The sequence below is a fragment of the Poromitra crassiceps genome (genome assembly GCF_964638095.1).
Source record: "Poromitra crassiceps genome assembly, chromosome: 1".
NCBI lineage: Eukaryota > Metazoa > Chordata > Actinopteri > Beryciformes > Melamphaidae > Poromitra > Poromitra crassiceps.
In genome coordinates this window covers 120,215,916-120,490,146 of record NC_139623.1, presented here as the reverse complement: position 1 = coordinate 120,490,146, position 274,231 = coordinate 120,215,916, and the positions used below count along the sequence as shown (strand labels likewise).

The 274,231-nt window shown below is 43.7% G+C and overlaps 1 protein-coding gene across 1 annotated transcript; it reads left to right on the top strand.

The window, feature by feature from the left end:
- Nucleotides 1–50,693: 50,693 nt before the first annotated feature.
- On the top strand, nt 50,694–212,477 carry pdlim4 (PDZ and LIM domain 4). Its single transcript, XM_083634927.1, has 7 exons — nt 50,694–50,822; nt 84,246–84,397; nt 131,932–132,013; nt 174,821–175,092; nt 179,444–179,613; nt 205,368–205,506; nt 212,218–212,477. Exons 1-7 carry the CDS (start codon nt 50,730–50,732, stop codon nt 212,420–212,422), a joined length of 1,113 nt encoding a protein of 370 aa, XP_083491053.1. The 5' UTR covers nt 50,694–50,729; the 3' UTR covers nt 212,423–212,477.
- The last annotated feature ends 61,754 nt before the right edge of the window (nt 212,478–274,231 follow it).

The following is a 274,231-nucleotide window of genomic DNA, read 5'->3' as shown; positions in this document are numbered from 1 at the left end:
ATTCATAAATCTGCTTCAGTGGCTGCGTGCGCACCTCAATGACATCACATGGACACACAGCTTAACCACACCTCATTTCTCAATGAAAACCAGTCACAAGTGTTTAGGAAAGGAAACAAGGAAGAAAGGAGAAGAGGGACAATAATCCTCCCTATCATTCCTAACAGTATGAAATAAGATTATAGCTGGGAAGCACAAACAGTTTTTTAATGCATTTTGTTGGTGGTATAAACACAAGACAGCCAAATCCAACAATTTCAAAAATCCCATCTCTTGCCACCAGGGGGTGCTGCAGCACCCTCAGCACCCACCTTCCAGCTCCCTCGAATTCCTGTTACAAAGTCGGGCATTTTAACATGGGGGGAATGCCGACTGCCCTGGTATCTGTTGTACCATTTAGCTGAAAAACACCTACGTTTTCCAAAGAGTGTTCTAGTCGGGAAAGAACGCAAGTTTGGTTGGCATGCAGGTTCGTCTACTGCAGAGAGATCTGTAACTGTAACGTTAGTGTCCTCTGGCTCTGCTGCTGCACACACCACCGGTGTGTTTTTGGCTGCGTCCCCCGCTGTTAACGTCATTGTTTCAGCTAAATCATCTTCATCATCGTCTGTCTTGTCTCCACTGTCCACCACCAATACAGGTGCGGGAACGGGTGCACTACAAGCCGCACTTGTTGAGGGGGAGGGCAACGAGTCATCTTCTTCCTCGTCAATGCGATGTTTCTTGCCTTTGCCGAAAAAGCTTAAAAGCAAGCTTTGTTTCATCGGGGTTCCTCTGCCTTTCCGACATGCTGCCACTCCGAACGTTAACTTCCATTATTCGGACTGGCGGTCGTTCACCTTAGAAGCCGCAATGCCGACCTTAGGTTTAGGCGTGGGGGTGGGAGAGGTTAGGTTTTGGGTTAGGGTCTGGGGGAGGTTAGGTTTAGGCATGGGGGGAGGTTAGGTTTGGCGTGGGGGCTGGGAGAGGTTAGTGAAAAACGGGGAATATAGACCCCCTTTCTGAGTGCCGATATTTCGGAGTGGCAGAACGTCGGAGTGGCAGCACGTCGGAGTGGCAGCATGTAACCGTTTCATCATGTCTTCTTGATTTGGTGCTGCTGCCGCTGCGGCTGCACATGTTTACTTTACGTGGATGACAGCTTAGCTAGTTTCCCATGATGCTCTGGGTCACAGACAGAGTCATAGGTCAGCGGACAGTCGGACACTTACGCATGGACTCCTTGCGGAAGGCAGACAGAGGGGTAGAAGGTTCTGAGGTGGAGTAAAGGTGTTGCTGCTTCTTCTTTTGCAATGGGTATGTTGGTTAAGGTGTTTTATTTATTACGTTGGTGAGTGACGGGATGTACGTGTCACTGTGTGCCTTATTGTTATTGTTAATATTTTTGTAGTGTACTGTACTGTGTATGTATGCTGCTGGTCTGTGTCCAAGACAAATTTCTCCCTTGGGAGACAAAATAAAGTAACCTTAACCTTAACCTTTTTGACAGGATGTGCATGACAGCTGTTTTTATTTTGCAGACAAACAAAAAACGTTTTGGGTGTGCCTCCTGTGTGGGTGGCATTGGCACACCCAGGCGCACCCGTAGCTACGCCATAGGCGTCATCAGGGGGGTCGGCCACTGGTCAGCATCCATATTGTGGGTGGATTTCTCTTTCCTTCACTACATTAGGTGTAGTATGTCACTTCCTCTCATAATATTTCATCATCATACATAACGGAACCGACGTCATACCTGACCACATATACCCAAACCCGACCAGCATAGTTTGGGCACCGAGTGACGTACTTCCTCTTTCTTTGCGGGCTACTCAAGAGGTTAATTGTCAGCTGCCGCAAGTCGCTTTTATTTGCAGATATCTGACAGTCTATGTGTAAAGTTTCATATATGTGCATGATAAAAGGTCCAAATACCTTATGAAAGTGCCTTTGATAAGATAAAGTAGCAATGAGCCGCTTGGGTGACGGTACCACAGAAGAAGAATATACCAAAGAAGAAGAAAAGCCCTGCAAAACTAACCCAGGCTACTGCAAAACTACGCTAGCAGCATAGACATTCAGAGAGGGCTGGTCAGATTTGGCGTCTTCAGCTCGCAGCATTTTCACCAGCAATAACGTCATTTCCCAGACTCTGGTAAGGAAACGGCTTCCTAGTGAATGATTAAAACAAGATGTCTCCAGAAAGATAAGAAGTTTGACTTGTGGTTTCAGCCATTAAACTGGGTGGAAACAGCACGTGATCATTTGTAGCAGGAGTTGAAACAGAATTTTGATAGAATATTGGCAAAAAACACTGGTCGGGTTTGGTGATGCTACAGTACATCCTTAAAAACGTACAGTAAATAGCTTGTCTTGCATGTTCCTTTGTCATGATAATTAATTTTTTGGTAGTCTGTTACTGTCCAAGCTGCCTGTCAATTGTGCTTCTTGTTTTGGATTTGTGCAGAAAACTTTATTTCCGTTAATGTGGTAGCTGATGTATGCGGATTGAAGACGCATCGCATACTTTGGTAATGTGGTCAAATTACATTTTTACACCCGTATAATAATAATAAATAATAATAATAATAATACATTTATTTTATAAGGCGCCTTTCACGGCAATCAAGGTCGCCGTACAACAAGAAAAAACAGTTACAAAATACAGTCAAAACAGTTAAATTACATTACAAAAGCACAGAGCTTGCAGCAGAGCAACCAGTGGGAAATGTGTTTCAGACATATGCTTGCCTAAACAGGTGTGTTTTGAGGTTAGTTTTAAATGAGTTGATGTTGATGGCGTCGATGTTCCTGATGTCGGGGGGGAGGGAGTTCCAGAGGCGAGGGGCAGAGCGGCTGAATGCTCTTGCCCCCATGGTGGACAGACGGGCAGGGGGGACAGTGAGGTTGATGGAGGAGGCAGACCTGAGGGACCGGGTGGGAATAAGGTGGAGGAGGTCGGACAGGTATGGGGGGGCGAGGTTGTGGATGGCCTTGAAAGTATGGAGGAGGATTTTATAGACTATGCGTAGTTTGATGGGGAGCCAGTGGAGTTTGTGCAGAATGGGGGTGATGTGACTGGTGACAGGGGTTCTTGTGATTATACGGGCAGCAGCATTCTGGACTAGTTGAAGCTTATGGAGGAGTTTGTGGGGGAGACCAAAAAGAAGGGAGTTGCAGTAATCCAAGCGGGAGGTGACGAGGGAGTGGACCAGGATTGCGGCGCTGTTGGGAGCAGTGTTAGGGGTAACGCGTTACATTGTAACGCGTTAGAGTACTCAGATTACTTTTCGGAGGTAACGAGTAACGTAACGCGTTACTTTCTAAATACATGTAATCAGTAACGCGTTAGCTTTTCAAATGAGCAGTGCGTTACTTTTTAAATTGCGTTCTTTCTTTTGCTTCTCTCGTTGTCACAGAGAGAAAAAAATCTCCGCTGCCTCTGTCTGTGATTCTTATCACGTGACGGCAGTGTTTATGTCAGTGTGCGCATGCCCGGGCAAGCTCGTCACTACTACGCAAAATGGCCGCTGCAGAGAAAACAGCGTTTTCCTCCTGGAAGTTTTCCCAATACTTCAAAGTTGTCAACGATAAGGAAAAGAACATAATCGTGAAATGCAACTTGTGCCGAGGAGTTGATAAGACTCTGTCAACTGCGAGGAATTCCACTTCAAATTTGAAGAAACACCTGCAAGCTAAACACAGCGCAATACCTCTGGAGGAAAAAAGACCCGAGGAGGACACCGGGACACCTCCTCCGAAACAGCAAAAGCTAACTTTCAGTATGGTGTCTGTGAAGGAAGTCAACAAGCTTGTAGCTCGGTACGTAGTGGAGGACATGCTACCGCTGTCTACCGTAGAGTCTACATGTGGAGAGACTGTTTAGCCTGGGAAATCTTGTTTTTACCCCCAAGAGGAATAGACTATCCGACAAGCGTTTTGAAAAGCTTCTTATCATGCGTTACAATCACCACTTTGGAGTAGCAGAGTAAGCTTTCGATTGGGTGAGTCAGACGTCTGGTCAGAGACAGACGTACAGACAGATGGACATCCAGACAGACAGACGGACTGACAGACATCCAGACAGACACAAGCACCTCTCAACCTGCCACGACCCATGGTTGCATTTCAAATGTCATCTGAATAGAATAATGGGGTTAGTGGATGAATGAGTGAGAAGAATGAATGAATGATGATGATTGACTGATTATGCTCTGACAGGGATACCGAGTACTACTGACTGACACATTTGAAATTAGTTGCTTTAGTTTGCATTTTGAGTTTCTTATAGGCAGGCATATTCATGTGTGCTCTTTTTGCTGTTGGATCGTTTAATAGCAGAGGGAATATTGAGTGAATCTGTGATTTCAAAAGCCAAATGCACTTTTAGTTTATTTCCTGTTTGACCCTGCACTTTAAAAATGTTTTTACATGTACTGTATGCATGTTTTCGTGGAATATTTCACTCAGTCATTTAATTTGTAAGTAACTGCATTTATTTGTTGCAAGGTATTTATTTTATGTTTAGGCTAGGCCTAAACATGTACTTTATTTTGTATGGATGCTACGTTTAGCACATTTTAATTTTAAACGTTATGTCGGCAACTACCTCATGTTTTATTTTCTTATCTGCTCAGTTCGCTGTGGGAATAGCAGAAGGAATATTGGTCGAGTGAATCTGATTCATTTGAAAAGCCAAATGCACTATTTTAGTTTATTTGTGAGCCTGCACTTTTATACTTTTGTAATACATGGTAGTAGGGCAAAGCATGTTTTTGATTTTGTCACTGAATCATTAGTGAAAAGAAAAACTTGAAGTTGAATTGCAAAAAAAAAAGTTGTAGCCATGCTTTGGTTTGTTCTTTAATGAAACGAATGAATCGTTAATAAAAAGCTGTAAAATGGCTATAGCATCTGTCATTCCTGTTATTACTTATTAAAGCTTGCAGAGTTACAGTTTAAATTTATGGATTGGCTAAGAAATTAAATAAGGTAGAGAATTAATAAATTGCAAGGGACAATATCCAACATGTGCATGGAATCACAAAGGGGTGTTCATGTTTTGTTACGCAAAAGTACTCTAAACTGAAGTACTCTAACGCAGCAGTACTCTTAAAGTACTCTAACGGAGAAGTACTCTGAACTAAAGTACTCTTAAAGTACTCTAACGCGTTACTTTTGTCAGTGGGTAACTAAGTAACGTAACGGGATTACTTTTTCAAGGCAGTAACTAAATAAGTAACGAGTTACTTTTCAAAGTAACTTTCCCCAACACTGGTTGGGAGTGAGTGAAGGGCGGAGGCGGTTGATGTTGCGAAGGTGGAAGTAGGCAGACCGGATGGTGTTGTTGATGTGGGAATGGAAAGATAGGGTGCTGTCGAGGACGACACCCAGACTCTTGACCTGAGGGGAGGGGGAAACCAGGGAGTTATCTATGGTGAGGGTGAAACTGGGTTGCTTGGAGAGTGTGGACTTGGAACCTCTGTTTTGTCACTGTTGAGTTTGAGAAAATTGGAGGTGAACCAGGATTTGACTTACTGTAAACAAGCAGAGAGGGAGGAGGGAGGGAGGGTGGAAGTGGGTTTGGAGGAAACATAGAGCTGGGTGTCGTCCGCGTAACAGTGGAAATGAATGTTGTATTTACGGAAAATCAGACCAAGTGGAGGTAGATGATGAAGAGGATAGGGCCAAGGACAGAGCCCTGGGGAACACCGGAGGAGAGGCGGGAAGGATGAGATGTGAATGATTTTAACTGTATGAACTGAGTACGGCCAGAGAGATATGAATGGAACCAGTCTAGGGGTGTGTGAGATATACCAATGGAGGCTAGGCGGTTAAGGAGGGTGGAGTGAGATATGGTGTCAAATGCGGCGCTCAGATCGAGGAGGATGAGGATGGATAATAGTCCGGAGTCAGCTGCCATCAGGAGGTCATTTGTGATTTTGAGGAGGCCTGTTTCTGTGATGTGACGGGGGCGGAAACCGGATTGGAACTGTTCATAGAGGTTATTTTCGGAGAGATGTGCATGAATCTGAGAGGCTACTGTTTTTTCCAGGATTTTTGAAAGAAATGGCAGGTTGGAGATGGGACGGAGGTTATTGAAGATGTTGGGGTCTGAACCAGGTTTCTTCAGAATCGGTGTTACAGCAGCGGATTTGAGAGATGATGGGACATAACCAGAGGTGAGGGAGGAATGGATGATTGCAGTTATCAGGGGCAGGAGAGAGGGGAGGGAGGCTATAACCAGGGAGGAGGGCAGGGGGTCGAGTTGGCAGGTGGATGGCTTAGATTTCCGGATGAGTTTTGATAAATCGGCAGAAGAGGGGAGATGGAAGCAGGAGAGAGGTGCAGAGATGGTGGGGGGGGAGCTAGGGGAGATGGACAACCAGACATGAGAGGGGTCAGTTGCTGGTGGATATTGGCTATTTTTGAATTGAAAAATGACACCAGGGAGTTACAGTGGTCAGTGGAGTAGAAGTGTGGGGGAAGGGAATCGGGGGGGCGGAGTGAGTTGTTGACCACTGAGAACAGGGCCCTGGTGTTCCCAGCACCAGCAGTGATTTTATCGGCAAAATATTGGGATTTGGCTGAGGAGAGGGCGTCCTTGTATTGGAGGATATGGGCATGGTGCATCTGTTTGTGAATAGTGAGTCCCGTTTTTCTGGAAAACCGCTCGAGCTGACGTCCTTTGGCTTTCAGCAGATGTAGGTGAGGGGAGAACCAGGGGGCAGAGTGGGGGAATGAGACAGTCCGGGTTTTGAGGGGGGCAAGTGAGTCCAGCAGAGTTTGGAGACCATCGTTGTAATGAGAGACAAGCTGATCCGGGGTGCATGGGGGGATGATGATGGGGAAACTGTCAATGCCTGTTGTGAGATCTGCTAAATTAATATTTTTGATGTTGCGGGAAGGACATGATACGTGACTGTTTGATTTTGGATAGTGTCAAACTGAAGTGAACTGAAACAAGCATGTGGTCAGAGATGGGGAGATCGACAGCAGAACAGTTGAGAGGAGTGACACCTGAGCAACAGACCAAGTCCAAAATATGACCTTTAGAATGGGTAGGGAAATCAATATATTGATGGAGACCAAAACTGTCCAGGCAAGAGATGAAGTCCTTAGTGAGAGCATGATTAGTGTTCTCCATGTGAATATTTAAATCACCTAACAGAATTATGTTGGATGAGAGTGAACAGATGTGGGTTAGAAATGTATTGAATTCATCAATGAAGTCCTTGTTTGGTTTGGGTGGGCGGTAGATGTTTACTAAAACAGTTGGAGTAGGTCCATTCAGTTGTAGAGCCACAGACTCAAATGAATTGTGATTCATTTACTGGCATTGTGATAGATGAGACCTTTCAAGTCTCGCAGTGAATTATCGCGAGACCTCCTCCCCTGCCGGTGAGACGAGGTTGACAGTTGTAAACAAACCCAGGTGGAGTAGACTCGTTCAGCTGAGAGAAGTCATTGGGATGTTGCCAAGTCTCTGTTAAACAGAGAAAGTCATACTTGCGGTCGAGGAGGAGGTCCTGCAGCAGTTGACCCTTGCCAGTGAGGGAGCGGATGTTAAATAATCCAAGTTTGACGTCGGAGTGCTGGTTGGAGGAGCTAACGTTAGCCGACCTGGCTAGGCTAGCTAACGCGCTGTGGTCCACCTTCCTGCGGGTGTTTATCGGAGGGTGGCGGCGGGTAGAGGACCATATGGAGTTTATTGCAGTGGAGTCATCGATGTGGTAGCTTCGTCCGGCTCCACGATGGATGTACCTCCGACGGGGAACGTAAGCGATGTCCGGGAAATGATGCAGTACAGGCGGGGGAACAGACCGGTGGAAACGAAGTTGGTGGAGCTCCGCACTCATGTATTGGATCAGGGTTGACGCTGGATATATTAAGAAGGACAGGACAGTCCACAAGAGCACAGAGCTCACAGCGAGATTGTAGATCCACATGATGAACGGGCAAATGTAACGTTTACCAAAGCAGCAGCAGCAGAGGCCGGGTGAGTAGGGCACCAACGCTACATGTAACGTTTGAGCAGGTTAAAACACAATACTGACAATCAGATCAAATTGACAGTAAGCCCAGAGTAGAGACCAACGGTACCACATGCGCCAAGACTAGATGATCTGCTGCAAACTGTGCAGAGAATCATAGAAACATGAAAACAACCGGAGAGCAGCGGCAGCCAGACGTGCCAGCGTTCACTCAACCGGAAGAAGTTGAAGAATAATCACAATCTGATTACACAGGATGCATGTTAATGCCAGGTGTAAAGGGAGCCATCAGACATGCGACCAAGTCACAAGTAAATCAAGTCATTTGGTCCATGTCACAAGCAAGTCCCAAGTCATTTTGTTTTGGTCAAGTCAAGTCAAGTCAAGTCACGGTTATGTCAAGTCAAGCTAAGTTGAGCCAACTCAAGTCACTTTTTTCCCACCCAAGATACTGCAGTCCTACCTTACTTTATAAGAAAACATACCTCTCTAATTAGTGATAGTGATACTGATGATAATACTGTGTATTAATGTTAATGACCAGAAATACGAAAACATATAACTCTAGAGTGAGAACATGTAACGGTTAAGGTAATTACTCGAGTAACGACTAAGTATAATGCAAGTGCTTTCTCCTTGAAAAAACAAAACCATTCAGTGAGAGGAACTGACTGATAGCCAGTCATCCAATCATGACAATGCCTTGGCTTGCACTCGCATACCAGATAACTTTAGAGACACTTGACAACGTTGATGTTATGATGAACACAACCAAGTTATCCAAGTCAACACATCTCAAGTCAATTCAAGTCCCGAGTCTTTGATTCCAAGTCCAAGTCAAGTCTCTAGCCAATAGTCATTTATTTTTTGTCAAGTCAAGTCGCAAGTCATCAAAACAGAGACTTGAGTCGACTGAAGTCCAATTTACCAAGTCTCAAGTCCCCATCTCTGGGAGCCATTGGTTCCTTACGGCATTTATTCCATAAAGCAGTGATACTCAACCTGAGGCTCTAGCCACATGCAGCTCTGTACTACTTTAACACTTTGAGTGCCACGGCCCTTGGGCAAAAGGTGCTGTACTGTGCCACATAGGCCGCAATGCATTTTAAAACAGTCATATAATTTCTTTAATAATTACTATGTAAACACTGAACACGCACAAATAACGATGAGACTCTCTTCTATCACCTGCAAAAAAAAGTTTATTGATCCCATTTTCCGTTCTTTAGTTATGAGCCGGAGAAGATAGCTTGATTAGACCAAAAACAGCCCTTTTTTTCTACGAGCTGAGATAATGACCCTTTTGTGAAAGGAAGCATTTCAAGCACATCATTGACTCATTGCTAATATTTTCTGATGTAATGCTGCAGCTGCCTGGGTCTGTTGTATGCTGTAGTGTCCTGCGTGCCCCACCTCCCCCCCTCCTCCTCCCCCCCCCCCCCCGTTGTGGGAGGAGTATCTCTCTGCTCTGCTCTGCTGTGAGTGCGTTTGCTCTGCGTGTGCTCAGCAGTGAAAAGTCCGCTAGTCCAGCTTTTTTACACCCGCGTGTATGTCACCATGCTTCCAGTTGAGAACTCCACGGCTGATCATGCGAATGCAGCGGACACGAGGTGCTCAATTGTGACAGCAGATTGGCTGCTGCAGGGGCACAGCTACGTTATGCTTCAATGAAGCAGCTGCATACGGACGGATGCGATGCGATTTCCTCTTCCCAAACGACTTCTTCTGTGTGTTTTACTCTATGGTTTTACTCCACTTTCTCTCATCTGGAGTGCGCTGTCGCCACCTAAGGGTTCTGTAAAATAGGTTAGACACATTCAATAGCTATCATATTGTAAGAGGCGATGTAAGAGGCATAGATCGACACCCCCCCGTCAAAAAAACAATTTTGAGTTACTGACGCCATTTGGCGTCGCTGGCAGCCTACGGTAAATTTCTAATGACGCCATATGGCGTCGCTGGCACTCAATGTGTTAAAGGTCCCATACTGTGAAAATCGGTTTTGATTGGGTTTTGTGGTTTGTATCAACTTGGGGGTGTTAACTAACATCTGTAAAAGTATGAAATCACTTACATCATTCCTCTCCCTCCCCTGCCACAAATTGGGAGCCCCAGGAGAGGGCGAATCAGAGTTCCATGGATTTTCTACGTCACTTGCCGCCAACCAATAGGCGTTGAGCTAAGAATTCACAGGGCCCGTCCAGAGCCCGCCCCCTCACAGCCCCGACAGCTGCCTGCAGGAAACCTGTTGTGTTCGCGTACAATGGAGGTCGGCATGGGAGGCCTGTCTGTTCTGTTAGCTGCTGTGTTACTGTAGCATGGAAACATGTCCAGAAAACAATGAACTAAACCCATGGGTAAGTAAGTGTCACCACTTTGTGGTTGTTCAGTTATATACAGCCAGCTGGGTTTGAAAACATAATGCAAGATTTGCATGTTAGTGGTGTAGGCGTATCTGCTGGCCTAGTGTGAATGGAGGCTGTTAGCCACAACAACTGTGCCTTATAGGCTAACCTCAGCCAGCCAAAACAAACACCTTGTCCCGGTGGCGTTAGGACACACGTACTGTAACGTTGATCAATGTTAGGGACTAGTTGCAACAAGCTAATTGAGATAATGCTAGCATTAGGCATTAGTTAGCATGCTAGCCAAGCAGCTTCTCTGGTTGACTGGACACATGACAACCGATCAGCAACTCTGTAACAAAACTAAAAGGGTAACATTACTTTGGTGACCAGGGACTATTGTCAGTACAGACTTCTAACACTAAAATAATGGAAGATAGCCTACAGTATTTACTGGCTGATTAGATGCAGCCATTTCCACTTGTGTGTTTGCAGCTCTGGTAAGCCTGCTAGTTTTGTAAACAGTTGTTGTTGCAACCATAAACATGAATGACACTACAAGGAATACTACTTCTCTGGAGGTTATCATGTCCTATTTTCCTTGAGACAGTTGGAGACATTTAGAATACATGGTAATTATTGAGGCTCTAGTTTGTAGGTAATGTAGTTTTAGATTGCAGAGATTGAGCTAACTTTACCCTTTTGTGCCTCTCTAGTAGGCTACAACCAGTCTGACTTCCCCACCTACCAAGAGAGACCATCCAGGAGAGTATTAAGATCCTGCCATCTGCTTAGCCGACTTTCAGTACGGTATGTTTACCAACACATTTTTATTGTACACACAAAACTTTGTAAATATGACAATTCAATAAATATAGAAATGTTATTATAAAATATCTGTACATGAAAATCGATAATTTGCTACATAATGATGTACACTCTTGTAATGGAGCTGTTTTCCCCCCATTCAGTCACGTCTCCTGAAGCATCAGCCATCACCAGCGTCGGAGAGCGCAGCACCCCAGCACCACATGCACAACTGCAACCGAGAAATCCTCCAGCTACCTAGCTGACAAAAGATCTGTCTGTCGACATTGAGAATAGAGTACACATACTGTCAAATATATATATATTTTTTTTTGTTATACTTAGTCTTGTATAATTTGTGATTGATACAGCACGACTTTACTGCTACAGTGGAACATTCCTGTGATTTTGCAGCATAGCATGGTCCTGCACAAGCATTTTGTGTGTATTTTCTATAATAAAATAATTAGAATCTGTAAGAAGTCAGTGTTACTGTTTATCTACATGGATGTGTAATAAAGTACAACACAATTACTTTGCTCAAATTTATTGTCATGTACAGTATCCATCAGACAATTGGACTCGAGTCATAGGGACTTGGACTCGAGTCGACTTGAGTCGCAAATTTTACGACTTCCGACTCGACTCGGACTTGGAAGGTAAATACTTGAAACTCGACTCGGACTTGGAAGAAAATGACTCGAAACTCGACTCGGACTTGTGACAAGATCAGCCAAGTGCACCAGCTGGGCGTACGCCTAGGTGTAACGCTATGTCCGACGTAGAACTCAAAGTTACGACTAACTTAATTTTATGACTAGTGCACCATGTAGTATTAAGCCCTGTATGCGCTGCGCCTGGGTGTAACTTTTACGTCTGGTATGGAGCAGGTGTAAAATTTACACCCAAGGCGTACTCACTGACAGCTGTCTCATCTTGATCTGCGCGTGATGCGGCCGGAATCTTCTCCAAAAATATCGATCGATATGTGCTGTAATTAGACGTTTTGGGCGCAGGACCTCCGCTCGTCGGCGGGTTTTTAAAAGCTGATATAATAATCGGAAGATCTTTCCATTTCTTCCTGACTTCGTCAACTGCCCGCAGTGCGCAGTCTGCCATCACATTCAGTACTGATTGGACTTGTGATCAAATTCCATGCATCTTGTTTCTGTGTGTTTGTGTTGGCGCTGTTCAATTGAGCTGTGAGAACGTTTCTATGCTTTGAATACAACTCTATAAGTTTGAGCTGAGTTGGAGCTGTCTGTCAGCTGTCTCGAGCTCGTCTGAGAGAAGTGTGTTGCTTGGCAACAAGCACGTATTCACGTGAACGCGCACGTCCGCAGCCTAAATAATCTCTGCCTTGTCATTTTTTCTAACCTGTGACTCGACTTGACATAACCTGTGACTCGACTCGACTTGTGAGGGACTTGAATTGACAATCTTTGAATCAACTTGACTTGACATAACCTATGACTCGACTCGAGACTTGACTTGAAATAACATTGTGACTTGACTTGACTTGACTTGCCGACAAAAGGAAAGACTTGGGACTTGCTTGAGACTCGGGACCAATTGACTTGAGACTCGCTTGGGACTCGGATCAGAGGGACTTGGACAATTGTCTGGTATCCATGTTGGCCATATTTGGCAAATCAATGCATGCACAGAATACACTACTATACTGTAATAATACCTAAGCTGTAAGAGTCCATAGTCTGATTTTGTTCATTGAATTCTGAAGTGAACATACACGATGATCCTGTTCGCTTCTTCAGGATTCATCAGGATTCTTCTGGCAACCTAAAGGAATGAGAACGGGTAACTTATTGCATTTTGCAAGCTTCAGAACATTACAATGACAATGACATTTATTATTTTGCACAGGCAATTTAGAGTAGATGTGAGTAACGTTACTGTACAGACTATTGTAACAAAGAACAAACCATAAAGGTATCAACTCAAGAAGTAAGATGTTGTACACGGGTGGAATGACCAAGCCTCCATGTCATGCAGTTATTGACTATTTCAGCTATAGTTGTAAAACGGGTGAGCTAGCTTTATTGCTGAATAACACTGGCATGAATTAGCGTTACAACAGTCATGTCCAAATGAATAGATAGCATAGGACACAATAAGAATTATTGTGTCATGTCAATATCTATATCCCTTGATGAATCTTCACATCAATTTGATGCATTTGAACGTAAATGAACGTTATATGCGTATGTCTGCTGTGGATTAGCCAGTCTGTTAGTAGTACATCCACACAGCGGCCAAGCTGGCGTTTATTGCTTATTAAAAAGGATCCCCATTATCTGCCGCCTAGACAACAGCTAGTCTTCCTGGGGTCCAAATAGGCTATAGTGATAATATAATATAACGATAGGGATAATAGCTGTGACAGAGAAGGACATCTGTAGTTGTGCAAGCTTACTATGCTAACGTTAGCGACACAAGCCAAAGCTAAGATAAAAACACACTTACCGCACCGAAACGGGGTCCGCTCACTATGCCAACAACCCGCAATGCGAATGGGGTCTGCTCAACTGTTCCTTTTCCTCTAAATCCGAATCTGTCAAACGGTCTCACTTTCACACTCTTTTTTGTGACTCTTTAGCTCAGTGCAGCTAGCTAAAGGAGGCTACAGGGAGCGTACAGGCAGGCACACCTGGCCCAGTCAGTTGCTCTAGTCAGCGTTTGCTTTGAGTGACAGATCAGGTGGCCAATCAGAGGGGCGCCTCACCGGAGCGCCTCATCGGCCAATCAGACCGGCACATTTGTAGAAAAAACGGAGTATACTGACCTGCAGAGGGTAAATACAAGAAAAAAAATCGAGATGTCTCCAAATCCCAAACAGAATGCATGACCTTATTTTAAAGCCCCAATCAGTAAGATTTTTGACATTTTTTACTGTAATATAAGAGCTTTTTAGTCATAGGACATGATAGATTGACTTGTAATAGGGGGACTCTCGACTTTATTTATCCCACACCGCCCTCCATTGGCCAGCCCTGGGACTAAGCAGGTTGTCTGCCATGTCCTGTGGCAAGAAAAAAGAAAAAAGAAAAGGATGCACGCATGCGCTGTACAGCGGAAGCGCTGTCTTCATGAAAACAAGGAAGTAACTCGATTCGGATTTGCTACGAAAATGATGTTTCACGGAACTATGGATTATTATTTCATCACGTGGTGAGTACCCGATGTCACAACATGTACATAGAGCTTTCTGGCGCTGTGTTTTGTTGACTTTGAACAGCGATATCGTTATCGATACTATTGCACCCAGAGGGCGCAGTTTCTCCAATAGCAAAACTTGGAAAACTTGCTGAATCGGCTTTAAAGACCCCTGACAAATGTTTAAAACAGCAGAAAACCACACAATATGGGACCTTTAAATAAATAAATAAATAAATAAATAAATAAATAAAATTCTAAATGGGACTTTTTGGGGATTGTGGCTCTTTCAAAGATTTTTTATTTTTAACCTGGACCTTACTTTCATAACTTTGCGTATAAATCACTTTTTTTTTCTTTTTTTTTTTTTTTTTATCCAGTATTGGGCGAGATTGCGGCAGGCGGGGGCATATGCATATACCGTGCATGCATGTAGGTCCACTAAACGGGCTTATATGTGAGAATAACAGTTTACAGCTTAATGTTTCATTTATCAACTGTCCTCTTAAACTCCCGATGATACTCCTGTATGTCTGACTGTGCCTGTGCACTGGTTATTTGTTTAGGAGAGTGCAGCACAACTCCATAGCTTTATTCATAGCATCCAGCAGCATTTCCAGCTCACAGTGGGAGTTCATGAGAGGGCTCGGTGTTGTTCACGCTTTATCCTGACACTGGAGAGAGGTCATCAGCAGCTCCTTTTGGTAATAAGGCATGTACGGGCAACAGTAACTAATATGCCCTCCTAGTGGTTCGGAGGGCATATCTTGTATTCCTCTGGTGTTCCAGAGTTGAAGGCGGTGGTCCTGGCATGGAGGGCGGCCCGGACATCACTGTTGATCCAGGGTTTCTGGTTTGGCATTAGTTTGATTATTTTTTGGGGGATTATTTTCTTATGAAGCCTGTTACCGTTTCTGCATATTCGTCCAGGTCTCCTGCAGCCTTGAACTCTTCCCATGCTGTTTGGTCGAAGCAGTCCCTCAGGATGTCCTCTGATTGGTCTGACCAGCAGTGGGCGGTTCGGAAGGCCGGGGGGTCTTGCTTGAGCTTTTGATGGTACCTGGGAACGAGCAGGATGGAGGCGTGGTCCGATCTGCCGAAGGGGAAGCGGGGTGTAGCCTTGTAACAGTGTCGGATGTTCGAGTAGCACTGGTCCAGTGTGCGTTTTCCCCGTGTGTGGAAATTGATGTGCTGGTGGAGTGTAGGCAATCTCTTCCTCAGGTTGACTCTGTTGAAGTCGCCTGCTAGTATCAGTGCTGTTTCAGGTTGTTTAAGCTCCTGTGCACACATTTTGTTCTCTAATGATTGCACATTAGCCAGGAGAATGCTGGGCAGTGGTGGTTTATGCTCTCGCCTTCTCTGCTGGGCAAGCAGACCCCCTCGTCTTCCTCTCTTTTGCCGTTTAAGTTCAGGGAATTCAGAGAGGTCGGGAGCCGACCAGTTTTGTTTGGGGTGTTTTCGCGCATTTCTGATGTTTAGCAGCGCGTCTCTGCGCGTCTCTGTTGTACCTATCTCGTCTCTGAAGTACTTAAAAAGAAACACATTATGAAAGATAAGACTTGTACTTTTGATTTTCACCAGGTCAATGTAGAGAAAGTGGAGATGTTGTTGAGCTCTTTGCCTGTTGGTGGGGCTGCTGGAACGGACCAGCTTGACAGCAAATTGTTAAGAATTTCAGCTGCACATGTCTCTTATCCTATTTGTCATATTTTTAATAGATGTCTCATCAGTGGTGTATGTCCAGATTTGTGGAAGGAAGGTAAGATAATTCCTCTTCCCAAAGAAACAAAAGCAACCTTTTGTGGTCCGAACAGCAGGCCCATTAGCATACTACCTGTATTAAGTAAACTGTTAGAGAAGATTGTTTATGAGCAAATACATGATTACTTCTCTGCTAACAACTTGTCTACTATGTTTCAACACGCGTATAAGCCTGGTCATTCTACCTGTACAGCCATTACTCAAATGTGTGATAGTTGGCTCACCTCTATCGACAGCAGTAAGCTTGTAGGTTCTGTTTTACTTGACTTCAGCGCTGCTTTTGACGTGATCGACCATGACATTTTAACGTCCAAACTTTTATGTTATGGATTTGAAGCTTCTGCAATCCATTGGATTGAGAGCTACCTGTCGGCAAGGTCGCAGCGAGTGTATTTCAATGGGGCGCTATCTGGCAGTAGAGCCCTGAACTGCGGGGTACCGCAGGGAAGTTGTCTTGGCCCTCTCCTCTTTTCTATTTTTACAAATGATATGCCATATGCAATCAAAAATGCAAATTTAACAATGTATGCAGACGACTCTACTCTTTATTATGCGGCACCCTCATGCACTGAAGTTAACCAGGTTCTGTCTAGTGAGCTAAACATTATATTCAACTGGATAAAAGGAAATAAACTTATACTCAACATATCAAAAACTATGTGCATAATGTTTGGCTCGAATTATAGATTATCACAGAATCCGAAAATCAATTTACTGATAGATGGACAAATTATAAAGCAAGTAAAAACAGTAAAACTTCTAGGACTTTGGCTCGACTGCACATTGTCATGGTCGGATCACATCAATAAGGTGGTTGCGAAAATGGGAAGAGCTGTTGCCATCACAAGGAAATGTGCTTCATTTGTAACATCATCGGCACTTCGCCAAATTGTCTCCTCATTAGTTTTGTGTCATCTTGACTACTGCTCTGTGGTGTGGTCATCTGCAGCTAAAGGTCTTATTGATAAATTACAAGTTGCACAAAACAAGGCAGCTAGGCTGGTCCTTGGGTGTTCCCCTAGGTCTAGCATAGCTGACATGCATACACGTCTCATATGGCTCACTGTGGAGCAGAGACTATCATCCATCCTACTTTTGCATTTTCACAAAGTTATTCATACACAAATTCCTGGTTTCCTTTTCAGCAGCATTTTTTATAGCTCAAGTACTCACACACACTCCACTAGAGGGGCTAGTAGGGGACAAATGAATTTGCCTAGACCCAAAACCAACTATATGAAGAAGACTGTAATATACAGATCTATAAAGGCCTGGAATTGTCTACCAGGAAATATTTCCTCCATTCATGGGAGGGTTGGTTTTAAAAGGAAGTTAAGATCCCAGCTGCACTCTCAAACACCAGCAAACACACACTGATGCTCAGTGTACACTTTAACACTACTTGGAATTTTATGTTTTGAATAGTAGTGTCTTTTAGATAAATTGTGTGCGCAATAGGCCAGCCTATAGAATTAGCTGACCAAACTATTGTTGTTTTTCTATCCTACTTTGTATCGATTTTTACTATCTTTTTTTTTTGATTTTCCCTGTATTGTAATGCATTTAATATGGTATTTTACTACTGCACTTTACTGTCTACTGTTTACAATTGCTTGTAACGTAATGTGTATTGTGTCTGGACCCCAGGAAGACTAGCGGTCGTTTCGGCGGCGGCTAATGGGGATCCTTTTTAAATAAACAAAAAAATAAACAAATAAACAAATAAACCTACGTACGGTGATGCTGCTGGCGCCGCCGTTGTTGTCCTCCATCTTGCTGGCCTTGTCCATTTGGGGGGGGGGGGGGGGGGACGCAGTGGGAACAATAGGCCGGCGGTAATCCCACAGTAATACACGCTGCTGCTGCGCTCTCTTTTGCCAAAAAGTGCACATACGCTACTATCTACACTGTATAAAAGACATTGATATATACACTAGATATTTATAAAGCGAATAGAAGCAACGAAATTATAAACAAAACAAAATTACTCTAAAAAAATACCTATTTCTCTACGAAGTTCACAGAGCTCGCTCAGCTAGTCGCCTCTCTCTCCTGGCGCCCACTTTCCAGTTTTGTGGTTTGCTACTCACTATCATCTTGTCGCTCTTCAGTTGCCATGTTCCTGTGTTACGGTCATTTTGCCCCACCTCCTCCCTTGCCACCACAACCTCATGGCTCCAGAGGGATTCCCCATGGGGGGATTTCTATCCTATACATTCCTGATGCTCTGCCCTCATCATTATTGCTGGAGGAGCATCATCATGGAGCCATACGCCAAACCTTAATCTTGTTTTATTGTATCTTTAAAGTTTATTTTGAACCTTCTTACTAGACTCTCATGATTGAAGTAGCTAAAGGGTCCCATGTATAATATGTAAGGGTTAATGCCCGACGAGGTGTCCATTATCACTTTTTAAGGGATGACGCAGAGGCGTGAACCGGTCCGAGGCGCAGCCGAGGACCGGTTGCCTCCGCGAAGTCCCTTAAAAAGTGATAATGAACGACTGTACCAACTGTACATTATCACTTTTTAATGGACACCCTGCAGCCAATCAGAATCGAGTATTCACCCAGACCATGGTATAATATGTATATAGTGTTAATCTCATGTGAACTGTCACAGTTTTAAAATGTGTGAATTTAGTAAAGCACAGCCTGCTAGAGTGAGACACACTCAAGGTTGGCTGCATAGTCCATTACAAAGGTTGAAAAAAGCATGAAACATACACTGCGATATCTCAAGAAGTACAAAAGGTAAATTAAATCTGAATTGAGGTGAGAGAGTCCTAAAAGTCGTGACTCATTTAAAGTTTAAATTGGGTGTCTAGTTTAAAGTATGAAGGAGCTATTAGAGTTCAAAGATGGCATGGTTTCCAGCATGACCTGCTGTTTAAAACGAATGGCAGTTGCACCCGGAATATATAGCCAAGCTGTAGTAGTGATTCATCCTAAAGTGTAAAAGAGAGGGAGAGAGACAGATACAAAAAGTGACAGCATGATCTGGCTTGATTGTTTCTCTAAAGTCGCGAGTGAGGAAGTGAGATTAACCAAAAGGGCAGTAAAGACTGTGCTTTTTGCATTCAATGATGCCACAATCTATGGACACAATGAGAAAGCAAAGAGCCTACAATTGCACGACAAACAATATTCTCGCAGCGCCCGGTGACCAATTCCAGTTATTTTTGCCATTGCCTTGGTCAGGAGCACTGACAAGAGTATTAACCCTAACAAACATGTATTTTGGTGGTGGGAGGAAACCGGAGCACCCGGAGGAAACCCACATGAACACGGGGAGAACATGCAAACTCCACACAGAAAGGACCTGGGACGGACCGGGGTTAGAACCCGGGACCGTCTTGCTGTGAGGCAACAGTGCTAATCACTGAGCCACCGTTATTACTGTGATTTTCTACAGTAATCTTTTATTACTGTGATTTTCTACAGTAGAGTGATTTTTGCTGTGGAATATACAGTATAACTGTACTGTAATTATATACAGTAATTAAATGTGCATAACACAAATCTTTCACAGCTATATATTTTTACAGTGTACTGTTTTCAGCTTGTGTGAGTCTGTGTTACTGTCATGGCAAAATGTGGTCCTGGACACACCTGTTGTAGCAAGCACTATCACAGGAGCAGTATTGAGTACTGGTGAGTACAGGTGTTTATAAGTCTGCAATCTGCCCCCCGCCCACACATACACTTGACGCCCCTTGCCCGTAATGTCCCCCCCCCCCCCAGTTGTTCAGCAAATCCATCCATTTCTCTGCCTCCTCATGTGTGATCATAGCAAGTTCAGTGTGCGTTCTGCGATGATGGATACAGTACGTTTGTCTTGGAAGTGTGTCAGATGCAAACACAGATGTTGCACAGTTTGAGAACCACTGCTATTGGCAGTGAGGTCTGTAATCATATCAGGCTTTTATACAGTTTTGTGGCATTTGTGAGCAATTATATGATTAATACTGTAAGTGTGCCTTGGAATTATTCATCTTTTAAAACGTGCTTCGCGTCACACTCTGCCTGGAACATTCTGTTGTGGTGCGCTGCTTGAAGGGAACATTGCAAAATGTGTTGTCACCTTGTGCAAGGTCAGACCAATCTGTGTAACCAGACCAATGAAAAGTAGCCGCTCCCCCACGCCTTCCTGGAGCTGCCTTTTCCAAACCCATTTCTTTTTTATTTTTCCCTGCTCTGTTTTTGACAGTTCAAGTGGCAGCAAGAGGTAATGGTTTGGAAACTTTTGGAACTTATTTACCCTGAATATCAATGTTGTTGTTTCTCAAGACCACATTTTGATGGTCGGTCTCATCTCGGACTCGCCCGCCCTCGGCGTTGGTCTTGACTTGGTCTCGACCACAACACTACAATACCCCAAAAATTCGGAATCATCACGTCCTGCGGGCGAGGAAGTGTTCATGCCAGCAGAATTCCATTTCTGCAAAACAGTGTCTCAATCGGTGGGGATGGGTCACTTTTGTCTGTATCTGATAGGATTTTTTTTGTACATAAAATGTTGCTTTGTGTAGCTTTTTCTATTATCATGGTGGAACTACACTGCTTTGCCAGGTGTTATTACAGAGCAACTGTGGGCATAATGAGGTGACATGCTGTAACATGTCAGTTACCTTCAGGTCATAGTCCAGCCTTTTTAGCTTTGTGTTGCCTCCAACTGACCTCCAAATGCACTAAAAAATGTTAATCTCTCTCATACAGTAAGCTCCTATCAGGTTTCTTTTCCTAGCACTTCTCTCTTAAATGGTAACTCTATTTTCACAGGAATATTGTTTGGTCTCCGCAGCGCTGTTCTTTTTACTTTGTTGCTGCTGCTCACTTGTAATTTTTATGATGCAGGTTTTTTTTATGATGCAGGAATTTAACCTCATTCTACTGTGGCACTGGTAAAGTCAGTCTGGAGAGTGGGCTACATGCCTAAAATGTCAAATATATGTAAAGAGGTCAACCACAACTACAGCCAGGGTTGCCGCTGGGAATTCTGGGCCCCCTGACAATATGTGACACAGACCAAAAATGACCTAATGGCTGCTTCATGCTTTCTGTGTGGCTACACACAGAAACGCACAGCTTGGAATTCACGCTTCTCATGTTTTTACGACAACCATGCGCCTGGAAACGCTTTTACTCATAGTAGGAAAATTCTGCTTTCCAACCCATCCAACAAGAAAAAGAAAAATAATTAACCAGAATTCAGTCAATAGACCCTCTGAATGGAAGTATATTATCTCGGTGACTCCATGCTGCCTGAACAGTGAATGGAAGTATGCTATCTCTGTGACTACATGCTGCCTGGACAGTGAATGCATTACTCTATCTCTGTGACTCCATGCTGCCTGAACAGTGAATGCATTACTCTGGTTTGATTGCATAATATTAATGGTCTGTACTTAGAGCAGTGGTTCTCAAATGGGGGTCCGTGGCACTTTGGCAGGGGGTCCACGAAAAGTTTTCAGGAAAATAAAAATAAAAACTTTTTTTTTGCAAAAGCTTCATAATTGAATGAAAATATTTTATGCTTTAAATCTGAAATGGTTCATGGATTACATTCTAATCTAACAAACCTATCAATTTAAAAGTCAAGCACGTTATCGTGGAAACAATTCATCTTATAGTCCAAAATCACAAATCAGAATCAGGGGGTCCCCGGTATATTTTCTATCTTGTAAGGGGTCCTTGGCTGAAAAACATTTGAGAACCTCTGACTTAGAGATCCATTCACATCTGTTTGTTATTCTGACAAGGATAACTGAAGCATCACGTTAAATATTCATTGCCGGCATCTGGTGTGTGTGTGTGTGTGTGTGTGTGTGTGTGTGTGTGTGTGTGTGTGTGTGTGTGTAGGTGTATGCGCGTGTGCGTGTGTGTGTGTGTGTGTGTGTGTGTGTGTTGGGCTGGAAAAGAGACATTTGTTTACATGTCAAGAGTGATGGATAACAGCAGAGAATATATATTTTCTCTGCTTTTAACAATCTTCTTACCAGCTTCACAAACTGAAACACTTACTAACATGGCATGGTGGCTCAGTGGTTAGCATTGTTGCTTCACAGCAGGAAGCTTGCGGGTTTGAATCTCCACCCCGGGCCTTTCTGTGTGGAGATTGCATGTTCTCCCCATATTTGCGTGGCTTTCCTCCCACAGTTTAATATGCTGTTTTTGTTTATTATTACAATGTAATCTCGTAAAACATGTTTAGTATATATGATATGATATATGTATGTTGTGTGAGATATAAGTTGTACATGCTTGTGATAAGGGGCTATAAACATAACTGAACTGAACTTTGGGGTTTGGCAACATTTACTGAAAATGACTGATAACATACATATAACATACATACATAACAAACACAAATAAATCCTCATATTTTACATTTTGTCTTTGATGAAGATCTACTTGGCATCAGATTTTACATTAGTCCTACAATAGCCGTGTGCTCGGGTGCCATACTTTGGACAAAATATCTGGAGTCTCTCATAATTTATTATATTCAGCAACACCCCACTGAGTAGCTCCACTGGATCAGCGCTAATTAAAGTGCACCTCATCGGTAACTGCTGATGGAAAGGAAAGCATACACTTCTGGATTCCAGATGAAGTGAACTTTTTCCTCCTGTGTCAATAGATTTTATTACTCTAATAAGATCAAATGGGTTTCCTCTATTTCCTGGCTGATGGGGAGCATGTAACACTGCAGCATTCTTATGAGATAGTTGTGTGCCTGTGGTTGTCCTACGCTATGAGTTCTTACGAGATAGCTTTGTGCTTGTGGTTGTCTTCCTCTATTCTTATGAGATAGCTTTGTGCTTGTGGTTGTCTTACTCTATTCTTATGAGATAGCTTTGTGCTTGTGGTTGTCTTACTCTATTCTTATGAGATAGCTTTGTGCTTGTGGTTGTCTTACTCTATTCTTATGAGATAGCTTTGTGCTTGTGGTTGTCTTACTGTATTCTTCTGAGATAGCTTTGTGCTTGTGGTTGTCTTACTCTATGAGTTCTTCTGAGATAGCTTTGTGCTTGTGGTTGTCTTCCTCTATTCTTATGAGATAGCTTTGTGCTTGTGGTTGTCTTACTCTATTCTTACGAGATAGCTTTGTGCTTGTGGTTGTCTTCCTCTATGAGTTATTATGAGATAGCTTTGTGCTTGTGGTTGTCTTCCTCTATGAGTTCTTATGAGATAGCTTTGTGCTTGTGGTTGTCTTCCTATATGAGTTCATATGAGATAGCTTTGTGCTTGTGGTTGTCTTCCTATATGAGTTCATATGAGATAGCTTTGTGCTTGTGGTTGTCTTCCTATATGAGTTCATCTGTTTTTCATTTTCAGCTCATATTTCAATCACATGAATTAAACTTCATGATTTCCCTAAAAGCAATGGCTTCCCCATGGGGCACTCCAGGCAACGGCACTGTTAGTGGCACCATTGTTTCCAGACTGTGTCATACTGAGGGGCCCATCAATTTAACAAATGGTACGTGAGCTGAAAAGCTAAACTATAAGCATTGTGTGCTTACAGCTCTGATGAGCCTGACCCTGATGAAGACATACAGTATGGTCGCAACGCGTTGGTCATTTTAAATCTTTTTTTTTGCCATGTTAGAATAAAGGCATTTTAATTACACCAACTCACAGTGTGCCTTGGATTCTGTTTGCAGTCAACCTGCATTTTTTACATTTGACCAAGATACCACTCATGCAAGGATTCTCTTCACAAAATGATATAAGCATTGTGTTTGTATGTTACATCTGCTGCCTGCTACAGTTGCCTGCAGCACTTCTGGACCTCACCCAATTTTGTGGTTGTGAGTGTAAACCACAGGCAATTGCAAAATTGCCAACTATTGCAACATCCAAATGTGAATGTGAAATTAAAATAATAAATGTGTGTTTTTAATTAAAAATTAGTTTATGGTCAGGTAAAAAACTTGCAAGTCAAATTTTTGTGGTTCTTTCACTATAATACAGAATGTACTTTGCACATCTGTTTTGAATGTATTGTCATGGCAAGCACACGACTCTGGGCATATGGTTATTGGTCGGGGTATTTCCTCATTGTCTATAGGGGCTTCCAGCAACTTGGTCACTGTGAGATAATATAAAGTAGTTATAGCTGTCAGGCTGGAGAGGGTATGGAGCTTACCTGGTAGCTGATAGCTTCTGATGCGGACTCAACTGCTTGTCTCCTGTCAGCTTGCTCTTCCTGGTTCACCAGCGCTTCGCCTCAGTGCTTCTTTTACAGTTAATTCATAGACATAATCAACATGTGGACAACACTTGAAACAAAACTCTGTCGTGAGAGGGGAAAACAGATAATAAACACCATCTTGCAGCAAGGAGAGTAGAGAGACCTTGCCCTGACCCGGAAGCTCTTCTTCAAGACTTTGGCAACCCGACACCTCCACCCCACTCAAGCGGAAAACATGCTAACGTCAAAGCCCTCGCCATATGCGCCGAGGACTTTGGCACGGCTGGCGAGCCTGCGGGCGCAGCCAGTGTGCAGCTCCCCGAAAATGTGACTTGACGCAGCTGACGTGAACAGCGCAAGTAACGTAGATGGGGAGATAACAGGAGAGAGTGAAAACTATAACCAAGTATATGCACTCTCTCCTTGGGCTAACTTCTAGTCATGAAATCCTAGTGAAATCACACAATTTACACATTTGACTTTCAAGTATATACTGTATAGGTCTAGCTCCCATCGGCAATGCTCCAAGATGAGGCTGACGTTGGAGCCTCAAACCAATAGGGCACATCTTGCTGTAACAATATTGATAGTATTTATGTTGTGTTTGATCAAGTGTCTGCAGTATGCATGTTCCTGCACCTACTGTGTAAATCCTGCACTGAGTCACTTTCTCGCAATGTGTCAGCACCCATTAACCAGCTTGAATTCCTTCTGTAAATGTTGTACTTGGCAAATTAAAGCAATTCTGGCTTTGATTCTGCCCTAAATTGCAATTTGACATGTTCATTCATTTGGTGGATGGCTTTCATGACCCTTGGCCCCATGAAACAAGTTAGAACCCCATCATATAAGCTTAAAAACACAACGTCAAAATCAGTCATCTTTCTTCATTAATGAGAAGGAATTTATTAGAGATTAGTGGTTTGCGTCTGACAACAGTGATTATTATTACATGGTCTTTACGGCCAGAGAGGGGGAGGCACCGTCACAGTTTGTGCAACAGTTTGGGTGACATCATTCTACCAGAGAAGCAGCAGAGATAATCCATACGGGGGTAGACAGCTCATGATTACAACACACACTGCCCCCAGGTTCACATTGGCATAACACAAACAGATTTGTTCTTAGCCGCTAGTGTACCAATGATATTCCAAATGATGAGCATCCAGGGGGAAAAGAACAGAGAGATGGGAGCTCTCTGTAGTCGGACTCAGATTTATAGGGAACAGGCTCAGAAGAAGATGCATATCCGAAATGTCAGCCCGTTCATCTAGGCAATAAATCTCCCAGACGCAAACTACAGTCCTCTCATCTCTTCTTGTTCTTTGGATGGTCGTCCTTTGATGTATCCTGGGTAAGAAGTAATTTGAAAGGAGCAGTCTGTAAATGCAGTGTGGCAACACCTGTTGAAACACCATTGTCCCACCATTGTCTTTGTTTACATGGAAAATGACTCGATTGAAGACTTTTTTCTCTCTCACTCTGACATACAGTATATTGGCTGAGTTTCACTCTGATGTACAGTATATTGCCTGAGCTTCACTCTGATGTACAGTATATTGCTTGAGCTTCACTCTGACGTACAGTTTATTGCTTGAGCTTCACTCTGACATACAGTATATTGCTTGAGCTTCACTCTGATGTACAGTATATTGCTTGAGCTTCACTCTGACATACAGTATATTGCTTGAGCTTCACTCTGATGTACAGTATATTGCTTGAGCTTCACTCTGAAGTACAGTATATTGCTTGAGCTTCACTCTGATGTACAGTATATTGCTTGAGCTTCACTCTGATGTACAGTATATTGCTTGAGCTTCACTCTGATGTACAGTATATTGCTTGAGCTTCACTCTGACGTACAGTATATTGCCTGAGCTTCACTCTGATGTACAGTATATTGCCTGAGCTTCACTCTGACGTACAGTATATTGCTTGAGCTTCACTCTGACGTACAGTTTATTGCTTGAGCTTCACTCTGACATACAGTATATTGCTTGAGCTTCACTCTGATGTACAGTATATTGCTTGAGCTTCACTCTGACATACAGTATATTGCTTGAGCTTCACTCTGACGTACAGTATATTGCTTGAGCTTCACTCTGAAGTACAGTATATTGCTTGAGCTTCACTCTGATGTACAGTATATTGCTTGAGCTTCACTCTGACGTACAGTATTTTGCTTGAGCTTCACTCTGACGTACAGTATTTTGCTTGAGCTTCACTCTGACGTACAGTATATTGCCTGAGCTTCACTCTGATGTACAGTATATTGCCTGAGCTTCACTCTGACGTACAGTATATTGGCTGAGTTTCACTCTGATGTACAGTATATTGCTTGAGCTTCACTCTGACGTACAGTATATTGCCTGAGCTTCACTCTGACATACAGTATATTGCCTGAGCTTCACTCTGACGTACAGTAGGCCTATATTGCCTGAGCTTCACTCTGACGTACAGTATATTGCCTGAGCTTCACTCTGACGTACAGTATATTGCCTGAGCTTCACTCTGACGTACAGTATATTGCTTGAGCTTCACTCTGACGTACAGTATATTGCTTGAGCTTCACTCTGACGTACAGTATATTGCTTGAGCTTCACTCTGACGTACAGTATATTGGCTGAGTTTCACTCTGATGTACAGTATATTGCCTGAGCTTCACTCTGATGTACAGTATATTGCTTGAGCTTCACACTGACGTACAGTATATTGCTTGAGCTTCACTCTGACGTACAGTATATTGCCTGAGCTTCACTCTGACATACAGTATATTGCTTGAGCTTCACTCTGATGTACAGTATATTGCCTGAGCTTCACTCTGACATACAGTATATTGCCTGAGCTTCACTCTGACGTACAGTATATTGCTTGAGCTTCACTCTGACATACAGTATATTGGCTGAGTTTCACTCTGACATACAGTATATTGCCTGAGCTTCACTCTGACGTACAGTATATTGCTTGAGCTTCACTCTGATGTACAGTATATTGCTTGAGCTTCACTCTGATGTACAGTATATTGCCTGAGCTTCACTCTGACATACAGTATATTGCCTGAGCTTCACTCTGACATACAGTATATTGCTTGAGCTTTACTCTGACGTACAGTATATTGGCTGAGTTTCACTCTGATGTACAGTATATTGCTTGAGCTTCACTCTGATGTACAGTATATTGCCTGAGCTTCACTCTGACATACAGTATATTGCTTGAGCTTCACTCTGACATACAGTATATTGCTTGAGCTTCACTCTGACGTACAGTATATTGCTTGAGCTTCACTCTGACATGCAGTATATTGCTTGACCTTCACTCTGACGTACAGTATATTGCTTGAGCTTCACTCTGACGTACAGTATATTGCTTGAGCTTCACTCTGACGTACAGTATATTGCTTGAGCTTCACTCTGACATACAGCATATTGCCTGAGCTTCACTCTGATGTACAGTATATTGCCTGAGCTTCACTCTGATGTACAGTATATTGCCTGAGCTTCACTCTGATGTACAGTATATTGCCTGAGCTTCACTCTGATGTACAGTATATTGCCTGAGCTTCACTCTGACATACAGTATATTGCTTGAGCTTCACTCTGACGTACAGTATATTGCCTGAGCTTCACTTTGACGTACAGTATATTGCCTGAGCTTCACTCTGACGTACAGTATATTGCCTGAGCTTCACTCCGACATACAGTATATTGCCTGAGCTTCACTCTGACATACAGTATATTGCTTGAGCTTCACTCTGATGTACAGTATATTGCCTGAGCTTCACTCTGACGTACAGTACATTGCCTGAGCTTCACTCTGACGTACAGTATATTGCTGGAGCTTCACTCTGACATACAGTAGGCCTATATAGCTTGAGCTTCACTCTGACGTACAGTATATTGCTTGAGCTTCACTCTGACGTACAGTATATTGCCTGAGCTTCACTCTGACGTATGTCGTACAGTATATTGCCTGAGCTTCACTCTGACGTACAGTATATTGCCTGAGCTTCACTCTGATGTACAGTTTATTGCTTGAGCTTCACTCTGACATACAGTATATTGCCTGAGCTTCACTCTGACGTACAGTATATTGCTTGAGCTTCACTCTGACATACAGTATATTGCCTGAGCTTCACTCTGACATACAGTATATTGCCTGAGCTTCACTCTGACGTACAGTATATTGCTTGAGCTTCACTCTGATGTACAGTATATTGCTTGAGCTTCACTCTGATGTACAGTATATTGCCTGAGCTTCACTCTGACGTACAGTATATTGCCTGAGCTTCACTCTGACGTACAGTATATTGCTTGAGCTTCACTCTGACGTACAGTATATTGCTTGAGCTTCACTCTGATGTACAGTATATTGCCTGAGCTTCACTCTGACATACATTATATTGCCTGAGCTTCACTCTGACATACAATATATTGCCTGAGCTTCACTCTGACATACAGTATATTGCTTGAGCTTCACTCTGATGTACAGTATATTGCCTGAGCTTCACTCTGACATACAGTATATTGCCTGAGCTTCACTCTGACATACAGTATATTGCTTGAGCTTCACTCTGATATACAGTATATTGCTTGAGCTTCACTCTGATGTACAGTATATTGCCTGAGCTTCACTCTGACATACAGTATATTGCCTGAGCTTCACTCTGACATACATTATATTGCTTGAGCTTCACTCTGATGTACAGTATATTGCCTGAGCTTCACTCTGACATACAGTATATTGCTTGAGCTTCACTCTGACATACAGTATATTGCCTGAGCTTCACTCTGACGTACAGTATATTGCTTGAGCTTCACTCTGACGTACATTATATTGCCTGAGCTTCACTCTGACATACAGTATATTGCTTGAGCTTCACTCTGACGTACAGTATATTGCTTGAGCTTCACTCTGACGTACATTATATTGCCTGAGCTTCACTCTGACGTACAGTATATTGCTTGAGCTTCACTCTGACGTACAGTATATTGCTTGAGCTTCACTCTGACATACATTATATTGCTTGAGCTTCACTCTGACGTACAGTATATTGCTTGAGCTTCACTCTGACGTACAGTATATTGCCTGAGCTTCACTCTGACGTACAGTAGGCCCATATTGCTTGAGCTTCACTCTGACGTACAGTGTATTGCTTGAGCTTCACTCTGACATACAGTATATTGCCTGAGCTTCACTCTGACGTACAGTATATTGCCTGAGCTTCACTCTGACGTACAGTATATTGCCTGAGCTTCACTCTGACGTACAGTATATTGCTTGAGCTTCACTCTGATGTACAGTATATTGCTTGAGCTTCACTCTGACATACAGTATATTGCCTGAGCTTCACTCTGATGTACAGTTTATTGCTTGAGCTTCACTCTGACATACAGTATATTGCCTGAGCTTCAATCTGACGTACAGTATATTGCCTGAGCTTCAATCTGACGTACAGTATATTGCCTGAGCTTCACTCTGACGTACAGTATATTGCCTGAGCTTCACTCTGACATACAGTATATTGCCTGAGCTTCACTCTGACGTACAGTATATTGCTTGAGCTTCACTCTGACGTACAGTATATTGCTTGAGCTTCACTCTGACATGCAGTATATTGCCTGAGCTTCACTCTGACATACAGTATATTGCTTGAGCTTCACTCTGACATACAGTATATTGTCTGAGCTTCACTCTGACGTACAGTATATTGCCTGAGCTTCACTCTGACGTACAGTATATTGCCTGAGCTTCACTCTGACATACAGTATATTGCCTGAGCTTCACTCTGACGTACAGTATATTGCCTGAGCTTCACTCTGACGTACAGTATATTGCCTGAGCTTCACTCTGACGTACAGTATATTGCTTGAGCTTCACTCTGACATGCAGTATATTGCCTGAGCTTCACTCTGACATACAGTATATTGCTTGAGCTTCACTCTGACATACAGTATATTGCCTGAACTTCACTCTGACGTACAGTATATTGCCTGAGCTTCACTCTGACATACAGTATATTGCCTGAGCTTCACTCTGACGTACAGTATATTGCCTGAGCTTCACTCTGACATACAGTATATTGCCTGAGCTTCACTCTGATGTACAGTTTATTGCTTGAGCTTCACTCTGACATACAGTATATTGCCTGAGCTTCACTCTGACATACAGTATATTGCCTGAGCTTCACTCTGACATACAGTATATTGCTTGAGCTTCACTCTGACGTACATTATATTGCTTGAGCTTCACTCTGACATACAGTAGGCCTATATTGCCTGAGCTTCACTCTGACGTACAGTATATTGCTTGAGCTTCACTCTGACGTACATTATATTGCTTGAGCTTCACTCTGACGTACAGTATATTGCTGGAGCTTCACTCTGACATACAGTATATTGCTTGAGCTTCACTCTGATGTACAGTATATTGCTTGAGCTTCACTCTGACATACAGTATATTGCCTGAGCTTCACTCTGACATACAGTATATTGCTTGAGCTTCACTCTGACATACAGTATATTGCCTGAGCTTCACTCTGACATACAGTATATTGCTTGAGCTTCACTCTGATGTACAGTATATTGCCTGAGCTTCACTCTGACGTACAGTATATTGCCTGAGCTTCACTCTGACGTACAGTATATTGCCTGAGCTTCACTCTGACATACAGTATATTGCTTGAGCTTCACTCTGACGTACAGTATATTGCTTGAGCTTCACTCTGACGTACAGTATATTGCTTGAGCTTCACTCTGACGTACAGTATATTGGCTGAGCTTCACTCTGATGTACAGTATATTGCTTGAGCTTCACTCTAACATACAGTATATTGCCTGAGCTTCACTCTGACGTACAGTATATTGCTTGAGCTTCACTCTGATGTACAGTATATTGGCTGAGTTTCACTCTGACGTACAGTATATTGCTTGAGCTTCACTCTGATGTACAGTATATTGCCTGAGCTTCACTCTGACATACAGTATATTGGCTGAGTTTCACTCTGACATACAGTATATTGCTGGAGTTTCACTCTGACGTACAGTATATTGCCTGAGCTTCACTCTGACATACAGTATATTGGCTGAGCTTCACTCTGATGTACAGTATATTGCTTGAGCTTCACTCTGACGTACAGTATATTGGCTGAGCTTCACTCTGACGTACAGTATATTGCTTGAGCTTCACTCTGACGTACAGTATATTGCTTGAGCTTCACTCTGATGTACAGTATATTGGCTGAGCTTCACTCTGATGTACAGTATATTGGCTGAGTTTCACTCTGACGTACAGTATATTGCCTGAGCTTCACTCTGATGTACAGTATATTGCCTGAGCTTTTTGTGTGTGAGGCTAAACAAAAGGCGAACACGTCTTTTCAGGTACTGCTGTGAAACACACCTGCATTTCTAGTTATTGTGGGTTAAGGACGTGCCAAATAGCTTGTTTTCCACCTACAACAATAAGAACATACATTGACACTTGTAACTGTACACTCACACTAGCCTACTCATTATGTTGCTATTGCTACTGCTTCTTCCAAGGGGGTTTAACAGGAATCCCTGGCCTTAAATGGATGTAAGATATATGTAAAAGATATAAAGAGGTCATGCACTCCCTCTGTAATTAACGAATTGAAAAATGATGGTTACCATGTCAACCATGTCAAATTGGGAAAACTATGTGATGGCCTCATTGCTGTATATATATACTTCATCATAATTATCTGTATGTTTTGAAAAAGGTATGCAGACCCAAACATTGACCCCAATAGATACAACCAACATTCAATCTTGCCTCCAGACTTTTTTCACATTCTTATTAGTCCTGAAGTACCAAATTGCACACAATACCTTTTATTTCTACTGCTGCCTGATCATGTTTGATTGTCTGTCAATAAATGTGTGCTTGTCTGACTGAAAGAGAAGAGGTGTGAGAAGAGGTTTGTGGTTTGTACCTTAAATTGATGTCTGGTTTGTTGGTGCTCTGCCTCGAAGACATGAGTGACTTCACCTGACTTGTTTCTTTTCTTTTCCTTTGTTGAAGCAGTCGCATTGCTGTGTATCATTAGCCCACAGCGCGGCCATCTTGGGATGACGTCAACCGCTGGTTGTGAACGCAACAAGACTTTCATCCAAACCCCTGTCTAAACATGGGAGCACTAGACCAAAAGTTTGAGTTCTGTCACACCAATTTTGATCACATCGATAAATGGGCAGATTAATGTGTACAGGATTCAAAGAAAAGGGCTACAGCAACTGGATCGAGTGTTATATCCACGATATTCAAGGAAGCGCAGCCGATGGTCTAAATTGTAAACTGCACTACACCCTCGCAACACTGAGCACCGAACCGATACATCTGGCGCTGTGGAGCAGTTGAACCCGAAATGACTCAGCCGAAGAAGGCTGTATTTAAGCTCATCACTGTCATGCTAACCTAGCTAGCGAAGGTGCTAACGCTAACGTCAATGTTAGCACTACGAAAGTTGTCAGAGGTGTCCCCTCCGACACAATATTGTTATCCAAGATTGTGATGCCAGGGTATTCCCAAATATTGTGTAGTTTCACATGTATTCACATGCCAGTGCCTAAGTTTAAGCTCAACCACAGCCTTCTTCGGCTGTGTCATTTCGGGTTCAACTACTCCACAGCGCCAGATGTATCGGTTTGGGGCTCAGTGGTGCGAGGGGGTAGTGCAGTTTACAATTTAGACCATGGGCTGCACTTCCTTGAATATCGTGGATATAACACCCGATCCAGTTGCTGTAGCCCTTTTTTTGAATCCTGTACACATTCATCTGCCCATTTAACAAGGTGATCAACCGAAATTGGTGTGACAGAACTTTTGGTCTACTGCTCCGATGTTCAGACAGGGGTTTGGATGAAAGTCTCGTTGCGTTTACAACCAGCGGATGACGTCATCCCAAGATGGCCACAGTGTGAATCAGGTCAATTGTTGCCTTTGGAGCATTGCGCAAAGTTTAGACAAGACTTCCAAAAAACATTACCACGGTTGGTAACACTTTACAGTAAGGGTACATTAATTAGAGGTTAGTTAATGCTTAATAATAATGAACTAATCCTTAATTAACAGTTAACTAATGTGTCTAGTAATCATTTACTGGTGGTGTTCATGCTAACCAAGTATTAATGTATACATTATTTAATATTATTGTTTAGTTAGTTAATGGTTAGGGTTATGTTTAGTTAATGGTTAGGGCAGCTTTAGTTCATGCTTAGTAAGAATTATTAAGCATTAACTAACTCTTAATGTACCTTTATTGTAAAGTGTCAGCATTATTGCTGATGATGCGCTGGTGATGATGTCAGCTGTTGAGCTGCCCTCTGATTAGACCTTGCCCTACCTAACGGGGGATAAGTTATAGTCTCTGATTAGACCTCGGTCAGTTCCCTACCTAACAGGGAGTAGGTTAGTATCTGATTAGACTTCAGTCTGTGCCCTACCTAACAGGGAGTAGGTTAGTATCTGATTAGACTTCAGTATGTGCCCTACCTAACGGGGGTAGGTAAGTATCTGATTAGACTTCAGTCTGTGCCCTACCTAACAGGGAGTAGGTTAGTATCTGATTAGACTTCAGTATGTGCCCTACCTAACAGGGAGTAGGTTAGTATCTGATTAGACTTCAGTCTGTGCCCTACCTAACAGGGAGTAGGTTAGTATCTGATTAGACTTCAGTATGTGCCTTACCTAACGGGGGTAGGTAAGTATCTGATTAGACTTCAGTCTGTGCCCTACCTAACAGGGAGTAGGTTAGTATCTGATTAGACTTCAGTATGTGCCCTATACCTAACAGGGAGTAGGTTAGTATCTGATTAGACTTCAGTCTGTGCCCTATACCTAACAGGGAGTAGGTTAGTATCTGATTAGACTTCAGTCTGTGCCCTATACCTAACAGGGAGTAGGTAAGTATCTGATTAGACTTCAGTCTGTGCCCTATACCTAACGGGGGGTAGGTAAGTATCTGATTAGACTTCAGTCTGTGCCCTATACCTAACGGGGGGTAGGTAAGTATCTGATTAGACTTCAGTCTGTGCCCTACCTAACAGGGAGTAGGTTAGTGTCTGATTAGACTTCAGTCTGTGCCCTACCTAACAGGGAGTAGGTTAGTGTCTGATTAGACTTCAGTCTGTGCCCTACCTAACGGGGGGTAGGTAAGTATCTGATTAGACTTCAGTCTGTGCCCTACCTAACAGGGAGTAGGTTAGTATCTGATTAGACTTCAGTCTGTGCCCTACCTAACGGGAGTAGGTTAGTGTCTGAGACTTCAGTCTGTGCCCTACCTAACGGGGGTAGGTTAGTGTCTGATTAGACTTCAGTCTGTGCCCTACCTAACGGGAGTAGGTTAGTGTCTGATTAGACTTCAGTCTGTGCCCTACCTAACGGGAGTAGGTTAGTGTCTGATTAGACTTCAGTATGTGCCCTACCTAACGGGAGTAGGTTAGTGTCTGATTAGACTTCAGTATGTGCCCTACCTAACGGGAGTAGGTTAGTGTCTGATTAGACTTCAGTATGTGCCCTACCTAACGGGAGTAGGTTAGTATCTGATTAGACTTCAGTATGTGCCCTACCTAACGGGAGTAGGTTAGTATCTGATTAGACTTCAGTCTGTGCCCTACCTAACGGGAGTAGGTTAGTGTCTGATTAGACTTCAGTATGTGCCCTACCTAACAGGGGGTAGTGTCACAGAGTGATATGTGACTGATATTGTCAGACACCCCCTTGTTTAATTATAATATGTTAATTTACGTCTTTGCATCATAGAGTCAAACAGGAAGTGGGAGTGGCTTAGAGATTATATCCATGGATTTCAGGTGCACAGCTCCCCCTCACTGCCATTGATTGAAGCCGAGCCATGGATTCTCTGGAGCCCCTGTTCTCTCGTAGTTTTCCCTCTGTTTTCACGTGTTAGAGTGTGTGTGTGTGTGACTTTTGTTTTAAGAAGCGTCTTGTGAGCTGAGGCTGCCTGAATCTGGCCTCCACTACCGACTGGGCTGGCCATACAAGCCGGGCTGTCTAGAGATGTCATCGCCCCATGTGGTAGCAGGTAGGCTGCTCCCATCGCTTTTGAGACTTCTGGTTTGATATTTCTGTGCAAAGACGTTCTGTGTTATTGTGACAAGGTTTGGATTGTACTAGATACGAGCTTGATCCTATTTTTAGAGCCAGACTCTGTCACAGTAGGTTAGTATCTGATTAGACTTCAGTCTGTGCCCTATACCTAACGGGGGGTAGGTTAGTATCTGATTAGACTTCAGTCTGTGCCCTATACCTAACAGGGGGTAGGTTAGTGTCTGATTAGACTTCAGTATGTGCCCTATACCTAACGGGGGGTAGGTTAGTATCTGATTAGACTTCAGTCTGTGCCCTATACCTAACAGGGGGTAGGTTAGTGTCTGATTAGACTTCAGTCTGTGCCCTACCTTACAGGGGGTAGGTTAGTGTCTGATTAGACTTCAGTCTGTGCCCTATACCTAACGGGGGGTAGGTAAGTATCTGATTAGACTTCAGTCTGTGCCCTACCTTACAGGGGGTAGGTTAGTATCTGATTAGACTTCAGTCTGTGCCCTATACCTAACGGGGGGTAGGTAAGTATCTGATTAGACTTCAGTCTGTGCCCTACCTTACAGGGGGTAGGTTAGTATCTGATTAGACTTCAGTCTGTGCCCTATACCTAACGGGGGGTAGGTTAGTATCTGATTAGACTTCAGTCTGTGCCCTATACCTAACAGGGGGTAGGTTAGTATCTGATTAGACTTCAGTCTGTGCCCTATACCTAACAGGGGGTAGGTTAGTGTCTGATTAGACTTCAGTCTGTGCCCTATACCTAACAGGGGGTAGGTTAGTGTCTGATTAGACTTCAGTCTGTGCCCTATACCTAACAGGGGGTAGGTTAGTGTCTGATTAGACTTCAGTCTGTGCCCTATACCTAACGGGGGGTAGGTTAGTATCTGATTAGACTTCAGTCTGTGCCCTACCTTACAGGGGGTAGGTTAGTGTCTGATTAGACTTCAGTCTGTGCCCTATACCTAACAGGGGGTAGGTTAGTGTCTGATTAGACTTCAGTCTGTGCCCTATACCTAACAGGGGGTAGGTTAGTGTCTGATTAGACTTCAGTCTGTGCCCTATACCTAACAGGGGGTAGGTTAGTGTCTGATTAGACTTCAGTCTGTGCCCTATACCTAACGGGGGGTAGGTTAGTATCTGATTAGACTTCAGTCTGTGCCCTACCTTACAGGGGGTAGGTTAGTGTCTGATTAGACTTCAGTCTGTGCCCTATACCTAACGGGGGGTAGGTTAGTATCTGATTAGACTTCAGTCTGTGCCCTACCTAATGGGGGGTAGGTAAGTATCTGATTAGACTTCAGTCTGTGCCCTATACCTAACGGGGGGTAGGTAATATTAGAAATTAGCAAAGTTGACCAATCAAATAGATGGAAAAAGGATTTGCAATCAAGATGACTCAATTTCCCGTGTTCGTTAATTCTGGTGGAGAGTAAAAGTGAAAAGAGAACAGACGACACCAAGCCTTGGACTGAATTCAGGTCTCCTCCGATGAAGAAGCAATCTTTATTTCATCAAGCAGTGGGTTATATACAATCAAATTAGAGGCTGGATCTTAATAGGGGAGTTTCCATGTGTGGGTATGCAGATTGCCAATTTCGCTATTCTCATTGGGTGCTTATCTTCCTGGGGGGTGTGCAAACAGGTGGCTCAAACTGTGTACGTGCACATACATACATATGCACACAGAACATCCTGCGCACACACCTACACGCACACACTCAGAGAACATCCTGCGCACACACCTACACGCACACACTCAGAGAACATCCTGCACACACACATTCAGCATCTCATACGTCACAGGCGTCAGCTCTCAAAATGCATATCATGCGTCACAGGCGTATAACTAAACTAGTGGAAAAACCCTGTGGTTAAACCATGCATGCTTAACCTCTGTTCTTTATGTCTTCATGGGGACTAAAAGACGGCACCTTAACCACAACGCCTTTACTGAGACGGGAGACGACGCAACACCTCTTAACCACAATAGGCATGGAAATAAACGTCCATCTTACTTTTAGATAACTGAACTGTCGACACTTTTGTGTGTGACCTCAGCAGAAATGTCAAATGGGGACAGGGGACCTGTCTGCAAACCATTTTCCCCTCCTACTTTTATGAGGAGGAACTTTGACCTTAAGGAAACTTGGATCAATTCCAACAGACCCCCTGTTTACATGATTTACTTATGTAACTAAATAGTTGAATTTATCCAATCTAAATCAATAATCATTTACCTGTATTTTGTCCTAACCCTTCAATTTTATAGCAGCATTTTAAACATATTAAAAAGATATTATAAAAATAAAGATAAAATAAAATCCAATAATCATAGTATAAAAATACACAACTCAAATAAATCTGTTCCAGGATTCATGACCTCTTGTCTTCAAGCTCCATATTTCCAAGGACTATGTAAACACTGCCTCAGTGAATCTATGAGATTTCTTCCACCATCCAGGCCATCGTTATGACCTTTCAGAGATCCTTCTATTCCTACTGCTCTGTAATAGTTGTGTCTTCATTTAAATTCTGAGTGAAACAAATATTTTAATAAAAATATTAAAAATATAAAAACATACACAATGTTAATAACATAAAAGTATAAGAAAATAGAAACATACAACCACATCATACATCTTAGACTGTTCACTTCGCCCAAGAGCACATCAACTCGGTAAAAACTCCCGGAGACCTGTTTTTATTTTCAGGAGAAACCTTGTTGATGTATCCTGTGGGTCTGTGGTACATTCAATGTTCCTAAAAACAACAAAAGTCTATTATAAACTATAAAATTCAATATTGCATAGATTGACTTTTTCAAGAGTCCTACAAGAGTCCCCTTAATTTTGTTTTAGCAAGCTTTTGTTTTAAGAGTATAAAAGTATAAAATGATAAAGAAACAATATATTTTCCACGCTCTAAGGCCAGCTGGCCTCACTCAACTGCCTATATTATTTTCATAACCTCAGGTCCCAGCCGGTACACCTGTTTTTACATCTTTTGTGAGGAGCACAAATCTAGGAAGCTTGTAACCCCATGTCACAAGGTTACCCCCACTTCCGCCAGATCCACCTTCACGGCGTTTCTGTCCCTCTCTACACTATTCTGTCTTTACCTCACACCGGTTCATCTCCTTCTTCTTCCCATTCCAGTCTGACTCCATTTCTTCCATGATTTAGCAACAGCATCTGTCTCTCAACGATTGGTCCAGCGTTTTGCTTTGAGCTGCTGGTGGACTGCCCTAAAGGCTTCCTCACTCTGATTTCCCTTCTGCAACTGCTGAATATAAGCATCTTAACCTGTACCAACTACAACTCTCCGTTCCTTGGCGTATCACGATACGTTACAATATGTTATTTGTTAAATCAATTCACCTATGGAAGAAAAGATTAATACACACATGCTTTCTATTATTTTATCCTAATTTTAACTTAATTAGGTGAGAGTTAATGAACTGTTAAAAGTGATCTTTCGGTGACCCTCTAGACACAAGTAGCTGCAGGTTTTATTGTGGGCAGGATGTGGAAACTCCCCCCCCTCTTTTCTACGGGCTTTTTAGAGACATCTTCGTTTGCTGGATAATCTACACGATGCGCTCTTTCCATGCGGTCAAAACCACATCAAATACATACAGACGTCTGTTAGTTTCGATAGCGACTGATATACGCCTGAATGAACTTTTGGCCCCGGTGAGCTGCACCATACGCTTGCAGGAGACCCTGCAAGAGATCTTTGCAGCAAAACACCGCCCGATGACAGTGGAGCAGAGGTCACATGAAACAATAGAGCATCAAAATGTGTATTTCAAAAATAACATATTTAAAACATAATAAAATATATAATTGAATTAGCATAATGTATTTCAAGATGAAAATACATATTACATGATTAAATATCAGAAAACTGAGGAACATACTACATACTTGACTTTCAACATCCATAATCTTGCACATGAGCATAACTAAGCTTAAAAACATTCAAAATAACATTATCTCTGCCTGAGATTGGCATCTGTGTCCCATTCGAAGCCGGATACCTGAATGAGGAAAGGAACGTGAGAAATCCTATCAATCCCTCTTTATACACCTTTAACAAAGATGTATAACTACTTACTCAACTCCGCAGCAAAACTGATCTTTCCTTTCATTCTGTAACATAGCCTGTACTCCATTAGCATTGCAATTTGAATCATTTTTAAACGTACCCTTCACTTATTATCGCAACTGTTATACTGACTATCCTGGCCGGCTCGAGGCACCGCCCTCTTTGTGCATAGATGATTGACATATCTCCAAACTCCTACTCAGGCATCAAAGCCCATGCCACCTTACTAAACGAACCATGTCTACCAAAAACGTCTCTTCCCACTACAGTGAAACCGGCCGTAAACCCTGGCCTGCAACGGGCAGCCACCACATACATCGGAAGCTGCAAACACTTTACCACTCCCCTAGACTTCCAATTACGGAAGATACCGTTTCCTTTTCCCGTTTCCCAAGTCATGTAAACAGTGTAATCTTCCATCGGGGGCTCTAAATTGTACTCTTCCTCCACGTTCCAGCTTACGACGATACCGGGGGGCAATCGGATCAGCGCCACCTCAACAGTAACCCTCGAGGGTCTATTAAAATCGACCGCTTCAACGCTCGAGCCGTCTGAAAGATAGTGGACAGTGCTGTCTGGACCATTGTGAATTGGGAAAGGAGGTAATGACTCCATATTTTCGGCGCGTCTGTGGTCCACCAAACTAACAGTCTTAGGTAATTTTCCAGTCTCCTGGTTCCCCGATGTCTCCACTTCCTGTGTACAAAAACAGACACAGTCAAATCTCAACATCAACACACTTGACCCATCATCAGCTAACCTTTCCTAATTCGTCATATTATTTCTTCCCATACCCCAGTTCCCAAACTCTGCCCTCTTGTCCCAATTTATACAACGAATGCATGAAAATTTACTTAGATCCTCATTATGTAAAATTAAAAGCCGCACCTTAAAATTGTAGTCAAAAGATCGGAATTTGTGACCTCAAAAAGAATCAACACAAACCTATAACAAATATAATCTCACTCCATGACATGACACTGATTTTTTCTCTCTAGTCATTTACTGAACTAGCTTAAGTGTAGTGCTTTGGTGAAAGTTTCCTGTATGACATCTCCACCCAGCATTATCTCACAGTGTGCCTGTTTTCAGACAAACTATTTTAATTACGACAATAAGTCTCTTCAGCAGATGATGTTTGAAATGTGACCCCCTCCCCAATCCTTTACATTTGGTTTTAATGACTTTCTCCTTAGACTAGATGGCTCCCTGGGGTGCATTTCAAGCTTACAGCGTTTTCAATGTACTGACTTTGTGGTTTTGTGACATGTCTGTGATCAAGACTTCATGGAGGATGGCTAGACCTCCCAGTTCACTAGTGTGTGGAGGCTGGCAAGACCTCTAAATGGAACAGTAACAGTTAACATTGTTTACATACTTCAAATGCACCCAAGGACAGTCTTGTCCTAAAAAGTCATTGTCTTAATTCATAGACAAAATTTTGAACCCTCTTCCCGTCTCCTAGTGTAAATTTCGCTATGTGTAGCGCATCTCAAACGGAAAAATGTTGGTGTATTTTACCTGGGTTTGTGTTAGTTCCTTTATAGAGATAACGGAGGGAATTCTCAAGTTAATCAACAAAGCCTCCATTTATGCAAATTTGTCAACTAAGCAAACTCATCGTATGTCTGTTGTTCTTCTATGAGTTTCTGCAAACTTTCTATTCAGTGAGTATTACTATATAATGTGCAGTATTCAGTGTTCCCCACCGTTGTAATTAATTTCCCGGTTAAATCTATTTTATTTTCCATAACTTATTATATGTGACAATGTGTTTTTGCTGAGATTTAACCGAGCCACACAGGAAACGGACACAGGGGACCCACGAAGCACTGTGTGTTCCTCTTTTTTACCCATGCACTCCACAATTCACCAAATGATACAACACTCAACTCCATTCAGCCAACAAAGTAAACCGTGCCTCCAGTTTTAGCAGCATAGTCCCCAATGAGGACAACAAATGCCGGAGGCACAGGGGCGACCGTGCCTGATCAGTTAGCAGCTGATGCTCTCACATGGGGCGGGAACTTCGATCAATGAAAGCCGCGTTCCCCCTTGTCGATCTAAACTAATCAACCCACTATCAATACTCAACCCCATTCCTCCTCCATTCAACAATGACCGATCAGCCCGCATTAATCAGCACTGATCAACTCCCACTCCATTCACTCCTCAACCAATCAATCATTACAACACAATAACAATCACACATGATTATTCACACGCTGCAACCCCATTCCTTTCGCTCTCTCAAACACTCCGTTTCCTTATTCTCAAACATGCTGCTGCCTCTCTCCTGTGCCTGTACAACCGTGCCTGTTCTCTGCCTCCACCAGCAAAACTACACCACGTCATTCTGTAGGCACTTCCGCCATCAGGAACTCCACACCCGCTACTCTCTAGTTGCCTTCTTTGCTCACATCACAGATACACGCACGCGCATCCTCGTCCATCTTGACCCCGCCTATACAATCAACATCCGGGGTATGTCAGCCGGAGAATCTAACACCGTTTCTCGATTAGCGCTTTTCGCTACTTTACCCGACGGACTTAAAATATAAACTTTTAAAAGGGGAATCTCTATTATGACATGGCAAAAATACTGTCCGCTGTGCCCGTATCTAACATTTGATAACGTGTAATTAGAAGTAATTACACCCGCCTCCCCTTGACTCTGCTTCACAGAGTTGTTATACACTTCAGTGGAAAGTCTGTGTTGGCAGTATCCTGGAGTTCCCACTCTGTTAAAACACCAATTTACCCTAACTTTACGCTCGGCTTTAAAACTACATCCCAGAGTAAAGTACGACCCAAACGGAATTTTCACCTCCCCCGACGGATTATCCAGAATATGCAGTTTAGGATCTGACATAGATATGATCGTTACTATTAGCAACAGCAGAATTGAGCGTTTCTGCCACATTTCTATTTTTAGCATATCAGAGGCGATCTCTCATACTCCTATTCCTCCTAATTTTGTTTGAGTTCTAATTTATATGGCTAAACAGGGCATTCAAATTATTTTATTTAAACTCGCTCCGGTTTCTGTCAAAAATCTCAAAGTTCACTGTCAATAGTACAGTATTTCTCAATGAACCTATTCTCAACTCTCTATAACCACATCAAAGGTCGCCACAAGAGCCACGCTTGCCGCAGCCGCTTCCTTCTGAGAACACTACACCCGCTGTTATATGTCCCTTCAAGAACAACTTACTTTCACTTCTAATGTCTTCCTATAATACAATGAAGCGCCGGGAGAATCAGTAGTTCTATTAATGAAAACTCTATATCCATCCAATTTGAAAGTTCGACTATTTTGCAGTAAAACCTCTCTATTGAATGTGTTTCAAAATAGCCGATTACCGTGGCATTCTCGCAATGAATAATACTCCACACATGCCACCCTGTTATTGTGGTTTCTAAAACTCCCCCTATTTTAATAAAAATTATCAAGGCAGGCATATAAAATCACTTCACCCCCCTCAATTGTCAGTTTTACTCTGACAAGGCGTCCCTTGTCAGAATCGAACTGTCACTCTGAGCCCAACTGCACTCCCTCTCCAAATCCAGGAGTGTGGCTAATTACACAATTTATTTATCCCTCTATGTTATACAGAAAATGTACTTCAATCTCCCTGCGGTTTTGATCCTAAATCTAACGAGTTTTTTCCTCGTTCATCTTGCTTCAGTCCAGACACACAAGCAATGGAATCCTATTGTCTATACCAGGACTATTATCGGACTATCGGACTGTCGGAATTTCGGACTATCGGACCTTCGGACTATCGGACCTTCGGACTGTCGGACCTTCGGACTGTCGGACCTTCGGACTGTCTCAGTTGTTCCACCCTCTCTACAATCCTGTTTTCCCCTAGATCCCGGAACGATATATCTAAATACTATGAGGTATAGGAAATACTTATAAAATTAAACTTAGAAGAATTAAAAAAAAATTATTTTCTGACACTACTGTAACGAACAAATTATTTTGACTCAATCGTTCTACTCTTTGTACTATTCTATTTCCCCCTAGATTTTGGCACAATATATCTTCTGTTATGAGGTATGTAAAATAATTATTAAAAATAAATTTGGATGAATTCTAAATTTTAATAAAATTTTATTTTTATGAGTGTAGACGCCAGCGATCCTTCTATTTCTGCACTATCTCTGCGGATCGACGTCCTATCGGCTTATATACGCCTTAACTCTAGTGTCCGGCAGGGGTTGGTCAGTAGCGGCTTATCTACGCCTTAGCTGTATCGGTCAGTAGTCGGCTTATCTACGCCGTACTCTAAGAGAGGAGTCTTGGGCCTTTTCACAGATGCCAGCTCCCGTCAAGGGATTCCCACCGTAGGGTATAAGCCACCGGTATGTACTGGTCAGAATCTGTTATTTCGGCTAGACTCCTAACTTAAGGTATCCAAGTGTGTGTGTGTGTGCTAAACTACTCACTCTACACACAGCAGCGTGCCAAATTTCACTTTCACATTCAAAAAAAAACTTATGTCGTCATTTTTAAATGTACTCTCCTATTACCCCACATTCTCGCGCTTTAGGAAAAACAGCTCTAAATATTATCCTCTTTAAGAAATAATTACTAAACCCAGCTATTCATCTCTCCTGACAGAGTTATTGAGTAATAACACATAACGCTTACCACACACCCGTAATGAAAGTGGATTTGGGTCGTAATGCCCAGAACCGAGTGCCCAATGAGCAAGCTTCTAGGGAGTTTACTGTTTCGCACACTGCTTCAGACCAGCTCTCCCCGGCTCATTGCATGGGGTTCACCCAGCACTGTGACCGTGCTCACCGGTAGTCACGTGTTAGCGAGTGCTAACAGGTTCTGTTTAAATTCCACTTTCAATTACAACACAGTTCCAGAGTCAGTGCTGACTTAGAGCACTATCAACAGACTTCTGAAATTCCTCCACAGTAATTGGTTATACAAATACAGTTTTGCAGATTATCAGAAAAACGTCAGTGCTTGAGTGTCTTCCCTACCCTCAGGTCAACCCCTCACACTTCCTCATGAAACTCTCCAAAACGTTTCTAGTGCTTGATTATTCTTCCAAACCCTCAGTTAGGTCAAACCCCCACACTTTCCCGTGAAACTGTCCCTATGTCCCTAGCGTTTGATTGTCTTTCAAGCCCGTAGCTTGGTCAAACCCCCGCGCTATCCTGGAACTATTCCTAGTGTTTGATTGTCTTTCAAGCCCGTAGCTTGGTCAAACCCCCGCACTATCCCTGGAATATTAGGCTATTACTCCTACTCAGTTAGGTAAAAATGTCCTATATATAATTTATTCTCCAGACTTAATGTCGGCAATTCACATTCCTACCTTCAATCAATCCTCTGAGCATCAGACCGATTTACATATGCCAAAGGTGCAGACTTCAATATAATAGGCTCCGCTTACCTTGGACGAGGCGGCCACCCTTGTCAGAGGTCTGATGCCCAAAGAAAGATCGAAGTCTCTCCTACTCAGAGAACGTCGGCGTCACCAACTATTAGAAATTAGCAAAGTTGACCAATCAAATAGATGGAAAAAGGATTTGCAATCAAGATGACTCAATTTCCCGTGTTCGTTAATTCTGGTGGAGAGTAAAAGTGAAAAGAGAACAGACGACACCAAGCCTTGGACTGAATTCAGGTCTCCTCCGATGAAGAAGCAATCTTTATTTCATCAAGCAGTGGGTTATATACAATCAAATTAGAGGCTGGATCTTAATAGGGGAGTTTCCATGTGTGGGTATGCAGATTGCCAATTTCGCTATTCTCATTGGGTGCTTATCTTCCTGGGGGGTGTGCAAACAGGTGGCTCAAACTGTGTACGTGCACATACATACATATGCACACAGAACATCCTGCGCACACACCTACACGCACACACTCAGAGAACATCCTGTGCACACACCTACACACACACACTCAGAGAACATCCTGCACACACACATTCAGCATCTCATACGTCACAGGCGTCAGCTCTCAAAATGCATATCATGCGTCACAGGCGTATAACTAAACTAGTGGAAAAACCCTGTGGTTAAACCATGCATGCTTAACCTCTGTTCTTTATGTCTTCATGGGGACTAAAAGACGGCACCTTAACCACAACGCCTTTACTGAGACGGGAGACGACGCAACACCTCTTAACCACAATAGGCATGGAAATAAACGTCCATCTTACTTTTAGATAACTGAACTGTCGACACTTTTGTGTGTGACCTCAGCAGAAATGTCAAATGGGGACAGGGGACCTGTCTGCAAACCATTTTCCCCTCCTACTTTTATGAGGAGGAACTTTGACCTTAAGGAAACTTGGATCAATTCCAACAGTAAGTATCTGATTAGACTTCAGTCTGTGCCCTACCTTACAGGGGGTAGGTTAGTATCTGATTAGACTTCAGTCTGTGCCCTACCTTACAGGGGGTAGGTTAGTATCTGATTAGACTTCAGTCTGTGCCCTACCTAACGGGGGGTAGGTAAGTATCTGATTAGACTTCAGTCTGTGCCCTATACCTAACGGGGGGTAGGTAAGTATCTGATTAGACTTCAGTCTGTGCCCTATACCTAACGGGGGGTAGGTAAGTATCTGATTAGACTTCAGTCTGTGCCCTACCTAACAGGGGGTAGGTAAGTATCTGATTAGACTTCAGTCTGTGCCCTACCTAACGGGGGGTAGGTAAGTATCTGATTAGACTTCAGTCTGTGCCCTACCTTACAGGGGGTAGGTTAGTATCTGATTAGACTTCAGTCTGTGCCCTACCTTACAGGGGGTAGGTTAGTATCTGATTAGACTTCAGTCTGTGCCCTACCTAACGGGGGGTAGGTAAGTATCTGATTAGACTTCAGTCTGTGCCCTACCTTACAGGGGGTAGGTAAGTATCTGATTAGACTTCAGTCTGTGCCCTACCTTACAGGGGGTAGGTAAGTATCTGATTAGACTTCAGTCTGTGCCCTACCTTACAGGGGGTAGGTAAGTATCTGATTAGACTTCAGTCTGTGCCCTACCTTACAGGGGGTAGGTTAGTGTCTGATTAGACTTCAGTCTGTGCCCTATACCTAACGGGGGGTAGGTAAGTGTCTGATTAGACCTCGGTCGGTGCCTAATGGGGGGTAGGTTAGTGTCTGCCTCTGATTTGACCTTGGTGCCCTACCTAACGGGGGATAGGTTAGTGTCTGCCTCTGATTTGACCTTGGTGCCCTACCTAACGGGGGATAGGTTAGTGTCTGCCTCTGATTTGACCTTGGTGCCCTACCTAACGGGGGATAGGTTAGTGTCTGCCTCTGATTTGACCTTGGTGCCCTACCTAACGGGGGATAGGTTAGTGTCTGTCTTTGATTTGACCTCGGTGCCCTACCTAACGGGGGATAGGTTAGTGTCTGCCTCTGATTTGACCTCGGTGCCCTACCTAACGGGGGATAGGTTAGTGTCTGTCTTTGATTTGACCTCGGTGCCCTACCTAACGGGGGATAGGTTAGTGTCTGCTTCTGATTTGCCCTGGGTGCCCTACCTAACAGGTTAGTGTCTGACTCGAGGTGACTCAGACCTTCAGACGGAGCTACACATGCCTGCAGTTGTCTGAAACGGGGACGGCCAGGAATGAGCTCATACCTTCTGGAGTAGAAAAGACCTACTCCAGCTCAATGACTCACTGTATAATTGGCTGGGGAAATGAAAGGCCTGAGCTAGAAGTGGGCCAGACAGAATACTGTACTACCGCCGACACATAGGAGAGGTGTTTTCCTGCCAGTGAGGTGTCCAAATGACAACATCTTCATTGTTGACGATGAGCCTGAAGCCTTACGGCACTTTGCTGAAGACTACCTGGCTCACTTTCAGGATAAAGCTGTTGATTGTCTTGTGGTGTGCATGCCAGATTGTTCCACTAGGGGCCTGAGTCTGTTCTGTTCTATGGGCCCCCACCCAGCTATTACAAGATTTTCATTTAAGAAAGAAATGTCTCTTGATGGGGAATTGGGGGAAAGGGGAGAATTAAGAAAGAAAGAGAGAGAGAAGAGAGAGAGAGAAAGAGAGAGAGAGAGAATGAAACAAGAAGTAATTATAGTATTATTAATCTAATAAATCAAAAATTTCGATTTGCCATTGTTACTATTATAATTATAATATATTATTATTATTATCATCTAAAAAAGCAGTTTGTAGAAGGCAACAGAAAACATCAACAACAGCATCATCAACAACAACAACAACAAGGACAACATTGTACATCCTGCCTAGTCAATAACCCAAATATCAGATCATTCAGTATGATGCTAAAGCACCAGTGGCTCCTGCATTACATCACTGGCTTTCCTTGGGAAGCTAAGCAGGTCTGGCCTATGATACTCCTTGGATGGGAGACTGGTGCTGGAAGTGGTGTTGGAGGACCAGTAGGAGGTGCTCTTCCCCTCTGGTCTGAATGGTCTGATGAATAATCTGATCTGATGAATGATCTCCCCAATGCCCCAGGGCAGAGACAGGGACTCTGTCCTTTGAGTGAGCACCGTCCTTCAGATGAGACGTTAAACCGAGGTCCTGACTCTCTGTGGTCATTAAAGATCCCATCGGCACTCTTCTCAAGAGTAGGGGTGTAACCCCGGTGCCCTGGCTAAATTCCCACACAGGCCTTCCTTCAATCATGGCCACCTAATCATCCCTCCTTACTTAATTGGCACATTCAGTCCTCAACTCTCCACCGTGAGCTGTGTGGTGAGCGTTCTGGCGCAAACTGGCTGCCGTGCATCACCCAGGTGGGTGCTACGCATCGGTGGTGGATGAGTTGAGTTCCCTCCCCTCCCTCCCTTGATATGTGAAGCGCTTTGAGTATCTAGAAAGGCGCTATATAAATCCAATCAATTATTTATTATTATTATTATTATTATTATTATTATTAAAGCGACTGAGGGGTGAGTAAGACACACACACACACACGCGCGCACACACACACACACACACACACACACACACACACACACACACACACACACACAGGGACAGACAGACAGACAGACTCAACGGAGACTCATCAGTCAGAATGAATAACTGATGATGAGTCTCGCATTGAGGCTAACAGACAGACAGCTCTATAACTGTAGACTCTGTCCATTACAGTCCATATACAGTAGCTACTTCTTGTTCTTCCTCTGTTGTCCAACGGTTGTTACTGTAACAGACTGTTCTGTATCATGTGTACTCTTATTGTGAAGTCCGGAAGAGGAAGTGGACAGTGTGTTCACTCTCTCTAGCTCTCTCGCCCCTGACCAAGTAAATGAGTGGCAGCAGCTCCCAACAACAAGCGGTCTCTGACTCATTATTTCTTCACCATAAACAATATATAAAGAACCCAAAATGCTCGGTTACATTGGTGGCAGCGGTGGTCGTCTCTGACCCGCAGTTTTTATTTATTTGAACGTGTTGGACCGTGGTGAGCACTGTTTGGTTAGCTTAGCTGTGCAGTGGCTAGAGTTAACTGGCTAAACACCGCACGTGGAGTAAGCTAGCAGTTGCTGCTCAGGCTAGCCGTGGTGGAGTTTCCCTCCCCAGCGTGGAGAGCTATGGGGAAGAGCATTGGAGAATGATGGAGGAGCAGGCGACGGCGCAGCGGTCAGCGAGGCAGCGCTGTCCGGTGGAGATGAGGGAGCTGGTCGGTGAAGGAGCACGGGTGCAGACCCTCGAGGAGCGCGTGGATGGAGGTTCTCTGGAGCTGCGTGCCGGAGAGCTGGTGTCCTGGGAGTTCAGCTGGCTCGCCATGGACTGATTTGAGGGTGGAAGTGCCCTTTGTTCTGAACTGTTCTGGGAGTGTTATGTTGTTTTGCCATGTGGTTTGACTTGTGTTTTGTTTTATTTTTCTGTAATGAGCATGTTTCACTGTGAGATGGTAAAGAGAAATTGTGTGGATTCCTGTCTGGAGTGCTGAGAAACGGACTGCAGTCGCCTGGTGGATCTTGGGAGCAGCCTCCGATCACCTCTTCATGCGGTTCCCTCACGGAAGAGGATGTCGATGGGGAGTAGTTGGATGAGGAGTCGCTGCTCACTGGGGACACTGGGACTGTTCAGGTGTTGCGGGCCCCGAGGAGCCACAACAGAGAGCGTATTTTTGGAGGGGTGTGTGAGAATGCTGTATTTTTTTATTCTCTCTTCTGTCATTAGCATATATTCCTGTCTGTCTTTTCACTTTGTATGACCCGTAACCCTGTATGTCTTGACATTGTCTGAGATGCTCCATTAGCGTTGGTTCGCAGGTTCGTAAGGTAAAAAGCCCTGTGTTCTATAGCGTATTGGTGGAGAAGCTGTCCTTTGTTGAGTGTGTCTATGGTGTGGTTGTATGTTGTGGGAAGCAGTATGTGGGATTTTGTGTGTTGACGTTTTTTCTTCTTCTGTGTATTATTTAAAACGGGGACGTTTTTTTAATTGAGGAGGGGACATATGTAACAGACTGTTCTGTATCTGTTCATGTGTAGGCCTACTCTTATTGTGAAGTCCGGAAGAGGAAGTGGACAGTGTGTTCACTCTCTCTAGCTCTCTCGCCCCTGCCCAAGTAAATGAGTGGCAGCAGCTCCCAACAACAAGCGGTCTCTGACTCATTATTCCTTCACCATAAACAATAGCCTATATAAAGAACCCAAAACGCTCGGTTACATTATGATGGATTTCTGTAATGTCTGTTTTGTGAGACAAAATGTAGCCTATGTTTAATAATGTAGTCTATGTTTCTTTTTTTATGGATGAGCACTATCTGGCACATTTGATTTGCTTTGGCAATAGTCTCTTACACAACTGTCATATTTGATTTGACAGTCACCCTCACACCTTAAAAAAACGACTTGGAATAATATCCATGTCTGCAGAGTGGATTCTTTCACACACACGCACACGCACACGCACACGCACACGCACACGCACACGCGCACGCGCACGCGCACGCACACACGCACGCACACGCACACGCCCACGCACGGTCCCCTCCCACTTGGCTCAGACGGGGCAACCCCTCGCGTGACGTCACACGCGGCTTCATTATTTAAACTTGAATCAAGTGCGGAGGAGAGTTTTGTCGAGCGGGACACTGTTGCCTAGCAGCTAGGCAGAGGACTATCTGACTGTTTCACCTCGTCTTTCTCCCATAGACCGTTAAATAGGCCTAAATAGTAGCCATTTTTCCACATCAAGTCGAGGAACCGCGGACATTTCCCCCAGCCCCCTCTCTCTCTCTCTGTCCGTCTGTTCGTCTGTCTCTGCCTGACTGTGCCTCTCGTCTGAACCAAATATGCCGCAGACCGTGACACTGAAGGGACCCTCACCTTGGGGCTTTCGCCTGGTAGGAGGACGAGACTTCAGCACACCGTTAACTATTTCAAGGGTAGGTCAAGTTTCGCTGCGTGTTGTTTGTGTGTGAGTGAATGAGCTGCATGTGTGGTGGGCCATTGTGATCCATTCATTGAGCCGCGCGTAACGACGCACCTCAACTTGGCGAGACAGTTGACAGAAGGTTTTTCAGATAACCCCTCTGATCATTTATAATGATCCTAAAGGTTTTCTCTCCAAGAGCGTTGTTTTGTTGGCTGATAATACTTGTATAGCAGCTTATGAAAGGAGGCGATGAAAGCTGGAATTCACCGACTGGTGCGCTGATGATGACAGTTGGGTTCACGCAAAATTAGCCTGTTCATAGGGAGTTTAGTGTCTGTGGTGGTGTGGTGTGGTGAACTGTGAGTTAGTGACTTTGTTGTAGGCTACTGTAGGCTACTTTATGTTTTTTTTTTTTATTGTTTTTCCTCACATAGGCGGGTATCGCTACACTTTTTTACTCCATGTAGGCTCATTTTACAGGATTACCGTCGTTGTATTATCGATGTAGCCTATCATAACGGGATGGGGATGGGCTTGATTGGACAATAATCGTATTCATTATATTAAATCTGTCGCCCAAACGACTATCTTATAAATAAGAGGTAGCAGCTCAGGCTCAGCAGTGAGTGGATGAACAGGAGCTCCACTCATTTAGGTCAGTGGCTCCACTCTGCCAGATGGTGCCGTCTAAACACCGGTTGGTTGCGCACGATGACCCAAACAAACGAACAAAATAATATGTTCTAATATTTAAAGAGCATTTAACAATTCGAAAGCTCACATTTCGTTGAAAATATTTACCTAACCCTAAATATTAAAATATTGAAATAATGTACAACAGTGGTTCTCAACATGGGGGGTGGGGACCACCAGGGGTCGTTGAGGGAGTCCCAGGGGGTCCCTAGCAAAATGATGAATTGTTAAACTTCACCATTAATTCAATTTACAAATTAACACAATTAGAAAATGTAGGAGAATCACTTATTCTTCTTTTTCATCATATACGAGGGACCAGCCGAGCAGCATTTTGGTAAACAAACTGCATCACTGGGTGGCAACGGCAATGGAACCCTATGGAGCGTGAGCTTACCGTGAGCTTGAGCGTCTGACTCTACCGGCTGACCCTGTTTACATTTTAAAAACTGCGACAGTTCACAAACTTTAACACGACATGCTTGTATGCATGTATTATACATCAAACTCAAGCTACTTCTGCTGTCACTCAGAATGTCAAAATATAAGCGATGTGATGTATAGTTTTTGAGATATTAACGTTTGTTTGGACTGACTTATACTAGTTAGTTAGTTAACTGCCGCGGGGTTCCGCATTTGGTAAATGGCCTGCATTTGCAGGCATTTGTATGCCTGCATTTCAGGGTGGCTGTGATGTCACGCTGATTCGTCCTATAGTTTCACTGTTGTCTCTAGTCATGGGATTTTGCACAAAATAATATCTAGGCTAGCATTTCCCCCGCTAGCCGGGCGCTTCTCGCTCATACTGAGCCTTAGCGCCCATCGACCCACGACGCATTTCCAATCAGACAATCGTGCTGCTCTCACGTCTAGGTATAAAAACTAACCCTAGCCAAAAACTTGAAGTGAAGACGCTATCCGATGGCCAACATCCTCTTCTTTTAAATACATATAGTAGCCACTTCCAAATTGTTGCATGAAATCCACTTTTCTGTCTTTGAAAAACCAAAAATCAAGTCGTGGGTCGCCGGGCGCTAATGCTCAGTATGAGCGAGAAGCGCCCGGCTAGCGGGGTAAGGCTAGCATATTCGGGTTTGAGAGGGTGGTCCTGGGCCCAAATGTGAACCAAACGGGGATCCTTGATATGAAAAGGGTTGAGTACACATTAAGCTACAGGAAGCAGTGTCACATAAAGGCTCATATCAAGCTTTTGGTCTTTTTTGGCAGTTAGTAAGCTTAGTGCTATAAAGGAAGATTATGGTATTATTATTAAATAATAATATTATTATTATTATCATTAGTAGTAGTAGTAGAAGTAGTAGTAGTAGTAGTAGTAGTAGTAGTAGTAGTAATATAATTATTCAGAAAGCCTTAAGCACCTTATTGGTCCTCAGAATGTGGGTCAGTGTGCTGGCAGTGGATCTGGCAGTAGCCAATAGTTCATCTGGTCCAGAGTAAACATGGGAGGGTGGGGGCTGGGGGGGGGGGGTTGTGGTGGTGCTGACATTTGTTTTTCATCAGAGCTCATTGGTGCTGCTGAGGGATCCCAGGTGTTGTGCTCAGCTGTAGTGCCCGCCCCAGACGACTCTTTAAACACTGACCGTCCCTTTAAATACAGACCGTCCCTTTAAACACAAAATTACCCTTTAAACGCGGACTGTCCCTTTAAACACAGACTGACCCTTTAAACACAGACTGACCCTTTAAACACAGACCGTCCCTTTTAAACACAGACTGTCCCTTTAAACACAGACTGACCCTTTAAACACAGACCGTCCCTTTAAACACAGACCGTCCCTTTAAACACAGACCGTCCCTTTAAACACGGACTGACCCTTTAAACACAGACTGACCCTTTAAACACAGACCGTCCCTTTAAACACAGACTGACCCTTTAAACACAGACCGTCCCTTTAAACACAGACCGTCCCTTTAAACACAGACCGTCCCTTTAAACACAGACTGACCCTTTAAACACAGACCGTCCCTTTAAACACAGACCGTCCCTTTAAACACAGACCGCCCCTTTAAACACGGACTGACCCTTTAAACACAGACTGACCCTTTAAACACAGACCGTCCCTTTAAACACAGACTGACCCTTTTAAACACAGACTGTCCCTTTAAACACAGACTGACCCTTTAAACACAGACCGTCCCTTTAAACACAGACCGTCCCTTTAAACACAGACCGTCCCTTTAAACACGGACTGACCCTTTAAACACAGACTGACCCTTTAAACACAGACCGTCCCTTTAAACACAGACTGACCCTTTAAACACAGACCGTCCCTTTAAACACAGACCGTCCCTTTAAACACAGACCGTCCCTTTAAACACAGACTGACCCTTTAAACACAGACCGTCCCTTTTAAACACAGACCGTCCCTTTAAACACAGACTGACCCTTTAAACACAGACCGTCCCTTTAAACACAGACCGTCCCTTTAAACACAGACCGTCCCTTTAAACACGGACTGACCCTTTAAACACAGACTGACCCTTTAAACACAGACCGTCCCTTTAAACACAGACTGACCCTTTAAACACAGACCGTCCCTTTAAACACAGACCGTCCCTTTAAACACAGACCGTCCCTTTAAACACAGACTGACCCTTTAAACACAGACCGTCCCTTTAAACACAGACCGTCCCTTTAAACACAGACCGCCCCTTTAAACACGGACTGACCCTTTAAACACAGACTGACCCTTTAAACACAGACTGACCCTTTAAACACAGACCGTCCCTTTAAACACAGACTGACCCTTTAAACACAGACCGTCCCTTTAAACACAGACCGTCCCTTTAAACACAGACCGTCCCTTTAAACACAGACTGACCCTTTAAACACAGACCGTCCCTTTAAACACAGACCGTCCCTTTAAACACAGACCGCCCCTTTAAACACAGACTGACCCTTTAAACACGGACCGTCCCTTTAAACACAGACCGTCCCTTTAAACACAGACTGACCCTTTAAACACGGACTGACCCTTTAAACACGGACCGTCCCTTTAAACACAGACCGTCCCTTTAAACACAGACTGCCCCTTTAAACACAGACTGACCCTTTAAACACGGACCGTCCCTTTAAACACAGACCGTCCCTTTAAACACAGACCGTCCCTTTAAACACGGACTGACCCTTTAAACACAGACCGTCCCTTTAAACACGGACTGACCCTTTAAACACGGACCGCCCCTTTAAACACGGACTGACCCTTTAAACACAGACCGTCCCTTTTAAACACAGACCGTCCCTTTAAACACAGACTGACCCTTTAAACACAGACCGTCCCTTTAAACACAGACCGTCCCTTTAAACACGGACTGACCCTTTAAACACGGACCGCCCTTTTAAACACGGACTGACCCTTTAAACACAGACCGACCCTTTAAACACGGACCGACCGCCCCTTTAAACACGGACTGACCCTTTAAACACAGACCGACCCTTTAAACACGGACTGACCCTTTAAACACAGACCGACCCTTTAAACACGGACCGACCGCCCCTTTAAACACAGACCGTCCCTTTAAACATGGACTGACCCTTTAAACACGGACCGCCCTTTTAAACACGGACTGACCCTTTAAACACAGACCGACCCTTTAAACACGGACCGACCGCCCCTTTAAACACGGACTGACCCTTTAAACACAGACCGACCCTTTAAACACGGACTGACCCTTTAAACACAGACCGACCCTTTAAACACGGACCGACCGCCCCTTTAAACACGGACTGACCCTTTAAACACAGACCGACCCTTTTAAACACAGACCGTCCCTTTAAACACAGACCGTCCCTTTAAACACAGACCGACCCTTTAAACACAGACCGTCCCTTTAAACACAGACCGTCCCTTTAAACACGGACCGTCCCTTTAAACACGGACCGCCCCTTTAAACACAGTTCCTACTTGGTGCTTGTCTACAAACTGTATGATAGTGCTGTCATCGTTAGGTGAATGGAAAAAAGGCAAAGTGAACTTGCTTGATTAACCAATACTGTGTGGAGGGCCACATATAGTATATTTTGAGAGACAAGCCGAGGGCCGCTTACGGCTGACAGATTAATGACTCGGAGAGGAGCGAGATAACCCCAAGGTCACCTGAACTACCCTCTGCTTTTAAACCTGCCATAGGTCCCCGAAAGTCCCAATGGCATGTACCTGTATAGGCGGAGGTGTAGTGCTATCTAGAGAAGTGGGGGAACGCACCTATATGGGGAACGCGTGCACACGCACAGGTCCCAACAACCCCCCCCCCCCCCCCGGGCACGCACACACGCTAACGTTCACTTAGCCTATTCCTCAATTAATCGTTCGGGCAATCGCTTATATCAACGAATTAAACGAGCAAACTCACGGATTCCTAAGTGCTGCAAACCACTGTCACTGACAGACGACTTAACTTATTGTGTCCTCTATAAACACTGCAGAAGTAGCCCGTGACATTTGCAGCTCTGAAACTAAAAGACGTATATGGGCACAGCAGAGCAGACTCAGCAGAGTCAGTTATCAACACAAACAGCTAAACAATCTCTCAACCAGCGATCACACAAGTTGCACAAGGCATTGATCATCATTTGGCACGGCCGCCGGCATTTTTAGAATTTTGTGGCGAATTCTGGCGATGCAAATTGCAATGGGGTGATTAACGCTAACTTTTGACATTTGGCTGCCTTTTTCATCTTTACTTGTTATAGTGGGGCTCAAAAAATGCACTTTCAATGTAAAATTGGTCGCTTCCGGAAAGAAGCGCCAAAATTTGCACAAATACTTGTGGATTGTTATTTTGATAAAAGTAATTAGCCACGCAGAAATCTCGATCTTTCCAAGATGGCCGCCATTTCCCGCCTCAAAAACACTATTTTGGGGGCAACTTTGGGTAGAATTGTCCAATACGAATGATCTTGTTATCAAACCATACATTTATGACCACAGAGAAGCCAGATTTGTTCCATGTACATTTCAAAATGGCTGCCATTTCAAAGATGGCTGCCATTTCAAAGATGGCTGCCATTTCAAAGATGGCTGCCATTTCAGCTATTTTTACCATAGGATTTCACTATCCAGGGCGATTTTGATGATTCTGGTGTCAAATGACAGGTTTTTAACTATGGAAATTTCTAATTATACACCAGAAATCATTTGTATATCTCCTTTTGCCATTTACTCTGCATATATTTTCAAAGTAATGTGAAAATATGCATAAACAACAGTATTTTAGCACAACTTTAGCAAAAGAGTTTTGTTATTGGTGTACTGCTAGGCTTGGGGGGGTGGTTTGTTTACAAGATTACCCCCCTCCACACACAAAAAAGTGCTGCCCCTTTAAATCGGCTGTCACTGCGCTGCCAGCTTGGTGGTCGCTTGGTTTGCCAACTTCGGTCTAATCTACTAAGAAAATTCCTAAACTACATTCTGTGTCTGTAAGTAATACGTTACATTTATTTTTAGATATGTACCGTCATGTGATTCTCAGCTTTGATACTGTATACTTGAAAACTTGAAAAACGCTAGCTAGTTAACATAACGGTTATAGTACACAAGCTAACCATAATACTATGTTGTGTACAGTATACTGTATTGTAACCTACTTGTTGCCTCATTATAGGCTATGTAAATGCAAAGACGTTATACACATTGAGACACATTGTAAGTTGTAATTTATTTAGGCTATTTGTATTTCAGTTTTACAGTGCTTTCAACAGTAAATATCCTAAAACTTTCCTGTTGCCTCTTTGTTTATTGAAAAAACCTAGCTATCTGCTAGAGATGCTCCGATCAGCTTTTTTGAGGCCGATCACCGATCACTGATCACTGGAAGCAGTATCTGCCGATCCCGATATCACCGATCACCATCAATTCAAGCCTTCTATTTATTGTGTCGCATTATTCATATATTTAATTATTCTTAACAACATCGACATTGTATATTAAGTATTAAAATTAGGAGATGAGAAAGTATCATGAATTGACATCCGTTTTATTGCAGGCTAAGGCAACATGCAACTCTCTCTAGAGACACTCTCTTAGACAACTTGGAGCTTACAGAGTAGACTGTATACTGTAGCTTTCCTGTGGAAAAATAAATACAGTCTTATAAAACAAAAAATATAATACTATGTACACAACATGTGCACCAACACAGCTTGGAACATGTCAGTGAAAGCTGCAGCGATAGCCTCCGCGGTGTGTGACCCAGAAAACTCTTGTGAGTGAAGTACAACTTTGTTCAGGTCGAACTTTTCATCAATAAACTGCGCAGTTAGGCTCAGCATGGACATAGGACAGACACTCGAACTCCAAATGTCAGTCGTGAAGCTGATTGACGTGGTGTTGTCTTTCATAAGGCTCTCGATGTGCTTGTACACAATTTGGTATAATTCCGGCAGGCAAACGTCAGTTAAATATTTACGTCCTGGCAGCGTGTAACGTGGATCCAAGCAGGACATGAGGCGTTTGAACCCGAGGTCTTCCGCAACAGACAGCGGCTGCTGATCAAGACATATGAATTCCATTAGCTTTGCATTTATCTATTTTCGTTTCTTGCTGTCGTTGCTGTAGGGTTGCTGTCGTTTCAATGTCTCTGTTACAGTTAGCGTTAGCTGATTGAGTGGCATTTGGGTTGCTGCACGCTCTTTCTCTTTCTTCAGCATAAAGCAGCATAATAACGCGTCGGGTCCGAGCAGAGCTCCTGGCGAGGAGGCATGTTGTTCACAGTGGAATGAGTGCGCGAGCGATTTGGAAACTTGATGACTCGATCTACGGACCAAATCAATATCCTTTCTGTTATCCGTATCTTGCACAATTCCGGCTCCACTCCCAGTGGGTAGTAATAATGACGACGTGCATGATTCAGCCGTTGCAATCCCCGCCTGTGAGTTGCGCTCGCCAACTTTGTAAACTCCTCAAATTCCTTGACGTGGGAAACCTTCAAATGTCTTATGAGGTTCGTAGTGTTGAAACTCTTCTGCTGCGTTCCTCCACGCGGTATCTCCTTTGAGCACACAATGCAAACGGCAAATTTGTTGTCCTTCTCCAACAAGTTGTAAAATTGCCAGACAGGCGACGCCATGTTAGCTGCTGTCCTGTTTGTTCTCGCCCAAGCTGCTTTCGCTATAGAGAGAGTGCAACTTCCAAACACTTTTTCGCCACTACCACCACGCCCCCTAAGGAAACTTGGGAGCCAATGAAGCTTCATGACACGGAGAGACAGCCAATCACAAGCTGCCCTGTAGGAGACCGGAAGAATACTACTTGGCAGCCTGGGAGTGCACTATCTCTATATTGAAACGTCTCTGGTAGTAGTTCTTGCAGATTTTGTGTCATTCTGATCGGCCTTGTTTGATCGGCACTTTTGATAACTCCGATCAAAGCCGAAAAAGGCCAAATCGGCCGATTCCGATCACGTGCCGATCGATCGGAGCAACTCCACTATCTGCCAAGCTACCTTTAGCCAGCACCTTAAGGATGGCTGTGTGTGTGTGTGTGTGTGTGTGTGTGTGTGTGTGTGTGTGTGCACCTGCAGGACACTCAGGAGATGATCCCCCTCTCATTGATTTCCTGTCCCCACCTTGACTCTCATTCTTTCAAAGCTATTTATTGTTTTAGCAAAAATGTATGTAATTACTTTACAGCAAGGTGTCCATTTATAAAAGTGGTAATTATTAGATCAAATGTACTTTATTAATTAATAAATAAATAAATAAATAAATACATAAATAAATTAATTTATTTATGTATTTACTGTATTTATAGCTTATGCATATTCAATTGTAACCAAATAATCGCTCCCTGTGAAAATAAAAGGTCAATTTACTATACATTTCTAATAAAAGTTGTGCTAAAATACTGTTGTTTATGCATATTTTCACATTACTTTGAAAAGATATGCAGAGTAAATGGTAAAAGGAGATATACAAATGATTTCTGATGTATAATTTTGAAATTTTCATAGTTAAAAACCTGTCATTTGACACCAGAATCATCAAAATCGCCCTGGACAGTGAAATCCTATGGTAAAAATTGCTGAAATGGCAGCCATCTTTAAAATGGCAGCCATTTTGAAATTTTCATGGAATAAATCTGGCTTATCTCTGTGGTCATAAATGTATGGTTTGATAACAAGATAATTCATATTGGAAAATTCTACCCAAAGTTGCCCCCAAAATAGTGTTTTCAGGCAGGAAATGGCGGCCATCTTGGAGAAAAAAAATCTAAATTTCTGCGTGGCTAATTACTTTTTGGCGCTTCTTTCCGGAAGCGACCTAAAGGTGCTGTTTTGAGCCCCACTATTATAGGTACTGGTGGAATTTCTTTTTTTTTGATGCTGAAAAAGCCAGTAGCTGTTTCAGTATAGCTTTTATTAAACTGAGGTTTCCCCCGCGCTGTAGCTAGTTAAGGTGGAATGTTTCCTTTTCCTTCAAGCCACGAGTTGATGCTGTGTGAGTCATTCAGCCCACCTTAAATATAGTTAAGGTGGAATGTTTCCTTCTTTCTTCAAGCCGCAAGTTTCACTCGTTTTATTGGCTCGACATTAGGGCTGTGAATCTTCACTGGCCTCACGATTCGATTCGATTACGATTCATAGGGCTGCTACTTCGATTCGAGTACGATTATCGATGCATCTCGATGCATCTTAAATCGATGCATCACTTTTTTCCGCAATACATGTACATGATTTCTTTTTTCTCACTTTCTTTTTTCTCACTGTGTGGCTACTTTTAAAATAAAAGTGCATTTGGAATTGCATTGTATTATGATCCATAATTAAAATGCATCTTATAATCGATTATTTTTGACACCCCTACTCGACATGCACACACACACTGACACACACAAAACACCCCTTGGAGAAGTATGGGTCAAGGTCACTTTACAGTAGTCTAGTCGCCATCAATCTGCAGGTTGGCGGTATGGCAGGTTGGCATCGTAGCAAAAGTTGACCATTTTGAATTTTTTGACTCCAAAACCCAGAAATCATAATGTGATGTGATGTCTGTAAACTGCACAATCCCGGTATCTAAATGTGAGGTTCAGCCAGTGTTGAACCTCCACTTGATGGAGTGCTCCTTTGATGTTGTTTATACATTTTGAGTCTTGCTCTTAAAGGAACACTCCGCCCATTTTCAACCAGCTTTGTATCATTAGAACATCAGTAGTATATCAGAAAACTGTAAACTGTTTTGAAGTCTGTCATTTAATTTGACAGTTATTGAGTGTTAAAGTGTGGACCAGTGACATCACTGGTCCACACTTTAACACTCATTAACTGTCAAATTAAATGACAGACTTCAAAACAGTTTACAGTTTTCTGATATACTACTGATGTTCTAATGATACAAAGATGGTTGAAAATGGGCGGAGTGTTCCTTTAAGCTCCGATTGTGTCACCTCCTGTGGGCGGAGAAGATACCTTGCAGTGACCACGCTGACACCAACATGTGTGGAAACAGGGCAAATCTTCTAAACAGCTGAGGACGCCCGGTGCACCGCAGTGCTTCTCTCCTGGGTGCCGGCTGGTGCAGGGTGAATCACACTGAACCCTAAAAAAAGAAAAGTCTTCACTTTTCTTGAAAATCATGGCATGGACAAGGAAGAAGGATTCCTTGCATAGATGAACATTGTGAAACCTGTGATGATGTCATGGGCGCACATTCAGCTAAATTAAATTAATTACAGGCTACACTGTACAGTCAGTGGTAATAAAAAAGCCACATTGGGCTGTGTGTCAAGACTAAATTCAGTTTGGGCTAATTCTTCAAAGTCGAAGCCTGAAAATGTGAGAAGGAAGCATATTAAACACATTTGGCAGCAAGGCCCTGGCCTGCACTACATGGTTTGCCTACTGGAGTAATTTTGTACTCATACCAGCTGTTGCAGAACAGTTCTATGTCCTCCTACGCAGTCAAAAATGAAGCATGAACTGGAACTGCCGTTCACCATATAAAGGTTGTCGAACATTTTTTGTGTGGAACAATAAATGGTTCTTCTATTCTATTGCATCACCCCGAATAAGCAATTTTTGGTCCCACTTTATTTGTCTGTGTGTATTGACTTTGAAATTAACCTGACAACAGAAAACATAATTTTTGTACTAGCCTATATAGATCAGGGTATATCCCATCTATTTGGAGAACTTGGTGTAATGGTGTTATAGCCTACTTTCACTGTCCAATATTTTGGTTTTACTGAGCGAAGGAGCTGAAGATGCTATAAACATATAGATAGAATAAGCTTAAGACACTGCTATAAGCTAAAGGTATACAGTATAATATAGCTTAGATGGTGGGAAAGGAATCCTGACTTTAGCTTCACCTCATGGGGTGTGTTATTCACCACTGCTGACATAGTATCCCCTACACTCGCCATTCATCACATTCTCACTGCATTCTTGTTGTACAGTACATGCTCAAGACAGCAATTACGGTGTGTTGTAGAGAGAGAGAGAGAGAGAGAGAGAGAGAGAGAGAGAGAGAGAGAGAGAGAGAGAGAGAGAGAGAGATTTTGTATGTTTCAGAAAGAGAGAGAGAGAGAGAGAGAGAGAGATAGGGGGAGAGGGATAGTTTATGTCTTACAATATCCAAAATGCCTCTCAGGGGGGAGTGGACTCCCACATGATTCCACAGTGTGCTTTATCACCTCGGCTCCTCTGTACAGATCTTGTAAGCAGCGCACTCTGCAGGGAGGGAGGACTCGACAAAGTGAGTATCTGCTGGCTTTGTTTGTATTAGGGATGCACGGTATACCGGTACTACAACCACTGCCATTAAAAACGGTACTATATCACGTTTAATTTAGTACCGATACTTTAAAACATGTCATGGGTTGCGTCAGTGTGCGACCGTGGTGTTTGTTAGCGGAGGAGACCTGTGTCTGTGCAGCAGCCCAGCTCGTCTGACTGACCGTCTGTGTGTGAGCGTGCTCCTGGTTCGGACCCGCCCCCCCCCCCCCCCGCTCTCTCTCTCTCTCTCTGGTCACGGCTCAAATGTCACTCCTCACTCTCTGCAGCCTGCCCCTGACAGAGTGACTCCTCACTCTCTGCAGCCTGCCCCTGACAGAGTGACTCCTCACTCTCTGCAGCCTGCCCCTGACAGAGTGACTCCTCACTCTCAGCAGCCTGCCCCTGACAGAGTGACTCCTCACTCTCTGCAGCCTGCCCCTGACAGAGTGACTCCTCACTCTCTGCAGCCTGCCCCTGACAGAGTGACTCCTCACTCTCTGCAGCCTGCCCCTGACAGAGTGACTCCTCACTCTCTGCAGCCTGCCCCTGACAGAGTGACTCCTCACTCTCAGCAGCCTGCCCCTGACAGAGTGACTCCTCACTCTCTGCAGCCTGCCCCTGACAGAGTGACTCCTCACTCTCTGCAGCCTGCCCCTGACAGAGTGACTCCTCACTCTCTGCAGCCTGCCCCTGACAGAGTGACTCCTCACTCTCTGCAGCCTGCCCCTGACAGAGTGACTCCTCACTCTCTGCAGCCTGCCCCTGACAGAGTGACTCCTCACTCTCTGCAGCCTGCCCCTGACAGAGTGACTCCTCACTCTCTGCAGCCTGCCCCTGACAGAGTGACTCCTCACTCTCTGCAGCCTGCCCCTGACAGAGTGACTCCTCACTCTCTGCAGCCTGCCCCTGACAGAGTGACTCCTCACTCTCTGCAGCCTGCCCCTGACAGAGTGACTCCTCACTCTCAGCAGCCTGCCCCTGACAGAGTGACTCCTCACTCTCTGCAGCCTGCCCCTGACAGAGTGACTCCCCACTCTCAGCAGCCTGCCCCTGACAGAGTGACTCCTAACTCTCAGCAGCCTGCCCCTGACAGAGTGACAGAGCGAAAATGGCTGTGGCTTCTTCTGACTGAGAGTACAAGCAGTCCAAACTTTTAGAGAAAGCAGATGCACGAAGCAAAATATGGAAGGATTTTGCTTACGTTGCCGACAGCGAGGGCAAGCCCCTGGACACATCAAACTAAGCCAGTCTGTAAAAAGTGCTTTAACGCGACGCAGTTGAACTGATAAACATCGAACCAGCCAGGCTATTTCTCTCCGACAGGGATCCCAACTTCTTCAACAATTTCAGTTCAAAGACTGGTTAGCGAATGTGAAGGATACAAACATGCCCTGTGTGATTTATTGTGTGACAAGCTAACTTGTTTCACCATCGGAGTTTTGATGAGGCAATTCAGGCAATGCATTTGTGCTGCCTAGTAGTAGGCTACGAGCACAGACAGGTAGTCACGACGGTGTATATAACGTACAGTGTTTCCCACAGGATTTTGAGAATTTGTGGTGGGGGCCCGCAGACCCCCTAGGGTGGTGCGGGGGCATGCTCCCCCGCGAGATTTTTTTAAACATTTTAAAGTAAAATGCATGAATTTGGTGTACTTTGAGAAAGCTTAAGAGCAAAATTAAAAGGCTAGATCTATGAAGAACATGTCATCATTATTGTGCTGTGGGTTTACAATGACAAACTAAATTTCTCCCTATAGGTCAGGGATACTCAACTTGCTTTGCCACTTTCGTGAAATGATAGAAGGCGAGGGGCCAGTTAATAAACAAACAATATACATTTTTCTGTAGCGGATTGTAGGTTTTTGGGGTGTCAGCCGGAGTTTAGGCTGACAGTGTTGTGCACACCGGATAGTTAGTTAGGTTAAGTTAGTTGGGTTAAGTACATACATAAGTGCCTGGGTAGCGAGCAGATGGCGGTATTTGACAATTTAGCAGCTAAATCATAGATTATTGAAAGATATTCCATATTCCAGACTGAAATGCTATAACAGAAGTATTGGCCAGAATGACATGAACATTTATTGGACACTTATTCAGCGGATATCTTGCATGTTGCGTTCAGGTGCACTGTAAAAAAAAAATATATATATATATATATATATATATTTTTTTTTGGTCAACATCTTATTGTGGCGGTCAAAATATTATTGTGGCGGCCCGCCACAAATTCCTTTATGTATGGGAAACACTGACGTAACTATCAAAGAGATCATAAACTCAATGCAAAAGCCCCAATAACACCATGGCCCTGACTCAAATATGTACTAAATAATTAAATCAAGGCCATAGTGTCAATAAAGCCCTTACATGGCATGCAGCATATAGTAATATTTACAATAATCCAACTATTAATGTTATAGTAATTAATTGTCAAAAAAACACCTACATGTATGAAAAATTACACCACACAATAAACCACTGCCACATATAGCCTATATTTCAATAGCCTATTTATTGTGCATGCAAATAATAAACATAAATGACCTGAACTGTAAATCTGGCACTTAATGTTGATGAAGCTCAAGCCCAGGATGATTAGCCCACATACAGCACTGAGCACAATACAGTTGATGTGCACTAAAGTAGACTGAACACAAAATGAAATGAATCAATACACCTTGGCAGAGTTCTGCACTCTACTGAGCACATTTCTCCTTTTCTATTTAGGGGCACTTTACACGAGGATGGTTTCCTATGGTGACGGGGAATTATTTTATCGTTAGTGCCTCCCTTTTAGACGGCGACTGCGAATTTGGGCTTAGGAAACGACGCATTTTGAAACCACCCTCCAGAGTGAATGAATGAATGAAGTATTTATTTGTCCGTTAGGAAAATTGGTTTGTACATCATGGTCGTTGGCAAAAAGGACATCAAAAACATCAGACAAGACAACAGCACAAGACAAGACAACAATAATTATTGGCAACATCAACACAACACAAGATTGGGCTAGGGGAGGGGTTGGGTGGGCATTCTTGGTGACGCTCCCCACTGAGCGCTCCATGTAATCACTTTGACACGGCTCATTTCAGGAACTTTGACGTGCCTGCACACGCGACACACGCGATTACGTTCAACATTCAGAATTAAGCTACACTGCGGCCAACTTCAGTTACATGTTCATAACGTTACTGCTGCGAGGAGCCGATGGCTGCCCCGGTCGGCATTTAACGTTAGTTACAAAAGCATGTCGACAGTGTTTTCTCACTGCCAGTAGCCTAACTAGCTACAACAGTAGGGTTTGACAGATAGCTAGTCCGACCGGTGTCAGCACAGTCAGCGCTCCCGGTCCTCGCTGCTTGTTAAAGATTTCCAATAGGCGTTATTCTGATAAACTGGTCACATATATGTCACGTTCTCACCCGACAAATATTAAAACTTTAAAACAGTTTGGGGTTTTTTTTGCTTGAAAACAGCTTTTTGGCAAGTCTAAATGACTGCGGTAGGCGTACTCTACTTCCGTGTTTAAAACGATTAGACGATTACGAAATGACGTCATGCAGAAGCGTCCTTGTATGGGCAAAGAATAAGGTGACACACTGCCACCTAGCGACCTGGCATGTACATTACGGCATTTTAAAAATTCAACAGCGCTCATGTAAACAGGGAGAAGGTGTGAAGGAAACGCTATTGTGTCGTTTCTTCCAGAAACTGTCCTCGTGTAAAGGGCCCCTTACTCAAATTTAAAATGTAGTCAATTAGACTTAAAATGACAATGATATCAAACTGAAAAATGTAACATATTATTATTATTACATTCCACACTTTTTCCTGATGTTTTAGGTTTTTGCCATGGTATCGTTTCAGTATCGGTATCGAGATACTTAGGCAGGTATCGGTATCAAACTCATCATTTTGGTATAGTGACAACCCTAGTTTGTATGGCCAGTCAGTTTGCTTGTTTAAGCTCAGTGCAGCTTCTGGAGAGAAAATTAGTCATGAGTAACGTTGCCAAAAGTATTATACAATACAATACAAAAAAATAAATTTAAATGGACACAATACCCATTTGCAACAGGTAATTGAAACGGATACAATACTCATTTGCAGCAGTATCGATACCAGCAGTGCTTTCTCTTAACACATTGAGTGCCAGCGACGCCAAATGGCGCCAGGAGAAATTTACCGTAGGCTGCCAGCGACGCCAAATGGCGTCAATAACTCCAAATTCATATTTTGACGGGGAAATGTCGATCTAAGCCTCTTACATCGCCTCTTACAATATGGGAGCTATTGAATGTGTCTAACCTATTTTACAGAACCCTTAGGTGGCGACAGTGCCCTCCCGATTAGACAAAGGCCAGGAGAAAAGAGAGAAGAAGTCATGAGGAAACGGAAATCGCCATTGATATGCTTGAAGCATAACGTCGTTAGCTGTGCCTGTGAACAGCAGTAGGGGTCGACCGATATGGGTTTTTCAGGGCCGATATCGATATCGATTATCGGCAATGAAAGACACCGATAACCGATATTTTGGAACCGATATATGTTTGCAGTAAAAATTTAAATCTTGGTGTCAAAATTTAGAATAACACGACCCGTTGTTGAAATTCATTTTCTTCAGTTTATCCAACTACAATATTATTTGAAAATATTCACTCTATTAATATTGATATGAATCAAAGTGTATGTGTGTGTGTGTGTGTGTGTGTGTGTGTGTGTGTGTGTGTGTTTGTTCAATCTAGTGGAGACTTGGGCACATTATCAAGATAAAGCTGTGGACTTATACTTTTAACAAACTAACACCGACTCACTACAGTAACAAAATAATAGAGGGTTTCCCTCCGCTTACACCTGACACTAACCTCACCCCCAGGCTCTCAAAGGAGAATACTGAAACAAACACGTTCATCCGTGCATCCGCTGATGTAATGTCTCATCCTCGTTTATTCGGTTCCTTGTTTCAAGCAGAGAGAGAGTCAGAGAGAGCCGCTCTGCTTGCCCAGACATGCCTGCCTGCCAATGTATTTTTCGGACACGCAGCCGACTGGATCAATAAAACAGCTTCGCTACTGACAACCATGGCCATTTGATTCAAAAAGAGCGACGCTACACCGTGGACACGCACGCTACTATGGAATTAAAAACTAGTGCCCCATACACTGCTTTGTGAGGTTACTAGGCTATTTTGCCCTCTTCAACAGCGGTGGACGGTGATAAGTTTGAGTTGCACTTGCACAGCAGGCACCAACGTTACTCAAAGATATATGCTATCAGTACACAAATAATCTCTGTTATCTTATCGTTATCACTGCAACAAAGTGCATGCGCGCATTTTCAATTAAACTGCTTCATCTCTCTCACTGATATAGACAGACCTCTCCACACACTTTGCACTGTGCGAGGCTGCGCTTCATACGAATCGCTCATAAGATCGTGGTGTTTTTGAAATGTCAGCGTAGGTAATTATTATGTATATTAACTTTAGTACAACTTCGGCATGGCAATATCTGCAGCTTTACCTTAACACTGTGACTGTCACACAGTCGCAACAGCCAACTAGTCAAGTCCGCTGTCCGCTCCACAGAGGCAGCACAGCTCAGACGGCCACGGCCTGCCTCTGTGCAGGCTGGAGCACTGAGGTGTCAGATTTCATCTCTGAGCAGCTCTCTGATAGGCTATTGCTCGATGTGTAACCAATCAGATAGCGCTGTGGGAGGGACATTGCTCCAGATCACACAGAGGGAACTACAGTACTGTAGGAGAGGCTCCTTCCAGCCGCAGCAGCTGCAAATTAGCGCATTTTTTTATTGAATTATTATATCGGCAAACAGCCAATGAAAATGCCGATACAGATAATCGGCAAAATGTTGAATATCGGCCATAATAATCGGCCAAACCGATAATCGGTCGACCCCTAAACAGCAGTCATTTGCTGCCACAATTGAGCCCCATCCGTGTCCGCTGCGATAGTCCATCCATATGATTTAGTTGCCGACACGGCGACACCAGCGTCTTTATGAAAAGTTACATTATTCTCAGCTGGGAGCCGAGGACACGCTGTAAAAAAGCGGGGGGTGCAGGCAGCGGACTTTTCAGTGCAGATCAAACTCAGAGCAAACCGCAGCAGAGCAGAGACACTCGACTCCTCCCACCACGGAGGAGGAGGAGGAGGGGGGTGGGGCACGCAGGGCACTAACAGCATACAACCATTGACAGTACACACACACCCAGGCAGCAGCAGGCTCGATGTTTGTTCAACTCAAAGCAGAATTCATTCTGTCGCCTTTCTAACATAAAGATGTGATTATCTCAGAAACTAATTTCAGCATGCTCTTTTCGGTCGAAAACACTCTTTTTCAGAGGGGTGTATTTCCAAAATGGAACGGTTTATAAACACAGTTTTTTTTTAAAATGAAACAGAAGGGTTCAAAGTTTCATTGAGGCTATTGGTTGTCCATATAAGAGGAACACAAAAAATGATATGGCTATATTAAAATGCATTGCGGCCTATGTGGCACAGAACAGCAACCTTTTGCCCAAGGGCCGTGGCACTCAAAGTGTTAATGAAAAACCAAAGATACTGATTTTCCCCTCCCTATTGGGTATCTGTTGCTTCAACAAGCTCAACGTGTTGTGATAGGCTGGAGACTAGAGCAGGGGTAATCACCTGTGTAAGTGCAAAGTTTTTAACAAGTTTTATCGGGCCTAGATTATGTCAGTCCATCTGTCTTTGTTTATTTTTATTTTATTATCTTCATGTGTTGTCAGATGGTTCATCCAATCACCTGCCACAGGTGTGAAAGTGCCTGCTGCCCTTTGCAACGCTTTCCAGACTGACTAATTACATTACATTACATTACGTCATTTCGCTTTTATCCAAAGCGACTTACAATAACACATTTTTGTCAGCAATAGAGCAATCAACTATGCAACATATGCAACAAATAACAGAGGAAGAGGTAAGAAAAATCCTTGTGGCACTGAAACGCTCCAAGGCCAGAGACACCCATGGCCTGGACACAGACTTCCTAAAAACACACTCTACCGCTCTAATAAAACCTATCACCACATTGGTGAACCAATCAATTAGACTAAAGGAGGTACCATCATCCTGGAAGGTGGCCATTGTGACCCCAATTTTTAAATCAGGTAGTAGGGCACAAGTGGCTAACTACAGGCCAATCAGCATCCTACCCACCATATCTAAGGTTGCTGAAAAGTGGGTGTCGAAACTCATGATTAAACATCTCGACGAAGGTCACACCCCACTCCACCCACTACAATTTGGCTTCCGTGCTCATCACTCTACCGAGTCAGCTAACTGTCTCTTCATTGAGAAGGTTAAGCATATGCTCGACAAAAACACATATGTTGGTGCTGTGTTCTTGGATCTTAGAAAGGCATTTGACACTGTCAACCACCAAGTACTCCTGGGTAAATTATCTCATTTCAATTTCTCTGCTGATACTATTAAATGGTTTAAGTCCTACTTAACAAACAGAAAACAGTGTGTTATGGTTGATGGTGTCAAGTCCCCTTTTCTTGATAACCCAGTTGGTGTGCCACAAGGATCGATCCTTGGGCCATTATTATTTTCCCTGTACATCAATGACCTGCCGGACATATGCCCTGACTTCAGCGTGCAGATGTACGCTGACGACGCGGTCATTTTTGTACAGGGAAAAACAACCGACCTGATTTCCTGTAAACTCACAAATGTATTGGAAGAGGTCCAACACTGGCTGCAAAACACGTGCCTGTTGCTAAATACAAAAAAAACTGTATGCATGATGTTCAGCAAACGACCAGTTGGTATCACAAGGTCCAATGTGTTTCTGGGGGGGGAGGAATTGGAATTGGTCTCCCATTTCAAGTACCTCGGAGTCATTTTGGACTCGAACCTTTCCTTCAAGAAACACATCAAAAAAATGAAAAGCACAATTAATTTTAACTTAGTTAATTTTAGACAAATCCGGCCTTTCTTAACAGTTGATGCAGCTAAAACATATCTTCACTGCATGATTTTCTCTCACATTGAATACTGCTTCACAAACTGGTCGTTTGCAGGTGCCACTGTCATAAAACCTATTGAACAGCTATATTACAGAGCCATCAAGGCATTTGCTAGAAAACCTTTGTCATACCACCACTGTAACATTCTGGAACAACATCAATTCCTGAGCTTTGAAAATCTCAAGGTCTTAAAGAGTGCCTGTTTCTTCTTCAAATGCCTACATGGACTAGCTCCCCCTCCGTTACAGGAATTCATCCAAAAAAATAGACTCACTGGACTCGGCACTAGATCAGACACCAGAGGTGATTGTAAGGTCCATCGCAGAATGACCACGTTTGGTCAAAATGTCCTATCGATAAAAGGCAGCCAAATATGGAATAGTCTCCCCGTCTCCATAAGGGACAGCCCCACCCTTGCCGCTTTTAAAGGTGGACTTAAAAAATGGCTGAAAACAAACCAGTCATGTGTCCACAGGTAGTATGTTTTTCTTCTCTTTTTGTGTGTATTATTATTATGTATTTTTATTTTTCTAAGTGTAATTGCTGCCATGTATTTTAGAGTGTTTTGTTGCTACTCATGTTTTACGTAGTTTTAGAGTGTACTGCTGCTACCTATGTTTTATGTATGTTTTTATTATGTTCTACGTTTTACGCTCTATGTTTTTTGTGTTTTATGTTTTATGGGACAACGGATGGATGGCGATTGCGATTCGATTAATCGTGCAGCACTAGTTTATACCCTGGCTTTTCCACACAAAATGGCCCCGTGAAAAGGGTCTATTGACAGATCCCCTACCCTCTTTCTGTGTCTATCCTGCATCTATCGATGAATGACATGAACCACCTGCACTTGGAGAGCGTGAAAGCTACAAGTCCTAATAGCAGCAGCTGGTTCTTTGCTTAAGGTGATAATTTCCTGTGGATTAGCCCATTAGTCTCCTGCTAGCTCATTAGCACTTGAGCTGATTCATGAGACGTCCACTCCACCCTGGAAACATTTGCCTTGATAGATGGCAGCGTGCGCGCACGTGTGTGTGTGTGTGTGTGTGTTTGTAGTGTATGTGTGACACAGAGAAGAGCAGAGACAGCAAGAATGATGGCGTCGGTCGCTGATGTCATCGCAGAAGCATTTAGAGAGGATGCGCTGAATACGGCAGCTGTGGGCTAAGCTCTGGCTAAATGCATGTGAGTGTAGCGGCACAAGGTGACGCAGGAAGCTTGTCGGCCCCGCCAACTGGCACATAGTCCTCTGCTGTGCAGGAATTCACACGCCAGTGCTGTGTCAATATAGCAAGATGTGTGTGTGTGTGTGTGCACATTCAGTGTCCAGGCCTCCCTTTGGACACCTTCGTATTGTGCGTCCTGCTGTGTGGCCACTTCTCCCGCAAAATCGACATCTGGTAAACAACCGCTACCGTCTAAATCACATTCTATAGTCGAACGTTATGTAAACGTAATGTAAAGCATAAATGAACATTCTGCCTGCTGTGGACGGAATTGGACACAGAGCTCTTGGCAACTCTCCCAAGGAGGTGCTGCAGCTTTACATAGTAGCTGGCTCCTATACTGTGACATCATTTAGTATTTGTTTTGGTCATCAATGATCTCAGAGCATTAGATACCTGGCTGGTTCATAATATTCCATAATATGAAATTCAACAATTAATAAAGGTCATTAGATATTTCTAAAACAATTGATCCACTCAAAATTATTAAAATAACATTGCAGCAAGCTGACAAAACCTTGCCACTAGGGATGGGCATTTCTAGCAAAAACACTATTCGAAATTCGCTGGCCAAAGTCGACTTTTAATCGAAATTCGAAAAAAGTTTTTTTTTTTTTTTTTTTTTTTTTTTGTGAGTGAAATGTTGCATTGTCTCCCCTGATTCTAAGTCTAAGGCTTTATTAATTAACACGTTGAGTGCCAATGACGAGATATCTCGGCTTACAGAATCCAACCGTTGAGTGCCAAAGACGAGATATCTCGGCTTAAATTATTATTTTTTTTTTTGACGGTGGGACATCGATCAACCCCTTTTACGTCTCCTATACCAATATTGGAGGAAGAGAATGTGTATAATCTATTTTACCGACCAGCTAAGTGGCGACAGTGCTCTCCAGACAGAGAGAAAGCCAACCAAAAACAGCCGCGGGAGCAAGCCATTCTCAAGGAAATGGCATGGCGATTTTACAGTCATCAGTCACCAGACTCGCCCGAGAGCGGCCGCGCCAGCAGCAGCACACCGAGAGCGGAGAGCGGTGCTGGCGTGGGGGATTGCAAATTTGCATAATAGATTATGGGTGAAACACACTTTGAAACACCCGCAGAAAGGCCAGAATCGCACGCATTCCGAAAACCCAGAAACGAACGAGCCTCATTCTCATACTGTAGGCGAAAACGCTTTCACGCTGCTGCACACCGGCGCACAACGGTGGGGGGTTCCAAAAATAGGCTGGTGGGGCAGCATAAAGCCTAGAATCGCACAAAGCTTCATCAAAGCTCTCAACCGAAAATCCAAGAAACGATTGAGTCCCATCCACAGTCCACACTCGCCACACTCGCCGACGAGGGGCCGCCAGAGAGGGAGGCTGCTCACTGCTCAGACAGGCAGGAGAAACTGGCTTGTGACAAACGCCACCAGACACGCCCACGGAGGGAGGAGTTTAAAGGAGAGGGTGTTCAGAACTATATTGTTCAGATGTCTGATCTCTCACTGATGCCAAAAATAAATGGTTAAAGTGACTGTTCTGCCTGTTTGATTGAATTTCACAAAACTGCGATTATCTCAGCTTCCTGTCTCAGACGCTCAAACCATGCTGTACTCAACGGCTAATATCTACATAACTACCGGTACTAACTCTACAAACTAACTCTTTTAGACAGAGAAAGCACACATTCTATTAGTACTTTTGTGAACTTCGTGTTCACAAAGTCCAAGCAGAAAATTATCCTCGGCTCTTGTAAAATGAGCCAGAATCCTCAAAAAACGGCTTGGCAGAAGCTACCTACAGTAAAAAAAAAATGGCTGGCAGTGAATGTGTTAATAGAAAAAGCTTCTGCTGTGGATTTTTAGCTCAAACAAGCATTGCACCACTGAAGTAAAGAACATGTTACATGACATTGACATTTTAGAAAATAAAAAACAGTTTTGACAATCATGAGTGGTTCATTAAATATTTAGTAGGCTCAGGTCTGAGTGCCAAAGGGGTGCCAAAGTCACCCCCTCTCCCTCTTCATGGGATTTCATCCGCCATTCATTTTTCCATAAACCTTGCTTAAAATGCTTATAAAAATTGTTTTACTTGCTCAAACCAAGCGATTCGACTATACTTAGAATCAGGGGAGACAATGCAACATTTCACTCACAAAAAAAAAAAAAAAAAAAAAAAAATCTGAATTTCGACTTTCAATAATAAAAGTCGACCTTGATAATAACAACGATTATTCGAAAATTCGAAATTTGATGCCCATCCCTACTTGCCACTTTACCCAAAAAATTGATAAGACTAAAATATCTCCAAAACTAAGGACATGCTGTTGAGTTAGCTAACTGCTAACATTACTAGCTCATAGGGCTGGCACGGATCACGGATAATCCGTGACCCGTACAGATCAGCCCCCACGGTTCGGAATGCGGTTCGGAACGTCAATGGTCTGCGGAACCCCCCCCCCACCTCCTTTCGTTTCATTTAACGTTTAACGTTAGTGTATATGAGAACGCCTGCAGCGCAGCCAGACACAGACAGGCATCATCCTGGCAAGCACAAGTGAGCTTCCTCATCCCTTGTCGCCGCTGTAAAGTCTCTATGAAGGCTGTGGCTAGTGGCTACTAAAGACAACAAACTTATTTCAACACCTCTGAAAAAGCACAGGAATGCGAGCAGCGTGTTGCGGGCTGCACAAGATAACGAGAGCCACAACACACACACACACACACACACACACACACACACGCGCACACGTTTCACGAACACATTATCACCGGACGGTGAAATGTTGCCTTGGACACATAACAACAAAACAACACGTGGGGCCACCGAGTAGCTTAACGTAGCATCAACGTTATTATGTTTCCAGACTCACCCAGTCTGGTCTGTACCCGTGTCAAGTGACTACGTTAGCAAGCAACAGCCAGGAAGTTAGGCGCAGTGCCACCTAAAACAGGAAGTTGGGTTGTTCTGTTCTGCCTTCAGAGTAAAAGCATAAATTGTGTCATGAGAAAAAAATATGTTTTGAGCTGTGCAGGGCAACAAATGGTTAGAGAAGTATAATAGTATTAAAAAATCAAATCGAAAATCTAATTTTGAGAGAAAAAATCTGATATAGCCTATATTTTTTTTTTGCTGATCCGAAAAATCCGTGATCCGTGGCTCAAAATCCGTCACGCGATCCGATCCGTGGGTTTTCTGATCCGTGCCAGCCCTACTAGCTCACTGTTATGTTAAGGTGGGTTTATGGTCCAGCGCAAGCTATGGATGGAATCTGGATCGCAACATGGATCGGCAACTTCAGTCCGATATCCGATATTTGAATTACGTCAATATCGGCACCCGATGCAGCTATTCCGATACCGATATCCCATTTCTAGTCATGATCGTCTATGATCAGCCAATCCGAGCGAATGTAGACTCATTGCGAAGTTGAGATTTCAACGACAGATATGCATCAAATAGTGTCAGAGGAAACGGAATCAAAGAGTATGTGAGCAGAACTGGCCACATGTACATTACAGTATGTCTTATTCCCAAACTCATAAGAAAACTTGTCATCTTTATTACGGTATGTTAGGTCTTGAGTGTGTGGGCTTTTGTTTCAGTCTGTGTGTGACCAAAGTCTAACCCTAGATAGAGAGATACATAATCAGAGTAGGATAAACTGGACCTGCCCTCTTTCTCTTTGCATGCTCAACTCCAAATGTTGTTTATGCATCAGAGAGAGAGAGAGAGAGAGAGAGAGAGAGAGAGAGAGAGAGAGAGAGAGAGAGAGAGAGAGAGAGAGAGAGAGAGAGAGAACTCGAAGTTATATGAAAAATGTCTTTCTACTTCTGATGGTTCGGGTCATACTGTAGTATCTCTTCCTTCGTCAAGATTAACGACTGGTCATGGAGATTCTTGAATATCATGCAGATTTTAGAGAGCCTGTGTGATGTCCAGCTGGTTTTCTCCTCAGCGAGCCCAGCTGTAGTGAAAACCAGACTGTTTACCCCTCAAGAACCTTTCTGAGCTAAAAAAAAACAACATTGACAAAACGAGGAAGGAATAACATTCAGAGGTTATGGAAGTGTTCTTAGTTACGGATATTCATGGAAAAGTAATGTAATAATGAAAGTTATCATTTGGATGGAGAGATTGTGAAAACGTGATGAGCAAGCCGTCTTATTTGTGATGGCAGCAGAATCAAATGTAGCTAATAGCGCAATTTGTTTTTATTGCCCCCGATAAGTACCGTCATATTTGTGCATTGCGATATATCGAATGTCAATATATTGTCCCAAACTTAGCAAATGCAGCGTTATTGCCATGTTGAACATTGAAGTGCAAGAGGGCAACGTAATCTTTCACATGCAAGTCGTATCATTCCATATTTGGTGATTATACAAGGGCGTGCTGTATATAAGATTAGAGCCACAGAAGTGGAATGAAGAACAAATAAGTCAGTTTGCATAAGCAAGTTATAATATTACGTCCACAGGACTCAGTGTCCCCTGTGCCCTTTCTGTCCGTCCGTCCCTCTGCCACATAGAGGGGAAGGACATATGACCTGAAGGCACATGCTGTTGTAGCTGCTCTTTTCTCCAGCCTAGAATTATAGCCACTGTCAGCAGCATCTGCACAACAAACGCAGAGGAAGATATGGTACACTCCTGTTGTCACTGTAGCTGTGGAGCAGAGTCCTGCTGATGTGCCTTTATATGTGATAGGAATGGGTTCAGTGCTGTTGATTTGAAGATAAACGAGTCACTTTTTAGTCTAAACTGTCCCCTTAAGATGAGATGAGTGTGTGCTGGTGCTGGTCCTTGATACAAAAGAGAACCATTTTCTGGTCGCTGCCACGACGAATGTTTGAGAAACATTGCTATACATGCATCTTTAAAACTGTAATGTCATTATTTATTACCATAACAGCATGGTAATGACGTTACGGTTTTAAAGCTGCACATGCAATTCATACAGATGCTCTTCAATTGGTGCAGGGTAAGAAACGTAACTTAATATATTTAAACATAACATAACATAACATAACATAACATAACATAACATAACATAACATATAACTTAAACCAATTCAACCACTTAATTAACTGTATATGGATATCATTAGTTTCTCTAAAGCAATGTCCTATGGTGTAACAAAGTGGAGTTCTCTGGTATGGCAGCCAGCTGGCAGCAGAAAGGTCTTGGGGCTGGGAGCACCCATGAAGATTGTTGCCACTGAACACCACATGTTGAAAGTGGCAAATTCATACACTTTGTCAAACATTTATTTGAGACAACTCTGCACTCAGCAGTGTTGTTGAAACATCTCATGTTGTCTTATTCCGGTTGTAGCATCTCTCTCTTTTCATATCTGTGCTGCAGATCGAGGCTGCTGAGTCTCTAGATACATTCTTACAAAGTAAATGTGATGCAGCGTCCGATCACGCACGAGCAAGTGAAGTATCACATGGTGAAAGACATGCATATAGGCAACTATTCAGGAGAAAGCGATCCTCTCTGCGAGAAACAGTCACGCTGCACAAATCAGATTGACATGGACTTATATAATATCATGCTCATTCTAGAGTTGTACACTGAGGGAAAGCCCTCAGTTTGACTACCTTTACATTCAAAGGCCTCCCCCCATCTTCCAGTATTCTCATTAAAAGTCTAAGCGCACATCACACTTCATCAACAGCTGCAGCATTTTGTTATTACTCTTGGCAGATTCTGTGTCTTTGTCCGAGTGGGATAATCAAACACCAGTCAGAGCCTCCTAACCCCTGGCAGCATTGTAGTGCTTTTCCCAAGCGTTGTCGAGGTCATAACCATGGTTCCTATCGCGAATCCAACAAACAAACAAAGGCGTTTTGTCATGCTGCCAGCAATTATGAATTCTCTGTGTTGCCGAGACGTGTGACTGAGCGCTCCCACCCAGCAGAACACCTCGCTGTGGAATCCCCACTCAGGGAAAACATTTGGAAAGGGTTCCCTGTAGCAAGCAGCAGGTTGATCTGCCATTAATGAAACTGGCTGATAACCAATTCGATCTTCGATCTTGTAGGGTGGCTGGTAGTATTGTAGTACTCAATATTACTGTCCAAGTCATTGAGCAAGGCAGCGCATTGCAAGCCACCATGTACTGACTGCAATATACATGTGAAGGGAGGGAGTGAGTGAGTGAGTGTGTGTGTGTGTGTGTGTGTGTGTGTGTGTGTGTGTGTGTGTGTGTGTGTGTGTGTGTGTACTGTTAGCAAGAGAGATACACAGGAAGGGAGACTAATTTCAATTTGATTCAGTTGCCTTCATTGCTTATTCAACATTTGATCTAAACTGGAAATGCCTCCCTATTTGAAGGTTTCCTGTCTGAACATGTGGGACAATCTGGAGCTATAGTCTGGGCAGCACACATGCTATTCTCAACGACAGAGCGTCACCGATTTATCAGTAAAGCTACCGTACCGCACTGTAGATGCTACCATTATGTATGTCTAATGTTTAATTGTATGTTTAATTAGGTATATGCTATTTGCACCTGTACGTCATATACGTCGAATTTAAAATGTTTAAGTACGTCCAAAGTATGCACATGACATGTGCACCTATGTGCAGTGAATATGCCACTGTCTCTGACTTGTCTTATCACTGCCTTATTGCTTGTTGTGTCTCTTGTTGTTTTTGCACTCATATGCCCTGTTATATTTGTACTATGTTGTAAACGGTGTTCCCAGCACAAGAATTTCACACGTGATACTTGTACCACGGAGTGACAATAAAAATCTTGAATCTTGAATCTTGGATCACAACAACTTCTGCATATTGCTGTCATCGGGGGTGGGTGGGGGGGGGTGTCAGCTTCTCAGCTCACGAGCTAAGTCAAACAGCTTTGTTTTGAGCTTGACTCCCATGAATCTTTCCAGTTTATCCAATGGGTTTTGATGTGCCGCAGAACTTTTAGCAGAACATGCGATCCTTCCGTTTAAATGAAAACACGAACAACAGCTAAATTGAAGTGATGAGGTTGTCATCCAAACAACGATATTTGTATTGTGTATTTACATATTGTATAACACGTGATTGATGGATCATTAAAGTGCAGAGTTAAGAGTTTATTTAGAGAGGAGGATGACAGTGGTACAGACACAAACAGTGATGACATGCAGAATACTTTACCCCAACTGGCTCATTTCACACTCCACTGCACAGTGTTGATAGCTGTGTCCAAATACACATACAATACTGAGACTACAGTCCACAGACATTCCCCCACATACATCAGTTTCCTTTGGTGTTGCTGCGCTCTCTTCTACTCTCTCTCTCTCTCTCTCGTTCTCCCTCCCTCTCTCCATCTCCCTCTCCCTGTCTCTCCCTCCCTCTCTGAAACCACACTCCAGCACACATCAGGGGGAGTACACCGGGCCTCAGCGTGCCACATGGTGACTCTGTGTGACATTAGCCTGTCATTTGCTAACCGCCCTATCTGTTAGCCATTAACTATGTCACTGTTTATGGAGCAACCCCTCATGGAAACACACTGCGGCTGTTTACATTGCTCCACCAATGCAGTCGCTCCCCGCACCATCGCCTGTCACTTCAAATCCATCAGGACTGTTTTTTTTTGTGCCATCAAAGCGCTCTGTTGGTGTGCGACCAACAGAAGCAAGGCCACCTCAGGCCATTACATACACACACACACGCACACGCACACGCACACACGCACGCACACACACACACACACACACACACACACACACACACACACACACACACACACACACACACACAAACAAAACGTCTTCTCTCCAGGGATGCAGTGATAAACCAAACTACTGGTGGTGATCGTCATCGCAACCACTGATATACACAAGTCGGTTATATTTCCACACAAAAAAATTGTTTAAAGTCCCTGGAAACCAGAAATAATGTTTTATTATTTAGCATTTTGAGTTCATCACATCACAGGAACCTATGTTAATAAGCCACCAGCCAAATTTGAACGATGATGAACAGGGCTCGACGTTAACTTTTAAAAGTGGTTGCCGGAGGGGCAACCTGGCAAGAGCTTTTGGTTGCCCGAATAAAAATAATGACGATGTGACAGAAAAGTAAGTATAATAGTCTATAGTATATAGTATAGGCCTGTTCAGTGTGCGCACCGGGTGTAGTAGTAGTAATAATGATAATGATAATAATAATACATTTGTGTAATTTCGTTTTCTAAACAAATCTTATTTTTTGTTTTTATAATGCATTTGCACTGAAAGGATTTGTTTAACTAATATTTGTGAACTTTCTTTTTCATATATTTTTTTTAACAGTTATTCATAATGTGCTTAATTTATTAATTAAAAGCGTTATTGATAATGAAGTAGCCTATGCCTCCTCATGTTCATTCAGTCACTATGATGACAGTGGTTTGGGGCCCCCACTCTAACATGTTGCACAGGGCCCCAAAAGGCCCAGAAGCGGCCTTGGCCGCGGCTGCACTGAGCACTCCCTCTCTCACCCCATATGAGAGTTTGACGAGGCAGGGATGCAAAACATTCCTCAGCATATATACGCGGTGGTAAAACGTTTTTGAAGGATGTCCTGGTCGAGGTGCATGTTGTAGGCTTGTTGTAGGCTACATGCTTTGCACTAGCGTTAAGCTGGAATTATGCTTGAAGTTTGGACTGTCGCACGGAAATGAGAGACACTGAATCTTGACGGGGAAACGTGTGGAGCTTTTATACACTGTGTGGGTTTCTGCTCGTGGAAGTGAGCAGGAGTCTTGAAAACTCCACTTTGTCCGCCCAGCCGCGTCCACGTAGTTACACAATTCGGAGTGTGCACGGCCAGGCGAAAACCGCACAGGATCCTTGTGGAGGGGCGTGTCTGCTGATTTGACTCACTTTTCCGTGGGGACACTCGCGGTCCTCGCCGATGCGGGAAGCATAATGTCATTAATGAGACCTTTAGTCGGGGCTTGGACCCATGCAGCCAGACTTCATCTGCTTTTGATATCTTCACGGTGCGTCTTGCAGCCGCTGTGATTGTGTGCGAGCAGCCCCACCTGTCCGAGTCAGTACTCGTTAAACACACCGCACGTGCAGCGTGCATCACGTAGGTTCCGACTGGTAATTAGTAACATCGTTCCGATTGTAACAGCAATAAAATGTCACATATATGTCACTCACAAGTATTAAAACATATTTATTTGGTGTCTATTTTGCTGTTTGCTGCTGTACATATTTTGTTGCATGTTAAATCGTGGTTGCCCCTGGGGCAACCAAAGGCCAATAAATGGTTGCCCTATTTTTTTTTGGTTGCCCGGGGCAACCGGGCAGCCCTTAATGTCAAGCCCTGATGAACGTCGCAAAGTATATCAATTTAGGTTTGACAGTCATGACAAAAGTCATGAGAATCAATTAGATTTTAGACTGTCTTTTCTCCCGTGGACTGTGTGGGCATGTCCCGTGTGTGTGCGTGCATGACTTCTCCTCCTCCGAGAGAGAGAGAGGGAGGGAAACGGAGAGAGAGAGAGGAGAGAGAGAGAGAAGGAAAGAGAGATGGTGTGTGTGTGTGTGTGTGTGTGTTCGCTCGTTGCTCGGCCCATACTGACAGAGAGGAAGAGAGACTGCAGCTGCGAGTGCACAGCGCTACTGTGTGTGTGTGTGTCTGTGTGTGTGTGCGCGCATGCGTGCGTGTGTGTGATTCGATTAAATCTTATGACGTGATAAGATCATTAATTGTAGCACCGCGCGCACCGCTCACTTCAATGATCTTCAATGATCTTCAATCTTCAAAATCCAGACCTTGTAGAAAAGTGGCGATTTTGGGGTTTTGGGTTGAAACTAATGTCTCCTACTTTCTGACTTGCTGACGGACAGCTCCTTTTATTGTTACCGCATTATTTGGCCTCAGGTACTGTTTACGGTCGGATGTTAAGATTTTCAAGTGGGCCATGAGTCGGAAAAGGTTGGGAACCACTGAACATTTCTATCTGCCACAAACAGTGCATAAACTCCACTTTGTAAATAAAACTGGTGGGTAAACTGAGTTTAGGTGGGTTTACTGCACTGCATTCCTCACACACACACACACACACACACACACACACACACACACACACACACACACACACACACACACACACACACTTCCCACTCTCACCGCCTATGACCTCTCAGCTTACCGGAACAGAGGGGCAGTGAGAGGCTGTGAATGAGGAATTCCACATGTGAACCACACGACTCAGCTATTACTGCTTGATGGAGCGTGAACTTATGTGCCTTTGCTCTTAAAAGGCTCTGCTCAGCTACATGTAGCCAGCCTGCTAGCTGCTTCCCTCGCAGTAGCTACTCCTCTTTAAAAGGCTCTGCTCAGCTACATGTAGCCAGCCTGCTAGCTGCTTCCGTCGCAGTAGCTACTCCTCTTTAAAAGGCTCTGCTCAGCTACATGTAGCCAGCCTGCTAGCTGCTTCCCTCGCAATAGCTACTCCTCTTTAAAAGGCTCTGCTCAGCTACATGTAGCCAGCCTGATAGCTGCTTCCCTCGCACAAGCTACTCCTCTTTAAAAGGCTCTGCTCAGCTACATGTAGCCAGCTTGCTAGCTGCTTCCCTCGCACAAGCTACTCCTCTTTAAAAGGCTCTGCTCAGCTACATGTAGCCAGCCTGCTAGCTGCTTCCCTCGCAGTAGCTACTCCTCTTTAAAAGGCTCTGCTCAGCTACATGTAGCCAGCCTGCTAGCTGCTTCCCTCACACAAGCTACTCCTCTTTAAAAGGCTCTGCTCAGCTACATGTAGCCAGCCTGCTACCTGCTTCCCTCGCACAAGCTACTCCTCTTTAAAAGGCTCTGCTCAGCTACATGTAGCCAGCTTGCTAGCTGCTTCCCTCGCACAAGCTACTCCTCTTTAAAAGGCTCTGCTCAGCTACATGTAGCCAGCCTGCTAGCTGCTTCCCTCGCACAAGCTACTCCTCTTTAAAAGGCTCTGCTCAGCTACATGTAGCCAGCCTGCTAGCTGCTTCCCTCGCAGTAGCTACTCCTCTTTAAAAGGCTCTGCTCAGCTACATGTAGCCAGCCTGCTAGCTGCTTCCCTCGCACAAGCTACTCCTCTTTAAAAGGCTCTGCTCAGCTACATGTAGCCAGCCTGCTAGCTGCTTCCCTCGCAGTAGCTACTCCTCTTTAAAAGGCTCTGCTCAGCTACATGTAGCCAGCCTGCTAGCTGCTTCCCTCGCACAAGCTACTCCTCTTTAAAAGGCTCTGCTCAGCTACATGTAGCCAGCTTGCTAGCTGCTTCCCTCGCACAAGCTACTCCTCTTTAAAAGGCTCTGCTCAGCTACATGTAGCCAGCCTGCTACCTGCTTCCCTCGCACAAGCTACTCCTCTTTAATGTAAAATCTTTCATGAGTATAAGTTGAACCATTGTGTTCTATCAGTCGGTAATAGAAACAAAACTGACATTAATTCACATGAAAATGTCAACGATCATTACGTTAAATTCCTCCAAAAAACAATATAACGATAGTCACTGTCTCCAGCTGCAGAAAATGTCGTCACATTTAATGGTTGGAAAAACCAAGTCAAGCTAATAGTCATAGCTGTCATAGCCTGAGAGCACATGGAGCGCCCAGAAGATTGTTCACATTTCTCGACTTGTTTTCCCCATAGAGGAAGAAGCCGGCTCTTCTACAGCTTGCTGCCATAAGACAATGATGCTTTTCATGGAGATATCCTCTTGTAGACACTGTAGATGTCAGATTGATGAGGGAGAATTTGATTGGTAGTTTCATTTTAATTTAGTCCACTAGAAACAGATGACCATGGAGGCAGGCCTGGGAATTGTGTGTGTGTGTGTGTGTGTGTGTGTGTGTGTGTGTGTGTGTGTGTGTGTGTGTGTGTGTGTGTGTGTGCACGCTCATGGAAAATTGCAGTCATATGTTGCCAAGTGTGTCTGTGAAGTTGAAACACCCCAACTCTCCCCATGACCCCAAATCTGGGTCCCTCTGGGCCAAATGTCCAGCATGCATTCCAAATGATCACAGAGAAGAACCAGGTGACGTGAAGGAAGATCTGCTCAATGGAAAGCCATGCAGACACATGGTTAACTAAATGTCACTGGAATCAGAAAAGCAATAAGAAGGTGCCGAGCAGACATTTCAAACATGAAACTGATGCCATTCACAGCCTGCTGTCAAGGGTATGGATGCAGGTCTCTGTTCAAAGCTATAGTACTTTTGGCCTTGGAACTCATTCCCTACAGATTTAGCTTGATGGATTTTCAATGTTGCTAAATGATCATACAGTTGCACATCATTATTTTATATTAATGTATAAGTCCAGGTTTATAAGAAGATCCCAAAGCTTTGCATTAGTTCCAGACTTTGCCTTAGTAGGGAGTCTCTCACTTTGCTGTGTCATTCGTTTTAGGAAATGTAAACCCAGAGTGCAGCCTGAGGCAATAGCACATGCATCAACAGTCTGATACTTAATATTCTGTCTGTCTGTCTTTTTCTTTCTTTCTTTCTTTCTTTCTTTCTTGGTTTCTGTCTTGCATTCTGTCGACTTTCATTCTTACTGTGTCTGAGAGCTTGCCACCAGTTAACAGGTTTTCTCTATCTGCTGTGTGTGTCTTTCTTTCTTTCTTGGTTTCTGTCTTGCATTCTGTCGACTTTCATTTTTACTCTGTCTGAGAGCTTGCCACCAGTTAACAGGTTTTTTCTATCTGCTGTGTGTGTGTGTGTGTGTGTGTGTGTGTGTGTGTGTGTGTGTGTGTGTGTGTGTGTGTGTGTGTGTGTGTGATCCTCAGGTAACCCCGGCCAGCAAGGCGGCCCTGGGGGACCTTTGTCCAGGCGACACCATCCTGGCCATCAATGGAGACAGCACAGAGAGCATGACACACATGGAAGCTCAGAACCGCATCAAAACCTGCACACAGCAGCTCACACTCAACATCAGCAGGTAGACACACAGATGCACGCACGCACACGCACGCACACAGGCACTGACCAGGACGCCCCCAAACATTTTTTCTTTCGTCAGGGGCTTACTGACTGACCCACTGACCCCATTGTTGAAACATGCATGTGTGAGTGTTGAGCAGCAGCGGGCAGTTGAATGAAGCCTGTGACACATAGGTGATGATCACCTGTAATCAACATTCACCTGTGTCAACCAAACTCCACAGCAGCTCTGGAGAGGGACTATTTTGGCTTTAAGCCAAATGCGAGAAGAGAGCCAATGGGCTACATGCACTACTCCACTACTTCCTGAAATTAGTACAGCTTCTTTATTTCCTGTCATCACTATTGGATGAACTGATTAATGTCAGGTGTGCTGCAGTCACAACAATGATCAGGCACACCTGACTAATCAGTTCATCCAATAGTGTAGGACAGGAAATAAAGAAGCTGTGCTAATTTCAGGAAGTAAAGAAGTTGTGCATGTAGTCTATTAACCTGAACAAGCTGTTATGTGGACTTTGGCAACGAAAAGTGGCAATACAACCATCCCATCTCTGAACTGGGGGGAAAAACCAGTTGGAGATCTTCACACAGAAGTGAAAGTTTTTGGGGACGATTGATCGGCGATTTATAATAGATGGAGATCATCTGCAATACTAGTGATTCTATTGATAAAGAATAGCATGGAGCAGCTAATTAAAAAATAAAACAATTAATGTGAACTGCTAATTTTTGGGGGACTGTCAACTTAGTTAAAAATTCACAAAACTGTGAACTATGAACGTGAAATAGTTCATTTTGAGCTGTGTGAACTTTGAGCTAGCTCTAATGTGAACGTGCAGTACAACACAGAGAGGCAGCACTCCGGGTCCGTCATTTGACGCCCCTATAGCGCACTGCAAGCATCAGATCTGAAATGTAGGCTACACCACAGAATGACAGAACCATCACTATTTTGGGGAAAAGGCCACTAATTTATATGCATTCAGGCAAAATGACCGACAAATAAAAAGTTGTTACGGTATACCGTAGTTTTGGGCCGCAGTCAGTCAGTCAGAGGCTGTAATTAATCGTCCTACCCGTCCATCATGCAGTGCTGCGGGAGGATGAAAAAAATGAAGCAGTCTGTCCAAACTTTTTACCAATCTAATCTCATCATGAGATGCAGGAAATATATATTAGTAGCCGATGTGTTTAGAAGAGCATTCTCACTTTGATCAGTCTTGCTGTAGTGTAGCGTTATATTTTACATACTTGCTATATTTAAACTGCCGTGAGATTTGTTTGCGGAGCACATGGCGGTGGGGATGAAAGTCCCTGCGTGGAGAGAGAGGGGGGGGAAGGGGCAGAGCACTTTCGTCCCTGCTGGATCCTTATTTGACGCTCCAAAATCAAAACTTCTGAGGCCCAATTCCAATTCGCCCCCTTACTGCCTCAAGCCCTTAGAGGCGCGTTCACGTGAAGGGAGTGAGGGTTTAGGGATGTCCCACAGTGAAATCGCAAAGTGAATGAGGGCTCGGAGTGAGCCCTTTCTGCCCCCTTACCGTAAGGGAGCAGCGATGGCCACTTACGGAAAGGGAATTGCCCACAATGCATAGCGTTGTGACGTATAAAACGGGGAAGGCTGCAAATATCTGTAAAAAAAATAAAACAACACACGTGCGAAACGAACGCGGTGCTTGCGAGTGCGCTGGAATGCCTTAATTGACAATGAAACATTACATTAATAGGGATTTCAGATTAGACAAAAATATTATATCAGAGGAATGCAAGTAGTTATTTTACACAATCCTAGAATAATCATCGATCATTTCTATTACAATTGCAATCCACAACTTTGTTGATGAATGAGAAATAGTTTTACCGAATCTGTATTGTACAGTATTGACATTGTGTATAATGTTGGGTGACATGTCATTATTATGCTTATTTTAATTATAATTACACATGTTGCAGATTGCAGATTTTGCAGTAGGCTACATTTATTTTTAAATGACCTGTTGTCCACTCTGTAGAGCCAGAGCCTGGATGAGAACAGACTCATCAGGGAGTCTATCCTCAAAGCGTCTTGACAATAAACAATATATAGCGAACCCCAAACGTGCCAGAGTCAACATCATCTTGTCAAGTGCAAAGGGCTCTGCTGTCCCAATCCTCTTATTTATCCAATGTGGATCCCTTCCACACTTGTCTCACTTGACTCAACCACTTTCAGATGGCGGCCATTAGAGGGACTGAGGGTTCAGGGCTTGAGTGTTTAGGGGGCGGATTGGAATTGGGCCTGAGTTTTGATTTTCGGAGTACTGGCGTCAAGGCAGTTTGACGCGCATCAGAATGCTCTTGGTGCGCGTTTGGCAGTTTAAAACAATGGGTGGGCTTCAAAACGCCAACATCTGACGCTCCCAGTGAGTTTGGGGCTTTATTCTACACATTTACCCACACAGAGCTGATGGGAACTATGATGGGAACTATGCTGCTGAGAGTCATTGGATTTTGGGGAACGCTGTGTCGAACATGAGTCACTTAACTAATCAGCCGTCACTCACCCTCAGCACGCAGCCACTCTGCTCCTAATGAGGCTCGTTGAGCACGTTGAAAAAGTGCTTTTTGTTGGCTGAGGTCACTTACTGCATGTAGAGCAGCACACATTGTTTCTATTTCTGATCTGGTCTGTTCAGTTTGGCGCAAGTGGAGTCACAGGGACAGATGACAGTTTTACGACAGTTAAAGTGATCTATTATCCGCTCCCATAGAGCACCATCAAACCCAATGGGCCTTGCACGTATACAGCGAGGCGCATGCTGACCTTTTGAAATGGACTGTACGCCGGTCGATATCCTGCATTTTACTGGCTCATCATGTGACAAATAGTGTCTTCTCACTATTTATACCGGTGCATAATATAATATAAGAGTGGTGAAGGATGAAGTGAAGGATACGTTATAAGGGAGGACAAGAGCAACAGTTAACATATCAAACAACAACATATCAACTGTTAACATATCAAAACAGAAATCATCTGTCTAATCAGAAATGACATGGAGACAGAGAGAGAGCGAGAGAGCGCGCGAGAGAGAGAGAGAAAGGAGGAGGGGGGGGGGTAGTTTCTTCCCACGTTAATATTAGACAGTTTACCTAGGCTACTGGAAAGTGCAGAGCAAACCTGGCAACGTCAGAACCCCATAGACGTGCTGCCAGCTGAAGCCCGCTCTGCGGGTTCAGCCCGAGCTGCAAGTGACAGCTGCCAACTGGTGCATCAGTTCTCTCCTCTCTGTCATTACGGGCAGCAGACAAAGCAGCCTCTACCCGTAATGGGTAGGATTCTTGTTGACTTAACATTGCAAAAACAGTGGAAATCAGAATCGGAGTAATCGGACCCGTCAGACGAGCAAAGATTCGCACACGCAGAAACTCCAAGTTCAGACAGGCAGACAGTTTTTTTCTCTCCTCTCTTCTGCACTGTATTTTTGTTTTATAGTATACACTTTTCCTTGTACATCCAACAAGCCCCACCCCCCCAAACCTCTGCCTCTGTGAGAAAGCGTCCATATATCAGGCTGAGTGCTAAGTGGTTTATCCACATAGGGATAGTAAATTTATTTAAGGATACATAAAGTAGAGTTCAGCCTAAAGACCAGGGAAACTCCTCTGCAGCTGCAGGACAGCACTCCCACACTTCAGATGATCCTGGAACGGACAGCCTGCCCCTGTTTATTCTTCATTTGTCTCATATATATTTATAACCCAAACTAAATTATTCTTACAAACAAGATTAATTCCAATCCAGTGACATTATTACGTCTGATTTAAATGTAGTGGGTTAAATTTACGTCGGCTCAAAGTAAGTAGGCTAAAATGTATGTTTTCATCAACATCAACTTGGATAAAAAAAACATGAAGTAGAGACCAAGGGAACTGCTCTTGAAAGTATCAAAATGCAAAAGACTATTACATCATAGAAGCATTAACAAAGATAGGGGGAAAAACACGACCATGTTGCAGCCACAGGTTTCAACAGTTCAGGTGCAGGCGTGGCAATATTGTATCGATACATGGACGTCAACTATTAATCTTTTAAAATCACAATAATATATTATGACTTAAGTATCGTGATAATATCGTATTCTAGAGCGGCGGGCATCTGATGAGTTTCCCTTTGGGGATTTGCAGTTGAAAAGAAGTTCATTTATCTCAATATTTAATATCAGTTCAGTTTGCCTTAGGCCTATAATGGGCCGTGGGCATTCCTTTCGATGGCAGCCTTTCTTGCTGATTCCTGATCTCCTCTCCAGTCCATCACGTTGTTTATCCATTGTATTTTTATTTTCTTTCATATTGCAAAATCTTTAAAATCGCAATAATATCGTATATCGTGACTTAAATATTTTTTATAATATATTGTGGGGCCTCCAGTGATTCCCATCCCATATACCTTACGATGAGTGAATATCTACCTTTCTACTTTCGTCATACAGTATGAGAATCTTCTTCAGTTTTTCCACATTCAGACTATAGATCACAACTCAATAAAATTGTTTTTTTTACGAGCCCTCTGATTACTTGCAACCCGTTTTAATGCAGGATTTATTACCTCTAAATTACAAGCATGAGCAAAGCATCAGGAATCACTTTCCCTTATGCCCCTTATGCTCTATGAAAACTAACAAGATAACATTTAGATGCAGGGTCACATGACCACACCGCGGCTGGTATCTGCTGGTATGCGACCTTTCCTCAGTGTATCGCTTGAATAATTATGGTCTGAATTGGACGGAAGGAGGGGAAGGTGTGTGGGAGAGATAGGTATGCACCCTTTGCTCTGGCTTCCACAGCTGAAATGACCTGCGAGTGATGGGAGGGGGAGGTTTATGGGGGGGTCTCCAGCAGAAGATGGAGGAAATTGACAAATCAGAAGGTTTGTGTTTTATTGGGTGAGGAGGAGACGAGACAGGGGATGGAGGGAAGTGTTGAAAGCACAGAGCAGGGGGGAGGCACAAAGCAACAATGCAGGAGACAGAGAGACAGATGGAAAGAGAGAGATGGAGAGAGAGAGAGATGGAGAGAGAGACAGAGAGAAATGGAGAGAGAGACAGAGAGAGATGGAGAGAAAGAATTGGAGAGACCAAGTGACAAGTCCACATGTGCTCTTCTCTGATAGCATGCTATTTTACAGCCAGAATTTTCTGCCGCTGCGTAGGCTACGGCTGGAAATTCAATTACACAGACAACGCAGTGCGGCTCAGTGTTGGATTTCCCACCTTCAGCCAGGGAATAGAAGGCACCGCAAGTCCCCCCCCCACCCCACCCTCCACCCCAACATGATCTTCTATATTCAAACTGGATGTAACCGCCACTCTGGACGTGACTTTTTTCCACACATTCTCCAAGACAAATACAAACTAGAGGCCATCTTGGATGTAACCGCCACTCTGGACATGACTAGAGGCCATCTTACGATGGGATCACACCAGCCGTGATGCCCGCAACATAAAACTAATATGGGTCATATTATAGAAACTTCCTATCTTAAGTCCCAAGTTAGGATAGGACTAGTTTAAGATATGATTTTTCCTGATTTGGTATTACAGAAGCAAATCCTAACTAACTTTAGAAATCTAAATCCTATCTTGTGTCTGGTTAGGAAATCCTAAGTACTCAATCCAACATCGGTTATTAGTTATCTCTTGCTCGGATCACACCCATTTTCAATCTCGGCCTTCATTTTGATGACAACAGCACATCTGTAAAGTTTTGTGACTGCATCTTGAACGGTTTTGGCTTTATCGCGTTTGCAAAATCTGTCCACAGACAGATGACAGACAGACATCTGTCTGGGTTCCAATAGCACGCACAAATCGCTTGAGGAACAGTTTCTTCCCGCAGGCCACGAGACTCCTTAACATACGCAAATAGTGTAGTAGCCGTACCGTACCGTACTGCAGCTGCTACCATTATGTATGCCTAATGTTTAATTGTATGTTTAACAAGGTACATGCTATTTGCACCTGTATGTCAAATACGTCGAATTTAAAATGTCTGAACACGTCTAACGTATGCACAATGCCTAATGTTTAATTGTATGTTTAATAAGGTACATGCTATTTGCACTGCATGTCAAATACATCGAATTTAAAATGTCTGTCTAACGTATGCACATGACATGTGCACCTATGTGCAATGAATATGCCACTGACTTGTCTTATCGCTATTCTGCCTTATTGCCTATTGCTGCTTAGTATTGCTTATTGATGCCTATTTCTTATTGCTCATTGCTTGTTGCCTATTTGTACTATGTCGTAAACGGAGTCCACAGCACAAGAATTTCACACGTGATACTTGTACCATGGAGTGACAATAAAAATCTTGAATCTTGAATCTTGAACAACCTGGCAAAGTACTCAAAACAGCTTCTGTGGTATAGTTCCCGCTACATTAGATGTATCCAGGACCACTTTGGCCATGATAACACACACACACACACACACACACACACACACACACACACACACACACACACACACACACACACACACACACACACACACACACACACACACACACATTTAAATACTTTTATTTGGATCCAAAGTAGAGCAAATATTACAGACCCAAACATTTTAGAAGAAGGCCGCAGTACAGTACATTTATATTGAACCAGACACTGATGCATGTACTTCTTAAGCACAGGAAAAGACATTGCAGCAAGATGATGACTTAAATATAATGTATGCAAACTAATGTAAGCATGTTTATCACTCAAGGGTATACAAAGCATCGTCTTCTCCAGATAAAGAGGCTGCCTATTATGGCTGAAATGGAGCAGTATTTTGCTAATTTTTTTGCATCAGGCTTTAGCAGCCTGCCTAGTTGCAGTCCATGGAGCAGGAGTTTGTGGACATGCCCCAGACTCCCAAACACAAGCACAATGAGTTGGCAGCTGTAGCCTAGAGTTGTAATATATTCTACCAAGGGCTGATATTTCATGAGTTTGGTTGTGAAGCAGGTGTCCATGTACAGATCAAAAGAGCAGGCTATTTCAATGATGGTGACTGACTTTCTGCTTTCATTGATGAAAACAATGTCTGGGGTATTTGGGATATTGTGCAGTGTGTTATTGTCGGTGGTGTTGTGATTGAACCAGTCCAGTTTGACAGTGCTGTGTTTGTGCATTTGTGTTGTATTCTCCTGTACTTCTCTGATGCTGTTTGACACCAGATCCACCAGGCGGTCGTGCCTGCTTATGTAAAGTCCTTTGTATTGACTGCAGCCGTTTAGGATATGTGCTATTGTCTCTTTGTCGCGGGGGGTTGGGTGTAGGATACAGTGTGGGTCATGTATTGATGGATACCAGGTTGCCAGGTTATATTTTGTTTTTCCACACATTCTCCAAGACAAATACAAACTACCGTAGAGGCCATCTTGGATGTAACCGCCACTCTGGACATGACTAGAGGCCATCTTACGATGGGATCACACCAGCCATGATGCCCGCAACATAAAACTAATATGGGTCATATTATAGAAACTTCCTATCTTAAGTCCCAGGTTAGGATAGGACTAGTTTAAGATATGATTTTTCCTGATTTGGTATTACAGAAGCAAATCCTAACTAACTTTAGAAATCTAAATCCTATCTTGTGTCTGGTTAGGAAAGTACTCAATCCAACATCGGTTATCAGTTATCTCTTGCTCGGATCACACCCATTTTCAATCTCGGCCTTCATTTTGATGACAACAACACATCTGTAAAGTTTTGTGACTGCATCTTGAACGGTTTTGGCTTTATCGCGTTTGCAAAATCTGTCCACAGACAGATGACAGACAGACATACATATAAACAACCTGGCAAAGTACTCAAAACAGCTTCTGTGGTATAGTTCCCGCTACATTAGATGTATCCAGGACCACTTTGGCCATGATAACACACACACACACACACACACACACACACACACACACACACACACACACACACACACACACACACACACTGGTGAAGACAATACCAGCCTATGCTGTCGTGGCCGGTAACAACGCCGTTGAGGCTGGTAATGAAGGCAGGGGGCGCTTAAAGTTTCAAATAATAAATGTCTGTTTTGTTACTCTTAGCTTTGTTACTCACCGATTAACGCATCAGTGATTCAACCTTTACCCAGTTTAGGAACGTTTTTACATTTGCTGTTGGAGACACCTGTGGCACCAGTCATTTCTTTAAAGAGTGGTTTCTGCCTCCACATATTATACAGCAGCTCAATTCACCCTCTCAATAAACTCAATAAAACCTGCATGTCTTTTTTGCAAGTGGAAGTAATGTGTAATCTATCTCAGTCTAAATTTCCAAAATCCGTAGGCGTTTTTAGACCATTTAGGCTCAATGAATAATAATGATCTCATGTGTGTTTGGTCGCACTGATGGAATAATTCCTATAGGCTATAGGCTATCAATAAAAAAATAATTACAATAAAATAAAAAAAGGCTGCTGAACTGAATTGACACGGTACGTGCGGGCATAGATTTCATTTATAAAAAAATTGCCTATTTTGTGGTCACATATAGGCTATTGGCAGCAGAGTTGCATATCTCCATATTTCATACAAGGACTATGCTGGAAATATTAAGTTCAATCACATCATACAGGCCAAAAGCAACAAAGTTGCAGCTGAAAAATGCAGGAGTAGCCTAGATATGAATAATCTGTGTGCAGGTGATCCCATATTAAATTGCTTAGATGTAGTAGGCTATTCGGGCATGTATGACCATGTCCAAACCAACGTCAGCCTCAGCTCCGTTGCGCACACGGTACCGTGCGCTTTGAAGACGTTTATGTAACCTTTTTACGCCGGTTTAGTGATATTTCTCCACTCACCATTCAGCTGCAATCAATAGGCGGGGTCAAACGTATCTAGCCTACTTGAGAGCACAAAAATGAATATATAAAAACATATTCCAAAGTGGTAAGTAGGGCTTAATTTAAATGTATCGTGCAACAAGTGCAAGACCTCAGTCCTCGATTAATTCAACAGGAGCCATATATTTTTTTTCTTTTTTCTTTTTCATTTGAATGCAATGTATTTTTCATATGGGGACCATATGAATGGCAACTCGCTGTTTCCAGAGAGCTGATTGGTAAGCAGGTGGGTCTTTCATGGGTTTTGATCTTATTCTCTGAACTTAACCTGCTACAGACCAGGTTAGCCATAGCAGGTTAGCTATGGCATAGAGCATAAGTTGCTATGGTGATCTATCTCGGTAAGAAGTTAATTAGCGTCGTGGTATGGCAAACCTAGGTTTAAACCTGAAGTTACCTCGCTAAGCCACTAATCTTGCTTCGTGGTATAGGCCTGTGGTGTTTGGTACTGTGTTTTATTGGGGAAATCCTCAACGTTTCTGGTAGCAGCAACAGCGGATTGAATGGAATAAATATACAAAGAACTGGATAGTTAGCATGAGCAGTGATAGACACCATGGCTGAACAGACAGAGAAAAGATCGCCACCTCCATTGTATGGATCCCAGGAAGACAGCTAATGGGGTTCTTAATAAACCATAAACCTACAAAAACGTAAACTTCTTCAACAGAAAATCCAAGGAAAAAGACGTCACATATGGACAGCGCATAGCAAAAACACCACAGCAACCACAAAAAAAGCATTTAGCAATTCATCAAATAAAAAAGAAAGACAGAGGAGGGAGGAAAAGGCTTGTAAATTTGCAATTTTTTTTAGAATAACAAGCACTCTTGAAGAAGGAATTAACTTTGTATTTGTTCTGGTTTTAGCTGCACAGCTCTCCTCGGCGAACCCATGGGAGTGGATCTTCTTGTTGGTGAAATGGCTCCAAAGCCGATGTTATTGATTATCTAGACAATGGTAATGTCATGTTTCTGTACAGAGGAAGAGCGATGGTGTTGTTTGCCGAAGGGGAGGTGAAATATTGGTTTGTCAGTGCATTGGAAATAGCCATCCATTGTGGGCTAGGAGAAGATTACTTAACCGTTACCATTGATTGCAGGGTCAAAATAATATCTGGAAGTGACTCGGTGAACACACATGCTGACTCGCTGAAAATATTTTCGAGAACGACGAGCCTCAGCTGTCATTAAAGAAGTGCGCCATAAAATACTCCAAGCAGAGTTAGAGAGAGGGAGAAACATAAAATACTCCAAACAGAGCTAGAGAGAGAGAAACATAAAATAATAATAATAATAATGCATTTATTTTATATAGCGCTTTTCAAGACTCAAAGACGCTTAACAGTAAAACAAAAGACAAGCAACAGGCAGCAGACACAGGCAACAGATACAGGCAACAGGCAACAGATACAGGGGACAGGTACAAATAACAGTGGCGGTTCAGGGCAAGTGTGTATGGAGAAGCAGAGGAGAGGAAGAGAACAGGAGGGAGGGGCAGGGGGGGGGGCGGAGGGTGATGGTTTGGAGGAGGTGGTCAGGGGTAGGGGAGGTTGTAAGCTTGGGAGAACAGATAGGTTTTAAGTCGGGTTTTGAAAGTGGGGAGTGAGGGAGAGTCTCGGACGGTCTGGGGGAGGGAGTTCCAAAGTCGGGGTGCGGCGCGGGAGAAAGCACGGTCACCAAAGGTTTTGAGTCTGGATGGGGGGATGATGAGGGTGGCAGTAGAAGAGGATCGGAGTGTACGTGAGGGGCGATGGGGGATGAGGAGGTCAGTCAGGTAGGGGGGGGGGGGGGGGGGCTAGGCTGTGGAGGGCTTTGAAGGTGAGGAGTAGTAGTTTGAAGTCGATACGTTGCTTGACGGGGAGCCAGTGGAGAGAGTGGAGGACAGGGGTGATGTGATCGCGGGACCGGGTGTGAGTGAGCAGGCGGGCGGCTGAGTTTTGGACCATCTGGGGTCTATGGAGTGAACGGGAGGTGATGCCGGTGAGGAGGGAGTTGCAGTAGTCGAGGCGGGAGGAGATGAAGGCATGCATGAGGGATTGAGCAGCAGGGGGGGAGAGGCAGTGTCTGACTTTAGCGATGTTGCGGAGATGGAAATATGAGGTTTTAACAACAGAGCTGACGTGGGGATCGAAGGAGAGGGTGGGGTCCAGGATGAAACCAAGGTTGCAAGCCAGGGGGGAGGGGGTGATGGTGGAGTCGTCAATGGTGAGGGTAATGGGTCCAGTTTTATTGAAAATACTCCAAATGGAGCTAGAGAGAGGGAGAAACATAAAATACTCCAAACAGAGCTAGAGAGAGAGAAACATAAAATACTCCAAACAGAGCTAGAGAGAGAGGGAGAAACATAAAATACTCCAAACAGAGCTAGAGAGAGAGGGAGAAACGTAAAATACTCCAAACAGAGCTAGAGCGAGGGAGAAACATAAAATACTCCAAACAGAGCTAGAGAGAGGGAGAAACATAAAATACTCCAAACAGAGAGAGAGGGAGAAACATAAAATACTCCAAACAGAGCTAGAGAGAGAGAAACATAAAATACTCCAAACAGAGCTAGAGAGAGAGGGAGAAACATAAAATACTCCAAACAGAGCTAGAGAGAGAGAAACATAAAATACTCCAAACGGAGCTAGAGAGAGAGTGAAACATAAAATACTCCAAACAGAGCTAGAGAGAGAGGGAGAAACATAACATACTCCAACCACAGCTAGAGAGGGAGAGAAACATAAAATACTCCAAACGGAGCTAGAGAGAAACATAAAATACTCCAAACAGAGCTAGAGAGAGAGAAACATAAAATACTCCAAACAGAGCTAGAGAGAGAGGGAGAAACATAAAATACTCCAAACAGAGCTAGAGAGAGAGAAACATAAAATACTCCAAACAGAGCTAGAGAGAGAGGGAGAAACATAAAATACTCCAAACAGAGCTAGAGAGGGAGAAACATAAAATATTCCAAACTGAGAAACATAAAATACTCCAAAGAGAGCTAGAGAGGGAGAAACATAAAATACTCCAAACGGAGCTAGAGAGAGGGAGAAACATAAAATACTCCAAACAGAGCTAGAGAGAGAGAAACATAAAATACTCCAAACAGAGCTAGAGAGAGAGAAAAATAAAATACTCCAAACAGAGCTAGAGAGAGAGGGAGAAAAATAAAATATTCCAAACAGAGCTAGAGAGAGAGAAACATAAAATACTCCAAACAGAGCTAGAGAGAGAGCGAGAAACATAAAATACTCCAAACTGAGCTAGAGAAAGAGGGAGAAACATAGGGCTCTATCGTTGCAACGGCCTAAAAATTGCGCTTAGTGCCAGGTGCAGCGCAGATTAGTGTGTGTGGACCAGCGCACTCCATATTTTGGTGCGCGCGCTACAGCTGGCCTTAAGCATTATAACCACGCCTTTTAAGCACAAAATTATGCACAATCTGCTCATTGGGGAAGTGCAGTAAACGAATCACAAGCTTCCCTTTTAAGCTCCAATTCCACGGAGCGATCCAGTCCGGTGGTCAGAAAAGCAGAGCGCTCTGCTCCCCCCCTCCCTTTCATCCCCGTCTGTCTGTCTCCATATATCTCCAACTCTCACTTTATCTCTCCCAGAACAATCTATTAGATCCCCTACAATCAGGTTTCAAGCCATATCACTCCACCGAGACAGCCCTCCTCTCAGTCACTCATGCCTTACATTCTGCCAAATCCTCATCCCTCTCCTCTGTCCTTGTTCTTCTAGATCTATCAGCAGCTTTTGACACCGTAAATCACCAAATCCTTCTCTCTACTCTCTCTCACCTGGGTGTTTCTGGTTCTGCACTTTCTTGGTTTACTTCTTATCTTTCCGATCGCTCATACCAGGTGTTATGGCAAGGTGCCCTTTCTCGACCCTCCACTCTTACCACTGGTGTACCCCAGGGCTCAGTCCTGGGCCCTTTCCTTTTTCTTTTGTACATCAGATCGCTCGGCCATGTGATAGCCTCTCACGGTTTCTCTTACCATTGTTACGCCGATGACACGCAACTTTTCCTTTCTTCCCCCCCCTCTGACACCCAAATTGTAGCCCGCCTTGCCTCCTGCCTCAATGACATTGCAGCCTGGATGTCCGCACGCACCATCTCAAATTGAACATTGATAAAACTGAGCTCCTCTTCCTCCCGGCTAAAGACTGTCCTCTCAGTGACCTCTCCATCTCCATTGAAAACACTACCATACTGCCCTCTCAAACAGTAAAAAACCTTGGCGTAATCCTGGATAATCAGCTATCAAACTCAGCCTTCATCGCAGCCACTGCCCGCGCCTGCAGATTTTCACTCTACAACATCCGTAGGATTCGGTCCTGTCTCTCAATAGAGGCGACTCAACTCCTGGTCCAGGCATTGGTTCTCTCACGCATGGATTATTGCAATGTTCTGTTGGCAGGGTTACCTGCTTCTGCTATCCGACCTCTTCAATTAATTCAAAACTCTGCAGCCCGTCTGGTATATAACCTGCCCAAATTCTCTCACGTCACTCACCTCCTCCATAAACTCCACTGGCTTCCCATTCTTTCACGCATCAGATTCAAGTCTCTGGTACTGGCTTACAGGGCACTCCACCGGTCAGCCCCTATATATCTACAGTCCATGGTCAAGCTCCAACCACTGCATAGCTCTCTCCGTACCTCCACCCGTCCTGTCCGTCTAGCCCCTCCATCAATCTGCGGACCTGGGGGTCGCTCATCTAGATCCCGACTCTTTTCCTCTTTAGCGCTAAAATGGTGGAATGAGCTCCCCCTTTCGGTCAGTTCAGCTGAAACACTGCCTATTTTCCGTCGGAGAGTTAAGACTCACCTATTTGGACTATATTTTGGCCCTTCCGGATCAGACCTTTCAGTAGAGCGCTGAAAGCGCTACAGTAGAGTGCTACTTTTCAGTTGTCGATTGTTCACCGTGCTTATTGTTTGCTGTGTCTTTATAAGTGATACTTTTATAAGTATTTGTTGTTTTTTACCTTGTTCATTGCTTGATATATTTTTCTGTATTGTTGCTGATAATGTGTATTCTTTGATTGTATATTGTACTGCACTGTATTGTATTGCATTGTAAGTCGCTTTGGACAAAAGCGTCTGCTAAATGACATAAAGTAAAGTAAAGTAAAGATATAGGCTATTATTCCATATTATTATGCTTCTCAAACCAATCTAACTGCAGTTTAAATACTGCAAGCATGTAAATACGCTACACTATAGCAAGATCAAAGTGAGAAGAATGTTCTAAACGCATTGGCTAGAAAAATATAGCCTATCCCTATGTCATGATGAGATTAGATTGGTGAAAGTTTGTCCAGAATGATATTGTTTTCTCTTCCCTGCTGCACAGGTAGGATGATGCAAATAAATATAGCCTACATTATGTAAAGTCATTGTATAAATGTGTTTTTATTGTAAAAGTGGATGTGAAGTAGGAGCCAAGTCTTGTTGGAGCGGACATCACAGTACAGCCGTGTTGCGGCTGTCTCTCATCCAAATCACGTTATATCTGCGTGGGATATATATACCACCTAGGTTACATATATGTTTCACATAGGGTTGTGTTTGGATGTCTATGTTTTATTTTGGCCAATATTGAAATGTTCGAGAATTGCATGTTGTGTGAACAGAAACATTATTTCTATCTACCACTTTAGGCAATTTAGGCTGATTTGGTTGATATTTCTTCTCAAAATGTATTAGTCTCAATGCATGCTGGGAGATTTGAGGGAGAGAGGGGGAGAGAACAGCTTGAGCTCCGCGCAATGCGCACTGAATAAGGCCTGGTTTTGAAAAGCGCTAAGCGCTAAATTAATGCCAGGGGGGAAGATATTGTTAGGCCAGTATTTAAGGCCGAAACGCCCATTCTGGCCTATTCTGGCACTGCGCCACGCCTCTTCGGCGTAAAGCGCATTTCGGGGCCTAAAACCATGTTGCTATCTTCCCGAGGCAGCCTAAGGCCACTGCAAGGCCACTGCAAAGATAGGGCCCATAAACTATTGCAAACAGAGCTAGAGAGAGAAAAACACAAAATACTCCAAACAGAGCTAGAGAGAGGGAAAAACAGCAGACCTGTAATTTTGTGTTGCTGCCGTTGGACAAATATATGAGTGTACACGTCTCCCTTGAACCAAAATTACATTGGATGCAGCTGAGCTGGAGGCCCCATGTAGCACAAGACCATTCTCTTGTTAGGTCTCTGCATTTATTGCTTTCATAACCGCCATTTTTCATAATTTGTATCGTGGCGTTTTTAAGAGCATTTGGCACCGTGTGTGTGTGTGTGTGTGGGGGGGTGGGGGTTGGGGTTTTACTTTGTTTCGAACTCAAGCTCTCACTAGTGCCTACAACGCTGCGTACGCAGCACTATGGAAGACTGTCATTTTGCTCCAAAATTACTTTTCATTAAAACCGACCACCCACCCGTAGGTGGCATGGTGCCCCCCTGGGGCTGACGTGGCCACCCAGGGTCCGCCACTCTACGTTTCTTCCAGCCACTGAGAAGATGTGTTTTCAAAAGCTCCGCGGTTAACTCTGAGTTAGCGCTCTTACATAGCTTCAGATACTAGGCTCGTTCCGTCTTATAAACGATTAAACGACGAAACATTTAATCACCTTAAGACCACCTTAAGAGGTTTGCGTGGAACGGGGTAAAAGCAGGCTTCGGGGACCCGATCCTGTTCTCTCCACCGGCGGCGTCGGATCAAGTCATCTGAAAGCTAAGAGTATCTTCTTTTAGTTAACTGTTTATTGCTACCGCCGTGTAGCTGTGCTAACGTTCCACCGGCTGGGGCAGCGTTATCGATTGAGGGCTGACTTAGGTCCGCGCTCAAAACTATTAGGCTAGGTTGCATACGTGCTGTTAGCTTACAGTGTAGCACTAGAACAATAGGCTAGTTAGCCCAGTTCTTGCGGATAAGCTAGCTTGCACCCGTGTGGTTAGCGTCCGTGTGCTTGTTATTTAGGCGCCGGCTATATTGTCAGAGCGCGCGCGTTACTCCGGCTGGAGTAGCGTTAGACAGATAGTTAGCTAGTTGCTTAGTGCAGTTAGCTTGGACTAGCTTGTAGCACTCCAGCTATCTTCACCGTTGTAAGCTACTGTTAAAAGTTAAAGCTTACGCGGTGTACTCCCGCTAATTCCTGGTTACAGTCGGCGGGGCTTGTTGCGAGTTAGCTTCGCTGAACTCGCGCATGGACCGGGCGGCGACCATGAGAAAGGGGGGTACAGCTAGGAGCTGTGTTAGTTGTGATGCTACTCTGGCGAGTTTCGACCGTCACAGGGAGTGTGTGTTTTGCCTCGGGCACAACCATGCTACAGACGCCTTGCTGAAGGCTGACTTTTGTCAGACCTGCAACGGCTTCGCCCTGGGCGAGATGCGGGAGAGAGCTTTGCTCTTTGTCCAGGTGGGACCAACCCTCAGCCATGCACCTCCCAAGGGAGGCGCTACCGCTGGGTCCGACCACTCGGTCGAAGGGGAGCTACCTGACGAGCAGGTCTCTCCAGTCCAACCTGAGCAGCAGACGCAGCGAAGCTCCGTTCTGAGTTGGGGGGATGAGCCCATCGATCCCGTGTTAGAACGGGGTGGGCTCTTCCCGTACGACCCCATAGTCGTCCCCCCCCTAGACACCCCCCAAGAGGAGATGTCAGGCGGGGAGGACTGGGACGGTGTAACCACTGTCACCTCTCTGGTAGGGGCCGCTCGGAGACGAGCGTCAACGAGCCCTACCAGAGGCAGTTTCACAGGGTGATGGCTAGGGCCGCAGCGAAGCTCGGCATCGCTCGGGCCGAACCACCTCCGCCCCCCGAGTCAGTGCTGCTGGGATGTTACTTCCAGCCACGCCAGGCACCACAGGCGCCCCGCCCGAAGCCCCTCTTACCCGTCTGTATAGACGTGGTTCGCGCGGTGCAGATGGGATGGGAGAAGCCTCAGGAGGCCAAGCCGCTCTGCGCGGGCATGGCTCCGTGGTCAGCGTTAGAAGGGGGGGATAAGCTCGCATTTTCCGCGATGCCTCCCCTCGAGGAAATGGTGGCCAGACACCTGGCCCCCAACCCCGCGAGGCCCACCTTGCGTTCGAGGGCGTGCCAACTTACGGCCAAGCTGGCCGAGAGGGCGTACTTGGCGGCGGGCCAGTCCGCCGCCATGTCCAACAACCTGGCTATCCTGCAGGGTTACCAGGCAGTACTCTTGCGGGAGATGCAGGGTGACCCCGCCCCCGAGCTATTTACAGAGCTCAGGATGGCCACGGACTACGCCCTGCGTATGGTCGACTGCTTAGCGCAGAACAGCGGGAAGGTCATGGCCTTCTCCGTTATGACTCACCGTCACCTGGGGCGGCTTTAGCTCAGGAGGTAGAGCGGGTCGGCCAATGACGCAAGGGTTTGGCGGTTCGATCCCCGCTCCCTCCCAGCTGTTGTCGCTGTGTCCTTGGGCAAGACACTTAACCCTCCTTGCTCCCGATGGTGTGTAGGCACCCTGCGTGGCAGCCTGCCGCCATCAGTGTATGAATGGGTGAATGTAGACTATCTACTGATTGTAAAGCGCTTTGGATAAAAGCGCTTTATAAATGCAGGCCATTTACCATTTACCATTTTACTTGTGGCTGAACCTCACCCAGCTCCCGGAGCAGGATAAGAGGAGGCTGCTAGTGGTCCAGATCTCTCCGGAGGGACTGTTCGGTCCTTCCGTGGAGGATTTGGCACAGCGGTTGGAGAAGCGGCAGCGGGACTCCGTGGCGGCCAGTACCCTCATGCCTAGGCGAAGAGGGGAGGACCGCCGGTTCCAGGTGCAAGCGCGCTCGCAGAGTCGCCCTCCGGGGCCTCCAGCGCCGCAAGCCACCCCACGCCCGCGGGTACGGGCTCCACCTAGGGCACCTCTGCTGGAGGCGCCCCACCCAGCCGCAGTGGGTTCGTCCTGGGTCCCACGGCAGGCCAGGGTGCGTGGCCCCCGCCCCCCAAAGTGGGGGGGTGCCCGGGGAGCGGGTGACCAGTCCCATACTTAGTCTCCTCCCGGGGGAATGGGGGGGGGGCTCCATGGGGACTCCATGCGTCCAATTCTGGACCTTCGGCGTCTCAACAAGACGCTGAGGAAGTTCCCGTTCCGAATGCTCTCCTTTTCCCACCTGTTCAACGCGTGGGGACTTCTTTACTTCCGTGGATCTGAAAGATGCATTCTTCCATCTCCACGTGGTCAAGAGGCACAGGAAATACCTGAGGTTCTCCTTCCTAGGGAAGGCTTATGAGTTCTGTGTCTTGCCTTTCGGCATGTCTTTGAGCCCGCGAACCTTCACGGCATGCGTGGAGACGGCCTTGGCCCCCCTCCGCGCAAGGGGGATTCGCATCTTCCTTTATCTCGTGTAGCCTCTTCCTCTGGGGAGGGTACACATGCGTCCGTTCCAAATCTGGTTCCTCGGGTTGCGCATGGATCCGGCCAGGGACCATCATCGCAGGGTTCCTCTGACAGGTCAGGCCCGCCAGGCGCTGGCCATATGGGCAGACCCCCGTTACCTCTCGAGGGGCACTCGATTGGGCCCGGTCCCGCTCAGGTTAGTGATTCGCACCGACGCCTCCCTCTGGGGTTGGGGTGCGGTGTGCGGGCATTTGTTGGCAAACGGCCGGTGGGCGGCTCAGGAGCTTCGCCACATAAACGTGCTAGAGCTGGAGGCGATTCGCCTGGCTCTGCTTCACTTCCAGCGGATCATACATGGACGCCATGTGCTGATTCGCTCGGACAATATGGCGGCGATCGCCCACCTGAACAAACAGGGCGGTGTGCGGTCGAAGGCGCTGAACCAGTTAGCGGCGGAGATTCACCTGTGGGCGTATCCCCGTCTCCTGTCGGTGTCGGCGGTCTATCTGCCGGGACCGCTGAATTACGGCGCTGACCTGCTGTCTCGAGGCTACCCCCGTCATACGGAGTGGTGCCTCCACCCTCAGGTGGTGGAACAGATTTGGGCCAGGTTCGGTCGTGCCCGCGTTGATCTCTTCGCATCGCGGCGTGCAACGCACTGCCCATTGTGGTTCTCGATCCAGGAGGACAGTCCCCCGTTAGGACACGACGCATTAGCGAACGAACGCGTGGCCACGTGAGGGGCTCTATGTGTTTCCACCGATCCCCCTGATCCGTCAGGTGTTGGACAGGGTGAAGGAACAGCGCCTCCGGCTCGTTCTAGTGGCTCCGTTCTGGCCCAGGCAGACATGGTTTGCGGACCTGTTCTCCCTGGCGCAGGGCCCGCCTTGGGCGTTGCCGGTGCGGGCCGATCTCCTATCCCAGGCAGAGGGGGAGGTGTTCCACCCCTCCCCAGGCAGGTGGAAGCTAGCAGTCTGGCTCCTGCTAGCCCAGGGCTTGCCCGATAATGTGGTACGCACTATTCAGAGTGCTAGGGCTGCTTCGACCCGCACTCAGTACGCGTACAAGTGGCGGGTCTTTTCGCGTTGGTGCACAAGTAAGGGTGTGGATCCAGTGAACTGTAGTGTGCGACCAGTTCTCTGTTTCCTTCAGAGCTTGCTTGACGCGGGTCAGTCCCCGCAGTCGCTTAAGGTGTATGTAGCCGCGATCTCGGCTTGCCACATGGGAATTGAAGGGAGCCCCGTGGGGGCGTGCCCTTTGGTCTCGTGCTTCATGAAGGGGGCGCGTAAACTGCGCCCGCCGTCGCGGTGCGTTTTTCCCAAATGGGACCTGGTTACGGTGCTGGACGGGCTAACGGGTCATCCGTTTGAGCCCTTGGACTCCGCCGATTTAAAGGTTCTGTCCTTAAAGACCGCGCTGCTGCTGGCCTTATCGTCAGGAAAGAGAGTCGGGGACCTGATTGCCCTCTCGGTGCAGCAGGCCTGTATGGTTTTTGGGGATGATGGGCGCAGGGTTACGTTGCGACCTAACCCGGCTTACCAACCCAAGAATATTAATGCCAGCTATAGGTCTATGGTCATAGACTTATCAGCATTCTGTCCCCCGCCGTTCAGTTCGGGTGAGGAGAGACGCTTGCACATGCTGTGCCCCGTAAGGGCGCTCTCGGCCTATGTGGCCAGGACGCGTTCATTACGCGTTACAAACCAGTTGTTGGTCTGCTTTGGGCAAAAGGCCCAGGGCGGGCCCCTTTCCAAGGATCGCTTATCACACTGGATAGTGGAGCCGATCGCGTTGGCATACTCTGCCGTGGGCAAGGTTCCCCCGGAGGGTATCAAGGCGCATTCTACGCGAGGTGTTGCGACATCCTCTGCGTTGTTGCGTGGTGTTTCGGTGGAGGACATGTGTGCCGCGGCCTCATGGTCCTCTCATCACACTTTTGTGAGGTACTACAGTCTCGACGTGTCCGGTTCGCAATTCGCGCACGCGGTGCTGTCGGTGGCAAGGAAGTAGTATCGTTGCCACTCTAATATGTCAGACGGTCAGGCATGAACGTTGCCATACGGCCATGGTTCACCGGTGCCTTTCGGGTCGCCCTGTGGGGTGCTCCCGGCAGCAAGGTCGGTTGAATTAAGGCACTAGTGAGAGCTTGAGTTCGAGTTACGATTGAGAACGAGAGCTCTCACTACCCAGCCTTGCTGCGTCGATGCGTCACGGGGTGCGTCGGATCTCAGCTGGCTGGAAGAAATGAGTGGCGGACCCTGGGGCTGACAGGACGTGACGTAGTCACGTGGGTGAGGTGGGTGGCCACGTCAGCCCCAGGGGGGCACCACGCCACCTACGGGTGGGTGGTCGGTTTTAATGAAAAGTAATTTTGGAGCAAAATGACAGTCTTCCATAGTGCTGCGTACGCAGCGTTGTAGGCACTAGTGAGAGCTCTCGTTCTCACTCGTAAAACCCGGGTTGTAGCACAACCCTAACATTCTGGTTGGTGACCGGGGAACCTCATGAAAGTTGAAGCAGGAATAAAGAGACGTCATGAAAGACCGAGCCTGGATGGGGCAGCTGCTTGTGGGGAAACGGTCCAGCCTTTGGCCTCAAATCAGGGAATTGGTATATTAAAAGGAAAATTCTTACACTACACATAGCAGCAGTCTGTGATGTTCAGTGATACTCTTACACACATAGCCAGTGGCGGACTGGGACCATAATTCAGGCCGGGCATTAGATACCATGCAGGCCAGGCCAACACATGCGGACACACATGTGGGCCGTTTGAAGCAAGATTTGGTGAATATAATGCTAACGTGATGTTACATGTTACTGTCACAGGGTGATATGTGATTGACATGTGATTGTCAGGGACCCCATTTGTTTACGTATAATATTGTAATTGACGTCTTCGCATCAGAGGGTCAAACAGGAAGTGGGAGTGGCTTATGAGAGTACTTGACGTGGCGTTTCAGGTGCTCTCCCCCAGTGCTAATGTGAGCCAGCCACGTATCGCTATGTTCTCCAATTCTCTATTGATCCCTCCGTTTTCACGTGTATGGGTGTGACTGTGTGTGTGAGATATTATTTTATAACTAGCGTCCCCAATCTACTGAACGGGAGCTGCTGATGGCCAGCTCCATACCACCAACTGAGCTGTCCATGCACGCCCCGGCCTGCTAGAAGGTGAGCTGCTCCCATTCATTTTGGGACTTCTTGTTTGATGTTTCTGTGCAAAGACGTTCTGTGTTGTTGTGGCAGGTTTGGATTGATTAGACATGAGCTTGATCCTATTGTGAGAGCCAGACACATTTGGGGAGCTCTCCGTGGGATGAATCGTGGTGAAATGTTTGTTAGCGTTAGCATTAGCAGCTAATAGCAGCTAGTGTGGTTGCTACGCAAACTGAGGAAGTGATTATGCCTCGCCCATTGAATAGTTCATTGATAAAAACAGAACGCAATGCCACGTGTGTTTATTTACTTTTGCCGTCTCACTAACTCCAAACAAGAACGTAAAGCGTGTTTGGCGCAGCTGTGTGTGTGTGTTGTGAAAATTGCACCGAGCAAGTGTGGCTAACATGTGTTGTGGGCTTGGGCCAGAGTTATATGATTGTTGCACGGGAGTTTCCACAAACTAACGCATGAGCGATTAATAATTGGATTGGATTAAAAAACGTTTTGATATTTTGGAATAATTAATTCAAAAAATAATAATACTAATAATAAAAATCGGATCTGCTGTTTTGTGGTTTGTATGTTTCTGTTAGATTAGCATAGGGCTATTGTTGTGCCAAGTGTTAGTTGATTGGTGTGACAATGGGGAGTTTAGTTTGGAGGTCTCTGGTTAATTAGAGGGAGGCTTCAGGGTTATATTTAGCCCGTTAAAAAGTGTGCACTTAAGGAGTGCAGAGCTTGGGGGCAGATTAGCTGTCTTTTGCTGTAAGCCTAGTTAATCAGAGAACTCTTGTAGTAGGATAAAATGTTAGGGAAATGTAGACTAGGTAAATAAACTAGTTGCTGTGTCGCTGTGGATGTGTGGTGTGCGGTAGGTGTGAGATTTGAGTGTTAAGTGAGTGTTGCTGTGTGTTGGGAGCTGTTGAGGGCGTAGTGGTGAGTAGACAGTTTAGGAATAGTGGTGTGTGCATGAGGTGTAATGTCATTGAGAGCTGGACGCTTAGACACGTCTTGGAATAACAGGCTGGCATAGGTAGCGTAGCGCTATTTCTCATAGTATCATAACATGGCGGATGTACGTCAAATGACCAAGGATGCATTCAGCAGGTTGACAGTGGAGTAGCAGAAAGAGGTAGCTGGTGCAGAGGAGGTAAGATTAACCCCAGAGATGACAAAGAGGGAGATACAGATTGCAATTGCAGCAGATTTGGACCTAAAGGAGATTTGGGAGGAGCAGAAGGAATTGAGAAAGGAAGAGAGAGAACAGGCAGAGCGAGAAAAAGATAGGCTATTGATGGAGAAATTGGCCTCTCTCCTCTTCTATGATGGAGTTCTCCTTGTATGATTATGATTATTCAATGTCGTGGGACAAATGGCGGCTCTAGATAGAAGCTGTTGCTCTTTGATTCTGAGGGACTGACACCAAAACCTGGACATAACATTTTGATCCTATTAAACTGAACTGGAGCTGCACTGAAAATATTTCAATGTGATATCATGTTGTTAAGATGCATCAACAGTAGCTGTATTTGAACAGTTGTTTAAGGTGGTTTTAAGGTGCCCCCCCCCCCCCCCCCCCCCCATCCCTTTCCTTTATACTTTTGGACATGTAACAGTTTAGTAGGTGAAGAGAGAAGGATGCAACAATGTAGCTTAGAGAGGGAGTGAGACAAAGAATGAAAGAGAAAAGAAAAAACAAAGAAACAAAGAAACAAATAAATAAGAAAGAAAGAAAGAAAGAAAGAAAGAAAGAAAGAAAGAAAGATGTGAATCGAAAAAGTACACTGAGGTCACCATTACATTGCACTTCAGTACTCCCCCCCATACACACACACACACACACAAACACACACACACACGCACGCACGCACGCACGCACGCACACACACAGCCCAAGCTCCTTTCTGTTAGTTCCTGCAATGCTGATCAAAAGGAGCGATGTCCCACTGCGTCTCGCTGGGGAGCGAGACACGACCGTGGCTAAACTGCAAACGCACACACACACACACACACACACACACACACACACACACATACACACCCCTGTCCAAGTTCAGCATAATGTCAGAAGACCTGGACAGACACACGGGGGCTCTGCGTCACGTCTGCTCTGGTCGGCCTGTGTATCCTCAGTCAGCCAATACACAAAGCAGCTGCAGAGACCCTCACCTCTCATCTCTCCAGTTCATCCCCCTCTTTCTCAGTAACTAGTAATGTAAGGGATTACAATTTCCAAAAGGTAATTACTGTATATTACAGTTACTAATCCAAGTAACTTCAAGTTACTACATTACTTTCTCCACCACTGGCACAGTGCTATAACACATTTCATATCATATAGGCAAATAAAGAGAGAGTATATGAAGTTTGGCTGATTGTGGACTCCTCCTATTGTGAATTATTGTTCCTATAAAGTGGATTCAGTTCTTAAAGGAGCTGGATAAACAGGTTGTACCTCACTTTTTCGGGGAGGGGGGGGGGGGCGGCTAGCAAAAGTAATAGTAAAAGAACGAGTAACGTAACTAATTTCTTCTGATACCAAGTAATAAGTAAATTAATTGTATTACTTTTTAAAGGAGTAACAGTAATAAGTAACTAATTACACTTTCAGAGTAACTTGCCCAACACTGCCCTTGACCTCCCCTCCCTCATCCCTGAGCTCCACATTTTGATCTGTCCTCTCCAGCCCTAAATCCACCCCCACTCATCCACACACCCTCATTTCATATCTTCTCTTCATCTACTTCTCATCCTTTTTACCTGGGTTTGCCCTCCCTCTCCTTCCCTCTCTCTCTCTCCACCCCTCCTTCCCTATCCCTCCCCCTCCTTCCCTCTCTCTCTCCCTCCTTCCCTCTCTTCCTCCTTCCCTGTCTCCCTCCTTCACTCTCTCTCCCTCCTTCCCTCTTTCCCTCCTTCCCTCCCTCCTTCCCTCTCTCTCTCCCTCCTTCCCTTTCTCCCTCCTTCCCTTTCTCTCTCCCTCCATTCCTCTCTCTCTCCCTCCTTCCCTCTCTCCCTCCTTCTCTCTCTTTCTCCCTCCCTCCTTCCCTCTCTCCTCCTCCCACCCAAGTGTGTTGAGAGAGCTGAGCGGTCACAGAGGCTGTGAGACAGATGATGTTTGTGTGTGTGTGTGTGTGTGTGTGTGTGTGTGTGTGTGTGTGCGTGTGCATGCATGCGCGCACGTATGGTTGTACTGTGTGTTTCCACCGCTGCTCGGGCCTTGGAAAGAGTCCTGCTGGCAGGTCACACATGCAGAGACATACTGTAAGTCATGAAGCCGTGTGTGTGTGTGTGTGTGTGTGTGTGTGTGTGTGTGTGTGTGTGTGTGCTTGCGCGCGCGTTCTTGTACTTCTAACCATAGGAAAATCCTCTGAAGTGAGGACGTTTGATTTTACCGCTCCTCAGTTCTACATGAGCCTGTGAGTTAGGATTAGATCAGATTTTACGCTTAGGTTTAGGAGTGAGGGGGGCCAGGGGGGTTCCAATGAGTTTCAGGGGCGGCTCAGTGAATTGAAGTGAAAAAATATTACATTAGTTATTAACTCATTGAGTGCCAGCCACTTTTGGCCAGAGTTTCAGAGCGTTTTCAGTGATTTCTCGAGGCCCACAGAATATTGTGTGATATTACTATGTAAACACTGAACACGCACAAAGAACGATGAGACTCTATTCTATCATCTGCAAAAAAAAGTTTATTGATCCCATTTTCCGTTCTTTAGTTATGAGCCGGAGAAGATAGCTTGATTCATCCAAAAAGAGCAATTTTTTTCTAGAAGCTGAGATAATTGGCCTTTTGTGAAATTAAACATTTCAAGCACATCACTGACTCTGAAGCTAATCTTTTCTAATGTAGTCACACCTCAAAAATAATTTCCTTCAATAAAACAATGAAGGCCAGGGAATTCTGTTTGGCAGAATAATATTTTTTAGCTACAACCAGCAGCGCTGGCCCCTGCGTGCGCTGCTGGTTGCAGCTTCTTGCTGGTCTTGATTTGCTGCTGGTGGGCATCGGATATTCTGGCTTGCGTTTGTCAATCCTGTCCTGCTGCCTGGGTCTGTCTGGGTGTTGCGCGCTGCTCTGCGTGCCCCCCCCCCCCCCCCCCCCGCCCCGCCCCGCCTCGCCTCAACTGCACACTCCTCCTCCTGTCTGTGGTGGCTCTCTGCTGAGTTTGCTGTGCGCACAGTGAAGGGACATCGACATCCTGCTTTTTTACAGCGTTCCGCGTGTGTTTGTCACCGGCAACGATGCTTCCAGTTGAGAATAATAACAACTCCACGGTGTGGATGTGCGGATGTGCTGTCCGGCTCAATTGTGGGAGCAGATTGGCTGCTGCAGGCACAGCTGCAGTAACGTGCTTCAGCATATCGATGCATACGGATGCGATGCGATTTCCGTTTCCATAACGACTTCTTCTTTGTTTTTTCCTTGCCTTTCTGTTATGTGGAGAGCACTGTCGCCACCTAAGGGTTCTGTAAAATAGGTTAGACACATCCAATAGCTATAATATTTGTACATCAGAGGCAGAAGGCTTTGATCGACGCCCCACCGTCAAAAAACGCAATTGACGAACATGTCCGTCCTTGGCACTCTACGTTACTATTTGAAATGACGAACATGTCCGTCCTTGGCACTCAATGAGTTAAAAGGAGATCTCATATAAGCCTCATATCTCAATAGCCAAAATGTGTGGGATTTGGTTAAAGAGATAGTTCAGAGATACACGGGAATTTTATAGTTTTTCCCACTTTCCCAGAGTCAGAACAAATAAATGCCTTCAGACAGACCTTTATTTATCTATTGGTGTAGTCTGGAGTAGAGATGCGCGGATGAGCTTTTATGCCATCCTAATCCGCGTGTATGTATGAACCGTCCGCCCGCCATAAATCCACGCAAATTATTTCATACTATTTATAGATCCGCGCCTGCCATGCACCCGACATTTCACAACGCTATAAAAGGAACGAACTTACGGTTTCTGCTGCCGTTGGTGTGATCGCTGCAGTCCAAGTTCGCTAAATTCAGAAGCGAATTTACTCGCTCCGTAGACTTAGATCCTTTGGTGCTAGTAGTCAGATTCTGTCACTTTTCTTTACCTCTGTTACTCAGAGCGTCATGTTGTACTGTAGTACGGCTTGGTTCAACAGCTTATCGGTTTCCCTGAAAACCAAGTTTTTTAGCCAGTTAAAAATCTGTGCTAAGATTATTGGCCAGCCTGCAGAGTTTGTGTTTCACTCTTTTAAAGAAGCTCAAATAAAAAGCATGCTTAGACTAGCTACCAGTATATCCTCGGACCCCTTGCATGTTCTGAATGGAGAATACCAACTGTTGCCCTCCAGGAGACGCTTTAGAGTCCCAAAATTTAGACGCAATAGACTGAAGAATTCTTTTGTACACCAGTCTATTGGTCTGCTCAATCAGAACAGGTTAACCTTTTGAACTGCTTGCCTTCTGTAATTATGTGGATTAGTTCTGGATGTCTTGTCTTTGTCTGTTGTGTCTTTCATGTGTAACTTTCATGTCTTTATGTTTTTCATGTGTAACTTCTTGAACGGAGAATGCCATTGGATGCAAAACAAATTTCAGCCTGCTGACAATAAAGTTGTATCGTATCGTATCGTATCGTAAGACTGCAAATAAACTTCCATGCTGTATTATGACCAGTCCACCACTTGCCCTCATGTAGCTTACTCGGCTAATGCTTTAGCTTTAAGTTTAGTTTAATAGATTGCCTCAATGTATGGGAAAATACGAACGCGTCTTCTCTTCAAACAAGTCTTCAGCGGAGACTCCTTTTTGAGGGTGACATCATTGACCATATATGGACCAAAAGTGGAGCCTCGCGACCTAGCACATGGCTATTGTTTTCTTTACGGCCATGGGTCCTTTGGGGGATCTACAATAGGCGACTAAGAATGTGCCTGACGAAAAATGTAGCTTAAAATACGTTCATAGACTAGAGAACGTAATTCATATTATTTTTCCTCATTAATGATACATAGTTTCAACCCATCCGCTATTAATCGGAATGTTTATTTTTATGTTCCGGCCCGTCCGCGGGGCGGGATATCCGTGGTCAGCGCGGTTATAACTGCGGCCCGCGCATCACTAGTCTGGAGTATGTCAAACAGCAATATCAGGCTATCTTGGCTCAACTGTTGAGTGTCTATGGGAACAAGTAACATAATCATGATCCAATATAGGCATCCAAGAATTGAGGGGGGAGGGGGGTGCCTTTTTCCAAGCTTTGTCTGGGAGGAGGTCCACAGTCTCAGACTTTGAAAACCCCTGGGTTAGGCCCATAAGGTTAGCTATAATGTGATGAGGGTTAAGGTTTAGGTTGGGGCTTAGGAAATGAATGTCGGTCCTCACATGTACGGCAAAACAAATGTGTATAGTGTGAGTGTGTGTGTGTGTTCTTGTGGTTCCATACTTATGGTAGTTTGTCCTTCTTTACTGTCAATTAACCATGCAAGGGTAACAATGTAACAAAACAATACAGCTAAACACAAACATACCTGTGTAGAAGTGTTACAAATTAGTGTATTGTATGGAACCTTGCAAGTGCATACCTGACGCCTCCTACCCATGGAGCGAGGGAAAACAAAACAGAGCAGCATCAGGAGAATATATAAACGAAAAGGCAAACTGGAGGGGGAAGAGTTAATGGAGTCAGAGAGGGGAGGTGGAGAAAAGAGGCGGCGTGGAGGGTTTGGCCCCACCCCGCCCCCGACCTGTGACTCACAGCTGAGGAATCATCATGAATGGGGCTGCAGGGGACCAGAGAGGACAAAAGACAGAAAGAAACACAAACACACACACACACCTCCGCCACCACCCCCTTCATCCCTTCATCTCTCCGTTTCTCACTCACCCCCTTCATCCCTTCATCTCTCTGTTCCTCTCTCACTCGCCCCCTTCATCTCTTCATCTCTCCGTTCCTCTCTCACTCACCCCCTTCAGCCCTTCATCTCCCCGTTCCTCTCTCACTCACCCCCTTCATCCCTTCATCTCCCCGTTCCTCTCTCACTCACCCCCTTCATCCCTTCATCTCTCCGTTCCTCTCTCACTCGCCCCCTTCATCCCTTCATCTCTCCGTTCCTCTCTCACTCACCCCCTTCATCCCTTCATCTCCCCGTTCCTCTCTCACTCACCCCCTTCATCCCTTCATCTCCCCGTTCCTCTCTCACTCGCCCCCTTCATCCCTTCATCTCCCCGTTCCTCTCTCACTCGCCCCCTTCATCCCTTCATCTCCCCGTTCCTCTCTCACTCGCCCCCTTCATCCCTTCATCTCCCCGTTCCTCTCTCACTCGCTCCCTTCATCCCTTCATCTCTCCGTTTCTCTCTCACTCGCTCCCTTCATCCCTTCATCTCTCTGTTCCTCTCTCACTCGCCCCTTTCATCCCTTCATCTCTCCGTTTCTCACTCGCCCCTTTCATCCCTTTATCTCTCCGTTTCTCAGTCGCCCCCTTCATCCCTTCATCTCTCCGTTCCTCTCTCACTCGCCCCTTTCATCCCTTCATCTCTCCGTTTCTCACTCACCCCCTTCATCCCTTCATCTCTCCGTTCCTCTCTCACTCACCCCCTTCATCCCTTCATCTCTCCGTTCCTCTCTCACTCACCCCCTTCATCCCTTCATCTCTCCATTCCTCTCTCACTCGCCCCCTTCATCTCTCCGTTCCTCTCTCAGTCGCCCCCTTCATCCCTTCATCTCTCCATTCCTCTCTCACTCGCCCCCTTCATCTCTTCATCTCTCCGTTCCTCTCTCACTTGCCCCTTTCATCCCTTCATCTCTCCATTCGTCTCTCACTCGCCCCCTTCATCTCTTCATCTCTCCGTTCCTCTCTCACTCGCCCCCTTCATCTCTTCATCTCTCCGTTCCTCTCTCACTCGCCCCCTTCATCCCTTCATCTCTCTGTTCCTCTCTCACTCGCCCCCTTCATCCCATCATCTCTCTGTTCCTCTCTCACTTGCCCCACTCATCCCTTCATCTCTCCATTCCTCTCTCACTCGCCCCCTTCATCTCTTCGTTCCTCTCTCACTCGCCCCTTCATCCCTTCATCTCTCCGTTCCTCTCTCTCGTCCCCTTCAGCCCTTCATCAATCCATTCCTCTCTCACTCGCCCCCTTCATCCCTTCATCTCTCCGTTCCTCTCTCACTTGTCCCCTTCAGCCCTTCATCTCTCCATTCCTCTCTCACTCGCCCCCTTCATCCCTTCATCTCCGTTCTTCTCTCACTCACCCCCTTCATCCCTTCATCTCTCCGTTCCTCTCTCACTCGCCCCTTTCATCTTTTCATCTCTCCGTTCCTCTCTCACTTGCCCCCTGCATCCCTTCATCTCTCCGTTCCTCTCTCACTCGTCCCCTTCATCCCTTCATCTCTCCGTTCCTCTCTCACTCGCCCCTTTCATCTTTTCATCTCTCCGTTCCTCTCTCACTCGTCCCCTTCATCCCTTCATCTCTCCGTTCCTCTCTCACTCGCCCCTTTCATCCCTTCATCTCTCCGTTCCTCTCTCACTTGCCCCTTTCATCCCTTCATCTCTCTGTTCCTCTCTCACTTGCCCCCTTCATCCCTTCATCTCTCCGTTCCTCTCTCAGTCGCCCCCTTCATCCCTTCATCTCTCTGTTCCTCTCTCACTTGCCCCTTTCATCCCTTCATCTCTCCGTTTCTCACTCACCCCCTTCAGCCCTTCATCTCTCCATTCCTCTCTCACTCGCCCCCTTCATCCCTTCATCTCTCCGTTCCTCTCTCACTTGCCCCCTTCAGCCCTTCATCTCTCCATTCCTCTCTCACTCGCCCCCTTCATCCCTTCATCTCTCCGTTCTTCTCTCACTCACCCCCTTCATCCCTTCATCCCTTTGAGGACCGCAATGGAAATAAGCTGTTAGCTTTATTGCGTTTTTATCCTTTTGATAATGGTGGGCCTGTGTATGTATATATGTATATTGTATATACTGTGTATTCATTATCAATAAAGAACTCAATCAATCAAATTCATCTCTCCGTTCCTCTCTCACTCGCCCCTTTCATCTTTTCATCTCTCCGTTCCTCTCTCACTCGCCCCTTCATCTCTTCATCTGTCTGTTCCTCTCTCACTCGCCCCCTTCATCCCATCATCTCTCCGTTCCTCTCTCACTCGCCCCCTTCATCCCTCCATCTCTCCGTTCCTCTCTCTTGCGCCCTTCAGCTCTTCATCTCTCCGTTCCTCTCTCACTCGCCCCCTTCATCCCTTCATCTCTCCGTTCCTCTCTCTCATCCCCTTCAGCCCTTCATCTCTCCGTTCCTCTCTCACTCACCCCCTTCATCCTTTCATCTCTCCATTCCTCTCTCACTCGCCCCTTTCATCTTTTCATCTCTCTGTTCCTCTCTCACTCGCCCTCTTCATCTCTCTGTTCCTCTCTCACTCGCACCCTTCATCCCATCATCTCTCCGTTCCTCTCTCACTTGTCCCCTTCATCTCTTCATCTCTCCGTTCCTCTCTCACTCGCCCCCGTCATCCCTTCATCTCTCCGTTCCTCTCTCACTCGCCCCCTTCATTCCTTCATTTCTCCGTTCCTCTCTCACTCGCCCCCTTCATTCCTTCATCTCTCCGTTCCTCTCTCACTCGCCCCCTTCATCCCTTCATCTCTCTGTTCCTCTCTCACTTGTCCCCTTCATCCCTTCATCTCTCTGTTCCTCTCTCACTTGTCCCCTTCATCCCTTCATCTCTCTGTTCCTCTCTCACTCGCCCCCTTCATCCCTTCATCTCTCCGTTCCTCTCTCACTCGCCCCCTTCATCCCTTCACTCGCACACACTGAGCCATTTTGCCATGACATTCCTTACACTTTTACTAGCAAAGTCTAATAGCACATTCATTTAAGAAGAATCTTATTACAAGACATTTCATTATGAGTTATGGTCAAATGCTTATAGTTTCAATTCTTCTTGTTTTATGCTGTATCCATGCATTTCACTTTCACTCCCTCCCCCCACCGTTGTCTCCCCAATAGACCCTTCTCACGGGGGCCATTTTGTGTCGAACAGGCAGGGTGCAAGCAAAACACTAATGAGGGTTTCAAACTTCCATGATTGGAATTTGGAAACCCTCATTTGTGTTTTGCTTGCACCTGTGTGTATTCTGCCTTTTCGACACAAAATGGCCCCCGTGAAAAGGGTCTATTTCACTTGGCAAATTGCATGTCCCGGTCGTTGCGCCACCCCCTCTGCTGACTAGAGCCTGACCGATACTGGATTTTTGAGGCCGATGCCGATACCGATATTAGGGAGTAAAAACAATCTGATATCGATATATCAGCCGATATTCTTATATTATATATACACATTATATATATCGTCGCTGTCGTTCCAGGACCTCGAATTTCCAAAACAGAAACTTTTCAGGAAGTAAAAAAAACCTGTTTGCTCTTAAACTACTGAATCAAATGTCGTCCAAGTTGGCACATGTCTCAATTATAGTTAGTTTCCCACTGAATGTGTCATTACTTTATTAATATCTTACCTGGATAAGCTCAAATTATGTTGTTTATATTATCAGTCCGACTTGGAAGCACTTTCTCACGGCCAGTCAAGCGGGAGGCAGTCGCATGCTCATGCACAAGCCCCCAAGCTCCAGGCCGCGGGGGCGCGCGCAGCAGCAGCAGCAGCATTGCCCCTCGCCTCTCATGGCCGAAGCGGGGGCTTTGGCATGGGGTGAGAAATAGTCTGACATAACGTAGCGTTAACGTTACTTTATTCTCGTCAGAAAACACTCCGATTTGCATGTTAAAACAAGTTTGCAGCCTAGGAATAACTGGAAAACATTTGATTGATATATTAACGTCAGAGGAAGCCAGGATTAGTCAAAACGATATGAGAAATACACAGCACGTCTGCCATGTGTCTTTTCCGGGTTTACTGTCCTGCGTGGGGGGGGTACACACAGAGGTAGGGGGGAATTTCGAGGTTTGACTGACAGATTGAGGGCGAATGGCGTTACGAGATTTACTCACAAGCTCGTTTTAATGCTTTTCCATTGGTTGCATTTGTTAAAAACCACACAGAGAGACGTGAAGGGTGACCAATGGCATTGATTCATGACAAAAAATAAAAAAGTGAAAAAAGGCACATTCGAGGTCCTGGAACGACAGCGACGATATATTTTTTGCAATGATCCCTCAAATCTCAAACACTTGACAAAGATATGACTTGACATGACTTGAGATAATTATGTAATGTAGGCAGGATATTTTACAGCTTATCAATAAACTGTATTGTCCAAAATGACATCAATGCAATGAAACGGTAAACTTCACTGGGAATTTAATAATGATAAATAACTAGAAATACAAAAACACAAATAGAACAAATATAAAATATAACTTGAGTTCAAAAAACAGATCAAATATACACAATATACTGTCTATAACTTAAAAAATACAAATAAAAAATATCTGCAATATCGGCCAACATATTGGCCGATACCGATATATCGGTTATCGGTGGACCGATATATCGGTCGGGGACTACTGCTGACCTGGGGAACAGACTAGCACATGCTACCTCCGCTGACAGCGATGAGTTCCACCGGCAGGACGTAGCGTGTGGGAGGATCCCACTAGCCCCCCCCCCCCCCCCTTTTGTTTGTTTGAGTTTGTCCTTGCCCTTTTGTAAGAATCATTGTTTACTTTAATTGTAATTGTTTTTATTATGTTTAATATTTTTACTTATCCCATGCTGTTTTTTTTATGCATTTAATGTTATCCTGGTTTTAAACATTGCATTTGTTTTGGATGTATATTTTTAGTGGGACCCCAGGAAGAATAGTTGACACCAAGGGCGTCGTTTTGGTCTCAAAGTTGGTAGGGTCGAGGACGGCATGAGGGGAGGGGGTTTCGGTGGCGCCCGCAAGGGCGCCGCCGAAATTTTTTTTATGTTTTTGTTTTACCTTTTTCAGGGGGTCATCCCTATGTTCCCCGGGTCCTATGTTCCCCGCTTTTCCCAAATAGGGTCCTATGTTTCCCGCTATGTTCCCTGGGAGAGGTTAGGTTTTGGGTTAGGGTCTGGGGGAGGTTAGGTTTAGGCGTGGGGGGTGGGAGAGGTTAGGTTTTGGGTTAGGGTCTGGGGGAGGTTAGGTTTAGGGTTAGTGAAAAACGGGGAATATAGAACCCGGGGAACATAGAACCCGGGGAACATAGACATGATCCCTTTTTTAGCCATATTTAGACGAATATCTCATTTTAAATCAACATTAGGATTATACTGTTGTGATGTCATTATTCAGTATCTTCTCCTTTTCTCAATAACTTTCATGTCACCACCTGCTCAGCTCTCCTGTCAGCATAATTGTAACTAACAAACACAAACTGGAGGTTTAGCCATCTAATCATGTTCTTTCACAAACAGCCGGTTTGGAAAGAAAAAATTGCCACTGAATCCCACACATCATACATCCTACATTTCTTCCTCCTAAGAGTTGCACGATCTTCAGTCAGATGTCAATTGCCACCATTTGACATGCCAATACACTGTTGTCATCGCGCAAGCACATGGCTACTTAATATGGACGTTAACGTCCATATTATAGCCATGTGCTTCAGCTGCGCGCTGTACTTTGCTAAATTAGCATCGATGCTAGCGGGACTTACCTGCTTGCTGCTGCTTGCACTACTGCACTGCTGCGTCACTGCTGCTTGCTGGTAATGTTAATCCCATGTCAGAATAAGTCTCCAGATTTGTTGCTAACAGGAGGGTCTGTCTGCTGCGCGTGATTTCTATAACCCGGAAAACTGTGTGTGGGTGGGCGTTTGTTTGGTCATCAGCCAAATGAGCCAATCAAACGGGAGTTGGGCCAGTCCTGAATGGACTGGCCCAATCAGTTGTGAAAAAACAGGTGTAAATGTAACTTTGAAAATATTGCAAACTAATTTCACTCAATAATGGTCGGGTCAATTCTATCCTTGCAAAATATGGGAAGACAATCTAAATGACCTATATAACTGCACTCCAAAGATAATGCAAATAAGGTTGCTTAAAAGTTGGTAGGGACAATTGGACACCCTGAAATGTTGGTAGGGTCCGGACCCCACCGACCCCACGCAAAATGACGCGCTTGGTTGACACCCATGGGGTGAATAAACAATAGACTATTTCCACAGCAACCGTTTTGAGGTGGTACAGCAGGAAGTAAAGTAGGTGTAACCAGTACCATCAATGATAGTTCCATTCCATTTAGGTGTTCCAGTGCCAGGGCCCTCATTAATGTTATTGGCTACACCTGCTTTACTTCCTGCTTTACCAGCTCAAAACGGATGCTGTCAAAAGGGCCTATATAAACAAAACAGCCTTTCCTGCCTCACTCCCTCTTTCATTGATCTTGTCAACACCCAGACACACATTTTTCCAACTGCCACCCCCGACCAGAAGACCCAGTAAGTTAACTGCTCTTTAAAAGGCAACTGCCTCCCCCCAACCAGAAGACCCCAGTAACTGCTCTTTAAAAGGCAACTGCCTCCCCCCAACCAGAAGACCCCAGTAACTGCTCTTTAAAAGGCGGCTGTCTCCCTGAGGCGAACACTTGATCTCTCCTCACGTTACCAAATCACAGAGGAACTGAAAACCCGCTCCGTTCGGTTGAGATGGCTTCGACGGAGCAAGGCGCCTCTGAGGCAGGACTCTCACTGAACCCTGAAATGTTCCCTGATCAGCCGCATCTTAATTTGAGGGTACTTTACTGTAGCTTGTCCCACGCTCGCCTCGCTCCAACATGGCCGTCCTACACAGCCAAAGCAAACTCATCCACCACACCGAAAACCACATCTCCCAAATCAGGAAATTAGAGCTGGCAGGGAGAGGTCAGGCCAGGGGAAAATATGAGCCAGTTTCCAAGCAGAAACTCATCACAATGACCTGAGACGCTTTGCTGCTGATCTGTTGCACTTTCTGTATGTGCTGTCATTTCTGCCTTTCTCTTTCTTTTTCTCATTTTCTCTCTTTCTCTCTGACTCATTCAGTCTTTTATGTTATTTATTTTGTCTTGCTTTTAAATATCTTGTCTTCGCTTTGGCTTTTATGTTTTGTTTTCCTCCTATTTGGGAACTGTGCCATATACTGTAAATAGGGATGCATATGAAAATAACGGATTAACATTGCTGTTATATGGAAGATAACCGATATTTACAGAGGGCGATATGATCTGTATAAAAACGAGTTTATATGATAATCAAATGTTTTACATACTGAAAAACACATGTAAAGACAGAATTTGAAAAAAGTAATGTTTTCAAAACATTTGGTAAAGCCCATAAATCATAGATTTACCACATTGTTTCCTCTCAAAATGGGCATTTTGGCTGATACGATAACCAATAATTAATAATAATAATAATTAATTGATCATAAATAATACCAATTGCTGTTATTTTGCTCATGAGATCGATACCGATATAAAATTACTAACATCGGCCGATATACCAATGTGATTGCAGATACTGTATATCCTGCATCCCTAACCCTTACCCACCTACATCCCCTATAGCCACTCCCCCTACCCACGCTCTCTACCTTCCTGTCGCTAGCTATGGCCTCTTTTCCATAGCCTTCCCTTGCCCCGCATCTGCTCCAACATTTGATGGGTTGTTCCTTCGCCCATGCTACGCCCTCCCACCAAGTTTCATGAAAATTGGCCCATTAGTTTTTCCGTAATACTGCTAACAGACGTCACCTGCTAACAAATGGCACCGAAAACATAACCTCCTTAGCGGAGGTAAAAAAAAAAAGTCTGCCAATCAACTCCAACTCCATTATCGTGTCAATCGGACTGTAAACAATGACCGCGGCACACTGAAGCGTAAGTCTTGGTGCGGACGTCAACACTATACCGGAAACCCCGAAATATTGTCCGTCTGTCCCAGAGTCTTATTAGGCATCAGACTGATAGACGCTGGGAGCCCTCTTGGCTGACAAAATGACAAGACATGGTTCCTCTATATCTCATATATATATATTATATATATATACATACATACATACATACACACACACACACACACACACACACACACACACACACACATTACAAAATTAATATATACAGCTCGTTATTTGTCATCTCTTCACCCTCTGTCTTAATTTTATTCTTTTCTCCCCTTCTCTCAGTCTCTCCCTCCCTCTCTCTCTCTCTCTCTCTCTCTCTCAATCGTCTGTATTCAATCTCACTCGACATTGATTCATAGGTTTAAGAGCAGGAGAAAGAGATAGCCTAGTGGACCGAGATCAGAGACATATTATAAATGAGCCTGGGAGTATTCACTCCACCATCTATTTATCATTGTGAATCCGTATGTAGAACCCGAGTGTACAGATCATCACCGACAATTCATCTTCTCTAGACAAGAGGAGGTAGCTTTACCATGAGGTACGGCCACTCAGTCACTCAGGAAATGTGGTAAATTACTCCTTACATTACATTCGCTACCTCCTTCTGAAAAAGTGATGAACAACCTGTTTAGCCTTTCTTTTAGAACTGAATCCAATTCACTGAAACAATACTTAAAGGATGGCTTTACCGTAATCAATCCACTTTGTATCATATATAATCTCGGTAATGTAAGCACATAGGCAGTGTTTTACCTTCTTCCTCTGTTTACCTGATCGGTAGGCTGGAGCTTAGCAGCAGCGGGTCAGAGTTGCACAGCAGAGTCCTGATCCTTCCCAGACGGTTCTGGCTAATCCTTCACAGACTGACTCAATAATGGAGGACACGCTAAAGTGGCTAACAGAAAATAACATTATGGCCCATTGTCATCATCTACTGGTACTGGCTAATCCCTCACACAGACACACACTGACTCAATACTGGAGGATGGGCTCTATCGTTGCATCGGCCTATAAACTGCGCCCAGCGCCGGGCGCAGCGCAGATTGGTGGGCGTGGACCAGCCCACTCGATATTTTGGTGTTGGCGCTACAGGCGCCCTTAAGCATTATAACCACGCCTTTTAAGCGTAAAATTATGCACAATCTGGTCAATGGAGAAGTGCAGTAAACAAATCACAAGCTTCCCTTTTAAGCTCCAATTCCACTGAGCGATCCAGTCTGGTCAGAAAAGCCCCCCCCCCCTTTCATCCCCATCTGTCTGTCTCCATATATAGGCTATTATTCCATATTATTATGCTTCTCAAACCAATCTAACTGCAGTTTAAATACTGCAAGCATGTAAATACGCTACACTATAGCAAGATCAAAGTGAAAAGAATGTTCTAAACGCATTGGCTAGAAAAATTAACGCCAGGGCGGAAGATATCGTTAGGCCGGTATTTAAGGCTGAAACGCCCATTCCGGCCTATTCTGGCACTGCGCCACGCCTCTTTGGCGTAAAGCGCATTTCGGGGCCTAAAACCATGTTGCTATCTTCCCGAGGCAGGCGCAAGGCACGTTTTTTTGCGTTTAACGCCAGCTTTTGGGCCTAAGGCCTGTAGCAAGATAGGGCCCCATATGTATATATATATATATATATATATATATATATATATATATATATATATATATATTCAGGCATCTTGTTGATCTTATCCAGCAGTAGTGGAATCATCTTAACTACAGATGCGGGACCATCTGTGCCTATCTAGGGATGCAGCGGTTTCCAGTTTGAAGGTATACCGCAGTTTGAAAAAGGCACGGTATCAAAACCACTAAGATTTGCCGTCATACCTTCCCCACGGTATCAGCTGTTTCCCCAAAACAACGTGCCCAGGTCGCTTGCAGAGTGCAGCTTACGCGGCCCCTCCCCCTGGCTGCATGCCTACCTAGACTAGAACACAGTAGAGAGGAGCTGTCCCTGACTCTATTTACAACCGTGTGTGTGATAATGGCTGAAGCAGGAGAACGCAAGGACCCTCCTGAACTTTCCCCCATTTAAAAAGACGACGTCGGCTGTATGGGAATATTTCGGCTATTGTAAAAACACAGATGGTATGCACATGAAGGTCTGCAATACCGCGATACCGTGAAACCATGGTATTTTTGTCCAAGGTTATCATACCGTCAAAAACTCATACCGCTGCATCCCTATGCCTATCTCGACAACCGTTCATCCGATCGACTTCACACTTGTTGAGTGCATTCCTGGGAAGCTGAGGAAGTGCTGTGTCGGATTTGGGGCAATTTGGACACACTCAATATCAATAAACTTTGAATAAACACGCGAACAGCACTCTGTGCAGCAGTGGGAACAGCGCTCTGTGCAGCAGTGGGAACAGCACTCTGTGCAGCAGTGGGAACAGCGCTCTGTGCAGCAGTGTGAACAGCACTCTGTGCAGCAGTGGGAACAGCACTCTGTGCAGCAGTGGGAACAGCGCTCTGTGCAGCAGTGGGAACAGCACTCTGTGCAGCAGTGGGGGCGAGTGTAAATCCCAGGCTGTTGCACCCATCACACTTTCCACTCACGCCTCTTCTCATCTCTAGTGTTGTGGATTCCGTGCTTCTTTTGTGTTACATTTACAAAATGTCAAATTCAAGTCAGCCACTTCAGATTATACTTTCACTCGTTTCAATGGGCCGTTTGTCCAGTAACCATCGAAACCAAACAATCTGGAAACATGAGGGCTTTGAGGGCTCTGCCTGTCCCAAGATCATTGGGGGGGGGGGGGGGGGGGGGTCATCCTACGCAGAAGCTGTAGCTCATCCATCAGACACTCGGCGCCTATAAGAGCGGCCTTGATAGCAACACCTCCGTGCTTCATATCTGAAACGTCAACACCAATGCTATGCCAGCTGCAGCCGATGACCTCACCTCTTTAGATGTCAACTCTCCACCAGTGGACACACGCGCGCACGCACGCACACACACACACACACACACACACACACACACACACACACACACACACACACACTGCGTTCTTTGTTGCCGCCCCGTTGCGGTTCATGGTTTTTACGTCTTGGTGGATGGAGGTGTGAATGAATGAGTGGAGGAAAGAGCGCACGCACGCACGCACACACACACACACACACACACACACACACACACACACTGCTCTTTCGTTACTCAGTGTGATGTCATGGTGTTGCCCTTTCCCAAGTTGGATGCGTTCCCACTTAACGGCAAACACCATGACAACCAGAAGCCACTGAGCCACTGCAGCAAAGAATTTGCCCGGGATGGTTTTATATGACAAATGCAAAGTGACACGACTTGAACATACATGGTGAACTTGAACACACTTAATGCCAAATCTCCAGCCTGAGGATTACATTACATGCCCATAATTAAGCATTTAAAGGGTTAAAGCTCATCCAAAAAATGAAAATTCAGTCATCTACTCGGCCCCATGCCGATGGAAGGACGGGTGAAGTTTCTTAGTCCACAAAATATTTGCGGAGTTTCACAGCAAAAGACTGTTCTCACTCTGTTCGCATTCTCCTAAACAATCGGCGTGGATGGTGACCAACTTTCAAACGTAATTTTTCTTTCTTTCTGAGTTGTCACTATCACCACTACTACTCCTATTATTATTACTACTACTGCTACTACTACTACTGCTGGTGATTGGTGATGTCACCAGTGATGTCACTCAAGCAATTGTGATGTAATCATTGTACTACTATGCCCACACCTCAGGTAGGATTGGGCTGGGAATTTGTATGCCTCTGTGTTATGATCCGGGGAAGGTCATGGGAAGGTCCAGTTTTTTTCTTTCCAGGTGGTTTCCTGGAAAGTCCTGGAAGCCATCTTGAAAGTCCTGGAAACCACCTCAGATTGGGCTGGAAATTTGTATAGCAGTGTGTTATGATCAGGGGAGGTTCGGTCCAGGTGGTTTCCAGGACTTTCCAGGTGGTTTCCTGGAAAGTCCTGGAAACCACCTGGAAAGTCTTGGAAATTCCTGGAAACCACCTGGAAAGTATTGGAAACCACCTCCCCAGGTCGGATTGGCCTGAAAATTTGTATGGGAGTGTGTTATGATCCGGGGAAGGTCATGGGAAGGTCCAGGTGGTTTTCAGGACTTTCCAGGTGGTTTCCTGGAAAGTCCTGGAAACCCCCTTGAAAGTCCTGGAATCCACCTCCCAAAGTTGGATTGGGCTGAAAATGTTTATAGCAGTGTGTTATGATTCGGGGAATGTCATTGGAAGATCCAGTTGGTTTCCAGGACTTTCCAGGTGGTTTCTTGGAAGATCCTGGAAACCACCTTGAAAGGTGGGAATGGGCTGAAAATTTGTATGGCGGTGTGTTACAGTATGGCAAAGATCACGGAAGGTCCAGGAAACCACCTGGAAAGTCCTGGAAACCACCCCCCCCCAGGTCGGATTGGGCAAAACATTTGTATGGTGGTGTGTTATGATCCGGGGGGGAGGGTCAGGTTCATATGGGAGCTGATCTTCCCAAGGAGAACCAGATATGTTTGAGCTACAAAATGACATAGCATGATATGCCCCATGTTCAGAACATTCACCATTTGGTAGGCCTATCAGATGGATTTACAACCCTACAAACGTTCATTAGGCTGTATAGGCTATTATTTTGTTTTTCTAAGAAATTATTTCCTCACATTTTTCTCTCTCTCTCTCTCTCTCTCTCTCTCTCTCTCTCTCTCTCTCTCTCACACACTCACACACACACACACACTGGGCTGCTGTTGTAAAGTTTGCAGTCACACTTGTACAGTAGCCTACATACTCCCATGCTGTCTCAGTTTCTTTAACACTATCGTCATTGTGTCATCTGAGATCTTGCATCTCTATCGGGTCAGGAACGAGTGGTAAATGTTCCTCCCCGCCTTCATCATCATCATCATCATTTTCATCACCTTCATTGGAGCTAGCCCCCGGACAGCCCAAGTCCGACTGCGAGGTGGAACCGCTGTCAGAGTCGCTCACCTCTCCTCATCATGTTGTTGCACCTCTAACAGGAATTTAATTTAAAATACGAGCAATGTCTTCATTGCGCAAATTCATGGCTAGTTTAGTTTATCAGTCAGACGGTCACCTGTCACTGGACTTCACAGCCTGCCAACAACACTTTACTGACAGATGACGAACACTCGCTTTTTTCTTTTCCTTTTTCTAAAACAGGCCAGTGTGAAATCCATACATCCATAGGCCAACAGTACATGGACATGATGACAATGGTCATCAAACTGTTGCTACTATGCAGAGAACATTCATAATTTTACGGGGCGCAGGTGTAAGAGAGGATATGTACAGTCAATGAGAGGGAGGGAAAGAGAGCAAGAGACACACACACAGTCAGGGAGACGGGTTGCCATGCCGTTTGTGATAAACCCCCCCGGCGGCAGATTTGGAAGAAGTTAAAACGTTATACAAACAGCTCAAACTAATCTAAAATAACAAACCAATAGAGAGCCGAGGGATGACATATTTTTGTAGTCGGAACGCGGAAGTCCCGGACTTCCTGGTTCTTCACTGTTTCTGCCTATGGGATTTGTTTGAATGGGTTTTTGGCACGATGCTTCAAATAAGGTCTGTGGGCAACGCAAGCTTAATCAAACCAGTGTTCAGCGGGATAATCTTCACACATATGGACCACGTTCATGAGTTTTGAAGCGTAAATGCGAGCCCTAGAAGTAAAAAGCTCGTGCTAAGCTAATCCAGAACTACACACAGTGTCGCATAGGCGTCCACGCATTGATTGTATATTCCACGTCACGTCACCACAGCTGGCAGCCTCCGCCTTTGTTTACAAGTGACAGTTCCATGATTGCGTGCTAGTGGTCATGGCTATGTCAATTTCAAGTATCACGTCCTTTTTCAAAGACGAACAAAAAAGTGTAAATAGGGGTGAAAACCACTATAAGTCAGGGCATGTGGAGCAGTGCAGGCTAAATGCTGGTGTACTTACCGGTGTTGTCAGGGCTAGCATGAGGGACAAAGTGTATCAAGTCTCGGTGAGTGAAGTTAATGGATGAACCACAGTGATTCTCAACGTGGGCCCCCAGCAAATTATGAATTGTTCTTCATTTATTTATTCATAAATTTTATTTGCTTCTTCATTTACAAGAAGTTAACATAATTACAAAATGTAGATGAAGATAGATATCTTGGTGTATGGCTTGATCCCACACTTTCATTCAAGTCACACATTGCCCATCTCTTACGCAAAGTCAACTTTGGACTTAATGTCCTTTATAGATCACGAAATTGCTTTACTCGTTCTATCCGCAAGAAACTTGTCATTCAATTAATATTTCCAATGCTTGACTACTGTGACATTGTTTACCAAAATGCATCTAATCCTGACCTGGCTCCACTTAACATTGCTTACAATAGAATCTGTAGGTTTGTTCTTGGCTGTCCTTTTCACACCCACCACTGCACTATGTATGATGCACTTAGTTTTCCATCTCTTATCACAAGAAGACTTTTTCATTGGCTGCAACTTATTTTCAAATGTATTCATCTCAATTATCCATCTTATTTAAAACATCTCCTTGTACCTTTTACTTCACATTACTTAGTTTGGCATTCTACTCAATGTTATTTTTCTGTCCCTCATGTTCGCAAAACCATTGGTAAAAAATCGTTTATGTTTAAAGCCCCAGCTGACTGGAATAACCTACATGTTGAAATTAGATCACTGTCATCATTTCCTATGTTTAAATTTGCCCTGAAATCTTACCTTGAATCTGTGTACCTTGTGCTCGATCCATTGTGTTATCGGCCATTCTGGCCGTCTTGAGATTGCTTTGCCTTTCTTTTTGTTTTTCTCAGCAATTTTATGTGTTTGTGTATTGTTCTTGTCTGTTTTAGTTTAGTTTTGTCTGATGTTTGTCCTTTTGTTACTGTATGTAATAATGTGACTTTGTTGGGACCCTCTTGAAAACGAGATGATACATCTCAAGGGGTTAATCCTAATAAAAAATTTGAAATTAAAATATATACTGTGTGTATATATATATATATATATATATATATATATATATATATATATATATATTTACTGTGTGACTGAACGGCGCGAGGGAAAGAATTTCCGTGTTCACTCGTGATGACGTATAATATCCGCGTCGACATTGTAGTCTCATTTAGCCGTTTGCTAGCCGCCCTTTTAACGGCACATAAAAGCTTAAAAACTCATAAAAGTGGTCCTCATGTGTGAAGATTATAGTGATGTGTTAGCATGTAAGTGTTAGCATCGATGTGTTCCGGACTCGTTCCTGCGGCTCTCTATAACTAAACTCCACAATACAATGCTGACTAACATTATAAACAGTGTTTTAAATCCTGCAGTAGCCTATTTATAAGCCTACCATTTACACTCAGAACCGAGTTTATCTGGCAACAAGAATGAATGCTCAGCCCAGAGCAGCAGAGCGGGAAGTTTCGCTTTCTCGTCCTTCCAAACTTTTGCTAACGACATTTAGCTTTCAAATTTCTTAATAATCTTTACACAGAATGAAATCCAAGGCTTTATTTTACTAAAATGAGGTGAAACCCGAAAATGGCCAACGTCAATATTTTCTCATAAAATCGCCTGTGAAGAGAAACGGCAATTTGCGACATCCGACTCATTTTGATAGAGCGGGTCACAAATGTTTTGTGGACTACTGTAAAAAAAAAAAAACTCACCCGTCCTTCCATCGGCATGGCGGTGAGTAGATGACTGAATTTTCATTTTTTGGTGAACTTATCCTTTAATGCCCTGCCTCTTAACTCATTGAGTGCCAGCCACTTTTGGAGAACGGACGCTCCCAGTGCCAGAGTTTCAGAGCGTTTTCAGTGATATCTCGAGGCCCACAGAATATTGTGTGATATTACTATGTAAACACCGAACACGCACAAAGAACGATGAGACTCTCTTCTATCATCTGCAAAAAAAAGTTTATTGATACCATTTTCCGTTCTTTAGTTATGAGCCGGAGAAGATAGGTTGTTTTGAGCAAAAAGACAAGTTTCAAATTAGAAGCTGAGTTATTCCGCCTTTTGTGAAATGAAGCATTTCAAGCACATTCACTGAGTCTGAAGCTAATATTTTCTGATGTAGTGACGTGGTGTAGTTGTGTGGTGCCCTGTGTGCCCCACCCCCCTCTCCCCCCCTCAGCTGCAAACTCCTCCCCACACTAACACACAGCCTAACACGCACCCAGTCTATTTTCGGAGCGCTCCGTTTTTGTGCGCCGGCTCCCAGCGCGACACGGAAATGCCAAACCGGACTGCAGGGAAAGGTTTGGCCCTTCGGCGTCGGGTGCTGCTTTTCTGGCGGCTAATCGTGTGGAGAAACTATGCAGACAGACAGACAGAGGCAGAGGGGCTCAGTTGTGGGCGCGGATTGACTGCTGTTCGCAGCCAACGTCAGCTGCAGACAGAGCAATCTATATGGCTCTGGCTGCAGCATGAGCGGTTTCTCTTTCATCACGGGGCTTTTTCCTGCTGTTTTCCGGACCTTTCTCTAATCTGGAGAGCACTGTCGCCACCTAATGAGTCCGTAAAATAGGTTATACACCTTCAATAGCTACAATATTTGTACAGGAGATGCCTGAGGCTTTGATCCACGTCCCACCGTCAAAAAACGCAATTGACGAACATACTCGTCCTTGGCACTCTACGTTAGTATCTGAATTGACGAACATACTCGTCCTTGGCACTCAATGAGTTAAATGGAGGAAATAAATTCTGTTGAGCCCGTTTTATATGTAAGCCCCATTCAGAAGGGCAACTGAGCGCTACTGTATTTCATTGTAACCATAGGTCGTTAGGTCAATTTCTCTATGCAAAAGCAACTGGACTCAATTACTGGTAATCTGAAGAGGAGGGCGAAAGATTCAGATAGCAGTAATTAATTTATCGCTACCCAAGGACTGAACAGCTCATACAGTATAGAGTTATGATGTGATGAAGACTTTATATCTTCATATGAACAGCTCATACAGTATAGAGTTATGATGTGATGAAGACTTTATATCTTCATATGGGGTTGGGGGCTGGAATGTGGCTATATCCCATTTCTTATATTAAACAGTGTTGGGAGTAACTCATTAGAAAAGTAACATATTACATGTAATATATTACTTTTAGCAGTAACTCAGTAATATAACTTATTACTTATAGGATTTCAGTAATATTATACCTGTTACTTTGTCAAGTAACTCAAGTTACAAATTGAGTTACATTTGATTAAATCAAAGCACATATTTAAAAAAGATACAATCATTTCTTAATCAAACTGTGTGTTTTTATGCAAATAACCACTATAGATGAGAATAACAAAGAAAAAGAATAACATTTAGAATTTTGGATTGTTTACACTGACTTCAAGGTGGTTGAAATAATTTTTCGGGATGGTTCCGGGGCAGCGATGTCATTCTGCTGCTGCTGTTGTTTTGGTAAAAGTAATGCAAAAGTAGTGTAATAAGTAACAAGTTACTCTACACAGAAAGTAATATTGTAAAGTAACATATTACTTTCAAATAAAAGTAACTAGTAATATGTAGTATATTACATTTTGAAAGTAACTTGCCCAACACTGATATTGAAGCCTGCCAAATGTCTAAACCCACTGCCCCCCTCCCCCCCACACCCACCACACACACACACACACACACACACACACACACACACACACACACACACACACACACACACACACACACAAAGCTGCCACATGATGTGCAAACTGCACATATGTGAGAGTTTTGGCGCATGTGGGGCAATTTCATTCCAGGATTGTACACCATGGCGGTTAGTGGGATTTCATGTGAAACTGAAGTCGTCATCTTCTCTAGCTTACAGTAATTTTAAGAGGATTAAAGTAAACAGCGTCTTTATTTTAACTCCTTTTACCTTCTGTTCAGACATTCAAATCCAGCAATAATCATACTTGATAAATAACTTCTGTGGAAAGAAACCCGTTTGCGAGCAGAACGTGATGGAGCGCCACAGAAATGACTTTGCTTGGGTTATAAAGTGCCAAAGTCACGCCCTCTTCCAGGTTCGGCACACGACCTAAGAGATTTAATTCCCCCATAGATGTTTCATAAAGTCCTTATTAAAAGTTTTACTTGGTCAAACCAAGCGATCCAGCTATATTCAGAATCAGGGGAGACCATAGAACATTTCACTCAGACCCCCCCCCCCCCCAAAAGAAGAAGAAGAAGAAGAAGAAATAGAAAGAAAGAAAGAAAGAAAGAAAGAAAGAAAGAAAGAAAGAAAGAAAGAAAGAAAGAAAGAAGGAAAGAAAAAAGAGCGAGACGACAACAAACAAACAAACAAAACATTGTTGGTCCTAGTGGAATGTTCTATGGTCTCTCCTGATTCTAAATATAGCTGGATCACTTAGTTTGACCAAGTAAAAATATTTTATACTGTAAGCATTTTACGAAATGTCTATAGGAAAATGAATGGGGCATGAAATATATTACTAGGTCGTAGTAGCCTATGTTGAACACGAAAGAGGGTGTGACTTTGGGACTCTATAGATGGCACATTATACTTAAGCCACTTCTTAAAGGGATAGTTCAGTTTGTTTGAAGTGGGGTCCTATGAGGTACTCTCATACAGTCAGTGCACTGGGTAAAGCACTCTGGACGCATCGCCCACCGAGATAGGAGAACTGCACTCCAGCTGCGGCAGGCACAGAGAGCTGTCTGCTGAGTGTGATGGGGGCCAAGAGCAAAAACATACAAAACAACAGAAAGAATACATAAAGTGCTTCCATACTGCTCACCTGGCATAATGCAAGTCTCCACAAGCCCTGTGATGCCAAGTTGACTTGAAAATATGTTATTTACACCCTGTTTTTAGCTGAAATCATCACTCTCTCTCTCCCTCTCCCCCCTCTATCTCTCCCTCTCTTCCTCGTTGTCTCTCTCTCCCTCTCTCTTTGTCATGCATATATCAGTCTGTCTTTGTTTACAATCCTGTGTGGCTTATTTAAAGATAAACTGCACATACATATACATTCTTTCATATATACGTATTTAAAATAAGATACTTTACAACACACTTATTGTATACTATAGTCAATGGAAAATTTGTAAATGTTCAAATAGCTACCTACCCTTGTTTGTTTTAGCTTGTGCATACCTTTCTCTGTGTGTGAGTACTTTGAGAGCAATGCAAACCGGAGTCAAATCCCTTGTATGTACAGTACGTACTTTGCTGATTCTGATTTGATTCTGATTGTCTTTCAGGTCCCGATCAGGAGACAGAGTGTGGTCGCCAACAGTTAGTGAAGATGGCAAGACAAGTCCCTACATGGAGCCTGACTCACAGGTAACCACTGTTTACTCTGAATGATCTTGTTTACGTTGTCAAATCAACACACGCTCCAGATTGAAATTCACACCCGGACGTGGGACCAATAGGGCGCTGTGCTCGGGCCTGAGGCTGAATGTCTCATCTAGGGATGCACCGATATGAAAATTTTGGCCGATGCCGATAACCGATATTAACATTGCTGTTATGGCCGATAACCGATATTTACCGATGTCGATATGATCTGTATAAAACCACATTTTCATGATCATCACATTTTGTACATACTGAAAAACACATGTTAAAGCAGCTACGAGCAACTTTTTCGATTGTTATTAAACAGTATAATTACAATATTGATGCATCACATCTTACCTATAATAGTAGCTGAGACCAAAGCCGTGTCAAGTCTGTGTCTGTCTAAACTCGCGTCAACAGGGGGCTCTCTCTCTCTCTCTCCTACCGCCGGCCCGGCTACACCCGGAAGTGAAACGCGGAAGTGAAACGCAGCTGCCTGCCTACGCCGTTTGCGCTGCCTAGCAACATAACATAAACAATGTGAACGCCACGCATACTCTCGGGAACATCTCTCGTTATATTCTAACAGGTTTTTTGGAAGTTATTTTGTGGTTATTGCTGAAGTGGCTGCTGCAAACCGTTTCATTTCACTTCCTGATCTGCCCTGGCCACAGACAGACTAACACTGGCCGATTCACTCGGGGTTCAAGCGAGACTACTCTGTGTTGGTCTCGTCGACTATTAGAGGTAAGATGTGATGCATTGATATTAAATTTATACTGTTTAATAACAATCGAAAAAGTTGCTCGTAGCTGCTTTAACACTGAATTTGAAAAAGTTATGCATTTCTTTATTTGCAAAGCCTTTGGAAAAGCCCATAAATCATAGATTTACTGCATTATTTCATATCAATGTGAAGAATTTGGCTGATAATGATAACCGATATTAACATTGCAACATCTGACCGATACCGATATGACCGATATGTTAAAAAATGACTAACATCGGCCGATACCGATATGATTGCCGATATATCGTGCATCCCTAGTCTCATCCTGCCAAAATACAGTTTTAATGTTCAGATTTGGGTCAGGCTTGGATTTGGATTTTTATATAAAAAAAAAGCAAAGCTCTCTGTCTGTTTGGCTGGGAATCCCCTTGGTTACGTGTCCTCAGGACCCTTCGTAGAGGATTGAGATATATGGCTTAACACAGGTGTGTCAAACCACCAGCCATGGAGGGTCAAGAGCACAGAACTTAAATAGGTAGAACTGCCATTCCCATTCAAATCGTTGTATTGTTTTTTTTTCGTATTGTTGGGCTAGCATCTGTACAAACTGACAGTACAGCAAGTCACTGAGGCGAGAGGGAAGCTAATAAGCTAATATTGATCAGAGGATATTTCACATTGGGGACATGACTCAGCAGTGCAGTTCCCTGTGAGGTGCAAGAGGTCCATGTCTTTTTCTCTTTATATCATAAACGGCGTCCATGGAAACGACCAAAACATTCCATCCATAATTTGCAACTATCGTTCACATGGTTCTAAATTAGATCATGCGTCCCACTGTTTCGCCGGAGCGCTTTGGAAATAGTGTCCTGATTGTTCAATTGTACGAGCTGCCAAGCGCATATTTAAGGCAAGATGAACCCCGGCAGACGATCTTCTCCCAGTGTTGGCAGGCACACAGGTTTCTGAACATGGACAGAATAGGAGGTGTGTGTGTGTGTGTGTGTGTGTGTGTGTGTGTGTGTGTGTGTGTGTGTGTGTGTGTGTGTGTGTGTGTGTGTGTGTGTGCGTGTGCGCGGGTGCGTGCGACAGACAGACAATGAGCATATTGTGAGTCAGACATGTGAGAGATTTCCATTTGTCAAGTATTGTTAGCTGGTAGCTGTGCAGTCAGGCCTTCACTATGGCAGAGTATCCTTATCTAAAAGGGCTGAACAGATACACAAAGGGCTGGAGTGAAACCTATCTGTTGGCTCATCAACGGGAGTTGGACACCATACAGGAAAGAGACGTATTGTTTTCAGTGGCAGACACAAAAGCAAAAGAGCTTGGAGACCCGGGTTCAATTCAAGGCAGCGGTGCTTCCCGGCTTGGTCAGACCTTCCTACAGACACAATTGGCCGTGTCAGTGGAAGTCAGTGGGGTATGAGTCCTGGATGCTGCACTAGCTCCTCCTCTGATCGGTGGGACGCTCAGGGCGCCTGTTCGGGTTGGGAGGGTGGGGCTTCTGGGGGGAATAGGGTGATCCTCCCACACGCTACATCCTGCCAGTGAAACTCCTTATTGTCAGGTGAAAAGAAACGGCTGGGGATTGCACATGTATCAGAGGAAGCACGTGCTAGTACAACTCTCTCCAGATCGGCAGAGTGGGTGGAGCAACGACTGGGACAGCAGGGGGGAGCACAATTGGGGAGAAAATGGTAGGGGGGGGGAATCAATGAAAATGTTTTTTCCCCCCTCTCTTTCTGGCAGTAAAGAAAATAGCAACTTTCCAGGGGACTTTTACTGTATTCAGACAATCTAGAAATTTACATTTTTTGCCACTGCTATGTCACAAATCACATGGATCACATGAACACCTGAGGTTCTGAGACAAAGAATGGTGTTATGAATGTGTTATAAGCCAAAATTCAGAGAAAGTGTTGCCATTGTTTTATTGTAGTCTACGTGACAGAGATGACAAAATGAACCAACTTGAATTTAGAATCATAATTCCAATTGCAGTGGTTTATGGATGATCTTTAGTGATGTAAATAGGACTACGATAAGAGGCATAAATCCACACAGTGATCCAGCCGAAAATACTTCTCTCACGCACAGTACACAGGCCCGATGTCCCTGCAGCAGTCTTCAAGAGACGCTGTGTTTGCATCTCGCTGCCTCTCTGCACCGGGTCTTGTTTTGATTAACATGAGGAAATACCAAACCTGAGTGAGAGGAACCATCAGCTCAACTGTTTATACAAACACAGACATTCGTGATAGGAGGGCTTTGCGTGTGGGTAATATGAGAGTAGCCAATCTGTCTCGTTCATGCTGTTCTCTCATTCCCAACCCCCCATTCTCTGTATCTCTGTTAACATCTCCTCCAGTCCTTCCTCTCTGCAACATCTGATCCAGTCCCCCTCGCTGAAGTCTAAGAGTTCCCTGGTGTCTCCTTTAATAAACTGAACCTGGACTGCTGCAAGCTGCCAAGTCAGGGCCACTTTAGCTTCACGCTCAGGTGGATTCTGTCTAGCATGCGAAGAGGAAACATCCATTCCCCGGGGTTGCGTAAAAACACCAAGGCTCTCTCTTTCTCTCTCTCCCGCTGCATTGGGATATGGCTTGAAGGGTGATGCCGACATGTAGCAATACGTACTGTATAGAGTGCCAAAGTCACGCCCCCTTCCGGGTTCGGCATGGGACCTACTGTAATGGATTTCATTCCCCATTCAAACAGAGTTTCTTACTCATTTCACATTTCACATTTTTTTGGGTGATCCGTGTGAAATGTTCTATGGTCTCCTGATTCTGAATATAGCTCGATCACTTTGGTTGACCAAGTAAAACTATTTTTGTAAGGATTTTACCAAATGTCTATGGGGAACTGTGACTTTGGCACTATTGTTCTGCAGACACACACACACACACACACACACACACACACACACACACACACACACACACACACACACACACACAGGGGCTTTTCTCACACTGGCTGCCCTGAATCCACACTGGAACTATCTGTGTTTTCCACTTAATCCAAATTAAGTTAGTTGGGACTTTGTAAGTATTCAATTATCTGAGGCAAATAGCTGGTGGGCATGATAAGATAATGGCAATATCTCAGGTAGTAGCAGGCATGCACTGTGACAATATTTAAGTTGTCATCGTGTTTCAGCCTTCCCTTTTGTATAGGCGACCAGATGGGTGTGGTTTGCCACAAAGATCAGTGAATACTGTGCAAAAAATGCCATTGCAGTGTCACAATCATTGGGAAGTATTTGACAATCGATTTAGAGTTTTCTGTAACCGCAACTAACCCGACAGTAGCGCCGAAATGTGCTGTGGTTAAACATTAGGACAAAGATCGAGGCTGAATCAGTCTTTGCTATCAGGGTGAGAACTGAAACCTCAAGAAGCCGACCAAGCTAGTTTGACTCAGGTAAAATGTCCACTTAATGAGGAAAATGGTCCTACTTGTTGTGGCCGAATGAGGCATTACTCTGAGTCTGATGTGCACACTGCAAATCCAGTCTCGTTACCAAGAATACTGTCAAGGGAGCCGCTGGAAAGCAGCTGCACAGATGCTACCTACCAGGCTAGCTACCTACCACATTGAGGCTAAATAAAGAAGTCCCAAACACCTTCCCCTCCATGAACTCACGCATTATACATGACATTCTGTATTTGATGTTTCCTTGGACTCCTTGTTCTTTACCAACAGTCTCACATGTGGGAATGAGCTCCTGAGCAGGAAGCCACACATGGAAGCCGTGAGGTGTTTCCTTTCACCTCGGGAGATTCTGGTCAAAGCCGATGAGGACAGACTATATTTTTGGGTATGAACATTTGACTCATTACATGGTGCTGCTTTTGCCACATCTTTTGGAGCCTTCCCATTTTGCTCAGTCTGGGGAATTCACAAGGAAGGTGTGATGTATTTCCAAGGAACTGTGTGCTCACATCCTGGCAAGTCGGTCCAGAGACTAGCGGACTGACTGTATTTGTGACTCACTGAAACAGAATTGCATACAAATGGATGGCTGTGATGAGATTATGATGAAGTGCTTCATAACCGAGTTTCATCGGAAGCTCCACCGTGCAGTTCTGGGAGGAAAAAGACTTGACAAGTGATTAAACGCTCGAAGCAGCTTTCAAATCTTTAATAAAAGAATGAAATGTGCCTGACAGTAAGGATGTGTTCATTGGAAGGTGGTCAAAACCCTCAGTATCTCATGACCCAAAGTGCCAAAAACGTTTGGTCCGTCTCAGAATAAATACTGCTTCAACATGTAAGTGCAAACCTTCTTTTAAAAGATTTGATGCATTGCAAGCGTAACACACTGACTGGTTTGAGCACTGTGATTCCAAATCTCATCACATTTTTTTTTTGAGAGAGAGAGAGAGAGAGATTGAGATTGAGAAATCTGTGTTTTGTGAATGTGGGTCTGATTTTGCGTCGACATTTCCGGCGCTCAGCTGTCAGTTTCACTCTTGGAACAGCTCACTATAACTATTGGCATTTCAGGCGTTCAAAATTCCTCGCTGAAAGTACACAGTGGCAGCTTCAAGTGGATGTAAATTGCCTATGGGTCAATGTGCAAGTCAAATATTATTTTTTGGCGAGCAGATCAGAATCCCATTCATTGCTGCTGCTGCCCTGTTATTAAAGTGATAGCTATTGTGGCCAAGCACTATATAGCCCTGTGGAAAGAATGCGGCTCCACAATGCGGAAGCCCAGAGGTCTGAATCTCACGTCACCCAGCCTTTCAGTCTGGGCCCAGGAACTGACAGCAGGAGGGCCAATTCTCCCGGCTAACGTTCATAGGAGCTGACAGATAGAGTCCTTGCATGACTTACGGACTGTAATTCTTTCACTGCTTGGAATTGGTTTTGCTTGGAAAAATGTGTGCATGATACAGGATCTGTTTTATGAATGGAACAAGGCTTCCCAATATCTGTCAGGGGTCTGCCTTTAAAAAAAACAACAAGAGAGTAATGTGTTGAATAATAGCATCAAGGATTGAATTCAAGAGCTATAAACATAATTGGTCTTACATGTAGCACAGCATGTGTTGGGTAATAGTAAATAGTCAACTAGGCCAGCTCTTAAACGGTACTAAAATGCTGTGTTTTGTGGAAAAACACTCAATAGAGCTTTAATCATGGATTTGAATAATAAAGAGCCACAGTTTTGGGGGCTCTGCACTCTTGTATTCACCTTATGTAGCCCCGCCCACTTGACCCAGTTGTGTTACGACTTCCTGTTCAAAACACCGTCTGTTTCACCTGGTCAAACATAGTCTGACTCATTGGCTGCTCTTAGGGGTTTGCACACACCTTAAACATTCCCCTCAGCAGTGTTGGCCACAGTTAACACAATGAACACAATATGAGTACTGTGCTTTTACAGGATGTATAAACACAATAGGAAGTAATTGGCTGACCCTAGACTCAGCCCTCAGTCTTAATCCGTTTCACTCCTGTAAGACTGAGAATATTACTATTTAAATCTTTGCATGACGTTAGGTGGCGCTGTTTGACGCCTTGCATCGGAGAACCAATCATGAGTGTTGTGGGCGGGCCTGCTTTCTGGGGGCAGTGACGCTCATGCAGATCCGGTGTCTCGCAAAACATCGCCGTACCAGCAACATGTGAATTGAATACTCAGCGGTAAAATTTCAAAATGGCTTCGCAGTCACCGACGAAAACTCCTTCCAAGTTTGTTGACGTCTGTCGCGTTTGTGGAGAAACATATTTATCGTTCAGAAACAAACACAATCTATTAACAGGACGAGATTCATCCGTCCGTCCAGACTACACGTCTGCTTTGGAGGACATTACAGGAGCACCAGTTACATTGAGAGACGGTCTCCCTCGAGCGGTATGTGGCACTTGTCGGTCGCTTTTGCGACGCTATGGACGGAGCAAAGCTGATGTGGAGCGAATTCGCAGCTTTGTTCTTGAAAATGCGAACCCTATGACGAGGGTTAAGAGATGTGCACCCTCAACACCCAGTCAGCAGGTCAAAAGAGCCCCCGTTCCCCCAGAGGATGCTGGCACTACCAGCGCCAGCCCGGCAGCTCGAAGCCTTTTTCCCAGCGTTGAACCCGAGGAGCCAGGCGATGATTTGGGACTAGCAATCCTACCAGCAGATGAGACGACCGGCGCTGGCATAAACCCAGAACAGCATCCAGGTGCTGCCTCAATGCCAGATTCACAACAAACCCAACGAATCACCAAGGTAAGCTGTCTATCACACTGTTGAGGAAACTATTAAACTATTTTGCCTGCTAGATGTGACTACTTCCCATTGAAATCGTAGCATCCGTGACGCATGAGCTGTGGCACTGTGTCTGATATTTATCCGGACAAAAATGTAATTATAAATCGATGCACCACTGAAAAAGCTTCTGTTATTTGAATGAAGTTAAACTACCCCTCTAGGTCCTAGGCTAAATACTTCAAAATGTAGTTAAAGTAGTAACATGGTGCACATAGGTCTGCGAAGGGGCTTCAATTGATATATTTTGTGTAAGCAAATAAATTAGTGTGTTTCGATGCGTGTTATTTTTTACACTTAGTTTATTTGCCACGATATGCAAGATACAATACAATAAAAGGAAGTTTTGGTGTTCCTTATGCAGCACAGCGGTCAAGGCAATATTCAAGATTAGTAAACAATCAGCGACCACAACATTCTGAGAGCAGTTCTAAATATACATTTGATACACTCTTCAAGGTGCACAGCGTAGTTAGTCGGAACATTTCCATGTTGCAAGTTCTTATAGCTGTTTTGGTAGATTTCATAATTACTCGATTTGTTTGATGCATAAAATGGCTAACTTTTTTGTGTTTGGGCCTTCTTCTTCACATATCCTAACAAGCCCCCATCGATCTGGTCCACCCTTCCCCCCTCTGCCACACATCCACAGGCCAGCAAACAAAGGCCCATGGCCCCCGCTGACTTCAAGTCCCCCCCCCCACACCCCCCACACACACACACACACACACAATCTTCCAAGTAGCAGTGGTTCTTGTAATGTTTCTCAGCATGTCATGTCACCCTGGAGAAACCTGTCTTTCAATCAAACTTTTTTATTACGAGAGTTTAATCAATATACCTGTTAAGACAATAACACTTATGAAATTATTTCAAATTATAATCAGAGATTTAACAATTTTCTTGTTATCTTTCTCTTTCTGTAAGGTTGTTGTCACCACTCCAACTTCCACGCGTACGAGGATTCTTACTGGTCCTTTGGAGAAGATTGCCACCTGTCTTGTAGCCAATCACACCAACAGATTGCCAAAGTTGTTAATGGATGTTCCTGGTTTAGACAACATTATCATCAAGCAGGTTTTGAAGCGTGTGGACAAGGAATGCCAAGGACTGACTAGCAAGAAACTGAACTCCATACTGAAAAAAACAACTCCATCAGACCTGAAACGGTTTTCCTGGGACAAGGTTCTGGATGAGTGGAAGACGTACGCACCAACATTCTTACTGTTTCTACAGAGTGCAAGTACTGCTTCCACACAGGTGTCTGGTGAAAAAGTAAAAAATAAGAATGCTCGGGCAAAGACATGCACTATGACTATGGCAGGTGCGACTCTTCTTCGGGCACGTTCCAAATTAATGAGTGCACCAATGTACAGAAATGCACTTGTTATGCAGCACGGTGGATCAAAGAAGAGATGTTTTGATCGATTTGCCAGGATAGGTATCTGTGTCTCCAAGCAGAACTGCCTTCTCAAATTAAAAAAGATTGGCGGGGCCTGGGACAAGAAATACCTTAAGTGGAAGAGGAATGTATGTCGTGCAAGGTCCTTGATGATGGATGAGCAGCACCCAGACAATCCAACATCTCCAAATCTCCAAAGGGAGGATAGTGTTCAACGTGACCAACAAGTAAATAATGCAATTTATTTTGTTACATTATTTGTTTCTTCGGATAAAATAAAATCGGAATGCCTAACATAACTGAACTTACATTTTATTTTATATTTCCCACACCAGGCTGCTGGTTGCCCAGATGTCCAAACAGCACAAAGTGATGACCAGAGCCTGGGATCAGAGCAAAGACATGGTCCACCAATCGATGACGACGCTCCAGAAGAATTGGTATGTCATGGTATTAGTCATTGTATTTATGCATCAGGTGCATGAAAACTTAAGTTAATTTTTTTTTTTATATATCTTTAAAAGGACATAAATTCAGCCATCCAGATAACCATCGATAATCTCGACCGGACTGTGACACCCCACACCATGACAGTATCACACCAGCGGATTGATTACCACTGGCTCATAATGGTGGGCAATGAAGAGAGAGTCAGTGGTGAGCACCTTCCAGAAGACCGCTTTAGATCTCCGATGGAGGTGCCAATGGATGACCTAGTGCCAAACAAAGAGGACGAGCAGGTTCTACGTCAGGAGTATAAGGAGTTAGTGGGACGTGTTGTGGTCAATACAATTCCTCAGCTCCAGAAATTCAAGGACAATGTCAAATGGCATTTGCCCCATGAATATTCAGCTGCAATGACAAGGAAGACAGAAATAACTCCTTTAGGTCTGCTGAATACAGATGAAAGGAAGTCTGCTGATATGACCCAGGCTCTACAGTACATCAGTGATAGGTATGTGCCTTACATTCCTGTCGATGTGGAAGGAGAGACAAAAATGAAGCCAGCTCTGAAAATCATCCTCACAGGTGATCAGTTAACCAAGCAAAATGCTGATGCAGTCATTTTGGGCAGACAAAACGCTAGGCATGAAAAAGACAAACTGGAAGGCCTACTTCCAGCTATTGCAGATTTCCATTGTTCAATGAACTTCACAGACCTGGTGTACAAGACACTGTACAACACTAGTTCTAATGAGGCTGGAACCATGTACCAGTTAAGAAACCTGATTGACCGCAAGAATGTCACCAAAACTGCACTTGGGCAACACTACCGGCCCTGTTACGACTTCCTCCATGATGTTACAGATGCCTCAATCACTGCAGCAACTCTCCAACATTTTGGGATGGAATCGATTCAGGACACAATAAAGAATGATCCACCACCACTGTTTTCATCTGCAACAGAAAAGCAGGATTGGTTTGACAGACAGATGTTCGCCATAGTTGACACCCACATTATTAACGTGGAGGGAATGCTGTTAGGAAATGATGCAGAGGACACCAAAAAAAAAGCTAGCAACCCAGAGACACAACCTGCCATTTCATGTGCTATGTGTGATCACCACCCTGCCTTCAGCAGTCGTAAAAAGTTGCTTGACCACCAAGTTAAACACCACGATACCAGAATAGTAACACATGATCCTGCCAGAGAAGAAAGCAAAAGTGACATCGCTGCTGATACTGTCTACAACTACCACAGTGGGCTGCTGAAACTGTCTCTTCTTGAAAGAAATTTCAATGACTCCATCATGGAAGGGGATGGAAACAGGACATGCCGCCTTTGGAAACACAAAATGTTGCATTTCAAAGAGTCCGGACGACACAAATATGCCTTGGAAGCCCTTAAACTCCACATAGACCTGCATGCATTACAAAGCCCAAGGGTTGCACATAGGCTGAGGTGGAACCGAACAGTGAACACTTTTGGTGGTGAAGGAAGAAACGTAGCCCTTGACTTGAACTGTGAACACTATGTTCGCTACACAAAGGATCAAATGCTTCATCAAGGTGCCAATGTTAACTTTCAGACTGCACAAGACATGAGCAGGACCACTGGGGCTCAAACGGAGCTAATGCAGGCTTTTGATGAAGACTGTGACCTAACGCCACAGTCAGGAGAGCACACTATCGCTAATCGCGAAGGAGACATCAGCATCATGCTAAGAGTGATGACTGAAAATAAGGTTTTCACTCGTGCACCCGGCCGAGTTTACAGAGGCTTCCCAAAATTTCAGTTGAGCCTGTTTAACAGACTAGACAAAAAGGCCATGGTTACTTGGATTTATAACCGATTGGTCATTGCCAATCATGATGAAGGGAAAGAGACTGATGAGTAAAGTAAGTAGTACACTGCACAGTGTACTACTTACTTTACAGTAGTACCCCCCCCCTCCCAAATGAAAAAACGTTGGCACAAAACAAAGCCGAGATGCAACGATGACCTTTCTCCCGCCCCCCAGGTCCAGAAATTACAGCCAACTTCATCTGCACACAGCCTTGTGCAGTAGCGGTTGCCAGTATTTGTCTTTTTTTGTTCTCTCCTCCCCCACTACAAAGACACCTGAATCAGCTAATTTCATGTTTACTGTAGTACAACTTACTGTAACTAACTGTGCAATACCTGACCCAAAGCCCCATTCACATTGAATGCTAGATAACAGAAATAGCCTGATGCATATCTGTATTAAACTCTGCACACCGTTCGCTGCACTACAATCACCTCATGCTGAAATCGGCATATAAATCGTGCAATATCTGGAAACACGTAGCATGTATGTAGCATTGCACTGAAAAAGATGAATAATAATTGCATAGAGCAAACACACTGTAATCTTTTTTCTATTTGTTTTTCTAACTGTTCCTGCCTTGCCTGTTAGTTTTTGCATACCTTCCGTTCTTTATTTATATATATATATATATATATAATATATATATATATATATATAATTCACGAACCTGTATTTAACCAGGTTAAGTCTCATTGAGTTTAACATCTCTTTTCCATATATATATTTCTCTCCCTTGTATGTGTGTACCTTCAGACCAAAGCAAACCGGAGTACAATTCCCCTTGTATGTGTGGCCAATAAAGCTGTCTCTCATCATTCCCATGTATAATGCAGGTGAAAGCATTTCCCAAGGAACGTGGCATTACAAGTTAAAAACTCACAATGACGGCCGGTGTTATTTTTTTGTATTGCTTTTTTTACATCTTTTAGATTGTGTGTGGATATAAGATGTGTGATTTCTCAATAAAGTATCTACTGCAGTTGCAGTGTTCACCACTTTGATGTTATTTATTTCAGCTGAATATATGAAATGGTTGCAGTTGACATGTCCTTATGATTTCAATGAATTGACTATTTGCTCAGACGGTCACATACTTAACCCTGCACAGAGGTCTAGATGTGTGCCCAATCACACTGTACACAGCTATTGTTTCAAAACAGTTTTGCTAATCATGGGAATGGTCCGTTTGGCTTCCTGTTGTCATCACAAAAGTTGTATATTGATATATAGATTTCAAGGACCAGCGGGAACACTGGAATAGTCAGTTTTCCATAATTATTTAATGCTTGCTAATTTCCTGAGTAATGGATCAACAGAGCACTTTAACTGCTGTAGCCTTCTTTAGTGTGTAATGATCACATTTTCATTTCCTTATCATTTGAAAGACCCCGGTTATGTAGAAATTCAATTTTTAATATTCTTAATTATGAAAACATGACTGTTACAATGGAGCTTTTTCCAAACTTTCCAGACTTTGGGCGAACCCAGAACTGCAAAATAGCTGCATAAAGTTAAGACATTGTAAAGGGAATCAAACAATGGACATAGTTACATATTTTGTATGTCTTTGTTTTTAATAAAAGATCGGGCACACAACACATGTAGAAAAAATAAAAGGCAGTTTCACACAGCACGTTTAAACAGAACAAAATTTATGAAAAGTAAAATATGACAATTTCTGCAACAGGAAAAGTAAAAAATAAAAAATGCAGCAGTACCTATAAAAACACTTTCAGGGTTCCCACTCCTAAATCAAATTAGAAGGACCTTTCAAGGACCTTTTCCCCAAATTCAAGGACGCAAAACGGCATAGTTGGAGACATGGATTAATGATAATTACTGTTACAACAATAACAATTTATATGATGAGAACTAGCAGAAGCACAGTGTCAAAAAGAGAGGCTTGAATGTGTGCACACTACTCAACTGTGCAGTGTTAGTGATGGCAGACTTTGTGGTCTCTTGCCTTCTCTCACACAGCCCAGCCAAAACATATCCTGTGGAGACATACATTATGCTACCCTAAATTCAAGCACTTTGAAGGGACCATGTGTCAGGGCCTTAAAAGTTTGAGAAAATAAATATTTTTTTTCAACTTCACAAACTTTCTAGGGGCCAGTGGGAACCCTGCTATTTACTCAGCCAATGTTAATATTCCCAAATGCACCGAGTTCGCTCAGAAGCGAATACTCTCCATCCTCATCCTCATCCTCATCCTCCCCCTCCCCCTCCTCCTCCTCCTCCTCCTCCTCCTCCTCCTCCCCCTCATCCTCAGTCCAGTTTGCAGATTCCTGACCAAAAACCTCCTGGATAACTTTCAGAATTGTTTTGGCATGATGCACATGAGAGACACAGACATTAAAGAGAATGTCCTCTAATGTGAACAGCAGAGGAATTGCAGTCAGCAACTTGTCCATGACATGGTCTGGATTAACCTCACAGGCTGATGTACTGTATAAAGACAGAGGTCCATAATCCCCTAATGATGCCATCTCTTCAGCAACATCCTGTAACTTTTCCTTCAGAGCAGCTCTTTGTTCACTGTTGACCACTCTCTTCCTCTGAGGTAACAGTTCACCTGCTTTTATCTCCAAGGGACTTGCATCCCCATCACAGCCCTCCTTACAGTCACATGATTTGGCACAGTAGTCACAGCAGCTGTGTTTTGGAGATCTGGGCTTTGTTTTCTCTTCATCAAAGAGGCGCAGTAATGTCACCCTCCTGCAACATGTCTTTTCAGACACATACTGGCGCATTTTGTCAGAGACTCCAACTAATTGTCTTCCGTGGAACAAAATGATTGAGTGTGAACTCAAGCCATCCCGCCCTGCCCTCCCATACGCTTGCATGTATGCTTCTATGTCTTGTGGTGGGCCGTAGTTCACCACATGACAGACACCCTTTAAGTCAACACCCATTCCCAGAGCTGAGGTAGCTATTACAACTCTGAGAATGGCTGTCTCGTCACCCAAAGATTTGATGATGTCTTGCTTGACATCCTCAGGTGTCTCGGAGTGGTACATGTCAACAAGCCTGTTTTCTGGTAGGTCTTTAGCTCCCACTGGATAGACAAACTTCTTCCGAAGAAAACGTTTGAAGACGGAACTGTACAACTCTGAACAATCTCTAATGGTCTTGCAATATATGACAGTCCTTTGACTGTCTGGCCCCTTTGACTGAAGCTCCTTCAGCAACCAGGAAAACGTCTGGGCTGGATCAGAGGATACCTTTTTAACTGCAAGTCTTATGTTGTCCCGGTCAGGACTTTTGATGACCTCAACACAGTGCTGCATGCTTAAGTTCTTCATAACTTTCATCCGCGTTGCTTTGGATGCTGTGGCTGTGATGGCAAGAAGAGGAACAGGTACCGGTAACAGTGATCGGAGTTCACCAACCAATCCACACCACTTCCTGAAGGGCTTTTCATTCCCCTTTGAATGTCCCCTATAAAACACATAAAAAACAGAAATTGTATTACTAATGCATCAGAACACTTGTATGTAAGCGAGGGTTGTCTAAAGTTAGAATAGTGGGTGCTTTATGAAAGAAGTCTGACTTTTGTCGTCACAGTTCTGTGTCATAGTTGTTGTCAAACATCCAGGGGTATAGTTGAGGTTAAACTATGTTTACCAATACCCACCTCTTTGAAATCTGGCAGTTTACTAACCTATTTTCAGATCAACTCGATCAATCAATGAGGGGAAACATGGTGGGTGAACTTAGATAGTTTCCCCACCTCTATATTCCCCTGCATAGATAGTTATAATGATTATAGCTAATAATTTAAATCCCCTTGGCATGTTTTAAAATATATGCAGCTATGTAAAGTTTTCTTCTACTTTGAAAAATGTTTGCCTGATAGACATTCTCATATTTCGTATGGTTACAGAGAACTGACACTGAGTAAAGTGTGGGTGTGTTTGAATGTATTCAGAAAAACATATTTTGAGTGGAGGGGGACTAAAATGACTGATTGCTTATTTTATGGTATTCAAACTCACCATTGCACGACAGTGTGTACTTCGTCAACAGCCACTCCAACCAGCCTCTCCCGAAATAACGGTGTTTGCAGAAGCCGTCTCCATTTGGATTGTCCAACCAATGTCTCTGGTGTCCCAAACACAAGGGCGAATTCACCGCCTGCGATCTGCTTATCGATGTCCTCGCTTTGTCCGACATATGCAGCAGGAATGCCCTTTGCGTTCAAACACTGTACCTGCTCCTCCATTATCGACAACAAAGGGCATACTACCAGCACCATGGATTTTTGGCCTTGTGCCGACAACAAGTCGCACACAGTAGGCCAGGCCTGATATACAAAACTTTTACCGTAACCAGTCGGTAGACAAGCCAGCACGTCTTTCTTGTCCTGGGTTAAAAACTTTAAACAAAGTCGCTGTAAATCCTTAACTACAGCAATCTTGTGGATTGTACAAACATCCGATAAAATTGATTCAAATGATACATTTATCCGGACATCCATTTTCGCTGTGTACGCTAGCTCTGTCTCCGTGACGTGAAGCGGTTAGTCAGAAAACTGAGCCTATCTGACTCGCCAACTTCTCCGGTGCTTGTTTCACTACGGACGATAATGGTGAGCGCACGCCAATTCCGAAAGATAAATATATTTAAATAAACCACAGCTATAAATTTTGTTTGGAGCATATCAGCTTCATGCTCTGTGTTAGGACTATGATAAATGGCATTGCCGCTACCAAATAAAATTCTAATAATGAATGTAGGCGTGTCTGTTGCCGGCCGTTCTCGCCGGGCTCTGACAGACAGTTTCAGACAGTGAAATTCCCAGACGTTAGGTGGCGCAGCTCACCAAACGTCTGGGAGCCGAGACTAGGCTGACCCCTGTGTTGGAACATAAGGTGAATAGGTTGCCAAAATGTGTACTCGGTCCACTAGTATTTCATCCCCTAGCAGGAAATCTTTGTCACAGTTCTGCATTCATTCACACACCATAGGCCTTCAGAACATAAACTTGTGTGACCCCCTACTTATTTGGCTGTTTGTGTGCAGTAATCAGCCAGTAATCCTCAGAAATGTCCAAATCTGTTTGGGTCTCTTAACGGGGGCCCTCCCCTCGCTCCTTGGCTGTCAGTGTGCCAGGGGGTGGCTGGGGACAAGAGCGCTCTGTACTGGGACTGCTGGGTCCAGCAAGTCTGCAGCCCTCCAGCCTCGCTGTGTACAAAATATTAGAATAACCCTCCTCCAGTCTCATAGGATTAAAAAATACTTCTTTAATCTGTCTCCTGCACAGCTACTATTCAGGAATGATAGGAATGTCTGGATTTTGCCTAATTACTGGTGGCCTCCACTAGGCCTAAATATTTTGATGTGCCGAAACCAAAAATCTCATTCAGACAGTCAGCGTTTCACTGAATTGTCATTTTCCCAAGTATAGTGTTTCAAGTATCTGAACCAGGACTCAGTTATCTTAGTTGCTATAGTGTGTTGGCTAGTCTGTTAGCTACTTTTCTTTGAATTCCTAGACAAGCTAATGTAAAGTGCTATTAACATTAGCCTAAGCTAACTGCATGCACATAGCATCTTTTTCTTGTCTTCTCTCTCTCTCTCTTTTTTGCTACTGTATACTGTATCAATTAGGCTAATGGGCAAGATAGCCTATTCCTCAATATGTGTTTTTATTAGAAATTTCCCTCTCCTGATACTTTCTGCCTATAATGCTGAACTGTTATTGTAATGCTATTGTTGGAAAAAACCTACTGAGGCATATATGGCAAAATAAAAGTGACATTGGCAACTGAACAGCTTGATTCAATAGATGAAATTGATTGAATTGGAGATCATAGTTTGAATCTGTATCCAACACACGGCTAGTAAATTTTCATGGAAAGAGTGCAGTGCATATTTTGTACATATTTCATTACAGTAAAGAAAGGGGCGTAGTGGAGGGTAAATGCAGTTTAGCCACCTCTTTGAAATGAGGCAAAGAGGTTACTCACCTATTTTCAGATCAACTGTATCCATCAATACGCTCATTTCACATTACCCAAAGCAGCCATTTTGTGTTGTGTAGGCAGAAACACAATATAAATTCCATATACAATTCATATCAGCAGCATGCCGTCTAATTAGGGGTCCAAGCACGAAGTGCTAGGATCCCTATATTGTAATTGTTCCGTTTATTATTATTCTCCCCTAAAACAGTATGCCCGTCCGCATGTCCTCCAGTGCCCACCGCCCGGGTGGGGTCGTCAAAAGGGCCTTTCTGTGTGGAGTTTGCATGTTCTCCCCGTGCCTCCCAGGGGTTTCCTTCATATAGGAACCCCCTTCACCAAAAAATGCAATATCCTGGTTGCTAATGTGGTTCCTCCTCTGGTCGTTAAGGGCACCTGTTCGGAGGGAGGGGAACTGGTTGGAATAGTGTGAACCTCCCACGTGCTATGTCCTACCGGTGAAGCTTCCCCGGTCAGGTGAAAAGAAGCAGCTGGCTAACTGCCCATGTCTCGGAGGAAGCATGGAGCCAGTTTTGGCTCTCCCCAGATCGGCAGAGGGTGGAGTAGCAACCAGGATAAATAAATAAATTAAATGAGCACTAATAGGGGATAAAAATGGGATAAAAAATCGGGGGGGGGGGGGGGGGGGGGGATATAAAAAAAAAAAAAAAAAAACGTAAGCCCCCTAGTAGCCAGACCTTGCACATAGGTTGGAAATGTGCCCCACTACTCAGAGACAAAAAAATACCCATATTAGCCAGATGGTGGTGCTATAACAGCCGACTGCACGTATTGGCCCATAACGTCTGAACCGCGAGCCCTAGAATCAAAATTCCACTTCTGCTGGATTCCCTGGATCAATATGCATCTATCCATGGTAGAGGGAGTCTCTTGCCCTTCAACCCCTCCACATAGGGAGGTCGGTGCTCTCAGAAGAGGACAAAACACTGGAAAAGGTTCAATGGGCCACTTCAGTAAAGACTGAACCCAAAGAGAGGACTGGAGCACACGAAATCACTAGAAATTATTTAATAGGTACTGTATAAAGCACTGACGTTTCGACGCACACAGCGTCTTCTTCAGAGTCAAACAGTACAGGCAGAAACATTCAGCAGTTAAAAAGCCTCCAGTATGAGATGTTAATTTCTCATTGGATAGAGGAGAGTGGGAGGTGATCATTCAATCAACCTATACAGTGACAGCACTCATATATAGAAAAAAATAGAAGAGGATATAGGGGAGGTGCTGTTTTAAAGCAGTATACCATCCCCAGTAATACATATTAATCCCCAGATAAACAACAATAATTAAACAACAATATAAAGAAACAACAACATACTACCTAAGAAACCAATTAGAGAAAGCATGAGAGGCTCAGTTCCTCATTAAGTCCATGTGGTTCCACAGTGTTAAGTGTGAAAATCCAATTGGTATTCTCTAATGGGTTTCTAAAAAAAAAAGTTTCTAAAGTTGCAAAGCAAATTTTCATCTTAACTCATTGAGTGCCAGCCACTTTTGGAGAACGGACGCTCCCAGTGCCAGAGTTTCAGAGCTTTTTTCAGTGATTTCTCGAGGCCCACAGAATATTGTGTGATATTACTATGTAAACACCGAACACGCAAAAAGAACGATGAGACTCTCTTCTATCATCAGCAAAAACAGGTTTATTGATATCATTTTCCGTTCTTTAGTTATCAGCCGGAGAAGATAGCTTGATTTAACCAAAAACAGCCGTTTTTTTCTAGAAGCTGAGATAATGAGCCTTTTGTGAAATTAAACATTTCAAGCACATCACTGACTCTGAAGCTAATTTTCTGATGTAGTCACACCTCAAAAATAATTTCCTTCAATAAAACAGTGAAGGCCAGGGAATTTTGTTTGGCAGAATAATATTTTTTAGCTGCAACCAGCAGCGCTGGCCCCGGCGTGCGCTGCTGGTTGCAGCTTCTTGCTGGTCTTGATTTGCTGCTGGTGGGCATCGGATATTCTGGCTTGCGTTTGCGATGCGATTTCCGTTTCCCCAACGACTTCTCTGTTTTTCTCTGCCTTTCTGTAATCTGGAGAGCACTGTCGCCACCTAAGGGTTCTGTAAAATAGGTTATAGACCTCCAATAGCTACAATATTTGTACAGGAGATGTATCGGGCATTGATCCACGTCCCACCGTCAAAAAACGCAATTGACGACAATCGTCGTCTTTGGCACTCTACGTTACTAATCGAATTGACGACGATTATCGTCATTGGCACTCAATGAGTTAATCAGATTCCGTTTGTTGCCACTCGAAAATTCTACGAGCGTTTCCAAAACCAGAGTTTAAAGTATGTTGCATTTGCAGGCAAATGCTGCGACCTACTGGCCGGTAGAACCAATAGCACGCTAAGATACTGATGGAGGGATGTCATTGACCTATCAGAGTTCGTTAGGTTGTCATACGGCTCTACTCTTTCTTCCCAAGAAGAGCCTTGTGACGCGACTCGGTTAGGTTTACTCAGAGCCGTATATTGCTCTGTGTTTACTAAGGAATGAGTTGGACACAACAAACAAAACAACATGATAGCAGCAGCTGCAGCACAACTATACGTGAGCGTAAGTATTAATCGTTTGCAACTTGTTTGAGTTGTACAGCATTTTGTTCAAACATATGGTGACGTTGAATCATTGTTAGCTTAGCGCTAGCTAGCTAGCATACGCTACGAGTGAAGAGAATTGGCCTGCATCTAGCCATTTCTAACTAGCTAGTTTTTCTCGAATTGATATAACGTTAGCATGGACCCATCTCGTTATGACAGTCGGGAGATGATGTTACCTTTTAGGTTGATACTAAACCTTCAGATCTTTACTACCTAACATCAGAAAAAGCTAGTCATAATATGCAGGGTGCAAACTAGTCACCATAGGTGACAGCCAACTTTTCATCCCAAAATAGGAGGATTTCTGAGTCGTTTGATTTCTGCCCTGGTATCTGTCACCTTTTTCACTCTCCATGACTTTGCAACCCTGAATATGAAGTCAGTTAGATCCATGGATCACTGCACCAAAACTTCTGATAACAAGAAATCGTCAAAATTGTTGTCTAGAAGTATTAACAATACAAAATTGTCTCATTGAGTTTAACACCTTGGTACACCATTGTGATTGATTTGTTGTTCATTGCCACTAGCCTATGCATACATGAACCACCATCATTCAGTCAATGAATTAATCAACAACCTTATTAATCCAACTCAGGGAAATTAGTTTTGAATAGTTTGTTGATGTAACAAATGGTAACATACATACAAGCAGATACACAAAATACTGTAGCTAAAATGTGGAAGGGATTCTATAAATGTTGATAAATGAAGATGGCTGTGAACTCTGATCCCAAAATAATTAAATTCCTACAATAGTTAAAATAATTATAACATTGTTACTAAACTGGGCACTGGACAGGGCTCTGCTGAGCACTGCAGTGTATGAGATTAAAAAGTGACTTCTGTTTTCTTTGCAGGTAAATATTTCCAACTATTCCGGATCTGTGTCCTGTCAGAACCCTCAACTGCTGCAGTGTCCTGCAATACAGAACCATAGGTTGGTAGACTTTCAGATATCAATATCTTGGTCAACAGGCTGGCCTAAGTAATGTCTCTTATAACGATCATTAAACCTGATTTGGTGACACAAAGAACACTGTTTCATTATTTGCATCATCGAACATAGCTGCTATCTCAAGAGGTTTTGAGGTGTCTTCAGAGTGACCAGCTTACTGTACCAGCCAGGTCACTCTTACCAGAAGTGACTACACTGTTGCCTGTTATCTGTCAAATATATTTCCAGGCTGTTAGAGGACTATAGATTATCTGAGGGCAGCCATCTTGATACATATTCCAATGTCTTTAAAGTGCTGTCATTGTTTTAATTTTGCAGAGTTGTTCTGAATCTTGGATTAACCAAAAAGTGACCTCTACTGGCTGATGTGTTCTCTCTTTGGTTGAGATGTTTTGCATGAACTGTAATACCATCTGCTATTTTCAGTGTTCCTGCAAAAAAAAAACATACACAATTAATTTAAACAGATGGACATGGTCTCAGTTAATTTATTTTCACAGCTCAAACCTTCAGATTTGTTGAAATACTGATCTATAGAAGTTAAAATAAAAAGATTGCATAGTTGTTATGAGTTGTTATTAGAGGTCGACCGATTAATCGGATTGGCCGATTAATCGGCGCCGATAGCATGTTTTAAAAACTATCGTTATCGGCGGATGTGAGCTCCGATAGCGGCCGATGCCTGAGCAGCCTCTGCCAGCCACGCAAGGACGCACATCATATGGAGGCTCCAAACAAGAAGTCAAGGTAATGTCATTGTTGTGTACCTGAGATAATTTCGCCTATATTTAAATGAAGTTAACTTTAAGACAGCCTTATTAGTAAATTGTGGGCAAGATAAGGTTGCTGTTCATCATATGGCATATTGAAGAAGCCGCTTTACCGAACGCAGGCAGCCATGCTGTCTGATTGTGTTTTGCTAGCGCCGCGTAGCATGCTGCTGCAACTGCAGTGGAGGGGGGAGAGAGAGCGCAGCTAGTCACTAGTCACTAGTCATGTCATCAACGGCGGAGGTATCATCTACGGCTGGCACTGCGAGACTAATGTTGCAGACAGACTTTTAATTACGTTTTTCAATGTAGACTACGTTATGCGTTAACGTTAACGTTATACTCTCGTAAGTTTACCTCAAGCACTTCGCTCAATGGAAAAGCCTTCAATGAATGCAATGCATTTGATTCAACTAAAAATTGCAATCTGGCAAATAGTGAGACCCGTAGCAAGACCCATTAAACTTTTAACTCACCAAGTTGCTTTCCCTTCCAAATCCAGCGACGTAAAATAATCCATTCACGAAAAGAATAAGCACTCCCAGGAATGCATGGACGATAAAAGTGTAACGTTACATGCAGTAAAGCAGAAAGTCGCACTCCGCAGTAAAACTCGCATCCATGTAAAGTTAATCCATCGGGTTCTTTCTGTCATGAAGACTATAATCCACCAAATCAACCGATGTTTTGTCATCAAGTCTTTAATCCACCGTCACACTTCAGGACATCTCTTAATCCAAAACAGAGTGTGAAAAGTAGTTCTCTCTCTACTTTGTTGTGTTTGCTAAACGGAGCGGCTTACTGTAACCAAGACCTTTTATTGTAAAGATGCGACAGCACACACCTAATCCGCCATTTTGGAGACTAGGCTTCTGCCCATTCTGCCCCAGCAAGGAGCCGTATTTCAGGCCAAAATGGCCGCAGCGCTGTTTTCAAAAAGGCACTATACTCTTGCCTTCTCATTCTCAATTCTCTTTGCTGTTACATGCTGCAAGCAGCTGGGTTTGTTTATTTTCTACTCCTGGGTCCCCAGTGACCCCACGTGACTGATGTTGACTGATAAATTAAATTAGGAAGCTTCTGTGATGATGACAATGATAATTTCTTAACTTTAGCCGATCTGAGTTTTTTTTTTTTTGAACAACAATCTTAAGAAACAACCCATATTAAAGCCTAAGTTAAATTGTGAATATAGAAACACATACATATATGTTAGTTTAATATATTTAATATATAATATATTTTTTTATTTTCTTGTTTCAACAGATGGCAGCTGGAGGAAACAGAGTCCCTGTATGGGACTATTTTGAGGAAATAGCCCCAGGAAAAGCAAGATGTGGAGTGTGCGATAAGGTTATAAGTATGGGATCGTCAACAGCCAAATCAAAAAATACCTCCAACTTGTGGACTCACCTTAAGCACTGCCATCCAGAGGCCCATTCTGAGGCCTTGAAGAAAAAGGCTGACAATCAAAAGAAGGCTCCAACACAGGCCACAGTCTCTCAACTATTTGATCAACAGACAAAATGGTCAGATTCAGACCCAAGGACCAAGAAGATGGACAAGGCCATTATTGAGATGATAGCTACAGACAACCAGCCATTCACAGTGGTCTCAGATGGTGGTTTTCAGCGGCTTATGGGACTTGCTGAGCCCCGGTACAAAATTAAAGATGAAAAGTTCTACCGTACGACCAAGCTTGATGAGACATATGCTAATGTTCAGAAAAAGCTGAAGAGTCTGATCACACCAGAAGAGGCACCATACATGTCCTTCACAACTGACTGCTGGTCAGGCAAGACTGAATCACTGATGAGCCTCACAGGACATTTCATCCAAAAGGACTGGACCAGAAAGCAGGTTGTGTTAAATGTCAAGCCTATGACCGGATCACATACAGGAGAGTACATCCAAGAGACCTTTTTGGGAATGCTGGAAACCTGGGAAATCAACGCAGACCGCGTGGTTCTTGTTCTAAGGGATGGTGGAGCCAACATGGTGAGGGGCATGAGGCTAACTGAGCTTCCAGATGTAAGCTGCTCTGCTCACACGCTACAGCTTGTAATCAACGATGGTATTTCCAGTCAGAGAGCTGTGCTGGACATTATTGCCACATTGAAGAGCTGTGCAGGTCACTTTGGCCACTCTGTACTGGCCAAACAAAGGCTGAGAGCAATTCAAAATGAGCTTGGCCTCCCACCACACGAGATCATCCAAGCTGTCCAGACTCGCTGGAACTCAACACTGCACATGATGCAGAGGATGTATGAGCAGCGGCGTGCACTGAATATGTACGCCAGTGACCATGGCCACATCAGCACCTTACCTGCTGCACAGTGGGGTATCGTGTCAAACCTGATTGACACACTGGAACCACTTGAGGAAGTGACAAAGGAAATGAGCGACTCAGAGTCTTCAGCCTCATGCATAATCCCCAGTGCATCTGTTCTGAAACTGATGCTGCAACAGGAGGGACCATCTTCAGCAGGCATCAAAACCTTGCGGAAGACCATGCTTGACAGCCTGACCAGGCGATTCTCCAAGGCAGAGGACACAAAGTGTTTGGTGTTGGCAACTGTTCTTGATCCCCGTTACAAGGGCAAGGCCTTCACTTCAGCTGCTACAACAGAGAAAGCAAAAGATTGGCTGAAAGAAGAAGCAGCACAAGGCATGGGAGAAACAGTGACTGGTGAAGCAGAGGATCCAGCCCAGACCAATCCCTCTCCAACTCTTCTGGAGAGTCTGTATGCTCAACTTCTTGGAGCAGCTCACCACACAGTTGAAGAACCCCAGCCACAGTCCAGCTTTGAAAATGAGCTGGAGCGTTACCTGACAGAGCCAGTGGTTGATAGGAGTACCCAGCCTTTGGAGTGGTGGAAGAGGAATGAGGAGAGATTTCGAAAACTTGCTGCACTGGCCAGAAAATATCTCTGTCCGCCACCGTCCACGGTCCCAAGTGAGCGAGTGTTCAGCGAGGTCGGGATCATATACGACAAGCGGAGGAGCCGCCTTACTGGAGAGCATGCAGACAAGCTCTGCTTTCTCCATTATAATATCAAGCTTCTCAACTGGAATTACTATTGATAGAGAATAAAATATATTCTTTCCGCTAAAATGTATATGTAATGTATATCACAGCTTATCTAATACCAAATTATTTGAGCCTTGAGTCCAGGACTGTTTAACACAAAAGTATATTTAATAGCTTACATTCTCTGCAATACATGTATATTGACAGAGGGCTGAACCTCAATGTACACATTCTGATATGTCATACAGAGTCAATTATTCAGCCGCGATGTCACAATTTGACATACGCTTTATACTGTAGGAAGAGGAGGAGCAGAGAGGAGGGGGTGATGACTTGACTTGGAAATGTGTGTGCGTCCACTTGAGTCTACAGGGAAACTGTTATCCGTTGTTATTGGACACGATGCACTGCCCAAGGTTTCAGCAAAGAGGAGAAGTCCTCTCTATGGGGCTGGGTGAGATGTCAGTGTGAGTCTATGTGTCAAATGGAATGGAACTTATAGCATAATTATGCAAATAGGCCTATAGCTTATTGATTAGGAAATATTGATTAGGAAATGGCATGGAACTTATATTTTTCTCCAACAATCCACCCAATTGTTATGTTCATCAATAACAATAATAATTACAAAATTTAAGTTCACTATTCAATATAATGCCTGTATCTGTACTTAATTGTGGGCCAGGGCTGGGCAGGGGGGGTTTTGAAAACATAGGAAACATTAAACACTTGAAAGAACACAGAATTTTTGATCAATATGCAGTCCAGCGCAGTCTCAGATCATATCACAGCATCTCCATTATCTATTGGAAAGAGAAAAACTAATTTTAGGGATATAATGACAAAATTACATCACCACTGCTGCTATAATATATAGGAGTGGGCCTACTAATCTTAACTCTATGTGGTTCAATGCAAATAGTCTAATATATAATGCATTGAATTTAATATTCAGTGTGTTCCAAATCACACTTAAATCTTTTCCAGCTTCACTTTATTCAACGCTTCCTGTAAAAGGAATCATGTCTTTAAGTAAAATATTTTCAAAGTATTCACAACAGGAACAATATTTTCTCATCATTCATGTGATGACTCTAGTTCATTCATTTATTTGTTTGTTCCTGGTGCTGTTGTTGTAATTGTTGTTATTAAAAACTATTTAATAGCCCATCTCCATGCAGTGGTTTAATTTCTTTTTGGGAACTATTTTATTAGAATAAAATTCTATTTCTAGTTTACTTTAATATTGGTTTGTTTGGAATAATGAACTGAAACTTTCTAAAATGCAAAACATTCATAACATTGATTAATCATATTCATTAAAACATAATCACAGTATCATATAACTGATTATTCTTAAAATGATACTTTAAAACACTTCATTTTTATTTAATATTGAAAATAGAAAGAATTTTCTTTATTCTACAAAAAACTAGGTCAAGTAGACCTCTTGAACTGTGGATCAAAGTACTCAAAGTACAGACTTTAGTGCTGGTGTGAAGGTTTTCTGTGACGTACAACCTGTAACTATAAACATTAGATTTCACAATGTGCCTGTATTTTAGACAAAATAACTTCATTACAAGTTATTAGTACAACAAGTACGTACATACGGCAGATAATGTTTTGAGATACTCTGTGAGTACATATTCAATTGTTTATTTTATAATTTGTTTGCAATGAACCTCATAAACAAGATGGCTCCTTGAGTCTGCCTTTCAAGTTTACAGATTTCGTGGACTTGTCTTGAGTGGGCTGGATGAATTCCCAAAAAAAACTGCTTTAAGAGCTAGCTTATTGGGGTGGGTCAGTCCCCAGACTGAGGCAAAACAACAATACTCTAAACGCAAACTCAAGTGTAATCTCGTCCTCAGAGGCCATTGGCTTATCTATAGATACTTTTGAAAACATCTCACCGTACTTAAGTGTAAATTTTGCTTATGTGTACCTATATCATACCACAAGTTAAATGTTGGTATGCCCACTTAATTTTATTTCTAATCTTATCCACCCAATTGGTGGTTCAATAAATGTATATTTTTCTGTTTAAGAAAATACTTCAGATTCAGATTATCTTACACAGGAACTCTTCACCCTTCACAACACATTCTATTAGGATTTATTTTCAAAATAATAATCAACAGTCTATTTACTCTAATTGATTTTCAAATTTGCTTACTGCACTTTAAATAATGCAGCGCTTACTTCACTCTATTGATTCATAACAAAAAACATTTCATTCAATCACATACTGTGGGGTTTGAACCTGGGGCTTGTTTCGACATTCAATTTCATAATGTGTAATACTGTGGGGTTTGAACCTGTGATACAGGGCTTATCTCTCCGACCTAGAAAGTCGGTGGCTGGCTCACTGTTTGCTCAAAGGTTTTGGGGATCCAATTGTTTCTGGCTAAGTTTTAACCTTGTTGGAAGACTGACTGTTCCTAGGGAACATAAACAAATTATTTCAGCCTGCTATCACATTGGGCCAGCTACAGTATAGGGGAGGATTGACCATCGCTACTTGGGCCAATTGAATCAACAAGATGGCTGTTTGTCCACTCGCTGCTCCCGTTTTTTATATCTACAATCTTTTACGTAATGTCCTCTCTTTCCGCAGTAGTTGCATTTATCGTAGCCTTTATAACGAGTGTGGTTTCGAGGCACATGCATGGTGTACTGATATGGGGAACTTCCTGAATTGTCTATGCGTACTGGCATGTGGTCAGCTGATATAGAATGCTGAACCATCTGATGTGGCAAATGATTTGGGTCTGTTTGTATGTTCACAGGTATCTGCTTGGCCATATTTAAAACACTTTGTTCGGTACCTGTGTCAAATTTTACGGGCTCATCTCCATACTGTCTGATAACCATCTCAAGCTGTCTAATTGTCTCTCTGGCTCCTTCACACTCCGGCCTTCTACAAAGCCCTTCAGCGTCCATTATGATAGCTTTTTCAGAGAGCAGAACCAGATGGCTTCCTTACAGTATGAAAAGACAACTGAGCAGGCCTAGGCTTATCTACAGTATTTGTTTTAGTTTACACACGACTCGGTGAGCCGTTGTTTTGATCAATTCTGTTACGTCTCTCTCTCTCTCTCTCTTTGGCAGAAGGCAAATCACTGATTAGGTAAACTGACCTCTCAGGAAAAACTCTGGAGGTAAACACACATCTCAGGTCAACTCAAAACTCTGGAGGTAAAACACACATCTCAGGTGAACTCAAAACTCTGGAGGTAAACACACATCTCAGGTCAACTCAAAACTCTGGAGGTAAAACACACATCTCAGGTGAACTCAAAACTCTGGAGGTAAACTGACCTCTCAGGTGAAGGCAAAACTCTGGAAGTAAACTGACCTAAAGTAATAAACCTGTATTTTAGAGAGAGAGAGAACTAAGAGAGAGAACTACTGTTTTTGTTTATCACTTACTTGTGATCTTGAGGTGTCCGTGTGTGTAAAGTAATTTTCAACACTTTACCTTTTAGTCGATGTGGGGTCTCTGGTGACAGAGGGACGGTTGTTCTCCTGTTGACCAGTTCCGTCCGTGTGTGGGGTATCTGGAATTTACAAACTTGGTGACAGATCAATTTGTTCAATCGACAATTGATTCTGTATTTTGGGATTGGCTAAAATACACTTTTTGCAAACCTCCTGTTCAACTCCTTTAAAATAGGCTTCTTAAGAAATTGTTTTGTTTTACAGTGAAACAGCTGCTTATTTTTGTTTGTTTGTTTGTTACATGCTTGTTACACATTGTAGGTATTTCAAAAACATCTCAACCATATTGGTTAGACAACTATGATTGCTTCCCAGTCTGGCTCGGTGCTCAATATCTCTGGCCGATCCTAGCCAGCGCGCCATGGGGCTACACACACCCCTCGAGTGAGTGGTATGTTATGGGGAGATCTTTTGGTTTTATTTAGTATGTCGTGTGGTTCTTAAAGACCGTATCAAGCATATGCCTAGAATCACCGCAGTTTCCCACTGGACTATAATAGTCGCTGCTAATGCAGCCTTATGGCCTTTCCAGGCAATATGTGATAACGCTTCTCAGGCTCTCTTGCTGTGCAGCTTAACACTGGACCATCCTGGTCACTGCAAAATACAGCCGGTCAAGAGAGTTTGTAATGGTCCTGAGGTCATCTGTATTATTTACATTGGGGCGTCCCTCCTTTGTCTCAAGAAGCCCACAAAATACTAACTTAGGTTAATATACATATTTACAGTTATATACAATGTCATTTTGACACACCCACAACATGCAAACATTTCAGATTCTTTTAGATATCAGACGACAGCTTCAGTAATGAATTATGAAATTAATTCAGACTTACCCGCTCTCGTAGATATCCTGTTCGTGACACGCCAATTGATAGAGAATAAAATATATTCTTTCCGCTAAAATGTATATGTAATGTATATCACAGCTTATCTAATACCAAATTAATTGAGCCTTGAGTCCAGGACTGTTTAACACAAAAGTATATTTAATAGCTTACATTCTCTGCAATACATGTATATTGACAGAGGGCTGAACCTCAATGTACACATTCTGATATGTCATACAGAGTCAATTATTCAGCCGCGATGTCACAATTTGACATACGCTTTATACTGTAGGAAGAGGAGGAGCAGAGAGGAAGGGGTGATGACTTGACTTGGAAATGTGTGTGCGTCCACTTGAGTCTACAGGGAAACTGTTATCCGTTGTTATTGGACACGATGCACTGCCCAAGGTTTCAGCAAAGAGGAGAAGTCCTCTCTATGGGGCTGGGTGAGATGTCAGTGTGAGTCTATGTGTCAAATGGAATGGAACTTATAGCATAATTATGCAAATAGGCCTATAGCTTATTGATTAGGAAATATTGATTAGGAAATGGCATGGAACTTATATTTTTCTCCAACAGCAGGCATCAAAACCTTGCGGAAGACCATGCTTGACAGCCTGACCAGGCGATTCTCCAAGGCAGAGGACACAAAGTGTTTGGTGTTGGCAACTGTTCTTGATCCCCGTTACAAGGGCAAGGCCTTCACTTCAGCTGCTACAACAGAGAAAGCAAAAGATTGGCTGAAAGAAGAAGCAGCACAAGGCATGGGAGAAACTGTGACTGGTGAAGCAGAGGATCCAGCCCAGACCAATCCCTCTCCAACTCTTCTGGAGAGTCTGTATGCTCAACTTCTTGGAGCAGCTCACCACACAGTTGAAGAACCCCAGCCACAGTCCAGCTTTGAAAATGAGCTGGAGCGTTACCTGACAGAGCCAGTGGTTGATAGGAGTACCCAGCCTTTGGAGTGGTGGAAGAGGAATGAGGAGAGATTTCGAAAACTTGCTGCACTGGCCAGAAAATATCTCTGTCCGCCACCGTCCACGGTCCCAAGTGAGCGAGTGTTCAGCGAGGTCGGGATCATATACGACAAGCGGAGGAGCCGCCTTACTGGAGAGCATGCAGACAAGCTCTGCTTTCTCCATTATAATATCAAGCTTCTCAACTGGAATTACTGACTTTAATAGCTCAACAAGACTAACTGTTGTTACTAAGATGTAACTTCATCACTCAGTCAGTCGGTCAGTCAGTCAGTGATGGACATTTGTGTTTGCAGGTCTGGCCCAGCTGTTGCAGTCCAGCCAAAAATTTAAAATAGCTCCAGCCTCCCATAGATAGGCTACTATATATTTTGTTTAATTTGTTATGGTTGGTTTTATGTTCAGTTCCAGATTTATTGAATATTTTGATTTTGATATTCAATCAGTACAGAGTACAGAGAATTTATATATTTATTTTATTTAGGTATTTATTTCATCCAGATTCCAGATTTTTTTATTTTATTTGTTCATTTCAACAGTGTTGTTTTCTAATAAATAAAAAAGATTGTTCATTTACAACTGTGTGGATTTTTCCCCCCGCGGGGGTATGATATCGGCCGTTTAATCGGCTATCGGCTATTGGCCGATTAATCGGCTATCGGCTTTTCCCTGCTCCAAACTATCGTTATTCTATCGGTATCGGCCTTTTCCACTATCGGTCGACCTCTAGTTGTTATGAGTCTGTTTCCTTTGTTTACAACTTAGAACACACTACAAAACATGCAAAGCCACTTTTGCCTGCTCCTTGTAGATGTATAAACCATGCAGATGTATAAACTATGACAATTAAGCAAAGAAGTGATTTATATTTAAACTCTGAGGTTCTAATTACATTTGAAGACCCAGACAGTATGTACATGATAGCAGAAACAAGGCGGCTGCAGACGCACTCCATCTGGCTTTTCCATCACGTCATCCTGTCTTTGAAGGTATGAGGCAGTATTCTTGGAGACGTCAGCCTGGTGTTGCAGCATTTCAGATCCACTGGTAGGGCCACTGCAGCAGATCTCATGCTATTCAAACCTGTCCAACAAATCAATATAAAATATCAAACAATGTTGCTGCCTGTCCAAAAATCTATAGGCTGTAAGTCACATTGGTTAATTTTACATGTGTTATTAATACAAATTTAACGTTACTCTAGATTAGAGACTAGTGAGCAGATTACTAAAATATGGTGTAGTGGAGGTAAGTCACATTTTTTTTAAATGAGGTTGATAGTTTACTCACTTGTTTTCAGATCATCTGTATCAATCAAATGAGGTGGGTAAAGCTTGGATAGTTTACCCACCTCATTTACCAACCATTACACCCCTGACTCTAACGTTAAATATGCAGTATATGTTGGTATTTCTAATATAGTTAATCACTTAGTGTTTTAGACAGTGACAGACCAAGGGAAGCATACAGACTGCAGTGATTCACGTTAGCGTTGCTCATAAACTAGCGTAGTACTGCATTGACTTAAGCTCACAAAAGTTGTTAATGAAATAAACATACTTTGAAGGGGGTAACTTTAGTGGTAAGAGCAAATTTACCTTAAATCTGTCTTTTATTTGGACTCAGATTATGTTGAAAAGACATCTTGGCAAACACACTGGCGTGGCGTGCCTCGCTTGCCACCAGAAGCTGCCGAACTTTCACGACTGACATGTCTTAACACCGAATTTCTGGCCAAGTTAATATTATATAAATGAATGCAAATCAAGTGCCACTGAAAATCATTCCAAAAAGTTGACAGCGAGTGATGTTGTGGTGTTTGGATTTTGACAGTAACCAGGAACTACAAGAGCAACGTGAACCACGTGATATTCTTCCAAGCCCGCTATTGGATGATAACTACAATACGTCATGCATGTTGGACCCTAAACATAGTTGTCCGCTCTCTTTGCCGGGGAAAAGAGAGGTTGACAGAGTTAGCGATCACAAAATATGACCAGAAAATGCGAGTGGCAACAGTTTTATTTTCATTTGTTGAGACCTGTCTGAGTTGTTAATAAAGGACTGGGTTTTCCCTCTGTAGGGATCGTTTAAGTACACAAAATCTCCCGTTGGCCCACCGTCTATCTGGGTGTAATGTGAAACAGGCTAATGAGGGGAAACGAAGTGGGTAAACTACTCACCTTGGATAGTTTACCCACCTCTGTATTTCGACAGAGCCACTCCAGTCCAAGGTCTTGTATTTCCCCGTCTTTTTGTCCTCTCCAGAGCCTGTCTGTCTCTAAAATGACTGTATTCTTTCTGTCCTGACAGCCTGCCGTCTCTCCTCAGCGAGGCACGGCCCAGGGAGCTGTAAAGGGCTGGTTTGTGTTTGGTTAGTGGTGCAGATCGCCATGTGAAAAGCTTAATTTCCAAGGTCCAGGGAGATTACCATACAGGGGGCAGACAAGTGTGCGTGTGTGTGTATGTGTATGTGTGTGTGTGTGTGTGTGTGTGTGTGTAATTGTTTATTGTGGATCCCCATTAGTCTACACCAAAGGTGAGACTACTCTTCCTGGGGTCCAAACACGTAAAATACAAACATAAAAGTCCAAAAGCATTGGAGTTGTGTGTGTGTGTGTGTGTGTGTGTGTGTGTGTGTGTGTGTGTGTGTGTGTGTGTTTGTGTTTGTGTGGGCGTGCATGCGCATCCAGGGACGGAGGCAGGCTCGGTCTCAGTCAGTTAAAGACAGGCATATGATTTCAATTAAGCTCCCTCTCCACCTTTCTCCTCTCCTCCCCCCCCCCCCCCTCCTGCCCCCCCTTCCCGAGCCAGTCTGTGGTTGTGGGTTGAGGTACCAGCGGTGAAGCTGCAGTCCTCCCCCATCCAAGCCCTTATTAATCAGGATCGCTTTGAGTCAGGTTGATGAATGGAGGAACCCCATGACTCTTGGCTAAATGCACCCCAGTTAAACAGACACAGAGAGGCATGAATAACAGTTTATACATGGTTGGATGCCTACACATTATGGACACATACTGTACGGGTGTGTGCATGCAAACAGCGCGCACACACACACACACACACACACACACACACACACACACACACACACACACACACATACATACATACATGTCCAGTCACCCAGAACCATGAGCCATGCTTGGCTCCCACTGTAAAACATAAACATGTCAGTGAGATCTGATGGCACTCTGAATTTACAAGCAGACAGAGGCAGGCATGGCGCTGGTTTGAGTTCTTTTTCTGTCTTTTTCTGTATTTCTTCCTCTCGAAGTTCCTCATCCTCCGAGACAGGATGAGCAGACTGGAGGTCTGAGAGAAACTGAAAGCCATTCTCAGGAGAGAAAGAGATTTGGAAATGGACCATCACACAGATGGACTTTTTCAACAATCTTGTTCTGGAGACTTTGTTTGAGAAAGACTGAGAGCCATTTAAAAAAAGTCCTTCTGCTCATATTAACTTTAAACCGTTTTGACTACATTGGGAGAACAAGATAAGGTTACCAGGTGATTTATCGGGTGATAAGACATTACTTAGACCAGCAGGCGCTGAACGTAACTGTCACCTTGAGATGTCTCCATTAAACCTGCAGTCCAGACGTGAAAAGATAGAATCAATCATTTTAATGAGACGTTGGCTTACAGCTGATTTTTCTCATAAAAAGAAGCTTAGCTATCACCTTAAGAGCAGCCTGAAAGCACTTACAGGTTCTGAATGTTACCAAAGTGGCATTTTTATAAGGTGAGGACCAGATGTGGTGCCTTATAAATCTGCCATCCACTCAAAGCAAATATCTGTTTGCAACGGGCGAGGAGTGATAAGTGTGTTATGAGAAAGGGACAAGCTGGGGCTGTTCAGCTGAAACAGAAGCAGTCACACCATATAGCCAATCTGGGAATCCATCGGTTTAAAAAAAACAAAAACAAAAACAACTTATTTTTCAACCTGAATAACCGGAACCGGAACTCAAATCCCCCTTTATGCTAATTTCGATTTTTTTGATTTTCTTTGACCATGCCGACAGATTTTGATGCAAATGGAAAAGCGGTCTTGAGAGATGACATCATAGCCAGGCGTGCGTGAGTGCTATACGCTGAGTTACAAGTACTGTATTCAAAACTATTCTCGATTTGTGTGATTCATGTCTACATATACCTGTGTCTGGGTATTTGCGTTTCAACGCCATCTCCACCAACATCTTCCCTCGAGATAGTGCCATGATTGGATCCAGGATCAGTTTGCTGTGAAATTGTGCGTTTCCGTGACATCTGAGTGTGCAGCTTTTCCCGGAAGTCCTGACAAACAATAGAGTGATGCAAAACAAAGGGCACGGGACAGTAACTCAATTTCAGCACAGCTAAACAAAAGAGGAGTACAGTAACTCAAGTTACAGTGATTGGCCTTGGTTTCACTAGGGCTTTTTTGAGTTACTGCAAATACGACCCCCTATTTTCTCCAAAACACAACATATTTGAGACAAGATATTTTTCCACATGACAAAGGATGTCTTTAATGTCACAAAAATGATAATAACTCATTTTTGACAAAAAATGAGTTACTGGCTTTCTCCTTTGTAGGGCAGTGCTGACTTCTCTACCCGCTTTTCCTAGCGTTAAAGCCTGAACCATCAAAGAATTGAGAGAAAATTCCAATTCTTTGAATCTGGAGTCTTTATTGACATTGACATTGACATTATAATTTTGCAAGTCTGATTTTCAAATCGTCTCATTGATACATCAGGCCTTATATAGTCCTCACGTTTTTTTTTTCTCAACAAACAAAAACATAATAAAACAAGACAAGATTTAACACAAACTTTGTCCTTTAAGCATGTTAAATTAGGGATGCACGATATATATAAATTATCGGCTGATATAGGCCATTTTACGTTATTATTTATTATTCCGATAATGACATTTTAGCCGATATATTGAGCCGATAATACGAAGCGAACATCCTGCTTTCACCTGGGCTTTCATTGACAGCGCAGGGCAGGCAGCACGCTGATGTCATCACTCATGATGTCAAACAGCTGCAGCAGGGCAGTTGCAGCAGTGACATGAGAATCAATTACATTTTAGAGTGTATTTTCTCCCGCGGACTGTGTGGGCGTGTCCCGTCTGCAGCAGGTATTTTCCTCTCTCTCTCTCTCGGAGGAGACTGCTCGGAGGACACCTCTCCGTTAACGGAGAGCGAGAGAGAGAGAAGGAGAGAGAGACAGAAGGAAAGAGATGGTGTGTGTGTGTGTGTGTGTGTGTGTGTGTGTGTGTGTTCGCGCGTTGCTCGGCGAACACACTCGCCGCTGTGCTGCGAGTGCACAGCGCTGTGTGTGTCAGTGTGTGTGTGCGTGCATGCGTGTGTGTGATTCGATTAAATCTTATGACGTGATAAGCTCCTGCATTTTAGCACCGTGCGCACCGCTCTCTTCAATGAGGAAATGGAAATCCAGACCTTGTAGAAAAGTGGCGATTTTAAGGCTTTGGGTTGAAAGTAATGTATAATAATTTCTGAGGCACACAATTACTAACATTACTAAGACCCTAAATAACATAGAACGTTTTTGTGGATTTTGGTTTCCAGGGACTTTAATCATCCATGTCACTTGCATCCCCATCCAGTATACTTCAGGGCATCTTCAACTGAGTATTTTCTTGCCATCTAAAAGGCATTGTGTAAAAAATTACAAAATTATACCGGTTATAAATATCTAAATTTTTACTCTAAATACACCTAATTATGTAATTTAACCTTTAATTATTTTACTTGAGTAATAAAAAGACTGTATGTTGCTTGATTATATGCATGATGCATGAAATGCAATAAAATGACAATTGACCAATTTGCTGATAAATTACCTTATATACCTGCAGTATATCATTTGATACTCTACATTTCAACGCTGTTTTACTAAAACACAGGTTATTAAATTTTAAGTCATTTTACATTGCATCAAGCTAGTAACTATTCCTATTGATGTTTCAGTAACAATTTGAATGTTTTTCTTACCTTTACCTTTTCAAAATAAGAGCTCCTTGCAAAATCACATGTTGGTTACTCCTTGCAGGTGGCCATCTTGGATATGTCAGCACAAGGCACTCAGGTGCACAAATCACTGCCCCCTAGTGCATTATCCACAAATTACATGTATCTTATTGTATACATCAGGTTTTTCAAGAAAAAAGAATATTGCACTTTTGATTTAGAGGGCTCTAAAAATCATGTATCAAATAGGATACGCTTGGCTTTTGTTCAGCAGCTTTGTAGATTCATCCATCTTTACTGTTGGGGGTTTAGTGGAGAGTTAGAAGACAGGGGGCTTTATATTTCTTCAAAGTCATCCATCTTTATTGTTGGAGGTTTAGTGGAGAGTTAGAAGACAGGGGGCTTTATATTTCTTCAAAGTCATCCATCTTTATTGTTGGGGGTTTAGTGGAGAGTTAGAAGACAGGGGGCTTTACATTTCTTCAAAGTCATCCCTCTTTATGGCGGGAGGCACGGCAGCATCAGGAGATCTCTTTCCCAACTTCAGGATGTGGACTTGTTGGTATAGGGGAGGCTTCCAGTGCTAGGAAAAGTGGTGATTAGAGATGGCCCGTGTGTGTGTGTGTGTGTGTGTGTGTGTGTGCGTGTGTGTGTGTGGTTATACTTAAGTCGAATTTGGGGACAGACGCCCGATTTAAGACCATGGTGATTGGGAACGGCGTTCCGGCGGATGCAATTGAGGACAAATTAAAGCCGTGTCCTGAGTTGGTAAAAAGCTGATTGTGGGTCAGTGGTTAGGGTCGTTAGGATAAGATTAGGGCAAGGTTAGGGTTAAGGTTAGGGTTAGGGTTAGGTTAACTCATTGAGTGCCAGCCACTTTTGGAGAACGGACGCTCCCAGTGCCAGAGTTTCAGAGCGTTTTCAGTGATTTCTCGAGGCCCACAGAATATTGTGTGATATTACTATGTAAACACTGAACACGCACAAAGAACGATGAGACTCTATTCTATCATCTGCAAAAAAAAGTTTATTGATCCCATTTTCCGTTCTTTAGTTATGAGCCGGAGAAGATAGCTTGATTCATCCAAAAAAAGCAATTTTTTTCTAGAAGCTGAGATAATTGGCCTTTTGTGAAATTAATCATTTCAAGCACATCACTGACTCTGAAGCTAATCTTTTCTAATGTAGTCACACCTCAAAAATAATTTCCTTCAATAAAACAGTTTAGGCCAGGGAATTTTGTTTGGCAGAATAATATTTTTAGCTACAACCAGCAGCGCTGGCCCCTGCGTGCGCTGCTGGTTGCAGCTTCTTGCTGGTTTTGATTTGCTGCTGGTGGGTATCGGATATTCTGGCTTGCGTTTGTCAATCCTGTCCTGCTGCCTGGGTCTGTCTGGGTGTTGCGTGCTGCTCTGCGTGCCCCCCCCCCCCCCCGCCCCGCCCCGCCTCGCCTCAACTGCACACTCCTCCTCCTGTCTGTGGTGGCTCTCTGCTGAGTTTGCTGTGCGCACAGTGAAGGGTGCGGAACAGCCAGGCTTTTTTACAGCGTTCCGCGTGTGTTTGTCACCGGCAACGATGCTTCCAGTTGAGAATAATAACAACTCCACGGTGTGGATGTGCAGATGTGCTGTCGCAACCGACACGGAGCGGCTCAATTGTGGGAGCAGATTGGCTGCTGCAGGCACAGCTGCAGTAACGTGCTTCAGCATATCGATGCATACGGATGCGATGCGATTTCCGTTTCCATAACGACTTCTTCTTTGTTTTTTCCTTGCCTTTCTGTTATGTGGAGAGCACTGTCGCCACCTAAGGGTTCTGTAAAATAGGTTAGACACATCCAATAGCTATAATATTTGTACATCAGAGGCAGAAGGCTTTGATCGACGCCCCACCGTCAAAAAACGCAATTGACGAACATGTCCGTCCTTGGCACTCTACGTTACTATTTGAAATGACGAACATGTCCGTCCTTGGCATTCAATGAGTTAAGGTTAGGATTAGGTTAGGTTTGCGGTTACGGTTAGGGTTAAAGGTATACTATGCAACTATTTCATCAAAAAACAAAATACGTTATACACACATACACAAGTTTCCCCAATCAATCATGACTTATGGCCCATTGGAATTGTGGGGGTGTGTTTACATGGAGGGACACTGCCCTCTGCCTGTATTTGACAATGTTTTGGTGTTCCGGGACGTTTTTGAGTGGATACATTGTGTAGAGGTCCATGTGGGAGCTATATAACGTCCAGCCAATAACATCGCCTACAGCGCAACAGCCAGCCAATAGCATCGCTAAGATGTTCTCAGAGGAATCCCTCAGCAGAGCGGAGTCAGGAACCCACGAAATAGAGCTGCTTCCCAGATCAATGTTTGAGCTGTTTGGCACTCATCCCTCGATGGTTTGAAGGTATGTGTTTATTTATGTTTTTATAGCATAAACGCTGTGAAACTATCAGAGAATAACGTTTAATCCCTGCATTTGAATGGTTTACCGGTGCTCTCTCTCTCCACATAAACACAATCTCGCTCGACCACATAAACACAGAACACAGCAAAGCACTGTTCAAGATTCAAGATTCAAGATTGTTATTGTCACTCCGTAGTACAAGTATCACGTGTGAAATTCTTGTGCTGTGGACTCCGTTACAACATAGTGCAAAATAACAGGGCATATAGGTGCAGGAAAACAAGAGAAACAACAAGCAATAACAGTAAGCAATAAAAACAAGCCAGAAACAGTGACATTCACGATGCAAACTTCACGATGGTGTTCGAGGTTTGAGTCGTGTAGAGTCGTGTAGAGGTCGTACCAGAAGGGGCTGGAGACGCATCCCTGGGGCACTCATATGCTGATGGTCAGTGGGGAGGAGGTGAGGTTGCCCACTCTCACCACCTGGCGGCAGTCTGTCAGAAAGTCCAGGATCCAGTCACACGTTGCTGTGTTTAGTCCCAGATCCTTGAGCTTGCTTACCAGCCTGGAGAGAGAGGGCGGTGTGGAGTACGTGTGCTACTGCATCTGATTTGCTCCTCTTGGGGCGGTATGCAAATTGGAGCGGGTCGTGGTCCGGGGGGAGTGTGGGGCGGATCTGTGATATGACCAGCTTTTCGAAGCACTTGCTGGCTATGGGCGTGAGGGCTATTGGGCGCCAGTCGTTGAGGCTGGTCACTTTCTGTTGTTTGGGAATGGGGATGATTGTTGCTGCTTTGAAGCAGGAGGGAACTTGCCGGAGGGAGAGGGACTGATTGAAAATGTCTGTGAATACGCCTGCCAGCTGGTAGGCGCAGGCCTTGAGGATACCCCCAGGGATGCCGTCCGGGCCGGCCGCCTTGCGTGGATTGATGCGCAAGAACGACCGGCGCACTTCATCCTCAGTGATGGTGAGAGGGTGGTCCGGATCTGTGGGGGGTGGGGGTTGTAGGTGGGAGGGGGGGGTTGGTGGTTAGGTGGGAGTGGGGGGGTGGGGGTGATGGGGGGTGAGGGGGAGGAGAGGAGGAGGGATGGTGGGGGGGAGGAGGGGTGGTGGGGCGGAGAGGTGGTGGGTTGGGGGGTGGGCACTCTGGCAGAGGGGTCAAACCTAGCGTAGAACGCGTTGAGTTCGTCCAGCAGGATGGGAGATGTGCTTGGGGTCTGCTGTTTTTCCCCTTTGAAGTCTGTAGCAGCATGGAGTCCTCTCCACAGATGTCTGGGGTTGTTAGAATCCAGTTTGGACTCCAGCTGTTTGCCGTATTATCTCTGTGTTTTTTTGATTGTGGCTCGGAGGGCATATCGTGTCTGCTTGCTCTCTTCTGGCGTTCCAGAATTGAAGGCGGTGGTCCAGGCGTGAAGGGCAGCCCGAACATCACTGTTGATCCAGGGTTTCTGATTTGGCATTATTTTGATTGTTTTTGTTGGGACTATGTCCTCGGTGCATTTTTTTATGAAGCATGACACCGTTTCTGCATATTCTTCCAGGCCTCCTGTATTGAACTCCTCCCATGCCACTTGGTCAAAGCAGTCTCTCAGGATGTCGTCTGATTGATCTGACCAGCAGTGGGCGGTTCGGAAGGCTGGGGGCTGTTGTTTGAGCTTTTGTTTGTGCCTGGGGACGAGCAAGATGGAGGCGTGGTCCGATTTGCCGAAGGGGGGGTGGGGTGTAGCCCTGTAGCAATGGCGGATGTTTGTGTAACATTGATCCAGTGTGTTTTTGCCTCGTGTGTTGAAGTTGATGTGCTGGTAGAGGGTGGGCATTCTCTTTTTCAGGTTTACCCTGTTAAAGTCGCCTGCCACTATTAGAGCTGTTTCTGACTGTTTTACCTCCTGTGCGCTAATCGCGCGGTTTAGCGCCCTGAGTGCGTTAGTGGTATTTGCCTGTGGTGGGATGAACACTGCATGAGGGTGACTGATGTGAATTCCCTCAGACTGTACTGCGGTATGCACTGAAGCATAACATACTCCAAGTCTGCTGAGCATGTCCCGATGTTAGTGATATTCACACACCAGTTCTTGTTTACCATCAGACAAACACCGCCGCCCTTCGTCTTACCGGATCGTTCTGCGTCTCTGTCTCCCCTGTGAACGCTGAAACCGGGTATTGTGATGGCATGATCCGCTGATTCAGGTGAGAGCCAGGTTTCAGTCAAACACAGAACGTTACAGCTCGCTATGTCCGTTTGGAATTGTGCCCGTGCTCTGAGCTCGCACATTTTGTTTTCTAGTGACTGCACGTTAGCCAGAAGAACGCTAGGCAGAGGTGGCTTGTCTGCGCGTCTCCTCAGGTGGGCGGTTAATCCTCCTCGCTTTCCTCTTTTCCGTTGTTTAAGTTCAGGAAATTCGGAGAGGTCGGGAGCCAACCAGTCCTGGTTGGGGTGATTTTGTGCATTCCTGATGTTTATTAGCGCGTCCCTGTTGTATCTGTGCGTGGTGGCGTTGGTGATTCTGATGTTATTGTTGTTGTAGTTAGCGATGTCCTCCATGTTGGGGGCGCAGCGAGAACAATGGTCCAACAATAGTCCGCGCTACTGTGCTCTTTCTTGCAAAAAGTGCAAAGACGGTACTATATACACTATATAAAAAGACACTGATATATACAATAGATATTTACAAAGCGAATAGAAGCAACAAAATTATAAACAAAACGAAATTACTCTAAAAAAAAGCCTATATCTCTACAAAGTTTACGGAGCTCTGCAGCTGGTCACCCTCTCCCGGTGCCCTCTCCTCCATAGTGTCCCATCACTTAAATACACACAGGGCGCAGCGTCTCTCAACATAAACACATTGCCACACTATTATATAGGCCAGAAGTGATAGTTTTGAGGGGAAACTTTTGAATATTTATATAATGTTTTTTTTATGAAACTAGACGGGCGAGTCTAGGAATCTAGCGACCTAGGAATCTAGCCTAGGAATCTAGCCTAGGAAGCTAGCGATTCCTAGGGCTCGCTAACCCGGCCGCTGCGTGGCCTCACCCGCCCTGCAGCTCGCCGAGCTGGCCCTGCAGCTCGCATACGCAGGTCGGCCGCTGCGCGGCCTCACCCGCCCTGCAGCTCTCATACGCAGGTCGGCCGCTGTGCGGCCTCACCCACCCTGCAGCCAAGCTGTGCCCTGCAACTCGACCGCTGTGCGGGGTCACTTGATGACCTACTTACATTCTGGCTGACTTGATGCAGTCTATGCGCCTGGCGCTCGTGTATGAGACACAACTTCTTTCCGTCGCCATAAAAGTCGATTTTCAGCGTGTGGGAATCACTGAATCACTGACTAGCGGCAGAAAAGGGACAGGAAATACACTAAATCCAGAGGAGAAGAAGAAGCAGGGCTGAAAAATAACGCGTTAGAACAACGCCAACATTTATATCGTCAACCGTTCTGAGCAGTTGCGTTAATAACCCGCCTCACTTGCAGGGTCGCTCTATCGGCTAAACGGCACGGTTTGGCAACTTTTAGACCAGAAGAAAATGCCAGTGGATATTAGTGGACTTTTTGGCCAATCTAAAAGGGGCTTAAGTCTATAATACTAGGGCTGTGGCGATTCACTTATCTCCCGATTCGATACTATCACGATTCTTGGGTGCCGATTCGATTTATATTGCGATTCTTAAGTATTGCGATTCTACGATTATTGCGATTCGATATTACGATTTATTGCGATTTTTGTTTATTTTTTTCTTTTCTTTTTTCAGTTTGTTTGCTTTTTTACACTAGATTAGAACATGGGAAAAGTTGAATCATACACTAGAGACTGTATATTATATATCATGAGTAGGGCTGGGCGATATAGTTAAAAACAGGGGCGGACTGGGATCATAATTCAGGCCGGGCATTAGATACCAAGCAGGCCAGGCCGATATGGGCCAACGCGCGTGAAATTTGGGCCGTTTGAAGCCAGATTTGGGCCGTTTGAAGTCCAATTTTACAATGAGATGCACCCACTTTAACCCTGAAGTGTAATTATTACTTCAGACTAACTAATAAAGTAATAAAACCACTAGTAAACCAGTAGGCGGCGCCTAGCCTGCTGTTCAGTGAGTGGCCTGACTGCAAGCACCCAAAAAAAAAAAAAAAAAAAAAAAAAAAATTAATTTGCGATTATCGATTCTGGAATAAAAGATCGATCCAAAAAATCGTGACATTAAAAATCGCGATACTTAGGTGAATCGATTTTTTCCCCCACCCCTAGTAAATACGTTCCTCAAAAGTGACCTATGTAAGAGTGTGACCCTCTGGGGAATGACTCGTCCTGGTGTGTTGCCTAACTTGTAAACAAGTCACCTCATTTCAGCTGAAATGTTTACAGTGCAATGCTCTGATGATGTGCAGCCGCGGTGTAGCCATTCTGGAGTGACACTCGAGGCACTAAAACACTATCAGAGGTGGTGACATCATCGCAGACTCGCAATGCAGCGCAATCTATACAGCTGAGCCGATGAGACGGACGAGCCATGCAGGCTGGCAGGCCTATCGTGTGCTGATAGCTCGGTATCTCTCTACAGCTGAGCCAGGCTGGCAGGCAGCTTTATCAGTGAGGTATATGTGCTGATAGCTCTGTATCTCTGCAATGCTAAACACTGAAATGCTCAATTATGTCGCTGTGGAGTTGGTGCAAATGCATGAGAACTATGAGAACTGCATTGCCCTCAGCATAAACACAGTCAGTCACTGTCACTGAGTATACAGTGCGGTAAGTGTAGGTGTCTGTGCATCTGTCCTCCGATTTTCTCAATGATGCCACTCTGGTGTGGAGAAAAACAGTGTGTCAAGCATGTAAAATGTCACCCACAACACAACAGCCATGGGGTTAGGGTTAGTGTTAGATCCCTGTAATTCATTCTTTTAAAGTAGTTATGCGTCATTCCTTCTGTATATTTTACTAAAAGCTCGGCCAGCAGATGTTCTTCTAATAGTTCTCCTGCTCTTTCTCTTTGACTCCTTCCTGTTCTTCTAATGCGTCTGTTTCTCTCTCTTCTTTTACAGAATTTCCGTCCCATTACCAGCGGATATGGTGGCAGCCGTAAAGCGTCGTACACCCCCGAGCCCCAGCTGCAGGCTCCCCAGCCCACCCACCTGAACAACGGCCACTCCAACTGCCGGCCCAACAACGGCCACAGCTACGGATACGGGAACGGGAACGGCATTGGGCACGCTCAGTACAACAACCCGGCCGGACTGTACACCCAGAACGGCAGCAACGGAGACAGATCTCTGCCAAGCAAGATGGGCGGCCTCAGCCTCAATTCCACACACAGGTGAGTCAACAGTTGTGCGATAAAATAACAAGTGTCCTGGTCGCTGCACTAGCACCTCCTCTGGTCGGTCGGGGTGCCTGGTCGGGGTGGAAGGGAACTGGTGGGACTAGCGTCATCCTCCCACGTGCTACGTCCTACCGGTGAAGCTCCCCCCTGTCAGGTGAAAAGAAGCGGCTGGCAACTGCGCATGTGTCGGAGGAAGCGCGGTGCTAGTCTCGGCTCTCCCCAGATTGGCAGAGGGTGGAGCACCGACCGGGGCAGCCAATAGGGCAGCATGGGGATAAATTGGCCATGTATAATTGGGGAGAAAATTAGGAAAAATAATAAGAAAAAACAACAATAAAATAACAACATACACTGCATTTTCTGTAGTGGGCTGGGTTTTAAAGCCAGAGTGAAGTGTCTGCTATATGAAACTAGATGACCTGAGGCATCCATTGATACCAACCATGTAATAAATGCAGGCGGTGTCTCATCATAGACACGTGGTCAATGGGTCAGCATGGGGGAAATCCTCCCATTTCCCCCATTCAGAATAGTTAGCATTTAGCTGCTAGCCTACCCCAGGCAGACAGGATCAGGGATTCAACCCTCACAGTTAACGCACATCTGAACAGACGTCTAACTTACCTGCTCTTGAATCCCCAATCCTGTAGTTTAGAGCCGCAGCACCTTCCGCTGGTGAGTCAGCCCATTGAGATATATGGGTTTTTTCTCCCCACCGTCCTACCACTCGTCCTACTGACACAACGATACCAGAAGTAATGCATTTTTGTGGGCGTTCCCACATAGACCGAGTGTATCTATGCTAGCTTATCGGGACGCTTAGGCTAACTTTTGGGGAGGGAAAAACCATTTGCTTGACTGCTCACCTCAAGATATCTGAATGAAAATGGGTTATATGGCTCACTCGCTCCCTCTCTGTCTGTCTGTCTGTCTGTCTGTCTGTTTGTCTGTCTGTCTGTCTCTCCTGCTGTTAAAAGTGGTGACATTTTGCTGCACTCTTCAATACAAAAAATTCAAGTTAATTTTACTTTAAATGTGAAAATATATTCAAGAATGTTTACAAGAAATATGAAAGCAGTCTACTGTATCAAATCTTATACTTCTAAAATAGGGCGGTGTTCCGGCACGCGGCGTCGATGACCCACAATCCTTCAACTGAGCATGCAAATGCTGGTGGTGATGGATTATGTCATACATCCCACTGATGATGATGTCAGTCACCTTCAACTGAGCATGCAAACGCCACCATAGTAGATGTTGTGACATCATCAGGGTATGACATCATGATGTCATCCCCACTAATGATAATCTGTGATGTCATAGACATTGTCACATCATCAGTGATGTCATAGGTCGAATAGTGACATCATTAGTGATGTCATAGACTGAATTGTGATCATAAATCACTGATGATGTCATACCCTCTAATGATGGCATGACATTGTGACACAATCAGTGATGTCATACATCCTTCCCTGCTGATGATGAGGTTATAAATTGGACGACTTGACTGTGACAACAGTGTCACTTTAGACCACAGGAAGACACGAGACATGGAGATGTTCACCGTTTGGTGCGGCCGCGCATGCGCAAGACCGCAGAAGGGACACAAACACCCATTGGGAGACAAATGCACTCTATTGCCACTTCCAGGCCGCCTCAAGGAAAACGCTGCTGCAAGAAAAGAAAGAAGGCAAGCTTGGATCACGGAGAGGAAGGGAAAATGGAGAGAGGAGAAGACAAAAAGAAAGATAACAGAAGAGGCCGTTCTTGAGGCCCTCAGGAACGGGACCAGACTCATAGAGCAAGATATGGAGCAGATCACTGTTTGGTGCTGCCGGGTATGCGGAAGACCGCAGAAGGGACACAAGCGCCCATTGGGAGACATGCACTCTGTTGCCGATTCCAGACCACCTCAAGGAAAATGCTGCTGCAAGAAAAGAAAAAAGGCAAGCTTTGGAAAAGTCTGGAGACCGTTTGGAGAGGAAGAGAAAACGGAGGGAGAAGACAAAAAGAAAGATGACAGAAAATGCCATTTCTGAGGCCCTCAGGAACAGGACCAGGCTCACGGTGGTGCAGATGATGGGCAGGGCGGGGCAGTGTGAGGTGGCAGTCGGTCCAAACAAGGGGTTGCGGCTCCTCGCAAGGGTCCCCGTTCCCCTCCCCCTTCACATCACTGATGATGTCACAATGATCATATAAAATATCACTGTAGCTGCCCCCGTGGGCGCATTTCTTTAATTTTTTTCTTGCACTGCACTCGATCAGGTCCCCCTAAGCGCACTCCCAAAGTTTGAAGTCGATCCCAACAACGGTTCTGGAGATATGCAAAGGACAGACAGACACTGCATGGCCACACCATCAAAAGTTGGTATATCATCACCAGACAATTCTTGTGTATTGTTATATTATACCTATGTTTATACGATTCCAGTTCATGTGTATATACAGCTTTTTCTGTATCCATTTCTGTTGATTTAATCTATGACATCCATAACTTCCTATATTAGAGACGATGTGTTACGAGATCTAGTATTTCCTGAATTTATATTTTCTAATTTTCTAAATGTGTTGCATTTAGTTACGAGACCTACTACGCAAGTTGAAATCCTTGTGTGTGCAAGATTTCTCACCCAGTGTGGTGTAAATCTTTCCGTTTTTCATGGTCCTGCACCACTGGTAGTCTGTGACATAAACTCAAAACAGACATATGGAGACACACAAGACACCTAGGGTGGAACGTGCACACACGCACGCGCACGCACACACACACACACACATACACATACACACTATGTCTCTGGTGACACCTGCACAGAAGGCCACATGGAATGGAAAAGCCATTTGTTATTGTGTGGCACCTCGGGAGTGTGATAAATGTGTATGTGCAGTGTCCCAGTGTGCAACATCTCACACACACACACACACACACACACACACACACACACACACACACACACACACACACACACACACACACACACACACACACACGTCTGCTCCCTCTTAGTTTCTCTGTACAGATGCATGCAAGCACACAACACAATTATCAGAGATTTCTGTCTTACTCACTCAATCCCTCTCTCATTATCCCATGCTTTCTCTCAGAAACACATGCTGGAAACTCAGATAGTTTCAGGTACTTTGTACCTGCAACCAGCAGCTCTATAAGTCACTCTGTTGGTTGGTTCATAAACACATGCTTGCATACTCAGATAGTTTGAGGTACTTTGTACCTGCGACCAGCAGCTCTATAAGTCACTCTGTTGGTTGGTTCATAAACACATGCTTGCATACTCAGATAGTTTGAGGTACTTTGTACCTGCGACCAGCAGCTCTATAAGTCACTCTGTTGGTTGGTTCATAAACACATGCTTGCATACTCAGATAGTTTCAGGTACATTGTACCTGCGACCAGCAGCTCTATAAGTCACTCTGTTGGTTGGTGTGTTGGTTGGTCTGTTGGTTGGTCGAGCCACAAAAAGCTCACCACGCTTTAGCGGCACAGTCGTCCTAGGAGAAGGGGGGGGGGGCAATTTCACAATGGAGTGGATGACATCACAATGGAGTGGATTATGTCACACTAAATGACATCGCATATCTGGTTGTATCTATTGTGAATTCACGGCTGTTTTAAACGATTTTGATTAACAACAGAAAATACATATGCGGAGTGAACTGCATGCTCCCTCTAAACAAAACAAAAAGAGAGTAATACTTTTTCTTGTCGTATTTTTATTTATTTATTTTCATTTGGAGGTCTGGCGAAAAAGTTGTCACTTTTATCTCTTGTTTAGACTACTGCAACTCCCTTCATTCCTGTGTTGGTGGAAAGTCCATATCAGGTCTCCACCCAGTATAAGCATACATCTTTATTTATACCGGTTCCCTTTACGTTTGGTTCCCTTTACGTTTATAAGCATACATATTTACACTGGTTCCCTTTACGTTAATAAGCATAGATCTTTACACTGGTTCCCTTTACGTTTATAAGCATACATCTTTGCACTGGTCCCCTTTACGCTTATAAGCATACATCTTTGCACTGGTTCCCTTTACGCTTATAAGCATACATCTTTGCACTGGTTCCCTTTACGCTTATAAGCATACATCTTTACACTGGTTCTCTTTACATCTATATAAGCATACATCTTTACCCTGGTTCCCTTTTACATTTTTCAATCAATTTGATGAGACTCCTCCCATCAAGGCGGCAATGACTTAAACCAGAACCTGAGATTCTTAATGAGGGGCTTTTTCATTGTTTCTAGAATACTGAAGTCATCCAGACATTACAGTAATCAGCTTGCATTGCATTACATGTATTTCTCCCATCTTGTCTCAGCCCAGAGCCTCCCATGCACTCCCCTGTGGGCCGGAATGGTACCGGGAACGGTTTTGACACACAGTCAGACGTCTACAAGATGCTGCAGGACTATGAGGAACCCGTCTCAGAACCCAAACAGTCAGGCTCCTTCAAATACCTCCAAGGAATACTGGAGGCTGAGGATGGAGGTAGGGGCTTTTCTGCGTGTGTGTGTGTGTGTGTGTGTGTGTGTGTGTGTGTGTGTGTGTGTGTGTGTGTGTGTGTGTGTGTGTGTGTGCGCGTGTGTGTGTGTAGGAGTGGTAGATGGATTTGTCCCATGTCTAGGGATATATTGGAGCTGCAAATCTTGTGGAGGCCAAGACTATAATCTAACTCGAGTTTGCTTCTTCGCACTGTGTCTGTGTTAATAAAATTGCACTGATTGGTCTAATGGGGGTGTTATTAGGCATGGGCAATATCGAACATTTCATATCACGAAATCGCAGTATTATCAATATTACCACTAGGGCTGCCCCCTCCTGATCGATTGGTCGATTGGTCGGTCGACGTGCTCTTGGTCGACGAGATTCACGTTGGTCGAACAATCGCTGGTGTTAATAATTTCATAGGAGAGATTCAATTTCATAACAAGAAAAGTGATCCGGAACGAAGTAACGTGCCGCGGAAGCAAGTTGCAACACGGACCTTTTCTAGAAGCACACATGAAGTTATCCACGCTAGAGAGACAGGCTAACCGTAGTTAGCAGGCTATCTGAAAGGAGAGCAACCAGCAGAGCGATGGAATTAAGAATTAAATGGCTCAGCTATCAGCGCAAACAATGGACACGTTTCAGCATGCAGCCACCATCAGCTGTTAGCGAGCGGCTAACTATGCAGTACGCACCTTATGAGTTGAGACTACAGTCGTCAGTGAGACTGCACGTCCACAGACAGAGATACACTCCAACTCCGGTAATGTTAGACAGACATGTTGGTCCCTATCGTTGCATCGGCGCTGTTTCTAGGCCGAACGCCTGGCGCAGCTCAAATCAGTGGGCGTGGACCAGCGCACTTGATATCGTCGTGCTGGCGCTAGACGCAGCCTCAACCATTACAACCACGCCTTTTAAGCGTAAAATTATGCACCGTCATGCTCATTGGATAACAGCAATAAACGAATCGCACGCTTGCCTTTTTAGCTCCAATTCCAGTGATCCCGCAAAACCAGACGAAAGCCAAACGCTCTGCCCCCCCCCCCTCCCTTCATCCAGTCTGTCTGTCTGACTGCATTATAGGCTATTATTCCATATTATTATGCTTCTCAAACCAATCTAACTGCAGTTTCAATACTGCAAGCATGTAAATACGCTACACTATAGCAAGATCAAAGTGAAAATAATGTACTAAACGCATCAGCTAGAAAAATATAGCCTATTAGATTGGTGAAAGTTTGTCCAGAAAGATATCGTTTTCTCTCCCCTGCTGCAGGTAGAATGATCGATGCACATAAATATACCCTACATTATGTAAAGTCATTGCATAAATGTGTTTTTATTGTAAAACTAAATGTCAAGTAGGGCCAAGTTATTGGAGCGGACATCACAGTATAGCACATCACAGAAGCGCGTTCCGCTGTCACTTATCTAAATCACGTTAAACCCACAAGGGGTATATATAGGCTCAAGAGGACATATATGTTTCACATAGGGTGGTGTTTCATTTCGATGTTTTATTTGGTCCAATATTGAAATGTTCGACAATTGCAGGTTGTCTTACCATTACACATTATTTTAGATCTACCTTTTATATCTATTTCGGCTCATTTGGTTGCTATTTAGTAGCGAAATGGAGGACCCAATTGCATGCTGGGAGTGGACATTCACAGGCAGTAAACTTACAACTGCTATTTCCTATGGGAAGCTGGGTGCTGCTATGTGTTGTGTCTGTTTGAGCGAGGGAGTCAGAGAGAGAGAGAGAAGGGTGACTCAGAGGCAGAAGAGCACTGGCGCACTGAATAGGCCTGGTTTCAGAGAGAGACAGAGAAGGGTGACAGGGGAGAGGCACAAGTGCACTGGCGCACTGAATAGGCCTGGTTTTCAAAGGCGCAAAGCGCTAAATGTAGGCCAGGTGCGAAGATAGCACTACGCCGGTAGTTAGCGCCGACACGCCCACTTTGGCCCATTCTGGGACTGCGCCACGCCCATTCGGCCTAAAGCGCATTTGGCAGCCTAAAGCCATATTGATATCGTCCCAAAACAGGCGCAAGGCACGTTTTTTTGCGTTTAAGGCCCGTTTTAGCGCCGAAGGCTTGTGGGAGAATAGGGCCCAAGATGTTACTGCAAGGAATAAATCGCAAAAGCTGTCTAGCTGTCCTTTCTGCCAACTAATTAACCATGCCACGTGTGCTAACGTTACATAACCATAACCATCGCACACGCGACTCAAAGCTGTTTCCCATTAGCTGAATATGGCCAGGTGTTGCACAGCACGCTGATCAGTCTGTCCATTCCGGTAATGTTACAACGCTGCAAATAGCTTTTATTTATAATTATCAGCTATCAGGAATAGTGCACTCAATAGTCAGTACACTGCCCAAAATAAGAAAAAAGTACACTGCAAAAAATAAAAACAAAAAAGTACACGAAAAAAAAAAAAGTACACTGCATTTGTTTTTTTTGTTTTTTTTTAGACCCCGTTTCCACCAATCGATTGGTCGGAGCTGTGGTCGATTTCTGGTCGACCAGGATAATCTTTGGTTGAGGGCAGCCCTAATTGCCCTAGTTATTTACAAAATATTGCAATATTCGATCATTTAAAGACCCCCTAAAGTCAAAAATCAGTTTGTCTGAGCTTCACTGTGCAGAATATCTGTGCCAAGTTTGACACTAGAAGGCTGTTTCCACAATCGTCTGCTGAAAGTGGAAAGCTTCTCTGAGCTCACTGAAAAGGCCATGTTCAACAAGCATGATTGGTGACATCACAAATCCTGGAGCGAATCACTGTCCAGTATTCAGCATTTAAAGCCCCAACACATTCTCACTCCCAACTCGTCATATACTGCAGATCGGTCAGGAACCCTTCTGGTTGCCACTTTGTCACGATTTTTCTCCCTCAAAAATGCCCAAATGTGGTCCAACCTGACATCACGATGAACCAAAGACTATGGGATTTCAAGATAGTAACTCCCCTACTCCCCCTGTACCCTTTCCTGGTTCCTCCCAACTCCAAGCCTAGTATTCCCATGATGTCACAAGCATTTTCCTACCAATATGGCGCTATAATACACACAGCTGACCATGCCAGGCTGTTTGTGTCACTTGATTGTAATCATCTCATCTCATCGGATGACTATGCCCCCATAGAGACACTGTGTCAGTGCCTTGCGCAAATTAATGATTGGATGTGCCAGAATTTTCTCCAACTTAATAAAGACAAAACAGAGATAATTGTCTTCGGCAAAAAAGAAGATAGGCTCAAAGTTACTGCTCACCTCGAATCCCTATCTTTGAAGCCAAAGGACCAGGTAAAAAATCTTGGCATTATTATTGACTCTGATCTAAATTTCAACTCCCACATCAAGCTTATAAGAAAATCTGCCTTCTATCATCTAAAAAATATAGCAAGGATTAGAGGCTATATGTCCAAACAAGATCTTGAAAAACTAATTCATGCTTTCATTTCTAGCAGGCTAGACTACTGCAAAAGTCTTTTCAATGGTCTTCCCAAAAAAGCTATTAAACAACTACAGCTCATTCAGAATGCGGCTGCTAGAGTTCTAACAAGAACCAAGAAAGCTGAACACATTACACCAGTTCTCAAATCCCTGCATTGGCTGCCAGTAAATCTTAGAATAGACTTTAAAATTCTGCTAATAGTTTACAAATCTCTCAACGGGTCAGGCCCACACTACATCTCTGAAATGCTTCTACACTATGAACCATCCAGATCCCTGAGATCTTCAGGCACTGGTCTACTAATTGTCCCGAGGACCAAATCAAAACATGGTGAAGCCGCGTTCTCCCACTATGCCTCTCATAACTGGAACAAACTCCCTGAACACATTAGATCTGCCCCTACTCTGCCTATTTTTAAATCCAAGCTAAAGACCTTTATGTTTACTCTTGCTTTTAACTGCTACTAAACTACTGCCTCTCTCGGCCTGTAATTTAAAAAAAAAGATTCCTGTACATTTCCAACAAATGGACTGTGCATGTAATAATAATACTGAAGAATGCCTTGTAACTTATTTAAAACAGAAATAATGTTTCATGTTTGTTAATTTGAGTATATATTTTAACTAAAACTGTCGGCTGTGTTTTTTATGTGTTTTTTTATATGTGCATTGCTTTGCTGCTTGTTTTTTCGATTTTTTTTTTTTGTAAAGCACCTTGAATTGCCTTTGTGTATGAAAGGTGCTATATAAATAAAATTTGACTTGACTTGACTTGACCTGTTAATTGATTACAATCACCTGTTATTTTCCTACCAAGATGGCCATGTGTTGATGTAACAGAATACTATCAATAAAAGCCACTATAATCATAAATAGAAATAAAAGGAAGGAAATGGCATTGTGTTGCTGTAAATCATTCCCAAGCTTTTTCATATTAGGGAGCCCTAATTTAGTTCACATTGGGGCAATGGACCCCATATGATGAGATTTGGTCTCTCAGATGCAAATCTTTTTTCTTTTCTTTTTTTGTATGTAGCCTAGATATGATTTTGTCCAGAATTCCATATAGGTTGAGAGATAACAGAGAATCCTGAAATCCTCTCAAGGACCACTGGTGGTCCCCGGACCCCACATTGAGAACCACTCAACCACTTCATTGTGAGAGAGAAGAGAGGAGGAGGGGGGAGAATGTTGCGTGTGTACGGCCCAGCTGCAACTACTCCGCTCCGCTCTGGTCTCGCACTAAACGAGAGGAAAAAGCATGGAGTGATTTTTAGATGGCGCACTGCACCTTTTGACAAGAATCACGAAAAACCCCCAAACGAAAATGAAAAACGGACTTCATAGCGTTCTAGAGGACAAGTTGGTTACAAGTTAACGGGTTTACCACAATGCAGAAATCTCCCATTGTGATTACATTAGAGCGGATAACGATAACCTCGTGTCACCAGGCTCTTTTAACGATAGTTACATGGGAGTCAATGGCAGTAAAGTACTTTGCCACTGAATGACCAAATTGATATAGCTTTCAACCATTTTGACCAACGCTGTTTCCATACAGGCCACCAGCGTTGGCTAGTTGTTGATATTTATAAAGATTTTGTAGCTCTCATATAACGTTTTTCTTGATGTGGTTGGCAAACTGTCATGGCGTCGTTTTCCGGTAAAACAATTCCGAAGTTTCCTGTCTGAGCACAGCCAAAGAGTATAGTGTGACAAGAGGAGAGGATCTTCGCCACCTTTTCTTGGTTTTTCCCATAGGTTTTTTCAAATCAAGCAGCATGCCGTTTTGTCACATATCTGGGGGGGGGGGGGGGGGGTGTAAGTCCCCCTTTAACTCATTGAGTGCCAAGGACGAGTATGTTCGTCAATTGGTTTAGTAACGTAGAGTGCCAAGGACGAGTATGTTTGTCAATTGCGTTTTTTGACGGTGGGACGTGGATCAATGCCTAATACATCTCCTGTAAAATTTTGGGGCATGTTGAATGTGTATAACCTATTTTACCGACCCATTAGGTGGCGACAGTGCTCTCCAGATTAGAGAAAGTTGAGTAAAAACAGCAGAAAAAGCCGTGATGAAACCATTCTCATAGGCTTTTCGCTGTCGCGCTGGGAGCCGGCGCACAACGGTGGGGGGCTCCGAAAAGAGACTCTGGGTGCAGCACACTTTGAAACGCGCAGCAGAAAGCCCAGAAAGCCCAGAATCGGACGCAGCTTCATCCCAGCTCACAACCGAAACCCCAGAAACGAGCGAGGCGAGCCCGATCCAGACTCCCCCGACGAGCGGTGGCCATCCGAACGTGGATCCGCAAGCAGCAGAGACTCGCCTGACAAGCAGCAGAGCGAGCAAAGCCACCAGAGACACACCCACGGAGGAGGAGTTTGCAGTAGAGGGGGGTGGGGGTGCTGTTATATTGAAGGAAATTACTGTTCAGATGTTTCAGGTCAGAAAATATTAGTTTCAGAGTCAGTGATTTGCTTGAAATGCTATATTTCACAAAAGGCTCAATAACTCAGCTTCTAGATGGAAACGCCTGATTTTGCTGTTTTTGACCTATCTTCTCCGGCTGATAACTAAAGAACGGAAAATTATATCAATAAACTTTTTTTTGCTGCTGATACATTAGAGTCTCGTCGTTCTTTGTGCGTGTTCGGTGTTTACATAGTAATATCACACAATATTCTGTGGGCCTCGAGAAATCACTGAAAACGCTCTGAAACTCTGGCACTGGGAGCGTCTGTTCTCCAAAAGTGGCTGGCACTCAATGAGTTAAGCTTACTTTTTTTTTTTTTTTTTTTTACTTTAACACATTCACTGCCAGACGTTTTTTTTTTACTGTAGTTAGCTTCTGCCAGAGGTTTTTTTTTGAGGATTCTGGCTCATCTTTCAAGACCCGAGGATTCTTTTCTGCTAAGATTTTGTGAACACACAATATCTCAAAATAACTAATAGAATGTGTGCTTTCTCTGTCTAAAAGAGTTAGTTTGTAGAGTTAGTAGTTATGTAAGCATTAGCAGTTGAATACAGCATGGTTTCAGCGTCAGAAAAATTATTCAGAGATAAACGGCTTTTTGTGAAATTCGATAGAACAGTCACTTTAACCATTCATTTTTGGCATCAGTAAGACGTCAGACATCTAAACAATAGTTTTGAACAGTAATTTCCTCCATAACAGCAGGAAACCCCCCTCTGCTTCCAACTCCTCCCTCCGTGTGTGTTCTCCTCCTGCCTCCCTGGCTCTCCAGCGGGCGTGTCACAACGAAGTTGCTGCTGCTGCTGTGCCTGTTTGCGCGGTCGCTGTTTGAGGAAGTCTGGGTGGACTCGCTCGTTTCGTGGAGTTTTGGTTGAGAGCTTTGATGAAGCTTTTGCGATTCTGGTCATATTTATGCTGCGTGTTTCAAAGTGTGCATCCAATCTATTCTTGGAACCCCCCACCGTTGCCACCGCTGTGCATCAGCGCGAAAGTGAAAGCGTTTTCGCCATCAATTTTACAGTATGAGAACGGCTTCCTCGCGCTTTTCCCTCCAGTTTTGGGTCGCCTCTTTCTACTGTGGAGAGACATGTCGCCACTCAGTGGGTCGGTAAAATAGATTATACACATTCAATACCTCCAATTCTGGTGTAGGAGACGTAAAAGGGTTAGATCAACGTCCCACTTTATTTTTTTTGACGACTCAACTCGTCGTTGGCAGTGAACCGCTGGATTGTGTTTGACGAGTCAACTCGCCATTGGCAGTGAACGTGTTAACATGTTATATCAAACTCCACTGGTGGCATTTTCAGAAAATTTGGAGCAGTGGCGCACAGTCATCTGTGTTCTGGTGTTTAAAACAATTCACTGGGCTGATGGAGGTGCTATAATTAAAGGTAAAATATTTTAAAGTTGAAAGAAATGTGTACCTTTGAAAGGCTATAACTGGTGCCCCATCGGTCTGATTTTGATTAAACTGGCAGGATGATGTCTCATTACTGATTAGCCCAAGAGGTGCCTGCATCAACTGTGGAGTGCAAACTTTCACTTGTCTCTGTACGGTATATGACAAATAGATGATAAATACATCTGGAACTAAACTGCAAAAACACACTGCATGCCCATGTAAATAACTTATCGTTAGTTTGTTGGTGAACCAAATCGAAACTTCTATTTAGTGTTTTTGTTAGCCTGTGATTATGTCAGCTATGTTGACTTTGGCATACTTGGCTAAGTCCCATTATAAACTATCATATCTGTGCCGTTTCACCTTTGATTGAAAAATGCTTCCACCAGATTAAAGAAAACAAGAGCAATAATGGGTCGGACTTGCCCCGTTCGGTCATGTATCAATATCATGATGTAGTTAGCTAATCTACCTATCTTGGACCAAACAGGGACATGAGTTGAGCTATTATGCAGCTGCTGGACAGAGCCAAGATCTGTTTGGAGACCAATAACTTTTAGATAAAAAGTCAACATCACATAATTCTGTGTTTCTGGTAGAAGTATTTTTCAATCAAAGGTGAAACGACACAGCTATGATGGTTTATAGTGGGACTTTCCATGCCTGCCCCATTGACTTCAATAGAACCGTCACCAAAGGCTGGCCCCAATGCAATATTCAAATGCCGTGACGTAAGTGTTCTCTTTTCCTTCTTCATATGTTCCTTGAACCTGGAAGTACCCAGATAGGCCTGCATGCATCTGGTCAATTATCTATTTGTGTTGTACATATAAGTTGTTTGTTATGTTCAATCTTGTATTTTCAAGGTAAATATTCCCCCCTGCACAAATGGAGCTTGTGGTTGCCTGCAAAGAGAGGGAAGTTTTGGTAAGCAGAATGTACTGCAAAAACAACTTCACAAAGGACAATAAAGTGAGAAAAACAGTTTTCCTGTCTGCTTTCTGACCGCTCAGCATTCCAAGAAGCAATCATCCTCTCTCTCTCTCTCTCTCTCTCTCTCTCTCTCTCTCTCTCTCTCTCTCTCTCTCTCTCTATCTATCTATCTATCTATCTATCTCTCTCTCTCTCGCTCGCTCTCTCTCTCTCTCTCTCTCTCTCTCTCTCTCTCTCTCTCTCTCTCTCTCTCTATCTATCTATCTATCTATCTCTCTCTCTCTCGCTCTCTCTCTCTCTCTCTCTCTCTCTCTCTCTCTCTCTCTCTCTCTCTCTCTGAACTTTGGAGGAGGAGTCATGTGATGTTTACAGTGGCAGACCAGGGCAGCACGACTAATCCAGGTCTCATGTTTACCACTAAAATATGGGAACCGCTGTGAAAGACATACTAATAAGGGAGGTTTGTTATGTCAGGGCAGCAAAACCCTTACAGAAAAACCACATGAACTTCACATGTGAAAAAATCACATGTGATCACATCTGTATAAATGGCATATGACTGCATGTGATGTGATCACATGAAAACATGTTAAATTTCACATGTGACAACATGTGGAACACATGTGAAACATGTGCTTTGCCCATGGGAAGCATGTGGTTTTGGAACGTTTTCACATGTGAAATGTGTGAAACCCATGAAAATTCCCACGTGATTACATGTGAAACCCATGTGATTACATGTGAAACCCATGTAAATGTTGTTTTCCACATGTGGAAAACATGTTGCTATGTGTCAAAACATGTTACCACATGCGAAAATGTTCAAAAACCACACGCTTCCCATGGGTTTCACATGTGTTTCACATGTTTTCACATGTGAAATTTAACATGTGTCCACATGTTCACCACATGTGGACACCTGTGAACCTCATGTGTTTTTGTCTGTAAAGGAAGCCTACAGGTTAGAGAAGTGGACTTATGACTTTTTCTTTCCTAGATATGGTCATGCAGTTGTGTGATCCCTTATTTCCTCACCTCATTTAGAGAAACCCCCTCCCAAGATTTAGTGATAGCGTCTCTAAATTGGTTATGTTATAGGCTACTAGGGTTTGACCAATGGTGAAAAGCTGATATTGATATTTTTGGATTGAGGTTACGATAGCCAATTTGGTGCTGCTATTCAATGTTGTTTGAATTTTAACATGTCAAAAAGAAACCGCCCAAAAAACAGTTAAACAATGTTATTTTTGTGGCCGGTAGGCCACAAAAATATCCACAATATCCATGCATATTGTGGAATGTGGCCTGAACAATTGGTGTCATGAAGATCAACTCAAGTTTAAGTAATAATCAATACTATAAATGTGACACGCCCCAGGAGAAGGTACCCTCATGTAGGCCGATTGTAATGCCCAGAAAATGAGAAAATAATTGTAATTGTTTCCGATAATTTTCTTTTTTTCTTTTTTCTTCTCCGCTAAAACTGTATGTACAGCAGAAACTGTAATGCTCTGAGTAGCCAGACTTGGCACATAGGTTGGAAATGTGACTCACTACTCAGAAACAAAAGATGACCCATATCGGCCAGATGGTGGCGCTATAACAGACCATTTCGCGTTATGGTCAATATCTTCTGAACCGTGAGTCCTATACTCAAAATTTCACTTTTCAGGGATTCCTTGGATCAATACGCATCTATCCATTTGCGTCTGCCTAGATTTTCCGCCATTTTGAATTTGATCAAAAACCTACTTTTGCTAACTCCTCCTAGACCGTTTGGCCAAATCACACGAAAATGTTTCTGGGTCATCTATGGACTACCCGGACCTAAAGTTATCAATAGGATTTAGGATACCTGAAACCTTTTTGAAATGATAAATGTCTAAACTTATATCGAAACACGCCCTGACACTAAATTGGCCATAACTCATAAACCGTTGCTTGAGTCCCGCCCATTCTTTGACCACATGTTGCCCATATGGGTTTACCATAAAAGATAGACAGAAGTTTCAGTTGTACCACTAGGGGTTGCCACAGCTGCGAAAAGTTTATATCTCATAATTGGCCAGATGGATTCGTACGAAATTCGATTTCCATCATCAACGGACATGAACAAGTCAATATCTAAAATATCGTAATGAATGATTGAAGTGGGCGTGGCTTATTACAACAAATCCAAATGTCCCTATTTTGCGAATTCCTCCTAGACCGTTAGGCCAAATCACCCCAAACTTTTTCTGGGTCATCTCTGGACTACCCTAATCTAAAGTTAATATATAATATCTAAAATGATTTGGATAAGTGAAACCGTTTTGAAATGATAAATCTCTAAACTTTTAATGAAACACGCCCTGACACTAATTGTTGCTTTAACTTAAGGACACAATTTGAGAATTGTAAACCCACGGCACCAATGTTTACACTGCCAAATGTATCACCAATGTATTTGACATGAAACAGAAGTGGGCGGGGCTTGTAATCCTGCAGTGTGACTGACAGCACTCTGAGCCAATCAGAGTTGGGCTGTGGTCAGGCTCTGTAGGCTAGCTGTACCAGGTGCACTGGATCAATCAGATGAATGGAGATGGTGGTGTAGAGGAAAAGTGTTTTAACATACTGTAAGGTTAAGGTTAAGTTTATTTCATATTGGACATCACAGAGCATTGGAGATGTAACATACATATATGCACAACAACCAGATACACACTGTTAAGTGTTTATAGTGGAACGCTAATTTTCAACACCTTTTCAACATCCAATTCAACCTTAAAAATCTTATATTTGAAACCTGTTGAATGAATCCTCCAAAAGCAAAATCGGTGAGTCTAAAGGGAGGTTTACATGATCTGAAATATATTTTCATTGTTATGTAAAGGAATGAAGGTAATTTTAAGTGACAGTAATGTGTTGATGTGATTTGAAATGTATTCCTATTATTGTGTGTTTAATTATTGGTCACCAGCCTGGGTGTCAAACTTGACCAAACACTGTCATTTGACGCCCACATCACATCTGCCAAACTTCATTCTACCATCTCCGGAACATCTCAAAGCTCAGACCTAGCCGCCGCAGAAAAACTGGTCCACGCATTCGTCTCCTCCCGCATTGACTACTGCAACTCCCTGCTTGCAGGCCTCCCCACCAAATCCATCCAGAGACTGCAATATGTCCAGAACTGTGCCGCCCGGGTTCTTATCAGAACCCGGATGTCAGAACACATGACCCCTGTCCTCCCCTCACTCCACTGGCTCCCCATCAACCAACGCATCACCTTCAAACTCCTCCTCCTGGTCTACAAGGCGGTCAACCACACTGGTCCCACCTACCTTCAGGAACTCCTCCCCCCCAAGCCCCCCTCCCGGTCACTCAGATCCGACACCCTCAACCTGCTTGTTGTCCCCCGCACCAAGCTGGCAACGATGGGTGACCGAGCCTTCTCCACTCTGGGGCCACGCCTGTGGAACCAGCTCCCAGGAACTGTTCGGGCCTCTGAATCCCTCGCTGTTTTTAAAACGAACCTTAAAACCCACCTGTTCCGCTCTGCTTTTTACTAGCTCTGAGCTTTTAGCTGTTTTCAGCTTGTTTTTATTTTGTCTTTTAGCTACTGTAAAGCACCTTGAGATTTGTTTTACATTTTAAAGTGTGCTATATAAATTAAAGCCATTATTATTATTATTATTATTAATGCCAACTAAGAGATGTTAAGAGTTTTGGGGCCCTATCTTCCCAAAAGTGGTAATTTAGCATTTGTGCTCGTTTAACACCGTGCGCAAGGCAAATTCGAGGCAGGCACAAGCGCATGCCTGTTATAATTGTACTGGGCATAGGCGTGCCACATGCCAAAGCAGGCGTTTCAGCGCTAAAATGTGGGGATAGATGGCATTATCCTATCGTCAGCAGCGCAAAATTACTTTGCGCTAAGAGCTTTGAAAAGGACCTCTTATGCGCAAAAATACCTCGCTGCGCTGGAGCGCACCATAATCTCCGCGCAGCGCAGAAACGTCATTACGCACGGACGTGCCACCCCAGTACATCAAATTCTGCTGCTAAAATTGGGTAACCAGCAGATTATTCGGTGAGGCAATCAATTATAATTCACTGAGAAACTTTGATCACATTGCAAGGAGGGGTTATGGTAAATTAATTGAGAAAACGTGTACATTGTGGCCTACTTGCAATAGGCTATTCACCTTCACCTGCTATAACCCGGAGGGTCGTTCATCACAGCTGATCTGGCACAAGCCTCGGCACGAGTCGAGTTTTAATTGAGTCCACTGTAAATCCTCAAATCTTTTCTTTTGTCTCCGCCGTTTACCCGCTGCAAACACATTTCTATTGTCCCACCCCAGTCAACAAAATAACCCGAATTGCATCAAAACTCTGATGTTTTTAACAGGTTTATGATGTGATGGTGTCGTTATGAGATAGGGATAAGTCAATAGGCCTACACCTATCCAAATTACGCATGGGAAGTATTACAGCATGCCTCACGCAAACTCTATTACATGGACAGTAAAGCGCCCGGCATGGTTTTGCGCAGCCACGACTTGGAGCCTTGCCGCGGCGACAGCGAGTCTGTGCATACTCGAACGTAACTCGTCCAAAACGTTATCGTGTCGTTTACCCAGAACTTGCAATCATGTCGGTGGGGGAACATTTTATTGTCCCTCCATTTCAAAACTCATTCCGGTGAGCCTGCAGAAGGCTTTGCTAGATGAGGGACAAGCACGTTAAATGAGGAAATGGCATTTCCTCATTCCTCACAACAATGAATTGACGGCGCAGTCACATTTTCGACGTGCTGCACGCCCTCTATGCCGAGCTGCGCTGAGAGGACGCTCAGCTACGGCGACCCCCTCGGCGCAGTCAGCGCCGCCGATTTCGCTCGAGCATAATTTGCGCTTAAGACGGGAATCTGGTTTGATTGATCTAACGCCCAGGCATTGCGCCACACCTGTGAATAATTCTGGTGGTTAATACTGCCCAAATCCCTGTGCATAAATTATTTGGCATGCCTCTAATCTGCGTTTGCGCCCGTTGTTGTGACGAGTTATGCTTCCCCACACCACCATGCATTGCCACCATATTTTGGGGCTGTTTTAACTTAAAAACAGGGAGGTCACCTCTACCCAAACAATTATATGTTTAAAGGTCCCAATTCGTGCAGCTGTAACCTCTTAAAAACGTGTGTCTCTGGTCCATAAAACATGATTCTGGATTAATCTGTCGAAAATATAGCAAACCCGTTTGTTGTGACGGAGTTCTCACTTCCTCATCTGGTCGCTTCCCAAGAATGGCCTGTTTCTATAATATATTCAGAACTAACAGTTCCCATTGGCCGCTGAGGGAGAGCCCGCCCCAGGCTCCCAGCGGCCAATCAGATTAGCGTCTGTGGACCAGCACGCTAGGTTGCGAGTTATCGTTAACTAAACGGTACTACGCTAAAGAGGACATCTCAAAATGCCTAGACTTACCGAATGCACATCTGCAGTTGCTGGATCACGTACAGTTGGCGTTGCTCCAGCTAGAAGTGTTAATTTTGTGGCTATAGACTAAATGGTGCAGGTAGCTTGTGTGAGAGGGACCCGCGCAGTATGCAGGAGGAAGCTCGTGACGTCGAAATTCCCCCAAGATTCCCCTCTGGGCAAACGACGCGTTTGGGGGTGTGGCTTGGAGGAGACTGATTGAGAGAGCTGTATAGGGACAAATCCAACTGTGGCAGTTCTGAGCGTGTGACCACTCATTACAGGGAGGGCTGACAGCAGTATATATGCATTTACAAGTAAAAACAGCTTTTGCACGGAATGGGACCTTTAAACAGTTATGTTTCTGTATAAATCATTACAATATGTTCCCGTGAGGTGGGGAGGCATTTTGCTGCTGTCTGGCGGGGGTGCAAAACTCTGCATAACACCTGGACAGCGGACTGCAATCTTCCCTGCTTTAAGGCACGCGCAAACAGGTACGCAAGCGCTAATAGGGGATATCGCCTGTACAAAGATAGGGCCCTTGGCCTTAAATGAACACTCCAGGGAAAAACAATGCTGATTTATTTTGCACATAATCTCACACAGCCAAAAACTGTAAACAGTTTTGCAGACATTCATTTAGTTTGACAGTTATTATTATTATCTCCGCCAGGAGATAGTGTGTTCGGTCGCGTGCGTCTGTGAGTCTGCATGTTCCTCTGTGTGTTCCACTGACCACAACACCCTTACTGATGACAGCACCCATACTGGCCACAACACCCTTACTGACCACAACGCCCTGACTGACCACAATGCCCTTACTGACCACCACGCCATTACTGGCCACAACACCCTGACTGACCACAACACCCTGACTGACCACAACACCCTTACTGACCACAACACCTTGACTGACCACAAAACCCTTACTGAGCACAACACCCTTACTGACCCCAATGCACTTCCTGACCCCAATGCACTTATTGACCACAACACCCTTACTGACCACAATGCACTGACTGCCTCCAATGCCCTTACTGACCACAACACCTTGACTGACCACAACACCCTGACTGACCACAACGCCCTGACTGACCACAACACCCTAACTGACCACAACGCCCTTACTTACCACAACACTATTTCTGACCACAATGCCCTTAGTGACCACAACACCCTGACTGACCACAACACCCTGACTGATGACTATGTCCTTACTGACCACTACACCCTTACTGACCACAATGCCCTTAGTGACCACAAGGCCCTACTGACCACAACGCCCTTACTAACCCCAATGCCCTGACTGACCACAACACCCTGACTGACCACAACACCCTGACTAACCACAACACCCTGACTGACCACAACCCCCTGGCTGACCACAAGGCCCTTAGTGACCACAACACCCTGACTGACCCCAACACCCTTGCTGACCACTACACACTTACTGACCATGCTTGGACCCAGTCATCGCCGCTTGCGGCTATATTTTTTTATTGTTTATTGTTTTTTCCTTTAATACACAAGTTTAGGTTTTGACCTATCTATTCCACATGAAATACAGCCGTTTTAGAATCAGTAAGTAAGTGTATCTTGTTAAATAAAAGTCTGTTGTCCAGTCCCCCCTTACCTGGCTGCCTAGGTGTGAAAAGCTGTTATCTCTGAATGTGGCTTTTAGCAGTGTGAACATTCAAATAAGCATATCTCCTTCATTTTGTTTTCAGATTACAATGTGTGACACATCATTTGGAAGCTTACAATCTGAACTTTCATAATCTGCAAAAAAACTGAAAAATGACCTCCGCCTACATGTGGGTCGAAATACCAGCAGCTGTCACAAATATGTGATCAAAGAAACGGCATCATATCTATCATATCAGAGTTGGATGACACAGACTGATCAATATACATTTTTCTATATATATTTTTTATTTTTTTATTAAAGACCTATTAATCATCATCAACTTTATTTGCAGACACAGGGTCCAGATATAACAACAGACAACAATTCAGAGAACACACAAATACACAGTATATCTATAAAAGGCACTTATACCAAAACTTCCACATATGTGATTGGTATCTGACAGAACTAATGCCAGGGTTGGTTAGTAGCATGATATTCGAGTTCTGAGAGACATTTAGACGCCCAATAAATTTGTACATCAAGGTTCTTAAAAGTGCCTGAAAAGTGCTGACACCTGCATGGCAGAACAGTTCACTTGCACTAGTCCACCTGGGTTTTCTCAGCAAAATCCTCATACAGTCATTGTATGCAACCTGGAGTTTGTGGAGGCTAGCTTTTTTATACTTAACCCACAGGGGGGGCAGTGTACAAAGGGGTACAGTAGGCCCTAAAGAGACTTATCTTTACCTCCTCAGAACAAAAGTGGAATTTCCTAACCAACATGTTAGCCTGGGCATATAACATACGGCGCTGTCTGTACATGTCGTCATCATCAGACATTTGGTCTGTCATAAAATGACCCAGATATTTAGTTTTAACACAGACAGATAAAACATTATCAGACAAATAAAAAGCAGGAAAAGTGAGATCCCTGTCCCCTTTAGTTCTACAGATCATAACCACACTTTTTTTGGCATTGTACTTTACATCCAATTTGACACCATAGATGGAGCAGATATTCAATAGTTGTTGAAACCCAGCACTGCTAGGGGAGACGATGGCCAAATCGTCCGCATATATAAGTTGGTTGACTAAGGTATTACCAATCATACAACCAGTCCTACAGTGATTTAGCTGGTCAGATAAATCATCCATGTATAGATTGAATAATAAATCGCCAAACTGAGAAATTGGTCTAAATGTGTTGATGATTTTTTCACATCTCTGCTGTCTGCTGTCACTCTTTTACAGGGAGAGCATAACTTCCTGTTGTGATGTGAGAACAGACAGGCTAATCCACACAGCACTGACTGTTACTGTGGTGTGGCCTGGAGCAGGGCCAGCCCACACTGCTCCTTTCATTTACCACTTATCAGAGGGAGGGCGAGATACTGTAGAAGATACTGACAGAGAAGGGGGAGAGAGAGAGAGACTGTCAATGGCTTGAAGAGATTAAGAGGCACTTTACACGAGGACGGTTTCCTATGGTGACGGGGAATTATTTTATAGTGCCTCCCTTTTAGACCGCGACGGCTAATTTGCGCTTAGGAAACGACACATTTTGAAACCACCCTCCAGAGTGGAATTCTTGGTGACGCTCCCAGCTGAGCGCTCCATGTAATCGCGTTGACACGACTCATTTCAGGAACTCTGACGTGCCGGCACACACACGCGATTACGAACAGAATTAAGCTACACTGCGGCCAACTTCAGTTACATGTTCATAACGTTACTGCTGCGAGGAGCCGATGGCTGTACCCGGTCGGCATTTAACGTTAGTTACAACGTCAACAGTGTTTTCTCACTGCCAGTAGCCTAACTACAACAGTAGGGGTTGACAGATAGCTAGTCTGACCGGTGTCAGCACAGTCAGCGCTCCCGGTCCTCGCTGCTCCTTAAAGATTTCCAATAGGCGTTATTCTGATAAACTGGTCACATATATGTTACGTTCTCACCCGACAAATATTAAAACTTTAAAACAGTTTGGGTTTTTTTTAGCTTGAAAACAGCTTTTTGGCAAGTCTAAATGACTGCGGTAGGCGTACTCTACTTCCGTGTTTAAAACCGGAAAGACGATTACGAAATGACATCATGCAGAAGCGTCCTTGTATGGGCAAAGAATAAGGTGACACACTGCCACCTAGCGACCTGGCATGTACATTACGGAGTTTTAAAAGTTCAACAGCGCTCATGTAAACAAGGAGAAGGTGTGAAGGAAAAGGTGTGAAGGAAACGCTATTGTGTCGTTTCTTCCAGAAACTGTCCTCGTGTAAAGGGCCCCTAAGAGGGAACTTTGTTTGTCTGCTCTCAGTGGTTTTTCGGAGCTGGGGAAAAGCCCGGGTGATTGACAGGTTGACTGACTGCTAAGCCCCCAATGAAAATGGGGAGACTGTGCTACACTCACTGGGCGGGTTTTTAAAGCTACCCGTCTTGCTGGTGGTGGTTTTTTTACCTTCATTCTCGGCAGCGATTCAATTTTTCATAGCTCAATAAACAAGGCAAATTGACAGACGAACACGTTAGACACACAAGTTAAAGTCCGTTCAAATCGTTTAGCTGTTTCATGTAAGCCTTGCTGTCAGCCCTTAAATCACTTCAACAGGCCAAGTCAGGCTCCTTTTGAAGGCCAAAGCCCCCGGTGTGGCCATGTTGACTTTCAGGGGCTTTAAAGGTAAAGCAAACATGAGTGTCAGTTTACTCAGAATTCCTCAGGCTCCATCCTGATTGGATAGTGTTGTGGAGAACTCCTCAGGCTCTGTCCTGATTGGATAGCACTGTGGAGAACTTCTCAGGCTCCGTCCTGATTGGATAGTGCTGTAGATGGAAGAGGGGTGGAGTGACTACATGTTAGTGTTGAGTTTGGGTGTTTGAAGCAACATCCCCCAACAGGGAGAGATGAGGAGATACTTCAGGTTCCATTTTGGCCTCTCTTTTTTTTTTTACTTTATTATGCCTCCGCCGGCGATAGCCAGGCCGGAGGCATAATGGATCCGGGTTGTCCCTCCGTACGTACGTACGTACGTCCGTATGACCGTCCGATGTTCGTTAACGCCATATCTGAGGAACGCTTTGACGGAATTTCAGATTTTGGTGGCCAAAGGTCAAAGGTCAAGGTCAATGTGACCTCTCGACTGCCATTTCCAAGCTTGTTAACGCGATATCTCAGGAATGCCTTGACGGAATTTCATCAAATTTGCCTCAAACATCGACTTGGACTCAAGGATGAACTGCTTAGATATTTGTGGTCAAAGGTCAAAGGCCAAGGTCACTGTGACCTCTCGAACACAATTTCCAAGCTTGTTAACGCAATATCTCAGGAATGCCTTGACGGAATTTCATCAAATTTGCCTCAAACATCGACTTGGACTCAAGCATGAACTGCTTAGATTTTGGTGGTCAAAGGTCAAAGGTCAAGGTCACTGTGACCTCTCGAACGCAATTTTCAAGCTTGTTAACGCGATATCTCAGGAATGCCTTGACGGAGTTTCATCAAATTTGCCTCAAACATCGACTTGGACTCAAGGATGAACTGTTTCGATTTTCGTGGTCAAAGGTCAAGGTCACTGTGACCTCACGAATGCCATTCCCAAGTTCGTTAAAGCGATATCTCAAGAACGTCTTGATGGAATTTCTTTCAATTTGGCTCAAACATCGACTTGGGCGCAAGGATGAACGGATTAGATTTTGGTGATTAAAGGTCAAGGTCACTGTGACCTCTCAAACGCCATTTTCAAGTTTGTTAATGCCATATCTCAGGGATGTCTTGATGGAATTTAATCAAATTTGCCTCAAACATTAACTTGCATTCAAGGATAAACTGATTAGACTTTGATGGTTAAAGGTCAAAGTTCAAGGTCACTGTGATCTCACACACCCAATTTCCAAGCTCTGTAACGCAACATCTCAGGAGCGCCTTGACGGAATTTCTTCCAATTTGCCTCAAATGGCGATTTGGGCTCAAGAATGAACTAATGGCATAAATCCGCGGTGTGGTCGTTCTAGTTTGTATAGTTACATTTCTGCGCAAAAAGATCATCACATATGGCTAAAGCTGAGTTTCCCCCCCAGTTTATATTAGTTTTTCCCTGACTATTGATATATGCAAACTAGCACATGATGTCATCTGGTGACTTCTAGCTACTTTTTGAGCAGCCTACATGGCAAGGGCCAAATATTTTGTACAGTTTCTGGTGCACAATTCATAGAAAATCTGGGGAAACTTTGGATTTATTTTACTCTGTAACTGAAGCAAAAGTACATTACTTCAAACAAAGTTTACTTAAATAAAAGTAAAATTACTGATATAAAAAATACTCAAAAACGAATTAGTACATAAAGTACACAAGTACAAAAGTACACAAAAAAAGCTACTCTACAGTAAGTTGCGTACTTGCAATTAGTCACTTTCCACCTCTGGAACTCTAATAGCACAAATCAAAAATCAAAATGAAAAATCCAATATCTCAAGATGACCTTAACCAAAGCTTACAAAAAATGGTAACAGAGGACGAAGACAGACAGGAAAGAAGTTAGATAAACAGAAAGTGAGAGAAGACAGCATGGTGAGGAGGAACTTTTTTCTTCACTTGGAAAGAGAAAAAACACAATGCCAATGACCTCTGAAACCCCCTACGAGCCCCAAACTCTCAAGTTGTTTGTTTATAAAGAGACATTTTTGAAAAATGTGATCCTTTTTTTAACGGATTGGCTGTGCCTTCGTTTATTTCTTGAAAAGTGACCTCCCCTTCGCTGGCCGGGGTATTTTATCCAGCAGACAGCTGTGGTCATAACAGTGATGAATGACGCTGCAACCTCCTGTTTTAGCACAGGCTCAGGAGGGAATCAGGCTGGGTCTTTTCTCAACAAAGACCTCCATCCATCATCATGTTAAAGTACACGTCACCCCCCCAACACTGCTATACAGACATGGACAGCTTTATTTCAGACATTTCAGATTGCTCGTTACCTCTGCTTTGCAATGAGGAACATAATCCTCTTGAATACTAAAACTGTCAAATAATAGTTGAGATGAGTTACCTCAGGAATCCAAATGTGTGACATTTAACAGTTTACCCCAATTAACAGATTTTGATTTGAATATGATAGTATAATTTATTTGGATACATCAATGATTAACCACAAGATGTCCCCCTTAAAACATATCTCAGAGTAATCCAACAAGAAAACCCTTATAAAAGAATCACAATGTGATTGCTTTGTTATGATGATGATGATGATGATGATGATTGCAGTTAGTTTCTCGTTATGAGGTTGTCATTCTTGTTGTAATGAATGTATGTAATGAATGTATTAATTGTATTCAGACAGTGGGACAGATTCTCAGAGACACAGGAAGACATTCAGTGAAATTCAGTGACAATACAGATGTCTGTCTTCGTAAACTAAACTCCTTTGGAGTCGACCAGAGAATTTTGGCCACGTTTTATTCTTCTTTTATTGAAAGTATTTTAACATTTTCATTTATCTGCTTGTTCTCATCCCTCTGTCAAAAAGACAAGAACAGACTGCAAGGTGTTGTCAACCTTGGCTCTAAAAGTATAGGCAAAACACAAAGATCCCTAGTACAGTTTAATAGTGCACAAGTGCTCAAGAAAGCGCACAATATAATCAATGACTCCACACATGTCCTTCATGTCTGTTTTGACTTAATGCCATCAGGAAAGTGCTTTAGACAGCCTGCCTGCAAAACAAACGGAAGGAAGTTTGGTTTTATTCCAGAGGCCATTCGACTGGTGAACAGCCACAGTACAATAAATGGTCAGTTTATATAGACTACGTATGAACCTTGATCTTTTGATTTTAACCTTTTTAACAAGTCTAATATGCACTTTAGATTGTATTGACTGAATTTAATTTATATTGACTTGACTCCTATATTCCTTTGTGATGTTGGATACATTGTAATCAGGGATCCTTGCTTTATCAGTGTCATGTATTGTCTTGTTTCTTGTTTTGTTTTTGGATGTGTACAAAGTACAGCTTGTTTGCAGTATTCATGCCTTAAATTGCCCCTTGCAGGAATAATAAAGTTTTTTGAATTGAATTGAATTAAATTTAATTTAATTTAATTGAATTGAATTGAATTGAATTGAATTGAATTGAATTGAATTGAATTGAATTGAATTGAATTGAATTGAATTGAAAAGCTCCAACAGGATTTGCTTTTAGTCCTATGGGCTAAACTGATTCCAGAAAGGAGGGATTTAACCCCTCGATTGTCTCCCGGGACAGGCTGAGAGGGATTTAACCCTTTTATTGTCTCAGGGGACATAGGCTGAGAGGGATTTAACCCTTTGACTGTCTCCGGGGACAGGCTGAGAGGGATTTAACCATTTGACTGTCTCCGGGGACAGGCTGATTACAACATTGATTTAACCCCTCGACTGTCTTCGGGGACAGGCTGAGAGGGATTTAACCCTTTGACTGTCTCCGGAGACAGGCTGAGAGGGATTACATGGCTGATTACAGGGCTGATTACATTACTTTCCAGCCTATTCTGCCTCATCTCATGTGAGCCATGATCAAATGTTTGCTTTTCTTATTGGATGTGTAGCCCCACAGATTATACATGCATCATTCAGACACATTGAAGCAGATCATTTTGTCCCGAGGCAGATGTAACAACGATGTACATTTTGCTTTACATATCGTCATGTGAAGACCTTTGGTGATATTCATGTTTTTACATCAATTGGATTATATAAGGTCTTCTGTGGGTTTAGAAATTTTCAAAACCCCGTTGGATAAACTCAAAAATATTTCCCATACAGTCTGAGGTTTACTCAGACAGCAACAATATTCTAGCCTGGTAAACCATCCTGATCACGGACCTTAGCCTGGTAAACCATCCTGATCACATGACCTTAGCCTGGTAAACCATCCTGATCACATGACCTTAGCCTGGTAAACCATCCTGATCACATGACCTTAGCCTGGTAAACCATCCTGATCACATGACCTTAGCCTGGTAAACCATCCTGATCACATGACCTTAGCCTGGTAAACCATCTTGATCACATGACCTTAGCCTGGTAAACCATCCTGATCACATGACCTTAGCCTGGTAAACCATCCTGATCACATGACCTTAGCCTGGTAAACCATCCTGATCACATGACCTTCGCCTGGTAAACCATCCTGATCACATGACCTTCGCATGGTAAACCATGGTAAACCATCCTGATCACATGACCTTAGCCTGGTAAACCATCTTGATCACATGACCTTAGCCTGGTAAACCATCCTGATCACATGACCTTAGCCTGGTAAACCATCCTGATCACATGACCTTAGCCTGGTAAACCATCCTGATCACATGACCTTCGCCTGGTAAACCATCCTGATCACATGACCTTCGCATGGTAAACCATGGTAAACCATCCTGATCACATGACCTTAGCCTGGTAAACCATCCTGATCACATGACCTTCGCATGGTAAACCATCCTGATCACATGACCTTCGCATGGTAAACCATGGTAAACCATCCTGATCACATGACCTTAGCCTGGTAAACCATCCTGATCACATGACCTTCGCATGGTAAACCATGGTAAACCATCCTGATCACATGACCTTCGCCTGGTAAACCATCCTGATCACATGACCTTCGCCTGGTAAACCATCCTGATCACATGACCTTCGCATGGTAAACCATGGTAAACCATCCTGATCACGTGAACTCACATTCCGTTTCGTTTAGTTTCTCCAGCCCGGGGCCCGGGGCCCGGGGCCTCCAGCCCGGGGCGGGCCTTTTCACAAAATACAAAGTCCACAGGCCAATCAGGGACTGGCCTCATAGTTCACAACGTAAGCAATCAGGGACATCGCTGGCAACGTTACTAGAGTTTACACAGCCGTAAGTGCAGTTATTGCAGAAATAGAGCTCAATTACAAGAATGAAACAAGAACAAGAGTATGCACTAGCAGAGTTCTCGAGGGAAAATACGTTTTCGCCTTTCTTCTAAGTGCATTTGGATTTGACTGGATCTGATGCTGATTGGCTGAAGGACTGGATTTGGCGACGCTGATTGGCTGAAGGAGTTGGCTATTGAGGCAAGTACTCCCACCCACTGACATCGCTGTGGACGGATTGGAGTCCAGACTGACACATAGAGCGAAACAGAATGTGAGGTCACATGATCAGGATGCTTTTAACCAGGCTAACAATATTCTACCACAGATATCTCAAATGCTTTGATTACACTTGTCTATAGGGTTTACCGCTCTACACTTTGCTTGTTTATTGAGGCTTCACACTCCACTTGACAGCTTTGAGTTAGCATGGAGGGTAAGAAGCCTCTCCCACTCTTCAACAGTGTGTCTGCTTGGTATTAGTCACAGTGTTGGACATGCGTTGTATATTAAATGTTGCCTTGCAAGATTTGTGTTGGAATGGGCCAACTTGTCATTGTCTGTCAAATCAAATATGGGGTCTGTCTGTGAGCAGTTAGACACAGAGTGTACAGGCACTTTGTAGCTTGGCTACTTCAAAATGTAGAAGCGAGACTAAACAAGCACTCCTTCATTCTGCTCTCCTTAGCCGTCCATGTCTGTGGTCTGGACCATTTTTACTAGTCAACCTCCGCCTTTGTGAGAACGTCGTGAGAGCCCAGCACATAAAAGCGTTTCCATTAGAGTGCATCATTAGGTAATAGAGATGTTAATCCCAGTAAAAAAAAAAAAAAAAAAAAATCATCCAGCTCATGTCAAGTCTTAAACTCAGCGCGGAGCGTTAGCAAGGGATGGAAAGTGCTTTGAGTCAGGTGCCAGATGCTAGGTAATGGGCTTGCGGTTAGCAGCAGTGAAAGGTGGCGTGCTGGGCTAAAAAGTCTCCATTGGCACATCATCAGTGGAGTCATACAGTTCACGGCTGCGCTCAGGCCTGGTGCACAGGAACCACTGGAGTGCATTCAACTCTCCTGAAGTAACCAGGGCCGCTTTCATGCATTCCAGTCAGGCATAACTAAACGTTTGACGGCTGGAGTTGATAGCCCGTCATAAAGAAATGCCAAGAAAGGAAGGCAAAGCAACTCCTGAGAAGAGACAACCTTCATCTGTGCCTTTGTTTGTTTGTGTCATTAAAAACAGTCAGTTTTGGGGAAAAGATAATAAAATAAATGATGCAAGTTGCAATCTATTCTTGGGAGTTGGCATCTTCCAAAAGATTATTTTAATCATGTAGCTACATAAAGTTTTATGTAGTGCAGATTCTCTTGGCTCATAAAGGAGATTGGTGTTTGTTCAAGTGGGATAGTCAGCAGGAAAAAGCTACTTTCCTTTTTATGTTACCAAACAATTACAGTTACAGTAACAAAGAAGATGCATCTGATAGTTTTAGCATAGCACAATGGATATCGTCGACCCTCAACTCATCCCCCTGCTTTGCCATGGTACGTTATCGACAATGCACATGCACCGATATCTTGGACACTGTTGCGCCCCTCAGGTCCAAACGAAAGAAAACTCTCCCAACACCCTGGCTAAACGATGCCACGCATGCTCTCAGATGCGCATGCAGACGCGCTGAGAGAAAGTGGGAGAGAAAGGTCCTTAACTCTCTCATAAACCCCTGTGATGCCCCCTCTGTTGTACCTTCACCTGCCCTATGTGAAAGCTTTCTCAACTTCTTCATTAGTAAAGTATCTGCGCTTAAGCCAAGCCTTGATCCCTCTGTCCTTGCTAACTTTAGACCGACTTCTCAACTACCATTCCTCTCAAAAGTCTTCAATCATTCCTCGAGCTGCATAATTTGCACGATAAATTTCAGTCTGGCTTCAAACCGCGCCACAGCACTGAAACGGCCCTCCTCCGCGTTCTAGATTCAAGATTCAAGATTCAAGATTTTTATTGTCACTCCGTGGTAGGGAGAACATGCAAACTCCACACAGAAAGGACCTGGAACGGACCGGGGTTCGAACCCGGGCCCTTCTTGCTGTGAGGCAACAGTGCTAACCACTGATCCACCGTCCTGCACTGGGCCGGGTAACCTGTGAGAAATGGCTCCATGCGGAACAGAAACTGACCCCCGCCCCGGTGCAGTGTGCCAAATATGAATCTATCTCCATATCACACAACAGACCTGACAGCCCACTGCCCTCTCACCCTCACACACACACACACACACACACACACACACACACACACACACAAACACACACACACACACACACTTTCCAAGGGTTACCAGCACATGGAATTCTGGGATTTATGAACACGCTATACATACATGCATGCATGCATGTATGTATGTTTTTCTTCCAGGTCTGGCCTGTGAGTGGTTATGCTATGAATGGTTATGTTATGGTGCAGTTTCCATAGCTCCTGTGTTTATTCTGTGGCTATACTTTCTCATTCCTAGGTGTCTCCCCAACGGAAAGAATGAGAAGTCTGAAGTCACCAGTCAGATCCCCAATCCCCAAACTGGGAAGCCCCATCCCCAGCCCCATGTCCGGCCTTCAGAAGCTCCCCCAGTGCACTCGCTGCTGTAATGGCATTGTGTAAGTATTGTACAGATCCTGACTTGGTTTACACTGAACCTTTATTTCCTACATGGTATCGCAGTTGTATCCAATTGGGAATGCCATATACAGTGCCTAAGTCACGCCCTCTTCCGGGTTCGGCATGGGACCTAAGGGATTTCATTCACCATTCATTTCTCCATAGACATTTTAGAAAAAAACCTTTAGAGAAGAGTTCTACTTGGTCAAACCAAGCAAATAAGATATTCGGAATCAGGAGAGACCATAGAACATTTCACTCGGACCACCACCACAACAACAACAACAACAACAACAACACCGGCCGTTTTTATTTATTTAGAAATGTTCCTTTTCTATTCAGCACATCATGTTGAATTAATTCAAACCAAGGTTGGTACTTGTTAAGTAAAATTCTTGGTACAAGGTATCTTAAAATCCCCCACATGTAACTTAATGATCTACATAATTAAGTTAATGGGGTCTATTTAGGATAAAACAATCAAGAGAAATTCTGAAAAATTCCAGTGTTTTATACTCAGGGCCGTTGTTGTTAAAAAATATTGTAATCGCCATCTGGAGATGATGGTTCACCCACCTTAGTTTCCCACTCCACCTCTGGCCATAGAGTGTATAATTTGAACTTTAAGAGGTGAATCAAGTTATTCTCTGAGCCTAAAACACATAGGTCGACCTGCACCAACAGGCCTTTCTGCAGAACTGAGGAAAACCTATCCCCATTTATCAGTTTTAATGATTAAACTAAGCTTCATGCTGAGCAGAACTCTTCTTGAAGTGTCTTTCTGTAGTTTAGTGTCTGCCCCCTGCTGGGTGATAGTAGCCTCTACAGCCACACAGGGGTCGGTAATTAATCCATCAGAAATGGGCACTTCAGCTTGTGAGTTGGTTTTTGCCCATCTTAACTGAACTCCTGTTCTGTTGCAGTTGAGATCTGGCCAATCAGACCAGACCCCAAAGCCCTTGGCTTGTGAGTCTAATTTCCCGGAATCTTTTCTCCTGAAGCCCAGGAAGTTATTCTGATTTGCGGGGGCCAGGTTCCTCCTGCGTAGGTCTAGAGAAGCCCTGGCCATTTCTCTGACAGTGACGTCGTCATTGTTCAGCATGTGGAGCAGGTGGGTTAGCCTGGTTGCTGTGTAAATCCACTCTACATTTGGAACCCCCGGCCCTCCTTCACCGTAGGGTAGGAGAATGATGTCTCGTGTTGAGTGTGTGTTTAGGCCTGCCCATTTTCTCACCAGCTGGACGGTTTTATTTGTCATTTCTCTCAATGCGTTTTGTGGGATGTGTACGTTGGCAAAGAGATGTTGTACCTTAGCCAAGGCCACCTCTCTCACAGCCTGGAGCTTCATGACTATAGGCAGGGGAGACAGGTCAATCAGGTTGAGTCGATGGAGAAACTCTTCAGTGAGCTCCTCGACTTGCTCCCCCCAATCAACAGCGATGTTAAACTTATGGCCCAAATATGGGTAGGTCTCATTACGGGAATACACCCTGATGGGTTGGCCCATTATTAAAAACAAGGGGGGCTTGTCGTTCTTGGCCTTATACCAGCGGTTGCCACCGCTGCGGCGTTCATGGAGCACAGCACATTTGGTGTGTTTGACCTCCAGCCCAGACCAATGGAGGAAGTCATCAGTGCGTGCCAGCATGTTGGTGATAACGTCTAGAGGACACACACACACACACACACACACACACACACACACACACACACAACACTCTCTCTCTCTCTCTCTCTCTCTCTCTATCTCTCTCTTTTACCAAGGAAACCACAAGCAGCGGTAATCCCCACTCTATAAAAGCAGCTGCAGGTAAATAGTGATGTCAGCGCTTGGTTCAGCCGTTAACAGCAGAGCTTTGTAGTGATGTCATCTGCTTGGTTTAACCGTTAACAGCAGAGCTTTGTAGGGCTTTGAATGCACAATACGGCTCTTATGTTCCAGGAGCGTTTAAACAGGAGTTCACACAAGTGTATGGAGCACTGTGTCAATAGTTTAACCTGCAAGACGTGCTGGTGGTGGTGGTGGAGGAGGGGGGGGGGGGGGGTGAGTCTCAGGGCCGGTTCTACCTTTTTAGGGGCCCCAGTCGTCAGCATACATGAGAGTCTGATGAGCAATGTCTGTCCCATCATGACTCTCTACTTCCCTACTTCCCTATCCATTGCACTAAAGACACGCAGCTCTCGGATCTGTCTAGTCCAGTGGCCAACCCCCCTGGCTTCCCTCTGATGATGCAGAAGTGAATTGAAAAGCTGTAGTTCCTCGAATGGCCACTAGGCGTCAGGGGCAGTAGGCATTCACGATTTCAGACGGAAGCCCGTCTTTATTGTCACACGAACACACTACAACACATGCATGCGGCCACAACACAGCCAGTGAAATATGTCCGCTGCATTTGATCCATCCAGGCTTGCCCTTTCCGGGGGGCAGGCCAGGAGCAGTGGTCGCTTTTTCTTTCCAGCGCCCGGGGACCATCATTGGACCATCATTGGACCAACTTCAAATGTTGTCGTCACTGGTCGGATGACGATCTTCTGCATGTTTTTAATGGGGGGTTATGTACGGAGGAACCCCCTGGGGGGTACGGGGAGAACATGGAAACTCCACACAGAAAGGCCCTTTCGACGAGATAGCCCACCTGGGCAGTAGGCACTGAAGATATGGGGGGGTCACAACTCCAGCGCCCACAGTGTCCCAGGCGAGAATCGAACTCAGGACCTTCTATCTGTGAGGCGACAGCGCTACCGACTGCGCCACCTGAAAAGCTGGAGCACCCCTTCCGCCCGTGTTAAAATGCCCAACTTTGTAACAGGATTAAACATCTTTCCAGGCAGGGGCGAAACACGGTTTTGGTTTATATACAGTACTGCCCTGCAAAGCCAAAAGGGGGTAACTACATTTTTGTCAAAAATGGGTTTTTGTCATTTTTGGAACATTAAAGATCTGCTTTATCATGTGGAAAAATATCTTGAGTCAATTTTGTTGTTTTTTGGAGAAAATAGGGGGTCATATTTACAGTAACTTCCAAAAGCCCTAGGAAAGCCAAGCCAGACTGAGGTAACATCAGTTACGGTTGTTTGGTTTGGTTTGACTGCACTCTGAATGCTCTGCCCTGCAACGCCAAAAGGGGGGTAACTCACCAGAATGCTCAGGTTGAGTTAAGGTATAAGTTACATTACTGGGCAGGCCTAATGTCATGATTGTGACATCGGACCAATACCATGCCACCCCCACCCACACAGACACCCACACCACCCACATTAACTCCCAAGGTGCCAGCTCATATGGCATTAACCCCCTAACCCTTATACGGTAACCCCCGAGGCACCAGGTCATACCACATTTACCCTCGAGGCTCCAGCTCATACAAATTTAACCCCCTAAGGTGTCAGCTCATACAACAGTAACCCCGAGGCACAAGCTCATACAACATTAACCCCCGAGGCACCAGCTCATATGACATTAACCCCGAGGCACCAGCTCATATGACATTAACCCCGAGGCACCAGCTCATACAACATTAACCCCCGAGGCACCAGCTTATACGACATTAACCCCTGAGGTACCAGCTCATATGACATTAACCCCTGAGGTACCAGCTCATACAGCATTAACCCCCGAGACCCCAGCTCATATGACATTAACCCCTGAGGTACCAGCTCATACAACTTTAACCCCCGAGGCGCCTCTCATATGAAATTAACCCCAGATGTGCCAGCTCATATGACATTAACCCCCGAGGAGCCAGCTCATACGAGGCGTAAACACACAGACACACAACAACGGGCCAACAAGAGTCCCACCAAACTAGGCTTGAAGGATGTTTAGCGGCCTGATAATCTAGTTATATTATATTTATACGTATATTATATTAAGCCTAATTGTGTCATGAACATTAAACGTCATGTCTGTTATCATTATTATCATATATACTGGTTTTATATAGTGATAAGCAAGCAAGTGAAGGATCAAATTGAAGTTACCGTCTTTTCGCTTGGCATTACCCCATATTATTTTGCAGACAATGCAAAGCCAGAGTAAGGTAACTTCCAAATAAGGGTAAAAGGTCAAGTTTGAGCTAAAAAAAATGATGTCGATAAATAACTACATTAAAAAAACAAAAAATTAACACATTTCCAGTTTTCGTCCTACAATACATTTGGCTGGACAACAACAAAAGTCATTTTTCTCAGTTCTACACTCTGGCGAGTTACCCCCTTTTGGCTTTGCAGGGCAGTATAGTTAATTTCACCTTTTCATAACAACTGTAGGGGGGTCATTTTTTATATAACTTGCCCGTTTGGAGTAAAATAGATGATAGAAAAGGGGGTGATTGACAGATCGCCTGTCCAGTGATCGCGCAGCTTGCCAATCACGGACCAATAGCAGGCAAAGCTGCAGCTCTGGGAAACCCCAATCTCGCATGAGCTGCGGAAGGACTCACCCATTCCCTCCCACTCTGCTGACGAAAAATCAAGATGGCAACAGCCAACGTTTCAACTCCAAACGGGAGACCAAGATCAATGGGATAGCTCTATATTATTTAGGTCAGTAGTCTAGTCCAGTGATTTACAATGTGGGCTGGGGACGAGCAGGGGTCCTTGAAGGGGTTCTAGAGGGTCCTCAGCAAAATGATCAACTGTTAAACTTCAGCATTATTTCATTAACACAATTAGAGAATGTATAAGAAAGATCATAGTTTCACTTATCTCTCGACCTACATAGAGTCATGCGGGCGTATGGCCAAAATAATTTCTAGTAATTAATATATTATCAGATTTGGACCGGAGAGACACAATCTCATCAAATTGGGGTCGATGCCGCTAATGTGGACTAAATTAGGGGTGCTTGATATGAAAAAGGTTGAGACTCACTGGTCTAGCCCATGATAAAATGCATTTTATCCTAGCCATTCTGAGCTTAAAATGTATGTGTTTTAGAACAACATGAGGTCGCTTGCCAACAGTTACCGAGAGTGGTCATTTTAATTTTGAGGGAGACAACAAACACAAAAACGGTGGCACAATGGTCCACGTGTAGCAAGGAACATTGGTGTTTACATGCAACACAATATTCAGTTTTTCCCCCCATATTCGGAAAATGACAATATTCCGACTAAATGAATAATCCACTAATATTCCTGTTTACATGCAGCCGTAGCTCGCCCTCCCCGACACATGAGGGAGGGGGTGGGAGAGAGAGATGCAGCTAGAATCAGTGGAGTTTTTCTGTTGAGAATAAACAGAGCAGCGCTATTCTTACCAGCATCACTTGGTCCATTTCAGGAGCTTGTTGCTGAAAAGTTTGGCGTTGCGATATTTGCACATCCAAGTCTTTCATAAAAGTAGGCTAGTAGCCTACGTTATTAGCTCGCGTTGTCGCAAGGATTTTGGACTTCCGTGGGCACTGGGCACCACTCTCTCTTTAAATCGATGTTTCTCATCTCCCGATCAGAAATGTGGGCTTTTCTTTTCGCATGCCAGAGATGATGGATTATATGATTATATCGCCTCTTCTAGCGCTTTCTAGCATACATCAGCTGACCGCAAACAGGCAACATGCGTCGCAAACTGCGGTAAAAACCCTGATTGAGATGCATGTTCCGAATGCGCTGTATACTGTACATCAGTGGTCCCCAACCACCGGGCCGCGGACCGGTACCGGGCTGCAACACATTTGGTACCGGGCCGCGAGCCGGTCCCCCCCCAAAAACAAACAAAAAACAACAAAAATAAATAAATAATAATAAACATAGGCTATAATATTATAGGCTGTGTGTGGTAGTTGAAACATAGTTTCAAGTTGACGTTTATTTATGATTGTAGTTTAAACAAAAACATAAATAGGCTATAGGCATCTATAGGCTACATACAGTACTGGTGAGTAAATATATATGTAACTAAAACCGACAACAAAATTGACAACCAGTCCGCAACTTTTTTTTTCCATGTATCTACCGGTCCTTGGCACAAAAAAGGTTGGGAACCCCTGCTGTACATGATCAAAGAATCCTCCTAAAACCCGAATAATACTGGAAAATGCAACTGGAATATGCTGTTTACATGACCCTTATCAAATTCAAAATATTGCTATTTTCCAAATAATAGTGGAATATTGTGTGCATGTAAACATAGTCACTGTGTAACATGTGTAGCCCTCCCTCCACCTGCAGCTACTCCCCACAGCCATCGCTCTAAATAAGGATGTGTTCAGTGCCTGAGAGAAACACTGTGACAGGAACTTCGCATGCTTGTTTGGTTACAGCTGCTATAAAGTCCTATAATCGCTTGACGCGCACAGATAATGGTTAGTTGTATAAACAGTCTGTTAGTCAGATAAGCAAATGGACAGTTGGAGACTTTTTCAGTCTTGCTCTCCTCGGTGAGGACAGCACCTCCAAAATGGCTTTCATTTTGCATGCTGCTGCATCATTTCATTTGCATCATTCGTCATTTCCATCCTCCTCTGTACTGCTATCTCTATGGTAGGACAACATACCATCCTCCTCAGTACTGCTATGTCCATGGTAGGACAACATACCAAAGGGGTAACTGTAGGCCTACAGTTGGAAGCAAATCTTGTCCACTTTTACTTACATTTACAGTTTTTTGGCATATTGTTATATATTTAGCCTTTGCCAGGAGATTTGACACATCTGCAAAGCCTCTACAGCTATTCTAATCTGCCTCCCTACCTCCCTCCCTCCCTCCAGCGGCACCATAGTGAAGGCCAGGGACAAGCTCTACCACCCCGAGTGCTTCATGTGTGACGACTGTGGCATCAACCTCAAGCAGAGAGGCTACTTCTTCATCGAGGACAACCTGTACTGTGAGACCCACGCCAAGGCCCGCGTCCAGCCACCAGAGGGCTACGACGTGGTCGCCGTTTACCCCAACTCCAAGGTGGAGCTGGTCTGAGACGCAGAGAGGGGGGCCATACTGTCGTTTAACAAGGAGAGCGGAAATGATGTAGTGGGGCTCAAAACAGCACCTTTAGGTCGCTTCCGGAAAGAAGCACCAAAATTGGCACAAATACTCCTTGTGGACTGTTATTTTGATAAAAGTCATTAGCCACGCAGAAATTTTGATTTTTCCAAGATGGTCGCCATTTCCAGCCTGAAAACACTATTTTGGGGGCAACTTTGGGTAGAATTGTCCAATATGAATGATCTTGTTATCAAACCATACATTTATGACCACAGAGAAGCCAGATTTATTCCATGAAAATTTCAAAATGGCTGCCATTTTAAAGATGGCTGCCATTTCAGCTATTTTTTACCATAGGATTTCACTGTCCAGGGCGATTTTGATGATTCTGGTGTCAAATGACAGGTTTTTAACTATGGAAATTTAAAAATTATTCATCAGAAATCATTTGTATATCTCCTTTTACCATTTACTCTGCATATCTTTTCAAAGTAATGTAAAAATATGCATAAACAACAGTATTTTAGCACAACTTTTATTAGAAATGTATAGGAAATTGACATTTTAATTTTGCACACGCGCACGCACGCACACACACACACACACACACACACACACACACACAGCCATCATTAAGGTGCTGGCTAAAGGTAGCTTGGCAGATAGCTAGGTTTTTTCAATAAACAAAGAGGCAGCAGGAAAGTTTTAGGATGTTTACTGTTGAAAGCACTGTAAAACTGAAATACAAATAGCCTAAATAAATTACAACTTTCAATGTGTATAACTTATTTTCATTTACATAGCTATACCTATAATGAGGCAAAAAGTAGGTTACAATACAGTATACTGTACACAGCATAGTATATGGTTAACTTGTGTACAACCGTTATGCTAACTAGCTAGCGTTTTTACAGTCAAAGAAAAAAACTAGAAATATTTCAAGTTTTCAAGTATACAGTATCAAAGCTGAGAATCACATGACGGTAAATATCTAAAAATAAATGTAACTTATTACTTACAGACAGGCGCGGCTCCAGTATTGGGCCTGGCGGGCCTAGGCCCACCCACTTTTTCCCCAGGCCCAATCAGATTTTTTTTTTTTTTTTTTTTTTTAAATATATATATATGTTTTTTTAATTAATTAATTTTTAAAACGAACATTTGAATACAAAATAAACACACAAAAACGTTTCCTGACTCTTTCTAACAATAAAAGAAAAATAAAACTGTTATATTAGACTTCAAGTACTGACGGGAGTTAAATTTGGCGCTTCAGTTGTTGTTGTAATGTACAGTGTAGCTAAATAAGGTCAAAAAAAGCCCTCAAATCATTAATTTAAATGAGATATTCCTCTAAATATCGCTAAAAATGTAAAAAAAAAGACCCTTCGGGTGCCGCCAAGATGGGCCCAGCCTACATTTGTTGAGCCCACCCAAAACTGAAATCCTGGAGCCGCCCCTGCTTACAGACACAGAATGTAGTTTAGGAATTATCTTTGTATATTAGACAGAAGTTGACAAACCAAGCGACCACCAAATGACAGCTGGCAGCGCAGTGACAGCCGATTTAAAGGGGCAGCACTTTTTGTGTGTGTGTGTGTATGTGGGGGGGGGGGGGTAATCTATAAAACAACCCCCCCCCCCCCCAGCCTAGCAGTACACCAATAACAAAACTCGTTGGCTAAAGTTGTGCTAAAATACTGTTGTTTATGCATATTTTCACATTACTTTGAAAAGATATGCAGAGTAAATGGCAAAAGGAGATATACAAATGATTTCTGATGTAAAATTTTGAAATTTTGAAAAGAAAAAAGTCATTTGACACCAGAATCATCAAAATCGCCCTGACAGTGAAAGGACAGTCATATAGAAGTGACAGACAGTCCTGGAGGTACGTGAAAGCTGTGAGGTTGAATTGCACAAAGTTTACCACTGATATTTCTGGGGTTCCCAGCAACACACCCGCCAAGTTTGAAGACGATCGGATGAATGGTTCTCGAGATACAGTAAACCGCTTTTTGTGTTGCCAGTAGGTGGCACTATGACTATACATAAGTCCAAATTACATGAAATGCGGCACCGCACTCCATCCGGGTCCGAGAAGCGCACTCCCCAAATTTGAAGTCAATTGGACGAACGGTTGTTGAGATAAGTTGTTGAGATACAAAAAATGATTGTTGCCAGTAGGTGGCGCTATGCCGAATTGCACGAAAACAGGTCACTGCACTCCATCACGTACTCCTTAGCACACTCCCAAAGTTTGAAGTTGATCTGACCAACGGTTCTCGAGATACGCGAAGGCCAAGCTAGAGGAGAGGAGGAACAAAGACAGAAAGCACAGACAGACGCCGCCGAAAACATGGCGGAGATAATAATAATGACAGCAGGCAGTGCAGTGACAGGTACCGGTAGTTTAAAGGGGCAGCACTTTTTTGTGTGTGTGGGGGTTATCTTGTAAACAACCCCCCTCCCCCAAGCCTATAGCAATATACCAATAACAAAACTTTTGCTAAAGTTGTGTTAAAATACTGTTGTTTATGTATATTTCCACATTACTTTCAAAATATATGCAGAGTAAATGGCAAAAGGAGATATACAAATGATTTCTGATGTATAATTTTGAAATTTCCATAGTTAAAAACCTGTCATTTGACACCAGAATCATCAAAATCGCCCTGGACAGTGAAATCCTATGGTAAAAATAGCTGAAATGGCAGCCATCTTTGAAATGGCAGCCATTTTGAAATTTACATGGAACAAATCTGGCTTCTCTGTGGTCATAAATGTATGGTTTGATAACAAGATCATTCGTATTGGACAATTCTACCCAAAGTTGCCCCCAAAATAGTGTTTTTGGGGTGGGAAATGGCGGCCATCTTGAAAAAAAAAATCGAGATTTTTGTGGATTTCTTTGGAGTATTTGTGCAAATTTTGACGCTTCTTTCCGGAAGCGACCAATTTTACATTGAAAGTGCATTTTTTGAGCCCCACTAATGGGGGTTATTGAATATCCCAGTCCACATTTATCAGGAGCTGTAGAGCAGGAATGCCGATCTTGGATCTGTTTAGCCTTTTGGGAGGGTCATGAGTTTAGAGTTTCAGTGATCCCGGGTCAGTATTTCTACACTGACAAGCTTGATAAATGAGGCCAGCTGAGCATAAACATGTTATGTATTTTGAGCGTATATTAAAATATGTTGACAGAATATGGCTCTGGTCTGAGCAGCATATCCCACAACTCCAACCCATAACAATTTTAAATAAATAAAAAATAAAACTAAAAAAACTGACATCTACCCCAATCCCCCTCATCTCTCAATCAGTGTGTTTACATGCACAGAATATTCCTGGATACTACCAAAAATAACCAGGTCCATAGCTGTTCATATGCATAGCAAATATAACATCGGAATATTCCAAATATCACCATAAAACGGAACATACACAGATAGTGAAAATCCACAGTAAATGGGATGTTTACATGCCATTGCATGGCAGGGAATATCAGCATGTTCCAGCTATCTAGGTTTTGATTTTCCATCAATCAGGATATGGGTTTATTTTAAACAGAATACTGTTTAAAAGGACTATGGGTAGAAACAATACTATATTCCTTAGAAGAGGCTCCGTGTACAAAGTTGATTCTTTTCAATTCGTAGTCGCATAAGGAGAATATGCATGTTTGATTTCTCATTGTCTGAGTGAAGGACGCTAAAAGCAGTATGACTCGCTACTCAGACAATGAGAAATCAAAGTATGCGACTACAAATTGAAAAGACAAACTTTGTACATGGCCCGAATAGCTACAGGACACTGGGATGTAATATACATTATTGTAAGACATTTTTGGGGTGAATGTTTTTTGCTCTTTGGTGGTGTGATGAACGATGCAGAGGACTCAGTGGTGTTCTTCCTATTCACAGATGCCTTCAGACGATCATAAACCACTGTTCCCCATGCAGTACAGCACATTGGAACGGGGTCAGCTCGCCATTCCCAAGTGTCGCCATTCCGATCATTGACTTCTATGCTTTCGGAGAGGCGGCCCTTTTTATCTCCAAAAAATGTTTCGCTGAGAGGTTAGGTTTTGGGGGAGGTTAGGCTTAGGCGTGGGGGGTGGGAGAGGTTAGGTTTAGGGTCTGGGTAACCTCGCGTCACCAGGCTCTTCTCGGCGAGAAAGAGCCTGGCTCCCGCCCACAATTGATTTTGTCACCCTACTGGTTCCCGCCTAGAGCCCGCCCTAGACCGGATGGCAGCGTTTCTAGCTCGTCAACTTTCACGTTAACTTGACAATTTGACCCAAGTATCAGAACGGCAAACAACAAAACAAAAGATGGACGTACCGAAGTTCTTTTAGAAACATTGCGGATTCACAATCTCACATCTTTTAAGCCAATACAGAAGCTTTGCATCAGACAATTAATCGAGGGAAGAGACATCAAGCTAACAGCAACACAGATGTTTTTTGGCGCACTGCCTTCCGGTGTTCATTCTGGTTCCGTGGTTTACGCCCCATGACAAAAAGCGGGGTGGAAGGTGCCCAGACTAGGGGGAGGGTTCTTTCGCAATGGCGAGACAGATCTCAATTTTGTCGGAATGCCGGTATTTCGGAGTGCCGACATTTCGGAATGCCGAGGTGTCCCCCATTGTAACATGTCAGTCTTTCCTTTAACCTTTTACATTTAAGGAATTGTCATATATATCAGTTTTGGTCAATGGATTAAAAGGTTTCAGTGTCCTATTTTTCAAGTGTGTTGCAATTACACATAATGCTATTCCTGTTCCTGGTGGACTTTAGCTTCTTCTTCTTTTTGACACATCTCCAACTTACTGCACTATTTTGTATTTCACTAAACCGAGAAATGTCTCTGTGATTATCATTCTTACAAGCTCATTTTTCAGTCATGATGATAAATAAGCATTAATTCATTACAAACTGGCTTCTTACAGGATTTTGAGTGTCTGGAATGGTAGTTTGTGTCCATAATTTCACCAAACCATATTTCACAATAAGTGCTTCAATATGCAACTAAAAATGCAAGAATCACTCATCTGAAATGATGCAAACAAAAACACTAGTTGTGTTGTGTGTGAAACTTTGTAACCGTCACTTGCTGAGAAGCAGTCCGATGAGTTCTTTGCAATGTGACCACAACAGACTTTCACAGACAAGGAAACAGAAGAAATGAGACTTTAATGATGAGAAACTTGGTGTGATGGAGTGAATGCATGCAATCGTCACAGGAAGTCTCCCTTAATGTCCTTCAGGAACAAGCGGGTGACTTGTTAAACTGCTGGCTGTTATATTCTTACCAGCTGGGATGCAGTTTTTTTTATGCATCGTTTGAACGGGCGTGAAGTTCTTACCTCAGTGCTTTTGGGTCATGCACCTGACTGAGAGAGGAATTTCACTCCTTCTCCTCCCACTTCATAAAGGCAAGAGAGCCAGAGTTTAGTGTTGACACACGTCCCAGGTTGACACCACTATGCACTCGGCCTCCCATGGCAGCTTTTAAAAATGGCCATGTGGATTCAGGACAGGAGACGAAGCCACGGAAAACCGTTTGGAAACTCGTAAACTGGGAATCTTCGAGCCTGCAACATGTGGGAGTAATATTCATTTTGTTTAGTGTTTTTGGACCCATTACAGATACATTACAGTTCTTCTTTGGAACAGAGAAAAAAGAGTTTGAAAGTGTGCATAGTTGTATTCCCTTTCTACTATGAGTTAAAATATCTGGTAACAGCCAAGTCCGCGAACCAAATGAAAAAATATTTCTGCATTTCCTATGAGAGACGGGGGGAACGAGGGAGGGCATTCATTTTCTTTTGGGAATTACAGAAACGTTCTTGCTGCGGGCGAGGGAAAAAAAATAATTATCATTATTACTGAAATATGTGGCCATCTAGCTTGGTTTGTTGTGAATACTGAAGTTAAATGGGTGGAGGAAAAGTGATCTTATTTTTAATTTTATAGAGATTGTTTTAATGATAGAATTTTCTTTTATTTGGAAATGAGAATCCAAACTGAATTCTGCAGTACTGATATCCATGTTCTTTTCCTCAGATATCTGCAGTGATATACCGTATGTATATTATAGCTGCTGGTATGCCAACTACAGTAGTCCTCTTTGTAAATGATGTGAAATTATATTGCTACCACATTGGTTCTTCTAGTTTCTTGTACATATTTGTTTAATCATGATTGCTTTAACATATAACATGTCACTCACATGCCTTTGCCTACCCTGTGTTCTTTAAATGATTTCAATGTTCTCTCACAGAATCATGTTCTTTGTGTTTAACTTATTGTTTCACCAACACATTTTTGTTTTTGTTGTGGATCTTCTTATTTGCTGTTTTTTTTAAAGATCTAAATAAAATTAGAAGTGCATTAACATGAAAGATGATCCTTCATTACTGTATCCTTCACTGGTCTTGCCTGTGGCCTCCTCACCTGGGTCCAGATCTTCGAATCCACCCACTCCACTGAGTTGAGTTCTGGCTGAAGATGGAAATGTAGTGCGAGTTGTCAATTCAGTCTGATATCGGACTACTGTGGAGGTATTCCTCACAAAAAAGATGAACAAATAAACTAGAGAGAATCTTGCGATGGGACCACACCAGCCGTGACACCGATGACTTCAAATGAATGTGGGACATGGGTGTAAAGTGTTTGTGTGTGTGGGGAGGGGGGGTGCTCCTTGCTTGGATCACACCCATTTTCAAACGTGACCTTCATTTTGATGGCAACACACCTGTAAAGTTTTGTGACTGCATCTTGCATGGTTTTGACACTATCACGCTAACAAAATCTGTCCACAGACAGACAGACATACCTGGCAAAGTACTCAAAACAGCTTCTGTGGTACATGTAGTTCTCGCTCAAATAGGTGTCTCCAGGACCACATTTTGCCATGACACACACACACACACACACACACACACACACACAGACTCACAAGGCGAAAACAATACCAGCCAACACAAGGCTGGTAACAACGCTGTCTCGGCTGGTAATAAAGAGCTACACTTCATCTGGTTCTTCTGGGGTGAAAAGGGATGACATTTGTTGGGAGTTTTACATCCCAGTCCTGGCAAGTGGGTATCTCCATAACAAACTGTCATGCCACCAGGGTGACAAGTGGGTATCTCCATAACAAACTGTCATGCCACCAGGCTGACAAGTGGGTATCTCCATAACAAACTGACATGCCACCAGGCTGACAAGTGGGTATCTCCATAACAAACTGTCATGCCACCAGGCTGACAAGTGGGTATCTCCATAAGAAACTGTCATGCCACCAGGCTGACAAGTGGGTATCTCCATAAGAAACTGTCATGCCACCAGGCTGACAAGGGGGTATCTCCAAAACAAACTGTCATGCCACCAGGCTGACAAGTGGGTATCTCCAAAACAAACTGTCATGCCACCAAGCTGACAAGGGGGTATCTCCATAACAAACTGTCATGCTACCAGGCTGACAAGTGGGTATCTCCAAAACAAACTGTCATGCCACCAGGCTGACAAGTGGGTATCTCCATAACAAACTCATGCCACCAGGCTGACAAGTGGGTATCTCCATAAGAAACTGTCATGCCACCAAGCTGACAAGGGGGTATCTCCAAAACAAACTGTCATGCCACCAGGGTGACAAGTGGGTATCTCCATAACAAACTGTCATGCCACCAGGCTGACAAGTGGGTATCTCCATAAAGAGCCGCAGGGATGTATTTTTGTAGTCGGAACACGGAAGTCCCGGACTTCATGGTTCTTCACTGTTTCTGCCTATGGGATTTTTGAATGGGTTTTTGGCGTGATGCTTCAAATAAGGTCTCTGGGCAACGCAAGCTTAATCAAACGCGAACCAGTGTTCAGCGGGATAATCTTCACACATGAGGACCACTTTCATGAGTTTTGAAGCGTAAATATGCGAGCCCTAGAAGTACAAAGCTTGTGCTAAGCTAATCCAGAACTACACACAGTGTCACATAGGCTTCCACGTCACGTCACCACTCAACCTGGAGTGTTGTTGATGTGTGCACTGCTGTGCACTGATTACCCCGGGCTGAACCAGGTGAGTGAAAGAGAATTTCCGTGTTCGTCCTTGTGTGATATAAGTGATTGACGTACTGTATAATATCCCCGTCGACTCAACAGTGTAGTCTCATTTAGCCGTTTGCTAGCTAGCCGCCCTTTTAACGGCATGTAAAAGCTTAAAAACTCATAAAAGTGGTCCTCATGTGTGAAGATTATCCTGCTGAACACTGGTTCGCGTTTGAATAAGCTTGCGTTAACCACAGACCTTATTTGAAGCATCACGCCAAAAACCCATTCAAAAATCCCATAGGCGAAAACAGTGAGCATCAATGTTTTCCAGACTCATTCCTGCGGCTCTCTATAACAAACTGTCATGCCACCAGGCTGACAAGTGGGTATCTCCATAACAAACTGTCATGCCACCAGGCTGACAAGTGGGTATCTCCATAACAAACTGTCATGCCACCAGGCTGACAAGTGGGTATCTCCATAACAAACTGTCATGCCACCAGGCTGACAAGTGGGTATCTCCATAACAAACTGTCATGCCACCAGGCTGACAAGTGGGTATCTCCATAACAAACTGTCATGCCACCAGGCTGACAAGTGGGTATCTCCATAACAAACTGTCATGCCACCAGGCTGACAAGTGGGTATCTCCATAACAAACTGACATGCCACCAGGCTGACAAGTGGGTATCTCCATAACAAACTGTCATGCCACCAGGCTGACAAGTGGGTATCTCCAAAACAAACTGTCATGCCACCAGGCTGACAAGTGGGTATCTCCATAACAAACGGTCATGCCACCAGGCTGACAAGTGGGTATCTCCATAACAAACTGACATGCCACCAGGCTGACAAGTGGGTATCTCCAAAACAAACTGACATGCCACCAGGCTGACAAGTGGGTATCTCCAAAACAAAGTGTCAGACCACCAGGCTGACAAGGCTGGGGGTTTGTGCATCTTGCAACCTAAATCCACAAACATCCACTTCACAGGGGCCTTAAATCTGAGCATAAAATTGTCGCGCCGCAAAACCAGTCTCATGTTTTCCTAGCATTAACTCCCTTATACCACTTTATGGTCCGTGAGTATAAGTACGCTCTTTGTGTTGGGATCTGCAGCGACCTTGAAACAGTTGTACTGGCAAAATGCGGGCTATGAGGTAATGCACAAACGTCTGTCTCTCTTCATTCAACTGGAGCATTCTCAGACCTTCAGTGATGCTTTATGACGCCGTAAACGTGTTGATGTTCATCACGTTCTCTGGCCTCTCAGACAGCTGCTGTGAAAATGCCATCGCTGTTTCTGGAAATAGTGGAAGTGTGCAGCGCTTACCGGGGCAGCGTGTCAGGCTTATATTGCCATGCAGTTGCCATGCCTGGCACAGATTCAAGGGCTTTCTTGTAATCAGAAGCAGAAGGCGAGGGGCCCCCTAGCCCATTAAATGTCTTTGCGCCTTTAATAATAGCTCATTCAACAACCGCAGTGAATACGTCCAGATATTGGGTGAGAGGCGGGGGCAGAAGGAGAGGTGGAGAGAGAGGGAGTGAGAAAAAGGGGATTGAGTCAGAGAGAAAGAGAGAGAAGTAAACAAAGTACTAGTGTCTGGACCAGTGATGTGGTTTGTCAGAAAGTGCGAACAGTTAGTTAATCCTCCAAAGGGCTTTGAGCAATCAACTTTACACGCATTAAGCTAATGTCTTCCACATGCAGGACACTTGTATTGTGCTGCCTGTCCCATTCAGCTTACACTTTGACAAGCCATGTAGGGATTTGTAGAGCTGACACTGTCATTTGTCACATTTGACTAAATGTCGACTCGATCTTTTAGAAATGGTTCATCTAGGGTTGTGATACTGTAAATCAATTTTCAATTCTGGAAGTGCATTTTCCTCTGAGTTCAAGATTATATTGTAAACGACTCCTCTAGCATTGCATTTTCAGTTTACTGTACATTAGGGGTGTCACAATATATCGTCCCACGAAATTTCGCGATAGTAAAACGTCACGATATGTATCGTTGAGATGAAATCTCATATCGCAAAAAAAAAAAAATGTTTTTTTTTTTTTTTTTTTTTTTTTTTTTCAAAAAATAGACTAAGAAACGTCTTTGTTTGTTGAAGTTCAATGTGTGGAAAGTAGTTCAGTTGAACAAGTCTCTGAAGAGACACATGAGAAGTTATACAGGAGAGAAACCATTCAATTGAGTTTCTGGCAAAACTGTTTACTTGACAGGAAAAACTGAAGATGCATAAAAAATAGATTAAGAAAAGTCTTGTTGTTTGAGTTTGAAGAAAAACTGAAGATGCATAATGAGAATTTATACTGCTGAGAAACCTTTTAGTTCAAAGTAAATCTAAGTGACGGTGTAACTCATTCTATTTCAAGATAAGCCTTATCTCCAATCTCATGTTTTTTCTAGTTGTTATTGTAATAACAATTTCCCACAACAGCATGTTTTGTATTTGTGCATTTCAAATAAAATACTACTTTTCCAGTCATATATTGTCATTATTCAAGTTTAAAAAAATATTGTTAAAATCGTATCGTATCGTATCGTTATCGTGAACCCAGTATCGTGATACGTATCGTATCGTGAACTGAGTGTATCGTGACACCCCTACTGTACATCATGTGAAGGGAAATTGACCCAAATCGCGGCACACTATGGATGTACATTACACACTGCACTTAACAGCCATCATCCACTCTGAAAAAGGTTCCGCTCTATCAAGACCAGAACCTCACACACCACCTGAACCCCCCCCCCGACACACACACACACACACACAATGCACTGTGCCTCTTCATTGATGTTGCTGTATCTCCCACCTCTCCATACAGTTAACATGCTGTGCAATACAAGGCTATTCAATGTGAATATAACATGTTTATTCTATTTCTCTTTGTATCATCTATATTATTTTTATAAATTTGCTAACTTTTGCCAACAGTACTTTTGCCAACGTTGCAATTGTACCTGTTTTTGCCTAGCTAATGTTGTATGTTTCCACACTTCTGTTACAGTAGTTTACGTCTTAAGTTGTAAATGTATCCACACCAAGTCAATTTCCTTGTACTGTATGCAGGGGCGGAGCGACCGTATCAGCCCAGAGGGGGCAAAGCGGCCGGTGGCGAAGAAAAAATTGCCTTTTTTGCATGTTTGAATCTGTTCTAGCCATTTTTAGTGGAATATCTCATTTTAAACACACCAATGTTATTGTCTATTGATTGAATTTATTTATTCAATAGACTTTATTAAATAAAGTCATTTTAAGTCACAACTGTAAAATAGCTGATAGCCCCTATATCCGAAAACACAATTTGTAACATTATGTCCAAGAAAGCCTACAGTGAAGCCACTTAACAGACAAGCTTGTTCTGAAGAAGAAAAATAAAAACACAGGTTGCGAGCCAGGCCTCTTCAGATGTTTCAGCACCGAGGCACAGCCCTCGGTTCAGCACCACCGCAGATGGACAGCGACAGGCTGTCACAGACAGCACCCTGTCTGCCCCTGTCTCCCTCTCTCTCTCACATACAGACAGGCGCGGACTGCATAATCGGGCACGTCGGGCCGATGCCCAGTGGCCTGGCCTGGCCTGCATTTTTTTTTCTTTTTTTTTATGCGGGCCCACTGTGGAGTGGGGCGGGCGCACCCTCTGCCCCGGTGTACCCTCCGCCACTGACTGTATGTGCAAACATACTTTGGCCGAATAAATAAAAGAATTCTGATTGTGATAATAGCGATCAAGAGAGACACAGACAGCTGCAGGGAAAGCCTTCTCTCTTTTGTAACTTTGCACCTTCTCTCATATCCACTATAAACATTTGGTCCGCTTTAGATAGAAACACTTTGTGTTGCTCAGTAACAGAGCTTGTTTTGCTCTGCAGTGCCACTTAACAACTAGTGCACTGTCCATCACATCTCTCAACACTCACTATGCACTATGCAGTCTCCTTCAACCCAGCAACCATTTTGCACATAAATCGTAGTATTTGTCTCAATCTGTGTGGACTGGATGCTGCATCACTTGCTCAGTGTCTGATTGATCCTCCCCGCGGCTCCTCTGTCCCCCTTCTCTGCACTCTGTGTTGCTTACATTCCTGTGTTATCGGCTAACTTGTCAATAACAGGAAGTACACTAAATTGACTAAATTGACTTGGGGGGGGGAGGGAATAAAACTAATCTTGAAAACTATGTGTAAATATTATTTGAGCCAGTCTGCAGCCAAATAATCCAAATGCATTCAGTTTGAGTCTTATGTGCTGCGAGGCAAATTTGAGTTGATGCAGTACCGGAAATAGCTGAAAACTTCCCGAGCACAAAACTTTATTCTGCTTTATTGAATCAAGTCAGATTTATCTGATTCAACTTGATTGTGCCGGCTTTAGCTCAATTTCAATGCATCTCCACTTCCAAAGCCTCAAGATATGAAAATCAAAAGGTATCACATTAGCTGAGCTAATGTGATATGTGTCAATCTGGACGTGTGACAGTGTTTTCTGCTGATGTAGCAAACCATCATGTGGGATCCGCTGCTCACGCCAAGCTACGAAACTAGGCCATTTCTCATGCTCCATATTTCTTTGTATCTCGTCAGTGCCGTCACACTTTCTCTCCTGTTCTCACTCCATTTATCTCTTTAACCTCCCTTCTTCCCTCCCTCTCTTTCATTCTCGGCATCTTGCCAGTAGCAACGGTGACACTTTATAAGGGCCCAATCCTCTGTGGGGATTAAAAATGTTGATGAATTTTCAAGCAGAAATTACACAGGGTGTTTCATGACAATGTTATCTGACCCCCCCCCCCCCCCCCCCTCTCTCTCTCTCTCTCTCTCTCTCTCTCTTTTATCCCCTCCACCTCCAGAGATGGGAAAAGTACACACATTCCTTTCTTAAGTAGTACAGTTACTTGTGTAAGAGAAAGACTGGTAAAAGTAGAAGTACTGATTCAACTTGTTTACTCAGGTAAAAGCAAAAAAAGTACAAGCTCTGAAATGTAATCAAGTATGATTTTTTTTTTTTTTTTTGTATGTCTAGCGGCTGATTCTTAACCTTGCTTGCAAGATGGATAACCTCGCGAGATCAAAAGAGAATTCTCTCGACGTAAGTGAAACGTAATGTGAAGCTAACCGTCCATCTGGCAGCGTCAGGTTAGCTGATTCTGTGCAAAGCTGAAATATAATTTGAAGACTATTAAACTTAATAAGAGATCATAAGAGATCAAACCAAACATGTTTTAACATGTATAAAACGATAGATTTAAAGTCATCTCGAATTTCATGAAATCACCCTCTCTGGCTTCGCCTATTGGATATCAATCCCCACGTGAGCATCTTTGAAGAATATTTAATCTACGCCTATTGGCCACACCCTCGCCGTACTCCAGCGGCTGCTATAAAAAGCCGTTGCGCCCAGCACTTGTCTCTTAATAAAAAGCTTCACGTGCTGTGGAGCAGTCAGTGGCTCACAGCCAGAGAGGGCCTCGCTGATTTCATGAACCTAGAGATTACTTTATTTACTATTTCATTTCGGATTCTACGGTGGCTGCTGGTGACATCAAGATATTTTTTATTATTGCGTGGCCACACATTGGTATCTCATGGCCACAAGATACTAATGCGTGGGAACGAGATAAGTAAGTTGTGGCCACGACTTACTAATACGTGGCCACGACTTACTAATGCGTGGCCACACAAAAAGTACCGGTACAGCATCAAGGGTGTGACTCATAAGGGGCATGTGTGAGACCACATCCCTCAGAAGGAAAGCCCCACTTGCCTCGGCACACATGAGTAGGTATGCTGTAGGAGTGGGAGAGACCCTGACTCTAGTGTCTAAGGGGAGGTCCCCTTAAAATAAGATATGCTTTTTTCAAGAAAAAACAACGCTCCTGTAACACACTTCACCCATTGCTCACAAGGAGAAACTCCAGCGGTATGTCAGCACGTACATGACCAAGTCCAGGGATAAGCCCTGGAGAATGTAACCTGTCTTCCCTTGGGCAAAAAAACCCACGAGGAGACAAGCATGGAGAGGGGGTGGGGGGGGGGGGGGGGGGGCGGATCCCAATAGGTGCCCCCCACCGAGAAACTACCATCCCAATTTCACACCTTATGTGATGGGAATAGAGAACTCAGAGCAGGGCTGAGTGAGGGGTCACGCAAGGCGCAGGCTTTCCTGAACAACCCTATGAGAGGTATTCCACCCCACGCATGGTGCAGGTAGAGCATCTCTGCCTTTCCCTCAAGACACATCGGCCACCTCTGACAATTGTGATTCACAGAGGTAACCACACCAACCCTCGGGGGCAGATCTTACTCCTCCTATTTCAGAGGGGTCCATCCCTGTGGGGAACTGTACAAGGGTGGGTTTCTGGAACCTAAGACCTTGCACCGGCTAAGGCCCTCCCCTATTACTCTCTAATAGAGGAGTGTACGGCTTTGACAAGGCATTTCCAGTTTTGCACGTCCAGAAGCCGAGCTGAATTTGAAATTAAACTATGAGTTGTGTGATATGGATTTCCACAAAAAAGGTGCACATAATGTGTGAAAGCTGGGGGAGCACAAACAGACAAACAACGTTAGATTGTTTTAGTCTGTCACGCATTAAAACCAAAGTAACTAGCCTGTTTTTAAAATGTAAGGAGTAGAAAGTACAATTACTGCACTTGTGTTCAAATGTAGGGAGTAAAAGAAAAAAGTTGTACAGATACCTGAAAACCCCACTGAAGTACAGTAACAATTTAAGTATTTGTACTTAGTTGCTTCCCATCTCTGTCCACCTCCTTTCCTCCTCCTCTCCACTCTATAGTATATGTAGCCTACAGTACATTCCAGTTCTGTGGGCCCATATGGTATCAACCTGTTCCTCTGTGACAGCCCAGATTTGTGGGGTCTTGTTGGATGAGTGCCGGTGGATGCCACAGGTTAGGGATGGGCATATATATGTACATGGAGCAGCACTCTATCCTCTATAGATATAAATTGAAAACATATACCATAACTCACAACACACACACAAAAATCAAGCCATGATGGGACCATACCCAACATGCAAAACAGTAATTTATTACAGGCAAGGTTCCCACAGGGTCTAATATGAAGCCATTTGAAGATGATGAAAGAGCCTGGAGATCATTTTCTCTTTGGCATTATAATAACGTTTGTTACAGTATATTAGAGGGCTGACAGTTTTGCAACCGAGTTCCATTCTAATGACTCTGTTGTAACTGATCTTTGATGACTTCATCCATTACTCAAGCGTTGTTGTTATGTGATGCACACCAAGACAGTAAAACTATAACTATAGTGACTGTCACACGTCATGAAGTGTGTGTGTGTGTGTGTGTGTGTGTGTGTGTGTGTGTGTGTGTGTGAATGAATGAATGAATGAATGAATGAAAATTTTATTTACGTGTCAGGACAATTTACATGACCCATCCCACATGGGATTATCAGACACATCAACATACAGTTATTTCCATATCTATTACGGTGCATGAACAATACAAAACCGTACAAACACACACACAGCACACGCGGCATCAGCAGCAAAACACAGATTTAACTACAATGTATATTAAGTAAAATATATGAATTATCTATCATAAGTCATCTTTTTCCTCCTATCCCACGCATGAGAGATATATTCGGAAAAAGCAAAGATGTTGTCAAAGAGAAATTCAAGTATGGCACCTTCTTCAAAATCTAACAGGTTTAACTCAGGGGAGTGAACTTTTTTAAATAGTATCTCTCGTAAGTCATGATACAAAGGGCAATACAAAATAAAATGAAATTCATTCTCCACTTCCATCAACTCACAATATTCACAAATCCTATCCTCCTCCGCCGTCCCTCTGTATCTGCCTGTTTCAATATGTAAAGGCAGGATACCACATCGTAACTGAGCACATAAGGACCTCTTACTTTTAGGTAAATTAAACATCACATATTTTTCACATTTAAATTCATTTTTAAATAAACAATAAGTTCTTAATTTTGGCTTCTGCCATAATTCTTCAGTCCAAGATTGTAACCAGTTAGCACGGATCTGAGATTTGAACGACTCTACATTTATACACATTCTTTGAGAGTAATATTCTCCAAAACCACACTCCTGAAACAAGTCATACATATCTGAGACCCACTCCCCTTCAACAGACAAGTCCCAGAAGAAAATCTGACTAGCAACCCTATTGGATGGTAGGTCCAGCAATCTATTCCAGATTCACCATACTGATTTTCCATCTGACCACACAAGAGTCCCACCCCATTTCTCCACTAACTGCTGGAAGAGGAGCATATTTATGAAGACCCAAAAAAAAGCGAATTGCCCGGTTCTGGATACGCTCGCTTAACAAAAAACGTTTACCGCCCCAAATACCAGAAACATAATCTAACACAGGGCATACACAGGAGTGATACAGTTTTGAATAAGTAAGATAGCCCAAGTCCCTCAGAACTTTGGTCTTACCTATAACACCTCCTAGAGCCCTGCTTGCAGAGTCTGCCAACATAGAAACACCAGGCAAAAAAGACAAGTGGTCATCCAAAAATAAACCCAGGTACTTGTATTTGTCAGTGAATTCAAGCTGTGTGTCACCAATAGAAAACACAAACTGACTTCTTGCGACACCCGGCTTTCTGAAGTGCATTATTTGTGTCTTCCTTTGGTTAACACACATCTTCCACCTGTTACACCACTCGTTAACACAATTCAACATCACTTGCAGATCTTCTTCACATTCTGAAAGCAAAATAATATCGTCTGCATAAAGAAGGATGCTTAAGAGTACCTGGCCACATGAAACCCCTATCCCCAGCTGTTTAACTTCTCTAGCCAAATCGTTAATAAAAACTGCGAACAAGGTTGGAGAAAGAATGTCCCCTTGTTTGACACCAGAGGGCGCTGGAAACCACTCTGTGAGATAATCATTCACTCTGATGCAGGCCAAAGGGGCTTCGTAAATAGCAGTAATCGCTTTGTGAAACTTTCCATTTATCCCGATTTGGTGTAGCTTGTGTTTAAGGAGGATGTGGTCAACAAGATCAAACGCCTTCTGGAAATCAATAAAACAACAGAAAGTGGGTTTTTTATGCTTCATTCTAGTCCTAACTACAGTGGTCACAACATAAATGTGATCAATGCAGGCTCTTCCTTTTCTGAAGCCGTTTTGCTCCTCTTCTAATAATCCGTTATGCTCTAAGAAGTGCGACAGTCTATTATTCAAAACAGAAGAATATAATTTATAAACAGTGCTTAGTAAGCTAATTCCACGATAATTTAGTGGAATCCTGGGGTCATCCTTTGGGGATTTTGGTATTGGAGTTATAATTGATTTAAACCAGGCAGATGGTACCAGACCATGATCAAAACAAGTATGAAAAAGATGAAATAATAAATCAAACAGCTTAGGGTCTTTGAGCACTTCATTTGAAAGCTCATCTATACCGACGGCCTTTTTTACCTTTGCCGATTGAATGACTTTCATCACCTCCTCTCTACATACAGCACCATTTAGAGGAATAACACTGTTGAGGTGGGCGTAACCCCCCTCCAAACCGGATGACAAAACCGGAGAGACACCCACAACATCTTGACTCCTAGAGAATAATCCGGAGAAAGCCTCCTCCCATATTTTCAATACCTTCCCCAGGTCTGATGTTAATTCCCCTTCACTCCACACCTGCATGGGAATCTTTTTCTGTCGCTTAGGCCCCAGGTTATTTATCTCACGCCAAAACTGTTGCGGGTTCTGAGTTTGTAGTTGATCAATTTGTAAAATCTGACCTCTCTGATATTTACGTTTATACATTCTAAGTGATTTATCAAAACTATATTGTTTTTGCTTATAAATAAATTTAAGATGCTTTCTCAAAGCATGGTCATTACATTTCAAAAAAAGACGTTCAGCCTTACACATATCCGACCAAAGCAAACTCAGCTCATTATTCCAACAGGGGTTATTTTCTTTTGATTTCCTGAATTTGGGTTTAACAATGTTAGTGTGCAATTCTGATAACACTGAAGCACAGAACTCACCATACCAAGTGTCCAGTTCCTCCTGGTTTATAATTTGTGTCTGAATTTTTTCGGTCAGCTGTGACAAGGCTGTACCTCCCGTATCCGAGTTGATACGGTGTGTTCTTGTTATTTCTAACCTTATGGATTGCTAACTGAATGTCAGAACAGTGATAGAGAGATGAAGAGGAAAACCCTCCAAAGTGAGTCAATATGTGGGACAGTGCGCATGTAGTAATATGTTCTGTGTCCAGAAGTAATTGCTTATATAATTGGTTGAGTGAAGGGCTGTCCAGTAAGCCCCACATCTATGGCATTTCAGCTAAGTGTGCACATTTCGGTCGGCTTCTAGCTGTCTCGTGGACACTGTGAACACTTTGATCTTATTTTATTTAATACATTACATCCATTTATTTAATGGCATTATAATGATGCCATGAGAATATTGCTCAGGACACCTAGATGGAGTTCTGCAAGTGAGAAGTTTGTCACGGCAGGTGTTAACACCTTCCGGGCACTGTTGAGGAATCTGATGTATAAATGTATCTGTCGACTGAATGTCTCACAGAATGTCATTATCAAGCTGTTTGTAAATACCTGCTGTAGTGATATCAGATATCAGTCACCTCTGTGGAGACACTGGTATATGTCGCTCTTATCAACACTTATTTGGATATTGCTTTTTCCCCCCTAATGTCTGTAGGGATCCTTTTTAGTGTTGTATGTCTTTTTATATGGACCTTGAGTCTGGAATAAAGTTTTGATTGAATACCTTATCACTTCTACTTTATTACCTTTCCTATTTAACGGTTGCCTTAACTGCCCTTCACATACACTGTTACATTGTTGCCCTATTTAACTGTTGCCTTAACTGCCCTTCACATACACTGTTTACATTGTTGCCCTATCTAACTGTTGCCTTAGTCTTTGCTTGCTGTGTTTTTGTGCCATATTTGTCGTTTCCTGTGATTTTGCACGATTTACTGCGCCTTGTCTGTAACGGAGCCCACAGCATAAGAATTTCACACGCGTGTACTCGTACAACGGAGTGACAATAAAAATCTTGAATCTTGAATCTTGTATGGCATGACCATTATACATTTGACTGTCATTTCATTATTCGCTGACATGGTTTCCTACGTTTAAAGTAGATATCCAAAGTATTTGTGTTGAATATTGAGGCGTAACTACAGTACATTGAGCCACAATTTGTCTTCATGTTTGAAGCCATTGCAGTAACTTGATTTTTATATTATTGTGTCCCACAGCCAAGTATGAGCATTTTATGTTGTACACTTTAGTGCACAAGTTGAAGGCCAGTTCATTCAAGAACACTCTCATCATAGATTTAACCATTTATTGCATGAATGGAAACACAGTTATGTTTGGCGTTGAAGGCTCCGCTCTTTACAGAAGATGCTCCTCCCTGAACCGGCCCAGCAGCATGCTACGTTGAGCAGGGAGGGCCGCAAAAATCCCCCATGGAGATACAAGATTCCAGATTAATTTAAAGCTATAGTGAGAATACATGTTTAGCCTTTGAGCCATGCAGACTCTGAGCTAGAAGGTGGAGGCTGGGGTGGTGGAGGCAAAGCATTGCCAGCAGGAGCGGTGTGAAGCAGCATGGGTGGAGCAAAGATCAGAGTAAGACAGGAGGCCGTATTTAAACGGATCGCCTTATTGTGAGAATGGCTGTGCCTGTGATTGGTGAATGAACAATGATCAAATCATCGGCTGACAGCTGGATACAGCTAGGGCGTAGAGCATGACTTCCGCGTCTCAAATGAACTAACGCGAGGGTTCATTTTTGTAAAAAAACAACAACATTGGTTTGGACAAAATGAGCATCATAGCCTATGCAATATTGTTTTAGGTCCTCATTAGTGGGAGCTCTAAGGTCATATAATGTAGTGGGTCATTTCGTAATGTTTAGGCTGTTAGGTCTACAGTGAGTAAGCTATGTGGCTGCACTGAGCAGCACCGTGCCTCCATGTGCCAGTTCAATCAGGAGAGACTAGAGACCAAAGGATGAATAAAGTGATATTTATTACAATAAAGTGAATAATTTACTACAGAAAGAATGTTGAGAATAAAGTATTGTTATTAGTCTTTGGCGGTTAGACACCGCAGGGAGATCTTGAGAGCTGCACCAGCCCAGATCAGCATCCAGATATATCCCCCTGCAGTGTCTAGATACTGGTGGTGCTGGTGATCTCCTTCTGAGACTCATGATGAGACTCTTCCGACTGAAGAATCGGATAGGTCTGCGATGACCGGGAGGAGGAGGGTGCGAGCCTGACAGCAGCGGTGATTGAGAGGCTGAATGAGACAGAAACAAGCATATTTAAGGAACCCGTCTCCAGGCAATTGGCTTACGACTGGGTTGAGGAGCAATGTGATAGGCTTACACTGGAGGTGTGTGGGGTGAGAGGTGATGAGAGCAGTGATGTGACACTATGCAATTGGTTAACAAAGACTGGGCGGCAACCAGCTGATTGATCATTGAAACCTGGAAATTGATAGCTTATTATGATCTTGTGAGTAGATTGAAGAGTGGAGATATAAAGTGAATTAAGGAAGTGTAAAAGATATTATAGTCTTCCTGCTTGAACTTACGTTGAGAACTACATTTCAATCAGGAGAGACTAGAGACCAAAGGATGAATAAAGTGATATTTATTACAATAAAGTGAATAATTTACTACAGAAAGAATGTTGAGAATAAAGTATTGTTATTAGTCTTTGGCGGTTAGACACCGCAGGGAGATCTTGAGAGAGCTGCACCAGCCCAGATCAGCATCCAGATATATCCCCAAAAGAGGTGCAGCTCAGATCAGCATCCAGATACATCCCCAAAAGATAGGCGAAAGCCCAGAAAACACAGCACTATGAATTTCCCAAATGGAAATGAACTTACCAGTAAGAGACGAACAGGCAGTAATATCTTACCAGGAAGGCGTGATCACTGAGGGATTAAACATAATTAAGCATGGCAGAACATATTGATTAGAGACAGCAGAATTTCATGAATGAAAACAAGAGCATCCTGAAATTAGCATTAGGAGCATAACCAGCAATGCTAGTCTATTAGGAACTGACCTGCATGATTAAAGTCAGCAATGACCCAAGACAGTAACGACTTGCTTGATGCTCATAGCCAGTAGCTTAAACATTCACCTGAATAAGACTTATCCCGGGCTTGACCCCGTCAACCGGTAGCTTATACATTCACCTGAATAAGGCTTATCCTGGGCTTGACCTCGTCAACCAGTAGCTTATACATTCACCTGAATAAGGCTTATCCCGGGCTTGACCTCGTCAACCAGTAGCTTATACATTCACCTGAATAAGACTTATCCCGGGCTTGACCCAGTCAACCGGTAGCTTATACATTCATCTGAATAAGACTTATCCCGGGCTTGACCCCATCAACCGGTAGCTTATACATTCACCTGAATAAGACTTATCCCGGGCTTGACCTCGTCAACCAGTAGCTTATACATTCACCTGAATAAGACTTATCCCGGGCTTGACCCAGTCAACCGGTAGCTTATACATTCATCTGAATAAGACTTATCCCGGGCTTGACCCCATCAACCGGTAGCTTATACATTCACCTGAATAAGACTTATCCCGGGCTTGACCTCGTCAACCAGTAGCTTATACATTCACCTGAATAAGACTTATCCCGGGCTTGACCCAGTCAACCGGTAGCTTATACATTCATCTGAATAAGACTTATCCCGGGCTTGACCCCATCAACCGGTAGCTTATACATTCACCTGAATAAGACTTATCCCGGGCTTGACCTCGTCAACCGGTAGCTTATACATTCACCTGAATAAGACTTATCCCGGGCTTGACCCCGTCAACCGGTAGCTTATACATTCATCTGAATAAGACTTATCCCGGGCTTGACCCCATCAACCGGTAGCTTATACATTCACCTGAATAAGACTTATCCCGGGCTTGACCCCGTCAACCGGTAGCTTATACATTCATCTGAATAAGACTTATCCCGGGCTTGACCTCGTCAACCGGTAGCTTATACATGCATGAACATGTCAGCCTTGACATGGGGTCAGCACTGACCAGCATGATAGAGTTTTAAGGTCAGCAATGACCAGCATGATTATGTCAGCCTTGACAAAGGGTCAGCAATGACCAGCATGATAGAGTTTAAGGTCAGCAATGACCACTGACCAGCATGATAGTTTCAGGTCAGCAATGACCAGCATGATTATGTCAGCCTTGACAAAGGGTCAGCAATGACCAGCATGATAGAGTTTAAGGTCAGCAATGACCAGCCTTGACATGTCAGCCTTGACATGGGGTCAGCACTGACCGGCATTATAGAGTTTAAGGTCAGCAATGACCAGCATGAATATGTCAGCCTTGACATGGGGCAGCACTGAGCTTAATCAGCTGTGGATGAAAGTCAGCATTGATGTGCACTGATAGCATTACAGCTATGTGGCTATGAATTTAGGATGAAAGGACAGCAAGACCTGCAGAGTTAGCACGACAATTATCACAGCCCAATAAAATCCCCAAAAATGTTAAATTGTTGTGCGTTTTTTTTTTTTTTTTTCCCCCTCTCCATTATCAGAATCTATATTTATTATTAATAAAAATTACATAGCGGAAGAAGCTGAGCACTTGACTAGTTTTAATAGACCACCACCACCAGTCATATGCAAGCTTACCTAAGCTTTTAAGGCTTTAGAGATCTTTGAGCATTGATGATAGCCATTGCATCAGGACGCACGTAGGAGGCATATGCAGAAGATGACCAACGGCCCATCTGTTGAAGGGATGCTGTTGAAATGCCCTGTAAGGCCGCAGACGTTGCTGCACCAATCCGAAACGAATGCCCTGAGTATTGCTTTGGGGGTACATACAGCAGGCATATGCGAAACTGACCAATGGCCCATTTGCTGAAGGGAGGCTGATGATTCCCCCGGCAAGGCTGCGGAGTTTGCAGAACATAGGCAGGTTTATTATTAATATATTATTATTATTAAGCTATGACCTGAAAGTTAAAGATTAGAGAAGGCATCCGTTAATGAAACAAAAGAGCACCCATGAGGCTAATAGCCAATCTGGCCTGATTAGTTACCAAGATAAGCTTTGCAAGCATTCGATCAGAGCATTTAGATCATGAGTTTAAGCTGCCGAGACTGAAGGTCAGCAATGACCTGCACAGTTAGCCAGCAGTGGCCCAAAGGTCAGCAATGAACCTCGCCATGTGAAGCAACATCATAGTGTGAATTCCCTTAAAAGTGACACCATGACACGACGATAGAACTGAAAGCAAATTAAATTAATAGAAGACCTGTAAAAAGCTGTGATTCTCTTAAAAGTGACACCATGCCATGACAAGTGTATGAGAACTGAAAGCAAATGAAATGAATAGACCTGCAACCAAGCTGTGAATTCCCTTAAAAGTGACACATGACACGACAATTGAATGATAGAACTGAAAGCAAATGAAAATAATAGAAGACCTGCAACAAAGCTGATGAATCTAAAGACAAAAATGAGTAAAATGTTATATCCGCGAAAGCACTGCTGATGAATCTGAGAACAAACGGGATGAGTACCAAGTTGAAAGTGCCAAATCATAACATGAAGTTTTACATAAACAAAACCCAACATGAATGTGCCAAATCCCAACTGCTTATCTGTGGATAAACAAGATGAGTTAAATGCTGAGTGAGCTGAAACATGCCGATGAAGCTGCTGATAAACATAACCGATACCAGCCACAAATTTAGCCAGCAGTTACGTACATGTTAGCATTATGAGTTTAACCAAAGATGGAAAAATGAGGCTGAAGCTGTAATAGACAAAACAATGCTCAACAACCAAGCTGAAGACTGCCGGAATGAATGTGCTGCTTCACAACTTACGCGGCTGCTGAAAGCTTAGGACAAACGTAATTATTAGAATGCTGGATGAAATGTAAAATTGTGAGTGCCGTGACTGACTAGCTTAACATATCTTATATTGTACAATGCTGGAATGAACAAGAGCACAATGATCAAGAGCAAAGCAATGGGTTGCATGTAAAATTCACTTAACATGATGCAAGGGGGATTTGAGAATGACTCATGTATGTTGACAACTATAGAATTATTATAGCCTGCTTAGAAGTTGCAGCATCAACAGACGAATTAGCCAGCAATGACTAAAAGCCTGCAATGATCTGAGAAATTATTATGATTGCAGCCAGCAATGGCCAACAGGTCAGCAATGACCTAAACAGATATTCATTTAGCCTGCAATAGTCAACCAGCAATGACGGGGCAGCAAAGTTCCTTTTATAAAATGTGATTGAATTTCATTGAATTCCAGAAAACTATCTTCATAATGAATAGCTTTAAGCCAGTGAACTTGCAAAAATCCAAGACTATGAAAAACTCGGAGCTGAAAATGATACGACTGCTGCTTATTCATTTGCTTTTAAATATATACTGAAAGCCAGGCAAGTGTGTTTTTGGATTGCAGGTTGAAGAGAGCGTTCATCCAGATTACTGATTCGGCCTGCTTGCTGAAAAGAAAAGAACACAATTTAAGTAAAGAATAAACCATACAAACAATTTGATGTGGCATATGAGGATTACATGTATGAATGCCAGCTGCTGAAACTGGTTTATGAATGAATTGAGTGAAAAGAGCCTCTACAATGATGCACATCATCATGAAGCCATTAGCAGCATGTGAGCTTCCCAATGTGAATTAACACCAGCTGCTTAAGCTGACTGCAGACGAGAATATGATGCAAGAGACAACACTCTTTATGCTTTAAACAACTGCCCTGGTGCCATTTTGGCTTGAACCAATGGGCAACACTAGGATGATAATAGCGACATGGCATCCACTCAGAGGTGGTCTTCTATGAACCAAAATGGCAGATTGCTGCTGTTGCAATTGAATGACACTTCTTACAGATTTCTGGCAAGACGGCATTCGCTTCTCCTCTTTGACTGTTCAGACCCGAATCCGTCCGGAGCATGTTATAAATATAGTCACGTTATAAACAACTAACCAACGCTGGTGGCCCTTAAAGAAACAATGATGCTCGACATAGTTAAAAGTTATACAATTTGGTCATTCAGTGGCATTTTACCGCCATGAAAAGTAATGTTAGCTGCTAGCATTAGCCACAGTAGCCGACTACCCATACTGCATTACATTATCCAACACCCGAACGGCTCACGTTGCTTTTAATGCATAAAACAAAGCCGATATACAATGATTCACATTGAAGAACACCACGTGTAAAACCACCGTAACGTAACGAAGTACAAAAAATCCATTCAATTGAGGCCCCACAAAAAGCAGGTTTGAACCCATAGAGGGCACCTTGTGAAACTGATAAAGATTGTAGAATATCTAGCAGTTTGGTCTCAGATGTGAAATTCTGGCCAGAATTCTAAACAAACCACCCTTTAAGTTAGAATTTGACCATACAAACGATTACATTTATGATGCTATGAGAATTACAGGACGCATGTCTTGCGTAGGTTTAATAATGTGATTGAATGAGATACTGAATAAACCCAATCAACGTGTGAGCTTCCATGCTGCGTGTGACTTCCATGTTGTATGAATGAAGCCTGCTGCTGAGGCATGTGCCTTGCGAATGCTGAATAGCCTACTACCCGACCAGAAAAACAGTTGAAACGGAGCATGAACTACATCTCCCAGCATGCTCGGTGCTGCTCTGGTCTCTTGAGTACTCACGTCACCTTCAACACTACCCGGAAATGCAAGCTGCGGTGTTTTGATAAGAAATTCGTGTGAAAAGTAGGAATACCTTGCTTCTGCGTGAGAGAACTTTGCATGTGGCAATCTTGGATTAGACAAAGCAAGGAGTTTCAAGGACTGCTACTGCCGACTGGATTTTCAGTGACCAGGAGGAATCTCCCTGCTTTAGTGCTGAATGAAATGCAGCAACCACGTCGGGGGACGAGAGGCACATCATTCAATCATGCATCGCCCGAGAATTAGAGTGGCTACAAACTTTAACAGCAGCGCGACCAGCAACGCTTGATTACGTCATTTGCAGACTGCAACGATTTAGCAGGTAAGCCTGCCTTGCAGCATGATAACATTTAGCAAAGCCGAACTGAGCAGAACACATTGCCTTGATATGAAGCAGCGGTGTGAAGCGACATATAGTAGTATAAGTCACTACAGGATCGAACAGATCCTCAGAATCGCTCATGGTGAGTTGAACCAATGCAAAATACACCGACAGCAAAATATATGTAGCGAGCAATCGCCATACAACCTGATGCGAGCCTGACAGCAGCGGTGATTGAGAGGCTGAATGAGACAGAAACAAGCATATTTAAGGAACCCGTCTCCAGGCAATTGGCTTACGACTGGGTTGAGGAGCAATGTGATAGGCTTACACTGGAGGTGTGTGGGGTGAGAGGTGATGAGAGCAGTGATGTGACACTATGCAATTGGTTAACAAAGACTGGGCGGCAACCAGCTGATTGATCATTGAAACCTGGAAATTGATAGCTTATTATGATCTTGTGAGTAGATTGAAGAGTGGAGATATAAAGTGAATTAAGGAAGTGTAAAAGATATTATAGTCTTCCTGCTTGAACTTACGTTGAGAACTACATTTGTCTTGATATGTTCCGGAACCTTTTTCCCTCCAGACCGACTCGCCGGACCACCGACCAAATTATGAGGTCCGGGAACACCGACTTGGTGTGTTCCCGGACTTCGGCATTTACAAATTAAGCACTGGAGGTTAGGGAAGGAATGCAATCTGTGTGTGTGTGTGTGTGTGTGTGTGTGTTTGTGTGTGTGTGTGTGTGTGTGTGTGTGTGTGTGTAAGTGCATGCACAGTGTGTGTATATATGCATGTGGTTTGTTTACAACTATTTCTGTGTACCTCACTGAAAGCCAGTTGATCCTTGTGATGTTTCTGTTGGCCTTGTGAAGGCTTGAAGCTTTATTTGATTGAGCTTTGTTTGGATTCTCATTAAAAAGGGATTTAGAAAGAGACAGTCCCTGATCTTGAGACACCCACAGGCTGACCTCGGTCTGTCTCAGCCCTCAGACTAGACAAGCAGAAGACGGAAAACATAATGTGCTGCTAGTTGATGGTTAGAACATGGTACTAACACTTTGAGTTCCCTTCCCTCCGGGGCTTGTGAGCCTGGTCTTTAATAGGTGTTCCATGCATGAAAAGTTTAGAGAAATACATTTTCACATCATGAAAGGATCACGGAAAGGAGACATGACTGCCTTCAACTCCAATAACCTGCAGGCTCAACTCCCAACTGATGCCAAGACGTTTCCAACTGTAAGTGAAGTTAACATCACCCAACACTTTTCTGACCAAAATGAATAAATGAATAAATGAATAAATGAATAAATGAATAAATGAATACATAAAATAAAAATGTGTGATCAATGAACAAGCCCTTTTTTTTATATATATATATTTTTTTCCCCAGATTTTTTATCCCATTCTTATCCCCCATTAGTGCTAATTTAATTTATTTATCCTGGTTGCTACTCCACCCTCTGCCGATCTGGGGCGAGCCGAAACTGGCTCCATGCTTCCTCCGAGACATGGCCAGTTTCTTCCGAGACATGGGCAGTAGCCAGCCGCTTCTTTTCACCTGACAGAGGAAGCTTCACCGGTAGGACATAGCACGTGGGAGGATCACGCTATTCCAACCAGTTCCCCTCCCTCTGAACAAGCGCCTTTAATGACCAGAGGAGAAACTACATTAGCAACCAGGATATTGCATGTTTTTGGTGAAGGGGGTTTCTATATGAAGGAAACCCCCGGGAGGCACGGGGAGAACATGCAAACTCCACACAGAAAGGCCCTTTTGACGATGCCACCCGGGCGGTGGGCACTCGAGGACATGTGGACGGGCACGCATTCCTTCAGCGTTCACATAGCGTCCCATGGGAATCGAACCCAGGACCTTCGAGCTGTGAGGCGACAGCGCTTACCACTGCACCACCGTCGCCCCTCAGTGAACAAGCCTAACCTCAAAGTTTTAGTTACCTCAACCTAAACCTAAACCCAACCTTAACCAATGCTGTTATTTGCCTAACCTTGATTGTTTGATTGATTTGTATTATGGATATTAAAAGACAGCAACAGCCAAGGGATATATAGGTAAAAGTGCAGACACTTATTTCCAACATGGTCCCTCAATCATTAGGTAACATTGCCATATGACAAAAGGGTGAACATGCCATGGGGTGTCCAATTTGTGCTAATGTCACATTATCCAATTTATGTCCAAAAAGCGAATCTGCATTTTATAAGCGTGTGTCCATGCTAAAGATGCACAAATAGGAAATTAATAATGTTACATACAACGTTGTTCTGTTAGAAAACCATGACTCAATTTGACTCTCGTTGCTTCAGTCTGGCACTGCTTGATATGTACAGAACATATTTTACCATATTGGAAATCTAATGCACTTGAGGAATTTCCCCATGCAGTGGGATTTTGTTTACTCAGAGAGCAAAGCTCCAAAGCCAATGGCTGAGATCCAGTCAGAGAGCAGAAGCGGCTACAGTACGTATGAGTTTACAGACATATGCAACACATCTCTACCTTCTCAAGTCTGTTTAAATAAAAGTGGATATAAAAACCAAACAGATGGCTTAGGTTTGAGAGGCATATTAGCTCATAACAGAACTTGGCTCTGAATGGGGGGGAAATAAAATACAAAAAACGATGACAGGGCAACGAAATGGATCAACTCTGACATAAACTCCATCAATTGTATTCTTTGTTCAAATGTTAGTCTCTGTCTCTATAATTGATATGTTTGCTGGAATTGAAGGGAGACCTGGTTTCAAAACAGACATTGAAATTGTGAATACAAACAAAAACTACATGTAGTGTAGTTCATAAAAACTATAAATACAGGTCACTTCAAAACATAAAATAAAAGCAATATTTTGCAAAGTGATGCTAGGATTGAAATGAGAAACATTGTATAACTTTTTTTTAATGACGTTAAAAGTAAATGCCACAATGCTATAAAGACATAAAAGATAAGAATTTGTGTGACGCGTTCGGGATAAATTGGTTTGCTGATTTAAGTTGTAGGAGTTTCTCGTAGCCTTTCAGATTACTAGACATCTCGCGCGCAACATGTGCTCGATTCCTAGGATCGCCTGCTGCGCGGTCTAGCCCTGCAGCTCGTAGAGCTGGCCCTGCACCTCGCATACGCAGCTCGAGCGCTGTGTGGGCTAACTGCTCTTATGACATCACTGATTATCACTGATGGTGTCACAACTTCGCATCACTGATGACATCACAATGGCTCTTGACATCACTGATGATGTCACAATGCCACGGCCTAGCCCGCCCTGCAGCTCGACCGCTGTGCGGGCTCACCTGCTCTTATGACATCACTGTGGAAATGACATCACTGATGATGTCACAACTTCCATCTAATTACATCACTTATGACATCAGTGATTTATGACATCACTGATGACACCATCAGTGATGTCACTATGACATCATCAGTGGGACAAAAATTGAAAGAGAAACAGAGAGCCAAATGTATAGATAGATGGATGGATGGATGGATGGATGGATGGATAGATAGATAGATAGATAGATAGATAGATAGATAGATATATAATAGATAATATAATAAGGCCTCTATCTTCCCAAAAGTGCTAATTTAGCGTTTGCACTCATTTAACACCATGCGCAATGCAAATTGGGGGCGGACACAAGCGCATGCCTGTGATAATTGTACTGGGCATTGGCTGCCACAAGCCAAAGCAGGCGTTTCAGTGCTAAAATGTGGTGATAGGGGGCATTACCCTATCGTCAGCAGCGCACAATTACTTTGCGCTAAGAGCTTTGAAAAGGACCTTTTACGCGCAAATACCTCGCACTCTCGGAGCGCACCCGTAATCTCCGTGCAGTGCAGCGCAGTGCAAAGTAGAATTCCTTTTGGAGATGTCATTACGAACAGCCTAGACATCAAATTATGCTGCTAAAATGGGGTATTAACAGATAATTCAGTGAGGCAATCAACTATAACTCACTGAGAAACTTTTATCACATCGCAAAGAGGGAAATGAATTGAGAAAACTTGTTGGACAATGGACATAGGCTATTTACCTTCATAACCACCCGACGATCTGTCAATAAGCTCTCTCTGTCCTCGCACGAGTGAGTAGCCTACACTCTATTACGCATGGAGAGAATTACAGCATATTCCATGCCTCGGCGAGGCAGCCTCGCGCAAGCAACCATTGCGAGGCGGGAATCTGATTGGTTTTGATTGACGTAATGCCCAGCCTTGCCTGGCCACGCCTGTGAATAATTCAGTTAAGACTGCCCAAATCCCGTTTGCGCAGGCATTTTGGGGCGCAGATGATTTTGGCATGGCTCTAATTTGCGCTTGCGACAGGTGCCGTGAACCTTTCCGCATCCCGGCCGAGAATTGCATCCCCAACATATTTCGTGACTGTTTTAAGTTAGAAATCAGGGAGGTCACGTCTACCAGACAATTATATCAAACAATTACATTTCTGGATGAATCATTACAAATATGCTCCCATGAGGTGTGGATGCTTTTTTTTCTCTGCTGGGCGGGGGAGCAAAACTCGGCAGAACACCTGACGGACGGCGCAAGGCGGAATGCTATCTTCCGTGACTTAAGGCACGCACAAACAAGTGCGCAAGCGCTATTAGGGGATAGCGCCTGTCGGAAGATAGGGGCCTAAGCCTCTGCAACAGCTTTTTACACTTACATGTCTTGCTGAGGTGTTTCATCAACTGTATATGCACACAGGTTTCCAGCAGCCTCCCCCTCGCAACTTGCATTTATCCCAGAAGTATTGACGGTCGATGGCTCTTGAACCTCTATGGAGGATGTGGATGTTCGAGAGCAGTGATTCTCAACCATTTTCACATTAGCCCTAATTTAGTCCACATTAGACCCCCATTTTATGAGATTCTCACGTAAATCTGAGAATATTTGTGAAACTAATTGTCAAAATATAGGTTCCTCATTTGTAATACACTCTCTGACTGTTAACTTCTCACAAATGAAATAAGGGTGAAGTTTAATAATCCATCAATTTGCTGGGGACCCCCTGGAAAACCCTCAAGGACCCCTGATGGTCCCCAGACCCTGAGTTGAGAACCACTGCTACAGCAGCTAAAATTTCATTTGACACACTTAAGTTCATCCATCCATGCACCTATGATGGGGCAAAGGGGCGCAAAAGAGGAGACAACGAGCCAGGTAAGGTTATATAGGATGTTAGGTACACCTGGGGAGGCGTGGCTGTGAACGCCTGATTGATTAATTGGGTGGTCCCACTCCTGAAACTCACGTTATCAAGCTGTACCGTAACAACTGGACGACCCTTTCTAGCCCTATAGAAGTGTTTCAGCTCTCTCTTTCTCTTTCTCTTTCTCTTTCTCTTTCTCTTTCTCTTTCTCTTTCTCTTTCTCTGTCTCTTTCTCTTTCTCTTTCTCTGTCTCTTTCTCTGTCTCTCTCTCTTCCTGGGTTTCTTTCATCCTTTCCAGACATCTTTAGTGGATTGAGAAAAGCCTTTCTTTCCCTAAACAACTCAGCCTGGACTTCATGAAGCAAACGGAGTGGAGATACAATCATCTGACCGTCTAAGTATAGAGCAGGCAGGGTCATAATTCTATCAGGAAGACAGGAGGAGGTGGGTCCAGGCTGTCTGCAGCGGTTAGTTATTTGTGTTGTTGGCTTTCTCCATACAGTATCATTCACATGCCACTGACAGCTAAGAATGCATTAGTAACAGCTAAGAATGCATTAGTAACAACTGTCCCTAGGATAAAATCAAATCATGGGAAGGCCGCATTTACCCACTATGCTTCTGCTAGCTGGAACAAATTGCCTGAAGACCTCAGATCTGCCCAACTTTACTTACTTTTAAAAATAGACTAAAGACTTTTATGTTTACCATCGCTTTTAACTGCTGACAGCTGTTTCTCAATCACTATTATACATTTGGTTTTAAAACATAGATGATTGCAATTACTGCTAAAAGCTGCAGGTCTGGGGGATGGTTCCGTAATACGGATATACTCACAAGAGGGTGAGGTGATGCGTCAGGAGGGACACACGCGTAAGGGGAGCTTAAAAGAGAACACCGTACCCAGACCTGAGTTTTATGTGTGTGTAGTCATGTTTTTTATATAGTCATGATGTCGGGGGACTAAATATAGATAAATTGATTTATTCTATTATGCAAACCCAATGAGTCCTCTATAAGTTTTTAGCTCTTTTTGCAACTGCTGCGCCTGTTGCTTAATGCACTTTTTATACTCTTTTTTAAAGTTTTGTTGTGATGCTTTTAAATGTCCATTTTATTCTCTTCTTTTATTCTTTTATTTTCCTGTCAACCATTTTATGTGAAGCACTTTGAATTGCCTCTGTGTATGAAATGTGCTATACAAATAAACTTGACTTGAGAAGTAAAAAGTAACATTAAACAAAATACCCTTGCTCACTCCTGTTAGGCTACTTACGAGCAAACTACCATGTTCAGATGTTCAGGTGTTTCCATCCGCATCTTAAATACAATGTAATTATTAGCAGTTTGTATTGCCCTCTCTCTCTCTCTCTTTCACACACACGCACGCACGGACGCACGCATGCACGCACACACACGCACGGACGCACACACGCGCACGCACGCACGCACGCACGCACGCACACACACACACACACACACACCATTTCAACCAAGGGGTCTGAGAACAGGAGGGCATTTCAGAAACTTGAGACATCTTGGTTATGGACTAGCCTCTCTAACCCACAGGCCATCTACAGTAGACCAAAACATTGTCCATAAAATACCATGAGAACAAACTTGTGAGAATACAATACCATGAAAAAAATATATATTATTCTTAAGAAATGTGTGCATAATTTTGGTAAATGGACTGCATAGCATTTATATAACACTTTTGTGCCTTATATGCCTACACTGACCTATTCACACACCAATGGCAGCAAGCTAGCACACAGCATGCTGCAGCAACCATCGGGAGCAATTTGGGGTGCAGTACCTTGCCCAAGGATACTTCGACATGCGGACTTGAGGAGTGGGGTTCGAACCACCGTCCAAAGCGATTAGTGGACAATGTGCTCTTCCTCCTGAGGCATAGTGAGATAATAATAATAATAATAATAATAATAATAATAATAATAATAATAATAATACACTTTATTTATAGAGCACTTTTCAAAACCCATGTTACAAAGTGCTTTACATTGCAGCAAAAATAAAATCACTAGGTATTAAAAGCAGATTATAAAATTACTTGGGTATAAAACCAATACAGTAAACGAAAAACGACAAGAAACATTTAAGATTCCTGCCAAATTTGCAAAAAACGCCTATCCAATCCATACCCAAAGTAAATTGAAAGCTATTCTTGAACCATTTGTAGCAAATGCATAGTTTTGGACACTTGAAAGGAAACACTCTGAATTCTCTGAACTCTGAACACACACACACACACACACACACACACACACACACACACACACACACACACACACACACACACACACACACACACACACACACACACACTCCCCCTAATGTTCATTCAGTATTGCTAATTATGAAAGCTAAACTAAAACATATTGTACTGGCTGTAATAGGTCAGAGCCCAAATATTGACCTGTTGATTCTAATAAATGCAAGTCAAGATTCACCTCATCTATGTCCGGCTGGACATTACAGTATATTTATATAGAAACACAGTAATATAATACAATACTCACGTGTCCAGTGTAATGTCCTCTCCTTCGTCCGAATCACAATCTTGAGATTGGTCGCTGTCCTGACTTTCCTCCGATTCATCTTCCTGCTCGTCACTCTCTCGTCCTCTGAGAACAAGTTCTAGTGCCTCTCCAGTTGTAAAAGTTGTCTTTGACATTTTCCCAACTCGACCAAACTCAAACCAAATCAAAAAACGAGAGAACAGCCGAGAAGCACGCTTCACCAAGCTTCACGGCTGAAGACAATCTGGTTTACGGACGGATTACGCACCGACAAACTAATTAGCGCACACGTGTGGAAGTATCGCTGTCACTTTACGCAGCGAAATAAAGTTTATTTTCTTGAAGTTCCCCCTCAAGACATGTTTTATTTCAGGATTTCAGTGGCTACTCGAACTGTCAATCATTTTCAGCGTCAGTTGTGATTGGTCCAGTCTTTGAGAGGCGGAACCAGTTGACTCACATTTTCAAAAGTGAAGCTAGTTGGCTGTTTGGCTGCCCGAGATTGGAAGCACATAATAGGTCAAGCATGGTGTCAATCAAACGACGGCAAGCTTAGCTTTCAAACGGTATGCTGCTTCAGTATATACTAAGACAATGGGTTACCAGCAGAGGGCAGTGAAGACGTTTTAATGTGTGATGGCTGGGCCGTCGGATGCTTAACAGGTTAAAGAAATACACGAAAGTAGAAATAAGAAAGTGGGCTCTATTCCCCCCCTGGCCTTAAATTTGCGTTTATGGCTGGGCGCAGCGCTATTAGTGGGCGTGGTCACGTGCATTCCCTAATTTTTCCTTGACGCTAAAAACCAGAGTGCGGCGCTAACCATTTAACCACGCCTTTTTAAGCTTAGAATTATTCACAAGTGTTGGATTGGTGATCTCCAGTAAACCAATCACATTCTTCCCTTCCAAGCTCCGATCCGCGGAGCGACTCCAGTCCGGTCAGAAAAGCCCTAGAAGCAAAAATCATGTAAGTCAGGAGGGGATGAGAAGATGACTGGCAAAGATGTGAAAGAGAGAGTGAGAGAGAGTGAGAGAGGGGGAGAGAGCGTGAGAGAGACAGAGAGAGGGAGAGAGAGTGAGATAGCGGCAGAGAGAGTGATTGAGAGTGAGGGAGAGAGTGAGTGAGCGAGAGAGTGTAAGTGAGTGAGAGAGAGAGAGAGAGAGAGAGAGGGGGAGAAGTCTGTATCAGATGAGCATGCAGACACAACTGAGAGTTGCTTTGGAAAGGCATGTCCGCAAAATAGGATAACGCCGTGGGTGCATCCCCGGCGCACAGAATAAGGCCTGGTTTTGAAAAGCGTTAACCGCAAAATTAACGCCCATTGGGAAGATCGCTTTAGGCTGGTATTTAAGGCCGAAACACCCATTCTGGCCTATTCTGGCACTGCACCATGCCTCTTCAGCGTAAAGTGCATTTCGGGGCATAAAAACATGACGGTATCCTCCCGAGTCAGCGGTAGGCAGGCAAAGTGGCAGGTAAAGCGTGTATTTTGCATTGCCAGTTTAGCGGCTAAGGCCACTTTAAGGCCAGGGGGAGAATAGAAAGATAGAAAAGTTTTAAGAAGGGAGTTAAAAGAGATCACTGACTCGGCCCACCTGATTTCCTTGTGCAGGTTGTTCCAGAGCCTCGGCCCTCGGGGCCTTGACTGCAAACACTCTGCCCCCTTTAGTTTTCAGCTGGGACTTTCGAACAGACAAACGCTCTGTCCCCTCTAGTTTTCAGCTGGGACTTTCGAACAGACAAACGCTCTGTCCCCTCTAGTTTTCAGCTGGGACTCTGGAACAAACTCTCTGTCCCCTTTAGTTTTCAGTCGGGACTCTGGAACAAACGCTCTGTCCCCTTTAGTTTTCAGTCGGGACTCTGGAACAAACGCTCTGTTCCCTTTAGTTTTCAGCTGGGACTTTCGAACAGACAAACGCTCTGTCCCCTCTAGTTTTCAGCTGGGACTCTGGAACAAACTCTCTGTCCCCTTTAGTTTTCAGTCGGGACTCTGGAACAAACGCTCTGTCCCCTTTAGTTTTCAGTCGGGACACTGGAACAAACGCTCTGTTCCCTTTAGTTTTCAGCTGGGACTTTCGAACAGACAAACGCTCTGTTCCCTTTAGTTTTCAACCGGGACTCTGGAACAAACTCTCTGTCCCCTTTAGTTTTCAGTCGGGACTCTGGAACAAACGCTCTGTTCCCTTTAGTTTTCAGCTGGGACTTTCGAACAGACAAACGCTCTGTTCCCTTTAGTTTTCAGCTGGGACTTTCGAACAGACAAACGCTCTGTCCCCTCTAGTTTTCAGTCGGGACTCTGGAACAAACGCTCTGTCCCCTTTAGTTTTCAGCTGGGACTCTGGAACAAACGCTCTGTCCCCTCTAGTTTTCAGTCGGGACTCTGGAACAAACGCTCTGTCCCCTTTAGTTTTCAGTCGGGACTCTGGAACAAACTCTCTGTCCCCTCTAGTTTTCAGTCGGGACTCTGGAACAAATTCTCTGTCCCCTCTAGTTTTCAGTCGGGACTCTGGAACAAACTCTCTGTCCCCTTTAGTTTTCAGCCGGGACTCTGGAACAAACTCTCTGTCCCCTCTAGTTTTCAGCCGGGACTCTGGAACAAACTCTCTGTCCCCTCTAGTTTTCAGCCGGGACTCTGGAACAAACTCTCTGTCCCCTTTAGTTTTCAGTCGGGACTCTGGAACAAACTCTCTGTCCCCTTTAGTTTTCAGTCGGGACTCTGGAACAAACTCTCTGTCCCCTTTAGTTTTCAGTCGGGACTCTGGAACAAACTCTCTGTCCCCTCTAGTTTTCAGTCGGGACTCTGGAACAAACTCTCTGTCCCCTCTAGTTTTCAGTCGGGACTCTGGAACAAACTCTCTGTCGCCTTTAGTTTTCAGTCGGGACTCTGGAACAAACTCTCTGTCCCCTTTAGTTTTCAGCCAGGACTCTGGCACAGACAAACGCTCTGTCCCCTTTAGTTTTCAGCCAGGACTCTGGAACAAACGCTCTGTCCCCTTTAGTTTTCAGCCAGGACTCTGGAACAGACAAATGCTCTGTTCCCTTTAGTTTTCAACCAGGACTCTGGAACAGACAAACGCTCTGTTCCCTTTAGTTTTCAGCCAGGACTCTGGCACAGACAAACGCTCTGTCCCCTTTAGTTTTCAGCCGGGACTCTGGAACAAACGCTCTGTCCCCTTTAGTTTTCAGCCAGGACTCTGGAACAAACGCTCTGTCCCCTTTAGTTTTCAGCCAGGACTCTGGAACAGACAAATGCTCTGTTCCCTTTAGTTTTCAACCGGGACTCTGGAACAGACAAACGCTCTGTCCCCTTTAGTTTTCAGCCAGGACTCTGGAACAAACGCTCTGTCCCCTTTAGTTTTCAGCCAGGACTCTGGAACAGACAAATGCTCTGTTCCCTTTAGTTTTCAACCGGGACTCTGGAACAGACAAACGCTCTGTTCCCTTTACTTTTCAGCCAGGACTCTGGAACAGACAAACGCTCTGTTCCCTTTAGTTTTCAGCCAGGACTCTGGAACAGACAAACGTTCTGTCCCCTTTAGTTTTCAGCCAGGTCTCTGGAACAGACAAACGCTCTGTTCCCTTTAGTTTCTAACCAGGACTTTGGAACAGACAAACGCTCTGTTACCTTTAGTTTTCAACCGGGACTCTGGAACAGACAAACGCTCTGTTCCCTTTAGTTTTCAACCGGGACTCTGGAACAGACAAACGCTCTTTCCCCTTTAGTTTCTAGCCGGGACTCTGGAACAGACAAACGCTCTGTTCCCTTTAGTTTCTAACCAGGACTCTGGAACAGACAAACGCTCTTTCCCCTTTAGTTTCTAACCAGGACTTTGGAACAGACAAACGCTCTGTTACCTTTAGTTTTCAACCGGGACTCTGGAACAGACACACGCTCTGTTCCCTTTAGTTTTCAACCGGGACTCTGGAACAGACAAACGCTCTTTCCCCTTTAGTTTCTAACCAGGACTCTGGAACAGACAAACGCTCTTTCCCCTTTAGTTTCTAACCAGGACTTTGGAACAGACAAACGCTCTGTTACCTTTAGTTTTCAACCGGGACTCTGGAACAGACAAACGCTCTGTTCCCTTTAGTTTTCAACCGGGACTCTGGAACAGACAAACGCTCTTTCCCCTTTAGTTTCTAACCAGGACTCTGGAACAGACAAACGCTCTGTCACCTTTAGTTTTCAACCGGGACTCTGGAACAGACAAACGCTCTGTTCCCTTTAGTTTCTAACCAGGACTCTGGAACAGACAAACGCTCTGTTCCCTTTAGTTTCTAACCAGGACTCTGGAACAGACAAACGCTCTTTCCCCTTTAGTTTCTAACCAGGACTTTGGAACAGACAAACGCTCTGTTACCTTTAGTTTTCAACCGGGACTCTGGAACAGACAAACGCTCTGTTCCCTTTAGTTTTCAACCGGGACTCTGGAACAGACAAACGCTCTGTCCCCTTTCGTTTCCAGCCGGGACTCTGGAACAGACAAACGCTCTGTCCCCTTTAGTTTCTAGCCGGGACTTTGGAACAGACAAACGCTCTGTCCCCTGTAGTTTTCAGCCGGGGATTTGGAACAGACAAATGCTCTGTTACCTTTAGTTTTCAGCCGGGACTTTGGAACAAACGATCTGTCCCCTGTAGTTTTCACCCGGGACTTTGCTCTGTCCCCTGTATTTTTCAGCCGGGACTCTGGAACAGAGAAATGCTCTGCTCTGTTCCCTTTAGTTTTCAGCCGGGACTTTGGAACAGACAAATGCTCTGTCCCCTGTAGTTTTCAACTGGGACTTTGGAACAGCTAGACAAAAGACCTCTGCCCGAGGATCATAAAGTATGTTCCGGGATGTATGGCATAAGAGTTCAGAGATATAGCAGGGAGAGAGGCCATGGAGAGCTTTGAGTAAAATCTTTTTTTTTTATTATAATTTTTTTTTATTTTATTTCTTTGACATGACAACAGACAATACAGATAACAGAAACACAAACACATAACAAAAATTAACCGCTACCCCCCACCCCAGGCGGCAAGGCACCTTTGAGTAAAATCTTAAAATCTATTCTAAAACATACTGCTCTTTCCATCTGATTACTATTCTTTCCACTGTAGCCTTGTAGTTCTGCAGGATCGAGACATTTTCAGCTCTCAGCTCCTTGTCTATGACTCTCACTGTCTGAAAGAGCTGCTATCTCTCTGCTCAGACCCTCAATATTGTCCTTCATCGTCTGACTCTTCTATCCTCTTCCTCCCTCAGCGCAGTGATCCTGGCCTCCTCTTCCTCTTGGAGAAACTACTGAAGTTCTTACACTCCTCCTTAATCAGTCTTCTGCTGTTTTATCACAGTTTACTTTAACTTAATCAGAGAGCTTCATTTTCTCTTCAGTGATTTCTGGAGTTCCTCAATGTGATCCTCCTCTGATCTGGAAGCGATTTTGTCTCTCAGTGAAGATGAAAACAAACTGGATAATTCCACCATCTACTGGTCCTGTTTACCACCAGCAGGGGAGGATTTATGACTTCACTGATAATGTCGCAATTCGTCATCTCTCAAGATGTCATAATGGATAAGGAGTTATGACATCACTGTCAGAATGTGGGACATCACTGATCATGTCGCAATGTATATGCCATCATCAATGCTCAATGCCCATAAATGCAGATCTGAAAGTGCACATGGGCATACTCGAACAATTGGTGATGTCATCTGTTATGATGTCATCAGTGAGTTGTTATCAGTGAGTGATTTAATCAGTGATGATGCCATCAGTGATGTTGCCTGAGTAATTGTGACGTCATCTGTGATGTCATCAGTGAGTGAGATCATTAGTGATGTAACTCATTTATAATAATAAATTAATAATAATTTGCTTTACAAAAAACTGGAACCAAAAGATAAGAATTAGCCTTGTAATAGGCTACATGATGGTGCATCTGTGATCCATAAAGTCGATCAGATGAATATTGAAAGCCTTGTTACCATGCTGCATGTGGACAACACTTTCTCATGTTTTATCAGTTTGATCCTTAACAACCGCAGCTGCACGTCGTTGGCTGGCGTACATCGGCGATGTTTGGTTGTTGAATGAATTCGTTCATCATACAGTAGTAACCTAGGCTACACTAACTTATCAAGTCAAGTCAAGTCAAGTCAAATTTATTTATATAGCACCTTTCATACACAAAGGCAATTCAAGGTGCTTTACAAAAAAATAATCGAACTTATGAAAATATTCATTTGGGCTAGGAGGAGCTGGGTGGAAATGCCTCCGCTCACCTTTCAATCCGGGAGCGGTGGCTGTCACCTGAAAGCACACCCCAAGACGGGAATGTGGCGGTGCTGCTTGGCTGTGTGTGAAAGCAATTTCTGTGGCGAGGCTGCCGGCTTTGCGGGCCTTCTGAACTGCAATTTTGCACGATCTGTGTGTGAAAGCGGCTACTGAGTTTAGAGTAACCCACCCCTGTGTAAATGACAGACAGGGGTTGTATAATTATAGTTGTGTTAATATGACATCATGTTCGAGCCATCCACAGATGTGCAGGGTTTTTCTGCAAACCGCCGGGATGAACCAATACCGCTCCATCATGTCACTAGCAAGCATGAGCTCATCGCCAGACTCGTCGATTAAAAGTCGATTCAAGAGTTAAGATTTGCTAATTCAACAGATTACCTTATGATTTGTGTTAGTTCAGCTCAGAGTATACTTGGAATACAAAAATAGGTGATGTTTACTGCTAAGTTAAGTTAAGGTCTCCTTTATTGTCCCAGTGGGGAAATTCATCCTCTGCATTTGACCTATCCTCTAGTCTAGTAGGAACCTTAGAGGAGCAGTGGGCAGCCAAAGTGCAGCACCCAGGGACCAACTCCAGTTCGATTGCAGGAGTATTAACCCTAACATTATGTCTATGACAGAAGTATTAACCCTAACATACATGTCTTTGATGTTGGGAGGAAACGGGAAGACCCGGAGGAACCCCACACAAACACGGGGAGAACATCCAACCTCTACACAGAAAGGACCTGGGGCAGACCGGGGTTCGAACCCGGGACCTTCTTGCTGTGAGGCAGCGCTAACCACTGACCCACTCCCGGACGGCACACGACATAGTGTTTTCCTGCTATGCAGGACAATTTACATCACATAATTTCTCAAACACAGACATGGAAGCTCATTGGGCTGCTACTAAAGATTATTTTCATTATCGATTAATCTGTCGATTATTTTATCGATTAATTGATTAGTTGTTTGGTCTATAAAATGTCAGAAAATGGTGAAAAAATGTTGATCAGTGTTTCCCAAAGCCCAAGATGATATCCTCTAATGTCTTGTTTTGTCCACAACCCAAAGATATTTAGTTTACTGTCATAGGGAAGTAAAGAAACCAGAAAATATTCACATTTAAGAAGCTCGAATCAGAGAATTTTGACTTTTTTTTCTTAAAAAATTACTCACAACGATTAATCGATTATCAAAATAGTTGTCGATTATTTTTCTGTTGATCGACTAATCGATTAATTGTTGCAGCTCTAGCTCAGTGGTTAGCACCAAGAGACCACAGCAACAAGGTCATGGCTTCAAGTCTCCTCCCCGGGCCTTTGTGGAGTTTGCATGTTGTCCCCATCATTGCGGTTTCTTCTGGGTGCTCCGGTGTCCTCCGACAGTCCAAAGATAAAAATTGTGTAGTATGTGTCTCACCTATGATACATGTTGTAGTTAGTATATGACTGCCCTTCGAGACATGCTTGTGATAAGGGGCTATAAACAACTAAACTGAACTTCAAATCCGTTCCTGCAATTTTCTTAACTGAACAAAACACTTAGGAGTTATTTGCACATGCTATTTGATCCAAGTCTGCCCAAAACAATCGGGCATCTTGGTGTATCCGTAAATGTCCCAGAGTCACCTTACCTCGTTCCAGCGGCCATCCCACTGACTGCACCAAGGAAAATATGGTGTGGACACACAGCATACAACTGACATTTGAGATGTATTATCTATTTACCCCCCACTTGCCTCCAGGGATTTGCAAGCCACTACACAATTACCTCTTACTTACTAGACATTTCTGTTGTTCTTTTCAAGCTTTTTCGTCTCTGTGAAAATGTGACTATATTATTTGTCAACAAGCTGTTGCAGATGTAGATGTTTTGCAAGGTCTTATTCAACAATAGCAGTCGATAAAAGTCATATTATACTTGTCTCTATAATCGTAAATCTCTCACTCACAACGCGCACGCACGCACGTGTTGCAGCCCCCTAGGGGGAGGATTTGAACGGTAATTATAATAAACACAGGACACGCTGCTGCTCTCTGTCACGTCTGTGTAATGAATTATTTCCAGTATCAAATACAAATAAAAAACTTTTCAGTCAAGGCAGAATATAAACTAAATCATATATCATTAAAGTCGATGTCACTGTGAGATAACATACTCTATATGTTGTTTTTACCACAGTAGTATTCACAAAATAACACAAAAATACATGAATTTGCCCTTTAAACAATTTCCTCAGAAGTACTGTTTTCATCCTCAATGGAAACAGTTACTGGTTTTGCAAATAGTTATTTTTAACCAACATATATTTGATAAGAAAACAGTAAATTATTCTCCTCTAATTGTTCTAATGCAACAACACAGACATAATTTAAACAACAGAAATATGCATACTATAACTCCATAACTCCGGTCGGCTAACGAAAATACGTTTGTCAACATTCTTGCGTGCATAGGGGGAGGATATGAACGGTAAGTATAAGAAACGCTGCTGCTCTCTGTCACGTCTGTGTAATGAATGAGGAAGCAGGCAGCATGTTCCCCCCTACAGGTGTTTCCTTACAACGTAATTATAATCGATCACTTATTCATCCATCACTTCTCAGACCCAAGTAATAGATAACAGCATAACTGAAAATAAACCCTATGAAAATAATAATATGCATCTTGTTGTACATTTTCACAACTCTTTTTTTACCCCAACTGTATTCACCTTATGCAGAAGAGACCGTCTGGCTTGAGAGACTAACAGGAAGTGTAAATACAATCGGAACTTCTGATTGTATTTACACTTCCTGTGACTCCTAGTCCGACTCATAATGTGAGTCAAACTAGGATTGAGCAGGTGAGGCAGAGTAGTTTGAGCAGGTAACACAGTCGGCGTTTTGAACAGGAAGTCGTGCTACAATGGGTCAAGTGGGTGGGGCTACATAAGGTGAATACAACATTTCAATCAGGAGACTTGATGATTAAACAATTATTTTATTATAATGATGATGAATGATTCTTTACAGAATATTATGATGAGAAAAGTTAGTTAGTCTTTGGAGCTTGACACCACAGGGAGATATCGAGATCGAGCTGGGTCAGCTCGAGACCACACAGCCATTTATACCCCCTGTGGAGTCTGGATACTGGTGATGGTGAAACCTCTCTTGATGACTGATGGATCAAGGAACTTGGCGGAGACGGGGAGGTGGTGGGTGTGCGCCAGCCACAGGGTTTAGAGAGAGACTGAATGAGACACAAAAAGGCATATTTATGCACACAGCAGCCATGTGATAGGCTGCCTAAGGGGAGTGCCACAATGTGATAGGCTAGCAGTGCAGGTGAGCAAAGGTGTATGAGGTGATGTGCTGCTATGCTATTGGCTTATGAGAACTATAGGAGGCAACCACTGATTATTCAATTATCACCAGGAAGCTGACAGGTTAATAGGTGAGCAAGCAGGAGTAGTGCAGTGACTGGGGAACCGGTGAGGATCAAGATCATCCTGTCTGAACCTTCGTTTAAACTCCATATAACGTGTACTAAAGTTTGACATTAAATAAAGTAAACAGATAAGATGTATATATTTTTTGTATACTCCTTTTTCATGTCCACTATACACACGCACGCATGCACGAACACACACACACACACACACACACACACACACGCGCACGCACGCACACGCACACACACACACACACACACACACATACACACACACACACACACACACACAAACTGAGGTTATTATATTGAATTAAAACTAAAACTAAGACAAAACTGAAATACAAATACAAATTTGACAAAACAAAAAATATACATGTATATATATCTATTTTGTCTAATTTACATGAAATGGTTTTAGTTTGTCCTCGTGAAAAAAATGGGAAAATCTTTGACTATGTTTACCGAATACTAGTTTATCCTAAATACCTGTTGCAATGCAAACATAAAGAAAGATATCTGTTCTGAACAGATATAATACTGTAAAAACAAACAAACAAACAAACAAACAATAAACTAAACCTATACCTAAATCCATAAATCCATAAATCCATAAATCCATAAATCCATAAATCCATAAATCCATAAATCCATAAATCCATAAAACCAGTAGGTTACTCACATTGAAAAATATAGCTAGATCCTCCATGCACCGAAAGGCCAATACTGCGGTGTAGCACTAACTCTATTGCAGCGGATAGGGGTGTACGACCCTTCCGCGGGCAACGTTGCAGACAGAGTAGGAAGGCTGATCCGTGAGCGGCTTCTGGGACGCGAGTCGGGGTCTTAATTGGCCTCGGCTGGGTCTACTGGGTGAGGGTGTATGATGTTGAAAGACCCGAAACACCTTACGACCCCAGATAACATCACTGATGACGCGTCCTAGCGCATGCTGTAGTATGTATTTTAAAACATAGAATCCTGGCTCCCCTGGCCAATGACACTTAGGAATAGACTAGGTGACAACCAAGTATAGTTTGGTGACAAGCTGGAGAGACAGTTGACGGTCGGAGAGACGGCATTCGGTACGGGATGGGTTTAGCACCCCAGCCTGGTTCTCTCGTGAGGGAGAAATCCACAAACGCTACGGATTAGCCTCCTGAAAATCTGTGCAAAGATCGGCGCGGCCTGGGGTCCTTCAGGCTAGAGCGAGGTGCTCGGCGCATGCGAATGACGTGCAGCGGACAGGCCCTCTTGAGGCATCCTCTCTGCCTCTGGATTGCCTTTGCCCCGTGAGGGTCTGGTGAGACGAAGGAGGAGCGCGGCCGGGAGTTACCCACAGGGCCTAGATCGTCCATGCACCGAAGAGCCAATACTGCAGTGTAGCACTAGCTCTATTGCAGCGGATAGGGGTGTACGACCCTTCCGCGGGCAACGTTGCAGACAGAGTAGGAAGGCTGATCTGTGAGCAGCTTCTGGGACGCGAGTTGGGGTTTTAATTGGCCTCGGCTGGGTCTACTGGGCGAGGGTGTATGATGTTGAGAGACCCGAAACACGACCCCAGATAACATCACTGATGACGCGTCCTAGCGCATGCTGTAGCATGTATTTTAAAACAAACTTAAATATAACTTAAATTAAAAACAAATACCTGCACTAATATAGTTTCAAATATATAGGCTACTGTTATAGCTTTTGCACACCAAGGGCTCTATCTTCCCACTTGCCTTAGGTGCTAAACTGGCGTTAAACGCAAAAAAAAACGCGCTTTGCGCCTGCCTCGGGAAGATAGCATCATGTTTTTAGGCCCCATATGCGCGTTACGCCGAAGAGGCGTGGCGCAGTGCCAGAATAGGCCAGAATGGGCGTTTCCGCCTTAAATACCGGCCTAACGCTATTTCCCCCCCTGTTGTTAATTTAGCGCTTTTAGAAATCAGGCCTTATTCAGTGCGCCGGAGATATTAATGTGCGTAATTGCGCGCAGCTCTCCTCTGCCATCTCACTCTCTCTCCCCCTCTCTCTCTCTCACTCCCTCTCTCTCGCGCGTCAAACAGGCACAATGACCAATGAAAAAAAAAGTTGTTATACCGTAGTTTTGAGCCCCTGTCATTCAGAGGCTGTTGCATCCTACCTGTGCAGTGGGGGATAAGAAAAGGTAGTGAGAGAAAACGATATCATTCTGCCCAAACTTTCACCAATCTAATCTCATCATGACATCCAGCCAGGGATAGGCTATATTTCTTCTAGCCAATGCGTTTAGAACATTCTTTTCACTTTGATCTTGCTATAGTGTAGCGTATTTACATGCTTGCTGTATTTAAACTGCAGTGAGATTGGTTGAGAAGCATAATAATGTGGAATAATATATATGGAGACAGACGGGGATGGAACAGGGAGGGGGGGTAGGGCGCTTTGGTCGGGCTTTTCTCACTGGAGTGGATCGCTCCGTGGAATGGAACATGAAAGGGACATTGTGATTCGTCTACTGCACTTCTCCAATGAGCACGGTGTGAATAATTCTACGCTTAAAAGGCGTGGTTATAATGCTTATGGCCGCCTGTAGCGCCGACACGAGAATAGGCAGTGCGCCGGTCCACGCCCATGGGCTGTGCCTGGCGCTAAACGCTAATTGAAGGCCAGTGGGGCGATAGAGCCCCAAGTCCGTATTCTCGTCCGAAATTGACGCACGGAAATAAATAAATAATACGACCTCATTTGTGTCATTGACACACCGAGTGCGACAATTACGTCCGTCATTTAAAGGAGAATTTCGTTTTTTTTTTACCTGGACCCCTCTCCTGGCAATAATTATGATTTGGCCACTCACCCAGCGATCTCCGCGGCGTTTCTGGCCGTCCTAGCGTTGTTTTGAGATCAATATCGTCCAAGTCAGTCGTAAAATGGAGCTGAGTTGGCGCCAAGTGGGAGCCTGTCTTTCCTGCATCTAAATAGCTATTTTTATTCCCGTTTTCGCCACATATGGTCATAATCTGATCCCTCAACATCCACCAGAGTGATATTTCCCCCCAGGCTGTTTCCTGGTCTCTCCCAGGGATCAAATTACCTCAAACGTGATCTCGGTCACCAAGTCTCGTCAAGTCTAGTCAAGTCTCGTCAAGTCCCACGATACTTTCCTGCCAGCTGGCCACCTGGAATCACCGCTCCAGAGCTCAGAATTGCTCGCGCGTTTGGCCAGGATACACACAGAAGACTAGCTCCCTGAAAGATTTTGTGAAATATGGCTGAAACCCTGAGGCCAGATGTTGGAGGTCTGGATGTCCCTGGGGATGATGATCCATCGGGCCAAACACCACAGTGCCTGACTACTGATGAAGATTTTCCGTCACTGATAAACAGGGCTGTCCTCAAGGCTTTTTTTCATGTCCCGAAAAAAAACTGGAAGACCCAGCCAAGACCCGCAGGACCAAACGGACAACTTTCCATTGAGTAAGTTCAAATTATCTATTTACAACCATGAGATTTATTTATCCTCTAATTTCTGATTGATCAATAAATCGCCATTCTAAACTGTTTATTCTTGTATAGTCTTCTAATCAAGTTTGTCCTTTGTTCTCCTCTATCGATTCGCAGTAGCCTACAAATGATGTATTTACATGCATGATATTTATTTCTCCTCTAATTTCAGATTTATCTCTAAATCAACATTATAAACTGTTTATTCTGTTCGTCTCTTCTAATCAAGGTTTTACTTTATTCTTTTATCTTTTGTTTCTCCTAAAGGCAGTGCAGACTTGTTGCCTACCGCGTTGTGCTCGAGTGGGCACTGAGAGCACAGCAGCTCGGTGTTCAGCTTGATGTTCCCTCAAACCGTTCCCTCAATTTTTTTTTTTTTTTTTTTAGTGCCCTCAGTCACATGATGCCCTACGCAGTCTGCGTACTCTGCGTATAGGGTGCGGCGGCCCTGCTCAAACGTATCCTACAAGTGACTCAATAACTGCAATTTGGAATGGACTATGATTACAACCCACTATACACATCCGGATAACTGGATGCATCCCATTCAATCTGGATATTCCCAACTGATTGAGTTGTTTCTATTATGGCTAGAATTCTAAAATCAGATAAGGCAAACACTGTACTATATTCGTCAGGGCTACAAAGATCTTGCAAACTACATATAGGCTATCCTGTATATCAATGTTATGATGTATTTACTAGCCATACATTTCAAGGATTGTAACAGAACTGTAAAATGTCAATATTCACCCATATAAACAAATGTTTCTTGCACAAAGTTCGTTTATGTGTCTTTCTTTAGAGGGGAAAAATTTAACATACAATAGTCAAAAAAGAACCAGGTATCCATCCATTGTATTCTTTTGGACATATATCTAAATCGATCCACAAACAATTAGATATCTAACAAGGCAGAAAATAGGAAAGATATTCCCATGACAATCCTTCAGTCATCCTGTGTAACTGTACATTTGGTTTGAGCGAATGGAAACTTGTTTGCAAACTACATGTATCCTGTATATCAATGTTATGATGTTGTTACTAAACATACATTTCCAGGATTGTAACATAACTGTAAAATAGCAATATTCATCCATAGAAATAAATGTTACTTCCTCAAAGTTATTTGATGTGTATTTATTTTGAGAAAAAAATTGAACATTCAAGAGTCATAAAAAAAGCAGGTATCCATCCATAGTATTATTTTGGACAAATATATCTATATCTATCCCCAAACAATTAGATATCTAACAAGGCAGAAAATAGGGAAGATATTCCCATGATAATCCTTCAGTCATCCTGTGTAACTGTACATTTGTTTTGAGCTAATGCAAACTTGCTTGCAAACTACATGTATCCTGTATATCAATGTTATGATGTTGTCACTAACCATACATTTCCAGGATTGTAACATAACTGTAAAATAGCAATATTCATCCATAGAAAGAAATGGTACTTGCACATAGTTTGTTGATGTGTATTTATTTAGAGTAAAAAAATTGAACATTCAATAGCCATAAAAAAAAGCAGGTATCCATTAGGGATGTTCATTTTGAAAATTTTCCAAAATCGATAATTGGTGAAAATTAACGATCAATTATCGATTATCGATCATATTAATACTTAGAGAATTTTCAATATTTTCAATATTTTCAATTTTCAATTTTCTTTTTTTTTTTTTACAAAATGAATGCCTATGGCAGAAAATACGAAAGACAACGTGTTCTCCTCAATTAACTCTTTATTTGAATGTGTCTCCTCTCCAACACTGCTGTCCCCGGCGCATGCCGGTGTGAATTTCCCATGTTTAAAACAGTTTTGTTGGCACAAAGGCCCGTGCCCAGCCAGAAAACTAGAGACTATATGAAGCTCCACCTCACGTTAGTCGGCTGTGGGGGCGAGGAGGAACGAATTCCACCCAAACCTAGTCCAAATTCTTTTTTTTTCTTCTTTTTTTTAATAATTAAAAAATCGATCCAAATGCCACAGGATCGATTCCAATCCTTAACGATCAATTATCGATTTTCGATAATTGATGAACATCCCTAGTATCCATCCATAGTATTATTTAGGACAAATATATCTATATCTATCCCCAAACAATTAGATATCTAACAAGGCAGAAAATAGGGAAGATATTCCAATGATAATCCTTCAGTCATCCTGTGTAACTGTACATTTGTTTTGAGCTAATGCAAACTTGCTTGCAAACGACATGTATCCTGTATATCAATGTTATGTTGTCACTAACCATACATTTCCAGGATTGTAACATAACTGTAAAATAGCAATATTCATCCAATGAAAGAAATGTTACTTGCTCAAAGTTCGTTGATGTGTATTTATTTTGAGAAAAAAAAATACTGTTCTCCTCCCATCGATGGACACCACAGATGTGATGCTGCAGCGAGGTCCAGCGACGAACACATTCCTACAGAAATAAGAAGGGACACATTTATAGTTGAATGAGTTATTGGGGGGGAAAAAACCTATGTTCAGTTGTTGTATGTGACATTAGGAAAACAGGTTGACGCGTCCATGTTTTCCTTCTCCAGTTCGAACTTATTTCTTGAGACTAGTGCAGATAAGTTACACAATAGTATAGCATCTGCAATGCTTGAGAGTATTATTATATTAGTCTTTCCTGCTTGTGTTGATGAATCCAAAATGCAACACTCCGTGTGTACACACAAACACACACACACACTCTCTTGATAGGCTATATGTGTCTTTGTGCGACTCCCCTCCTCCTGCTGAACATAAGGGGGTTCACCTACTTTGTCCTGTTGAATAACAAAGATATACTCTGCAATTGTAGGCCTCTTACTATTATTCTATATATATATAGATCTAGAAATATATAGATATATATGTACATCGATATATAGAGATAAATTGAGATATATAGATAGGCTATAGGCTATATATACACATATATACACAGGCACACACATGCATGCACAAACGAACAAGAACACACACAAAGTAGGCTACTGTTTGGATCATGTATAGGATCGATACATACCTCCATTGTGTCCGGGACATACTCCACTCTTGGTACAGCATTCCTCTTCAAAGTAGTACGCGTTCTTTCCTTGGTGGGGTCTCGAGCCCAGAATTGCCCACAGTAATCCTCAGGAGTAAAATGTGCACTGCAGACGCGGAGGTCTGCCTTTTTCAGCTCTGCGTGCGTTGTGTTTGGGTCCCTCTGGATGACGACTAACCATAATTTCACGATGTCCATAATTTGTAATGGAAGTCTGTGGAAGCTGAGCTTTGTCCACCTGGTCATCTTGTTGATGCAATTGGGATATGCACAAAATCGAACCATGTTGTAAGATTTCTACAACTATTCGCAAAAAAACGTGCTGAGCTAGTCTTCTGTGTGGGCCAGCTGGCAGGAAAGTATCGCGGGACTTGACGATACTTGACGAGACTTGGTGACCGAGATCACGTTTGAGGTAATTTGATCCCTGGGAGACTCCAGGAAACAGCCTGGGGCGAAATATCACTCTGGTGGATGTTGAGGGATCAGATTATGACGATATGTGGCGAAAACGGGAATAAAAATAGCTATTTAGATGCAGGAAAGACAGGCCCCCACTTGGCCCCAACTCAGCTCCATTTTATGACTGACTTAGACGCTATTGATCTCAAAACAACGCTAGGACGGCCAGAAATGCCGCGGAGATCGCTGGGCGAGTGGCCAAATCATAATTATTGCCAGGAGAGAGGTCCAGGTTAAAAAAAAACGAAATTCTCCTTTAAGTTTTCTGACGAGGTTCAATTTTCTGTGTTTTTCGCATCAGTCAATAGATTTTTGCGAGCTGGGACCCGTCTGTGTTTTCAGATGACGGATTAAAAAACATGCATACGAAAACAATCGGACTGTGTGTGCAAAGACCATTACTGTCATAAAATAGCTGCAGAGTGCATGCTGTTCCTACAAATGTTCAGAAACACAGCCTTCACACACCACCAATAGCAGAATGTTGAACTTTGCATCTCCCTTATTAAGAATCATTGCAGCGACTTCCCACAAGTTCAACACAGACTTTCCCTTCCAATGCTGAAACTAAAGACCTCCCCTTCCATTGTGCTGACTCAGAAGAGTCTAGCTGGCAGCATGAAGTCACTAGAGAGACAGAAAGAGAGCGAGAGAGCATCAAATCACTAGAGACAGAAAGAGGCTGAGAGCATGAAATCACTAGAGAGAGACAGAAAGAGAGCGACAGAGTATGAAATCACTAGAGAGACAGAAAGAGAGCGAGAAAACATCAAATCACTAGAGACAGACAGAAAGAGAGCAATAGCATGAAATCCCTAGAGAGAGACAGAAAGAGAGCGAGAGAATATCAAATCACTAGAGACAGACAGAAAGAGAGCAATAGAGTATGAAATCACTAGAGAGCGATAGAGTATGAAATCACTAGAGAGAGACAGAAAGAGAGCGAGAAAGTATGAAATCACTAGAGAGAGACAGAAAGAGAGCGAGAGAATATCAAATCACTAGAGAGACAGAAAGAGAGCGAGAGAGCATGAAATCACTAGAGACAGAAAGAGAGTGAGAGAGCATGAAATCACTAGAGAGAGACAGAAAGAGAGCGAGAGAGCATCAAATCACTAGAGACAGAAAGAGAGTGAGAGAGCATGAAATCACTAGAGAGAGACAGAAAGAGAGCGAGAGAGCATCAAATCACTAAAGAGAGACAGAAAGAGAGCGAGAGAGAAGATATGGGATAGGTTATTTGGTTTCTGTTAAGGAGCAGCTCTACTAAAAGCTTACAGTCTTGTGATGTAGGAATGAAGAGATCTAAAAATATATCACGCATATAAAGGAGAAAGTCTTCTGCTTCACCCATCACTCTAATGAAAGTGAGAGAGGGCGTCATTACTATAGCAGCATATTTGGAATCTAAAACTTGTGTCTGCCAAGTGGTTACCAAATCACTACGACACCTGTAAGTTCACTGTAAACCCTCTTTCTGAATTGAACAAAGCTTCCACACAGAGCGTGAAGGGACAAAATAAAATAATATTTCACAGCTGCTGGATAAAAAAAACTAAAGTCATAACTCAAATATTGGCCCTTCTCCTTTGGAACAGCTACATGGTCCTTCATGTGCAGAGTAACTTTTACAATTGTAATCCTAGGGGCCATAAAAGCCATTTGAAACCAACCACATAGTTTCATACCGTATATGCATCAATGTCAGTGGATTTTTTTTCTTAACAATTTCTGGAAAGTTGGCTTTTAAAAGACAGGTTTTGGTTTTGCTGCAGCAGCATCTGGCTCCATGTCCCAGGGGACAAGTCAACTCAGTAAAACCACTGATTATTGAGAATAAGTATGAAATTGACAAACCATACTTTGCAGCTTCTTTTTTTTTTTTCAATTTCAATTTTAACAAAATACAAACAAAACAAACGAACAAGCTCAGACACAGGAAATAAATGGAAAAAAACAACAAACAAACAAACAAACAAAAACATTGACAATAATGTGGTGATACCGTCCATATAGGGTGCTTATGTCCTTGTAAGGAATGTTGTGCGTGGGCCGCCTCCAACCTCGTCGAGGTAGGCCAGAAATGGGTCCCAAATAGTTAGAAACTTATGAAGTGAGTTGTTTCTCAGGGATCTGAGCCTCTCCATCCTTATGACCGAGATCATGTCCGTCAACCACAGTTGGAAAGGAGGCAGAGAGGGAGACTTCCACTCTTTCAGGATAAGTTTTTTGGCAACAGTTATCCCCAATGTCAGAGACTGTTGCACAACTGTGGGGAAGCCCAGAGAGGTCTCCGAGCAGCCGAAGATGGCAAGTCCTGCCTCCGACTGAAGGGTTATTTTGTAAGCCTTAGAGTACCAGTCAAATATTTTGGCCCAGAATCCCATCAGTGAAGGGCCACACCAGAAGGCATGAGACAAAGTGCCCTCTGACACCTGACACCTGTTGCACCGTGGTGAGACATAGGGGAAGAACTTGTGCAACTTATGCTTAGAATAGTGAAGGCGACGAACGACTTTAAATTGAATGAGCTGGTGTCTACTATTAACTGAGCATAGTACCACAGACAAACTCTTTTCCCATATAATGTCAGATAGATCAATACAAAGTTCCCCCTGCCATGCTTCTTTAATTCTCTCAGTAGGGGCCATGGTGCGGTTATCAAACAGACATACAAATCTAGAAATAAGATGCTTGGAGTGAGGTGGGCTCAGCAAAACGTCAAAAAAGGCATGTTCATTTGGAAGTTACTTTGCAGTTTCTATAGCAGCCAAATATAACAGGGTTACACTTTGCTTTACAATTGGCTTATGTATTGCATATAGGCTACATAGACAATATTACAGTAAAGGTATACTTGATGAAAGTCAAATACCTATACATACAGTAATATGTATAGGTAGCCTACTGGATACATATACAGTAATATACTCAAGCACACTCATACGGTTGTGTGTTCTCACAGCAATTAAGTTATTCCAATCATGTATTACAGAGTTATAAGTACATTAAAGGATTGCAAGGGTGTCAAACTCAATTTCATCCTGGGCCACATCAGCACGCTCCACATGCTCACCCTGACTTGCTCGCGTTTGCACATACACATATTTTACAAAAGTAATTTATATTTCTTTATTTCATACAAGGGTACTCTTGACTCCAACGCTGGTGTTATTGTCATGTTATCATTTAATTCACTAAAACGTTGAGTCTGAATGCGTTGGGTGGGTGTGTCAGGGTGTTCACCTCCTTCACTAAGCCAGCAGCCTTTGTTGGGAGATAAGAGGTGTCATTGTCTGAGCAGCCATGAGAGTTGAACAGAGTTGGAACTGGACGCTGGCCACTCCAGCCACAGTGAACAAGGCCACATCTAGAACAATGTCCACAGACCTTGTCCCCCTTCTGTCTCACAGCTGAGCAGCCAGACACTATCAGCTACTGTGTGCCAAGTGGAAAGGAGGAGGAGGGCTGGGCAAGGATCGGCCTGTTTTGATTGGTGGAGAGGCTTCTGATAAGGAAGATGGACGGCTTGAGGAAACCACTTGTAGCGGTCTTGGCTCATGAACCAGGCATTGTTGGAGCAGAGATGACCTGAGAGGATCTGATGGTATCTGCTGACTAATTGTTGAAACTTGACCTCTGATGTCATCAGTGTGTCTTCCTCCAATCAGGAGGGAGGGATTGTTGGGAGGTTTCCTTAAAAACAGAACAACAGGGATGACCCTGACAATTAGAGGCTTTTGTTTTGTCCCTGAACTGAGGAAGGTTAACCAGTGCATTCGCTATTGTTTCACAAACACAAACCTGTAGCTAATATGCTTCATGCAGTTGGTGAACTTTTTTTGGTAACACTTTATAATAATGTTCAGTCGTGAGTCATTTATAAGACTTTAGGTAATGATGAACTAATCATTTACAAAACATTAATATACATTTGTATATTATGAATAAGTGGCTATGTTAACATATCACAAATGTGTTGTAAGTCATGTATACATTTAGTAAGTGAAGTGTTCCTCACCTGTTATAAATGATGTGTAAAAATCATTCACAATTAATTCACAAGGCTTTCTGCATCCCCTAATCTAAAGTGTAAACCATTCATCACACATAAATGTGTTACATACAAAGGGGTAGCTCTGTCTGTCAAAATTGAAGCCAATGCGGAATTGCACTTAAACCTGCATTCTTTCGAATGGCCGGGGGTGGCCGACTGGTTTTTGTACATTGCCATCTTGGATCTCGACACGAGAACAGGGGTTTCCCACAGAGCACGGCCTGCTATTGGTCCGTGATCGGCGAGCTGTGTGATCAGTGGACAAGCGACCTGTCAATCACGCCCCAAAACATAGTCTGCAACTACAGTACAACATAGTCTGAATGTGATTGAGACCATAAACTCATTAGGAAAGTGTTTACTGAGCTGAGGCCATAAATCAAGTGAGAAGCAGGGTCATTTTCCCATTGATTTCCATACAATCAGACTTCTTTTTGGAGCCAATGGAGTCACCCCCTGCAGACCATTAGAAATAATGAAGGTTTAAGTCACTTTCTCTTTGCCTTCAATTTTCACAAACGGAGCTATCCCCTTGTGTGTAACACATTTATGTGTGATGATTCATCAGCCTTTCTCTAAAGTGTCAACCATTCATCACTAATGAATGGTTGACACTTTAGATTAGGGGATGCAGAAAGGCTTGTAAATTAATTGTAAATGATTTACACATCTTTTATAACAGGTGAGGAACACTTCATTTACTAAAGGTTTATAAATTACTTACAACACATTTGTGATCTGTTAACAGCATTTAGTAATCATCTACAAATATATATCAATGTTTTGTAAATGGTTAGTTTATCATTAACTAAAGGCTTATAAATCACTTATGACTGAACGCTATTATAAAGTGTTACCCTTTTTTTTAATCTGCTCACCCTTTTACCATTTCCGTATAATTTACCTGGGTGATCTATTCTTGCTGTTCTTGATATTGATTTTGTGTGGTAAAGGAGTGAGTTAAGTCATTACCATGCGTGCAATTTCTCAGCTCATATAGCTAAATACATTATTCTGTCATTGACCAAAAGTTAAAAATATTTTAAGTTTGATACCTCACATTTTCAGTAATGAAACATGTGCCCAAACCCAGTTTGTATAAGTGTCCATTCACTGCCATCTCCTACAGTGTAGCCAGGGAAGATAAGAATAAGTGAGAATGTACATTTATATGACATGATGTTATACATACATTATACATACATACATATACTTATACATACATTATACATACATACATATACTTATACATACATTATACATACATACATTAGATGTTATACATACTTGGTGTGACATCAGGAGCAGCCCCAGGCGGCACACCTTGATGACATCAGAGATTAGAATCTCCTGCTTGTGCTAAATTTCTTTGGGAATGAACCATTCATAAGTCTCAGGAATTAGCACAGTGCTGTTGTTTGGTGAAAACTTTGCATTTACAAAATGTCAACTTGTCAGGAGCCCAGAAGAACGTTCTCAACCCATAGAAGAACATGTAAATCGCCAAAATTGGAGTTACAAAGTTCTTGGAATTCCCCTTTAACAAAGAGGGCATCAAATAGTTCTCCGGGCCTATGTCGTCAGAATGTGGGTTAGTGCACTAACACTGGTATCGTGTTCTACTTTCTCCTCTGGCCGCTTGCCAGGCCCATACAGTCAAATCTGAAGCCTGCATGGAATGAAGGCTGCAGCTGTGGCAGCAGTGGGGCAGTGAGACAAAAGTAAATGGAGTCATTCTGCAAATGCAGGCCAACTCATTGGACTGTGGCAGTTGGAAGCCAATTATTCCCAGGCCACATGTTCTGAAAGCAGAGGGGGAAGCCCTCCTGCTTCCTCCTACAGTCACCTCATAAAAAAAGAGGGAGGGAGAGATTAGGGAAAGTCGTGCAAAGTGCTATTCCATATGACCTATAAGTGTAAAGTCACATTTACAGTAAATGGTTGGGGTTGTGGGTGAGGGAGGCCGTAGTACACGCCGCTTATGGAAAGACAGTTAGCTGCAGACAGCAGACACAATGGGGATCCCCCCTGAAACCAAGGAACCGCTGATCTGGCGGTAAAACCGACTAAAAGTTATCCATAAAGTTAAGATTGAAGGGGTGGCAGGGAAGGGAAAGGGAAGTCACATATTATGAAAACTGTGTTTTGATAGCTTGACTGATTAGAGATATCTCTTTCAGAGTGCGGATTTCGCTTCTTTTATTAGTTCTTGAATTAGGTCTATTTCAAATCAACACACCAGAGAAACCTAATTTCATTTCCATTATCGTCCATAATCTTGACATCAGATAAATATCTGCTAGGCTAGGCTAAGCTTAGCTACACAACAAACTGGATGCGAGATAACTATGACCTGCCCCGGAAGTTCATCTTCTTCTTCTTCTGTTTGGTAATATGGCCGAACAGAAGAAGAAGAAGACACGACCCTAAGCACATCCTGGTGACTTGCAGGGTTGACTGTAGTTAGCTGTTATGTAGCTTAGCATGATAAACACTGCTGATATTTATCTGATTTCAAGATTATGGATGATCATTTGAATTTGATGGCCATGCATATTTATTTGAGCTGGTCCAGAATAATGTTATATGGATTACAATGAGCGGGAGGGAACAGGAGCTGCTATCAATGTGACGGACAGCAGAGCCAAGGGTGAACCAATAAAGGCTAGATCGTTCATTTTCTGTCATTGTATCTATGATATAATAATGATATGTGCCGCTGCATGTCAGAAAATAAGCTAATTTCAGGTCGCAGTTGAAAACAAATTATTGTTCAGTGCATGGGAATCTAACCAGACTCATCAGGGTGACTTAAAGCAGCTACGAGCAAGATTTTCGATTGTTATTAAACAGTATCAGTACAGTAGCTCTGCCTAGCAACAGACCATAAACAAGGAGAATGCCATGCAGGGGCTTGCTACTCTCGCAAACATCTCTTGTTATATTCTAACAGGTTTTTTGGAAGTTATTTTGTGGTTATGGCCGAAGTGGCTGCTGCAAACCGTTTTATTTCACTTCCTGATCTGCCCTGGCCACAGACAGACTAACACTGGCCGATTCACTCGGGGTTCAAGCGAGACTACTCTGCGTTGGTCTCGTCTATAGAGGTAAGATGTGATGCATCGATATTAAATTTAGACTGTTTAATAACAATCGAAAATCTTGCTCGTATCTGCTTTAAAAATCATTTAAAGCTGTAAATAAGGTCCAGGTTGTAAAAAAACGAAATTCTCCTTTAAAGCAAAAGTTGACTGTCCGGGGTCTAATTTGTGTTAGTTTATGGATCCTTGACGTGAAAAAGTTTGAAAACAATGGCTCTAAACTAAGGAATGAGAGGGTGTGGTTTGTGAAACAGAGTAGTTACAGGGAGCTGCATGCACAGGTCACAGCCATCACCGATAATATCCACTCCACAACCCTCCCTGCTCCCTCCATTAATCCTTCTGCCCAAATGGGGGGGGGGGGGGGTCCCTTGATAATACAAATGCAGCACGTTGTTTATTCTTGGAATCGTAATTGCTATGATGAGTGATGTAACTCACAACACTGACTGATCCTATGCAGATATTCTGATAATAATGAGAATAATAAAGCAAACTTTATTACTGTAACAGGACAATCAATAAAGAAACATGCTAGAAGTGTGCTCATTAAAGTGTAACTTACCCCCCAAAACACTTTTTTCAGCTTTTAAACAATATATAGGACTTTTGGGGTGGTGTGTGAAGATTTCTGGTCAAAATTTCCACATTTGAGACCAAACTGTTACCATTGTACCATTTGTATCATTTTCAGCCGCATAAGTGCCCTCTATGGGTTCAAACCTGCTTTTTTTTGCCCTAAAACATGCACAAAATGTGGTACAACCTGATGTCACAATGAACCAAAGACTATGGGATTTCAAGATAGTAACTCCCCTACTCCCCCTACCCTTTCCCGGCTCCTCACAACTCCAAACCTATTCATAGTATTCCCATGATGTCACAAGCATTTTCCTACCAATATGGCGCTACAATACACACAGCTCATTGGCTGTTTGTGTCAGTTGACCTATTATTCACCTGTTAATTGATTACAATCACCTGTTATTTTCCTACCAAGATGCCCATGTGGTGATGTAACAGAATACTATCAATAAAAGCCACTATAATCATAAATAGAAATAAAAGGAAGGAAATGGCTTTGTGTTGCTGTAAATCATTCCCAACCTTTTTCATATTAAGGAGCCCTAATTTAGTTCACATTGGGGCAATGGACCCCCCATATGATGAGATTTGATCTCTCAGATGCAAATCTGTTTTGTTTTTTTATAGATATGGTTTTGTCCAGAATTCCATTAGGTTGAGAGATAACAGAGAATCCTGGAATCCCCTCAAGGACCACTGGTGGTCCTCTGACCAAACATTGAGAACTACTCAACCACTTGATTGTGCCGAGAGAGAGAGAGGAGGAGGAGGGAGGGGTGAGAATGTGTGTTTGTACTGTCTGTGGCCCAGCTGCAGCTCCGAGTCTGCTCTGGTCTCGCGCTCGAGAGAAAAAAGCAGATGGTGATTTGTATTACATGGTGCACTGCACCTTTGGACAAGTATCACGAAAATCCCCCAAACGAAAATGAAAAACTGACTTAATAGCACTGAATGACCAAATTGATATAACTTTCAACCATTTTGAGCAACGCTGTTTCCATACAGGCCACCAGCGTTGGCTAGTTGTTGATATTTATAAAGATTTTGTAGCTCTCATATAACATATGGCCGGAACGATAACCTCGCGTTAACGTTAGTTACATGGGAGTCAATGGCAATAAAGTAGTTTGCAACTGAATGACCAAATTGATATAACTTTCAACCATTTTGAGCAACGCTGTTTCCATGCAGGAGGCTAGTTGTTGATATTTATAAAGATTTTGTAGCTCTCATATAACGTTTTTCTTGATGCTCCAAGACTGATGCGGTGGGCAAACTGTCATGGTGTCGTTTTACGGTAAAACATTTCAGAGGTTTCCTGTCTGAGCCGTCTGAGCACAGCCAAAGAGTATAGTGAGACAAGAGGAGACACTCTTCGCCTTCATTTCTTGGTTTTTCCCATAGGTTTTTTCAAATCAAGCAGCATGCCGTTTTGTCACATATCTGGGGGGTAAGTCCCCCTTTAAGCTTCTATAATATAGATAATTATGATATATTATATATGATATAGAATCTATATCATAACAGGTTTATGTGGAATTTTACTGGCACGTCCAAATTGTTCCTGTGATGAGCTGAACATTAGAATATTTAGTGCTGCTGTTTAAATGTATCATCACTGTTAGGTGAAAACTTTGCATCTCCAAATCTTCAGGTCTCAAGGTTCACCGAATTTGTCTCAACCCATAGAGCAGCTACCGTTACTTCCATTTGGTTTAGTTTTCAAGGCAGCAGTGATTTGTAGCAATTTGTTGCCACCCTGTGGAGTAAGATTATAATACTTTGATGGCTGTAATTCAGTGGCAGGCTCCAGTAGGTGTTTAATGAGAGAAATGCCTACTGGCTACTGTACATGCAGCCAATCAGAATACAGTAGTCAAGAGAGCACTTAATCATTTTAAGTATAACTTCCATAGACCTACTGCCCAACATTGTAAATAGTTTTGCTGTTAATCATTTTAATTATGTTAAGTAAACATTTTGCAGCCATAACAAAATCTTACAACAGATACGCCATGGATTCAATGATGTAGGAGATTGTTTCATGACTATTAGTGTATCATCATCTGAGGATGTTTGGCTCCACCTTGTGGATACAGAACAATCACTGCATTGAATTGGAAACGTTCATCCTTGCTGCAGTAATGCTGCAGTTGCTCCGTTTTCCACATTTTCTCAGCAATCAGTAGGTGCAAAGAATGGCATGTTTGAAAGATTTCTGTTCTGTGATGTAATTATTTTACCTATTACTTTCTATCAACAACATCGAAGAAAGAAAGGCTGCAGTGTTGTTATAGTAGAGGAGGATAGTTAGGCCTATGCACACACAAAGAAATCACAAAAATCCAACTTCTTTAGTTTTTCACATCAAAAGTCAACCAGATTGTCTTACTCTTCATTCATAACGAAATCTACAGTGTGCTCACGTCAGCTAGTACTATCAAATTTCAACCCAATCTCAACCAATAATAATATTGTAATCTATGTTATTGTGTTGCATTTATTTTGTACGTTTTATGTCTAGTAATTATTAATGCACTTTAATTTGTTATATTGATTATAATGTAGTTGTCGCTGCTACTGTTAATTGTGCTATTATTTCTTATTGGGTCGTAGTGGTTTATGTTAATGATTAATGTTGGTTCCGCCTGGTGTTGTATCCCAGGGGAACGTTGTAGGTGTAGAACAACTCGCAGAGTTCCTGTTGTCAACACACATGTGAAAGCTGAGTTAGCCTGTTAGCTTGCTACTGCCCTTGCCGTTTGGCTATATGTGAAAATAAAAAGAAGTGAACCCAACAGTAACTGTAGCCCGATTGATTGAACCCACAGCCTGAAGCGACGGGGAGCACACGTCCAAAACTTAGGGTTACAGACTGGTGGCAGCGGTTTTTCTTCATGTTATACATGGAAGCCAAGGCAAGCAACTACGTACGGCGGTGTTTCTTGATCACAACGTGGACGCTGTTTTCTGTTCGTGCACAGTGAACGTGAGTTTCGGCTTGCAAGTTTTTGTTGTATGGACTGATAGAGAAATACACGGACAGTTTGTGAGTTAATTGACACGGACGGAAGATTTTTTTTTTTAAAGAGAAAAAAAATAAGAAGAAGCCTTCCTACCGACCGCCTGTTTCTAAGTTGGACAGTACACTAATCAGCCATGCCTGACGACAACGGGCCAGGTGAAGAAGCTACCCCCAGACGAGTTATTCACTACAGAGTGGAGCTACCTCCGTGTTTTCATGGGGATGGTAAGGACAAGGAAAGTTTTTCTCTGTGGAAAGCTAGATTGGAACTTGCAGTTAAAGCCTGTACAGATGGACAACAGCAAGATGTAGCCACCCTTCTTCCTACTAGGCTTAGTGGGGATGCGCTAGCATACTGGCTATCATTATCACCAGCAGTGCAGCAGAACTATGATGAATGTGTAGCCAAGCTAAATGATGTTTTCGGGAGGAAAGAGTTTCTGCTACATTTCCA

What these genes read in the sequence shown, in the direction of transcription:
- pdlim4 (XM_083634927.1), top strand. Translation starts at nt 50,730, where the DNA reads ATGCCGCAGACCGTGACACTGAAGGGACCCTCACCTTGGGGCTTTCGC. An exon ending in CTCACACTCAACATCAGCAG is followed by an intron (nt 84,398 to 131,931) that starts GTAGACACACAG and finishes ATTGTCTTTCAG; the next exon opens with GTCCCGATCAGGAGACAGAG. An exon ending in ACATGGAGCCTGACTCACAG is followed by an intron (nt 132,014 to 174,820) that starts GTAACCACTGTT and finishes CTTCTTTTACAG; the next exon opens with AATTTCCGTCCCATTACCAG.